The 221,221-nt window shown below is 37.6% G+C and overlaps 2 protein-coding genes and 1 non-coding gene across 4 annotated transcripts in view; 2 read left to right on the top strand and 1 right to left on the bottom strand.

Moving 5' to 3' along the window:
- Positions 1-1,866: 1,866 nt before the first annotated feature.
- Positions 1,867-130,135, bottom strand: ASXL3 (ASXL transcriptional regulator 3). 2 transcript variants are annotated; one of them, XM_065628279.1, is made up of 13 exons: positions 130,053-130,135; positions 105,780-105,862; positions 105,030-105,032; positions 73,993-74,101; positions 72,544-72,655; positions 63,111-63,232; positions 50,774-50,891; positions 49,730-49,849; positions 43,031-43,194; positions 16,250-16,346; positions 15,679-15,784; positions 8,701-10,654; positions 1,867-6,056 (listed from the first exon to the last, which is right to left on the bottom strand). In XM_065628279.1, the coding sequence occupies exons 1-13, from the start codon at positions 130,104-130,106 to the stop codon at positions 2,379-2,381; spliced, it is 6,720 nt and encodes a 2,239-aa protein (XP_065484351.1). In that variant the 5' UTR covers positions 130,107-130,135; the 3' UTR covers positions 1,867-2,378. The 2 variants fall into 2 exon arrangements, with proteins under 2 accessions (XP_065484351.1, XP_065484350.1); XM_065628278.1 differs by lacking the exons at positions 63,111-63,232; positions 72,544-72,655; positions 73,993-74,101; ... (1 more) ...; positions 105,780-105,862; positions 130,053-130,135 and adding an exon at positions 58,069-58,372.
- A 33,577-nt stretch (positions 130,136-163,712) lies between these two features.
- Positions 163,713-221,221, top strand: part of CCDC178 (coiled-coil domain containing 178) — a 167,218-nt gene continuing 109,709 nt past the window's right edge. The window contains exons 1-16 of the mRNA XM_065630102.1: positions 163,713-163,770; positions 165,661-165,788; positions 167,849-167,883; positions 170,376-170,470; positions 171,826-172,026; positions 174,570-174,790; positions 176,771-176,913; positions 184,316-184,469; positions 187,865-187,960; positions 188,087-188,223; positions 197,724-197,907; positions 202,615-202,677; positions 205,176-205,337; positions 208,178-208,291; positions 212,144-212,289; positions 215,803-215,962. Coding sequence (XP_065486174.1) covers positions 163,713-163,770; positions 165,661-165,788; positions 167,849-167,883; positions 170,376-170,470; positions 171,826-172,026; positions 174,570-174,790; positions 176,771-176,913; positions 184,316-184,469; positions 187,865-187,960; positions 188,087-188,223; positions 197,724-197,907; positions 202,615-202,677; positions 205,176-205,337; positions 208,178-208,291; positions 212,144-212,289; positions 215,803-215,962 — 2,097 coding nt within the window. The remainder of the gene's footprint in view (positions 163,771-165,660; positions 165,789-167,848; positions 167,884-170,375; positions 170,471-171,825; positions 172,027-174,569; positions 174,791-176,770; positions 176,914-184,315; positions 184,470-187,864; positions 187,961-188,086; positions 188,224-197,723; positions 197,908-202,614; positions 202,678-205,175; positions 205,338-208,177; positions 208,292-212,143; positions 212,290-215,802; positions 215,963-221,221) is intronic.
- On the top strand, positions 194,201-194,271 carry TRNAG-CCC (transfer RNA glycine (anticodon CCC)). Its single transcript has one exon. It is a non-coding gene; the product is annotated as a tRNA-Gly (tRNA).

The following is a 221,221-nucleotide window of genomic DNA, read 5'->3' as shown; positions in this document are numbered from 1 at the left end:
TTAGAAGTCCAAGACTGGTTGCTCTCCTTATTTTAAATAGAAGTATCCTACCTCTACCAAGTATAAATACAATGCAATACAATTCTAATACAAAGGCTCCTCAAATATGAATTTGATATGCATTAACTCACTGTACTCATGCTTACTCATGAGTATTTTCCAGTCACTGTTTTGCCAACAGTTGGCGTAGCACTGAATAATAATTCTCATGTGGTTACCTTGCTTGGTTTTTGCTTGGCTGTATTATTTTCCTACCAGAAGACCTGAAAGTGCTGAGAAGTGGTTTCTTCACTCACACATCATATTAAGGAGCACTTTTGTATAGAAAAAATATATTCTTATATCGGCAACAAGTTTGTTAGTGTAATTATAAATGGCCTTTGTACCACACAGTGTCAAAAATAATATTGATATGTTGCTAATTACAATAAAAGAGAACATCAAGGTGCACCATAGAGCTTCCTATGACAGGAATGTATGCTGTAGATATTCCAGCTCACTTTTAAGACAGTGAATGGCATTTACCACGTTTGTGAAAATGGTCCCACAAGAAAATAAATGTGGTTCCTCCATTCAGTAGAACCTCACTAATATGCACCCATGGCAGGGAGACCAGTTACAGCTTATGAATAAGTATGCACACAAAGATTGTATAAAAAAAGTATCGTGTAAAATGCAGTATACTTTTTATTTCCTAAATGTAGTTCTATCATTCACATTAATATTTCAGAATGCAACAGTAAATGCATCACGAAATCCAGGCAGCATTACATCTCACACATTTGCACTATGTTGCTCTCACAGAACTCTGGAAGGAAAATCAGTTCTCTTGAGCAGACTGCAAGGTCTTTGGATTAGTGAGGTTCTATTGTAACAGTAAAAATAACACTTCTCTCTGATGCTGACATTTGGGCAGACCCAACCACATACTGGCAGATGGATGACTTGCACTCCACATTTTATGTTCTTAAAGTGGGACTTAAAAAACCCAAGGTATTTTCATCTCCCCAGCAACTGCGTGTGCTTTATCCCTTTATAATATTTTCCTTTTAGGTGAATAGGGTCCCAAAATTATAGTTTGTTTGTTTGTTTGTTTTTCTCTGCTGTCATGGTGGCTAGCACATCTGGAATGCAGCTATAGTCCTAAATGTAAATACAGTACTGGATAAATACTCATGATTACTTTAAAGATGCAGTATCCCTTTTAAAAATGCCTTTTTGTTTCCAAATTTCTCAAAGGTAGAGTAATGGGTCTGAATTTCTTTGAGAAAAAAAAAAAAGTAAATGTTGTAAGTAATTCTAAGATTTACTTTAAATGGTAAAATTCTGAGATGTTATTTAGAGTAACTCACATAAGAGGAAAACAAACTGATAATTAATAACCAATATGCAATTAGAATCTTTCCTTATTCATCCATCATAGGAACGCATCATTTTTAGGCCACAGAACGACTAAAACATCCAGAACCTATTACGTAAGTCTGACCCTTTATATATATTTGGGACTGACAAACTGAGTGGACAGATTAGAGACACAAATACGAAATATTTGAGTGGGAAACAGGAAGAGAAAACAGGTTTCTAATCACCAGTAGAGAAGTTACTTTCTCCAGACTCTACCGAGGCCAATGTGATTCGAGTGTTGGTCCCACTAACCCATCGCATATACAAATCTTTCTCAAGGAATCAGCAAAAGGAGATGATGAATAAGATTTCAGTTCCATAGTCCCTGGCAGGCATGTAAGGAAACTCCTCTAACAATCTAAATTCTTCTTTTTTTTTTTTTTTTTTTTTCCTAGGTGAACTGACTATATTTTAGCCCTAGATAGTGGAAGTCAATTGAAGAAAACGATCCTGTCAGCAGACGGACTGCAAACTGACTTGGAAGCTACGATGGCTGATATCCCGCACTTGCCTCTACCCCGTTCAAAACAGTCGCTACTCAAGTGTGTTATTCATTCTGCATAGTTACTCCACTTCTTGCAGAGTTATTCTTCCACAGATCTTTAGCCTGCAGCTTGTGTCAGCTATCAAAAAATGGAGAAAAAATGTGCTGCACTTTGTGCAAATAAATAGAAGCTAGGAATGACATGCATTAATGCCTTTTTTTTTTTTCACACAGCAAGAGAGCTCATAGAAGCTCCAGTAACACGGCTATCTTTTTTTTAAAAAAACCTACTTCTACAGGTTTCCTCTTCTTCCCAGAAAATGGTGCTCAGGCAGGAATAACTAAATTATGAAAGCACCACATGGAAGAAAAAGAAAAAAAAAAAATCAACAAATTGCAAACCATTAGTGGCCTAAACTGTTCCAATTTCTCTGTTCGTTTGTCCTGCTCTCCCACGCTGCTAAGGGATACTGCATCTTTGATCCAGTTCCTACCGTACAACCAGACAAGCTACACACAGTTTGGAAGGCCCTATGCAGTCATCGTGACAGAAGGCTCCGCAGCCTTTACACACGATCATGGCTTTCAGCCGGCACGAGCACTTCAGTTCCAGTTCATCGGCGTTGCTGCTGTCAGCAAATTTCTGAACCGGGATCTGCGCGTTCTGGTTCGACAGGCCCGTGGCAGCGGTTGAGCCACTTCCCAACATCCCAATCGATTTCTCAATCGCAGATGCCGCCCTTTTGAAGCTTGTGCTACCGAAGTGTATTGTTGGATAATTGCCACAGAGCTGCTGCTGCTGCTGCTGCTGCTGTGGGTGCTGCGTCTGTATTTTCTGAGCAGCGAGTTGGGTAAAAGGCTTCTGTGGCTCAGAAAGTAAATAGGAAGAGAAATCTGCATTTTTCAATGCAAACGCTTTTAACTGTTCTTTCACTTCGTTCTGATCATAGGAAGCTTGTTTCATGCCCAGTTCGCAGCTGCTGCTTAAACCTTCCTCGAAAGAAACAGGTTCAGATTTTATATTGCTACAGATGCTTGCTGGCTGAGGCCAACTAAGTCTTTTAGTGGTTTCCATGGTAACTGTCAGTTGTTTTTGATCAGAGGGGACTTCGGCATTGGGGTGAGGAGGGGGAGGAGGTGGCAGGGGCAGAGGAGGGTGGGGGGGATGCACTAATGTTTTACTCTGCAGAGTTTGAGAGGCACTGGCAATGTCATCACCTTCCTTAATCTGAATATTAGGGGAAAACACACTTCCTAGCCTCAGCTGGTGAGCTGCTGTAGAAATATTCACATCTCCCAAGCCCTTCTGTTCCAGGTGTCTGCTAAAAGTGAATGCGTTGCAGCCAGGTGGGCCTTTTGAAGTAGTTTGCAACAAAGCTGCCGTAGGAATGGGGCCTCTTGCAGCCATGGACATTTGGTAAAAATGCTGTCTGTGTGAGGTACTAGCTTCTGCGTGAAAGCTGCCATTTTTATCAATGTGAAATAAGCTCTGCTGGAAGCTGCATGAAGGCAACGGCCTCTTCTGCTGCTTGATCTCTGGGCTGTGAGCGATTCGACTCTGAATGGCGTGTTTGTTCAGCCACTCCTGCTTAAATGGCTGACCATGCCCTAGCTGGTTCATGCTGGAACTAATTACACAAGGAGCCACTTTAACATCTGTGTCCATTGACACCTTCCCAGGCTCACATTTAATTTGAGCGTGTTCCCCTACAGTCCTGGCCATCCTCTTTTTCGGATGGTTTTCACGCTTTCTGATTTGTAGTGGGGCTATGCTGCCTGCCGTAAATCCTTTACCATCTGGATTAGGAGAATTGGAAGGATGTTCAACAAGATTTCTCTCCGATACCGCTGTTTTACATACTGAGGTAGTTTGCAAAGGCAAGGGAAGCCTGTTAATTTCTAGTTTGGCTCCTGATCTGGGCTGCGGCAGCACTTTCTCTAACGGCAGATTGCCTTGCAGTAACTGTGTCACGAGAGGATTGTTGGCCTCCACTGACGACAAGCGACAGCTAGAGCCCCCGGCGCTGCTAACTCGCTTCAGGGTTTCTGTTGTCAGGGACAGGGAGTCATCCATGGAGTCCGTGATGGATGTCTTGGAAGTCTGCGGCGGCTGCGTGCTCGTGGTTATTTCTGCAGTCTGAGCAGGCATTTCAGGTCCTGTAAAATCCTCGGTGTCCATCCTGAAGCACTTGTCAGACTCATTAGTTTCCGATTTAACAGGAACAGCAATGCTTGTCAAAAGACTCCTGGATTGCAGTTCTGACATTTGTGTGTAACTGGAAGGTTCGGTTTTGACATTTTTTAAGCAGTTTTGCTCTGCATATTCCTTATGCTTACCGGAGTTAAGATGGTTGACTGCTGGCTGGTCTGTGCTCATCGCCTCTTCATCATGCCAACAAATTCTATTGTTAGTGTTATACTGATTGGCACAGGCAGCATCTGCTTCATTTTTAAATGCTGAAGGACCTCTTATTTGCTCAGCAAAACCTTGGCTGGGAGTAACCACCTCAATTAATTTATCTGGAGGAGCAAGAGGCACTTCTCGAAGACTTGAACAACCTGCCTGCAAGTTCTTGCTGTCTTGCTTTGCCGTAATGGTGATAAAGCTGGAACTGTGCTCAAGGCTTTCATTAGAAACCACTTCAGGCCTGCTTATTACAGACACCTGAGGACAGGCTATACTTTGTAAGGCAGCTTCTGTCCTTGCAGGTCTGCTCGGCAGGTCAATGCTGTTCTCTGCATTTTCAACAGAAGAAGAAAGTGACAGACTGGAATTCAGATTTGTAGTGTGATCAACAATGACTTTGCAAGGTATAGACCTATTCATGGCAGTTTGTGTAAAGCTCACGGGCTGAGATTTACCAGAGAGATCCATTCGATTTCGTGCTCCAGAGCTCTTTTCTAAGAGATCGGCATTCAATTTAGTAGCGTTATCGTAAGAGTTTATTGTCACCATGTTACCAGTAAACATTGAGATGGGTGGCCTTGCAACAGAATCTGCTACTGCAAGGGCCTCACTGCAACTTAAAGCTGACCTAACGGTAGTGTGAATGGAGACAGTGCTTTGCTCGTTACACCCGGTTATGGCTATCTTATCAGAAGAAAATCTGTTGGTAGTCCCCACTGGGGGAATCAGTACAGAACTACCAGAGAGATGATTTGGCAAATTATTTGCAATAGATGAAGCTGGCACAGTGGCATAATGACTGGAGACTGCGTTATTCGCATTGCTACTTGGTGTCGGCAACCTTTTGTCATCGATGGCATTTGATAAGACCGTATTGTCTATGGAGACTGGTACATTACTGTTATCAATACATTTTGGTCCAATGGTTATGCATGGAGTATCAGCCCCTTGGATGGTTTTCAGCATATTTATATTACAAGCTGAAACTGCAGTGTTTGCACTGTCAACAGACATTAAAACAGAGGATTTATCAACAGAGCTTGCAAAAGAAAGTTCTTTAATTGCTCCAGACATAGCAGTGCTGCAAACAGACACAGAGACTGAACTTTTATTATAAAGCACTGGCACACTGTTACTTTCAGTAGAGGTAGATGAAATAATTTTCTCACACAATTGTGGCACAGGTATATTTTCATCAGAACTGTGCACAGACATCTCAGCAGCAGTTTCTGGTAATGTAGCTGTGTTAAGTGACTGCTGCAATAAAGTAGTAGTGTCACGGTGATGAGCAGACTTGTTGCTAGGGGACCTGCAGTTAGGATTAACTATGATGACACCAGTAGAACCTTCGATCTTTGTGTCAGTAGAAGCTGGTATCTCCAGAGATGAGGTACTTTCCTTTGAGCTGAACTGCGACTTCAGTTCTTTATTAGTCTGGAGTAAATGAGCTCTGGCTTGATGTTTTGCAAATAGCTTGGCCTTTGTTTGCTCCTTGATGTGTGCCAGTGTTCTTGTCTTCCCACCTTCGCATGAGGTCCCCATTGCTCCAGAGACGATGCTCGCAGCTGCTGCCACGGCTGCTGCAGCTGCAGCTTCTCTTTGGGCTCTTGCTTGCTGAGCTCTTGCTTTGATATCCGCAAGAGTTCTAGCCCCAGTGTTTCTCCCACTGCTGACTGATGTACTTGGGGAAACTCGAGGTTCTGGTTTAGAAACAGGTTGGCTCTTGATGATAAAAGGTGGTCCAATTTTTGAAAGCTGAATCTAAAGGAAGAAAAAAACCAATAACTTTAATGAGATCATCAACTCACTAAAATCATCATCTGTTTCTTAAAGGGTCAGAGAAAGGTAATGAATTACTGTTCAGTGCAGCTGGACAGAAAAATGCTAAAAATTAATTATGTTTACACTTCAGTATTTTATCATCCTCCAGCATGAATAACTGACACCTGTATTAGCCTACTCATGTTGATCCTTCTGACAGGAAGAAAGATTGAACTGGATGACAACATGATGCTTATCAGATACAATTTGTCACACCTGTTTTATCTGCAGTGTATGTAACTGAGATGATCAACAAGCCTAGTGCAATGATACTGGGAAAGAGCCTACGACTAAGCACTTGCTGCAAATGTTGTGTTTTCGCTCCTTGGTCTCCAATGACTAAGACATTAGGAACAGCCTGTCTTTCACTTATATACCAGACAACAGATCTTGCCTTTAGATTGGATGTAGCAGAACCTCCACTGAGCCTGTTTTTCTTGTTACACCATGTAGCACTTTAGAGTAGTGGTATAAAAATGGTGAATCACCAAAGGATATGCCTTTCCTTTCCTCACTCGCAATTTTAAGAGACTCGCTTTAGTATATCCCTGGGATACCTCCTACACTACTGCATTTCAAAAATGAAATCCTCAAACCTACAAATATTAAAAATGCAAACATTAAAGTTTTAAATACCTTTAAGCAAGATAGTAACCTGTAAAGTCACTGGGAGTATTAGTATGTTTCCAATTAGGCACATATGTTTTCGGGATTAGAGATTAAGAGTCCTGGGGCCACTTTATTACCCATATACTCTCTCAGAATACCCAAAGGTTTGCAAAAAATTGCATTTCAATTTCTTAAAAGTGACTATGTTTACCAGCTGTCCACAGTAATAGGACTTAATGATTAATGCTGTGACTTCTATATTTGTAGAATAAGTAGTCATAAGGTATGATGGGAAGTTAAGAGCCACATAGCAGAATGATTTAGGAGAACTGGGGTTCTCTTTCCTCTTTTAGTAACAAAGGATAGGATTTTGTTGGTGAGAAGACCCAAGAGCCAAATATTTGTCACACAAAAAACCAAACTAGAATTGATTGTTCAAAATTATTTTTGGAAATGCTTGAAAACTTTTCAGTATTCTCATTCACTTGGTGGAGGCTTCAGGGAGATTCAATTGATAAGACTGTGCAAGACTGAAAGCATCTGATTTTCCATAAGACGTCAGTGGAAATCAATAGGAAAATGTTATTGTAATATATAACCATTTACATAACCATACAACTCTGTGCTGGTCTGGAGGGCTGGAATACTTCACTTTTCCTAGCAGTTGAATTTTTGGCTTATAAATAAACACTCATGCCTAATATTGTGAGGCTTCAAAATTTACACGAATATATTAAAGAATATCACAAACTCACAATTCCTTCAGCACATTTTGATTTCTGTTTCAAGTGGCAACTTTTTCAGTTTCCACTTTGCATCACCAGAAATGCTGAAGCTCTAAGTGCTTGATTATTTTTATTATTATAGTCGTGACCTTTTTTTATTCCCTAGTGATCTATTTTCTTTGTGCTTAGAGTATGATTAGAATTTATTAGGCTAAATAGAAACTTTCTAAATATGAAAGAATATCACTAAATTCAGAATGGGCTAACTTCCAATTGCATCACTGCTCATAAAAATAAATTAACTGAAATACGCTGCTGCACTAGTGATTAAAACAGTTAGCCTATTTGCCCTCCTGGCCATATTAACAATGTTCAGTGATTGCAGCAGTTAAAAATAAATGCAGAAAAGGGCATTTCTGAATAATCAGAAACTAGTATTGCAAAGTCAATGGCTTAAGTTCAGCAAATTGGATCTAAAACTCAGCTGATGTCATCATGTACCAAATTGAAAGGGTCAAAACGCTGAGCCTATATATAACTAAATCTATAGATCCGTGTGTTAGAAAAAAAAAAAAGCAGCTTCCAACTGGAATTTACTTTCTTACATAGCAGAATGATACACATAAAAGTGTCTGCTTAGCTAGTGTATCTTTTCAGCTTTTGCTTTGCCATTTACGAAGATATCTATACATATATCAATTAGATGCTTTCCCCCATAGCCAGCTCTCTGTTTCCAATTAATTCTACAGGGAAATCTCCTACTTCAGTCTACCCCAAGCCCTGGGCTTGCAAAAGGATCTCCAACTATTATGACTCTAGGTTTTCTTGCTGGATTAAGGCACTGGTTGTTTTTTCTTAGTATTGGTTGTGGTAACATTTATTATTCATGCTTGCCAGAGAAGTCATCCACAGGACAACATGTGGATAATACAGTTGGGCAATTAGAAAAACAAGTAGCTCTGTGTAAATGATGGGGAAGCTCTTGGATTAGATTAAGCCATAGATCCTGGAAAACCTTCCCTCACACAGCAGCAGTTTTGTAGCAAAGGCCCTGACTGAACACCTATAGGTATATTTACATCAGAAGTAATTTGGCATGGTAGGAATGTAGTAGTGATGCAAAGTCATCAGTATCAACACCCCTCACACCTCCACAAAAAATACACTATGCACTGTGTCTGCATGCCGTCAGTAGGAGGCAGATAATAAGCCTTTAGTTTCCAAGTCAGCCTGTTTATTCATCACTTTACCTTAAGGGGTGGAACTCGAGGTTCTTCTCTGGGTGGCTGATCTTTTTCAGATGGACTTGTTGATGAAGCACTACGGTTAGACTGATCCTCATCTATTCTAGCTCTCTTCTCTTTGCAGATCCCAAAACTGTGCTGTTCTGCTGTTTTCCTCTTTGGGGTCTCTGGGTCTCTACTTTCATTCCTCACTTCAGGTGATTTTGTGAGTTCCAATGACTTGGAAGAATGTGAACTCTCTAGACGGCTTTGGGTGCTGCCCGTTAGCTTGTGAGATTTACTTCTGCACACTTCAGAGAACACAGCTTTCTCTAGAGATGAGGTATATAGTTTATCATGTGGCTTTGATGGAAGCAATTCGATATTTTTGCCAACTGACCCTTCTGATAAGACAGCTACCTCTGATGGCAAGACCGTGCCTTTCTTGTCACCTCTTTGCTGAACACTGTGATTTTTAATTTTGATCACCTCTGGAGGAGAGTGTTCTGGGATGGATGCAGTGTAGGATTTCTCATTTTCAGAATGTGACTTACATGGCTGATGAGTGAGATTTTTGCTTTGGGGCTCTTCCAACACTGAAGTATCAGGTATAATTGTTAGTGGAGCAACTTTCATATTTTCAGGGGCACTCTGAAGTTGCTTTGGCTGAACAACAAGATTCTCTTCTTGAACCACCTTAGGAATAGCAGAACTTTCTTCTTTCAAAGTGAGAAGAGAGTCTTCCAACAAACATGGTGATCTCCGTTGTTGCAAAATAAGTCTTTCATTGCTTGAGGAATTAGAAACTGGAGATGTCTCTGATGGAAGAGGCAAACTATTTGCCATGGATATTTCAGAAGTTAGAAGAACAGAAGATACTGAAGATGTTTCTGATGTTAAAGGCAAATCAGACATTGGAGATGTTTCTGATGTTAAGGGTAAATTAGAAGCTGGTGATGCCTCTGATGTTAAAGGTAAATTTGACATCAGAGATGCTTCTGAGGTTACAGGTGAGGTGGACACTGGAGAGATTTCCGACATTAAAGGTATGTGCAAGTTTTCATCACTGGCCTTTTGCTGAATATCACCTTCAATGTTTTCAGTACTGGACACTTCAGATGAGCAAGCTGTTTCAAGAGATGCTGGAGTACAGGGTTCTTCTGAAGTCGACTGAGTGTCTCCTCCAGGAGAGGCAATGCTAACACATGGTCCTTCTGGACTCACAGAGGAAAAGGAAGTTTCAGAAATACAAGCGTTCTCAGATAACTGTTCCTCAGGGTCACTTTGAAGCTCCATATCCACCGCAATGCCTCCACTAGTGAATAAGGAGCCTTCCAGAGCAGCATTTTGCATTTCTGGTGCAATTAGCTCTTTTGCAGACTCAGAATCCTTCTCTGCTGTATCACTGACAGAGTTTGTGGATGAAGCTGATCGTGCTGGTGATACGCAATCCTCCAGCTGATCTATCACAACTGACATCTCCTCCTGAGGGCATTCTGTCTTCAACTCCACTTTAATTTCAATAGGAGATACAGTATCAGTTACATCATTCATCACGACACAGGACTCAGTGCTGTCTGCAAGCTGCACTGCCTCTGTGTCTTCATTTGTGCCAGCTGGACTTACTGACTCCTCAGAAAACTCATGTTCTGTTTTATGGTTCTCCTCTTGGCATTCACAAATACTTGTCTCAACCTCTTCAGCAATCTCCTCCTGAATGATTGATTCTTCAGGTATCAGTATATCCTCTGAGTCTGTCATTACATCTTTGACAGGAACCTGTTCCATATTACAAAGAGGAGGACAACAATCTTTCTCTGGTGCAGGTGGAATTTTAGCACCTTTCTCTTCTTGGTCCTCAAAGGTTGCTTGCTTGGAAGGACCAGGAGTGCTGGAAGACCCACACAAAGAATTGCTTTCATCTTCATCATCGTTCTGCACTGCAGTGAGTTTCATTGATTCCCCTCTTGACATTCCCAATCTAAGTAAAAACACAGAAATTAAAAAGATCTTTTTATCACAGACACGATAAATGAATAGGACCATCTTCCTCGCCCACATCTTCTATTTACAAAAAGGACATATTTTCCAGTTTAAAATAGTGCTTTGGTTAAGTGGTGTCTGACTAATTTATATGATTGTATCTATAGTTTTATATATTTTGGTAAACTAACTACTCAGATTTTCCTACCGGGGTTAAGAAATATAAATATTTTAAAACCACGTAATCTATTATTCATTATTTAACTATTTGGCACTCCAACGAAACAAAAAAGTAAGCTAACGGATTCACCACTACTCATACTCTGTTTAAATTTCTGTGTTTTTTTTTAATACCAGCACGGCACTGCAGTACTAATGCAGCATGCATTACAGAGGAATAGCACAACTATATCTTCTTCCATCAGTAATGGTTCTAAAGGAAATCCCCTTTTTGCTCCTACACCTGCATTTAGCATCAACACAGCCAGCAACATGGCTTAAACGCTGCACTTTAAAGAAAAAGCTGCACCTAAAACTAATAAGGCAAGGCAGGCATTTCAGTTTTGTAATTTGACAGTCATTTCAAATTTATGATGAAAATCAAAGTAACTCCGGCCTCATTTTACAACTCAAGAGTCAATTATAAAGATCTCACTTGACAGCTGGTGTGTTTTTGCTCCATTCTTTCAGCAAACTAAATACTTCATTTCAGATAAAAACTATTCTAAATAAACAGATCTATGTATTTACTATTCACTTGATTTCACTATAATTAAAAAGAAGTTTAACAGTCTTAAGGAGCTAAAAAGACACATATTTATAATCTATGCATTCAATCTTAGGGCTGAAGTGCAAAGGAACCACTCCTATGTATACTTCTCTTCTGAAGATTTTCTTATCTTTGGTCTTGAAAATATTAGTTAAAAAAAACCCAAAAAAACAAAAAAGTGCCAAAGGCTGAAAAAAAGGGTCATTTTAAAAAAATGCCTGTGCTCTGACATCCTAATTTCTTTCTGAGGACAGTTGAGGTACAAGTGTTCAGCATCTTTAGTAAGGTTTTCCAAGCAGACTTTGTGCCTCAGCAATTCTGTAATAGTAGAAAATACACAAAAGCTTCATTGAATGCCTTAAAAGAAATTTCATGGTCTTAAGGATCTTCTAATCTAATTAATATAAGTTTGATCTCTGTTCTCATTTTAATCAGAAAACAGAGAATAATATGAAAATGAGCAAGCAAAAAAGATACTCAGAAATTATGGAAGCAAGACAACTTGTGAATGTGCAGGCAGAGATCACCAAGCTCCATGTATATGAAGTACAGCATAAACATGTAAAAACCAAAATCTGTGGTTGTGTTTTTTAAAAATACTGATCAGATGCATTACAGTGATAGCTGTAAACACTAAAAAAAATAAACCAGTCTGGAAATGGTCCTCAAAAAAGCGCTATCAGGGTAATTATGAATATTGACTACTACTAGTCAATTAATATGCACAAAGTCTCCCTATGCCATCAATACGCTGAGGAATGATCCTCTACAGAGCAATTCAGAACTACAAATTTACACCTCCCACACTGAATGCATTTCAGAAGGTGTGTCTTCTATATAGACTATAGGTTCCCTATATAGTCTAAGTTTAGGTTATACGTTTAGGTGAGTAAATTTACCTAGGTTTAGGTGAGTAACTTCCTTCCTCTAAAATTCCTTGTGTAAATAAGCAAAAGTTATCTCAGGAAAATGAGGAGGGGAAAGAAATCCACTGCATCACTGGAAACTAAATCAGAAGTCTATTTTCTCTAGCTGGCTCTCATGACAAAAAGATATTGCCTGATAGTTATCTTTATGGAATGAAAATCAGCAACGGAATGAAGGACAGGATAAAGGTGAATGCAACTGTCACATGGATACTACACAAATACACACAATTCTAGCAATGTATTGAAGAGGAAGAAGTGAAAGAAAAATAAGATAATGCAGGATTAAATCTTAATCATTTTTTGCAGTATTGGAAATACCACTATCTTGAATAAGATGCTGCAGTAAAGAAAAAGGCTTTCAGAAGAAGAAGGCTCAAGATCAGCATGTTTAAGGCAATCTCAGATTGCAAGATAAAGAGCTGATCTGTCTTCTTCCTTCGAGAAACAGACACCCAAAGTTTGCAAAACAGCACAAAAATATGAGAACAGCAGTAAACAGCCATCAGTGAAAGTGCTGATAAGGACAGGGTTCAACTGAAAAAGTAAGGGCAGTCAGTCATCAAATAAAAAAAAAACCCAAACAGCTATTCCAGGATATATGGATGCTGATATTCCAGTGTTGTGATAAGTAGTACTGGGGAAAAAATAATTTAAAAAAAATCAGCAATAACATTTAGAGGAGGTCTAACTCAAAATTAAAGCTTTGATTTAGTGAGCTGGCAGTACTATCCTGACACGTAACTCTCTCAAGTGTGGGAAAAGAAATAATACACTGAGGCAATAGGGTATAACCCTTGCAGTCCTGGGGCAACAAGCCAGAAGAATGTGAATTTCTGGCAATAGTCATCAGCTGGTCCTGGATAAACAACTGCAGAATGAAGTTTTTGGTTGTTTTTTTTTTTAAGAAAGTCAAAGAGAGGAAAAATGAACAACCACAAGGAAGTGGGAAAAGAACATAAATGGTTGGAAGTAAACTACAACTGACAGTCCCATGATAAACAGACTGGTTTACAGATAAAAGCAAACACAAGAAACATAATGGGTGAAGCAGACATGGAAGAAACACTCTAAAGTCTTTAAATACCGTGAACTGGGGAGTATATAAAAATCTTTACAAAGATTCTGCATCTATTAATATTCCTTCTCTAACTATAAGGTGAAATTTGAATTTACTTACGGAATAATAGAAGATCAAATTAGCTGAAGCTAGAGCGAAAATACTACATTGACTGTAAAGTGAGTAAAACTGCAAGAGAGATCCCTTTTGCAGACAGCACATGTGAGAAATAGCTCAGGAAGCTTTCAAAATCTGCTACTTCAGTTGAATCAGCACAGCTCAAAAATGACAAAGCCCAATAGCACTCAAAGCAAGTTTAAAAACCAAACTGAAAAAGGTGAGAGAACTTACACAAGGTGGAAACTATAGCAAAAGCTACCACTCAGTCAGTAAACAATGAACAAAAGTACTTCAATATGGCCAAGTAGCAAAGTAGTAGGATCTGCCTACATAACAGCCAGGGAGAAGAATAGAAGTGAAACAATTCAGGCTGGGGAAAGGGCAAGGGGGACCAGATTCAATACTGTAGTCAAAATGGAAATTATGTGCAATATGACATTTTGCATAACAATGATGATGTCAGGAACCCATCAACCCAAATGACACGTATCACTGCAGACTGAGTAATTATCTGCCAACCATTATAGTGTCCAGCATTCAGCTAGCACGGCAGGACTGCTGGCTCTGTAAAATTGTGAGTATCACTCTCGGTGCATGTGACAGTCATTTGTGACTGAGGAACAGGCTTCAGCTGGAGTGAGGTGCTCATGCTTTGCTGGTACTAAATTTCTACTTCTTGTGGAACACCCTGTGCTGATACCTTCCATAGCCCTCTCCTTCATGAAGAGCTGGTATCTGACTCTTCTCTTGATATGCATAATGAAAAGCCATTATGTTCCTTATCTAAAAACCTAATTAATGTTTTTCGATACAAAAGGGATCAACATCTGGACTACAATGAAGTCTCAAAGCTGTTAAGTAAGAAATTAAGCACTTGACAATAAGAAAGTCTGTTGTATTAAGACCCTAGAATTTCCATTATATGCAAAGACAAAGTGGTGCAGAAATAGTATTCCTACTGGGAGAGAGCACCTAGCAATGATGTGCAAAATAAAATGGATCTGTCCATTTCCTGACTTATTTTCACTACATTTCCCAGTGGTCCAAGGCAGTGGATTGTGAGAAGTAGCATTGTTACTGCAGAAACACTTTAGTTAATGCATTAATCTTTAATCACTCACATGAAGGGTTCCCTGTGCCCTGGATTTCCTAAGTAAAAACCATATAACAACAAAACTAAGACATCTCATGTGATGATGGTTCCCTGGGCACATTTTTCTCTGCTAAGTATTATGCATAAATTACATTAAAACATACTTAAAAATGAAAAAAAATCAGTAACTTTTAAATAATTATACTTTATAATAATTAACACTTTTAATACTTAACATTTTAAAAAAGAGATTTCATTCTAAGTATTGACTAATTAACATTTTAAAGCAATTTTTAAAAGAAAGATTATTGAATTTTTAAAAGATGCGAATATCCTTAAAATTTTTATTTTTTAAAAAACAGAACAACTTAATCTTCAGCTGTTGTAGAATGCCAACTCTGTATCATCATTAATGAAACTGTACTGACTCACCCCAGTTGTGTACCTGGAGTGATACTATCTAACTCATTTTAGTCAGTTAAGGGTATTTATTTATTCTTTGCATCTCACTTCTAAAATTAGACTAGTCATTGTTACTTTCATTTTTCTGTAGCCAATATTTCTATGTCATATATTCTACTCCAGCAAACGGCCATCTCAGTCAAACAACAAAAAACACTATTTGATTTTAGAAACTTTGCAACTAGTTTATAAAAAAAATAAAATCAATAAAAACGTACTACAGCAATATCTCTACTGGTCTCCTAGTCTGCAGAAGCTGTATTTGTATTTTGCAGGAGGGAAGAATTGTCCTAATGCTGTCTTTTAAAAGATAATTAGAAAATAGTCACATGCCTGGGCCTTGTGTCTTAAGCTTTCCTTGGAATGAATTTTTATGGATGAGTTATGAACCTTTAAAAATGCAATTGTAATGCAAGTGCAGACACAGCGCTATAACTCTACCCACAACTTCTTATACTGGGGAATGACTGCCTTTGATAACTGCTTTATTAAGTTTTACAGCATATGACTGTGCTATGTGAAGCAGAGAATTATATTTTCATTGCTTCCTAAAAGAAAATGAAAAAATGCTTTTATTTGTTTCAGTACTTACTTTTCACCATAAAACCTCTCAAAGAATTTTTCTTTCCAAGGTTCTGTTTTCTTTTCCTTTTCAATCTCTTGTCTGATGCGCAACTGCATTTCTGGTGTAAATTCTCCTAAAAAACAAATACTAACATATTGAATAAAAGTTGTCATGGATTAGCTTATTATGGGTAATTATAAATTACAGATACAAACACAACATGCAGTGATTTCTGTAAGAGTCATTCAGCAATTCCGAATGAAAATAATGAAAAACAAAAGTGTGACACAGAAAGATTTAATTTACCATATAGCATCAGTATTTCAAGAGTATATTGGTGGGATTTAGTTGCATTCATTTATGTTTCCCAGGCTGGCAGTGATGAAAATGCTTGGGTTTTTTATATACTGTCAAAATAAGCCACCACAGCAAGCTGTAAAATGAACACTAAATTCAAAATGGAATCAGCAATTTTTCTTTTGCCGAATTACTGGTGTATTACACTTTCTATTCTAAAAGTATTTTTCAAATGTTGAATCAGAGACATTCTTCATAAAAACAATTAACCTTTGGTAAATCCGAGACCAAGCAGAGTTACCTTCTGCCAATCGCTGTTTCCACCCTTGTGCTGCATATGCGAAGAATTCATTATTTAGAGCGGAACTACTGAGGCGCAAAACTCCATCACTTCCCATCTAGAAAATAAGCCAATGGGAGCAGAAGACAGTGTCAGAAATAGCGTCAGCTAAGATTACATAAAAACAGAGTTTCAATTAAGGGAAAAGGGGAGGGATAGGGAGTGGGAATAACAAAGAAAATTACCTACTACTACTAAAATGGCATTTTCATTATAGCTGTTACTGTAAATGCAAGTGGGCTAATCCAGCATCAGTGTGCTCTCTTCAGTACCAATCAGTCATCAGTACTACCGATAACTCAGTTTACAACTGATTTATGTGTTCTAATCACAGCCCTCTATCTTGGGCCTATGTCTAGAGCTATTGTACACAATTGAAAATCAAGATCATTATTGTACTTGTGCATCTGCCTGTAATAAGGTACAAAACAAATTAATTAAATGTAATGAAGACAGTAACTTTGCTATGTTTCTACATAAACCTAATATTCATGTCAGCTAATGTGATGTACTGACAGAAGAATGGATGGCAAATATCCTTAACAAAATAACTGATGTAAACTCAGCACTAAAACTAAAACCAGCTATACATGTAACTTTATAGGCATCAACAGCGAAGACTGTGGAAGAACATTATAAGTATTTTTACTTTATACATCTGTCAAACATTCAATGGTAAAACACCATTAAAAGTCTTAATCACAATATTTTCTACAATAACTTTTAAAGCAATCCATCTATGGAACTTTCTTTTATCATAAAACCTCATGCTTATTTTCGGGCTGTGAAGATCTGTCTGACTATTGAAGGAATTTTAATAACTGAAAAAAAGTAATTGTATAAAACAAATTAGCAGTGGGTATCACCTCTAGCATAATAAATAAAGAGACAGTAAAAACAAATGAGCAAATAAAGAGAGAATGAGAGGAAACAGCAGAAAAGGTAACGCTGCTAGAACACTCTCACTATAGTTCATTCTACATCCTTTAAGGCAACTAAGAGATAAATGTTTGACAATGCCATTTGTGATCTGGCAGTAAAAACCAACACGTTTTCCAGCCTATTAGCACGTTTTAGCTATGTAATACCCCCTAATTCTCACTGCTTATTTCAAACTGGAGCCACGAAGAAGCAGATGTGTCAGAAACATTAAATGATTTTTAGCTGTATCTCCCTCGCGGAGCCCCATATTTCACTGGTAATATTGGCCCTTCTTTCAGAACAGCCTTTGCTAATTTACTGATTGCCAAGCTGACATCCTGTCTCGCAATAATCTCATGGGAGTAAATCAGAAAGATGTGAAGTAGTAAAAAAAGAAATAGAGTGATAAGCACAGACTCTGAAAAGCGGGCAATGCTAAAGGCATTCGATCACAGCAAGGAAACAGTATGTGCGTGGTACTGGGGTCCCTCAGCAAATGAACCTATGGTACTGCTGCCTGTGATTTCCTGCTACATGGCATTGTTTGGCCAACAAATCATAGGATTTGCATTCAAGTAGAGTAGATATGTAATGCTTCTACACTTTTCGTGATGTGGGTTGTGGAACACATGCATATTAATTACAGGTAGGCTATGACTAATGGTGAAACCGGAGAAAAACTGGAAAGAAACAGTGATGTGCTGCAGAAGCAGCAAGAAAATAAAATCAGTGAGACAAGAGAAAGGCCATAAAGAGCATGTACTTATTGTATAAATCAAACCGGTATGACAAATTATCTTCTTTCTGCACAAATGAACTGTTCCAGAAATAAATTCCAGAATTAATGTATTAAAGTGAGATTTTTAGATACCAGTGCCTCTTGCACCTGAACAAACAAACCAGTATATGGTCTAAACCAGCACTTATTCAATTCCCTAAAAAGGTAAGATGAGAAGTTACAAAGAAAAGAATCACAGGTTACTAAATAAACAACTTTTTTTCCTCAAAGAAAGGTGCTGAAGCTACCTTCAGTTTCAACATAAAAGGAGATGAAATAATAACACCTACTTGTGTCAATGTAGGTGCTACTCCACACTTCAGTGAACTCAAGATTTTGTCCCTAAGCCTGACAGTGTTTTGCAGGAGAGAGTAATACAGACACGAAACTGTTACTATCATATTTAACCTCATTTAACTGCAGGCTGTCCCTGAAAGGCATGGTCCTCCTGAAGCTCCATTGCTCAGCTCATGGCAAACTGTGTAGCCATATCAGTAGCCAGATCAACAAATGTTACAGGGAAGCAATAATTAATGGACAACAATCCTCTGCTAAGTCATCAAGATGATCCAACTTATCCTAAGGTCATACGATTATTAGATCTCACGCGAAGCTGGAATGTACCACAAGAGGCAGAAAGAGAATGTCACTTTTCAGCAGCATTCCACTTTCAGATTGCATTAAACATAACATGAAACTGTAGCCAAGTGTGATTGAGCTATTTCACTAGGCTGCATAAATCAAGAGCATTATAAAGAGTGCCACGTTATATTACCACATGAATATAAGAAGAGCAGTATTAGCTTTGTTGTAACCCTGTTGTTGTAAGAACATGAGAAAAGCAAGCTTTGTAGGAAGAATTACTGCATCTTTTATTTTATTGGCTAATAATCTTGGGAAAAAAAAAGTGCCAAGTTTTTGGGTGCACAGTTCCTTATAAGGTGTAAAAAAGAAACTGCAAACCCCAAGCTAAATGCTAGAAAGAGGTTCCACCAAATTCAAATGTTAACTAGTCCACCTGAGAGAAAAATCACAGGCTGGAACTTCAGAAGAGAAAGCAAATGTAAGCAAAGTCACAGGTAAAGTTCATGAGTTCTTGTGGACCAGAAAATATGCCAAGTAGTAAGTACCTGTGGAAGAAAAATGAAGGGGAAAAAAACCCCAGAAGAACAGCAGAAAGGGAGAATGAGAAGATTGCAGTAGGTTACCTAAGAAGAAAAATTAGTATAGGTCAACTAGCAATGGAACAACAGATCATTTGCGGACTTCATTAGAAAACGGATGCATGCCGCACTGACCACTTTAGATATTAATTGTAAAAGCTTAAAAGTATTATGGACTTAGGTTCACAAGATCAAAACTATGATGTTAAAAATTCTTAGGTTAAGAAAAGTAAGAAGAACAAACTCAAGAAGTCACTGCTGACTTCATGATAGTCATTGCTTTTGATGAACTAGCAGAGGACCTTTCCTGAGATCTGTGTTCAGGGGACCACACAACTCAAAAGATTTAAGTAGTTGAAACAGCTGAAATCTAACCAGAAGAGCACATAATGATACAGAAGATGGAAACACACTAATGAATTAAAGGAGAAGCTGCCAGCGATCTATTTTAACATATGAAAGAATAATTTCAGGCTAAAACACTATGGAAGGATGCATAAATGTAGTCATCATTATCTAGACTTGGTACACATAATTTAGAGTAACAGATACCAATGGAAAAAATGCGGGAAGTAAAGAGTTGGCCAGCCCCAGTGACTTAGCCAAACTTGCTTAGAATTTTGAGATTAAATAAAACCTGTGCTGGGAAGGGAACAGGAAGAATTTATTCACTCAGTTAAAGCTCAAAGAGAAAAGGATGAGGACAAAAAAGCTAAAGGAACTCATAATGGCCAAAAAACTAAAGTGAACGAGACAGAAATTTTCAAAATGTTTTAAGAAGAAAAAAATACTAAGCAGAAAGCAGATCTACTTCCAAACGAGGAAAACAAACCAAACTAAACTAACAAGAAGGTCAATTGTTTAGCTATTGTTGATTCATTTAAAGATTTCTACAAAGGGAAAAATAGCTTGAACAAGTTAGAACTGACACAAAAGGTGCAATTTTACATCTAGATGTTTTGAAAGAGTCTATCAGAAACAACACCACTAACAAAGGTATTTTAGTCCTCTTCTCAATAGCCTAGTCATGTGAAATCAGGCCGACATTTTTTCTGCTCTGTTAAACTTGGAAGGACTAAGAGGTCTTCCTCCTACAATATGAGCTAGTAACCTCTCCTGAAATCTTCTTTTCCTACCTCACCCACAGAACGCAGTTTCACCCAAGTCAAAAAGTTCAAGCAGAAATTGAATATTCTGAAGCCGAAGAGTGTATTTACTTCTCCATGCTCTGATGACAGAGACAGCACAATTAACCACTAGGTCTAAATTAGAATTTGAAGAAACATGCCAATAAAGCAGTTCTTAAATACACTATTAATTTTTATGGTATTTTAAAAAAGCTGTCCACCAGACACAGTGTGTTAATGAGCTGGAACAACAAACATTTCTTGGAAAGTTTATGTTGTATTCTGTTGAGCTTTAAATTTCTGTTTTTCTGATTAAGCACAATGGTAGAATTATGTTTTCTAATTACTACTTCTGTGCAGAATTCACAACGGCTTTTAAAAGTTGTTCTTTTTATTGAAAGCAAACAAAACAACTGCCCATCCCCAAAACATATCTGCTAAAACCCAACATCTATTTGCATTACAAAGCAAATGTCAAACACTCTTATCAAAAGGAACTGAGTAATCATTCTATGAACAACTACTCCAATTATTTTCCTCCAAGTTCCACTGAAAATTCTCTTCTGACAATAAGGCAGGGATTATTTTTGTAGCTCAACCTGAAAAGGCACACTGGTGGTTTAGAAGGGATACAGTAAGTACTGCATAGGTGTGAACTGGTAGGTTATCTGATATTGACTACAATGTTCAAAGACAAGGAATAAGCGAATCTATTATTTCTATCTTTCTTTCAAATGACTCAAAATTCTCCTAATGTATTTAAACTACTAACGATCCACTATATATAATTCATTTGTAGTATTATGTATTTCTTACATGAAATTTATGTGTGAATATCACACCATTTGACCATTATACCTAACAATACAAAAACAAACAAAGAAACAAATCAGTGAGAGAAGTGAAGATGCATCCAAATAAAGTGTTCAGTACCACTTAAGTAATTATATACTTCCTACAAACTGCTACTAACCCTCTTTTGTGCTTTTATATTTTACCTTGGGGGAAAAACAGTCCTATAATTCACAGACTTTCCCAAATGCATGTAAAAGGAATTATGTGCAAAAGATGAGAAAATATTAAATACTTTTTGATGCTTTTGCATTAAAGTCTGCAAAATATTAAAAAATGAAAAATTTAGCAGCATTTATATCACACACAGGAAAAATTACATTTTATTTATGTATGTGGGGAGACATAACTGCCATTTTGTAACATGGAACGAATGTGATTCTCCAGTACTGGGCACCAGCATCAAACTGATCTGTGATGAATGTACATTGCAAATGTAGCATCTGGAGATGCAGCAACCTGAGCAGCTGACTTTCTGAAAGCAAACACTTTGGAGAGCTCGCTAGACAACACGATTGGCCTGGCTCGTTTTACTCTTGACAATCACAGAGCAAAAGTTCACATGTGACAGGGAAGACCAGTGTCTGTATTTTCCCCTCAAAATCTCAAATACTAAGGGGAATTCTCTCCAAGAAACAGAACTGTTTGTGTTCAAGTATACAGAAATAAACACTTAATTTAGGTGCTCTGCATCATCACTCTGGAAGAGCTCCTCTGTTTCCACGAACAGTAAAGGAAGCATAAAGATCAGACTCCTGAGCAGGGCCTCCACATTTGCTACCCAAGCCAGTCAGCATGAAACACGCCCTCGCAATCTAAATCCAAAGAGAACATCAACAGCTATGTTTGCAGCATACCAGATGCTCTCTTGCTCCACGAAATCCCCAAAGGATTAAAAACTGCTATCAAATCTACTAAAAAGTGATAGTAAGCTTTAGAAGACATTGCAACAACACAATGCATGTCTCATGTCTCAGCATCCACAAACTTCTACCAATTGAACAGTCTGAATACAGACTACTGTAAACCAGGTGACTACTTTGGAACACACACTTTGGTAACTAATTTTTGTGCTTTTCTCACACATCCATTACACCGGGTAGGCCAACCATGTCCAAATTCATGTTTGTTGATCCTGTAAACTTCCACCACTTCCTACTAGCTATTATGAAGTCTGAGGTATTAATTGCTCCTTCATGCCACACTGTTTTTGGCAGCAAAATACAGATTTAATGGTGCTTAACACCAAGCTTGGTGGTTCATGTTGTAACAGGAGTGAACTGCCTTCTTGTTTAAAGTCCTTACTTTTTTAAAATAGTCTGCCAACTCAGATTAATTTAGCCACCCCAACATAGATGTAAACAATAACTATTTATGACTACCAACTATCTTAATAGAAAACACTGACCTTAGCCCTGAGATTTTTTTCAAGGCTTGTGAAGCAGTAAGTGGAACGGAAGACAAAGTACAAAAATAGGTTTGGCCCATTGTGCTGGTTTTGGCTGGGACAGAGTTAATTTTAGCTAGCATGGGGCTATGTTTTCAATTTGTGCTGGAAACAGTGTTGATAACACAAGGATGTTTTTAATATTGCTGAGCAGTACTTACACTGCACCAAGGCCTTTTCTGGTCCTCACACCAGCCCGCCAGTGAGTAGGCTGGGGGTGCACAAGAATTTGGGAGACGATGCAGCTGGGACTGCTGACCCCAACTGACCAAAGGGATATATTGTACCTTATGATGTCATGCTCAGTATATAAAGCTGGGGGAGGAAGAAGAAAGGGGAGGATGTTGGGACTGATGGCATTCATCTTCCCAAGTAGCTGCTAGGCGTGATGGAGCCTGGCTTTCCTCGAGATGGCTGAACACCTTCCTGCTGATGGGAAGCGGTGAATGAATTCCTTGTTTTGCTTTGCTTGCCTGTGTGGCTTTTGCTTTACCTATTAAACTGTCTTTTATCTCAGCCCATGAGTTTTCTTACTTTTACCCTTCTGGTTCTCTCCTCCATCCTACCAGGGAGGAGTGAGTGACTGGCTGGGTGGTGCTCAGTTGCCAGGTACCATGACACCAATTCACAAGCAAATCCCCAGGTAACACTTCGTTAAATATCTGTATACACCACCAAAGCTGGATGCTTGCCACCTGGATCAGTGACTTTAGGCTACTACTTGCAGTGCTTTTGGGACTGTTTGAGGGGATGAGTAGAAGGCGTGACCACTAGCAATGATAATGAAAACAATATCCAAACTCATACTTCACAAACTACCATTTAATAACAAAGATGAATATTTGCTCTTAATGATTTCTACAGTATTAGTGCCAAAGGCAAACAAACCTAGACCCTTTGGCTCTATACAAATGTAACTTTAAAAGTAATGGAGGGTGGTGGCATTCCTGGCCAGAATTCAGCTAAAGATTAAAACAACTAATGTAGATATCTAGATGTGGCCTAAGTTTCCAATCTCCTATTACAGTCAATGGACGTCTGGCTGATGTAGTCAATAAAGCCTAGAGAACTATTCAGATGACCAGCAAGACAGCATCTACAGTGAGACATATAGCTCTCCAGGCTCTTTGTTCATGTATGGACTTGATCTGCATTATCTGTAATGGGGGTTTAGACACTTAGCACACTTGCAGATATGCAAATTTAGATGTCTTCATTTGGAAGTGAATCCTACCCTTCTCTGTGCTGAACAGCTCAGAAACTGGATATAGGAGAGCTATAGAGAGGGAACACACGGCAACAACAGAAAAGTGCAACAAGAAAAGCACCGACCAAGTTAATTCCTGTTAATGCCTAGAAAGCACAATGTAAAAGAGGAGGCAATGCATTTCTAAAGGCCATCTACTTTGTCATTAACTACTAAAAACTTAAAAAAGACACTCTTTGTCACACTGAGCAGAACTAGATACAAGCTCTGTGGATAGATTTAGACAAAATGTTCCAAGTATAAGCAGCTGCAAATACGCTCCTGAGCACTGACACAATGGACTATTGCTTCTGTCAAGCTCAAGATCAGAGCATCCCGACATGAAGGAAGTCAAGGAAGGGAACCAGGAGACCTGCTTGGTTAAACAGGGAACTGCTGGGCAAGCTCAAGTGGAAGAGGAGAGTTTACAGATCATGGAAGGTGGGGCTGGCCACTTGGGAAGAATATAAGGCTGTTATTAGAGGATGTAGGGAGGTAACTAGGAAAGCTAAGGCCTCCTTAGAATTAAACCTTGCGAGAAGGGTCAAGGACAACAGAAAGAGCTTCTTCAAATACATGGCAGATTAACACCAGAGGCAATGTAAGCCCACTGATGAATGGGGTGGGTGCCCTGGTGACAGAAGATACAGAGAAGGCAGAATTACTGAATGCCTTCTTTGTCTCTGTCTACTCTGCCTGAGGCTGTCCTGAGGAGCCCCGTACCCCTGAGGCCCCAGAGGAAGGCAGGACAATGGAGGAGTTTGCCTTAGTTGATGAGGACTGGGTTAGGGAGCAATTAAGCAATCTGGACATCCATAAATCCATGGGTCCAGATGGGATGCACCCACAGGTGCTGAGGGAGCTGGCTGAAGCCATTGCTAGGCCACTCTCCATCATCTTTGCTAAGTTGTGGGAAACGGGAGAGGTGCCTGAGGACTGGAGGAAAGCAAATGTCACTCCAGTCTTCAAAAAGGGCAAGAAGGAGGACCTGGGCAACTATAGACCGGTCAGCCTCACCTCCATCCCTGGAAAGGTGATGGAACAACTTATCCTTGGCACCATCTCAAGGCGTATCGAGGATAAGAAGGTCATCAGGGGCAGTCAACACGGCTTCACCAAGGGGAAGTCATGCTTGACCAACCTCATAGCCTTTTATGAGCACATAACCAGGTGGAGACATGATGGCAAAGCAGTGGATGTGGTCTACCTTGATTTCAGTAAAGCATTTGACACAGTCTCCCACAGCATCCTCGCTGCTAAATTGAGGAAGTATGGACTGGATGATTGGGTAGTGAGGCGGACTGTGAACTGGCTGAAAAAAAGAAGCCAGAGTGTCATGGTCAATGGGGCAGAGTCTAGTTGGAGGCCTGTATCTAGTGGAGCCCCTCAAGGGTCGGTACTGGGACCAGTACTATTCAGTATATTCCTCAGAGACTTGGATGAGGGAATAGAGTGCACTGTCAGCAAGTTTGCTGGTGACACCAAGCTGGGAGGAGTGGCTGACACGCCAGAAGGCTGTGCTGCCATCCAGCGAGACCTGGACAGGCTGGAGAGTTGGGTGGGGAAAAATTGAATGAAATATAACAAGGGCAAGTGTAGAGTCTTGCATCTGGATAGGAACAACCCCAGGTTCCAGTATAAGTTGGGGAACGACCTGGAGAGCGGTGCAGGGGAAAGGGACCTGGGGGTCCTGGTGGTCAGCAGGATGACCATGAGCCAGCACTGTGCCCTTGCGGCCAAGAAGGCAAGTGGCCTCCTGGGGTGTATTAGAAGGGGGGTGGTTAGCAGGTCGAGAGAGGTTCTCCTTCCCCTCTGCTCTGCCCTGTTGAGGCCACATCTGGAATATTGTGTCCAGTTCTGGGCCTCTCAGTTCAAGAAGGACAGGGAACTGCTGGAGAGAGTCCAGCGCAGAGCCGCGAAAATGATTAAGGGAGTGGAGTATCTCCCTTATGAGGAAAGGCTGAAGGAGTTGGGTCTGTTTAGGAGACTGAGGGGTGACCTCATTAATGTTTATAAATATGTAAAGGGTGAGTGTCACGAGGATGGAGCCAGGCTCTTCTCAATGACAACCAATGATAGGACAAGGGGCAATGGGTACAAACTGGAACACAGGAGGTTCCACTTAAATATGAGAAGAAACTTCTTCACAGTGAGGGTGATGGAACACTGGAACAGGCTGCCCAGGGAGGTTGTGGATTCTCCTTCTCTGGAGACATTCAAACCCCGCCTGGACGCCTTCCTGTGTAACCTCATCTAGGTTTTCTTGCTCTGGCGGGGGGATTGGACTAGATGATCTATCGAGGTCCCTTCCAATCCCTAACATTCTGTGATTCTGTGACTATAGACACACATCTGTTGCACTGAACACCAAAGACTACATTCCTGTTTCTCTTGAAACAGTATGTTTAAAATGGGTACATGTAAATTTTAAATAGGCGGTCTCAGGCACTCAGTAACTAGTAGTTTAAATGTGTGAATGTTTGGCAAGTTTGAAATTCATATACAAGAGCACAATGCACCCAAGCACACCATCAGAGAACAGAAAGATCTCTCCATGCTAAAGTCTCCAAACCTTCATATGATCTTTATATACAGAGAAAGGTAATCCCAAAATTAGAATCTGTTCTGGACAAAAAGAGGAACCAATCCCAAGAACAGATTAAGAAGAGCCAGTGTTCCCAGTGTGCGAGATATTCACGGCCTCCAAAGGGGACTCAAAGGGGTTAATGAAGGGGAATGAGGACAACAGAGATAATCCAATGAACCTCATAAGGGTCTTGGTAGGTATGATGTCTGTGAAATCTGCCCATTTCACTGGTTGTTAAACTTTGTTGTCTATCTACCTACGCTCTAAGAACACAGTTAGTAATGAGATTGAGTGGATCAGAAGTGACAAGGACACTGCAGGACTCATCATGGAACCCAGGGATCTGTTGATGTTTTTAGCAGCAGTGACAGACATAGACTAGTAATGAAGTCACGGTTTAACAGGTGCTATGGGCAGAACAGCTTTGGCATCTTCACCGATGGGGTGATGCCCCAGGAAGAGATATGGCAATAGGTAAGCAAAGATGGAAGGCAGCCCTCACAAAGGAAAGGAACATGCTGTACAGACAAACTTGCTGATTTCTCCAAAATTCTAATGCTGTCTTTATATTCGTGGCCCAAGACTATAGGCAAATAAAATAAAATACTGTTCTGCAGACCACTGCCAAAACAAGTTTATTTATAAATGGAGGGGTTAAAGAAGGGGCCAATATGATGACAGTGGTACATTTATTTCTGTCTTTGATGGCTGAACATTAATGCAAGAACTACTAATGGTATGTAGGAGGACTTGGAAGATTTAGTTGACAATCAACATTTTAACTTAATTGGCAAAATGGAGATCTGGTAAGTCATATGACTGATAGTAATATCAAAGACTAAAGCTTGTTTGGGAAAAAAAGAAAAAAGAAATGGCAACAGAATCTAAAAAAATGTGGTTCAAGTAGGCATACTTTCGTAAATGCAGAATTAGTAGGGACAATCCCCAAGAACACAATGCTAGTGAAAAAAAGGAGTTAAAGAAACCTCACAGTTCTTTAAAAAAACAATACCGACCACACGGAGTGCAAAGCATCCTGCAAAAGAATAATGGGGATTGTACAATGAGACCAGATTGTCTTAGTTAGGACCTCACTGTTGATCTCACAGCATGCAGGCAATGGAAATGAGGTCAACTCACTAAGCAAGAATACCACAGCAGAACATGGTATAATGGGCCAAAATTAGACACAGTTGGCAAGGGACACATCAAACTCTGGAAGAAGTAATTCTGTAAGTACATTAGGAGTAAGAAGATTATGAAAGAAAAGGTCTACTATGCAACACAGGGGAAAGACTAGAAGGATATGGCGACAAAGCTAATGTTTATACTGCCTTTTTTGCATCCATTTTCACCACAAATCTGCTGCATTAAGGTGCTTAATACAATTAATACCAGCAACAAAAGGCAAAAAGTTAAGATCTCACCCTCGAGCAAGCAAGGAGCTGAATAGACATCAATGCATTCAAATCATCTGGGCTTGATAGATTACTAGCCTGTTAAATGCCCAGTTACAAATATATTTCAGAACTGTTAAAAGATGAATTTCAGAGCAGTGAGAGGACAACTGCAAAATTACACATGCTAGCTATATCTATACAGTACATACATACGACCTCTGTCTAAAGAAGGGGATAAGAACAGCTAAAGACTTGCAGACTAATCTAGCTTCAGAAAATCTCTATGGCCTACACGAAGACAACCAATTCTTTTTTGAGATGCCACAGGGTGTCCCAAGACATTCATATGGGCAGATGGTGGGCAGGTACAACCCAGAACCTACAGGGGACCTTTAACCTTCTGAAGAAGAAGTTGGGTACTAAGCTGCATACCGCAGCGCATCTCAATTGACACAAGAATCCTATGTTTAAATATTTTGCTTCCTCCCTCTGCCTTCAAGCTCTGGAAAATATGTGCAATGGTTAAAGCACAAGATATCACACTATACACAACTGCCTGGAAGTTAACAAGGAGTTGAGCAACAGCCAACACAGATTTGTCCAGAATAGGTCATGTCAAGTCGGTCTACTTTCTTTCTGACAGCATAAAACACTTTGTGATAGAAGAGAAACAGCACGAATTTTATATCTTGATTTTAACAATGCTGTGTCACACGACATTTTATTAAGCAAAGCTAGGATATATAAAATGTAATTAGGTGGCTACAGAACTATGCAGAACTCTTTGCTTAGGTAACTACAGTTTACTTATTATCAACTAGAAGGCGGCATTTCAGAGGCATGATAAAAAAGATGGAAGGAATTCGTAAATAACATCACTCAGAGAGGGACTGAGTACACTGAAATCTACAACTGAAATTCAGAATTCTCTTGATGGATTTCAGAATTACTTTGGAAACAATAGGGATAAGTAGGGCATTGCAAGAGTGGCAAATGTGAAATTTCAGACTATTGTAGTAACACATAACTAGAGAAACACAAAATGAAGTAACTAAGTGGCTATGCAATGCTTCTGTAGAAAAGTATTTGTGGCTTATGAGCACATGGGCTGATCACAAACAGAATATAAGCCAACCTTGCTATAAAATTGCAAAGAAGGAGAGCAGAACACTGGAAGTGATAAATGGGAGTACTGTGTAAAACCACAGAAATCAGTTCTGTTTTCCTTGGTGTTACTTATCACTTGAGCTGGAGTAATACATTCAATTTTGATTGTTGCAACTCAGAACTGATACAAAGTCTGAAGAAAAGAAAATGAGGCTGAGCACATATTTGAAGTCATAGATCTACAAAGACTGCATTAATAAGGGCTGCTTCTCAAGCAAAAGAAACAGGGAGATGGGGAAAGGGCTACCGCCTTCATGTTTGAAGGCTATAGCAAAATGAACATCGTAATCTCTATGCTCTCCATGTAGATGCTGAACCGAATGAAGAAAAATAGAAATGCAGCAAGAGAGATTGAGATCAGACACTGAGGAGAAAATTTCTAACAGTGAAAACAATGAAGCACTGGACTCATTTGGAGAGGCTGTTAATTCTCCATCACTGAACAGTCAAAAAACCTTTTAGACAATATCTATCAAGTAAAAGAGACATTGTTGATCCTGGCCTTAGTGTAGAGAAGACTACATAAATTGTCCTTTCTTTGCATTTTTTCTATGTCAAGATATAAAAGATGCTAAAGAAGTTTAAAAATAAACTAGCAATGGAGTGTTTCACAGTTTACAAAGCGAAAGGATGGTATATCAATTTGCCATGTACTACACCATCATTAAAAAGAAAACTAAAAGTGTTCCTGCATGCATTTCTCTTCCAGCCAATTCCCAACCTCCTGTTTTTTAAAGGTGCTTAAGTCAGTCCTTTCACTCGTTTCTCAAGGCCGCTGGCCTCTTAATGCCCTTCCAATGGAGTCTCTCCATGCAATCTAGTTTAACTGACCAGAGCTCATGATTCATATCTGAAACATCCACTCATTTAAACAGAATGACTACGATTTCCCAAGATGATGGCTTAGCTTTGCCTGCATGCTATTTAAACCGTAGTTTGCAATTAGTTCCTAAATATCTTAAATGGATGTCACAGCATGGAGCACTGCACTGTCTTCTGGCTTTATGTGTATTGTGGACACATGCTCTCAGTTTCTGGAACCATCTTCCTCAAACACAAACCCATCATATCAGCCACCACAATTATGCTTCATGATGGGTGGAAAGAGCCTTACTCACTCATCACCAACTCCTTTGCTAGCAGTCGATAGCTTGAGGCATATTAAAAGCCACATTAGACACTTTCTGTTCTTGAGGCTGTGTGTGGCATCTCTGCAGAACAAACTTCTCATTAAGCCCAAGAGCCAGAAATTATCACTGGGAAATACAGAATGGCTGCAGAGAGTAGTATCGTAAGGCCATGTGCTTTGTCAATACCAATGCTTTCCAAAAAAATGTTACCCTTGCAAAATGGACAAAGCACTAAAAAGGGAACCAGAACTTATTACTATATGTGCTCTTGTCAGTTTCTGCACTGTTTAATTACTGACTGACACATTCTTCAGAAAATCTAAAAAGATCTGCTTGCATTTATATAAGCCTAAATTCTATATAATAATGCAAAACAATGATTCTCCTGTTCATTACTTTGGCTAATGATCTGGGAATCAATTATGTCAAGGAGTTCTCCACAGGTAGAGCTCTCCTTGTCAAGTAATAGTTGGCAATTATATAAAACTTAACTTTTATCCATCTGAAAAATACTTCTAAGTGAACTTGCATGTATTTCTAGTATGAAAATCATTGAGGAAGTTTCTCCATTTCCTTTAGAATACTGCTGACTGTTCCAGTATGCCATTGCCGATCTAAAAGTAATTTTTCCACTTATACAACTCCCATTCAAAGAGATTGTGATAAATGGGACCAAACTAAATGGATGCTCTAAGAGTTGGCAAGTCTATAATAGAGAATGAGTGTGAATACACTTGGATAAGAAAAGGAAAAGCAGATGTAGTTGTCACAAAAGATCTCTAAATTCTGTTAAACAACGGCTGCATTTCTGATTATAGTGTTTCTGCTACACAACACAATGTTAAGCAAAGATACTGTATTTTTCAGCAATCAATAATATGTGAGTGGTGCCATATGTTAACAATATCAGCTAAAATCAGAGGTTCAACTAACCCTTGATAATTGCAAGGAACAGATCATGTAGATAAAGTTTGTGAAAGATCACATAATAGGCAATTATTAAGAAAGGTGTCAAATAAAAGACTTCTATTTCTATTTAGCTTAGCTGGCATGAGACTGAAAAAGGGGACTTTTATTTCCCATAAATATTTCAGTCCATTTGATGTAACTGTGGCTACTACTCATATATATGCATTCACCGTCTTCTATTTATATCAGTTAAACTCTGCCAGCGATCAATGCTAACTTTTAGTATGCAAAAGACTTACATGGGTTAGTTGCCCTTTGTATGAAATACAGCATTTGATCGTTATTAAAGTTGCCGCTCTTCACATTTAATTTGGTTCTGGTAGATTAAAAAGGCCAAATTCGGTTACAAGGTATTTTTAAAGCTCATGTAAATTTTGGTGCTCTTCTCTGGATTCTTTCCACAGCTTCTGAAGTGAACTGACCATGCTTAATATTCAGGATGATTACTTAATACTATTTATTTAATGAAAAGGTATTTTCTTTAGTGCAGCCTCCCTGTTGTTGTCGCTAAAAGGTTGATTGAATGGATGTTTCTGCTGAGCTGCCCATAATCGTGAGCATATCTTCTTTCCAAATCTGATTTAGAAACTAGCAATGGAATAACCCATATCATTATTTCCAGTGCAAAACAGTGTATGTGTTCCTACACTAAAGCCCCACTGCCACCATTAAGCTTCAATATCTAGCTTAGACTGGCTTACTGTAGAACTCCTCGGTATTGGATTACCTCTGAATTTTTTGGGTAAACCTTAGATGGCAAGGGAAAAGGCCATAAAAAGACAGAGCTCAAGAGGCCACAGAAAGTACAACAAAAACCAAAACCATCTTGAATGCAAGCTGCCACGCAGTGAACAGCAAAATAAAAGCGCTGGACTTCAATACATTATTAGATAAGCAGCTGCAGAAGCTTGATTCAATAAATTAAGAATTGCGTAAATTATTTGCAGAAATGATGCTACGGCAAAGTACGTCCTTGCAAATTATGTCAGTGTAGAGGAAAAAAAAAAAGAGACAGGAACCTATCAGCTTAAAGCACAAGCTTCTCATTAAAGTCCAAGACCAGAAAGAAACATACTGAAAGTACTACTCTGGCTTTGCTATTAAGTACAGTAATATAATTCAGATGGGAATAAAAATCAGAGGCCAAGCACAAAATGAGATACACTAACAAAAGAAAACAAGAACACTAACAAATCATCCTAAATCACATTAAAGTGCTAGCTCATTACTGAACAGCTAACATGCTGTGTTTGTACTTCTCCAGGTTTTCACACATACAGAACTCAGATTTCAAATCCTGGAAAACAGAACCTGAAATAATGCAACAAGTAATCCAGAAGATTACAAAGAAATGAGCATCAACCAGGATGGATGTCTCATGAAGAAATCATGACATCAATCTAAACGCTTTCTCTGATAGGTCTGAGGAAAAAGCAGTAGATATCACCTATAGAATCATACATAGAATCATGTGGGTTGGGCATGACCTCCAGAGGTCTTGAAGTTTTCAAAGCCATTCCACTTAGAGCAGCTTGTTTAGGGCCTTGCCCACTTGACTTCAGAATATCTTTGAGAAGAGCTTCCACAGGTTTTCTGGACAACCTCTTCCAGCGCTTAACCGCTCTTGCTGTGAAAACACTTTTCCTGATAATCAAATCAGGATTTTCCATGTTTCATCATTTCCAAGGCCTCTAATGCTATTACCGTGTGCCTCCAGGAAGAGCTCTGTCTTTTCTACAACCTCTCATTTTCTACATAAAAAAGGAAAGAGAAACCTGCAGAGAAAGTACAGTACAATACTGGAGAGAAGCAAAAAAGGAAGGGGAAAGAGTAGTAAAGGAGTTGGTAATTACCCAGTTTAATACTAAATATTGATGATTTCAGGTCTTGAGGATGCAGATGGTAGGAACGTGGAAGAAGTATGCAGTTGGAAGCTACAGACCATTTAAAAAAAATACAAGGCTTGCCAAAATCACAGAGACAAAAGGACAGCAACTGTTTCTTTGCTTGAAGGAACACTTAGAGGCTCATCTCAAACACAAAAATACATGCACACATTTACAGACACTGCTATGACATTGATGAAAAATCTATCCTTTCTTGAAATGGTTTCCATGTATTTAAAGCCAACAGTGGAAAATGTTCTGAGTTAAAAGTAGTTAAACAGGAGTGTAAGAAAATTGCTGCTCATGATGAGATGCAACTATCAGGCCCTTTTTGCTGTCGTGACCACAAAACAGTTGTATTAAAGCTGAGAAGTACAAGAATGATAAGACAGACACAGCCAACGCAAAGGAATACAGTAGACAGCAATACACGGATCTGACTTAAAAGCTGCTCCCAGAGCAACAAATTCAGCCACCCCAAAATCAAGTTTTAGGTATGTGACATGGAAAGACATCAGCTTACACTATGTCTCTCACAGCAATTCTGACATAAGACAACTTGAGTGCTAATGTTCACTCTGTATAATCTCTCTTCCATGGGTCTCACCTTTTAGCAGCACAGTATATCTTGACCCAGAATATGGCTAAATTTTATTAATCCTGATTATGAAGTTATCAATCCTTATAAGAAAAACTCTTGTCACTGCCAACTTATTACAACATAACATAAAGTTTGTCCTCGAATGCAAAATGAAAAGACAGATTCTGAAGACAGATGGTGAAAGTAATTCTGAATATGACTTAAATCCTTTAAAAATAACCAGACTAAACTTAGAAGTAAAAAATCAAAGGATGAAAAAGAAAATATCTACTGCTATAGGAATAATTGCTTCAGACAAGAGGAGAAAAGGAAGAAGAGTCTTTAAAAGAAAGAAACAAAGACCTTTTCCATCTTCACTAAAGTGGGAAATATGCCGAGTAAGACTGAAGAATTGCAAACATATGTTTTCAAAATGAAATGTGACTTGTTAATTTAGAACTTGTCTAAATCAAGAAGACAAGTGGGATAGCTATATTCATTCCAATACACTGTAGTGTCAAAAAAGACAATGGAATCCAATCTGTTTGAGCTCAGATGCAAGAAACTAAATGAAGAATTTAAGGAGAATAATAAATCTGGCAAAATGGAAAGATAAAGCATTGTTTAAAATGAAGCAAAAAACAAGTAAAATATAAGGAAAACCAGAATATGCAGCAAACAGTACCTTCTAGCTGCATCCAAATTACAGAAATTACAAGTAGAATTTATTTTTCTATTACATCTATCATACAAGTACCATTCCCAAGCATGTCAGAACATGCAACAGACAGCAAGCATTTTTAAAGGTACTAGAAGAGGCACATAAGCCTTGAAGAAAGGGTAAAATAGAAAAACATTCATAGATCATAATCAAGACAAGCATGTATGAAACTCATTTAAAAAAAAAAAGATGCTTGGAGACTTTGAGAAAGCAAAATATTATTAAATTATCCATCAATGCAAGTATGCTGGGGAAGGTGCAGAGAAAGACATATCAACAAGTAGGGTCTTACTCATCTAGCTTTTGATACAAATAAAAGACATATGCCTTTGACCCTGAGAAGCAGAAGGTAAGGGGATATTACATGCAAACACCTAAAATCAGTCAGTCATTTTTGATGAGTGTCATGAACTAAAACCCTGCATCCGATCTCTTTTTCTCCAGGCATTTTAAAACACCGTCCTCCTATGCAAAAAAAAAAAAAAAAAAAAAGGCTGCATGTCCTTAACACAAGAGAGACAAGCTAAAGAAAATTTGAGTTCAAATAATTCAAAGAGAAAGTATAGCAATCTTCTGAAATAATTAGGAGAAAACCCCTCAACTTCGTTTTTTTTGTTTTTTGGGTTTTTTTTTAAGCTAAACAAATATACTGAATGAAGACAGTGAGAAAGAGTCAAAGAGGATCACTTCTGCTTGCTCTTCTTTTCACTACACCTGCATCCAACAACCTGTTTCAAGTCCTTGACTGTCTTCAGATTCGGAACTGTAAAGAATGTTCTGTTTTCCATCTAATTCTAGTGCAGCCCTACAGTGGCAACACTGGAGGCACTGCAGACCAACTCATCTCAATTATTCACACTTTGCAAGGAAGGAACAGTTGAAAAACTACACACTCCAGTAGCACAATACATCTTTAATAGCCACATAATTTGAAGCATGTCAGTCCCTTGTGTCTGTCTATGTTACCATTTATGTCCACATATTAGTTATATGCTCATAACACAGCTCCTAGCACAAAGTCTTTTAAAAAGGTGCTTGTGCTTTCCTACTGGAAGGGAAATGTTTTATCTATTATTTTCTCTTTTCAAAGTACTAATAATTCTGGAACTGGTATTGCACACAATGTTCTGTTATTTTTAAGCACTAAAAGCTGTGCACTGTACTCTATAAAATATGTTTGGAGGGAAGGACAGGAGAACATAAACTTTACTAGTTTGCATCAGGAGAACAAACATGAGCGCAGGGTCTCCCACACACCAGAAGGACTTATGGGAAGGGATGGTTTAAGCCCAGCTGGCAACTGAGCGGCACCCAGCTGCTCACTTGCTCATCCCCGGTGGGACGGGGGAGAGAATTGGAAGGGTAAAAGTAAGAAAACTCATGGGTTGAGATAAAAGACAGGTTAACAAGTAAAGCAAAAGCTCTGCACACAAGCAAAGCAAAACAAGGAATTCATTCACTACTTCCCGTGGGCAGGCAGCTTTTCAGCCATTTCCAGGAAAGCCGGGCTCCACCACGCGTAACTGTTACTTGGGAAAACGCCGTCACTCTGAAGGTTCCCCTTTCTTCTTCCCTCAGCTTTATATACTGAGCACGAGGTCATACAATACGATATATCCCTTTGGTCAGTTGGGTTCAGCTGTCCCACCTGTGTCCCCTTCCAGCTTCTTGTGCACACTCAGCCTACTCGCCCACGGGGCGGTGTAGGGAGCAGAAAAGGCCTAGACTCTGAGTAAGCCCTGCTCAGCAAGAGCTAAACCAACCCTATACTATTAACACTGTTTCCAGCACAAATCCAAAACATGACCCCATAGTAGCTACTGTGTACAATTAACTCTGTCCCAGCCAAAACCAGCACATTCTGAGACAGCTGCAGCTCTTGTATTTTTGCTTTCAGTGAGCACAGCACCATTGCTGTGTCCTATGAGATGTTCTGACTTGAGCCTTGCCACAGACAAAAGCAGTTACAATAGTTCTGCTAACACCTCTGCAAAACTTGTTCGTAAAGGTGAGACATGCTTTAAGTGTGACAAGAGCTTGTAGCTAGGGCTTTAAAAATGAAACAAGAACACGAACTTTAACAACATGGATCTGGCACAGTGGAAAACATCAATTCACACTTCTGAAATACAGTGACCAAGCCTGCAGAAATGCAAAAACATGACACTTAATCAAAAATGTAATGCTTCCTACTCATATATGTAGAAGTATTGATATTGAGGAGGACCTCTAAGGATTATTGCAAACAAGCAAACAAGAATTCCATTACTACATCAATCAGAGCAGCCGGATTGCAATGCAATTGCAGTGAGCATTACTGAATAGTGCTAGGGCAGCTAAAAGAATATTCCTGTACCTAAAGCTAACAGGGATTTTAAAACAAAATCCTTCAGCCTTCAACTCATGTAAAGTGAAACTGATGTTTGTTGTTAATACATGACTGTGAAATGTGCAGATACATCATCCATCCAGCTGCGTTTGGTAAAAAAGGCATTAACTTGCAGCACAAGGACAGGGGGGCCAGCTGGGGGTAGTAACGTCTCTGAACACCCCTGGCTGGCTGAGCTCAGGAATCAGAGCCCCAGAATCTTCACAAAACGGCAGCTTAAATGCTTTGGAAATTCTTCATCCATCTAGTCTATTAGATACCCATATTAAAACTACCCTATAAAGCTGTACAAATAAAACACATTACACCAATGCCACGCTATCCACATTAACCAATAAAACCAAATAAAAAAGGTGAGTTAAAGGTAGAAATGTGACATAAAATGACCTTCAATTACTAGACACACAGGGTTGCCAATTTAACAGCTTTTAAAATATGCTTAGGTAGAGAAAACATATTAAATTTAACCTTCTACTGCACATGTTCTCTGAACTAAGTGCTTTTGTCATAACCTTAAAACTATTTCAGTGTAAAACTCAAACATTTACAGGAACATAATAATAAATATTTGAAAGCTACTTATGATAGCAAATTGAGGACAGCTAAAATGTGCAGTATTAGCAGAAAAGGCAGCTAAGTAAGATAAGGTAACCATTTAGCTACTACCACACAACAGTTCCATGGAGAAAAACATGAAACAAACCTGGGAGCAAATAATACACACAGGACTAATTTCTGCAGTTTGACGTCTTATGAAGAAAATACTGGAAAAGTTCAATGGCAAATATAATCCTCAAGTACTGATCAAGTTAAGAAAGCAAATGGGAAGATGGTTACACTGTTGCAAGGAAGGAACTGTGAAAACAGAGCTTCACTTACGCTCTTTTAATATAAATGAATATACAGTAAAATATATTTTGATTACAAAGAATAAAATAAATACTAAGTGTCAGAATGGCAGATATCGGACCTCTCTCCTTGTCTTTTACAAGCATAAGAATTTTGTGTATTATTCATCACCCACTCTCCACTGCAGAACTCCAACTGATGTGCTTGGTAGTAGGAGTAATTTGTGCACACCAAAAACAATGGTTACCTTTTGTTATCATTGCCCAAATCGTAGGGACATATATTAAGCTGATTCATACTACGTGACAGCAAAGAGGTTTTAAAATGTAATTCTGCAGATAACCTCCCCAGAGCGATTTCTAACTACTTTAAACAGAACAGAGAAAATCATTAACTGACATCTAACTGTGCCTTTTTTCAATGCAAGGGGAGAGGGAATCTTTGCAAGTTGATAATGAACTTGGAAGTGCCAGCATCAACCTAAACTGAGTAGGCCAGGGGTGCAAAACTAATTTTCACTGGGAGCCGCATCAGCCTCGCGGTTGCCTTCAAAGGGCCGAATGTCATTTTAGGACTGTAGAAATGTAGGATGCAGTCCCAAAATGACATTCGGCCCTTTGAAGGCAACCGCGAGGCTGATGCAGCCCTGGTGAAAATGAGCTTGGGACCCCTGGAGCAGACCAAGACAGAAACACAGAACCTGCACTGACCTTAAAATGACAGGATGCCGTAAAGCTATTACATAACAACAATACTTGCACTGACCCTGGAGACAGTTATTATTTTGGGATTCACTGATTTAGAAATTTTTAAAAAAGAGATTAAGGTGGGATTTGACTCATTTTAGAATCTTTTGATTCTTAACTCATGTTTTTCTTTTTAGTAGATTGGCTTGCTATAAACCTAAAATATTGACAGGAACTTCTGCAATATTACATGGCTTACATTCCTTAAGAATATTTAAGTTTAGAATTTTACATTTAAGTAACTACCTCGACTATCTATAAACTGTAGATTGATTCAGAAAATAAAAAGATTGCTAAATTTCTTTCATAAAACAAGTAAAGCTAAAACAAGATGGAAATTTTACTAGGATATCCTCTACTGTTTTAAATGCTCTTTATGAGTAAGTTTGGCCAGATAAAATGGCACTGCAACGTAACACACAGGTCTGAGGAGGCTTTGAGATCCTTCATGGGTGTTTTTGCAGGAGGAAATTCCCATCATAAGTGAAAGGGCAGAGCAAGTGCAAACCACAAGAGTCTCAGAAGAATCCAATATTACCATAAGAGAAAATACAAGGAAGAGAATTAAATTCTCGAAGATCAGAAAGCTTTTAAGCATTCGTAGAGTCTGGAAACACACATTTTTTTCAGAACATTCAGGAAATAACATTTTGTTTAGCTCTCTAAGGATGAGTAAAATCACTTAAGCTTTCTGCTAGTGTTCAGACAAAGCAGCACTTCTGTTCTTGCAAGCTTACTACACAGGTGTATTTCCCTTCCTTTTGCCCATATCCCAGTGCTGATAGCAGGAATTTGATTCCCCAGTAGCAGCAACAAGGAAAGCTGGTGTAGACAAGATATGGCCAGCTGCAACTCCTTTTCAGCAACCTGTCATACAGACCTGTTACTCATCCTTGCACAACATAGGCTGTTCAATTAATATTTAAAGAGGCATTGATGCAGCATAGCAATCTAGATACAGAGAGAAACTTCCTGCTTTGAAGATTATAGCTGCTGAGAAGTGGTCAGGAAGGCTTCTGTTACATGTAATTATCGGCTTGATGTATTAATATTAGAAGCAGGTATTTCTTTGATGAAAATTCCATTGTTCTTCAGCTGTAGAATGTTTTAATTAGAGCTGAAAACAAAACTACTTTGCTGGGATTTGTGACAACTGAAATCTTTTGTTCAGAGACTTTGCTTTCCATATAGTTTCTACACCTACATGTTTTCTTCATTGCCAGCTCAGTAATCTAGGTCTCCCGGGGGACCACCCAACAGGCTTCTGTATCAGCTAACCTTTAAGGTTTTGAGCCTTTGAGTCCATGCAGCTTAAAAAAGAGCTCAAAATCGGGATGTTCAAATTTCAAACATGAGGTTCTAGCATCCAGCGATGCAACATTTGGAGCAGTCTGCTAAACAGACAAGTCTGGGTCACGGCTGCTCTTTGAACAATGTCCATGCACTATTCCACTCAGAACTCAAACAAAAGCAAATAAAGTTGTTGATAAAACATATCTGCCATAACTGCCAACTTGCTCCAATTTCTTTTATTATCATTTTGAATACAGAGAATTACACACAGCCCTCATTGCTACTGAAATAAAATTTAAACTAATTTACAAGCTGAAATCACTTTCAAGTGTGAATGATGATACAATTTATCTTTTCCTAAGGAAAAAAAAAAAGGCAATGATCCTACACTTCCACTTTGTCAAAAATCTAGCTGGAATAGGAAAAATGACAGCACCAACATTAGCAGAGTTGTTCTCAACTTCTTCAATTCTGGGCCATCTTTCCTAAGGCCATTTCTTCCATGGGCTCCCATGGCTCTTGTTCCAGAAGGGACTCCTGTGGCTCCCTCATAGCAACCACAAAACTTGAATACGAAAGAAAAATCAGAAAACACAACTCATTACGCCCTTGACTTGGGCCTGAACTTCTTTTGAACATATTAGACTAACCGGGGTTGAGAGAGAAGTAATTTATTTAGAATAAACACTTGGCATGCAAAAAAAAAACCCACCCAAAACCAACCAACCAAAAAAACCCACCAAAAAACCCCCAAAACAAACAAACAAAAAACCCCCTCAACTCCCTTAACTAATGGTTTCTAAAAATGCTTATTCAAACTGACACATGCCTGAGAAGTTTCAGCTCAGTATGATTTAAGGAGGAGGAGTTATACCACCCAGAAAAATGGTGTTTATGACAGAAATGACAAAGGATCATTCATCATAGGGTTTTCCTATGTGGAGCAGTAATAAAGTCCAAATGAGACTGCACTTCATTAGTAATTTATTTCACAGATCACTCTATATACACAAATAGCATAACTCTATTACAGTTTTATGGTGTCATTCATTACAGTACTTCACATACTATATCCACATGATGACACAGAAATGCAGCCTTCTCTGGGGAAGACAGCAGCAGCCAACTGTACAGCTGCGCACGGGGAAGAAACACTTCAGAGCCAGAAGAGCAGGAGCGGGAATTCTCAGGCCCAACAAGGACAATATAAAACAATGAAACCAAACTCTCAGAGATGGGCAGCTAAGTCAAAGAATAGTTTTATCCCATTTTTGCTTGCCTGATGCCCCACTTGATTCAGACAGTAGAAACAAAAGGAAGACTCAATACTCTTGCCTTGTCCAGTCAGACTGACGAACACTGGACTCCCACCAGAGCTCCCTGGCTAGAATTGTCTCTCCCCCTCACTTGATCCTTGAGCACTACACTGGCATTTTCCACTTGCCACAGGAAGGAAAAGAATATCAGTTCAGTTGTTTTCATCAGTCTGTATCTGGGGTGCTACTCTTTAGGCATAGCACAGGACATATTCTCAGATACCAAGATGCAATTCTTCCTCTACTAAGAACTCCAGAACGTGAAGATTTGGGGCAGACCACCGCTATTTCACTCCCCACCAGAAAACAACCCTCAAACTATCACACTTAGAGGCCAACCGTTTCCATTAATCTTCCAGAGATGAATGGAGACTCCTGCCTTCCAAACACACATTAAAACATGGTACACTACACAAACCCACAGAACGCTGTGAGAGACAACAGACAGAAGGACACCTGTAAATGTCTCATGACAACAGTTTTTTGTGACTAGTTCGCTTGTGAAGTAACAGTGTCCAATAATGTAGTGTCGGGCATTTCAAATAACACCTGCAATGTATGCGTTATGTGAACACTTTCTGAAATAAAAAAGAAATGCCTTGCTTTTGAGTAGTGAGGTATGATTAAATCCAACAAACATTCTCTCGACTTTCTTGCCAAAAATCTGCTGCAGGAACTCTGATAAGAAGGCAAACGGCTTGTCAGTTCTAGAGCCTACATTTTGAAAAACAAATTTTAAAGTAAGAAACTTCTAAATAAGGCCCCTGTACTTGAAATGTAATTCATGAACACTGGCATCTTTGATGGTTAGAGAGAAAACATCATTTTACATAGCAGATTTTTTAAAATCTCTTCTGATAAGTTAAATAGAAAGAGAAAAAATCAAAACTATCAGGAAAATATTTGCTGGGTACTAAGTTAAAATCTGGTTTGCAGCACGGAAAAAGGTTCTCTTAAAATTTGCCAATACTGATTTTGACTGCCTTGTGGGAGCTTCAAAATAAATACATTTACATTGTTTCTTCTATGGCTCTGTTTTCTAATGTTCTTTTTCAAATACTCCATTATCAAAGTGCATAGTTTTAGTCTACAACATACAGTATTTAATTTGATAAGAGGCTGAGTAACCGTACATCAATACAATTTTTCTTCCTCTTTTTGTCTCGCATTGCTTTCCCCTGTGCTAGTCTGGTACACACTAACTACTAACACTTTAAGAAATAAAACCATGGCATTTAAAATACTGATTTAAGATGAAGGTTTTAATCAGTCATTTAAGTGACCTGCATTGTCTAGTTATTACAGAAAGAGAGGGCTACTGACCATCTGCAAAAAATACAATGCCCTACTTGGGTAAGTAAATGTGTCTGAATTAAGTACATGATTACTCCCCATTGAAATTGGTAAGACTGTTTAAATTGGGAAGTGAGGCACGTGGGTAAATGAAATTGGTTTGGGCTCTCTTTGCTATTTTAACTGCTAGACATGCTGGGAAGATTTTTTTCTTGCTTTAATAAACCTGCAATCTGACCAACAAATGCAGGAAGGACCAAACATTGTAGGAAACAACATGAAATTGAACTTTCATTTCCACTCTGCTACTCCCCAAACCATTCTCCTCAACAGAACTGATTAACAACCCATATGAGCCTACAGCTGCGAGCTCTGAACAAGAAGTTCCTTACAAAAGGTGTGAACGAATCGATTCAGTGCACTGGAGCTGAGCAGATGCATAGGTAGGCATGCAGAAAAGGAAGGAGGAGAAGAAGCTCACAGAACTAATATTGACCTGGACATTGCTGGCAGGGTGCCCAGGAAGACCACAGATGAAAAGAGACTCAGCGTAAGTAAAGTCCTGAAGATGAGAAGTTTATCGTCAGCACCATAGGCAGGAAAGTTAATTAAGAGATTTGGCAAGTTCAGAAGATCTGCTGGCCAGTTTCCATTTAGACAAATCAGGGAACTGTACAGTTTTCAGAAGGGAAGGAAGCAGGAGCTGGTTGACACTTATATAAACTTCACAGTCATTCTACATCTAACAGTTTCACCTAAGAAAGCATGGAAGTTTTTTTCTTATTCTTTCCTGGAACAATTCCTAGCCAATAAAATCAGCCTATGCAAACACACTATAAAAAAGTCTCATTAAAGAAAGAAACATTGCATGATGCTACTTACCTGCCTGTCTACTTCTGGAAGCAAAAGCAGGAGGTATTGTTGAAAATGCTGAGGTAAAGAAGCAAAGGTGTGTTTATTTATTAAAGCCCTCAGGTTAGTGTTCACTAGAATAGATCCTGGTGTTTCTATGTCAATATCCTCAGCTTTGGTCCACTTCAAATGTCCTGGAGTAAATAAACAAGAAATAACTTTAAACATAAATAAAGAAGAGAGTAAGAACAAATCTTCTTTTTAAGCTTTTAGCTTTTATTTTATAATACAGTAAGTTCCAGAGAAACAGTACTTTGAGAAGGGTAACACAGCCTTTTCTATGCATCTTAACAACTTATTTTATATTCCCTGTATTTGTCTCCCGAGCTCTTATAGGATTCATGTTCCAGTCAGCATCACAGCTGACATTTGCTTATTTCCAGCTCAAGAGACCAACCCAGCTTAGAAGCAGCAGAAAATTTTCCTGTCATGTCATCAACATAAATATAAGCATCTATTTCCAAGGAAAAGGCTGCTTGACAAGGCTGATGTGAATCAATCATTATGGAGTGCTTCTTTCACCGTCCTCTGTGTCTGTAACTTGGCCCACAGTACCTGCTAAACACTGCCTGTGTGAATAGACAGTGATTATAGAGACGAGAATATTTAATGTGTTGTCTGAAAACATGCATTTTTTCAGAATTTTCATAAGAACTCATGATATAAAAACATCGACACACAGAAGGCAGAAGCAGGAATTACCTGTTTAAAAAACAGGGTGTGTGAGGAAAAATACAAGCCCCAGAATGAGTAAGATAAAGACTCAGCAGAGAGAAGGGGAAAGACATAAATGGCTGATGCACAGGGGTTCAGAACAATGTCTTTGTACTGTCCACAGTCAATAGCAAAGGTTACGAGCTTAAACTATTGCACAGTAAGAAATATTTCTGTTGAGATACTGATAAAAGAGAGCTTTCAACCACCAAGGACAAGGAGACATTGGATCAGATCCATAAGGAGGCATTACAGTGTTCATCATAGAAATACTGGAAATCTTTAAGAATATGATAGACAAATTCCAGTCAGGAATGACAGGTTTGTAACTGATTTTGGCTTATGGCTGATGGAGAAATTAGATGACTACTGGAGGTCCCATCTGGTCTCATCTTGTTATCATTTCTCAGATAACATTTAAAAGATACTTTTTAAACATCCTTAAAGAGCAATTAGTACTACCTGCTTCACGGTATATACATACTTCTACTGTCTTTTTTTTTCTCTTGGTCTTAACATATTATGATGCTCATAATAGAAATGGAAGAAGTGAGGAGTCCAAGTGTCTGGAAAACCTCAAAAGCTTCTAAAACCCTCCCAGGACACTCCTTCAGGTTTTGGTCTGTTGTACTTTCAAATATTTCAAAGATGCTATCAAAGGGGTCTTAACTTAATCATAAACAAACTCTTGCAATCTTTAAAAAAAGCAATTTAAAAGAATATTCCACTGCTATGAGCAATGGTGGCACTTGGCATTCACATAGGACCTCTCAGCAATTAGAGCTGACACGTTAAGAAGAATAAATATATTTTACAAATGGGGGAAATTCAGCATCCCGATTATTAGAAACTTCTCAAATGCTATAAACTACTTCACAGTAACACTCATAAAAATAATCACAGATTCACAGAATCACGGAATGTTAGGGATTGGAAAGGATCTCAACAGATCATCGAGACCAATCCCCCCGCCGGAGCAGGAACACCCAGATGAGGTTACACAGGAAGGCGTCCAGGCGGGGTTTGAATGTCTCCAGAGAAGGAGACTCCACAACCTCCCTGGGCAGCCTGTTCCAGTGTTCTGGCACCCTCAGTGAGAAGAAGTTTCTTCTCATATTTAAGTGGAACCTCCTGTGTTCTACTTTGTACCCATTGCCCCTTGACCTGTCATTGGTTGTCATTGAGAAAAGCCTGCCTCCATCCTCATGACACTCACCCTTTACATATTCATAAACATTAACGAGGTCGCCCCTCAGTCTCCTGTTCTCCAAGCTAAAGAGAACCAGCTCCCTCAGCCTTTCCTCATAAGGGAGATGCTCCACTCCCTTAATCATTTTCGCGGCTCTGCGCTGGACTCTCTCCAGCAGTTCCCTGTCCTTCTTGAACTGAGAGGCCCAGAACTGGACACAATATTCCAGATGTGGCCTCAACAGGGCAGAGCAGAGGGGAAGGAGAACCTCTCTCGACCTGCTAACCACCCCCCTTCTAATACACCCCAGGAGGCCATTGGCCTTCTTGGCCGCAAGGGCACAGTGCTGGCTCATGGTCATCCTGCTGACCACCAGGACCCCCAGGTCCCTTTCCCCTGCACCGCTCTCCAATAGGTCGTTCCCCAACTTATACTGGAACCTGGGGTTGTTCCTGCCCAGATGCAAGACTCTATGCTTGCCCTTGTTATATTTCATTCAATTTTTCCCTGCCCAACTCTCCAGCCTGTCCAGGTCTCGCTGGATGGCAGCACAGCCTTCTGGCGTGTCAGCCACTCCTCCCAGCTTGGTGTCACCAGCAAACTTGCTGACAGTGCACTCTATTCCCTCATCCAAGTCTCTGAGGAATATACTGAATAGTACTGGTCCCAGTACCGACCCTTGAGGGGCTCCACTAGATACAGGCCTCCAACTAGACTCTGCCCCATTGACCATGACACTCTGGCTTCTTTTTTTCAGCCAGTTCACAGTCCGCCTCACTACCCAATCATCCAGTCCACACTTAGCAATTTAGCAATTTAGCAGCGAGGATGCTGTGGGAGACTGTGTAAATGCTTTACTGAAATCAAGGTAGACCACATCCACTGCTTTGCCATCATGTCTCCACCTGGTTATGTGCTCATAAAAGGCTATGAGGTTGGTCAAGCATGACTTCCCCTTGGTGAAGCCATGTTGACTGCCCCTAATGACCTTCTTATCCTCGATACGCCTTGAGATGGTGCCAAGGATAAGTTGTTCCATCACCTTTCCAGGGATGGAGGTGAAGCTGACCGGTCTATAGTTCCCCGGTCCTCCTTCTTGCCCTTTTTGAAGACTGGAGTGACATTTGCTTTCCTCCAGTCCTCAGGCACCTCTCCCGTTTCCCACAACTTAGCAAAGATGATGGAGAGCGGTCCAGCAATGGCTTCAGCCAGCTCCCTCAGCACCCGCAGGTGCATCCCATCTGGACCCATGGATTTATGGATGTCCAGATTGCTTAATTGCTCCCTAACCCAGTCCTCATCAACTAAGGCAAACTCCTCCATTGTCCTGCCTTCCTCTGGGGCCTCAGGGGTACGGGGCTCCTCAGGACAGCCTCAGGCAGAGTAGACAGAGACAAAGAAGGCATTCAGTAACTCTGCCTTCTCTGTATCTTCTGTCACCAGGGCACCCACCCCATTCATCAGTGGGCCTACATTGCCTCTGGTGTTAATCTGCCATGTATTTGAAGAAGCTCTTTCTGTTTTCCTTGACCCTTCTCGCAAGGTTTAATTCTAAGGAGGCCTTAGCTTTCCTAGTTACCTCCCTACGTCCTTTAACAACAGCCTTATATTCTTCCCAAGTGGCCAGCCCCACCTTCCATGATCTGTAAACCCTCCTCTTCCACTTGAGCTTGCTCAGCAGTTCCCTGTTTAACCAAGCAGGTCTCCTGGCTTCCTTCCTTGACTTCCTACGTGCCATTATGCATTAGATTTCTTGGAAGGCCTATTGTGGTCTCCCCGGAAAGGTTATAACATCACCCACAAAATGTACAAATGAAAGAAAATACAGTAGATTTGTATATTCTAAAAGTTCCCCTTCAGCTACAGGCTCCCAAAAACATCCTTGCAATTTCCTTTTACTTTTCAGCAGACAATACTAACTGAATGAGAGAAGGATTACTTTGCACTCAGCACAACATAACCTTTTCCAACACACTGTATTTCAGTACAGCCAAGACTCCATTACAAACAAATGAATGCCCTGTTTTAAAGGACAATCATACAGAAGAAGTGCTCATTTTCATGAATGCATCACAATAAACTGTCCTCACCATCTGTTCCACCCACTAAATATAAATGCAAAAAAGAACACAGTCCCCAAGCGTAACACGAGTAGTATGATGTATCTGATTTTAATGCCAGTATGTATAATCCTTTCTTTAATCAATACAGAATACATATTCTCATCTTCTAAGTGACTCCAAATTGGAGTAACACTTTTCCCAGCTAATGCTTCATATCCTATGGGAAGACATCCACATAGAGATGATCCAAACTAAATCAAGTTATATGACTGCAAAGTCAGTAACATATTTCAGTGGCAGATGTTTAAATAGTGTGAAAAACCCAAGACAGTATCAGAAAGGCAAACTGCATTCTGTGTGCCTGAGTCACACATTTTCTGATTTATTTGACCTGCTACCACTTACAGGCTACTATGGAGGTTTTATCAACTTGTGGAAGAAATAAGCATATTATTCCTGACAGGCCAGTGGCTCACTGTGGATGCTCATTATAGCCATACTTAAGAAAAACAAAATCTGCTCAGAACAACAAATTCTCTCTCCTGCACCCTTCGTATGGCTAGTTTAGGACCTTCACTGCAGGTCTCAAGTTTGTAATCAGATTTAGCGAAGTATCTGCGAGTAGCATGGCAAGTAGTAATTCTGAGGAATACAACAAGGGTATGCCACTACTGCATAGCTAATCGCAACTCTGAGGGGATTTTATGACAAAGCATATGCCAATAATTTTATATTGTTTTCCACAGAGAAAGACATTTTGAATCCTTAGAGCTGCTACCAGAGTTTGGGGGGAATTGCTGCCCAGATCAGAAACAGAATCTGGAAGATGAGAGACAAACTCAAGTTTACACCCTTGGAAAACAACAGATTAGTCTCCAACATAGAGAACTAAATATTAAAAGGATGGGAGCACCATGGTTCTACATCAAAGTATAAAGATCAAAGTAGGGAAAGGACAGAAATCACATAGTTGACAGAATCAGCTAACTAAAAGGGGAAAAAGTAATAATATTTAATGGGAGCTCAGAAAGTCTACCAAACACAACATACAGTGAATGTTGGGCAGATCAGCAAAGTTTCAGAAAATCAAACAATTTCTAGAACTGGATCGTGCACTATATAGGACACTGGACCTATTCTCAAAGACACTCAACAACTGTTCCATTAGTATCCCAAGAAATATGTCATAGGAAAAATATTTTAGCAGGTACAAGAATAGAAACCCTTAAACCTTACACAAAGTTCTCTGCATTCCAAGTGTAGTGTCCCGAAAGGCCAGAGGATTTTTTCTGAAATTCACAAAAAATTCCAATGAATTCACTCTACATTTGGTATTGTTGGCCAACAGCTGATGAAATATCTGGCAATGGGGAGGAATGTATACACCAAACTATTTATCTCAGTCTTCAATGTAGAGAAAAGTTACAGGAAATCATTTAAAATTGAATGCATCTTTCCACAGCAAAAGCTGTAACACCGAAGGAGTATTTTTAGGTTTGAATAATACCATTTGATCAACATAGAGAACTAGCTGTTCATCTGAGACTGATGAATAATCTACAGAAAGATTATATATGAAAGCAAAGTACACTTCCATGAGAGGCTGTGATACAACAAGGTTGGCGGGAAACAGTTCACCAGGAACTGGCAATAGCATGTTTAACAATTAACCTGTGATATTTAGGAAGTAAAGTATCTTCAGGCTATTTTACAGAAACATTATATATTAAAATAGGACTAGGCTAGATCATTAATAAAGAAGAACAATCGTATCACCACAAAGACAGACATGAAATAATTTTCAGGATGATCTAGCCACCACAAAAAGCTTGTTTGCTGACTTTTCCAATATGGTCACATCGCAAAATACTTCTCTAAATGATTCAGCAGTCTGCTGAATGCATGAAGTCCTTTGTAAAGACAGAGAGACAGTTATGTAATTATTCTACTTTAGCCAAGACAAGAGTCTCAGTGAACACTACATTTTCTGTTCCTTAGGGAACATTTCCAATTATATTTCATGCAGAGCAGGAAAATCTGCCTATCACATTGAGCTACTGAAAATTTACTCAGCATCTCTTCAGAGAAAATTCTTCATTAATTACAGATCATCATCCATGAATCTTGCTAAAAAACACAGAAAATAAAACCAGAAACTGCATCTATCAACTCAAGAGATGTAGCTTCAAAATAATTAAGGCTCCAACTGAAGAAACAAATCAACCAAAGAAAGAGAATCAACCCAATATGATATGCCGAATCTCTGTATGACATGGAATAACTCAAATGAAGAACAGAGGGTTAACTTATAATAGAGTAGGTAAGTAAGCAAATATGCTGTTATCTTTGGGAATAAAGGTGTATCAGATTTCAAGCAAATTTACCAAGAGGAATCTTTGTTACGCCCTGCCCCCATAAATCATAAGGCAACCATCAGAAGCTAATTGCTAAATGACCTCTCTGCCTGCAGTTGCTTAGGTCTGACGAACTTCAAAAAGCAACTACAGAAGAGCATTCTGGGGAGAAAAAATTGTCCATGGATTTTCCAGGAAGCCAGAAAGAAAGACATCTTCTTGTGAAAGGGTCAGCCGCTGGCTTTGAAACAGAGACAGACAAACCAGAAAAATAAAACTCTTAAAGAGAACACAGACTTTGGAAAAATATCAGTATTACAATAACAGGTAAGATAGTTATTTTACTCACCTAAACCAGATTTTTTTAACCTCTTTAAGTGCTGACTTGTTTGTTTTCCAGTTGGAGACTTTTGCCCATGTTTCATCTCTTTATCAGAACCATCTGCTTCACCATTTTTAGATTCAGATCCTTAGGAAAAAATAAAAATCCCCAAACATGATACGGATGCATTTGTACCAACAATCCCCACAGCACCCCTTACACTGCAAACAAAACAAAAATAGAATTTAAAAAAACTTGGCAACTACTTGCTGAAAGGCAATACACCTTTCTGGTCACAATACGATTCCTCATCATCAGAGGAAATGGAAGTAAAAGCTCAATAAATCAATTAAGTGCTGAAAAGTAAAGTTTACTGAATGCCACAGTCAATAAAAATGGTCACTGATCTAATAAAAATAATGTTTTCCTATAATGCCCAAGAGACATCTTTAAAAATATTTTAACCTCAAGTTATGTGGCAGCAAAGCAATCTAAAGGAAAAGAAAGATCATTTCTTTGTGAAGAAACATTTATAGAAGAGACATGCCTGGAAATACAATTGTCAATTTGTGTTAAACACAGACATATAAATGTCTTAAAACGAAGCAATTTAACCACCAGAACTAAAGGTCAAGGTTATGCTGCAGTGATAAGCGTGCTACCAGAAGAAAAGCTAACAAAAGCATCTGAGTATTGCAACGCAGAACTGAGACACAAATTTACATTCACAGAGAAGCTTGCCTTTATTTCCTCCCCCTCCCCTTCTTATGGCATTGAATACCAGCATGTGGTCCTCCATTAGAGTTCCAGAGCCAAACAAAATGTTAATTTGCATTCCTTTAAAGCTGCTGCTATTACCAATTGTCATTTTACTGTGTCTTCAGTTCTTTATTAAAAAAAAAAAACAACATCCTCGAGACACCAGATTTGATAAGGAAATAAAAATGTTAAACAAAGCCACCAAGTGGAAATATTATTTCAGCAGTTCCAAATTCTGTATGCTACACAGCTGACTCAGAGGAAGGCTCCGTGACCAGAGCCGATCTTGCAAACGGTCCTTTAGCTATTTACCTGAAGGTGAATCCGACTGTTCATCAGACACCTTTAATGGTGTCAAAACAACACGAGGAACAGTCTTGTTTACCATCATTGAGACTCCATTTCTTCTTTTCTGCTGTTGTCTTAAAGCCTACAAAAATGATAACAAAACATAAAAATGTAACAAAAAATAATGCTTATAAGTGAATAACATGAGACATTTCTCTACCATTAAACTGAATCTCTTAAAATAAGCATCATTTACATAGCTACTGCCTTGCCAGACTTCACACTTGTCCCCTTTATGTCATTTTCCTTTAAAACATAAAATCAGGCTTTTGGTTAGAAAGAGAAAGATGCACCTCAGATCATTTTCCAATACAGTTTTGACAACAAAGAAGCACATAACTGTTTGCTCTACCTTAACAGCACAACATGATAACCCATGGAACGTGAAAGTAAGACTTCCAAGTGAAAAAAATGTAAAATAAATGTTTCAAAACCAGAATAAAAATATATATGTCTGCACATCTCTCGCAGGTGCATCCTCTCCAGTATACTGCTCAGTCAATCAAGTTAACACAGAGTGTCATCAGTATGTACAGCATGTAAGGACTACAGTATTGATGCACTCACTGAGCCGTGAGTAGTGCTGCACAAAATCACTGAACATGGCAGGAATCATTTATTTTTGTGAAGGGAATCAGTCCTAATCTTAGAAACCTTACAGCACTTGGCTTCTGTCTGCTTGACTTTGGGCATTAACCTTCAGAACACGAACACAATGGTGTTCTAGCAAATCTGGGGAAAAATGATACAAGAATAAATCTCTATAAATGAGAGTGCTTTGTGCTTCATAAATGGATCGAATACAGGGTTGATAATGTAATATGAAATATTTAAAGATTAGAAATAGCAAATACCTGCCAGACTATTTTATATGGAAAATGATATCTGATTCAAAAGATCTTACAACATACAAATATGAACACTTGCCAATTAATACATTTGCAAGCATTAAAATTCTGGAATTAATCAGATGGGCTGGGCTTAAGATTAGGACTCTCCTACCCTCCTGTCTATTTTTCTCCAATCTTACTGTGCACTCCCTTTTTATAACTGTGATTTGTGTTATGATCTTGGGGAGATTTATTAAAGAAATACTGTATCAACAAGGAACGTATTTGATATGAACTATCCCTGTAGGTTCACGAGCATGAACGACTGATGCCTTATAAGGTTTAAGTCTGTTACTTCAATTAGTCTGTAATATCTTTCCAAAATGTTCACATAGCTGAATAAAAAAAAAACATTCTGAAAAAAAAAAGAAATCGATTTCACTCTATTCCTCTAAATAACACACTACACAACATAAAATACACCAAGCCACACAAAAGCTATTTCATCGATTAACCCCTTTTATAGTACACTTCTTAAAAGACACAGAAGCACTGTGTAATAAAAAGCAAATAAGAACACTTGAAATCAAACAAGGAGAAGAAGCTGGTCAGATCTGCACCGAACCAAAGAAGCAAGCACAAAGCCATGAAGAACAGCCTATACTTCAGACATTTTTGAGACAGAAAATTCATACTCGTAATGAGCAAGCACAGCAAGACTTGTGGACAGAAAATTCCAAAATGTTAACATTTCTAAAAAAATTCCCAAAAATTCAAAAAAATTACCCTCAGTGCACAGTCCTGCCAAGCTAAGTGTCACATCGGGTGATCCTTATTTAATAGTAATACCACTGAGACAATAAGAAATAGTCCACTAAAAATTAATTGAAAAGACAGCCAACTTCTGTGCTAACAGCATACCAATATACCCACAACCCAAACTTGGTATGGTTGTGCCCCACAGCCTGATTCGCCTGATGAAGAGCAAACAGAAGAAACATGCACCCTCAGAGTCATCCTCCCTAGACAAATGAGTCAGAGCCCAAACTATGCCCCATGTTCTCCTCCAGCCTCCTCTTGACCTTTCAAGACAGTTTCCACCTCTACCAGAGACCACAGCCTTGTTGCTGGCATCCATAAGGACATACCATTTTAATGATTTATACAGCCACTGTGACAAAGGTAGATTCATTGTGAAGCCTCACAGTTGATTTTCAATGCTTTAGATTCAACTACCATGAATGAAAGTGACCAGCAGTGTATCCTCCATCAGTGACAGGCAGTAGCGTTGGTACACCTTAGGTGACACATGCGCTGCTGGAGAGAGGGCAGCGGTACCCAATTTTTGCCAGGCGCACCACTTACCTTCTTTGGTGTTACAGGAAGGCCACTTGTGGGTCTTAAGCACACATTTATGCAATTGATCTGGCACTTCTAAGCGATACAGACCACCCCATTCTCACAGAGCACTAACGCAAGACGGCACGGCTCACCCCAGCACCCCCTGGCCACGCAGAGCCACAGGAGCAAGGAACGCAGCTGGGAGCAGGCAAATGTCGCCACCACAGCTGCTTACTCTGCGGCGTAGCCCACTTCTGAGCTCCAGGTTAAGCACCTCGACGTGGGAGGATCAAGCACAAACCTTAAAGACACCATTTCCCTTTGACACTCATTTGGTTTTCAGGGTTTCTCTTTCACCCTAACATTCAGTGTTTCACTGCCAGTCCCTCCCGCATCTCCTCCAGTTTTACAACAACAAGGAACCGATCACCACACAGTCATCCTGTTTAGTGGGACATATTATTCATAACAATGAATCACAACAATTCTGTGTTAAATTCTCCTTTGAATTTAAAGCTGCAGGGTGTGAAATTTTGGGTAGCCAAGTCTTTGCAAGACAACACTAGGAGCAACCCAGCAAAGGGAGAAATTGCTGACTGACGCTTTGTTACCAGCAAAGCCAAACACCAGAAGGAGTTAAGTATAAACCAAGGACAGTCTGTGCGGTCTCTGCTGAGGACTAATACATAACTTTTCTACTCTTAACCTGAGGGATATTAATTTTAGGATACAAGACTACTGTAGGGTAAGACAAGAATCTTGTATCCCAAGATTAATTCCACTTAGCTGGGAAGTCAATGGGATTACTCAAAGTGAAACATGCACCAAATGCTTTCCTATATTGAGCTTTCAGTGCACGAAGCCAATTTAGTGCTTTCCTCGTCACCACAATCAAATAAATCTCTAGTTTTGGCTCTTCTGGTGAAGGGAAAAGACACAAAGTAGATGAGTCAAATTTGTAACTAGCACTGAAGAAAATGAGAATTTTTATAACTTATTCCAAAGAAAAATGGTTCCAGATCTCACTGTAGATACAGAAACAGTAACTAACACAAACTACATTGGCATCCTTTACTGACACAGCTTTTTGCATCTCATCCATAGTTAGAGATATACAGCCTAGCTGCGCTGCCTACAGATCTGCGAGAAAGAGCTGATGATTCTACCAAATGATAAGGAGTCATTTTTACTATGTGAAGTAAGAGAGAAACACATATAGAACATATGATAGCTTACATAAAGTATATTTTCCTTTAGCAAGACCCTATGTTTACATTTCAAACGTATTCAATCACTTTGTGCTAAATGCTTGGGTTGAAAAAGCTGCAAGTTGTATATTCCTAGAACTGATCACTGTTGAAGTACTCTGTAAAACATTACTACCATCCTATCTGTACAGCACATAAATAAAAAAGGAGAGAAAGAAAATGAAAGTTCATGTGGTATACAAATTAAACATTAAAAGCTCTCTTAAAATCATCACCAAAATATAGTACTTACATCCAGTCTTTCACAAATAGATTTGCAAAAGACATCTGTGAATCTCTTGCACATAATGTGGTATGGAGAATTCCCAATATTCCCATTCATAAAAATGAACCTGTGACCATCTGTTGAATAACACTGCCATGGTCATAATACAGGGCTTGGCATAATTAATTTGTTTAATGAAATTATTTTTATTGCCAAAATCTTTAAGTAACCTATCAATCCATTTTTATCCAAAGTACTAAAAATAATATAAAAAGATGAGTGCTAAGAAAATACAAACTCTGAAGATAGATGGCAAAAGAAAAACATCATGCAGTTAACAGTGATCTTCTAATTCCATGTAGATTTTTATAAAGAGGTGACAAGAGCAAGTCGCGAGTCTCCTTCTCTTTTTTGGGGAGTTTATGCCCCTGCTGTGTGCTGGAGGTTTCATGAATGCCATTACCTGTTCTTAAGAATAATAATTTCATATGTAAGTCAAACCTAACACACAAAAGACTTCTTCACCCATGTGACAAAAAGGTTGACTCTTCCAGTAAAAACTAATAAAGTCATCTTTGAAGTAGAAATGAAAGGCAATGATATAAATGAAACTGGAGAGAGGAGAAAAATACATCCCCAAAAGATCACCAGAAGCAAAATGTCAAGCTCTATGCTCCTATTTTACTCCTGTTTGAGATATTTATTATTTTTCTTTCCCACATCTTTTCAACTCAAAATGAAAAAATGCAGCATACAGATAATCCATTTATGCAGAAAACCACTTAAATGCATGGCATGCTGATAATGTTAAAAATTAAGTTATTAACAACAAAGGCACATAACACTTGGTTTCATTAAGCAATATTGTCCCAGATTTCTATTTGTTCCATAAATGTCAAGTCTACATTCTGAAACTCATATCATGAAACAACCTTTGAAATTTCACCCATTATGGATCAGAGATGTAAAGCTATGGAATTCTTCCATTCTGCCATGTGAAAAACACAAGCCATGATACACTGAGAAAAGTCTATTGCACAAAATAAATAACAACTCTACATCATGGTCCTGGATCCCAAGTCGGTAAAGATGAAACAGATTTATAGTTTATCACTGATTCACTTAACACCATCATAAAATTCAGTCTTTGTCCTCTCTTTTGCCCTCATTTTGTTAGTAACATTAAGACAGTATTTAATTCCCATGTCTCTATTAAATTAGAATTTCTCCGTGGCAACCTGTTTCATGGATACACAAAGCAGTTTAAATAAAACACTAGGCACTACAAATCATAAAGAAAACACACATTATTATTTTTAGGATGCCACTACTTATTATATCAAACATACATTAAAAGTACTCAGTTATAAGCATACAAATATACGATTAAAACAAAAATAAAAATGTCTTATGGAAACAGCTACAAAGTACAAAGTGCTATTTCCAAAACATAGACCAAATAAACGTACTTCCAGCCAGACTTGTACACCAAACATAATAGTATTGGTGCCAAGCATATGCAACCGATCATTTGGAGATGAAATGCAGTGGTAGAACACCAGGCTGGAAGACTGAAGACTTAGGAGTTTCTTTTCAAACTCTGCTAATATCTTCTGGAATAAGCACCTATTCATGTCCCATGTCATCCTCCTATCGTGTGACACTTATATCTGTATTTGGAACAAGAATAACTTCTTGCTGCATATTCATTCTTTAGGTCCCAGTAGTGGTCAGGGTCCTTCTGTAAAACTACAGTACATTAACAACTGAACATTTATCTCTATATTAACCAACACTGAACTAAAGTGTTCGGACGCTCATGGTACAGAGACAGAAGAGAATGTGTGTATTTATGTGCCTCTCTGTACACCTGCAAGCCAGCACTATCTTCTCTGGGATTACAATAACACATTCACAGCTCCAGTTCCTGCAGATCATGAGGAACTGCAAACTAAACATTTTTGTTGCTTTCACAACCACAGAATCAAAAGGACAAAAAAAGTGTGATGTGTTCAGTGTCTGTGCTTACTTGCACGTGAATGGGATGATGACAGCACATGCATTGAGTCAATGACACTTTTTCCAAAGTGACACTTTTTTCCAAAGACTGTTGGTTTTTTTGTTTTGTTTTGTTTTAAATTGTTTGTGTGTGTGGTATTAAACTAGTAATACCTATCAGCTGAAATGTGCTTTATGGGGAAATCTGTTTCTTGGCACAACAAAACAAATATAGGTAAGAAAAGAGTTTGTAGAAAGCAGTTTAAAAACAAACTGAAAGAAAGACAGCAACGTCAATACAAAATCTTAAACCAGTAATCAATGTTTTCCATTAGGTCAAAATTGCAAAGACACTCTGCAAAGGGTCCACAGCATACAGTGGGGGCTTCAGGACAAGACTACCACTCTCCAGATAAAAAATCTTGTCATATTACATCTCAGAGAAGCAGGTGCACCAATTTACATTGCACCGATGTAAGCAGTGACAGCGCAGAGCCTTTCTGCCAGACGTCCTGTTTCAGCCATTTCTGCCACATGCCCACACAAGCAGAGCACACAGCCTTCTGGGGACCTACCAGCTGGAGACCAAACAGCTCCTAGAACAATATTTTTGTAGATAACTGCTTGTCAGCATTTTGTAGGAGGCTTCCTAGAGCTCTGAACAGTTGTGAGCTGTTCCAAATCCTGTCTTTCCCTGGAAAGGCCAACCAATTCTATGATGCATTTCAAAATCAAGGCATGATGTATTCTCACCTGGGTATAATTTCATGTCATAAACTATTCAAATCAAAACCTGTTCTTTTCATACGGCCCAGAAGAAGATATTCACTTAGACACCCATTGTCACTATATGGAAAAATCACATAACATCATTGGAAAAGCCTGACTGCTTACGCATAGACCAAACAAAATGGGACTCTCATCTCCCGTGATGATATTTGTCATTAATGCAGTAGCAATGACCAACTCATCTTAAATAGTTTCCCAGGTTTCTTAAAGAAAAACATTGTCAGACAAGTGCAATGCTTAGAACTAGGCCACTATCATTGGCTTGATTGTCTGAGACTTGGGACAAGCAACTGCATCTACAGAACAGAACAAAGAGAGCACTTTCAATCTCTGTTTGGGAAGGAAATTTCACTACACAGCAGTGGTAGATATGATCCAAGGTACTGTTCATGCTAGGACATATTTTACGTGAGGGAACCTGTCCTACAGTGAGGTAGAGGGGCAATACACTTCAACACCGTACTGTTCTAAAGTTGCTTTAAAATTCTTCTTAGTTATTTCTCAGAGCAAGAAATTCTGGAAAACACATTTATTAAAACCAAAAACATGCAGGAGAAATGCAAAAAGCATGCTATGCAAACAACCCCAGATGAAAAACAAACAAGCAGAATGTTCCAGCAACTGGGAGCTAGTTATTAAAAAGCAGTACAAAAAGAATACAGGGATTGTGTGGATTCCTGTCCCTTTCTTTCCATTACAGGTAAGGGCTGAGGCCCATGGGGATGACCCAGAAGAAGTCTCACAAACATTGTCTTGTGTCTTACCCAAGCACTGTATTGAGCAGCTGGTACATGCTGCCCATGCATAGGGACCTTTAGAGGGACATACCGTGCAGCCTGCCTTCGGGCAATGCATGTACTCCCTGAAGAGCTCCTGCTGGAACTCTTGCTCTTCCAGCTTCTTTTCCCCATTATGCAGTCTCCCTGCCATAGTTTCTCTGTCCTCTTCCCTAGACTTGTCTTGGCAATCAGAAAATCAGTTTAGTTTATCATCTTCAAACTTCCATTTTCCTGAATGCATTTTGTAAATTCCATTGTCCCTTCCCATGTCTCTCTAGAAGTCAAAAAGCAACATGTTTTCCTTGTTTTCCATTTGTTGACAGGAAAATTTGTCAAGACTCATCACTTATGTTGCCAGACATCTGATCAAATGCTTCAGCTATGGAGCCAGAATTCTCCAACTGTGGCCTTGGTAAATCTGTAGCATCTGAAATGAAACATAGGAAAATGGTTAACAGACACACTGAGAAACTGCGGCAAACTCTCTATAGCGAGGAATTAATTACAAAAAATACCTCTCAGTTCACACTGGATTTTCAGAGCCTTTCAGGAAGACACCCTGTGCTCAATTTCTAAGTGCTAAGGACATAATCATAACGATCTTCTCCATCACGTTTGTTTATTTGGGGGCTAGGAAGGGAAAGGAGGGCAGGCAAATACATCAGGCTTTTATCAGAACGTGTGAGTGAGTAGATGCTCAAATGAGTCAAAGGATAAACACCACAGACAGACTCATAATGGAATACTTTCTACAGACAGCAAAATGCTTCAAGATAACCTGCATCTGGCTGTAGTCAATGAAAGAAGTCCTTACAGAAGGAGTGTGGAGGGAGCAGGACTGGTGAGTTTGCTCATGTTCTTCTCTCAAACAAGCTAAGCAGTGTGCCTGAGCTGAAGACAGGAAAGCAAATCCACACCAGCATCAAGGGAAATCAGGATTCAGACACTTGGACACCTGTGTCCTTAACAAACAAAGAAATCTTGATAAACTAATTGTGTGAATTTAGGTAAATAAGGGCTAAATTACTCTGTACACCATTCTGCTCTTAAATTTAGTCTCTTGTTGCTTCAGGTTATAGGTTGGTTTCTAATAATAATTACAATTGTGCTAGAAAAGTCAGCCTTAAATGTTATTTGGAGCTGTATAGGTCTAACATCCTGTAATTCAGAAGCAACACATGAGCCAAACTGTAACTTCCCCATAGCTCTTATTGCTTGGGGCCTAACAGCATCCACTGAAAAAAAAAGGGTGTGGAGTCGCCACTTCTACTATAAGAACAAGTCATATGGATGGGTGCCTTCCTTCTCCATAAAAAACTGCATCTACCCATTTTATGAATAAAATAGTGGCACATTTATGATCCCAGCCACCATGCATGCAGACAAAGCCCCAAGTTAAGAAAAACAAAACAAACCAGAGGCAGTAACATACCTTGTGTAGATTCCCTTATTTCCTGAGCTTCTCTCCTCCCAAACCCACTTGGCTGCTGTCTCTGGAGTTTCTGTCTCTACAAAGAGAACTGGATGCCCAGCACAGTCTCAGACATGTCCTGGTCTGTATTCAGATCCTGAGTCTGAATGGAGTATCCTTCTCTTCTCCCAACAGAAAATTTATGGGTACCCTTCTTGGTGCTGATTCCAAAGTGCCAAAAGTGAGGCAGGATTTTCTTCCATGTCTGGGAGGTCTACTATCATCCCAGACATCTTTATAGTGCATCTTCAAGTTCTTTATCCTCTCTTGGTACTGCCCCAGGAAATAACTGGTACACTGATGGACAAGGTGCTCTTATACTTGGCTATCAGAGTCCAACAGACACTAACACCACCTCAATGTCCTGGGCATTCCCACATGCTCAGTGTTACCTACATGAGGACAGTTTGCAGGTACGATCGTTTCTTCTGGAAATGTTCCAAGAACATCTTGTTAGATACGAACAAATGTGTACATAGCGAAGACTTCCAAAAAAAGTATCACCTCAAGTCAATGGAACAGAAACTGGACCACAGAGGAGCATGGTAGATACTATGCCATGACTTGATGTCCGTACTTGAGTTAGCCTTGTCCAGAGCACGAATAATTCACACAGTAGTGTGACCATGTACCACTGCTAGCAGATGCAGATGTAGTTCAGTACTTTCCTCGGAAGAGGTCCTTACATAGGTCTGCATGCCAAAACTCTCGAGTGCGAAAATGAGGTAAATCAGTATGGAACTGATCAGTACTGGTAGGAAACCAGCATGTGACAGCATGCCATAAACCTGCTTTTCAAAGGTACTGGATCAGCAACAGCTGGGCACACATACCCAAGCACTTCCAACAGCAAAACAGAAATCTGTAAAATCTGCCATCAGAAAGCCAAGTGTAAAAGGCAGCCCTACACCACAGACTCTTTTGTCTAAACCCTCATCAATGGGAACTCTTTTGTTACACTCAGATACGATATAAGAGCAAAACTGAAACTCTCTCAAAACCAAAAAAGCAGCATTGAAACACACCCAAATGTAAAACACTCAAAAACCTTTCTCCCAACAAGGACACTATGGAAGGTGGTGAAGCTGGAAGGTCTCCAGACCAAAATGGCAGCCCAGCCTTTGAAAGGTGAGTAGATAAGGTCTGAACTGTGACACAGACCTTGTGAGAGTCCATTGACAACTTCAGACTCCCCTAGCCCCTGTAAATACCCTAGACCTACTGCTGCCTGAGAGAAGTCAAGATCAAGAGCCAGGACTCAGAAAATGCCCTTTTCTCCAAGCTCCAAGCATGGCTCTAGAAATGCAGTGTTGTGACTAATTTGATTCCTGAGAACATCCTAAAATGCAGGCTGTTACAAGGAAATGTGAGATTGCTCTTCGCAGGAATAAACCTCTAGATTTCATTAAAAATAAAATAATATGTAAATTCACCATACAACACTTTAAAGATAATTACACATGACTGAGTAGTTAATAAGTAGATAAACAGTGGGGAAAATCTTCTCATTCTAGCTCCGATCATCAAGCAGTACTGCACGTGATCAACTTGCCTCTAATTTTAATGGATTACAAAACAAACACACACAAGATCAAGTTAACGTGAAGAGTCCACTATTTTAAAATAAACTGAGTAGAAAACTGTTTGAAAGACTATCTTGTGGATTCTCATTCTCTGAAGAATGTTTAGTAATAGAAAAAAAGCAGTAGCTAGGGAAGACCCCATTATGACACATATACAGTATATATATGTTTATACAGTATAAGCACTTGCTGAGAGCATGATGATGGCTCATCTTCTGTTACTTCATCGTGGAACTAGTAAGTTAGTATCAGCTGGAGGAGCATTGCATACAACTGTCTAAAGTTTCTTGTGTATTCAAAGGTACCACAGGTTCTTCTTTGTACAAATTTTAGGTATTATGTATCCATAAAAGCAATAGAAAGTTTGGAAAGTGAAAGAATAAATTTCCAACAGCAATTTTATAAATAAAATCACTGTTAAAGTTTATTCACCTCTGCTACAATATCAAATTAAATCACAACTGCAAAGTGCATACCACAGTAGCCAACACCTGAAACTTTAAAGAAAGCAAAAATCCTCTACTATTCCACAATAAAAATGTCCATTTCTCTCATACTGTACAGAGAAAACATTTTACTGATAGCTGTAATAATACTCTCATAGTCAGAAGTTCAGGATCTAATTACCATCAACTTAATTAAAACTGATTTCTTTTTATCGATTACTTAACTTTCTGATGTTGCTCTAACTCTATTGCCTTAGGGAATGTTTTCAAAGATTTCCATCAATGTTATGACTTTTTATATTAATTAAGCTATGCTGATCAGTTTGCCGTTTTAAAAATTACTCTCAATGCTATACATCTGCTAAGTGACAAATGGTAGAGTTTAAAATACTGTTCAAAATTGTTTATTGTTTCAAATACAAACGTTTATTGTTTAAAATACAAGTTCTAATATTTGTGGCTTTGCCCTTTTTTCCCATTCCTTTCCCTTTGCCCACTCTCTCCACCCCTAAGAAGGTTCACATATCGCAAAAGAAGAGTTTCCAAAAAGCGTGTCTTTTTCCCAACTATCCACACAGTTAGTGAGCTGCTTTGTGCCCACTGCCCAAGTTTCCTGACCAAATAGATATGAGACGCCAATCTAACAATCCTTTCCAGTCCTCAAAGCCTGTAAGTACAAGATACCCTTATGTGAATGATAAAGTCCTATTAATTTTAGTGGATTTAAACTCAAACTGCATTAAAAACTAAGCACAAATACTTAAGTGTTCGAGAAGGAGATGTGAACAGGCTTTGCTTAACTTAAGCCTAAATCAACAACGCTGCAATAAACTACTCCATGAAATACTAGACCTCTGTTAACTGTAACTAAGAGAGCAGTTACAATAAAAAAAACCAAAAACCAAAAACCAACAACATAATCTCATTATACTAACACTTTAAAAAAGTCGTATTTCATTTTTATAGTCTTCACAAGACTAAAACATTTCTTACATCCTCAAAACTGAGAGGAGATAGTAACAGGTTTTTTTGGAATTACAATTTTTTAGTTTTTCTTTTTCATCTGCCTGGCTGTAAACTGAACTAATCTGTCACTGTTGAAAAATAATTTTCATAATGTTATGCTTTCTGTTAATATCTGACTTTCCATACTTGGTTACTGTTGCTAAGCTTTAATACTGATCATGCAACATTAATCATCCAAAGTTATTAAAAAACCAAAAACTACTCCACTTTTATACACTGTGCTGTCAAATACAGTATAAAAGAAAATCACTTAACAGACTACAAATAAAATATGAAGAGCAAGTACACCCAGATTCTTACCTATCTGTAGAACTTCTTTCAAAACCTTTTTTAAATTTTAAGCCTCACAGAAAATTTCCAACATAAATGCTTGCACAGGAAAAGCAGGGATGTGATAATATAAACAATTCTGCTTACTTGAAAAGCACTTAAGAAACCATCAGACACTACTAAACGAAGCACTAAAAATCCTCTAGAAATGCCTTGAAATTCTGCTGAGATCTTATTTGTATAAGACAGACATGCTAAAGGGAAGCCAATTGATTATCAGTCAATATGACCTTACCTGCTTAAGTGCTTTCTTTGTGTGCTGCTGGAAGGAAGATACTAGCTTGCTTTGCACCGGTGCATTAGTAAGGCTTGAATCACGATTGGAAGACATTTCTTCAGATGTCTGTTTTGGGCAAACTTTGGAAAAAAGAAAAAAAAAAAAGATCAGAATACCATTATGGGGGTTATCTTCCCTGTACCTTGGAAATTCCTGAGGCTGGGGGGAAAAAAAAAAAAAAAGCAATCACCTGGAAAAAAAAAAAGTTCAGCTAATCTTGAGGTCCAGATGTCCTGAAAATCTGGCCGTATTCTAAATAAATGCATTGCTTCACAAATATTTGTACCTCATCATACCCTTTCTATGCAGTTCCGGAGGCCTCGTATATTTTGCCTTCCAGGTCCTGAAAGGTAACTGAAATAGTTTAACCATGGTTTTCACACAGAAGCTAGACAAAAATTATCTTCCTCACCAAGACATTTCTAATGGATTAATATGTGGCTAAACGTGTATTTATACAAAAGACACTGATGACCCTGTGTTCTAGAAATATTTATAAATGTGTAACTTCATGCCAGATTGTAAAGGCTTCTTAGGAGCCAGACTCATCCATTTTATAAGTACTTCTTGGTAAAGCAAAGAGCCCACTTTCCTGTTTAACGGGTAGACTGGAATATCCTGCAAAGAGGAGTTCTGTTCTCTCAGGTGCTATGCACTGTTGCTTGTCAGCATTCTAAGTAATACGTTTTAATGAACAAATACAACAGTACTTGCATTAAACAGCCTCTTGAATAGATGTTGTGTGAGACACAGAGAAAGTCTCCTGGTTAAAAATAAAAGGAAATGAGTGTCCTAAGACAGCCCAGCTAAAACAGCATTAGCATGGATCCAAAAATTAAGCAGCTTTTTTTCAATTCTCCTCTGCTGACTCAATTCAAGTCAGTTTGCGTGTTGCCACACCTTCTTTATAGTGTTCTGCAGCTGTATATGGTTTTCCACGGTTTGCCATACTTCCCATACCTACCAGAACAGTTTGAAGACAGTTAAAGCAGCTTCAGACACGTGCCAGAAATAATTTTAGACCAATGTTTCTGTTTGCCTATGGTTTTCTCCTCCCATCCTTCAGTGGGATGAGCAGACACCTGAAATAGCATTCTAACTCCCTTGCCTTTAGCAATGTTTCACAGAAGAAATATTGTAATTATTTTTTATTTGTGTTTGTAAGAAAAAAGATAGAGACAATTTAACTATCAAGAATTAATGGCCACCATAAGATGCACGTGACATTAAGCATTTGTTTTCACACTGAAAGAAAAAATAATTAATACCTCACAAACAAGATATTGCACTCTGTTTTATGGCATTGCCACTATGTCAGGATAATTTTCATATTAGATTAAAAATTTTCATTAGCAGATAAGACAAATCCTATTTTGTCACAAGATTTAGAACTGGTATTTGTCACATTTTTCCTTTATACTTGAAGGATTTGGCAAAATACACGAAGTTGCAACACAAAACAGGTTCTGACTTTAGACCACCTCCTGGCTTGGATCAATCTTTTCCACATGATGAGCAAAGCTTACTATCAAAAAAGACAAGTTAAAGAAGCAGCAAAGTGTCAGCAGAAAACCAACAATAGCTGGTTTATATAATCTAAATCACTGCAATAGCCAAGCTCCTGAGAGAAAGAATACGTACACCAAAATAAAAACCTGATATTTCGAATTACCCAGCTTTTGTCTTTTCTTTCAAATACAATTTTTTTACTGTTTTCTGGCAAAGTCTGAGAGTCAAAGAACTGAAGGAAAAAACCAGAAAAAGTGTGAGTGCACAAACCCCCAGAGCTAAAGGGAGAACAGAACAGATTTAGAAATGCCTAATGAATGGAAACTCTTATGTACTTAACTATGCCTCCTAAGAGAGGATACTACATGACCTGTCATGAAAAATCTATTCCTGTTCTCTGGAATGACTGCAACTCCTATCACCTTCTTGTTCAAATGGGAAATTCTGATTTTCATGACTCTGTTCTAGGAAATTATCCCAGAGTCTTCCCTATTTATTTTGGTGATAAAGTTCATCCTAGAGAGGTTTGGCAACACTAACTGCTGATGCCCAACAATACAACCGTTATTGTCAAAGTCATGATACAGCACAGGAATAAAAATAAATATAGCTCTATATTAATTTTGTGCTTCCATTGATTTTTCTTTTAACAATAAACCCTGAAATTGTGACAGGATCTGTTAGATGCCATTTTTCTTATTTCTATTATTACTTCAATTTTACATTAAAATATTCTCAATGTATTGGTTTCTTTTGCTTCTGATTCTTTAAGTTTTGATAACAAAGTTAGACCAAGGAACAGGGGTTGTTCTAATGGGTGAAAGGAGCTGAAACCCACTGAGACAATAAATAGCTTTCCATCGCTGTAATCTTTTCTGCAGACATAGAAGAAATACTTCACTCTAGGCTGATTCAATTTAGTGCAAGCCCAACCTAGTTCCTTCAGGGTTCTGAAAAACAAAACTTTTTCCTCTAGTATACAAGTAAAGAAATAGGTATGTGAGGCTGAAATCCACTGCTTAAAAGTTTAAAATAACATGGTGATCAGTGAAAGTCAACTTTGTCTATTAACAACCCATAATATGTCCTTTCTAAAACATTCTGTAATTAAAAATATTTTCCTTCATATATCTAGTAGCTTAAAATAGTAAGGAGCCATTTTAAATATTGTTTTCCATGTTTTAATTAAATTTCCGTTTCCATTTAAAACCATCTTGATACAAATCATGGTTATAAACCTAACCATCTAGTAAGTAAGAGATAGTATTGCCTATTTTCCAAAAGTAGAAGATAAAAATAAAAATCCAAATACATTACGTTAATTTATACAATTGCTTAATAACTTACACAGTCTATTCACTTTACTAGCACAAATAATTCTAAAATTTATATACAGGTTTTATTTAGAGGATAATCGAAATATTGTTTGCAAAACAACATTAATTGACTATTCTATTGGAAATATGAGACAATGAGTAAATTTATTCTTTAAAACCCATTCTGCTACTTAGTGATTTAAATCAATCTGTGCCAAAATCTCACTATACTACAATGGCTGTGACCACAGAAAATTGTGTTTATTTATTTGTTCATTTACATAGATAAAGTCTAACTGCTTTTCTCTGAATGAGCCAAGTAAAAAAAGGGAAAAATATGACAGAAAAATATGTACGTGTTTGAAGTGAACACTGACAATCCTCATGAACAAAACAATGCCGTAAGAACAGAGCAGGCAGTTATGCTACAGAAATCAAAGAACAGAGTAAAAGAAAAAAAAATTCAAGAAGAGCCAGTGGTCTTTGTACATATGTACGACTTTGGAAAGCTGCAACTACTCTGTTCATAAGCACTGAAGATGCATTAATATTATCGGAACCATATTTTCTTGAAAAGCTTTCCCAGAAAAGAATGCTAAAAATACACTGGATGCTAGGTAAAAAAAAATAAATAAAGAACCCTGAAAGAATGCAACAGATGAAGGAAAAATATTTGGGTAGCAAATAAAGAGGATTCACCATTACTGCTACAGTAGAAAAAGAGAACAAGAGCAGTTTTAAGCCTACAGGAGGCATTTCCATTTAGCGGAGAATAATTAGGCTCCATTCTTTAAATTGGCTTCTTCAAGGCCCAGGACTGAGTGAAGGAACAAAGCAAAAAGCAACTACTAAGCCATAAACTGTTAGGTTATGAGCTAGAAGAGCAGCTGGGTTTCTGAAGATAAGATTTCCTTAGTGAGTGCTCAGAGAGTGTTAATGTGAATGATAGAATTAGAATTACTTAGCAAAAAGAGCATGTTAAAAATGTTTTCGACAACCTCCATTTAAAATAACTTCCTCTCTTCCATTTTGTCAGGCTATCATTTATAAAAATCAGCAATGCTATCTTTACTTTCTAATTTTATAGGCTATATCTGTAATTTTTTATTAACTTTACCTTCCCTGACCAAGAAATATGATACCTTCTAATATGATATTAGAAGGCATGTTTCTTCAAAGAAAAAAAAAATGTAGAAATACAAATTAAAATTATTCTGTCTCACTGCCACTGAAAGTAATTGGGAATAATTATAAACAGACTTATGTAACTAGATGGACAGAAAAGTTCCTGGAGTGCTTTAAGGGGCTTATTTTCCCAAAATTAATAGCACAATTAATTCCAATTTCAGACAGACCATACTAATTTAAAATCAAACCAGAAAAATCAACAGCACTTTACTTCTTTCTCGGTTACGGAAACCACAGCAGATGAGAAAGATTGTTTACCAATGGCCACATGACAAAACACAAATTAATATTGCTACCATATGCTAAAGACTAGAGTCTACCTCAAGCATAAAAGGTATGCACACATTCTGGAGATATGAAACATCACGGAGAACTCCCTTAGGAAAACACACACAAAATCTCTCTCTAAAATATCCATAAAATTCAATATTTTCTTTGGGTGACATGGATCTATACTTATATTGACATAAATGCTCAGGCTTTGCTGACACGGATGTATCAAGTAATTCACCTCCATCACTCTTTGAACTCTAGAGCCCAGCTCACAAAATTTGAACAACTCAGAAGCTGATTGTTGCCATCAGCTCTTGAATACGAAAACCAGTTTGGGAGTTAGTTAATTGTACAAGTTTGCCAATGCAAGCAAAAACAGATGCATATATCAAGGACACTACTGTGACTGTAATAACCTTTTTGAAAAGCAGTAGTAGCACTGTGGAAGAATAAGTAATATTAAATAGTATTTTTTGGAAAAAGACATCAAATACCACATCAGCTTAGTAGCTTGCGCTGAATCACATTATATTCTCAGCAAGCTTTTGAGCCCAAACATTTCACAAAGTTTTGAAAACTGTTAATCCTTATTCCAAAGGAAGTCAACATTTTCCACTAAAAATATACAGCCTGTCATCACTAAGCCACTGATTTCTTAGGCCTCATTAACTCTATTGTACAGCAAAACAAGCAGATGAGAAAGATCTCTCCCTCAAGCTCCACAGTATCTTCTCTCATTCTTATGAGTCTGCTCCAGTGGCAATGAAACAAACAGAAGTTAAACTCAATCCTGGGTACAGTATGTTTATTTTATAGCTACTTGCAGTGAGATTAAAAAAAACCCAAAAGGTGAAACACTGTCTCCTGATGCATCATCCAAAACTCTGTATGTTCGAGCTGCTATTCTGCTACTGCCCTTCTGTGTTCAGAAAAGCCCACTCCACATCCAGATGTTGCCATGTGCAACGAACATATTCAGCAGAACCATCCGATATTATTCCCAAGAGCCGAGATGCTAAAGACAACAGGTTTCCCTGAACTGGAAGAAATTCCATGCCTGGAAAGGAACTGAACATCTGAATGTGGGCTCAGGTTTCAAACAATGATGAACGTTCATTCCTCACTACAGGAGTTATCCTAGTGGCTTCCTAGTCCCAAAAGTGCAAATGTTCAAGAGCAAAGTAGCTACAGAGACAAAATTTCAGGATTCAGCACGAATCTGATCCTCTATCATCCATCATTTTGTCTACTATCTCTAAGAAAACTGCTTAAGAAATTAATTCTGCCATTTCATGTTTGCAACTTAGTTTTAGGAAGCGCTGAAAACCAAAGTGTCTCAAGAGGAGATATATGTTGCTCATATTTGGGCAAACATCAGAACCTATGTTTGGGTTGGGATTGGGGAGGGAAGTCATGCTACTGTAGGAATTGCCACCTCCTCCACAGTTACATCATTGTACATTCCATTGGCTTGTGTGAAGACAATTTTTAATCAACTCTGCTCCGTGGCTGATGGATTAGCCCTGGCTTCAGAAACCCCAGGGACAAATGTTTTTTGAAAACAGAACAACCTATTGATGGGCAAAGGGATATTATAGTCATCATTTTCCCAGGCAACAGTAATTGAGATTTTAATTCTTTTACCGACTGCATCTTTACATGCTACCCTGTATTTGAGGGGAATGGAATTTATAAAAAATATATGAGGCTGCTCAAGACACTCTATATAAATCCCATTCCAAACAAAATCAACTGTAGCATGAAGAGTTTCTTTAACATATGCCTTTGGAGAAGGTGGGTAAAGAAATACAAACCCTGAGGTGTGGCCATTCCAGGTGTCAGTTTGGCAATACTGATGTGGAGTAACAGCTTTCACTAAGTCATGTGTTTATAACTGTGAGGAATGTTTATATTATTATGCTAATAAAACTGTTCAGTAGCCTGCATTTATACCGGGAAAAATGTGTCTGCTGGGGAATAATGTGTTTCTTCTCTGAGAGTCAGCTGGTACTTTTTAATCCAAAAGCTGGATACTATAATCTAAAAGCCCACAAACGGACTGAGGCTGCTGCTTAGGGTTTCACACACTGCTTCTACCTAACTTTAAAGCAGCACTTTTTAAACTCTTGCTAAACAGTTACTGATCACTCTGTCAGAACTGAGGCTTCTGGACTCTACCACATTTGAAACGAGCAAATAAAAATGCAATCGGTTAAGAATACAAAGTGCAAACTATGTCCATTCTTTTATATATAACACACATACTAAGGCTGAAAGGAGACATTATATTTATTGACCTTTTCTAAAAAACAGGTCGGACAATTTCATGAAGTGGTTTTTGTACTGAATTGAATGTTACGCCACAGAGTAGTTTCCCGGAAAGAAAAAAAATCCCAGCTTTAGTGTGAAAAGTTTAATTGAAAGACATCTTGTTAGGTTTGATCTGTTAGATGAATTATTTTCTATAGAAATACCTTTTCTTAAATATTTACAAATCAATCAAGTCACCACCTCATCTCTGATAAACTAACTTGACTGTCCCTGTTAAATTTCACAGAGCAAAGGAGGTATTTGTTCATTCAGGAGTTCTTAAATGTCTTTTCTAAATCTTCTCCTATTTTTCTTAATTCTTTCTTACAGCTATGACAAATGCACCATCCTAGTAATCATTTTGCTAGTGCTACACCCAAAGGAAACACTGTGCCTATATTCTTTAATCAGTACTACCAGAATTATAGTCCAAGAACTGCATTGAACTAATTAGCAAAAGCATCTCATTCATGTTCAATTCATTTTCTATTGTGATCTTAAAATGCTTTTCAGATTTACTGATTTATTGAATATATGTTTCCACTGCACAAATGTGACCTTCTTTTTTCACTTTAAAGTCTAAAAAAACTGCTGTTCAACTGTAATCATTTACAAGGCAATCAAGAGAGGTCTCAATATTATTATTTATTATCAATAAATTTAAGCAGGAAGGATTTTATACTTTTCAAAAAATATTGACAAAGATATTCAATGAAGAGTAGTCAAATCACGTCCTCAGGAAAACAGCAAAAATTCCTACTGTGGATCGTGATTCTCACACCTTTGCAGACCTAGTAATTTGTAATTTTCAGTCCATTTAAAACTGGCTGCATTTCTCAGGCAGAGTGCTGTTTTTAAGCCAAGCATTGTACACTGTGAATGAAATCACTTATAGAATTCTACAGATATATCAACAGATACCTTTAACAGCAAAAATTTCAATCTCAAGAAAAGCTATTATCAAATATGTTTGATAAAAGTATGTTTTATATCAGCTGACTGATATAAGATAGGCTGTCTCCAATTCATTATTGATCACATCCCTCATCGGCTTTTCTATATGTAATATAGAATTACTATTGCTGTCCCATTTACTCTTTTAAAATATATCCAGTGCATGACATAAAAAAAAATTAAAATATCTTGCTTTCAAAAAGTTAAATACAGTGCAGTTTTCCAAGATTTGTTAAAGATGAAATATGATGGAAAGTTCTTTGCGCTAAAAACAAGCTAGGTGTAATTTACTGCTCTACCTCGAATATCTAAAAATGTTTAATTGTAGTAGCTGCTCTTTTATGTCACTATAAATGCTAGAATTATTTTTATTACTGTAAACTGTGAAAATAGTATGCAGCCTCCTCCCAGTCAAAACCCAGCAATTTTCTACTTCTGGCATTTTGGTATCCTTATTTACATCCCACCACTCCTAAATAATCGCCAGGTTTTGCCACGATTTTTGTTTGTTTGTAACAAGTAACACCAACTTCTGCTTTCTGATCTGTATTTACACTGCTTTTCACTGCTGTATTCTTCCTCTGCTTACGAAAGTGTACTTCAGCTAACTGTCTCAGTATCAGACAGGAACTGTTGAAGAAGCACAAATATATATTAATATGTTCACTTATGCATGCAGTATGTACTATATAAGCATAAAACCACTGCACAAGCAGAGTCTGTTAACCTATAGACATAATATACCAAAGAAAACTAAGAAGCAGAACCATTTAATAATTCTTGACTTTTGTTTTTCCACTGAGTTTCAAAACATCACCACTAAATCCACAACAACCTGTCTTAGGTAGTTCTGTTACTCCTATCATCGAGCATGTTGTGATTTTTCAATTGAGCGATACTGAAATAGCAGTATCAGTCCTGTCCAGGCGCAGCATAGATGCTCAGTAAGTTGTTCGAGATCAAAAAGGAAGTCTGTGGCAGAACAGCAACATGAGTTGAGCCTTTTCATGTCCCAGTTGTAAACAGGACACCTTCTCACTGTATACAAAGTGAGCGAAACCAGTACGCTGCAGTCCAGCAGTGGGACATGTTGTGAGGGGGCAGTGGGTTTATCTCAGAGGTCCTGGGAAGCTTGATTTTTGTATAAAGCATTCACTTTATAAGCATTACGTGAGCATAGTTTTAATAAGAATAATATTCATTTCTATTACTTGCAATTAATTTTAGGTCACCAAAGAGCTATGTTTTCTTTATGAGCAATCATTGTATTTCAAGAAGAAAAAATATTTCTAAAGTTGACATTTTCAAGTTCTTGCAATGTTTCAGTTTGCCATTATCTCAGAGAAAAAAAAAATGCACAGGATTTGATACTTCAACATGTCTTTATGTCAACATGGCACTCAGGAGAATCTCTTCCTGAAACAAAAAAAATACAAACCTTTGTCCTGTGCTCAGAACTCTACTGAGGGACCAACCCCACATGCCCGCACTGAAATCAGTGAGATGTCTATCCGACAACTCCAAGTCTGAAGCCCGGTAAGGCAAATTACTCTTTAGCTGTGGGGCCTAGAACAAAAAAATTGTAAGCCAAAAAATTACCTCCTCAAAACAAACCCAACAGCACTACTCATTGTCTTTCACAAACGTAACTCAAATAAAAGAACTTGGCATTCTTGATTTCTATATAAGGCCAAAACAGAGAGGAAGTCACCCAAAAATAGTTCCACTTAGTACAAAACATTATTTACACCGTTAAGAAATCACACCATGTAAATCTTAAGTAAACAATACTTTTTCTTTTCCCAAAACATGCCCTCTAATATTGAAATTAAAACACCTACCACCATTTTCTTCTCCATTATTATTGTTTGTCTCAGCCATTTCAGTGCCATCTAACTCAGATTCACATCCTAAATCAAATGTTCCATCAGTAGGGCATGTTGACTCTTCTTTCTATAGTTAAAAAAGAAAAAAGAAAACTAAAATTAACAAGAAAGAATCAATCATGATTCTGCTGCATCTCCGAAAATAGATTACTGCCGTGTACTCTCACGCTTACATTTCAAAAACCAGAAAAAAATAAAAAAGCCTGTGAGTTACTTCAGAGAAAGACATAAAAACAGACCTTCATGAAACAACTTGCAAATCAAAACCAAAAAAGCTGTTCTGTCAAGTCATAATATACTCTTTTTTAAAAAAAGTCAAATAAAATATAAGATCTTCCACTTTTTTTTTTTTTTAACAGAAACAGACTTGTTTGGCTTTTAAAAATCCTAGTTTTACAGTTGAGTGTCCACAACACTGCAGCAAAACACAAATCCTTTAATGTTTCTTTTCTGCCTTTGCCTGTTTCCTGAATTCAAATAGCTGAAGCAACCTGGAGCTCACAAGCATGGGAGTGATTGTGAATACCTGGATTTATGCCAAGAATATCTCCCGATTTAAAGAAAAACAACAGCATTTGTTTTAGTAAATTAGGAAATGAAGCTTCTGGAAACTATTAATTCAATCTTGGATACAGAATATTTTGTTATCAGGAGCAGACAAATCTATATAGCTTTATATTTTTTAAACCCTTACGTCAAATAAATCTGTCATAAATTACAAAGATGCTTCCCCCAGCCCAAAATTTTAATTGACTACATTTAGACTGCCAAACATAAAATCTCAGTTTCTTGTTTCTCACTTCTGCCTCACATTCCTCCACCCCTATTGTGATGCCCCTTTAAGCCTGACCATGTACAACAAGAAAAAGATTTCCACCCACAGAAATCATTATATACATACCAAAAAAGAAAAACAAAGAGGAAAAGGAATAGAAATAGCATAAAGGTAAAATTCTAGCACTATAATTATATTCCTTCTCAAAAGCAATGTTGCAACCTACAAATTAAAAGCTGATTTATATTAGACTTGCAAATAATTTTTCACTATTAAAAAATCAAACATTAACACAATTACTTAATGAGAAAGTCAGTGATCCTCTTGATCTCACTGCTTATAAAAAAGGGCCTTTCTGTGAATAACTCTGAAAAAGCAGCATTTTAGCTAAGCTACATGTTTTTTATACTTTATGCCAAATTCAAGAACATGTATTGCTTTCTAGGATAAAACATTCAATGTTTACTTTCATTATAAATCTTTTTAAACGACATCTGAAAGCAGTTAGAAGGACTATCAGGCCATTTCCTCTCCAAAGAATCTAATCTGTTTACCTTTGTATCTACTGAGACATTCATAAAATGGATTAATAGCGCTACGTACTTTCCATATACAAAATTTAAACTTACTTTGAGAGCGTAGAGTCCTGACTTCCCAGGAATTTTGAAGAATGTTCCATCACCTACACGAGTGTTAGTATGAAGCATTGCATTCAGGCAAGCTAATGGAGAGGTTCCACTGAAAAATAAAATTGTGCAGTCCAAGATTGAGTGTCTCTTGTAAAACTATTCCCTCAGTCTTTTTTTTTAAAAAAAAAAATCATGCTTGCCTAGCCTTTTTTTGCCTTTTTTTTTTTTTAATTCTCTCAACCTTGAAAACATCTACATTACAATAACAGGCCAGTTTCAAACTTAATCATATGCATCTGTCCCCTAGGCTCGAGGCAAAAAGTCTGTGAATTATAATTATGCTTTTCTTCCTACAGCAACCAGCTCTACATTCTAAGAGAACCAAAGTCCAAATATTTATGTGAAATTACTCTGTAAATAACACCATGAAGCCACATTTTTAAAATGTTACAGACAATGTGGCTGCTGCGCATGAATGATCAAAACAGCACCAAGTTCAAGGGCAGCTGCATCCCATAGGATGAAAAGCAACAAAAGAATAGTAAAGAGCCCAGGAAGAACACATTTAAAATTAAAAGTGATATACAGTTAAGCCATCTTCTGGCTTAACACGGTCAGCACGAATTACTATACATAAATACGAGTATCTTTTCTAATTAGAGTTGTTTCAGAGATTACGAGACTGACCTACTCAAGGTAATAATTGTAATACCACTGTGGAATGCATGTTAAGAGACTATTTTAAAAGAAACACAATACATTAAGAAGAGTACATGTACAGCAATGTCTTTGTGTTTTATCCATGTTTGCATCAGGAAAAGAAAGCAAATGTTTCTACCCTAGCTACTCTTACATTATTCTGAAAAGTTGATCTAAGAAATGGTGGGGAAAAAGGTAGTCATACATGGTTTTATCTAATTTAAATTTTAAAATTAAAGTACAAGATTTATAGATGTACTATCACATCTTTGTCCTCATTTACTGACTAATGTACACGGTGTACTCAGGGACTGAATCGGAAACTGTGCTTCTTCCCTGGGGTCCCCAGCCTGCACGCACGCTTATCTTTAGCCACGTAAATATATTCCACTTGGTTAAGTGGAACAATGCCTGTGCATTAAATTAAGTGTGTTGCTAAGTATTTCAGGATTAATTATACACTCAACTATAAACCAGGAACAGGGCTTCAAAAGTCCACCAGAAACTACAATTCGTTACTATACAATATTGTAACATAACATCCAATATTTGTTGAAAATTGCATGACTGACATTTTTTTGTAAATAAAACTGGACCAAACTTGTCATCTTTCATACAATGATGCTTTCAGTTATTTCCATGGCTCTGTTTCAATAAAATTCATCCTTACTGTACACGTATTAATTTAATGGCAAGATGGTTAGTGTGATAATTGCTCTTCCGGTAAAAATTAAACTATAAAATGTCCTCAGGACAGGAAGTCCTGTCCAGTATCATTTATTTACTAATGGTCACCTAATGTGTCACATTGCTACCTCTAAAATCAAAAAGCACAGGTAAAAATGCTGCTTGTTAATACGCACATCAGATATTTAACATATATCTATTTTATGAGTATTCAAAATATACTCAAGCAATATGAAAATTCCGTGAAGTATTGATTTTTTTTTTTTTCCCCTGCAAATAAAACTAATTCCACATCTGGTTTTGATATGACACTATAACAGAATACAAAACTAAATTGGGTAGAACTATAACAATACTGCTAGCAGTAGTACAGAAAACATAAACTCATTTCATTTACTTTAGAGATTACTTAAAACAGTTTTGGAATAAGGACGATACTTCTCTTTACACATTTTCCTTATTCTATTAATGTTTGACAAGCAAAGACACAAAGCATTTAATAGAGGAGTTCTAGGTGCGTAATTTCTTCCATATGTTAACGTACATAACGTGAAGCAAGTTCAACTTTCAGTCTTGGATCTTTTTAGTGAAACATTATCACAGATAAAGACTTTCTCTGCAAGACAGAAAGAACTTGCTGACTCTGCAGTGGAAGACAAACTCAATACATCAACAAGAAACAAGACTGTGTGTGCATGTATGCATGATTTGTATTCTTCTCCTGTTCCGATGTAAATATTCTGGACTCCACACTTATTTTTAGATATCGTTAACGCATTAAAATGATACAAGATGAATGAACCCCAAATAGACGATTTGGCAATACCTCATGACCACTACTGTGCTCACAGCAGATATCTTAATCTTCAAAGTCTTGCCAACTGGCAAGTGGACAATAGAAACAACTCTCTGACTTACAAAGAAATCCATATCAGCTACTGAGCCAAGCAGTACTTTAACTACTGCCATGCTTGTTTTATACAGATATCTTCAATTCGTAAATAATTTGGCATGCAAACAAAGGGCCATACCCACCCTTGTTGAAAATTGGACTTGGGTATATCTATAATGAGCACAAAACAAACTGCACATAATAAAGTTACAAACAAAATCATAATCTGGACACGGCGGCGTGGAATTTATTTTGAGCTAGCAGCTCACACTGAAATTCCATGGTGTCCTTTATCATTGCTATTTTGACCCATGTTAACCAATGACTTGCCTGTTCTTCTGTCAGCAGCAGCATCCTTTAAAACACCATTATTAAAATTCCCAAACATTACCCACAAGGGATGCTGGAAACGCTTGCAGTACATGCTATCACAACACATGGGACCATGGTTAGAAGACCTAGCAATCAAAGATCCCATGATGCAGACTGATGTCTGAATCACAGAGTAGTTTCTGAGGGATCCAGACTACTTATCGCATGCTTTCTAAATTCTCCTACAGCCTGAGGACGTGTTCGTTCTGCTGAGAGCTGCTGGCATGTATTAATACAGCAGCCAAGGACTGCCAAATATGAGGCTGAGTATCTCTGAATGTCAAAAATCACACAGTTTGACCTAAGTTCTTGAAACACTCCAAATCAGTTCAACATTGATTCAGCTAAATCAATTGGATACAATAATATTTTACTTTGTAGCTTGATATCTGTGAATTTTTAGAGCCATAGCATATTTTATACCAATATGCTGTTGCCCTAGTCTACATGTGAGGAATAAGTTTACCATTTACAGCCTTCAGATGCAGAACTTTCATACAATTTATCATCTTTTGGGTGAGATTGCTTTAAACCATTGTGGTATTCTAAAAGTCATTCATACAGGGGAGTCGCCCTCTGTGGCAGTATGTCTTTAAGATTGATAGTATTCTGCTTCTATGTTTATTTTATATGCATATACATATACGCACACATACAAGCACACTTCCAAAAAGATTTAAAAAAAATGAAAAGTTACTTACTTTCTGTAAAGGTGATACGAAGTCACAATAACCGGCAACACAGGAAAGAGAAAGAATTACCGATTAGTCTTCCAATATAAAAGTTGTTCACGCAATTTGATAATTTAAAAGACGCCAAGTATTTCAACATTTCATAAATGCTCTTCCTCAGAATCACTATAGGTTGGTAACGATCAACACATCCTTCTAAATAGAATCACAAAATTCCTGTACATTATCTATCACGCTTATCATCCCAACTCCTCCAGTCAACAGTAGCTCCAATATTTTGTGATCCTGGGCTCCCTCTACTGGTCATGCAGCCCCTGTTACCTAAATCGACATGTCGGACTACACAGCATCTACACACAAAGCTCTGCAAAAACAGGTAGGGAAAGTACAGATTTCAGTCACCTTCTCCTCTGCCACCCTCCCCAAAACCTTACCAAAATCTATAAGGACACCAGTAAAACCACTATTTTTATATTTTAAACCTCTCAAACACACAGTTATGGCAGAAAAACCCTGAAAACTTCTATGGCTATACTTCTAATTCCATAATGGTCTTTGCTAGACTGCTTGCCAAGAGAAAGAAAAAGAATATGATCTTCGCAAAAAAAAAAAAAAAAAAGTTTTAAATATGGAAAATAAATTGACTAAAGCCAACCTATCCGGACAATACAGTGTGGCAGACAGTGAAAGTTTCCTGACACTGTGCAGATGAGGCACCTCGCTCCTGCCACCGGCAGCATTTCAGCCGCTCGGCTCCCCCCGCATGCAGCGCAACCCCCTCCAGAGCTCACAGGGGTTCCCAGCGTGTTCCTAAGTTGAACAACAACTGCTGTAAGAGGAGCACTGAGCTGTCGTAAACGTGATGGGTATTTATTTGTTTGAAATCATCTGCTCATTTTATACACATCCATAAATAGTCACGAGGGAGCAACAATTGTTACTCACTGCTGGAAACAAAACCAAAAGGCTTCGAAACTAATTTCTAGACCTGATATGAAGTCACACAGAGTAAAATATGCTTATAATGCATGTAAGTTACACCATTTTGGAGGGTTTGCAGGGCCTCTGGAAAAAAGGTTCTAAAGTCAGAAATACCATGATGAACAGAAGACAGCATTTAAAATACACATGAAATCCAATCGAAAGAAATGCGAAGTGCTATACAATGGAATGTGAAATCAAATCTAGAAAATGCATATTTTCACAGCAAGTCCAAGGGACTGACACCAGCATGGCGAAATGAATCAGAAAGGTAGTGGCACCAGCAGTTATATGTGTCAACCAGACTGCTGGCCGAGAGACACAAGGTGAATAGTCTTTTATCTCCAGTGCTAGTGGACACCTATCAAATTCTGGGCCCACTTGAAGAGAAATATAGAAAAAAAGAAAAAACAAAACTAAAGAAGAACAAGAGTGATAACAAGTAAAGAAAATACAACTTATGAGGGAAGGCTGTAGAAAACATATTTGTGTGGCCCAGAAAAAAGAAAAGTAAGAGAAGGCGTAACTGTAATTTTTCAGAAAAATGTAAAAGGCTGTTGGAAGTCAATGGAGACAAATCTTAGGATTCTTTATCTCTTTCATACATCAAATATTTTTTTTAAGCCTGAGGTTAACCATATACCCTAAGTACTCTCTTTCCAAAATATACAGCAGCTAGAAATGCTGGAGAATTGACTAGATGTCTCGATGGGTGCTGCTTGCTGAAGTGTTTCACAGAGCCAGGCGTGCAGTACTGGACGCCCAGTGTGATGAAGCCAGCAGCTTTCCCACAATCTCCAAGGAGCCGTGTGCCCGTGGTCCTGCTATCACGTGCCAGCAAAACGTCCAAACTTGCCTTACAAGACTGTAGCCGTGACCTAGCTTGGGAGTGACACAGGACCACCAGGAACCTAAGCAGCAATACCAAGACAAGAAGATTGCTGTCCTATAGACCAAGAAGACAGGCAAACTGCCACTGACAGCTCTGGGGTCGCTCTCCCTGCCCAGCCATGCCTGACAGAGCTGGCAGCGCTGCAGCAGGTGTTAGCACTGGGGCCCAGGCAAGTTCTTCCAGCCCAGACTCAGGAGGAAGTACCAGGAGAAGTCCAGTGAACAGAAGACTGAAAAAAAAAAACCCAGATATTTTACTGTATTGAAATGGTACAGGCATGGGATCCTTCCCTTGGCACAAAGGGAAGTAGAGAGCAGAGAGGAAATGGCTGAAAACAATGCTGAGGAGCGCAAGATTTCCTGCCAACCGCCTACAAACTTTTCAGCAATAAAAGCTTCACATTGGTCTAAACAAATCACATCACATGATGATGTCATCTCCGCTGTCTTCCCTGGTAATTTTGTAGGTCTTTATACAGGAAGATGTCAAGAAGTGTATTTGCTTTCTTATCCAACGTTAAATACAGACTACGCGTTACAGATAAAATTTCATTCAGAATCATCCTTCCTTCAACAGACAGCAAAATCATGGACTAAACATGCTAATCCAAACTGAACCAATTTACATTATCAAACAGAAAAATTGATTTCAACAATCAATTGAAATCTTGGTTTTTATATTTTTTCCATTTATTTTCCTATTGCAAGGTTAATTCATTCGTTGCTTGAAATGACTAGAATACCCCCATCGGCAAAAAAATAGAGCTTTAATATAATATTACTCTTTGCTAATAGGGACGCTATAAGTGCATTCAGCAGTTATCTAACTTAACTTACAAAAATTAATCTAAGTCATATTTTCTGATGTTAAAATAGCAATGACATCTTATTTACTAAATCATTACAAGTGTACCTATTTCTGTTAAGTCATTTCCGGAAAGAAACTGGAATTTTATTAAAAGATTGGCTTTTAAATGCTGAATGAAAATACACTAGATGTGTTGGACAGAAAAGGAAAAAAAGGAGACTTTTCAAAGTATTACATATCCAACATAATTTATTAAACAATAAAAACATCTTTTAGTATGTGGGTAGTAGGTAGCTAGGGAACCATCTACTGTTTTTACATAAAGATTAGTGAAACTGTAGAGCTCGTAGATCTCAGCCTCTCACATGAAGTTGTTATTCATAAATTGGAACAAGAAAAAAGCATTTTACTTCTTGAACTTCCAGTAAGCTTCTTAAAAGAGACTACTAATGAGAACAACAGAAAATACTCTTGACACCTACCATTGATGTGACTGTCAAAACTATTTATGTTCTGAAGTCTTAACCACTTAAATAATAAATAATGCTATATAAAGTCTTAAGCCTTAAACAGTTATTTGCTACCGTTTTATAGGAATTTAAGTGGGTATGGGTAGAATACTACTTACACGGTTTGAATAAACTATATGTAAGGTTTATTCTTAATACAAGTTTTCCCAATTGGATCTTTAAAAGTATTTTAAAGGATTAAAAGGAATTTCTTAAAAGAAATATCTATTTTTTTAAGTTTATTTTTAATCATTTTTATCCACATTAGCTAAAATTGTCAGTTTTGTTCCCATTTGGGTCACATCCTAAAGAAAATTTTGACATCTCTGGTCTTTCTTACGCTTCACACGTGGCACCTGACTTCCAGCCTTCGGGTACCACAAACACGGCTACTATTTTTGAGCATAGCAAGTCAGCCAGACAGCTCACAGCTATCAGGCAACAAGACAGACCAGTACAGCTGATTTGACTGTAGTCTCACAGACTGCAACCAAATTCCAGAAGATGATAGAGAAGAAGATCCATTATATATACTACTGAGATTGCTTCATACTCAAACCTCATAAAAATGTCTTGTTTTTCTAAACCAGATGATGGTAGAGGCAAGAATATTATTAGTATGATGGAGAAAACAAGGATAAGTACAGACATGCTAAAACACAACACATGTCACAGATACCTTGTGTCTGTCTCAGAAGCTAGCAGAACTTTCCTATCAGTTTTCACTGAAGTTAACCAAAGTAGTGAATCCCAGATATCCAAAGCAGAAGAAAGCAGCAGTGAACTTGAACACTGCCTTTTGTAGCTTGTGAGGTAGTTACAAGCAGCTGGAATCACAGTTGGCTAGAGTGTCTGATATTTTTCTAAGAAACTGAATCTTTTCATTATCCTTCAAATGTGAAATAATCTGCAGCAATACTGGAAAGAAATTCAACAGGGATAGTAAACTTAAGCCAAGTATTGTAAGAGGGCATTTTTTGCATTCCTTAGCAGTAAATCTCACCAAGTCTGGTTTCAGATTTTGAGTTCACCAAACCTGGAATCAGGGAAGGAGGTGGAAGTTGATCTGCTTTCACAGAACTAACAGGTGTCCTCTGTCTCTTATTAAATCACCTCTGCAGCATTAAATAACGCTGTGTCTCCATGGAGGAGTGGCAAACAGCCACCCAGAGAGATACACCGAGATTATTCAAGGCTTCCATGAAAGGATATATATAACAAACAAATATTGGAGATCGTGCCACTACCTTTAAGGCCTATTCCTACCACTTGTAGGATCCCCCTACATGAACCAACCTCCCTCTGGGCCTTTTGTTCATCTACATACAGCCATTATATGCAGTGATTACGTGACATTAGACCACACAATAATGCACAAACGTAATAAACCTCTAGCCATACATTCTCATGTAAAAAACAAGGTGGACAAGTGAATGAAACTGCTAGCTGAAGGCAAACATGACAAAAAGACAAGGGGTGCTGGTAAGAAAAGGTTGGTTTGTTCCTTCATTTAAGAGTTCGCCAGACTGGTTGCATTCACCCACGGCTGGTCACAAGTGACCGACTCATGCCACAGTCTAAGAGGATACTTTGGTTTCTTGGTAAAGCAAAGCTCTCCTGCATGACTAACCATTAATCTTCATTCTAATTCCCTCTCAGCAGCTAAGATTTTGACTCACTTTTGCAAATGATGGCATAGACTTAGGTTTTTTCACCTCTTAGCCATATTGCAGCACTATGGTATATATTTTTTTTCTTCAGCGGTAAAGACCACTGAAAACACATCAGATCTGCCATCTGCTCTGTACAATGGCCTTTGATAGACATTTCCATCAAGATCAGCATTTCCACCCTTACCTTTAGAACACTCTCTGGTCTGAAGCCAGGGTATATGAAGTTCTGGTATCTACAACACTGATAATGAATCTTTTTGATATCTAGAGCAAAGTGTATTGTATCTCCTGGTGCTGGCAGCCTGGGAAAACTTCTGATTGTGTGAAACCTGGTGACAATAACCACATCAACGTTCCAGAAAAAAAAAAAAAAAAAAGAGTCCACCTGTGGTGAAGCCAGAGCTTTATTACAACTCGCCTAAAACAATGAAATGAAAATCTCTGGAACAAAAGTTCATCACAAGTCTCAGTACTCCTTAAGCCAGTGAGGCTGCTATTTTTTTTTTTTATTTTATCTCACAAGAAAACCTTTACATTCAAAGGTTACAGAACCTATGTAAAATTTAAAAGTGTTCCTGAACGGAATTTAACAGAGTTATTGCCACAGATTTTACCCTGAAAATATTTTTTTTGTCAGAAAAATTTCCTATGGACATACAAATTTAATCTGGGTTTATAACATATTTGAAAAAAAGATGCTAGCAGTATAGCAGGTAAATTTGAGAAGAAAAAATAAAAAGCACACAAACATATGATACCAGTGCCACATTATACACTGCAGACAGAAAGACATGAACATGCTTTCCTGAAATTCCAACATCCCTACCCGTTGTTTTTGCTGATTATCCTTGCCCTTTGCCAGCCATGCCTCTGAGTAGGTCTTCCTGAATATCTTGAATGTTCTGAAAAGTATGCTTGAAACACCACAACACCTCTTTAAACGATATTCACATATGGCAACAAGCATTCCCTGACCAGAAAGGAAATGAGAATACAAGTGTTACACAGAATGTTTACACTCTTCTGTGCTCCCTAACACCTGCGAAAACCCCCTTCTTTGTGAAGAAAAATCTCAAAGAAAGGACCTGAAGTAAATGCACCTCTGTACTTTGAATCCTTTTGTTAGATGTAGTACAAATAACACAAGAAAAAAGGAATGCTAACCCCTCCCCACAAAAAAAAGGCATTTTGAATGTGTTTTTGAAAGACACAGGCAAAGATTAAAGAGTACCTTTTGAAATCATCATAAAAGAAAAATATTTCAGAAAGATTTCAGAAAGAAAATTATCCCAAAGAACAAGAAATCAGCCTGCGTCAGAGATGGTCATGACAGCAAAAGTGTCCTCTGGCTGAGAACACCCTCCTCATTCAACATCACTTGAAAGGAACTATTTGATTTCTTTGTGGAACAAATTCTTATACTGGTCAAATAATACAGTTCTCTCTGACAGCCACTTTCTATTCAAGAGTATACATTTTTTTCTCTTTTAATAAAATATTTCCTTTTAATAGTTTCAACTGATTTCATTAAAAAGCAGTAGTACGTTATTCATTTTTTATTCTAATTCCAATGATCACCATAAAGGACAAAATTATAAAGAAAGGGAAAAAAAAAGAATTCCTGCCACATGAAAGCAACTCGGGAGTGGAGGTTAAAAATGGCTTTCTTAAAGAAACCATGGTTTTGATATATATAATGTCTTATTTTAGTATCAGATTTCACAGGCCCTTGTGGGTTTTAAATACATATGTTTAGAAAAATGAAGTAATGACTGTGCTACAATCAAAAATGTACTAAACCCAAGAAAAACATTGCCGCAAAACGTGCAATGTATAAAATGAAAAAAAAAAAAAACACCCCACCCTTCCAAATATTCTTGGCTTCAAGTTGGGTGAAGCTTATTCCTAAAAAAAAAAAAAAAAGTAAGGTGGAAAGTAAAGTGACTATGCTGAACAAGACATAGCCAGTAATCACCAAATGCCTTTTGGCCCCTAAAATTTAATCATCCTACACAAGGGACCTCTATGAAGTTATCCCAAGTTCTCTTGTTTAGTTTGGCTTTTTAATTGGCTAGTCTCCACAACTTTCTCTATAGTGCTTTAGTAATATCTTGTGTGTTTTATTGAGATATAACTGGTTAGTCAAATGCAAAATAAAAAATACACTCCACCTCCCCACAAAAAAGTTACAGTATCTTTAAGAACATTCATCTCCATCAAGGTTCACACACGCATGTAATCATAGCCTAATTTACATTGGAAGGAACTTCCAAAAGTCCTCTAGTCCAGCCTTCTGCTCAAAGCAGGGCCACTTGGATCTGGGCCTTGTCCAGTCAAGTTTTGTGCAATCTCCAGGAATGGAAACTTCACGGCCTCTCTGGACAACCTCCTCCCATGCTTAACTGCTCTCACTGGGAAAATATTTTTCTTAGTATCAAATCAGTATGTACTATGTTCTTATTTGTGTCTGTTGCCTCTCATTCTTTGCTTCTCGTGCTGTCACTGTGCAACCTCCAAGAAAAGCCTGGCTGTTTTCTCTACACGCTCCCATTAGTGAGTTGTGGACTGCCTCGGGATCCCCCTGAGCCTTCTCTTTTCCTGTGTGAACAGGCCCAGCTCTCTCAGCCTTCTCTCATGCATCACATCCATCTCGGTGATCCTCCACTGGACTCACTCCGATATATTTATCTCTTTCCTGTACCAGTGGGCCTGAAACTGGACACAGTATTCCAGATGCAGTCTCACAAGTGCTGAACACAGGGGGAGGATTGGTTCACTTGACCTGCGGGCCACACTCCTGCTAACACAGCCCAGTGTGGGCTTGGCCTTCTTTGCTGGAAGGGCACCGCACTGGACTAACACCTGGCTTGTTGATCATCAGGACTCCCCAGTCATTTTCCACCAAGCTGATTTCTAGCCTGTTAGCCCCCAACCTGTACTGCTGCATTGGTCACTATGTCCCAGATGAAGGAGTTTGCTCTTGCCTTTGTCAAATGTCAAGAGGTTCCTGTTAGCACAAGCCTCTGCTGTCCTGATCCCTCTGAACAGCAGTCCACTCTTCCAGTGTACCAACCACTCCCCCCCAGTTCAGGACCACCTCCAAACTTGCTGAATGTGCACTCTGTTCCACAGTCCAGGTGTTTAATTCAACAATAACAGCCTCAGTGCCAATGCCTGAGCAACACCACTTAGTAACTGGTCACTGACTGGAGTTAACAGCTTTGATCAAAACACCTTGGGCCTTGCAGGCCAGGCAAATTGCCGTCCACCTTACTGTCCACCTATTGAGTTCCCATCTCACCAATTTGACCATAAAGATACTATGGGAAATTATTTCAAAGGTCTTGCTAAAGTCAACATAAACAATGCCCTCTCATGCACAGAACCAGACATCCAATCATAGAAGGTGAAGAGGCTGGTCAGGCATGATTTGCCCTTACTCATTCATATTGGCTTTCTGCCACACTTGTTTGACTTTCTGTGAAATGGAATGGGCCACTGTCATTCACCAAGGAAGATAAAACAACTTTCCACAGAATCACAGAATGTCAGGGATTGGAAGAGACCTTGAAAGATCATCTAGTCCAATCCCCGCGCCGAAGCAGGAACACCCAGATGAGGTTACACAGGAAGGCATCCAGGCAGGGTTTGAATGTCTCTAGAGAAGGAGACTCCACAACTTCCCTGGGCAGCCTGTTCCAGTGTTCCGTCACCCTCACTGTGAAGAAGTTTCTTCTCAAATTTAAATGGAACCTCCTGTGGTCCAGTTTATACCCATTGCCCCTTGTCCTATCATTGGTTGTCACCGAGAAGAGCCTGGCTCCATCCTCGTGACACTCACCCTTTATATATTTATAAACATTAATGAGGTCGCCCCTCAGTCTCCTCCAAGCTAAAGAACCCCAACTCCTTCAGCCTCTCCTCAGAGGGGAGATGCTCCACTCCCTTAATCATTTTTGTTGCCCTGCGCTGAACTCTCTCCAGCAGTTCCCTGTCCTTCTTGAACTGAGGGGCCCAGAACTGGACACAATATTCCAGATGCGGACACAATATCCCAGATTTTCTGGGCCCTTTTGTCCATAGTCTGATGATCAGCCATGGCTAAGGTGGTCATTAACCTTCATACCTTCAAGCAGTTCTTCCTTGTTCACGTGTAACAAGTCCAGGACAGCAGGTCCCCTAGTTCATTCATCAGTCACCTGGCTTGCTTGCGTCCCTTGCACTTGCAACTTGAAGAATTGCAACTTGCAATTCTTGCTGCTTGTTCCCCATGCTCTGCTCATTTGTATACAGACACTCAAAATGGACACCCCCGTCATATCGCCTGCATAAGGAAAGTGCAAGGTTTCTCCAGTCATGTTTTCCCCAGTACAGTTCATCAATGTTACTCATGCCTTTACTTCTCTACAAATTGCAGCAAACTGGGTAGCAAGTAGCTACTCCATAGCTTTCCAGACTGTAAGCAAAGATGCCCTTGCCACGCTCTATCTCATGTATCCTGTCCTGTTCAGCAGTCCTTATTCCACAAAGAGGGTACCACGGCTTTGCCTGCGAGATCAGCCATGCAGCTACACTTTGACTTCAGGAACATGCCCTCTGCCACCTGAGTCCTTCTACCTCACTGGCAGGAGTGAGGAAAACACCACCTGGGCATTTGTGCTCTTCACCCTTGCCCCCAGGGCTCTGCAGTCTTTTTTTAAATACTTGGGCTCACTCCAGCAGTATCATGATGGCCACACAGATGAACAGCAAGGGGTGAAGTCTGTAGGCTGGACAAGCCTCAGATATGTCCATCTGCAACACTTGTGATTCAAGTGCCCAACACGAAGTAAACCTCCAGCTATAGCAAGTACACCAGGTTGGCAGATGGGTACCACTGTCTCTGTCAGGATATGGTCTCAAATAATAACTGTCACCACCCTTTTCTTCTTCATGTACACATTTGGCTGAGCCTCAGATGGCTCTGATGTCTCCCCTGACATTCTTGTTCACCTCCTTCCAGGGCACTACACGTATCCTTCTCTGCAGGCAGAGAATCCTCCTTCCGTTGTCAGAAGCGATAAATTTCCAACTTCCTAATCTTAGGAGTCTCTGTCCACAGCTCATTTGAATCCAGCCTCTAGTTGCCTCTATTTCACATAGCAGAGCTGGGGTTCTTGGGTCCTGTTGATCTCCTGTTTTGTCCCCTCTCATGCTGCGGAGTCCACTGATCTCCTCCCAGAGCTCCTTCACCCAGCAACTCAGCACCTTGACCAGAGGGCACTTCCCATGGGTGAGGCCACAGCCCTCCCCAGTGTGAGTCCTAGACCTGGGAGTGCAGCCCAAGACTTGGAGTTCTCTCAGGGCCAAGGCCCCTGATGTGCCAGGAACAGTTGGTGACCATGCCCTACAGCACATCAGCGCCATCACTGCACAGTCCTAAGCAGTCCCACATTGTCCTGAGCTAATTTTCTGCACCCCATTGTGCCCCTCTTGTACTAACTGCTGTGATAACTGGTAGGTCTCTTAGCTCTCTCTTTTTCCCTAGCGCTGGGAGCTGCACTCTTGCCCACCAGTTATACAGCTCCTCCTTAAGCATTCATCAGAGGAGTGCTTGACACTACTGGATTCAACAGTCAGCTGAAGTCAAAGTACATAGATAGTCCACTACTGGCAAGCAGCCAACAAAAGCTGTCTGTAAGAACTGACAGAGGCAAATGCCTCCATAGGTTGGCCCTGACCTGCAGCAGCAAGCCACTGAAGTTCCCCGAATCAGGAGCTCCCAGAAGATTTTCCCTGAAGCTTCCTGAAGAAGCCTGGGAACCGCTGCAACTGCTACATCTCTGATTAGCTGCCTCTGCTGGAGATCGGCAGAAGAGTGACAAAATATACTGCAAAAGAACAACAGGGCTTCTGAGCTGTTGCACCACCCACAGAGGAAGCCCATACAGCATCTGACAGTGGTTTCATTAATTCTGTTTCACAGTGTAAAAGGGAAAAAAGGCAGAACAAAGTGTTGCCAGAAAACCACCGTGGGCCAGATCTAGTTCAGAGGCCAAGTAGGACTCCTACTTCATCATGCTATACCAGGAATGTAATCCTGATACAGTCACAGCTTCCAGCCACACTCCTCCTTGGCTTGATTAGAAGAATCTCCAGCCTTTCTTATCATCCACAGCAGGGGCTTTTGTTACCACAGTTGTGTCAGTGACAAGACACTATCCTGCAGTTATACCCACGATAGTGCATCTATGTACCTGCATGTAAGGCAATGGAGTAGTTTCTGCTTTCACCAACGGGGTTTGCATCAAGATTAACACTGGCCTCACGTCACTTTCTGCCAGTTCTGCCATTCAAAGCAGCAGCTTGAGTTGCTTCCTGACATGTTCTCCGCATGGCCCCCTCCCTCCCCCCCTTTTTTTTTTTGCTTTAAATCTTTATTATTTCCCCAAACAGCCATGTGAACGTTTGTGCCAGCACCCAGGGAGGTGGACACCACAGAACAGGAAAAGCAGCTTGGGATTATTCTTTCGGCTGCAATATTGGTTTACAAGTAACTGGAGAAGGATGGCCTCAGACTGACACAACTGGTTCCCATTTCAGACTCCTCAGAACAAGGCCTGTATTTCACCTTTTGTCAGTAATGCAACATGCTCCCTCCAGCCCCTCCCGAACCCACATGCCAGATGCAGCTGGCTGGCCTGAGCTGTAACCCCTTGGGTTGCTACATCTGGCATGAGAAGACGCAGAGTTGGGGAGAGGCAGAGGTACCACCCTGCTGAGGGAAAGCAGAACCACCAAGCCTGAAGGAGCCCCACATGTTCTCCTACTCCAGCCCAGTGTCATGTCTCTGCTCTCTCACGTGATTTCAATGCAGTTTTCCAGTTGTTACCATTAAAATCAATTGCAACTAAATCTATAAAATTAGAATAGGTGCTTACGTACAGGCAACTCCTTCAACCTTCCCCCAGTGCCAAAAACACAAGAGACAAAACACAATGTGCTGTTAAGACCTATTAGAATAAAATTTTGAAAGTTAAGCACATTTCAGAGAAAAGGCTTAAATTGTGGCAATATTTAAACATTTAAAGGAAAAAACAAGCATTGCTGAGCAAAGTTCATTAACTACTGTACAGTTTAAAACTATTGTTTATATTTTATTAGAATTATGGATTTTTTTTCACTTCAGAAATCTATAAATCTTGAATATGTTACTCAATGTTGACCTACCAGACTGTAACATGAGATTACTTTATTAAGTAATATTTCTCTTAGATAAAAAGGACAGCATGAAAGCAAGCTGCTATGCTGGATTTAGGAGTGATTTATTTTTCTTCCTCTACTCTGACTAGCAAAAATCTTATTGAGTTATCCTAAGTAAACCATCATATTAACTTTGCCCATTCTTAAAAACTGACACATGCTGACATGCTGGCCTGCTGGAGTTTGTTGTGTGGTGCCATTTCACCCATACCATCAATCTCCCTAAGTAATCCATTTTCCAAATTGGTAAGAAAGTTCATAATGCTTATTACAATTTCTATGGAAATTTTTACCTGGAAATAATGTATCTATTCTTTGAATGGCAACACTGAAACCACTGAAGCTGACTTATATTAATACAAGGATTTTACAGTTCTTACTTGATGGAAAGTACTTTCCAGGGTCTTGGTTACCACATACAAGCTCTTCCAGTCAGTTAAAAAGTTTTAACTTTGCTGCTAATGGCATTCAGTTGAAGATTCCCCAAGCACCATGGACTTGCTTGGACTTGTTTTCTTTTTATTCTTTCCTCATATTTTCCCTTGTCTCATTTTCTTCTGTTCTTTCTCTTTCTTTCCCTTTGCTCTCTTTTCCTCTTTTTCTCTCTTCTTCCTCTCCTTTGCTTTTCATCTCCTATTTTCTCTCCTGCCTTTCATTTCTCTTTTTCTTCCTCCTTTTTCTCTCTTCTGTCCCTCTGTTCTCCTTCTCCTCGCCCTTCTCCCATGTTCTCTGTGTTCTTTCCTTCTGCATTTTTCTTACTTTTCATTGTCTTCTCTCCTTGTAATTTTTCTGTCTTCTGCTTTCTTTCTTCCTTCCTCTCTTCTCTTTTCATTCTTTCCTCTTATCTTTCTTTTGTTTTCTATTTTCTCTCTTTTATTTTTTCTCTTTTCACTCCTCTTTTATTTTCCTTCTCCTTTCTTTCCTCTTTTTTTTCTTTTTTCCTTCTCTTTTCTGTTTTTTGCTGTTGTTTTGTTTTTTCTGTCTCTTACCTCTTTCCTTCCTCTCTCTCCCCTGCTTTCTCGTTCTTTCCTCTTGTGGTGGGTTAGCCTTGGCCAGCAGCCAAATGCCCACCCATCCACTCACTTCCCCTCCTCAACACAAAACAGGGAGAAAAGGGGATGAAAAAGTTCATGGGTTGCGATAAAGACAGGGAAATTGCTTACCAGTTACCATAAGAGGCAAAACAGACTCAACTTGAGGAAAACTGATTTATTGCAAATTAAAATAGATTTGAGTAGAGAGAAATAAAGATTTAAAAAAAATATTTAAACAGCAGCTCCACACTTCCAGGCTCAGCTTTCTTCCTTCACTCCCGGTTCCCCTACTTTCCCCTCATCGAGTGGGTACTGAGGGTTGGGGGGGTCACAGTCACCTCTTCTCTGCCGCTACTTCCTCCTCACATTTTTGTCTGGTCCAGCGTGGGCTCTCCATGGACAACAGCTCCTTCAGAAACAACCCAAATGTTCCAGCGTGGGGTCCTTCACAGGCTGCGGCATGGATATCTGCGCCGGCGTGGTCCTCCACAGGCTGCAGGGGTACCTCTGCTCTGGGGCATGGAGCACCTCCTCCCTTCCTTCTTCTCTGGCCTTGGTGTTCACACTACTGGTTCACGGCCTCTTCTTTACGCTCCTCTTCTGTCTGAGTGCTGGTATTGCCCTTTTTTAAATATGTTACAAGAAAGGTGCCATCTTGGCTGCTGGGCTCAGCAGCGCCCTGCCTGGAGCCAGCTGGAACCAGCTGTGTGCGGCCTCCCCTCACCGAGGCCACCCAGCACCAGCACTTTGTCATGTACACCTCTTCTTTTCTTTCCCTCTTTTCCTTTTCTTTCATTTCCCTTTCCTCTCTTTCTACTCTTCCATCTCCTATCTTCTCTCACTATCTCTTCTTCTCTCTTCCCCTTCTCCCTTTCTCATTCTTCTCTTTCTCACTCTCCTCATTCTTTCTTGCCCTCCCCTCTCCATCCTATAATATCCAACTCCAATAAAAGAATCATACTCCTTTTAAAGCAGAAGTATAAAACAATAATAAACATCTTTATGAAACAAGAACAACTGAAATCACTAAGTTTCATTCTATTTTTCTTCATTTCTATCCAAAACAAAGAAAGTGTATCATATTCATTCTTACAAAAAACCAGGGAAATCTCCACAGCTTTTTTGATTTGTTTCTTCTACCCAGTTTTCAATTAGGGGATGACTTCTAACTGAAGGAATTTAGAATTTTGAAACTGAATGTTGAATTCTGGGATAATTATGCAAAAGCGGCATGTTTATTTTTAGCATCCAAAACATTGTATCCAATGCAAAAAGAGCAAAAGGAAGCTAGAACATATGAGAAGGTTAATTGACCAAAAAAAAAAAAATCTATTGTATCGTGTGAAAGAATGAAGGAAAATAAACATTCCTTCCCATACAAAAGATTTTTCTCTGTATTCTTGTATTTGAAGGGTAATTCAGCATTTGAGAATGTTTTACCCAACAACCAATATAGGCAGAAAAATCAAACTGATGCAAAGAATAAGAAAGCTGAGAGTAATCACAAGTAAAGATTAGATCCAAAAGCAAGTTATTGTTTTCTAGTAATACTTATTCCTACAAAAATACTTCTGTAAGCAAGATGATATTTCACACTTGACATTAAAATAAATGTAACTACTACAGCTTTGCTGACTAATAAGTGTTTATTATGTGCTTAAAATATTTTTGTTAAGTGTTCTTACCTGTAAGGAAAGCCTGAAAATGAGTACAGAATGGGCATCCTGTACCTTTAAAAATATAGCAACATATGATTTATTGTATTGGTTCAAATTAAAATATTTGGGTGGATGTGAAATGTTTAAGTTATACTTCTTGTACATAAGCAAGTTTAACTTGGCAGAACAGCACAGCAAAAGGTTCTTTCCTTCCCTCAAAGGACCAAGTAGATACTTTTATTTTTGTGTTTTAACTTAATCCAGCTGTTGCAATTCATGCTATTAGTAGATCTCCTTATTCTTCTTCGACTTACAGCAGCTCAATAAGTCTAGAACTGAGACACTTAAGTTTCTATGTAACTTATAACTAAAAGTCAATCTGATTTCAAAATGTCACAATCATTTACAATTATAGCAATAGTAGCCATCAAATAATTTGTAAAAACAAAGCACTGCTAATGAAACCAAAAGTTTTAGACTAACCATTCTTGATAGGCACATCATTCCATCTGAAAGGAAGCTTGATTATGCTGAAGTCATTAATAAAGTCCCTTTGAATGTAGGCGCTGAAACACACATGCATGTGAAGAAAGAGCGAAAGAAACGTAACATAATGTGGCATCACAAATAAAATTCTGTCTTAACCAGAAATTGTTTTCTGTTAGTCATCCTCTTCACTGTGTCTAAATGTTTTTAATAAAGAATTACATGTTAAGTGTAATATTAAATCAATAGACAGTACAAATCTTGTCATGAATTCCTGGATTGTAAGCCTGGGTACAAAGAATCTTGTAGCACTACTACTTTAGTTTATACAGATCAGTACATTATCTGACTGAACGATATTTTGATGCAATTGTTTACATTAATATCCTGAAGCTATTACTACAAACAGAGAAAGGTTAACAGTTGGATTTGGTTTAGTGGCATTGGGTTTGGATGAAGGGGACAGATAGTTAAGAGTATACAAACAGTTTGAAACCGCCCGGTTTTCACTGGCAAGGAAAAGATTCCCTGACCGAAAGCAAGCAGCCCTCTTAACAACCAACCAACCAACAGCAAACAAACAAACAAACAAACAAAATTTCTCCTTGCTGTATATTCCTAAATATTTCTTCTCAAAACGTTCCTTGCTGTCCCTTATAGGTGATAGTTTTTCTCCTTTATTATGATTGTAGGGGGCACAGGTTATTAAAAAAAAAAACCTCCAGGTGTATTGGTAAGAAAGAAGAACGGAAGCAATAACAAGTACTGGGGGCCATTTGCAAGAGAAAATAATAATGGTCTAGATCCCACACTCGTTTTATTGTATTTTTAAGTGAAATATAAAAGCACACAAGTAAAGCTCTTTTAGGGAAAAAAAAGGTACAAAATGGTATATCTTGATAGATTCCTAGTAGCAGATAAACATATCTTAAGCAACTTTATTGAAACATATAAATGATGCAGCAGTAGCTATGGATGCTATAAGATGCTAAATAATGTGATTACAGATAGCTATTTTTGCTTATTTTCTTTAGTAAGTACTACCTTCCAGCGAAAGAGCTACTAGATCACATTTTCCTTTTCTCTTATTACAAATAAAATGAAACCCAAAAGAAGGGCGGGGGGGGGGGGGGTGGCGGGGAGGGGGAATTATCCTCTCTTTTAGCTATTGAGGGCAAACAGCAAAATAGTTCTTAGGAATCTTTTGAGCTCTTTCCTATAGTCTTTGTTATTGGAATAACCAAGCAATAGATGTATGTGAGTATAATTTTGTGATTTACAACCTTAAACACATATAAGTGCATGTGTACAAAGGTGAATTTGTGTCTGCAGGTGTATTTATGTGCTCAAGCACATAAACATAGTTTCATACATACAGTATCTAAGTTCTTTTATTTATACTTTAAATTGATACATGTGTTTTGCTTTTCAGTTCTCTGTTAATACTGTAAATATTTGCCAGCCACACAATTACTGGGTCTAGCATACAGCTATCATAAAACAGCCTCAGTGACAAATGCAAAGTATTGTGCCTTACAAACAGAAGACAGGAGCTTTCCATGCCACTGAGAGAAAATCAGATCTTGCATAAAGCATATCTTTCCTTCATATGATAATACGTTAGCAAGTAAAAGATGTTTAGGCACTTTTAAAATTCAGTTTTGAAATGAAGACCAGGCACGTAATTTAATTTCACAGTAATTAAGATGACTACCTATGAGACTCAAAAAAGAAAAATGGAATTGCTATCAGCTAGCTTAGATAGAAAAGAAATTCACGTATGTAACCAATTTTCTGAGCAGTTTTACCTGATCTTTTTCATTGTCCTTGGACAGTGAAATTCTGAGGCTTATTTTGGTCTTGATTCTATAAAAACATACTTTAAAATTTTAAATTATTAATAAATATTCCAGGGCGTGACTATAAGAGAAGTAGCAAATATTTCAGCTCATGTAATGTGATTAAAAAAAAAAAGAGAAAAGAATAGTTTCTGGGTTTGTTTCTCCTTCAGTTAAGAAATGGTTTCTTTAAATGTAGACTGAAACACATACCCATATCTTTATAGAAACATAAAGACATCCACAGCAAACTGTTCCAGAAAATGAATTATTACTAGAAAATGATGTTTTCCTAGAAAGCCTGACAACATTTTCTTCTTTCACATTCAAGTACAATATATTTAATTCAGTCTGCCAGAAATGGCTATGCTTCTGCTCTGTGAAAAATATGCTAATGATGAAAATAAGGACTTGACAATTTACTGAATACTAAGCGGAAAATCTGTAATGAATTGCCTGTGTTATAGCATTCAGTTTAGGTTCTTTTTCCGCAGTTGCTATGGAATAGTAGAAATAGCATAAAAAAAGATTACATGATTTTGTGGGATGTTGTGCACATCTCTCAAGACAGGGTGCTTAGAAATAAAGACAAAAGTCAGCTGTGAGATAAATGAAATTCAAAGCAGTAATAAATAATAGTTTTAAATACTATTCAATACAGAATAAAGAAATACAGAGAAAAAAAGCAAATGCCAAAAAAATCCCACTCTAACAAATAAATCTCAATTAGCAACTATCAAGTTGAAACCTAGAATAATTCATTTTACACCTACAAGAAAAAGCAGCTTCTTAGGTTACTCAGATTTTGCAACAAAGGCTCACAAATCCATTAAACCAGGCATGTCTTCAAGTTCCCAGCCAGACTTCAATTTTCACTGCAGGTTTTAAGTCTTCAACAGATTAAACTCTTTTCCTAGAAATATTTTACCAAAGTGTTCATTCAAAAGGTGACTCCTTCTAGCTGAAGTCTCCATTTTCTGTGTTTGAAAGCTTGATATATATGGTTGGTCCTGACAGGTTTATATGTTCAACCGCATTTGTCCACATACTTCCTAAAGCAAGAACAGTAGATTTTTCTTGCCTTTTTCTAAGCAGAAGAGAGCTGAACGAGGTTGCTGACTGCTCAGCAACAGTTCTTGCATTTTACCCCTAACCTACATACGCTGATATTAAGCTCTGTTGCAGGTCTTGTTTCTTACTTCTATTTTAAAATAACTAGTTTACTACCAATGTACGTTAATGTTAATATGTGACAGAACAATGATGGGAAGAGAATACATTCTGTCAAATCTGTTCCCCAAAGATATTTTTGAAAGTTTTGGCTCTGGACAACAATAGACAACTATTACTGGGAAGCTCTTCTATGTCCTAGTTCTTCAAAAAAGATGCTGTCAAATGAGGCTGATAAAGGTAGCAAAATCGAAGAACATATAAATCTACCTACCTTACACATAATCATGGTTCAGTTTATAGAACTGCGGGCAGATTTTGAATAAAAGAACAGGAAAACACTCTGTAGACTGTGGAAGGTCTCATCTCTTCAGTCATTAAAAAAAAAAAATAGGCTTAAAGTACTACACTATAGGAAACATACTACACACACGCACACGAAAAAAACCCAACCACCAAAACAAACAGAAACTCTCACTCCAAGCAAACACACCAAATACAGAAACATTAAAGAAAAAAATCTATAGCATACTTACTTAAATATTGCTAAATGAGAAGTTACACTTTTCTAGGAGAAATGTGGGAAGTCATAATACAATATACTTTACATTAGGATAATGCTATGCATATGGTAATATGAATTTATATTGCAGGAGGTTTCTCTTTTCATCAGCCTGAACTATAATACATTACTACTTTTCAGTCTCTTTCACCAGTAGTCTACATCAAGAAACACACCACAGGGAAAAGAAAATATAACTTAAATTCTTACACATTAAACATCAAAATATATTGATAAATGAACAGTTACACTAAGGGAAAAAAAAAAGCCAATGCTGAATTCGTTGACAACTTAAAACTGTCATAGCTGATATCCATTTCCTACTTCAAAAGAGTGTCCTTTAATAGGAAGTGTTGTCATTACTGTACATAATAACTAGTAAACCTTATAAGATCATGAGCATCTTCATTACTATCCATTCTTTGTTACATTTAAGTTGTTGGATTTTGTCTTGTATTAAAAAATGAATATTTTTAATATGGTGTTAACATTATGGGGCTCCTAATTTCAGCAAATTGGGCTGTGATAAAGAGGACTTGGGCATGCATTCAAAGACAAAACATTTTTGCAATACAGACCTTTGGAAGTTGAAACATGCTTATCACATCACAAAATTTAACAATCATAATTTTTCTTACTAAAGCTAAATAAATTAACTTTTAAAATTTTAACATTTCCAATGTATTATTATAACTCTAATATCTCACGATCATATGGGCCACTGCCCTTTACCAGTAAAACATCAAACGAATAAAAAAGAAAAGCTTTATACACTGCACTAGCATAATGTTCTTTGAGAAAATACAGGTTAGGCTTTGGTGGGAGGAGCAGACACCTAAGCAACTGCAGAAGTAAAATAAAAATATTTTAATAGTACCAAGGAAGTGTGTCACACAGACTAGATTACTGTTTTACCAATCTTAGCAGACATGTTTCGCAGAGCTGCTAAAAGACTTAAACAACTTTGTGGCAGAACTTAAAAAAAAAAAAAAAAAAAAACCACCATTATATTATATTTCCTATTACTTCCATGAAAGGTGGGAAGATGATTACAATATATGTTTTAGCACCTGGACACAAAGAATTCATGTACCAAATGGAAAACTGAAGTAATGAACACTATATGAGCAAAAATGTATATGGAAAAGTAACAGTAACATAATAATCTTTTTAAAAAGAGAACAGACTATTCTGAAATCTCAGTTCACCTAAACATATAGGAATAGTCTTCAACATGATGACAAATCAATGGCACAGTACAAAAGGGAAGCCATATGAACTTTTCTAAACTGTTATAAATAATCTCTTGAAGGTACCAGACATGATAAAATTATGGAACTGTGTTGGGTTCTTTTTTCCTTCATAATTGGTCCTGGCACCAAACTAAAGGAGAAAGCTTGGTTGGTCCTGAGCCAGAATGAGAAATAAATACTGAAATCTAGGATGTCCACATTGTATTACTTAAGAAAATTGCAGGCAAATAGAATGGTCAAATGAATGGAGTTTTAGTTCTTACACATGGGAAGGGAAAAAGGATTGACAGCAGATTGGGGTAGCTGGAGACCATGGGATTGGTGACCCAGTTTGAGAAAGAGAGAAGATTCACGTAGCAGAAACTCTTGGGACAAGGGATTGCATGTAGACAGGAACTAGTAGAGATCCCGCACCAGCAACACCAATTTAATGGACAGGATATAGGGAGCAGAGGACCAGGCCATATTCTTAGCTCTGCATTTAGCTTTAAAAATATTACTTTGCTTCTGTCTCCACTCTCCTTTTACATATGCCCAATTAATATTCTTCACAGTAAGAACAGTATCCTCCAAAGTATTGTGTCATACTCTAAAGATTCTTACTGTTTACATTGTGCCAAATATAATCAGAAATATTTTCAAAATTAAATACACACCTTAATAAAATTAACAAAGGAATTTGCACCTGTGATGCAAACATGATTTTTAGCCTCCCTGTAACAGCTGTGGCACTTGTTTCTATATGCGTTTAAAATAAATTTAAAAAAAAAAGTAGTTAAATATCTTATATTGAAATATATCTTTTATAGGTACGAACAATGGAAAAAGCACCATCGCTAATAAATAAAAACACTGTTGTCTTTGCAATTAGCTGAGGGAAAATATTTAAGGTTTTATTATTTTACATCTGTTTTGTCAGCACCCAAAACCAGTTTTCCAAATCAGTATAAAGATGGTATTACCATTGTACAGACATAAGCAAGCTAGCTTTAAACTAGCAGTAGGGTAATCACCATGCAGCAACATGGAATCACGAGTTAACAACTCTGCTTTTAGGCTGGAGTTAATAACATAGTTGTTTTAGGGCTACATCACTATCAAAAACTGAAATCATTGTCACAGAACTGACATGGGTGTGATTATGCAAGTTACAGTTCCAACACTGAAATGCAACAATGTAGGGAACCCAACAGTTTTTACCAGCTTAGACTGCACTGTGGTGTAAAAATGCCAGGAATGCCCAAGCAAGGAGGAGCAAGCCTGAGATTTTCAGCTAGTGAATTTGCCACTATCACAACTGCCTACGAAATTAGGTGGTTTGTTGTTACACTGGGAAGAACAGCATTTCAACGAGGGGTCTGAAGTGACTTTATGCAGAAAGACAGGTTGTACTGAAAGTTTGTTTCTTTCACTGCTCTACAGCCAAAAGCCACATCTGCAGAGGCATAAAAATCAACCTAATAATGCCAGGCAAAAGAATGCGAATAGCTTTCTCTCTCTTCCCATCAAGGCTTCCTCCCAGTCCGTTGCAGGGAATAACTACCTTCAAGACAAAATAATGCACTCCTTCAGCTGAAGAGACTCCCAAATAAATTCTATGAGACATATGCAACCACAGAAGGCTCTTAACTGTCTGTGCTCTTCTGTTAACAATCAGAGCCTTAAGACAAAATCTGTGGTTCTTTCAGTTAATTTTTTAATAGCTTTGGTTATTGAAGGACATTTGCCACTTTTTTTCTTTTTTTTTTTTTTTTTTAAGTGGAAGATAGAAACTGACTAGTTAATAATTATGAATCACAATGACATCTTGGAATTACTTTTCAGAGAAAGGAAGTAAAAATTTGTCTGCCTACATGCATACACAATAAAGCAAGGAACTTGAAAACGATAAGCAAAAGAAGACAGTTGCCAGCTCATTTAGCCTATTTACAGAAACAGCAGCATTCAGAACACGTATTTTTAAGTCAATAGCTATAAGGATGAAGTATGCAAAGGCTTAAAGAGACACTGTCAAAAAGATTAAAGGATTCAGAAATGACGGTAATATTTTCAGTAGTACCATCTCACTTCAGTGCTAAAGACAGACCCTGCACAGATCATGTGTTTTATTCCATTGATGACTCTGCTCAGCGGTTCAAAGTAGGTTTAATTCTGCAATAGCTAACCCACTAGTTTAATATTTCTGCACGGGAGTGTAAATCTAGTAGAAGTATCTTCAGATACTTTTCAGGTCATACTTTGCTGCTTTCCTAGGCCCAAAAGACTTAATGTATTATGATTTCATTAATGAGAGATATTATCAACACTGTGGAGTGCGGAACAGCACTATTGCCAGTGCCAGTGGCAAGCATCTCTTCTTAGTCTTCTGAAAGACTAGTGTCACAACAATAAATCAATAGACAGCTTAATCTTGCACAGCAAGAGACAAAATATGCAGAGCAAAAAAGGAGGAGGAGTTAGGACTGATGGTGTGATTCTCATAGTTTAAATGGAGATCAAGAAAGAAACATTAAGAGAAAGAAATCTAAGATTCCTACTGGAAATGAAAAACAGAATGAAATGAAGGGATTTTTTAAAAATCTCTTTTGTGAATTACCTGAACAGAATAATCAAAGTTACTTGACAATACAGAGGGGTCAATTACTCTAGCTGAACAGCAGAATACCATGAAATTACCCATTCCAGGGTTCACAGGCCTCAGCTTAATGGAAGAGGAAACTAAATAGCTAGCATAGATGTGGGCTAAAGTTGCACTCCAAACAATTAAACATTGCTTGCCCCATTTTGAAAGTTTATTGGCTTTTAACTGATACTAAGAATCTTTGGCTTTAATCTTATCCAGACAAGTCAATTTCCCAGCCTCACCAGGAAAAGGAGAAAGGGAACTACAGAAAGCCAAGACATAATGTAGGGTTATTAGCATAAAACATTTATCAGAATCTGGCTGGATCTTCTCCCCTAGGGCTCAAACAATATATATGTCCCAAGTACTGCAAACTGACCTAAAAAAAAATTCATAGAAAAATACAGATCAAGGGATATGCTAGTTCATTCCCCTAGTTCAAGGCAGGATCAACCCAATCTACATAATTCCTGACAGACACATATCTAAATTGTTTCTAGAGAGATCTAGAGATCTCTCACCTCTCTCCCACAGCTCATGGCAGAAATCAATTATATGTGTTAGGAAAAAAAAAATAATCTTTGTACTATCTAATCAGAATCTTTTTTTGCTACAACTTAAAAGCTTTATTTCTTGTCCTGTCCATATCGGACATACAGGGTAACTTATTCCCTTACATTTTTCCTATATTTTATGTATTGGAAGACGTACTATGTGTAAATTCAATCTTCTCTTCCTTAATCCAAATACCTAATTCATACCGACTTCTGTCTTATTTTTATCTCCCTAATAATTTTAAGCAGTCTTCAACAGGTTCTATCCTTCATGAAGGTGTAGTGCCTCAAACAAAAGGGAACAGATAAGGTTATTCCTGGTGGTCCTACAGATGATTCGCAGGTAATGACAGAAGAGGTCAAAAGCAATGATGGTACTAGGGACAGAGTTTAATATAGCAAGAAACCAGGAAAATTAGAGGAAGAAGTTTCTTTCTGTGAGAACAAGCAAAAATTTTTAAAACATGTGACCTATTTAAATATCCCCATTATGGCCATGCAGGCATCTCTTGGGAAAAGAAAGACACAGGGACAGAGAAGCATCTGGCAAGTTTCTAGGACTGTGCTAAGAACAAAAATCCTTGAACAGAAGATGTAAAAAGCCATTAGGAAGAAAGGCAGCACTAGGTTTCACTTGAACCAGTGGGGAAGAAGCAGCTGAAAACATTAAGCATTCCTGAAGGGATAATTCTTCTTTTTTAGGAAAATAAGGGAGAACACAAAAAGAAGAAAATGGGCTTCAGGAAATTAAACTTCAGCAAACTCACCCACCTGCCAAGTACAAAGACATTTCTGTTAGCACACCAAGAGATAGGAAACTGCCTTGCTCTTCCATGAAATCATAGAATCATAGAATGTCCTGAGTTGGAAGGGACTCACAAGGATCATTGAGTCCAAATCCTGTCCCTGCATATGACAACCCCACAGTTCACACCATGTGTCTGAGGGCCTTGTCCAGTCTCTTCTTGAACACTATCAGGAAATGAAAGGGTGGAACCGAGCACTTACACCAAAAGCATGGGAGCGCTAGTGCCTTTTCTTTGTTGACCTCTAATTAGAAAGGTGTCTATGATTACACATTTACTAAAACCAACACCAGCAACAAATATGGAAAAAAAGTATTAGATTATTATTAGGTAAAATGATGTTCTCAAAACAGTTAAATCTGTTGAAATTCACCATAAGGTATTCAGAGCCGACTGGACCAGCTTCAGAATTATCATAGTCATTTCTGAGAATTTGTAGAGGACAGCAGTGATTGCAAAAGACTGGAAAACATCAAGTGACTAGCTTTAAAAAAATGAAAAGGGCAGGGCCAAGGAGGTAAAGATGCAGCAACTGAATTTCTATTCTGGCAAAACAGGGAATAAAAATTATTTAGAAGTATTTAGCAGATAAGAAGTTGAGATGAGTAACACATAGGCCTGTCAAGAACAAGTTTCTTCAAATCTATCAAAATATTCTTTATCACATAGTGGCAGACCCCGTAGCCAGAGAAGCAGCAGTAAGTATCATATAGCCTGACTTAATGAGTCTTTGGACATTGTTTCTCATGGGACTTTCATAAGCAAAGAAGAGAAATATAATGCTGCAAAAGGAAACAAGTTCTAATGAGCAGATGACACTAAACTTGGAAGGGCCGCATGCACGTTGAAAGACAAAACTACACATTAAAGCAATCTTAATAAATTTGAGAAACAGCCTGCAGAAGACCTGAATGCAATTCACCAAGGGGAATTCTAGACCTTAACAGGAAAAAGTAACAGCACAAATACAAGGCTGAGAACAACTAGAGAGGCAGCAGCACAGTGGAAAAGCAGCACTGAGGCCAGAGTGGATCATACTCTGACTAGTCATCTGTGTCACACCAGCAAAATCAGCAAAATCTCATTCTGGGATGCATAACCAGCAGGTTGCAAATCTAGACATTTACAGTGGGACAGGGAATTCTTTTCAAAAGAACAGGACAGTGCTAGGAAGGACAATGCAGAGCACTGTGCACTGGAGTGAGCTGCTGTCTGTCTTCTTTGTAAAGAGATTTCAGCATCCAGGACTGTTGACCTGACACTGTTGACTACCAGCACAGGCATAAGTACTTTCCGTCCTTCCTCTCTGCCCCCTGGAAGAAAACCATATATTTTCTACACCCCAGAAAAGTTTGCCTTGAAAGTTTTTACTCCTTGTAGGTAGCAGAAGAACTCCCTGCCTGCTGACCATTTTACAACCATCATAACAGGAAAGATACTTGAAAAACAAAATTGAGCTGTACATCCCACCAAGATATAGGAAACCAGCTAGGTGTATAACCTCTCACAAAACATGTACGATTTTATTTTAATTTCTAACATATATCTGATTTGTAACTTTAGAATTTTCCTCCTATTGTACTTAATTATTTGAGTAATAAAAAAAAATACATGTGCATCTTGATGTCTTTATTGCAAACAAAGAAGAGGCTGAATAGTCTTACAGCGTCTTTTTAAAGATAACATATAATGACAAGGAGATTGCTGAAAATCATGTGTTATTCATTCAGATTTACTACCACAGCAAAAAGCTTTAGATTAATTAATGCTGCAATATATTTGAAAAATGACTAAGCCAATTAATCTCATTCATCCATAAATGGAATAGTAGAGAGGAGAATTTTTTAAGAATTTCATTTAGGATTGCCAAGGTTCTATCGACAATGTTAATCAGTATAAAGGGATAAGTATATTAAAGTAGTAACATATTGCTGGTACAAGTTCAGACTTGAATAATACACAAATCAGTACAGAATAAAATATGTTAGTGCCATTCTACTGCTTATGACCAGGTGACTGCACATCATAAATTTACAACCCTTGCTCAACCTAGTTGGCTGCAGCATAAAGACCAGGAAAGATCACATTTAGTACCATACCGGTCAAAGGTACCATACTGGCCGAAAGGTACTGAAAGAAATTGCAGAGCTGGATGAAGGAAATGGGAGACTTTAAATTCTAGGACTATGAAAACAAAACATTACTTACGCACTGAGGCCCAATCAACAAATAAGTATATGAGGTCAAATACTTCATCAGCTCCTATGAACAGTTAGGCACTCAGACAACTCTGCAGGTTTGTGCCTCATCAATACCAAAGTACAGCAGAAACACAACTTTTACATTAAATCTGAAGTTAAAGGAGAATCTAAATGCTTTAAAAATATCAATACAGAATCACCATTTTTTGTTTTTACAATTGCAGAATTTAGAATTTTTAGGCTAATCAGTTTAGGATGACCTAGCCTATAACATAGTACAACGTTTCAAGTAAGGAGTAAAAAACATTGAACTTTATCCTTCTCAGTTATCTAGATACTCATGACCCTATGTGGCATCCTGCAATCTACTACACATACTTACACATACCACGCCATGAATAAAAATCAGAATGAATCTGATTCTCCTTCCTATTTCTTCACAATTCTCAGTTTCTTAGTAAGAGAAGAAAGATCTAGCTTTGAACATCCTTAAAGGAATGTTTCTCTTACTATTCATTTTGCAGCAATTAAAAAAGTCTTCCACTTTTTCTATATTTAAATCATTAAAATGCTGCCTTCGCTCTCTCCCATATGTTTTCCACACAAAATTTGATTTATGCACTGTTCACGGAAACACGGATTTTTTAAAAATTACAAAGAAATGCTATTATCAGGCATGTGAGCCTCTCCCACGCAGTTGTCTCGTATCACGAGACATAAGAAGAAGAAAGCCATCTATTTACTGCTGTGAGAAACAGTATCTTAATAAAAACAGATTTTCAAAGTTGGGTTTTCTTGCTTTTTTGTCTTTTTTTTAATGCAAATCCTTGCTGCATACATGTTTGGACACTCATTTTCAAAAGTGTTCAAGTCCTTATTTCCTTGGCATCATTGCCAAATATACTTGAAACAATTTCTTGACAGGAACTAAATCATTTTATATTCATAAAAGGTAGCAAATTCAACTTCGTCTTGCATACCATCTCTTTTGCCATTTTACCAAAATACAGCTATTATAAGCATTTTATGAGGCTACCAACAAAGCAGTGCATGGTTAAGGAATGCAAACGATCACACAGAATGTTCTGTTTCTTAGGAACTACAGTGAATTCAGTAAAAATATGTCCTATAGTTATTTCTGGTTCACCAGAGTAAACTCCAAAGTAACAGATACAATGTGTTACTTGCCCACACAGGCTCTGAAGCTATCTTTTCCTAGATTTCGGGTTCCACACTAAAATAATATAATCAAAATATAAGTAGATGTCTCCCTTTGCTTTGAGACAGCAACAAGTATTAAAACAATTTATTAGAATAGAAAATTTTTACTGTAACATTTGGAGAAGAGGAAACTATCTTGTAGGAGATCCCCAGCAACCAACCAGTTTTTCCTTAACTTATTTTACTTCCTGCCCAAGTTTCCATCTGCAGATCACTAGAAGACCTATCAAATATTCAGTATTCACCTTTGAGAAACAAGAAGCTTCACACTCATCCGAACCAGGAGCCAACGGAAGACAGCTGTTGATTTCCATAGGCTCTGGATAACCCACCTGACCCCTAGCAGCTTAATGATTATAGTTGAAATCTGCATCCAAAACACACTGTTATTAAGTAACTCAGTATCCAGCCACTGTAGTCACACAGACTAGCTGCCAGTGTTCAAACACCCGTCTCCTTCCAGTCCCAATTCTTTATCAGCACAACCCATTACCACAGGCAACACCAATATGTCATAACAGTGATTTAAGTGTCAGACCACAAACCCAACTGAGAGAAGGAGTGTGTCTTACTCCACCTCACATCTGCTCTGGGCACACGGTGGCAGAAGCAACCCAGTTGTACAGATCCAAACTTTAAGCAAAAATGAGATGTAGCTCTCTGAGCAGATCACACTGTCTAGAATTCTAAAGGCAGGCCATTGGACTAGAGCTAGCCCACATACTCCTTTTGGAAGGTACAAAGTTAAGCCAGTCAATAACCATTTTAAAAGCCTTGAACTAACAAATGAACAAAACCCATCAGCTGTATTTCCCACTTTGGCACTGGATATCAATTCAGCTCTTATCCAGCACTTTATGTTTTGTAAAGATTATATACCATTCCTAGATCGTTTTCAAAGAGACAGCAAAAATACAGAACATATAAACACTGACCTTGTTTCTTTTAACCCTTCTTTCTGAATGACTTCCAGTATTTGTTTTGCAGTCATTGGTGAGTTGGGGTACTTTTCCAATGCCTGAAAAGAAATAATAAATGTGTAAGTGATAAGACACAGCTGTCCTGTGAATCTGAAAGGTTATGCAATCATGCAGTTTTTATCTAGTCATTTGTGAAGGGCAGGGAACAGTAGTGTTGCGACTGGACTCTGTCTGTTGGAAGGCTACGTACAATCCAGGAAAATGCAGCAAGAATAAGATTTACTTGCTGCTTTTGTGCATCATCTGCTACATCTGCCTGGGAAAAATTCTTACCAGGTTCCAAATAAAAGACTTGAAACAGGCACCTAATTTTATGACACAGGAATGGAGTTCCTTTCAGGCAGGAGGGAAGAAAAAAGGAAGGGAAAAAAAAAAAAAAGAGAAAGCTAGCCTTCTTTTTTGATTTTTGTTACTTTAGAACTATTTGAGGTCATTTGAATATTCTACACTTAGGTTTTGTCACGACCTCAGGAACAAAACTGGCTAAAACCTTCTGTTTGTAGAGCAGGAACTACTGTGAGAATTGACACAGATAGGTTTCAATTTTAAAATTCGATTTGTTTCTAAAAACAATGAAAAATGAAGTAGTCAGAACAGTCACAGCACACAAGATGCTACATGACAGGGTGCAGTACTTTTTTTTTTCCAGTTCAGCTCAGTTTTCCACTCCTTTGCCTTTTCCAATTTAGCCCAAAGTAAGCCACTCCTCTTTCCTCGTACAACCATCTTGTACAGATTTTTCTGGTTTTCCACTTCCTTTTTGTCCCCATCAGTTTTAAGCTGCTAAACAAACAGCCACTCTTTTGCTCATGTAAAGTGCCAGACTGACAAGCCTGGAAAATAAAACCTTTCAATCAGCAGTAAAAGGTGCATGACAGGCCACGGCAATCAAGCTTCCCAGCTCATCTTGCTAACGTATCTCAGCCAGAACTTACGTTTCTAAATAAGAAATCAGTTTGGTCTCCAAATTCATCCAGTCCTGAGCGTTTCTCTAGTAGTTACCAAATGATGGCAATTGTGAAAGTACCTACTACTGTTTGGATATCTGCCCACTAGGAACTAGAGACACCACCACGTCGTATCATGCAAGTCATCAAACTGTGAAGGGTGCTAGCCAGGGCTGTAATTCAAGCAGCTCACCTAAAGCCAAAGCCTCACTACAACTTGAACAGCTCAGCCGTCTCCTGCCACTTTACAGTTCTGATTTGCTGCCTGTTCTTCCCTTTCGCAGCCAAAACACAGTTTACCGAATCCTTTGGTTCGTTATTACAGGTGAGCTTTCTACCCTTTATCTTTCAGTTCCACACAGGAAAATGCAGAAGTGAAGGCTGCGCTAGAAAGGTCTGGGAGCTGAACTGAGCTTATCTCATGTACGTAAATAGGCGAGATTCAGAAGGGACTCATCAGGAAAGGAAAACCAAAATGTGATTTGAAAGGAGAAAGAAGAGTGAGTAGGAAAGAGTACAGCAATGAGTAAGGATGGAAGAAACTGCACGGGTCTGGGAAAAGGGCCATTGCACAGCAAGGGAAGAGAAATTAAATGATGTATTAGTGACAGAACCACAAAGACGCACTGGAAAAATGACAATGTGTATAGAGACTGAGACTAGTATGAGAAAAGATTAACGGTGTGAAGAGACAAAAATGGAAACTTTAACCTTCGGAAAGAAGACAAAGGTAAAATGAGAATACACCAAAATAAAGGAGAAAGAAAAAAAGAGAGAGATTGGAACTAGGAACATTCCAGAGGGCAAACTGGAAAGGACAGAAGAGGAAACTACACTGTACTGGACACGGCTATGAAGGAAACTGTGTGCACTTGAAAGTGGGGTTACTCACTGTGGAGGATTCCCTGTTTCTCTTCCTGAGTACAGGCCCCTCAGCACACCTGGGCAGCTCCTCCCTGCAATTGAGAAAATTTGGGTAGCCCTGTCCCCTTCTCTATGACATCACATCCTACTCTATAAAGTCAGTAAAAATGCCAAATATTACCACGTGAGTTTGACAATAATGGGAAGGAAACAATAAAGCTACGCAAACATCGGAAGTCACCCTGTTCTGGACAATGGGAGAAGGGAGAGCAGTTTGTGCTGAGGAAGCTGCACTGAACTGGTTGTGGAAACAATGGCCAGACATAAGGATACGGGAGATCATCTTCACCAAACAACAATGAAACCAACAAGCAGGATGCATAACTCCACTACAGAAAGTTTAATCAAACCCACAAGGCAGATTTCAAATACCACAGTATGAAGTGAACACATTCAGGGTATAATGACCATCTGAAATGCAGAGTATGTTAGACAGGCTGAAAGTGCTGGAGCAAACAATTGCCCATTGTGTGTACTCGTTTTACACTGGACATGCAGCGTGGGCTGCAGTTCATATACCCTATGAATTTAATTCTGTTCATCTAACCCTTTAAACCCTTTGAAGCCTGTGTTAAAGAACTGTTCATACCCTAACTGAAAAGCATTAATTCTCCAATTCAAATGCTGCTTAAGTTAAAAATCCTGTTATTGTGTACCTGATTAAGTTTTCTTTATCAGAACAAAGATTAATTTAGCAGAGAACCTCAATAAAGATGTTTATTTCTGCCCCTCCCAACACGCTGTTGTTCCTTGTGTCCCCCTTCCTCAGTTTTAACCTAACCACTTATCACAGTAAGAAAATAAAAAGAATTACTTGTAAAAACATTTTAATGATAGTCTCAATTTCTTCCCCGTTATGGAAAAGAGCATCAGAATATTATTTAAGAGTCTGTGAGATAATGAATATACTGAACTGATAATTGCACTAGTGTCTCTTGCCTCTGTATCTTGCCGTTAACACTGCTAAAAGCCCACAATCTTGTTTGCATTTCTAAGACTTAAAAAAATAATACTAGAAATTAAAACTAATTCCTAACTGTGCCTTAAGGCAAACTGGATACTAAAATGCAGTAGCACAGTTAAGTCATAAACTTCTTGGTCATAAAAAGTAACACACATCAGAGGAGGAAGCCTTTATCTGTTTAAAATATCTTTCTCCTTCCTCCCACTCCATCCACCAACACTTGTATCGTATGTGGCCAGTGATTAATAAGGCTGAAATTAAAACATGCCAAAGTACTGTCATGAAGAGTATGATTGTTTCGATGTATTTTGTTAAGAAGGACAAGGGCAGAAGAATGGTTTGCACTGACTGCAACCTCTATCACAGAGGATCAAATATGCTCTATTTATTCCTGCCATTCAACCACAGCCTTAAAAAGAGCCAGCCACTAAGTAACTGGGACAAATACCTTGATACCCATCAGGACAATCTGGAAGAGAACAGAAGTAGTCATTGCACCGAACACATTCTTGGTGTTCATTCAAATGCTGGTTAATGGCTCAAAGAGAAGACCAAGAGATCCTACCAAGCACAGTGGAAATCAAACCTCCCAGCAAATGGTAGCAGCCTGACAAATTGTTGTTTGTATCACCTGCATGTATCAACCCACAATTTCTGAGATATTAAATAATGACACAGATGCCACAAGCACATACACTCCCAGTTTCATTGGACAAGTCATGTCTGTTATATGGGGCAAGAAGAAATCCAAATTTCTTTTCTCACCATGGCATCTATCATCATCTGTGCATCAACAACTGCTCAAAAAAATCAGTTGCCACACTGGGGAAAAAACACTTTCCAGTGAACCGTTGACAAGAAAGCTCTGCAGAGTCAAGACTGTCAGCTTTGCATAAGAGAAATCCTGAATGCTCTGCTCACCTAGAAAATCAGAAGAGAACCTCTATATAATTGATGGAATGATTAGTTTAATCTACATACACAGCTGCTTGTGACTACCTGAATGAGACCTGCTCAATTGTTTGCATTTCAGCCACTAGAGGGAACACAAGCAGAGGGATAGCATGGAGAAAGGCAACCGAGCAAGTTGGCCTTCTTGCCACCCATCAACATTCCTGCAGAAAGTGGGAAGCTTTGCCAGAGAAGCAGCCACTACTCCTGCAGTTATTACGCTGACAGAAAATGATTCTTCTAAACAAGAACCAAGAGTGGTGTGATAATGTGCTGTGGTCCAAAAGCAGCAGGCAGATCAGGCTGGTGGGCTGACAGAGCACAGTTAGAGGGAACCAGCCAGAGCCTCTTGCGTTTCTGGAAGGTACCTGTGGGAATCGGAAGGTCAGGCAGCTGACAAAAATCAGGATTTTATAATGTCTGCTTGGTCAAACTACAGGCAGAGCCACTACTCACAAACTGAAGGAATTCTCTTTAGAACATTATTTAAATAATTCAGGAGGAGAAAGAGGAACAGCACAGTTATTGCCAGTGCTCCCACTCAACAGCTAAAATACAAGTCAGGCTGAACTGCACAATAGACAATCTTTACTGCCCAAAGACAGCAGGATGAATAAAAGAACAGAAAAATAACTTTCCTTCTCCTAAGCAGAAAATATATTATATTTTCTAGCTACCCATTACCAAATCAATGAATTGAAAGATGGAATCTCAAACAGGGTACAAGAACGGCGTGCTGGAAAAAATCCAGCATTGTCTTTTCCAGCTGCTTGTGTGAGGTTAACAGAAGGACTGACTTCTATTGTGGGAAATGCCCCACTCGAATCTTTTGTATTCATTTTTGATTAACGGCTGTGGTCATCGGGGAATTATCAGCAACCCAGTAAAAGTTCAAAGCCCTTTGTGTGAAGAAAGATGAGTAAATGGTTTGGAGAGGAGGGCAGGGTAGGGTAGAGAGTGGGGGAAGAAAGGAAGTTGTAGAGACGTATGAAGAGGAGGAAACAGCAAGATCGAGAGGAGGGAGGGTACGTGATATAGGAAAAAGAGGGATGAAAATAAGAAGGGAAGATGCCCTATAACCTATTTTAACAGAAGTTCTCAAATAGATATTCATTGAGCTCTTGCTGATGGTAATTAACAGAAAGGTAAAGAGTCATTTCCTAGTACTAAAATATTAAAAGGAGCTGAAATTGGAGTAATAATTCTCCTGGTAGGACTTCCTTATTGTAACTGCAACTGCTCAAAGACAGAAGTTTTAAAATCTGAGTAGAAGACGACGCATTTCATAAGACATGTCTTTCACAGTATGCTCCATATTAAGAATTTGTCTCTGTAATCCATGCATCACTGCACATAAGAAAGAAAAGTAAAATCAAGCAACAAAAGGAACAAAGACATAACAGGAACAAGAAAGCAACACATAAAAACACCTAAACCTGCTGAAATACATAAATACGAGTTTTAACATTAGTTAAGTGTGGACTAGCAAGCATGCAGCTTTTTTAGGTGCAGGTCTACTGACCTGTAGAGCTCAAATGGTTTAAAGTACACTCAAAAAACATTTTTTCCCCTGGCCTCTTCCAGTCAAAAGCACTTTACAGTTCCTTTAGCATGAACTACAGGGAACAACTGGGAGAATGTTTCCTGCAAGAGAATTTCTACTATAGAATTTGTTTGCAAGTCAGTCTGAAACCACCTAGCTTTGCTAACCTGCCAGACATGTAAGGTATTATCAGTTATCAAATATTGAATGAAATAAAACAGAAAGAAGGTGAATGGGGTTTTTTTTGTTCATTCCCTTAGTTTGACTGGCTGGTTTGAGGCTTGTTCTGAAATTTCTGGACCCTCCTATTGTTCTTTTTTAAATGTATTTATAATGTCATATTTTAAACTGATAGAAAGGCAGCAACAGTGCTTTGGAAATTCCAGATAAACTGTACACTTGACATTTTGAATTCAAAAGAAATTTGATTACAGTTCAGTTAAAATTAAATACACAATTGTGTTATTCTTTTAAAAGGCACAAGCTCTAGCAGCAACGACATCTTGCCATTGCTAGTGGCCTCATACATCACACCAGAAAACGTTAAGTTTTCAACCCTAAACAATTGACTTATAATAACTTATTGATCTGGTCTGACATACTGGAACAAAAGGAAAGGTTCGTATTTCTCTCCTTATTAATGCAATCAGCCTGTCGGAGCAACCAGGAACTTTCATTTATAGGCTCTGTCAGCAGAGATCCATAAACACCTTGGTGACGGTAACAGGATGAACCCGGTGAGCACACAGAATCCTATCAGATTTCTGTAAGATCAGGATCAAAGATACACACCCCAGTAAGCAGGATGTCAAACTTGCTACCCTGGTATGGGTTCCATTATTAGCAGCAGGAGTACTAGTGATTACTCCAGTTCAAGCAATGGAGTATCCAGATTCTCAGGATGACTCCTCAATTCTGACAGTGCAGTCCAGCCTTCAGACTTCTGGTTAGCCATGCAAGCCATACCTCTCTTGCTTTCTATCACAATACCCCATTGCCTCTCACTCTGCCCAGCCTTTCTCTACTCTCAAAGTGATACTCTTATCTTTTGAGGTATTGCAACACGTCTAACTTCCTTATCTCCCACCTTTCCCCATCCCTACTGAAATACATTTCTTCCCCTGTCCTTACTACAGTACACTCCTGCATCCTCTACCTCCTGAAATATCAGCACATCCATACAGATGCAGTTCATGGACATGGGTTCCCCCAAACCCATGCTCAGGTTCACAAGTGCTGCCTAGGTAGTCAATACTGAATAGGTAGCTAGCAGCACGCCATAGCTCTTAGGTGCTGACAGGACAAATTGTATTGTGAACCTCCTGTGGCTTATAGACCACATTCTCTGCTTATTTAGAGCAGAAGTTTCAATTTCTGTATTAGTGCAACTGGCTGAAAAACATGGGTCAAAGCTGTTTACAACTACGAATCATTATTCCAGAGAAGGAGCCAGGAGCAAAACACAGCTCTGCCACCCAAACACATTACTGAAATCCACAGTCATTCAGGGATCACACAGGCCATGATCCTGAAATGCCTTTAATTCCAGCAGGGATAAAAATTCCCCTTTGGCACCTACCCCCGTAGAAAACAAAGAGAGGCCATGCTTAGGCGACTAGAACTAATGGAGCAGAATGGATATGAGTGTTCTGTGAGCTGCCTTTGTATTACAGATAACAGAGGAAAGAACTACCACCAGTGTGAATACATATGTCACTGCTAAGGGAACAAGAAAAAAAAATACTAAGAAACACCAAACCCCAACCATATATGCTGTTTTCTCTATTGAAAGCTGATACAGATTTTTTTTTTCTAAGACACTGGAAGGTTTGCTGTATAATTTATGTTTCAGCATAACAAAAAAAAAAAAAAAAAAAAAAGAGTAAAACTTCTCAGAAAAAAATCAACAGAGAGAATGGGTATGTGTTTGTGTATGTGTTTGTGTTAAAAGCCTTCATCACTTAATTTCCTCAGGCAAATGTAATGTGTAAGGGTTACTTATAATGTGAGAAATAAAATTCCTACTGGCTACTCTCTAAATGTGCCAGATTTAACAGGAGGTGACAGTTATGCCAGTTTTCTTGCCATTGCTTTACTATCAGAGCTTATCTTGTTAGACAGTGTCCTATAGATATAAACCTAAGATTTCCAGAGGGCAAAAGAAAAAGGCAAAAACAAAACAAACAAACAAACAAAAGGTGTGTGTGGGGAAAGGATAGCAGAACACAAATAAAATATTTTAAACTATACATGCTACCTCAATATTGTTACATATTAGTTTTGGCCATTGTAAGTATTTCATCCATGTAAAAATCATCAACTAAAAGGATCAGATAAGTTTCATGCTGCAGCTGACATTGACTCCATTGATGTACCATGAACATATTTAACCAACCAAAAAGCACATCTATCTATGTTACTAAAATATGGTTAACGACAGCAAACATAAAAATAAAACTGTAAAAATTATACTTCCCATTTTAGTTCTCTCAGATGGATGGTAGGAAACTACCTCATGAAATTTACAGCACATTTTGATGGCTGGATGAAAAGCCAGTATAAGTTACATTGATCCTCCTAACCTCACAAGGGAAGTCCATAAACTTCACAACTCAGTTGTTTATTCCTCACTCAGAGGGTGATACACAGCATCAACTCCCTTCAAATTAATAAGAAAGCTGAGATGCAGAAAATGACAGAATATTTCTTAGTAATTTTATCCCAGAAAGACCAGAATGTGTCTAGTGGATGGAAAACCTGGAAAGAAGTTCCCGAGGGGTGTACAGTAAGTGATAAAGCTCGAAAAATTAAAAGTCCTGTGCAATCTTAGGCACAACAAAAAGCCACTTCCAGTTCCTAGAGCCCACCTGTTCAAGCACTGGAGGCAAAATGGAAAACAGAAATCTCCACAAAATTAAAAATGATGAAATCTTTGAGTTTGGGTTTGGTTTGGTGGTTGGTTTTAGTTTTGGCTTGGTTTTGTTTGGTTTTGAAGGTTTTTGTTTTGCGGGTTTTTGTTTTGCTTGTTTTTGTTTTTGACAGGGGGAGTAGTGTTGTTTGCTTGTTTGTTGTTTTAAGTAGGAGAGTTATTCTTTCTTGTCAGAACAGATAACACAAAAGAGTCTTAAGAGTCTTTGGGTGTTATGCAGTTTCTTCCTTCCAAACCTTGCACAATTATTTCACATCAGTTTTCATTAGTCTGAATCATGACATCATTGTGTACAGAAGAAAGTTCACTGGCACAATCCAGATCTACTGCTTAAATTGCTCTGAGAGCAGATATGATAAGTCATGGTTTTGAACTAAAGAAATACAGCCTTCTCATAGAATGTGCAAAGAGAGAATTCTTTTGTTAGCTGTCAGTGGGATTTTGCTATCTCTGTTAAATATATAATGGTTAGTGTCATAACAAAGATCAGCCATCGTGTTACAGCATTTATCTTCATGAGTGAAAAGAGGACGGGCTACTGTGATTTATTCCGTCTCTCCTCATGAGACGATTAATGTCATAAGAGATTAGTTTTCAGTACTGACTTGTACACAGAATAAAATCAGGGCTGGAGTGGGATGCTAGGCAGTTTTAATTGCCACAAGTTTGGAAGCCCACATTACTTACAGATGGCACAGTTGACAATTACTCATCTAAGATTTTCAAAAATAGTAGAAAGTTTTGCGGTTCACTAACTCATATCCATTTTGTGTCATTTATTAGTTCAGTCATTCTTATTAGTTTTTCCACACAGGCCTTTCCTGTATCTCATCACCTAAGTCCACCCACACTTGCCATGTTAAATATACCATTTATTACAGAACTGAAGTCCATACCGGTGGTTTATAGTGGTATTTGGTGGCATCTGTTGAAAGGTTTGAAAAATACACTATTTAATAACTATTACTAATAAATATTTGTCACAATACAGGCAGATTAGAAAGAACATATAATGGCTCTGTATCTGTGTTTGTATTCATACATGAATACATAAACAAAACTTGGGATAGAAGGAGCAGCTTTCCTCAAGTTTTGAGAAAAGCTACACACTCGCTTCTTCCCAGGGACCTTGTAAAATAATCTGACCATGCTAAATTTAAGTTAATAATCTTTCAAAATCCTATCACTTTGGAGAAATGCACAGAATATTTTGTTTACATGGTCCCCACTCCTCCTTATGAAAGAAAATACTTCAGATAATACTGTGGTGAAAAAAAACATGGCAAGCAAAGTTCTGTTAAAATTATTTTTCCCCAAAAATGGAGTATGAATTTTACTTTCTTAAATTCTCCTTTTCTGGACACTGCTAAATCATGTCAAGCTAGACAAACTTTAATCCTCAATATAAAAGTTTTTTTCTGTTAAAAACAGCAATTCTTTACCATCGGTTTACATCAAATAGAACACATTATTAAAAAACTCTCACCACAAAGCATTATCTTTATCTAGGCTTCTCAAGTATTGACTTAAACATTTTTATCAGGCTGTTAATCACATCCACATATAATGTGATCAGAAACTGAGACGAACCAGGTAACAGGGCAACAGTATGGCAGGGAAGAAGTATCATGAAAGCTAAGGACATTTCTTATTGATGGTAAGTGGATAGGAGAGAAAAATCAATGGGTCCTCATCAGTACAACTGTCTACCAACTGGATGGTGATTTTCCCTGGAGATTTAAACCAATAGGTGCAATCACTTGGCACAGGTAAACAAATTCAATAGGACCTCCAGCCTATAAAGAAGAAAGATGAACTGTGACTTCCAAACTGGGGATCGTAAGGACACAAAATGCTGAACGTTAAACTAACAGTTTGTAATCAGATCTCAAACCAAAATGCAGAACCTATTTTCTCCCTTGCAGGAAAAACCCCCAAATGTTCAGGATAATCTGCAATTGCTGTGGAGGCTCCAAACTCCTGACCATGCTTGAAGGCATTATTCCGAGGTACAAGACTGCTCCAAGTCAAGCTGAACAAGCACTGACCAGGTTACAGTGAGAAATGACCATCAGCCATGCACATCATGCAACTACCATCACAGAACTCCAGAATCGCAATGAAGTAATTGGGCAACAGAAAGGAATCACAGAGGAATTTATAAGAGCATATGAATACAGAGACTTCTCATAAAGCTAGGCTTCCTGTTTGAGACAATCTTCTATTTTGAAGGGTCTTTAATATCACAGCGTATTTCTTGTCCTAAGACCCCTCACTATACACTGAACAGATTTCATACACTGAACAGATTCAACGGTTACTCATCAGGACAGTAACTGTAACCCAAGAAAAGCAAACCAGGATAGAGCAAAACACGGCAGTCATGGTTTTTATTCTTTTTCTGTGAGTACCAACATAAATACACATGAGGATCAGAGTTTTCCCAAAGTCACGTCTTCTCAGCAAGTGTAGCAGCAAAAATTGTCAGCTCCTAGGAAATGCTACTGGCGAATAAATTCAATGTACATGGAGTTTAGAAACATCATTTTACATGTAATGTTTTAGGAGTTGATAGTAATACATGTTTTAGCTACATCTTCCATTTCCCTCCAAAAATAGCTAGTAATAAGTGAACACAAAAATGAAAACTGTTTTATGGAAAAATTATACTGCATCGACTTGGGCTTCCAATGTAACTACCGAACTCATACTGTACCTCTGAAACAAGGATAACTAGTAATGAAATTAGCCTTATAGTCTAAATCCAGAAATGCAATCTTCCTTTAACCATGCCAGACAATCTCATTCAAAGACATAAAATTATACTTAGGAAATTTACATGCTATATCCTCTGAGGTTAAAACAAAAATAAACCAAGGTGTCCAAAATCATAACCAGGAAACTACCATAGTCTTATATTCAATCATCACATCAGACAGACTTTTGGACATGGGAATGTTGGGAGATATATAGTTTTTGCTGCTCTAGAAATAACCTGGGCAAGATAATTTGAAACCAATTTTCAAAATTCCAATAGGAGATCTTACTACCAAATGGATGAGGGAATATTTCAGAAGACTCATTGGTCTTTTCGATTATTTCAAAGGGATTACTTATAATTTCAGCAATACTCCTTGGCTGAGATCTTGTTCTAAAAAGAAACAGAATGCAACATAATCAAAACATAGTATTTCATTTCCAAGACAAAAGCCCTGTCTTTTACAGAGCAGAGAAGACAGAATTTTTTTAATCTTGGTGTTTCATTGTGATCCTTATATACCAAAGTTGGAGAAGAATCCAAACTGTAAAGATGAAGATTTGGGGACTTCAGCTGGTTATGTAATTAAGTGAAGTGGTAGCTAAATAAATAAATAAACAAATTAAATGCAATTTTACCCTAGAATTCAGAAGGGGTTTTTTTTCCTCATTTCTTTCATTGTCAGTCAAAGATACTTTTTTTCTTCCCTTCAGTATATTTCTCATTGGTACAAAAGCATCTCCATCCTTTCTTCACTGCTTCCCAATGCAGGACTACCATTTTTCTCCCCAGGATTACATCAGTATCACCCAGGCACACACTCTTTCCACCACATGACATGCCAGCAGACATAAACCCAGTTTCATTCTCTTCTACTAATCCCAGAAAATGTATGCAAGTACTAAAAGTAATAAGCTTCATAACTATTATTATGTATGTATGTAGCACTTAAACCCTCATTTTTTTCAGAACATTAATCTTCAGAATGCTTTCCCCAGGTCCCTTCCCTCCTCCTTCACACCCACATTTTTCTATAAAATTAAGTCCAACATTTAACAACATTTTTACTAACATGTGAAGCTTCTTGCCTTTACAGCTCTAAGAATGCTGATAATGGCAAACAGGTGCAGTGATTTTTTTTTTTTAAACCTCTTATTCTCTTCGCAACTCTTTCAGAAGCATTTCCCAACCACCATGCATATATACCACCCTCAGTTATCTAGGCAGCCATTTTTGTAGATCTTGCTCACAATGAAGATAGGAACATTATTTTACTTTAACATTATTTTAAATAGCTTGAAACATTCTCCTACAGCTCAGACACTAATATAATGAGTTAGTGCATGAAAATTACAGTATGAAACTGAGTCTGTTCTCATTAAGGATAGTTAAAATTGACTACACAGAGATTTTATTTTTTATTGTTTTTTAATTTAACAAAAGTGTTAAAGATTTTGAGAATTATAGTAAGATTAAAATGTTTTGATTCTTTGTCAAACAATCTATCTACAAGCAAAGTAGGTAACCCTACAAATTAACGGAGACAAAAGTGTTCTCTTTTGCAATGTATCAATTATTTCATTAGACATTAATCTATAAAAAATTCTAACAGGTCTCTGAAAAATAAAATCCCATTTCGACCAAACTAATTTGAATTACTAAGATATCCTTGGGAGTTTTTTTTGGCTGGTTGGTTGTTCTTTCTAAACAGATTAAATGATTATAAGACAATGATCTAACTTCCAAAATCCATATAAAACATTCTTGATCAACTGCATTGACTCTATTAGTCCAAACTTTTTCTAGTTTCCCATCTTCTATTGAAGTTTTCAATCTGTAGTTCACGGACTAGTTGAAAGACTACCTTTTTGGAGTCCATGAAACACAATAGCTCAAATAATAGCTCGGACACAACTTTATCCTCAAGGCCTTTGACTCTGCCCACAGCTCTTATTGTTTATCTCTTGCCCTGTACCCTGCACCCTTCAGTCAATGAAGCATCTGTTTGTTCACTTCTCCCACATTTATGATCTCTTTCATTGGAAAACTCCCCAGACAGCCCTATGAGTTCTGCAGTCTCCTCCTCAAGTGCCACTGCTGCTGTGGGCCTGGAGGCTGAATTAACAGCCCATAATGGTTACAGTGAACATCAAACACTTACTGTGAAGGGCTGATCATAGCACACTTACCAAGAAGTTCCTGTGGAGGTACTTAGTAAATGTAACAATCATCAGCAATGCATGTGTACAGCATGCAGTAACTTGCATGGCCAGACTGATAAAAATCTCCAAATTTACCTTGTGAAGCCCCAGCCCCCTAGTTCTTAAGTGCTTCTACAACGCTAAAGAAGAGCATGTTTTAACATCACAAGCATTCAGTGGGGCTTACCATCATCGGAACACGGTGTCACAAAGAGCTGGAAAAGATCCTTCTTTATAAGATAACTGCAGTGTTCAAGCTAGCTTAGAGCGGTAACTCAATTTTCCTTCAGTGTCTGCTCTTTGGGAGCTGATCCCATGCTCTAGAAACCATAGTATTTACTACCAGACATTACTACCAGACATTTACTAAGGACAAGGAGCATGACTCCAAGACAAAGACATAGGATTGGTTATCATTGACAAGTTCCACTCAGATGGATAGCTCTCATTCCAAAAGCAATAGGGGAGACTGGCAGTGAGTCAGTTGATCCCTGAACACTGACTGGAGGAACAGCATTTTAGCATGAACAATCCATTTGCAAGATGAAACAACCACACAATTGGACAAACCCAAAAGCTGGGAGCAGTGTCCATTTCTTGCTATTACTGTCTACCCAAGGGATGCTGGTGCTCGTTCTGGGCAGACCAAATGTCCCAGGCATGTAGACTTATTTCTATGGTTCTCCCAGTCAGTCTCACAGGGTTGTAACCCAATATATCTCTCTCTAAGATTTGGGCTGCTAAGTCAGGAACTTGAGTGACACATCAAAACATGTGATCCTTATTCTGTCTTCCTATCAAATATTTCCTACTGGGATACCAAACAAAAAGCACTTCAGCTATTGCCGAGGAGGCCATTGTTGTAACTGTGATCTATATTCAAAGTGTCCAGCTGCAGAGATGTACTGGGCAGGGTGAAGTAAAGCATTACAAGAATCTCCACCATTATTTTAAAAGATTAGCAGCCTAATAAAAAGACAGTTCATGCTCTATACCACCACTTCCCTTACTTTTTTACAATCTGGCTTGACGGACCCAAGCACTTGCTGAATTGTCCAGCCGTTCTGCTGACACGTGCTTAACAGAGAGGAGATGTTTAATAATGCAACTTGACAGTACAGCATCCCGGGAACAGAGCAAAAGGAAGACAACAAACCTGTTAGAATACAAGTTAGTCAAGATTGTGTAATGTTTACAGAGAAGGATTCTCAGTGTAGCAAAATTGGCTACTTGGATTTTTTTCTTATTCTTGGCCAAAAAAAACCCAAACAAACCAACCTGTTTCAAACCAAGAGACCTCAGTACAAGAACAAACCAGGCAAATGCTTAGTAGTCTCTGATATCTTCAGGAAGGAACAAACTTGTGGTGCCATGGGTCTCCTTGAAACCAGTAACAAAAAGCTAATTAACATATCTTCAGTAGTAACTTATTTGAAAATGTCTTCAATAGTGATTTACTGAGCTTATTCCACAGCTAGACAGTGAACCCCACTATGTTATTCTATTCTTTTTTTTTTATTTTTAAAACAGATGAGTGCTTGCAAGATGTTTCAAAAGCCTGCATTATGAATGAAACAAACTCTGTAATAATAAGAATGCGTTAAGCACTGCTGTTCTAAGTACAAACCTGCTGCAGCATTGCTACATCAAACTAACAAAAAAATCGTCAAAAAAGCAGACAATGTGAATGAGAACCATTACATGGATATAGAATTCTCAATCTGTACAAGAAAACTAATGTTTTCTGTCTAGTCACTGTCAGAAAAAAAAAAAAAAAGAGATAACGATGCATTTGAATCTAAATCATGCCCATCAGACAACTTTTCATAACCATTTTATTCTACTAGTTCTCCCATTTTTTAAGCAGAGTGTGAAATTCCACAAGAAGACCAGATTCTGGCAAAGGACAGAGAAGTCTTCACTCCTATGGACAGTGAAAGTTACCAAGTGATTTTATTGATCTCACAAAACTAAAACTAATTTGGGGTTTGTGACTTAATTTCAAGTCTAAACAGACAAGTTGACCTTGAGGCCATTTCCAACTTCACCTTCTACGATTATCAGTTCTATGATTATCCAAGTAATGCTCTAACTAAGATGTTTTTCCAACTCTAACCACTGAATCCCGAAGAGGTTCTCATTGGTCTTACCTGTCTAGAATTTCTAAATGACAGAAACACCAAAGAAGGTGGTGTGATAAGAGAGTGTCATAATTTTGAGATAGCTGCCAGAAACTTGGTCCAGAGAATGACAGCAGGCTATGGTCAATAAGGGTCTATTTTCTCCCATTACCCTTGCAGACAGGCGCAGTGAAATGGGATGTCATATGCGTCTTTTAAATAGCAATGCCAATAGATATCCCAGCAGCTGGTGGATAACTTGGAATTTTGAGACCTAAAAAGAATCAACTTTTATCTAAAAATAGCCATCAGTAGATGTATTGAAACATCTGGATCTGGAATTTGTTCAGTTAAACTGATGGAACTGAAAGAAAGAGAATCAAAAAAGAAAGTTATCATTTCATGAAGGATGAAGTGAAGTACTTCGGCAATACAATGAGAGTGGTAGAGCCTCATCTTATATAAAGAAGTTTCAAGTTGTAAAGGCAAGAACAAATCATATGAGACATGAAGACTGACTGGGATTTACTACTCCATGGACATTTCACAAGGCACCTCACCAACTATAGCGAATCACTACACACAGTTAGGCAAGTTCTCCAGGCTGCTAAGAGTCAGCTGAAATGGAGTAAAACTTTGACCTTAAAATGGTTGATGAATACTTTCGTTAAGGCTCTTTTCCCTCTCTAGACATCAAGTTATACAAGCAGCTAATCAGGATAAAACAACAGAAACCCTGACTAGAATGACTGCTTCACTAAATCCCTGATGTTATCTATACTTAACGAAGATCACAACAAGAAAGAGAGAAAATAGTTTAGACATTAAGTTCTCCAAATCGTTTCATCTATTATACTAGTTCAAGATGGTTGTCTGTCAAAGAACACTTCTGAAGTTGTAGATGTTTAGAAAATGTTATCTGTAGGTTAGTTGCATCCTATAGAACATACTCTGTCTCCACAGGATAATGATCTCTAGAGTTGAGCTTCTACAAGCAGCAAGGAGATTCTCATCACCACAGGCTCGACTAGACCAATCTATGCATATAGGAGGACAAGTTGTAAAACAGAGTATGTAACGTGTGCCTTCTAGATAAATTACTTTCTGATGCTCCAAAATCATGAACAACAATCTAGGACATGACCTGCAAAGTCTTCTACAGAGAACTATAGCCGAATTCTTTTAATGAGTCTGTGAATGCCCCTGATGATTCCAGAGCACAGACTGAATTGTGGTTGCTGATCCTGGCAAAGGTTGTCAGACAGAAACCAAATTCAATACCACACTACAAAACAAGTCTCCTCAGACACCTGTGGTACAGGATGTCACTTCAGACTCAAAATCTGCAATGTAACAGCTGTATCCCATATGTTAAAAACCTCGTCTAAAAGGTTCTCTGATATTGATGAAAGCTACCATGCCAGGTTCCTCGCAGACTTTGTCCTGCTGAGCTCAAGTCATTAAAGAGAGCTGAAGTCTTAAGATTCAAACGATGAAAACGTTGGATCACCACCCCTCCCTCCCGGTTTTCTGTTCCAATGCCAGAAACGCCAGAGCTTGTTTAAACCAAAGTGAATGGTGCTGCTCTAGATCCCTCCAACACCAAGTGCAGTCCCCAACCAAAATCAGTGCACGAACAGCAAAGAGGCTCTAGGAAGAAGGCATACACTGCCAGATGGCTTATTAACTGTCTCCTGATACTCATGTCTGTGCTAAAGTACTACAGTCATAAGGGGATATATTCAGGTAGTGGTCTGCTTAACACATGATATTCAGAGAGACGTAGGTGATCCCTTCAAAACTAAGATTAGCTGCAGGTAAGAAGGCACCTCTCTAACCTTTTTACATTTCCAGCAGGTACATCTCCTCCCCAAAAAGTAACCCCAGTGACAGGGAACTATCTAGCAGGACTTCGCAAAGACAGAGCACTCTCAGAGTAGCAGTACATCAATAATCTGGGTTTCTTTGAGGAGGGTGACCGTCATTCAAAGCTGATAAAACGGGCCACTTATGGCCAATCTGTTGTCCTTGAGCAGCATGGGGATTTGCTACCTGAACTAACAGGATAGGCAAATGAGCTAAACCAGGATGTGTTGCTTAGAGCTGGCTCTGTTCCAAGTTGTGCTTCTGCCTTTGTACTGGAAGCTGACTGTTCCAGAGCAAAGGCTAAAATATTTGATTCCTTCAGTCTGTTAAGTTCATCAAAAGCAGGATTCGGTCAATTTCAAATGGAAGCCATGGAATCACAATGAAATAACTCTCACTAATCACATCTTCACAGGTCCCGATAGCAGAAAAGGAGGCCACTATTTAGTTATTGCTATTTACAGGGAATGCAAAATTATCATCTTGACACACAGGAAAAGGGAAAACATTTTGAAGCTTACAACATTTTAAAAAAACCCTATTGCTCCAAAGCCAAGAGGTCAAGTTTAGCAAATTACTCTCCAAGTGACTGTAGTCTGCTGGTCACGGTATAAAGAACAAAGAAAGGCTCCAGCAGGGAGTACAGCAAGTTTTTTTTTTTTTACCTTGAGGACAGCATGTTACCTGGTCCAGACTGGGATGCTGCAATGACATGGTTTGGTCCAGGGAACTGGTGAACTGGGCTACCAGATCCGGAACAGCCTAGCTGTGAAGGGTGGGTAGGGTCTTGGGTGTGGTTAGTGGAAAGTATTTTGCTGTGATTCCACCAGTTTCACATGCAATTGACCAAATCTTGTATGTGAGAAACTTGTCAACAGCTGGAAGAAGAAAAAACAGATCAGTTGTTTAAAGAGAAACATGTGCTGTGACACGAAAATATCGGTTCTTCTACAGGGAAAGGTAAACCAGGAGCCACTGGAAGCATTCACTGTAACAGTGAGCATTAAATCATACCTTAAGGCACTGAGAATGCTGTCACATTGTTGAGGGATGCTCATATTTAGGTTCCTGTAAGGGTTTTCTCCTACACTACCCTGCTGTGATAGAAGTAATCTGACATTACTGAAAACAGGTCCCATTCCTGGTTTGGGTTCCTGGCTTCCTAAAGGTCTGTGATACCAGGAGTTAAAGAGATGTCTCAAGATAAGAGTTTGAATCTCACTTCTCTCAATCTGACCTAGAAGAATGCAAAAGGTGAGCCGAAATAGATTACATTTATATTTTATTTGCAGATCATCTTTTAAAATTAAAAAAATAAACCACACTAATTTCTGTATTATTACATACTAACAAAATAAAATACTGACACGAAATGCACAACCACAGAAGGTGAAAAAAAAAAAAGGCAACTAAGTGCAGGTTCAACTTCACCTAACAAGTGCAAAAATTACTTTGAATAAAACAAGGTGGAGGAAACCCTAGAGCAAACCAAAATAAAATTTAGCTCTTCAAAGCAGCATTGATTGTGGATCAAAGGGAAAGGCCATCAAAACTTCCCAAGCCGCAATGTTTCTGCATGTCTGAAAAAGAATTAACTCAGAACAAAAATGGAAATAATAGTAGGTCTCTGTTAAGTCAACAACAAAGAAATCCTTAATACCATAAAACAAAGTTATGTCAAATCTCCCTTTTTTAAAGATACACAAAGCTCCTCCTTTCACACAATGCTTTAAAATGTTATTTATAGTAACAAAAGCAGGAACATAAGATAAAATTCAAAGGGATTATCATCAATGGTCTAGCTACACAGAAGTTACTCTTCTAATTTTTTTGTTTCATTTGTGGCCTTCAAATATGAATATATAATGCAAAAATACTTCCATACCGCTATATGATCAATTTCAACTACACTACCTCAGCAGACCAGACGAAGCAACAATCAGCTTTTGGACAGCAAGCCACATTAAACAGTAACATGCAAGCTAACAATTCCAACAGGCGTTTGTTGCTTTTCATGAGGTTTTTTCAGCATCAGTTTCCTTAATTAATTTGTATAATTTTCCTAAAGTTTATAGGAGCAAGAGAACAACTCTTATTTAAGAGCTGGATCCTGTCAGGAGAGTAGTGCAAAAAATAGCAGAACCAAGGTATGGATATTACTCACCCAGTATGCACACATCACCTGAACCATGAGGACTCTCCATAGCACTGTAAAATGCATGTTCTTCACTAACAAAAGAAAACCTTTCTTTCAGAATGAAATTTGGAGAAAAGCAAAAATACTGGAGAGGAGATCCAACACACGAATAACCCAACAAGCACTACTGTTCTCATTCTTAGAATTTTCTTCTGCTTTATTGTCAATTAGTGACAGACAACTGAACTGTGTTTCAAAACACAGGAAAAAGAAGAGGACAATAATAAGGGCAAGCTATACATAAAGAGTCCTTTTAAAATGTTACCATAAACTAGAACCCTTCATAGGCAGATGTTCTGTGCTTCACACATACACTGAGCTCTGCATTCCCAAAGCGAGCAGCCTCCACTCATTTTGTTCAGGCCCCTTTCACCTTTCTAAATCACAAATAACAAAGGATCATGCCTGGCAGTCAAATGATAAAAGTTGGATCACTGCTACCTACTTAAAACTTTTACCAGTCCTTGTGTGGCAGAGCATCCTCAGACACATTTTGTTCTCAGTATTTTTCATTTCAATAATTGTATGCCATATCTTATGGCATGAAATTATTAAGAGGCATCATTCAGTATTTCAGGACTTTCAGCAACTGCTTGAGAGTCCTTGTGAGTTTAAGAACAGCTGAAACCAGATACATTTTCTTCCGCTGTAAGGAATAATTACAAATTCCATAAACTACTCAAGTGTTTAAAACCTTTCTATTCAATTTTTATGAGTTCCACATATGACCAAAAAACAACAATATAGTTTCATCAGATGATGATCAACTGAAAGACAGAGGAAAGACAGGATGTTTCTCCTCCTTCCTTTAAAGATTTTGTTTTGTTCTTATTCTTTTAAGTGTTCTATCTTAGTTTATCAGACACAAAAAGCAGAATACTGGTAGGGAGATAATGCCCAGGTTGTACATAAGTATTGCTGTAGTCTGCTGCAAAGTACAAAGTGAGTTGACATATTGGGTATACATCAAAGATATGCTCTTTGGCAGGTTGTAAAGACAGGTTGCAATTTTGTCCATAAAAATGTGTGTCCTACAAAATGGGTTCTGTAACATGAACCTTTAGTGGTATGCCACCATTCCACTGATCCTGCACATGCGTTCATTTCTCAGGAATGCTTGTAAGCTAGGCTATGCCTTGCCCTAAGATAAGCAGACTTGCACGAAGAAAAAAAGCAGCGTGTCGCAGACAGAAAGATTCAACTCTCTGCAGGAGACTTCTTCCACAAAATGCAAGGTCCAATACGGGCAATGCCAGCAGCTCCTGTTTTACTCCCTGTATCACATATGCGGTATTTACAGCAAGAGCTGAATATAAAGGGACTCCTTTCCTGCTTATGTTTTTAAAATTAACAGAACAGCTTGAAAAGACACTGCATTGCAGGACCATAAGTTTTCAAAGACCTTTCAATCAAATACCAAAAAAAACAGTAAATGCAACACTGACTGTCAGTTCGAAGCCTCATCACTTAGACTTACACATTACAATGTATTTTAAGACTATCATGTAACGTATTTTTTTAAAGTACTTCTGCTTATTTCATTATGAATGTGGGAAATGGAGAGCTGTGTAATGATTTCAGGCTCAAGCCCAGTTTTTGTACTCCTTTTTATCCATAACTATTACATGGTGCATTACGAGTTTCAATATAGATTGAATATGGAGACATGACCATATTCATTTATCTCCTAATTACTGTGAGAGAAATAGTAATAGAGAGTGAATGAGGCAAAAGTGTAGCCACAAAAGGAAGATGATTTTATGACTATGAAACAGAACTACTACAGAGATGCTGTTAGTACCATAACTGCCTCTCCCACAGACTTCCTGCACAGCTTTGGGTGAGGTACTTCATCTCTGCATGGGTAAAGCAGAGATCAAAACACTTAACTTCACAGGCATGTTATAAGTATAGAAACATTTGCATTTGGGAAGTTACTGGATGTTGCTAAAAATATCTATGTATGTATGACTGAAATGTAAAAGAAAAATATATTTTAGCACTGAGTTTGAAAGATGCACAGAAAATTAACTATGGCACCTCACATTAAAGAAAATAAAATGAAAACTCAGAAGCTCTAATGAGTGAACTTGAAGCACTTGGGAAACTAGCATGTAAGTATGACATTTAAAGCCTAGATTGTACTATATGGACGTGCACAACAGAGTGAAAAAGCAATGCTGGCAATGTTACCTCTGTCATTTCACACTTTTCAGCACTTCACTTTGAAAGCCCAATATTGTTGTAATGTAAGCGCTTTTGTAGAAAATCTAACACGTAAATATCCATACCTTTTCTGTATGTATTAATTCAACCTCTAACTCCTAAACAAAATGCAGCAGCATGCAATTTTACAACATATTGATCTAGGTAACTCAAGAATCATTTTTTTCCGACTAGGTATCAATCACTTCATTGTTTACTTGTCGTTGGAAAGAAATTGATTTAATCAAACCTTGCAGTAATACATTATTGATGTATCCCAAGAAAACGAAGTCATAATGAACCATCGGGTTTCTAACATAAAAGACTGTAAGAAGTGGCAATTCTGGCTTCAGTCTTTCATTGTGATTTGCAAACATATGTCACTGAACAAATATTATAAAGCTTGGTGCAAGACCGTAGTTGCCCTGTGCAGCACTATGTATCATTCACATAACTGACTTGGGACAAGTTCTCCATAATTTGGTATTCTAGTTTCAGTGGACCTTGTGTATCTCCACCACTTATATACAGAAATATATCATTTTTACTTGACTGTAGTAAATCATGAGTTCTGGGGGGAGCGCGAGGTGATACGACATAATGAAATAAGATAAAGCCTTAGCCCATCTCCTCAGCACTGCCTCAGCCTTTGCTCTTCCAGAGGCTTTAAACTTTTCCATATATTGGACCACATGGGAATAGTAATTTTACTCGATATACAATAAACTCCTTTATGCGCATTTGACAAAATACAGCTTATAGTGGCAACTACAGCAGCAACTTGAAAGGGTAAAGTTAGAATAGCATCTGATATATTTTGTAGACTTTTGAATACATGTTGCCAGTTTAAACCACAGAGAAACAAGTACTGGAGCAACACCCACTACCAAATTATTTGGGCGAATGTGTATTACTGCAGTTAAACTTTTCCTACATTTATGAGAAACAAGAGACGACAGCAGCGACACTGTATCAGAACATCTTCACTAAAGCCGCATTATTACAAAATGCTGTAGGATGTACAATGAGCCATATCAGAATTTAGCACTGACCAAGCATATGAGAATACCTAGGTACAGCTTACAGAGACATCTATAGGTAGTGTCTAATACCTTATAATTATTTACACAGGAGAAGAAGACTGAACTTCCTCTGTAGGAATTCATACAACAAGGTGAAAACATTTTTACAAGATATGTGCTTCACAACTAAACAAATAATAGTAACAAGATATCAATACTCATTCCCAAAACCAGATGCATCATTAGCACAGCTATGTTACTTAAGCAATTAAATCTGTATCGGAGGAGGATAAAATACAAAGTTGGTATAGATACAAACAGCAATATAACCAGCAGCCTGTCTTTCTAGCTTTGTCATCTTTCTACGCACTCAACTGAAGCTGAACCAGACCCAACTTTGTGGAAGACACACATACAAGCGTGTACAACCATATGTGCTGTATTGTGCCTGTTTGTTGTAAAATTCCTAGAACGGAGAGACCCCGTACATACTCCAAAACTGAAAAAACAACACAAACAGTGTGCTGTATTACACTTAGCGAACAATAATACAGGATCATGAAAACAGATACAGTAGGGTAGGGGAGACAGTTTGTTAATGAAGTGGGGATGGACTAGGTCTCCAGAGGCACAGAGCCTTTCCAGAGGCGAGTCTGATTGCCCTGGATATTTCCCTGCCCAGTGGGGGAAGTAGAGGGCGAAAGGAAATCCCAGGACAGAGCTCTCCCTAACGTCCTCACCCCTCACCCCGTCCTCCTGTCCGCACGAAAGGGATGAAAAGGCAATTCCCGGATATTTCACTTTTCTCTAGAACTAAAAGAAGGGATATTGTTGGGATATCTGACGCATGAACTTGCAGAGACGGAAACAATCCCTGCGTATTTACACACACACACATGCAAAAGAAGAAAAGAATAGGCATTTCCTCTCACATACACCGAAGAAGGGACGTAGCTATTTCTCCTCGCCAGGCGGGGACGGGAGGAGAGCGGAGGGGCTGCCTGCACCGCCAGCTCGGGCTCAGCCGGGCTCGGAGCGGGCTGCCCCGGCACCCCCTCACCAACACCCCCCCCACACACACACCGGCACGCCCGAGCTCCCCTCACGCTGGGGCACCCCGGCCTCTGCCGTCACACACCAACTCGCACAGGCACAAGCTCCCCCGCACGCTCCCTCAGCCCCTCACACACACACACACACACACACACACACACACACTCCCGCACGGGCACTCCTCACACTCGCGGGCACTCCCTCGCACACGCGCTCCCTCACACGCACTCTCTCTCTCTCTCTCTCCCTCACTCTCCCCCTCACACCGTCTCTCGCACTCTCTCTCCCTTTCCCTCCCTCTCGCACACACTCTCCTTCACTCTCCCTCACACGCACGCTCCCCACAACGGCCCCAACCGCCGGCAACAAAGCGGCCGGCAACAAAGCGGCGGGCAGCGCGGCGGGCCGGCGGCGGCGGGACGCGCGCGGCGCGCGCACACACACACACTCACTCACTCACACATACTCACACTCACACACACAGTCACACTCACAGTCACACATACACACACTCGCGCGCACACACACAATGCTGCCGCGGCACCTACCAGGCGGGCAGCCTCGGCCCAGGTGCGGTCCTTCTTCTTCCTCTTGTCTTTCATGTTTGCATCTCATTGAGGTGGTTCTCGGGGGGGGCGGGGGGAGGGCGGGCCGGGGGGGCGGGGGGGGGTCCGGAGGGGTGCCGCACGGACAATGATACGGTGACACCGAGCTCTGGAGCCCCCGGGGCGGGAGGGGCGGGGGAGGAGCAGGAGGAGCAGGAGGAGGAGGAGGAGGAGGGGAGAGGGGGCCGGGCCGGCTCGGCTCCCCGCAGCGGCGGCGGCGGCACAGCTGACAGCTTGAGGGATGCTCCGCTACGCTCACAACAATGCACTATGACGTCACGCAGGGGAATGGCGCCCGCACCAAACATCCCCGCGGCGGCCGCCCTCGCGAGGAGGCCGCCCGAGAGCGCTCCCGCCGCCAAGCCTCGCGAGAGCGGCCGCGGCGCCGCTCTGCCCCCGGGCCGGGGGCGGCGGGGAGGGGGGATCGGGGGGTCGGGGGGAGGGAGGCCGGCGCGGCCGGACTACAGCTCCCGTGGTGCAGCGCGGCGGGCGGGGCGTCTCCCCGGGGACGCGGCGCTGAGGGCGCTGCGGGGGCCGCGGCTGGCGGCCGCGCGGGTCGGCGTCGTCAGGTTTTGCTGTCGGCGCCGCGGTTGCGGTTGACGGTCCCTTCCCGCTCGTCGCCCGCAGGCCGCGGTTCTCCCCGTTTCACGCCGAAAGCGCGTTCGGTAAACCCAGCCAAAAGTAGGGCCCGGCCCTCCCCCGGCGCGCGACCCCTCGGTGGCGGTTACTTACGGCTGGGGCAGCCCGGGGCCTCGGCCGGGCCGGGCCAGCGGCGGGCGCGGTGAGAGGAGCGCGCCGGGGCGGCTGGCGCGTCTGTCGCCGCGGCGGTTCCCGCCTGTGCCCTCCTCGCTTCGACCCGCCTGCCGAAACCCGGCAAACCAAACCCCGGCCAGATAGATGGGTGCCAGCTCGGAGGGATCCCGCCGTAGCGTTTTAACTCCTTTTCTTGTCGGAACAGGAAAAGATCATCTTTTTGTTCCAGTGTAAACAAAGGAATTGATGTGCTGCTCTCGTAAAACTGCTGAAGGATGTTTTCTTTTATTGGATGACCTAGGATTAAGATATTCACGAAATGGGAAGCAAAGGACTTAGCACACCTTCCTGAGTTAAAGGATACTGTGATGTGGGTTTTGTCCCTTGTTACCATCTCTTGCCCCAAATTATTTTTAGAATACTGTTGAAATATATTTGGCATTTGTTTTGTTCAGACCGAATGAGTTAGAAATTATTCAGGCTTTTGTGTATCCATCTGTTCAGTCCCTACTCCCTCCTTCGTCCCTTTCCTAGCAGCACCCCTGTTCTGCCTTGCTGTCTTGCCTTTGGTAACATTAAACCTTATTTTCCCACATATATACAGTTTATTGGGGAGGATCTGGGGAACGGTGGAATCACTCCCAGCTACCACAATGCTCGGGCTGTTTTATCTAGAAAAGGACCAGGGGCAGCCCTGGATGAAGCAAAAGTGGTGACCTGATTGCACTCTCAAAGAGCACTCAAATGGTGTACGGTATTCCAGCTGCAAACAAATCCCACTCTTCCTCCCCATCTTTAAGTTGTAATTGGAAACGATACATGGAAGATAGCTCTTCACCGTGACACTTTTCCAGATTTCGTAGTTCTCACTTAAATGAAAACAAAAACATTATTGAAACAAAATTATATTTAAACAGCTCTTCTAAATTTAGTTTTGATTCCAGACTGTATAGTATTGATCAGAGGATTTGAGTATGCCTCAGAAATGATCTTGAGAAAAATATTGTTGCAACTGGAATGTTTCAGGCTCGACAGAATTAGGTTGTGTAAAAGTGTTTACAATCATCCAGTTGTCGAAACAGCTACATATTCCTTTGTTATTTACTGAATACCTTCTTTGTTGCCTTAGTAACATTTAGAAAGGGAATACTTGCTATTAGGATCACTTCTTTGTCTATGTTTTGTTTCTTTGACTTTGTTTTTTTCCTTTTATGTCTCTGTCGTACTTCCTTTTTCTTTTGCATTTCCTCAGCTTTAGTAACTTTCTATTCCTACACCATTTAGACTTCATTCACTTATCATCCCCTATGCTAGAAGTCTCAATCTTTAAGTTCCTCATTAAAACTGCCTTCGAAATGCCCTCATTGTTTTCAGTGTTGAAGCTGTAACAAACCAAAAAAGCATAGGCAGGTTTACCAGTCACTCCCATCATAAGTGGCTCTTTTAAGACTGAAAGAAATGTTCTGCGTTAGTTCCCCATCTGTTCACAGGTAGCTGATGATCCAGTTGTTGATCCAGTTGTTTCACATACATAAGATGAACTGAATTTCCATTACTCAGGGGAGCTCTGGTGTTGCAGCATTGGTATTGGACAGAGGAGGACATTTGTCACGTAAAGAGAAATTTCTTGGCCTTCAAAAGCTAGTTTGCCTTTCTGGGGTTTTTTGATTGGTTTCTACTGTTGCCTGTTGCAGTCAGGATCAGACTTTCATCTGGTATTTCTGTGGATACAAAGAATAAACTTTTTAGTATGTTGTTACTTAGCCCAGCAGGCAGCTAAATGCCACACAGCTGTTTGCTCTCTTCCCCCACCACGGTGGGAGGGGGAAAGAATCAGGAAAAAAAGTATAACTCATGAGTTGAGATAAAGACCGTTTAATAGGAAAGAAAAGGAAGGCAAATTAATGATAAAAGAACATACAAAACAAGTGATGCACAATGCAATTGCTCTCCACCCACTGACCGATGCCCAGCCTGTCCCCGAGCAGTGCCTGCCCTGGCCAGCTTTCCCTCTACTTTATGTACTGACCATGATATCATATGGTATGGAATATCCCTTTGGTCAGTTAGGGTCTGCTGTCCCAGCTGTGTCCCCTCCCAAATTCTCATGCACATGCAGCCTTCTCACTGGCAGGGCAGTATAAGAAGCAGAAAAGATGTTGACTCTGTGTAAGCACTGAACGGCAGTAACTAAAACATCAGTGTGTTATCAGCATTATTCTCATCCTAAATCCAAAGCACAGCACTGTACCAGCTACTCAGAAGAAAATTAACTCTATCCCAGCTGAAACCAGGACAATATCCATCCCTTTTTTTATACTATGTTATGCCCTAGTCTCACACTTTCCAATACATCCCAAATAATCACCACCACCTTTCCTGTCTTTTGATATATATATATACAGATATTATCCCCTTAGTCTATGGGCCATCTCTCTGAAATGTCCATTGAGCTCATTTAGTCCATGACTTTGGGCTCCATCCATCATAACAGTCCTGAGCAAAGGAGATGGTGTGTGGTGTTGGACTGTTGCATGCTGAAGCCAGGTCTTGTTCCATCAAAATTCATTTTTACTTAATCTGGGTGATTCTTACTGTAATACCATTAATACAGCAAATAGCAACCATAGTAGTGATGACATACAGTATCATAGATCAATTAACATAATACAATTCAAATTATTGGCTATTCTCACCCAAAATCAAACCTCCTTGAGGTACACATCAGACTTCCCCATCCTTCCACATTACCGGCAAAGTGCACCCAGGTCCTTGAGCAAAAGCAATCCCACAGATGGGTTTGCCTTTGCCTGTCACTCCACAAAAACTGTTGGGTTCTGCCCCTTTTTAGCTTGATGGCATTAGGTTATGCTGTGTGCTGGTGTTCACTAGAAGCTTATTCATCCTTTCTATTCTGCTGGTGAATAAATTAGAGGACCTTCTGTGCTGCTGTTTAATCCATTTCCATCATTCTCTGGAGGTGTTTAAAAGATATATAGATGAGGTTCTTAGGGATGTGGTTTACCCCCAGAGTTAGGTTATGGCTGGACTCAATGATCTTAAGGGTCTCTTCCAACCAAAATGATTCTATGATTGCTACAAAGTCCAGGTGCCCCTACGTTCCTTCTGTTGTTCGCATGCAAATGGCTGGAAAACATATACTTAGAGTTAACAGCACTGACTTTGCTGGAGAAAGAAAATCACTTATGCTGTTTACTGCATCAGAGCAGAGAACTGGTGTGTACTCTCTAGGCTTTCATAATGGAAAAAGAAAAAAAAAAAGGTGAAATGAAAGTTGGTTCTTTTTTTTTCTGCAATAAATGTTGTAGCTGAATCTTATAAAGATTGCCAGCATACACAGAAACCAAGTGACTCAACTCAACGCTGCTTTAAGTGACTTAAAAATCCTGTCTAAGTCTAGAAGTGCAGCAGAAAAAGGCCAGGTTCAGCTTATGGAAGAAAGCATTTCCTATTGATTATAGATGGTATTTACTCATGAATTGGACCTGACATGACAAGAGATCATAACTGGTTCCTACTCTAACTGAATCGACTGTGGCAAAATTGAGAAAAGGTGAACTCCGTTCAAACTGCAGACTCTGGAACTACAACTAAAAGCTCAGCATATGTAACACACATATGTGTGTGTGAAAATATACTACTGCTGTCTCCACAGCACATTGTAAACTGGACTGGATAACCTGCAAATACTGCAGAAAGATGTTATTTTAAAATATATCATGAAATTCTACCTAAGCAATATTTATGTGACGTTACAATGCCAGATATTATTGTTTTGACCATGGATAGAAACGGTTATTTATTATGGACACATTTGTGTCCAGTTACTTTTTCTGGCATCGGAAGAATGGCCATATGTTACTAAAACAACATTGGACACGGGTTTCTGAGCTTCGGTACTCATTGAAGGCATTTATCTGCAATGCTATGGAAGTTTGACACTTGACATATCTAGTGAACTACTTGAAGAACATTGTTCTTGTTCTTTCCTGCATAGAAAAATTACTTTTGATACATGCTGCTGAATTCCTTCTTGTATACAGTAATATTCCTTTTTAAGCAGAAATCTGTGAACTGCACTACATATGCACATATGTATCTATTTATATATATGCACCGCTTCAATACAACGAAACACTGCTGCAATTCAAATTCTAGTTTCAGCTGTTACAAAAGAAATACTATCAACTATTACATGGAAATTCCATGAGTGCAGAAGGATTTATTCACAGCACGACAATTCAATCTAATGTGCCACTTTTATAATGGAAATTATATTCTCTACAATTTAATGAGAGATGCTGAGTCACAAGATAATTAAAAAAATAGCCAAGAATGATACTGCATTTTCTGAATTCGTTTCAGCACAGTGGTGACAAAAAGCAAAGCAGAATACTTGGTTTTGTGTGGACTTAGGGAAGCCAAACAACACCATTGTGAGTGACAGTTAACCATTTACAGATACTGATGTAGTTGCAGGGCATGTTTTCTATTTGTGATTTAAAGAATACATATTACCAAGTATTCAGACAGCATGAGTTTCACAGCATTTATTACACTTAGTAGACTTTTCTTTTTTAATCATATGCCATATGGACCTGAATCAACATCCAGAGCTTTTCAAATACGTTAATCGTTCTTAATAATAAGCCCAGAATTTAGTATTATCTGGATGATGTAACTGTATTTGGAAAGACTCCTGAAGCTCATGAAAAAACCCTACAGGCTGTACTGCAACATGTCAATACAGGAGGGCTGAAGCTGAATTTTGCCAGATACTAAATCAGATGCACAGGGCAGTCATGTCTTTAGCACATTATCTCATCACTGGGATTGGGAGAGGTCATGGAACATGTAGAAGAGCTCACCCTTCCCAGAAAAAAAAAAAAATTACAACCATATTTTCAGGTCTCAAATCAAGGTATACATTGTCTATTCCTAACTGTGCAATGCTTGCAGAACTATTAAGAACAGTACATTGTAAAATTGAAAATCTACCCAAGACATATCTCACAATAGCAAATTTTCAAACAATGAAATCTATGACTGTGAATAGCCAGTATTTATACTCTTGGCTTTGGTGTTCACCCCAATTTTGTCTCAGACCAGGAATGGCCAACTACTGTAGACGTAGGGCTATTTCCTTAACTCCCTCCTAGCCCTACCACAGCTAAACACTCAGGTCTTTTTTATGGCATCGCAGCTGATCTAACAAACCTGACTGCAGCTAACCTGAGGTCCGCTTTGCCCTCCCAACAGATGAGCAGTGGTACCGCCAGCATGGCCAGCCTACCAACAGTCATCTTCCAGTCAAACCAGTGCCTCCATGCAGCACTTCCCTCCACCATGCTGGCCATCACTTTTTAATACTATATATACGGAACCACTTTTCCCCAAATCCATGGGGACGATTTCTGTGAGAGGACCATCGTATTTGAACCAAGAACAGTTTACAAGGTACCATTAAAGTGTTGGAAAGATAAAATTTATTTGTGCATATACTGCAGCAGAGTAGGGAACCTTCCTCTGAGGCATCACACTCCGGCCTCTTGGCAGTTCTGTTAATGACAGAAAGATTCAGAGGAGCAGGAACTGTCTGCAGATGGCTAGCAAGATTACTTTCATTTTGAAACGACATGATTTAGTCAAAAACACAGCAGCTGATAGTTTATATCATCTGCTCTTTTTTAGGTGCTTATTTAGTTGATTATATGGAAGTTGTTGCATGGATTAGAAATGTTTGCTGCAATTACAGGAGAAAAATTTAAAGCTTAATCACATTGTAGTGTCTGATTTAACAGAAATTAGAAGGTCATTCAGGAATTCCAAATGCATGCATGGTATTCCAATACCATGTTTCAGCCTACAGAATGGATTTCACTCACAAGATAGATAAGTAGTGAAATGTCACCTCAAGTTATATGGCATTTTAAGGAATTGTGAAGATGTCCCACAGGAATTACAAGCAAAATTTATACAACATGCTTATGGTAAGTCTCAAGTTGTCAGAACAAACCAACAGTTACAGGACAAGTAGTGGTGTCCAGAACTTGATATGAAGGACTGAAGCTTCCCTAAAATCACTCACCAAAATTAAGACAAGTGACTCAAGCAGTACTATTACAGCCTATCTCTTGCCTTTTTTTCTGCGTGAATGACTGACATCACAGCCCTTTTAGGCAGTCACTCTAGCTATCTAGCTATCTTTCTGTGATGGACAACATCATAAAATGACCAAACAGAGCATTTAAATTGTGTGACATCTGCTGGAATAATCACTTTCTTGTCTGTTTTCAGCCAGGAATAGAAGTTGTAAGAATTAGTACCACTTAACTTCTTACAAGGTGCTATTTTTTCTGGAGATACTAAAGATCATCATCAAGTCACCTTGAAGCTGATGAAGAACTAGAATTTTAAGGAGCTAACCTGGCAAGAAAAGCTTGGAAGACCTTCTCAATGGACTAATTACAAATTTAAGGAGTAACATAGCATGTAATCACATAAATCAGTTCCTAAGCTAATGTCCAGAGAGTTACACACACAGAGTTAAATGTTGCTAGGTTGAGGATCTCTAAACCTGTCACAGTAGTACAATCAGATACAAAACACACAGTCCGACTCATGAAAAGTAATGAAAATTATTGTAGTACTTGGAATCTGCAATTCAAATTTGGCTATGTAAGTGCAAAACCCTGGAATCCTCTGAAATGGGGAGCCAGAATCTGTGTTGTCTCTCAAGATTGTTGGGAGAAAAGGACCGCAAATATATGAGCTATCTTTGGGATAAGTACACACCTGCTTGCATCTGCTTGCCAAGGGCGACTTAGAAATATTTTGAATTGTTTCTGCATAATAGATTACTTTCCTTTACTTTCTCTGCATTACAAGACAAATGACACTGAATAATCTGGCCAGCCTTGTGCTAACTGCAGATAACTATCTGCAGACATCAGAAACTTTTAGATAATAACAAAAAAAAATGGCACAGAGTTAAAATGTTAGTTTATTGGCACCACAGACTTCTGTGAGAAGGAGAATATGGTGGTGCAATATTGGTGATAAATGGCAGAGGGCATTTCTCAAATGTGGTGAGGTGAAAAAGTAGATTCAGTCTAGGGAATCTCTTTGTCTGGGCTCTTGCTGCAGACGTGGCGGTCATTTTTCTCCTTTGCTGCTTCTTTATGGCTATGGAAACAACTATCAGTTGTACCACACAGTATACGATACTAAAATTAATTTTAAATAACCACTTAAAGATTAATTAAACACACCTTTGGATGATTTTGTAGATCCTTCTAGACGAACGAGCACCTGTGCATGTTCACTGTCGGTACTGCAAGTTACCTACATAACTATACTGGGTTTTATATGGCCATTGTGAAGTTTATGGATTAGAAGCATTTTCATTGAAGTATGACAAGTTACTGGAAGGCTAATTTGGAAAATTTAAGGATTTGCATGGCAGATGAATCCTCGTTTTAGAACCTGAGGTTAGAGCAGGGACAAGGCAGATTATAAGTGTGCAATTCATAATAAAGGTTTGTGGACTATAAGCTTTTTAGATCAATCACTTGAAATATCTGGCTTTTAGGTTATACTCAATAATTATAAGGGGGGAAGCTTGTAAGGAAGTTATTTTGGGAAACAAAAGAATCCAACACAACTTATTAACAAGAGAATATAATTTCTGATCAACTGTTTTTATAGCTGACTAGGTTGGTCTACTCAATTTGCATTTAAGAGACAATTATAATAATCTTATAATTTTCTGCATTCATCCTGCTAGAATTTATGGAAAAGGAACAAAAAAAAAAGTATAATTACCAAAAATGGTTCTGAAAGAATAATATGCTGCATGCACAATATCTACCCTGCCTTTATCAAGGCCAGCATTTATGTACACATGGGAGAAGTAACTGAAAATAAAGACTTTTTATACAAAAAGGAGAAATTGCCTTTCTTAATTTGATTTAAAAGATCTAAATTGATTATTTATAAAAACCAAAATAACTGGTACAAGGAGTGCATTATAAGCAGTTCTTTAGAGCATACAATGATGTTCTATATTAAAAGCATTGTGGGAATGAAACATCACTTATACTAATCCAGATATAATGATATTTCAGGTAGATAAATTGGGGTGTTACAACTCAGCAGCAAAAGGCCTACTGCAAAACCTTCCCCAAACAAAATGCTAGATATGCTGGCTAAAATCTTAGAAGTAAATTTGCCATTCGGCGAGGGCCAGCTCACAACTTATACATCATTTACATGGCAGTATACTTTAGCTATTATGCTATAGAATACTATAGCAAAAATACAAATCTATGGTTTTAGTCTACCACCTGATAGAGATTACTGCTATTTTTCAGATGATTGGTACCCACTAAGCAGCCCACCCACACACAACTGCAGCTGCATACGGTCCCAGGCCCATTCAGCCTATAATTAAATGCATCCTTGCAATTTCAAAGAAAAATTGTTCATTTAAAGTTTTCCAAATCAGGAGTAGTCTAAGGTTACTAAGAAGTATACAATGCTGTTCGTCTAATTAACTCTCTTGAAGACTAGTTCTGTAAACATCTACATGGAGGATTCATTTTATGCATCCATGAGGTAATCGTAACAAATATTTCTCATGCTTACAGGCCAAAAAGAGGCTAAGATGCCTGAATTAAACTCAGGCAGAAAAGCTTTAAACCAAAGTCACAAACCCCAAAGATTTTCCCCAAGATTTTCCTTGCCTGGAAATGCTTGGAAAGTCCCATGGAGCCTGTTGTGCTGCCCATTCCATGCGTGCTTACTGCCACCCTGCTTCTGTGCCTGCCTTCTGTGAGCAGCCAGGCAAGGCACCAAAAACTCTACCTTGGAAATAATGAGCAGAGTATGATGGGACTTCTGGTTACATTTAGTGATGCACTGAAAGAAAACTGCCTACTTGTAATCGAAGAATTTAGCAAGGTGCCTAGTACTCCACCTCTGCTTCTGAAAAACAGAAAGGTATTGTCTTATTTACTTACTTTAAAAAGAGTGAATAAGCTAGCTAAAATATACAGATTTTCTTTGATAAGATCAAGTTTCACTTAAAATTACTGTAGCTTTACTCTTGCGGTTATCCATAAGTTATTAAAGCATTTTTTTTCTTTTGGCATTTCCTTTGTGGGGAAGAGATTGGAACAAGAGTATCAAGTTCCAAAATAAATGGAGGATGGTTATTCCGGTCTGAACAAGAAAAACTGCAGTTGCTGTAGTCAGGAATGCAAGTCAGATTTGGTTTTTAAAAAAATTCGTATGTGAAATCCCATAGGCATAGAAGAAGGATAATGTTCAAATTGAGATGCTGCACCCTCACAGAAATTTGACACTCAGATCCTGGCTCTGCTCCCTCTTTGAATCCCTGAAAGTCAGTTCCTTTTTCTCTAGCACAGTTCTCTGTCTCTAACTAGAGGTATTAATATTTCATTTCTTCCTCCATTTGTCTTCCTAGCTTATTCAAATTGAAAGCTTGTCAGAACAGGAACTGAAAATCTCTTGGTATGTATACATCATGAAATAAAGTGGAAACCTGATCTTGGTTTGGTCTCTCAGGCTACCGTATGAAAGAATTTATATATATATTTGTATATATATTAAGGTAAATGGCAGTTGTATGATATTAGAAAAATACAATTTTCCCAGTGCAAAATTATTACCTCACCTTTTTTCCATATAGACATCTAGGGAGAGGCGAATGTTGGAATGTGGCATGTGAACAGTCCACTCAGTCAGATTGAGTGGGAGAAAATTGTCAGCTGGCCAATGGCAGCAGCTTTTGCATAACTGGAACATCACAAAGGTATGAACCAACAACCAGCAATAATTTTATCAGACTGCAAAACTGAATTTGGCTATTCCGTACAATGGAGTTTTCAGCACAGATGCAAATGTAAGAATAAATTATTTGTATTAGTGGCTGTATATACTTTCCAATGAGAATTCTCTTCCTCTATTTTTAAATACAAAATATTAATTGTGTGGCTGGATTTTTTTCTTTTCTAATAGTTCCATTTTCTGAGGAGTTCAAGACTCTGAGAAGGGTGAAGTAAATTGTCATACCTCTGTCCAGTTTCCAAGGGCCCCTTCAACTCAGATCTTGCCAGCTGTTCACCATTTTGTGACTGAAAACCACAAACCCAAACATTATTAAACATAGTCAAAAGGTTTAAATTTGGGTGAAGCTGGTCAGGTTTAACTTGAAGAAAATTACTCTTCTAAAAGTTACTCTTGACTAGTTAAAATATGAGATACCGAAAAGAAATCCAGCCATAGATTTAGTCATACTTTCATTACCAGAAACTCTGGAACCAACATGGTTTGCCTTACTTTTATAAGTCCTGTACTTCTGTTTTCTAATATTAAGACCACACAAGCTGATTTCAAAGTCTAGAGGTAACGAATAGGTCTACATTATTTTTATGTGATGCCAGGGAGAGGTACACAACACTGTTCATGCTCTTCACTTTGTCCTCACATAAATACAGGCACTTTTCTGTGCAAAGAGGTGGAGTGTTTTCATCAGCAGTGAGAGGGGAAAAGGTAAGAGGACACTAGCCAGATCAAATAATTTTTTGTGATCAAAAAGGGAGGCATAAAAAAAATTACCTGTAAAATGTGATGTATCAACTCTTTTAGCTGCCATTGTTCCATTTTTTTTTTCCAGATTGTTATTCTTTTAAAATTAAAATTCTCAGTATTCTTTGAACACTGGCAGTAGTGTTCTATCTTCTCCATTTGGGGATTTCAGCTTTCAGAATATTATTCCATCTGGCACTTACAGGTTTTGACCTTTTTTTCCTAAAGGCCAGATTTCAATAGCTTTCCGGAGTTCAATAATCCACATGGTATATTTCTTCCACATTTTAACAGTCTCAATGTGTTCCATAATTGGTTGATTAAAAATGTAAAAAGGCTGAGATGCAGAACAGTTTGCATTTATGCACCTATGGTATTTATACTTCAAATATTTCCCTGACATTTTATTTGGAAAGTGATATGTTCTTCCAAATAAATAATTCAGATAATGTATTACATTTTTGTAACTCAGGAATGAAAGTCAATACTATTCATAGTGCTGTTGACATGCCTTCTAGTAATTTATGGAATAATTATGACCATATTTGAGATATGTCTATTCCCTATATTTCTGATTTGTCTTCCTCCAGTAGATCTTGACCATGCTGTTGTAATTCACATATATTGTACAGACTGAGTATATTTAAAGACAGACAATTCAATCCAGAGAAATACATTAAAAATATAACACAGCTATTTGGAGCTCACTTTCTACATGAGACCTTTACAGTAAACATTTGGTTAGTAATGAATGAATTCTGCAATTCTGCCCTTTATTCTTAGTCCATGAGGCCATTAATTATAATTTGTACTGAATTATTATCTAAATCTTTTTAAGCCTTTAAAGAATTCAGATGATCCATATATGAAGTGCTTTATTTCAGGGAGTAGCAGGCAGCATTGTATGTATATGGAAATAATTCTTCAATAGCTTAGCCAAACTTTATGCAAACATCTAGCCTTACTTACTATAATTTTCTCAGATTTTCATTTTCTCAGTTAAAAGAACTATACAAAGGTATAAACTTATATCCTCCTTAGTATTTTTAATAATTCTTCTTACAACTGTGTTTTACAAGAGTAGTACTCTACAAAAAAAAAAAAAAAGTGCCATTCATGTTGAAAGAGAGAAAATATTTCAAAGAACAACAGAAAACTTTCAACTGACATTAATTCAAATTAAAAAATGGAGGATTAGGCTCAAGGGAAGAAAATCACTGGGAATTTTGCCCATTGACTTCATAAGGTCAAGATTTTTTCCAGTCCCTGATATATAACCTGGGAATGTTGATTTTACACATGATGTTGAAATTCATGTTTCTGTAGTACATAGCTCATGGCTATCATTCCATGAGCCTTAGAATTTGCAATATTAACAAGTAAAAAGCACAATTAATGCTTGTCAACGCATGTAATGTTTTATAAATCTGTGTGCATGTTGTGGTTCATTATCATCTAAAAGCAGAGCTCCACCAGAAGTGACATGGCTATTCACTTTGTGAAAATAGCTAGTTTTAAAAATTTCATTAGAAAGTAACAGATTTGTCACGTTCTCTGAACTGAGTAACTGCAAATGTAATTAAAATATCACTATTTGGTTTATTGAGAGTAATAAACTTAATTAACAGATTCCCTTTTGTTTAAATTGACAATTTTCTTTAGGAGACAATTGACGATTTATTTAAACTAATTCTTCATGAAAATTAAGTATTAATTATGAAATTACTATTTAATAATGGTACCATAAAAAATGCAGATCAGGTGCAGATGAAGATTGGCATTTTTAATTGTTTTTGTGTGCTAATTTTAATCATAAAAGTACATGGGATTACTTTCAGTGATTAACAAGAATATTCCAATAATATTAGAGCATTTAAAAACCTTGACTGTTGCTAAAATGGATTTTGTTGCAGTTACCTGATTATTCACAGAATTAAGAGAATAATCAGTCTCTAAATGTTGATCAAAAATTCATCTCAGTGAAAACATACGTAAAAGAATCAGAGGAAGGCTACTGTTGTAATTACATACCATTTGGTAGGTAGAACTGCTATTAAATCCAGAGTGGCAGAATAAGGAATTTTTAGTAACTTTATTGTAATTATTTAAGATAATATTTATAGGGTAGCAATTGTTTCTATTTCTTTTTCTCTCTGGTCGTAACTTTTCCTTGCAGAAAACCATGGAAGAGACTCTCTGTTTTGGGGGCATGTTCACTATCTAAATGTAACAGAAATGTAGGCAGTACAGAAATATATCTGTGCACCAGATATATAAATACATAAACTTCCTGTACCAGTGAATGTTTTAGATTATTTCCATATATATAGCAGCTCTAAAAATTACCAGGGACAGCGTTATTATGGGAACACTAGTCTTCTTTAGAAACAAACTGCAGAACAAATGTTACTAATAAATTCTGAGACCTACAAATGAAGATGGGAGAGGTAATGTATTTCTTTCTGAATACTAACACAACCAACAGAACATTACTTTGTGTAGACTTTGTTTATGTAGACTGTGAAGTTATTACAGAAGAGCTACTCAGAGAAATGAAAACATATATTTGGAATGGAATATTTTTTGGTTTTGAAAATATCATTTTGGTGTTGAAGCAAAGGAGGTCTACATCATCAACAGGAAATAATTGACTTTATTAAAGGAAAAGGTTCCAATTTGATATCTACATATTTTTAAATACCATGTTGCTGGAAATATGAACACTGCATTTGTAGATTCTGATTTAGAATGACATTTTCTCCCCTCTAATTTACATTTTATTTGAAATAAGAATTTCAGATTCCAGGTCCATCTACTTTCGTATTTTATTTCAGATAACTCCTTCATCAGCCACTTCTTCCCAAGACTCTGCTGTGCTTCCTATAGACTGAATGTTTCAGATGCTTCTGGGTTATCATTTGTGCTCCAACAAATTTGGTAAAAAAAACAGCTGATAAAACATGAATCTCAAGGGAATTAAAATTCTAGCTAGACCACTACAGCGCTTCTGGAAAAATATTTCCACTGTCAAGTTCCAAGTAATGTTAACACTTTCCAAAAGCTCCTGGTAGTGTATCAGTTAGTCCTATGTTACTCAATCTATAACAGCTTTTATTTAATCTGTATCTGCTGTGGTGTTTCTTTAAATGAAAGGTCCTAACAGGATATTGCTATAGAACCTTTTTATCCAGAAAAGGATTCCTGTTTGAAATATAAGGATATTAAAAGATAAAGCAATAGCATATCCAAACTACCGAGTGCAATCTACTACGTGCATTTTTAATTACTGTAAAGAAATGAAGCATTTCTTTAAAATGTAATAAGCCCTTTCTTGACAAGTCCACATGGCTTCATTTTCACCTTTAAAATAAACATTTGTTCTTACTTCTGAAGGTATTTCTCAAGTTTAGCAAGTATTAGAAGTAAGATTGAAAGATAGTAGTTTACATGCTTGCATAGAACGATATGAATATGGAATCCATTTTTTCCTTTCTCCTTCGCTCTTGTATTACACATACTTCTAGGCAATTTAGATAGCGGGTAAAATCATTCACGAGCATAACAGTCAAAATAAATCAAAGAAAATTCTGCTGCTATTTTTCCATACTGTAATGAAAACCTTTAGAATGCTTTCTCAAAATCTGTTACATATATATTGTTTAGTCTTGTGCTCTCACCAGATACTGTACCATAGAAATATATTGCAAATAGAAAAACATCGTTTTGTTGTTCAGTAATATCCACGGCAATAATGACATGAAATAAGAATGCCACTATCTCCAACTAAAAACAAGCACTATCAAAGAGTATGCATTTTAGAGTTAAACGAAATGTTAACTAAATTAAAAAATCATTACATTCATTATAGAGATTTCTGAACTTCAGGAAAAAATATTATAATTGAATTTCTTCAAACCTTTCTTGTGAGGGCTATTTTAATAAGAGTTCAAACTATAAAGTCTAATTAAGGGCATAGGAGCATCACTGCTGTAAGTACCTGGGCCATTGTCACTACGCATGATTTAAGTCTTTGCATTACATAGGAATCAAGCTGATTGTTAGAAAACACAACTTTTTTCTCACAGATCACTAAAGTGTAAGAAGTTTAATCTGCTTTCTTCCTGAAAGTTGATCAAAACTATGCAAATTTAAGACCTTAGACCTTTGGTGGCAAGTTTTGAATGACAGTTCAAACAGGGGAGATGTGCATTTGAGTATATCAGCTGCAGTCTGAAAAAAATGAAGAATGTTATGAAAACAATTATTCTTTTTATCTGTCTTTAAGTATTTTCCTGAAGTTTCATTTAAGCTATATAATAAATAATTTAAAATATTATTGCTTGCCATATGTGAGAGATAAGATGAAATTATTGGCAAGACTTCAGCTTTTAGATAGCTTCCAAGTTATTAAACACTTTTTGTTGCCAGGAGTACACTTTGGAAGGTATTTATGTTGGCAGTTTTTCTCATTCTTAAGTTTATTGTAAATTCTATTTCTTTAAAAAATGAAAAACCATCTGAAGTTTACACCACTGCTTTCTGCTGCTGTTATTATCGTATTGTATATAAATATAGTGGTCATCTAAAATATATTCAGGAGCCTGTCCTGGTTCAGTACAATCTCATAGGAGTGTTTAGGTAAGGAAGGGATCTTAGAGAAAAAAAAAACCTGAAAAGAATACGTATGTTTTCCTGCATTAATTGTAATAAAGTCTTCTAGGTTAAAAATTTGTTTAAAGGATGTGTTCTTTTTATGTGTAGGGGTATGTATACATTAATCCACACATTAGTCTCAAATAAAGCCTATGGAAGGTTTGTCTTTGTCCTCAGTGGGCTTTGTATGCCTTTTTGGATAAAGATTCATGATACTGCATTGTTGCAAAGCAGGAATTTTAAAAAGGGAAGTAATCATACTGAATCAATGGAATAGCAACTGGTGGTGGTTTTGCTAATGGGTAATTTCTAGTTAGGCATGCTGACAATCATGAATTAATGTACATATTTCTGGATTATGTAGAAACACATCCAAATTTTAATATTTCTTATACACAGATGTATTTATTGGGAAGAAACAAAGATCCAAGTCCTCGGCTGGTTTAAATCAATGTTTGGGTTTTACTTATTTTCCTAAAATTGACTTTCATGTCATTTTTAAGTCTTAGGTTCAGAATTTTCCAATCCTTAACTAGCTTTAAATGAATATAAAGTCAGCCCTAGTTTTACAAACAGTATTATATCCTTCCACACAGTGATGCATTTCCATATTTATTATTAATGCCTTGGTTGCTACTGTCTGTGTTAAATTACTTTGTGTATATTATGCCTGTAGCATCTGTTTGTGTGCATTATCTTCACATGCCTCATCTTGTCTTCTTACTCTGATCTGAGTGGGGAACTTTTCTATTTAAATTCACAGCAGCGGGTTCTGAGTTATTAACAACTCTGAATTTGCATCTCTCACCTCATAATGGTAGGAAGACAATGTCTATCCCCCTGTAGTATGTATTTTGATGCCAAATATGATCTTTATCAGTTGTTCGATACAAACTAACTCGACTCAAGTGAGATACCATTCCTTTACTGGCCATTTATTTTAGTCTTCCAGGAATCAAAAAAAATTGGTTAGATAGAAGGAGGTATATGAGTATCATGCAGAATTCCTGGTATAGCTAGAGAATGCAACAGAGATGGCATTTATATACATGGACAAGCTAACCCTGTAAAAAAGTTTCTTTTGGTCACACAGAACCTGCATTTCAGCACATAAAATGTTACAGTTTTGTGAGAGGCCATGATGACTGCCACATGCAAGTGTATTAGTTTAGGCAGCCAAGACACCATTTCTAAGCATAATGTTTGGCTTTCCAGCATTGTCATAGTTGTAGTCTGTTCTAAAGAGAGTTGCTTGAATAATTGAATATTTGCCTTCTCAGACAAAATAAAAAATATGTGGGGTGGGAATGAGTCATAAAGAACCAACTTTGTGGCTTTTCACACTAGCGAAACAAAAAAAAGAAAAAAAAAGTTTTGTACTAAATTTAACATGCTGTTTGTTGTATAACAAAATTTTTATTTTCAAGCACTTGAAAGAAAAGCAAAGCATGTAGACATCCACATACACCAATCTGCTTCTGTTAAGTAACCCAGTAATAAAGTAGCCAGCCCAGATGCAAAAACCCCATATCTAGTGTGTCTTTCTATCCTGAGAAGCTCTAACTCACATTTTCAGTCCTATGAGGGATTAAAACTATGCCTCACCAAATCTGACTCAAATACCTTAGTATTTCTTATGGAATCACAGAATTATTGTGTTTGGAAGGGACCTCTGGATGTCATCTCGTCCACCCCCCTGCTTAAGCAGGGCTCCATAGAGCATTTTTGAGATCATAATAAAAAATCTGAGATTTATAGCTGGAAAATCCTCTCCCTCCAGTTTTCATATGAAGCCTTTCTCCATTGCTAGAGTAATGATCTGAAGTGGCTGTTTTGATTGCATCTGACTAGTCTTTTTCAGTTATTTATGTAATTTGAATAATTACAGCACATTGTTATAAATTTGACAAATACATTTCATAGAATAGGCTATAAGATCCAATTAAAAATCCTTCAAAAAAATCTCTCATTTCTATCCTTGCTTTTGAGTGTGCCGAGCACCGGCTCTCATGTAAACAAGATGTATCCAATGATACAGCTGCTTTGGGTTGTTACTCATACATTACCCTGAAATGTAATTGCAATAACTGAGGCTGGGGCAGGAATAGTATATCCTGCAGTACACTTCATTTTCTCCACCCTACATAGTACACTGTGAGTTATTATATGTGATATAGAAAGAAAAACTTTCTTTCATCACACTCAGAGTTCCTCAAAGTTGTGGAACAGATGACTTATTATGCTAAATATGATTAATTTTGCACTGCTGGATTTGTAGAAAGCAGTGATTATGAAGTGAATCTGGGACACAGATTCTATTTTCCCACATAAGACAATACTGTATTACTAAAATTTTACATAAAGGCTGAAAATAGAAAATGTCTATAAAAGGCAACCTCAGGATCTGGTTTTATTCTGAAAATGTACTTAATGAAAATGGCACACTGCTAAACAACTGAATTTTCACCTTGAATCTGCTGAACATTTGTAATGCACATAACAAGCACTTGGGAGAGGGGGTCAACTTTATATATTTCTATTAGCATTGCAGAGTAAGTTGGACTATCTTGCTGCTTACACGTTGCCAAAATTTGTGCTAAGCTGTAGTCAGTTAACACTTTGCCCATATGTAATTAAAGACACAACTTGGACAACAAGCCATTTAGTAGTGAAGAAGTATGAACAAGTAGGAAAAAAGAAGGGAATAAAAGCTGGTTTATGTTGCCAATATTTTGGTTCAAGGCAGTTTCAGCCACTTACACAAATCAGACCGGGCAACTGCATTCCATTTCTTGACATGCCGTGCATGGGTGACAGGAGGTTGTTCAGTGTAAACGCAGGTGTTGAGGTCTTGAGTTGTGGATGATTTTAGGCACCTCATTCTAAACTAAAACATTGGATTAAGTTCCTAGTTGCCAGTTTAGATGTAGAAACACTGTTCTGGATGCTGGCCTGGTGCCTTTTCAGATGTGGCTTAACACCTCTCCAATATTTGTTCTTTCATCTTCTCCACTAGTGGAGAAGATACATAATGCTGTGTTTGCTTTGTAATTTTTTTGTTGTTCATGTACAAATTTCTCACTTACATTGCAGAAGGGTAGATTAGAGAAGTGGACCCTGAATTTGAGTATCACAATTCAGCATTCACTGCTAAGAGTTTGGCTTCTTACAGCTTCTGTATACTCTGGTGCAGTGTATATAAGCTGGAAGAGATGGCACAATTGGTCCCACATCTTCAAATTTTTCTATTCTGCAACACACACCATTGCAGACCATCTGCCCTTCCTTTATGCATTGATCTAGTATATGTTTTACTGCCAATAACAAACGAACAAACAAACAAAATTGCACTTTTGGGCAGTGGAAGAAGCCTACAGAAGAGTAAACTATTAGATATTTTAGAGTATGGTGACTTTTTGCAGTATTCGCTATTGTATCATTTTACGTTCTCAGGATTCTAAGATAAATATGTGAAAAATTCACAACACAGGGGCATATAGTACATCTTCAGGATTTTTCTAGTTCTGTTAGCGTCATAACTAGCCTTAAATGAGGGTGAAAGGTTATAAAGGGGTGTAAAGAGATGTTCAATGGAAATGCTTAGTTGGTGTCGCACTAACTAGCAGTTGGTGATCTCCATGGGTTTTTTCCCATTTTTTATATGCCTATAATTCCATAATTGTAAAACTTTAAAATGTTTCTTAATATAGCTATACATGAGTAAAACATTATGTACTTAGTCCTGCTTCTTTTCAGCAGCTCTTAAATCCTAACTTTTAAAGTGTCTAACTGTAAGAATAATCTTCATGATGTTCCAAGAAAAAAAAGGCACAGGCAATGCTTTCTATGAGATTAATGAATATATTAATACACTCTTGAAGCTTTATTCCCATTTATGAATAAATTATGGAGCTAACTACAAAGACACTCAACTTTGGGGTAAATCTAGTTTTTGCTAAGTTGGTTTGGTTTTTTTTCAGATGTATGATAACTGGCAGCTATATAAATGATTTTTTCTTAATTTGTTTAAGAAATCTACAACTAAGGATGACCACAGTACTCTTATGATAGCAATCAAAAGATTAGACAACATGTTCTTTGTCTCACAATAGTTGCCAAGATCAATAACTACTCCACAAGATCAAACACAGTAACAGTGAAACATCATACATTTGTGACTCAAAAGAGCTCCTTTTATTGCATCAAGGGTGGTTTCCTTTTTCCTTGGAAAAGCCTAGAATAAGGCAGAAACTGTGTATTGCTAAATAAGTAGTGATAGATCGAAATAGGAGAAATATGTGAAACAGCTTGGGAGTCTGAAGCCCTGGATTTAGCCTGGAAAGTGGCAGCGTCTGTCACCTTTACCAATCTCCATTCTTCAGACTTGGTAAAGATAATTATTTCAATTGTGACTTCAAAGCCTATAAAATATCTAGGAACGTGGTATTTCTTCTCCTAATAACTGCTGCCCCACAGTTTTCTTGAGTACTGAAGGGTATTTTTCATTCTCTGTAAAAGTGTATTTATTTTGACATATCTATCTGAATGCAACATCATTAAAGAGATAAAGGTAGTTTTGAATTCCACAGGATGACAATGCCATTAATTCCCCTCATTGTATGAATCACAGATTCACAGAATGGTTGAGGTTGGAAGGGATATTTGGAGATCATCTGCTCCAACCTCCTCCTCAATCTAGAGCCCATTACTCAGGATCGTTTCCAAATGGCTTTTGAATATCCCCAAGGATGGAGAATCCACAGCCTCCCTGGGCAATCTTCATGGTAAAGTGTTTCCTAGTGTTCAGAAGGAACCTCCTGTGTTTCGGTTTGTGCCCATTGCCTCTGGTCCTGTCACTTGGCACCACTGACAAGAACCTGGCTCCATCCTCACTGCACAGTCCCTTCAGGTTGATGAGATTTCCCCTGAGCCTTCTCTTCTCCAGGCTGAATGGTCCCAGCTCTCTCAGCCTTTCTTCCTGGGACAGATGTCCCTTCATCATATTTGTTGCCCTTTGTTGGACCCTCTTCAGGATGTTCATGCCTCTCTTCTACTGGGGAGCCCAGAAGTGGACCCAGTGCTCCAGGTATCGCCTCACCAGTGCTGAGTAGAGGCAAAGAATCACCTTGTGCTGCTGGCAACACTCTTCCTAATGCAGCCCAGGATGCCATGAGCTTCCTTTGCAGCAAAGGGACGTTGGTCTTACCTGGCCCAGTTTTATTAAAATAAGAACTACATCTTGTCTCCATTAAGATTATATTGATGAAGAAGCTGATGTAAGGCAAACACTTTACCACTCCTCTTTTATTTTTTTCCTCACTAAAAACATATAGGCTGAACTTGAACATACTAGAATCACACAAAGACAAGACATAGAAGTGATGAGGACACAGAACAAAGGGGAAAGTGATTTTTTGATTGTCTCCTAAATGTCTCAGATTTTTTTTTTCTGACATGGTACAAGGTTTTGAAAGAGAAAACAAAGGATAATCTGGAAGAAAATATAAGCCTATATCAGGTCTGAGACACCCGTTGTCTGTTTCCCTAGCTTAGTTTAAATCTCCTACCTTTAAAATAAGGAAAAAGTATAAAAGGCTGGTTATATACTTCTCATGAGGGAAACCTAGATTTAATTAAGTCCCGTTTGAGTCCTATATGAGTCCTAGTTTTTACTTGAATTTGAGTGAAATGAATTTTCACATCATTATACCCTTGTGAAAGAACTTCCAGGAGTGGATTTGAATATTCAGGACTGGCAGCAACCATGGGGACTTGTCTGCACCAGGCTGGTTAGTAGATACTAATTTATACAGGGAAGAATTAAACAGCCAAGGATCGGCTTTATTCAAAATAGTAGTTCGCAAATTTTGGACCGTGGGGCACTGTCAACCGTTATAATTTTTCATCGCACAATCAACCTCAGCAGCAAAGTTTTAGCTGGAAACATGTAAACCCGAGATGATTTCCCAGTGTGGGCCATGCAACTACCGCAAGTTGGAGAACACCGATCTGGCAGCTATCGGGCACGGAGCGGGTCCCGAGTTCTCCCAGGGGACAGAAGGCGATCTTTAGATCTTGAATTCCCTGCACGGATGGAAAAAGAATGTGCGGGCAGCCCTGCGCCCCCGCGGCTTATTTAGCTCCCTCAGGACACAAGAGAGTGCGAGGCTGGGGTGAGCGACACCCCGCAACCCACCCCCGCTGCCCTCCGGCCGCAGCTCCCGGCCGCGCCTCTCACAGCCCGCCGCGCACCGCGGGCAGCCGGCGGACGGGCTTTCCGTCCCCCTGCCCGCACCGGGGAGGACCGGGAACGGCCGCGGCCCGTCCCGCCGAGCGAGCGGCGCCCGTGGGGGCAGCGCCGCTGGGTCGCCCGCCGCCGCCTCCCCTGCTTGGGTTCCCCATCATAAGCAGGACATTGAAGTAATAGAGAGAGTGCAGAGAAGGGCAACGAAGCTGGTGAGGGGCCTGGAGCACAAGTGTGATGAGGAGCGGCTGAGGGAACTGGGACTGTTCAGCCTGGAGAAAAGGAGGCTGAGGGGAGACCTGATCGCTGTCTGCAACTACCTGAAAGGAGGTTGTAGCGTGGAGGGGGTTGGTCTCTTCTCCCAAGTAGCAAGTGATAGGACAAGAGGAAATGGCCTCAAGTTGCACCGGGGGAGGTTTAGGCTGGAGATTAGGAAAAAATTCTTCCTGGAAAGGGTCGTCAGGCATTGGAACAGGCTGCCCAGGGAAGTGGTGGAGTCACCATCCCTGGAGGGGTTTAAAAGGTGTTTAGACGAGGTCCTTAGGGGCATGGTTTAGTGCCAGAGTTAGGTTAGGGTTGGACTCGGTGATCCTGAGGGTCTCTTCCCACTGAAATCTCTGTGTTTCTGTGCTGCCGCCGCCCGTTCGCCCCGCGCGCTGGGCCCTGGCCGCGCGCTGCCGCCGTTGCCAGGGAAACGGGCCCCGGGACGCCAGGCAGGAGCCGGCGGCGGCGGCTGGCAGCCGGCCCCGCTCCTCCCGCCCGGCGGCGGCGGGCGCCCAGCCGGAGCCGTGAGTACCGGGAGGCGGGGCCGGGGCCGCCAGCCAGCTGTGTTGCCGGCGGCGGTGGGCGGGAGCACATCCTCGGCCGGCCCGGCTCGGTGCCGCCGGGCCTCCGCACGCAGGGGAGGCGGCCGGAGGGAGTCGGGTCATTGCTGCCTCCCACTCGGGGCGGCCCCGGGAGGCCGGCGCAAGGCTCGGTGCCCCGCGTTCCTGGTGCGGGACAAGTTCCCGAGGCTGTATTTTGTCGTCCTCCGACCCAAGGGTTCGGCGGGTGCTGCTGGGCCCCGGGCGGGCGTGGCAGCGACCGACCTCGTTACTGTTTATAAATATATAAAGGGTGGGTGTCACGAGGATGGAGCCAGGCTCTTCTCGGTGACAACCGATGACAGGACAAGGGGCAATGGGTATAAACTGGAACACGGGAGGTTCCGCTTAAATATGAGAAGAAACTTCTCCTCAGTGAGGGTGACGGAACACTGGAACAGGCTGCCCAGGGAAGTTGTGGAGTCTCCTTCTCTGGGGACATTCAAATCCCGCCTGGACACCTTCCTGTGTAACCTCATCTGGGTGTTCCTGCTCCGGCGGGGGGATTGGACTAGATGATCTTCCGAGGTCCCTTCCAATCCCTGACATTCTGACATTCTGTGATTCTGGGGAGCCGCGGTTGTGCTGCCCGTGCCCGCGGGCGCCGCCGCCGCGCAGGGTGTGCTTGCCCTCGGCCGCGCAGCGACGGCCGCCGCGACCTCAGCGCTCCTTGGCAGTTTGGCTTGGGGCGGCGTTACCTTACACAGGGCGGCTCATTCACTACGGAGCCGTTGCAAAATAAGGCAAGGTAGCGGTCTTTGTCTTCAGGAGGTTACGCCTTTGGAGGTGTCTGACTGAAGCCTGGGAAAGTACTTAAGTGGGTGCTACATCCCCTGTTGCAGAAGCATTCGGGCATCTCTGCTCTGCGAAGAGGTGCAGTTAGAACGGCCATTTGGGGCTTCCAGAATGAATCTCCTTTTTTCTTCTTGCAATGCTTGATGCAGCTCCTAAAGCATCTTTGGGAGATACGATTTTTCAGCTTATATGCCTAAATAGGCTCTGCCCTCTTCTTGCTGAGTTCTTAACTGATTCAAATAATACAATAAGCTTTCTGATGTGTAACTTAAAGGAGTTTTAACCCTTCCTTTTCCAAGTTTCGAATACATAACAAACATTCTGCATAGGCTCAAGAATGTGATGATTTACTACTGGAGACCGATTAAAAGTTAGATTTTTCCCACCTGCGGAAGGTATAGTAATTATGCTGCCTCTTTTCACTTTCTAGAAAGCAAAATGCATACGGCTCGAAACCACGGAAGGACTTGTTATGGGAGTTATTCCAGAATTTTATTACCTTCCAAAAGCTCTTGATTTGTTTTTTAAAGAGTAGCTCATAGGGTTGTAAAATTTTGGTCACACTCTGGTCATGGGAGCCTAGGTTAATCTATTGAAGAAATATGTAAAAATAAAATTATAAAGCACTGTAGGCTTGACTGTTGCACTTCAGCAGAATATACCCCAAGAAGCAGTCCCTTCTTGTTTTTCTGTATTGCTCATATTGAGATGTATATTGGAAGCTGAGGGATTGGTCATGATCCCAAATGAAAATCCAGTGTGTGATCATTTAAGGACTGATCATGTTCTTTCAAATTTCCCCGACTGGAAAATCGTATATGTTTGCTAACACAATGAGATTCTCTTTGAATATGTTTTCAGGAATTCAGAGATTTACTAAGGTTTTGGAGGTGTTTGATTTGCAGTGCTTTAGGATTATTCCTTGTGGAGTTGCAGAGTGGCTATCTCTAGTGAGAGAGTGCCACTATTAAATAACGAAATCTAAAAAATTGATGCATGTGTCTCTTACGCCTTCTTTTGTAAATGCTCTCATGTTTTCAGAGCATGGAGCCTATGCGAGATTAGAGTTTTATACTGGTAAAAAATCTGACTTCAGGATCTGGTATTATGATATAGATATATTCTGCATTTTAGGTAGCCTTTTGTAAGCCTTTTTGTAAAAAGCTTTCAGATGGAGATAAATAAAAAGACATGGCAGTAGTAACTGCACTCTAGATGATTGTTTCAGGTTTGATACCTTGCATAATAAGACAGGTAGGTCTGAAACTGCCAACATGAAGACAGAATGAGGAAAAGTGTCCCTTTTTGAAGGATGATGTTAGAACTTTTATTTCAATTTGAACACGAGATAGAGAAATTTCCTATTCCTCTTTCAGTACTAGATGCAGCTTTGGATGAAACTATCATTTGGAAGATTGTTATCCACACTAACATCAAAAGTTAATACTGCAATAGCAGCCCCAAATATTTGTTATCATATTTTAAGATCCCATAGAAGTTCTAGTGAAATCAACCTAAATGTCAGTAAAATTATTTTCTGTGATATTTACAAGATGCCTACTGAAGCATTACACTTGGTGTTAAAACAGAATTTGGAGCAGGAATAGAAATCAAATGGTTAAAAATGTTCTTTATTTGTAAAGTGATAAAATCTTCTAATATAGAGTAGTCTACTTATCTATTCCAGCCTTCTGTGAGGTTCTTGATTTTGTATACTGTTATGATCTTTGTAATAATTGCAGCATGAAACCATTGAGTTCAGCTAGTATGTAGACAAAATGATTTTAACTGATTTTGAATTCTGTACCTCAAAGCTCGACATTAGATAATTTACAGAACTTTTCTGGTTTTCTGAATCAGTTGCCTTCGCAGTGTAAAGGAGAAACAGTTTAACAGCGAATACTGAGAAAATCTGGATCACTTAGGCTCTTCCTATTTAACTTCAAAGGACTTGTCTAATCACAAAACTTGTGCCATGAACTGTGTTGAGGTGGATAATGCATTACAATAATCCTCCTAATATCAGGCTGACTACATGCATCTAAAAGGGCTTTGTACTAACATAGTTGATCACTGCCATCAAGGAGAGTAAAGACACTAAGGATTATGCCAGTCTGTGCCTATAGATAAGAGATTAAACTCTCTACGGAAAGATGGGTGTTTATGTGACCTTTGAACTGTGTACGTGGTGTGAACTATTACGTATTTGAGAACAATTCTGTGGTGAAGAAGACATTTAGAGACCGATTAAGTCTAGGAAAAAACCCCTGACATTTCCTGCATTATTTTGCTCAAATATGGGATAAAATCTCACATAATTAAAAAAAAAATTATTCAATTTACTGAGTGTTTTTAGCTTTGTTTGAAAATTTAAGTTGAATTACTAAATCATGGAGCACAAACACTGAGTAAAGGTAATGGTCACATTTCTGAGTTTTATGGTCTAGGGTTTCTCACTTTAGAAGGTAGATGGTGAGAAAGAATTAGCTTGAGTGAGCAGCAGCTCCTGTCACCTTGGGGATGTTGTTGTTGATTTTGTCATTATCATCACCTTTTTCCTTTTTTTTTTTTTTTTTTTTATAATTTTCCTGTCATGCAGAGCTTTGTCTCAGAGCTGTCATCTTCTAAGATTATATTGCAGGACAGGTGCAAGAATGTACTCTTAATGTAGCTATACTGAATTGTATAAATTAGTCTTTTAATGTTGAATCCTTATATAAAAGCAGTCTGAAACTGTATAATTTAAAATACTTTTCTATTGATTTTCTTTTTAAATGATACTTCTGCATAGCATCAAGAATTAATTAGCTGCTAAGACCTGAGCAGTGCAACAAAATCCGTCTTAGTCCAGCTGAACAAGAATGCGTTTGTAGTTACTCAGCACTCGATTTGGAAATTGCCAAGATCTTTTCTTTAAACTAGAAAACACACAGATGCATTTTCATATTATTTAGTAGTGTGTTGTGTTCCTTTTTTATTTTAAATAGATAGTATGATCTTGCCAAATTTCCAACTCATTTTGTTTCTCTAATCTTTGCAATGGAACTATTGATATAATAGATATAATGGCTAAAATTACTATTTAATTTCAAGTCCCTCTGAAACATAAAGTAATAAAATACATACAGTTTAAAATGGGAAATCAAACGGAGGTGGATCAGCATTTTAAAGTTCTTATTTCTCAATTTTTTCTCTTTGAAACAGCATAGTATTGTCATGTTAGGCACAAACCATGTCTGTAGAACAACGTATGATAGAACAATGGAAGTACTCTGAATAATACTGACAGCAAGGGCTTACTACATGATTCGTTCTCCATTTGGATACAATGTCTTGCTGGGACTTGCTGCAAGCACTCTGCAGAACAGGATCATTTGGAATTCGAAATGGTCTTGATAAGTCAGAGAATAGGACGTAAACTAGTAAGAACAAGTACAAAGTAAAATGTAATACTATCCATAAGCAGAAATAATGTGCACAGAGGAGAAGAAAACGGTACGTAAGGTAGCAAAAGACCTGTAGGTTGAAGTACTAAGCATGAAAACCAGTATCACGCTGCTGTGATAGAAGCAGGGGTTGTATCAGGATATGAAACCAGAAACATTCCATATTTCCGTTCTTCTGAGTACTGGTGAGGCATCAGGTGGAAGGCTGTGGCCTTGTTAGGATTTGTGCCTAGAAAGACCTCGACCAACTGGAGAGAATTTGGAGGAGGAGAGTGGAAAAACAGCGGTAGAGTACAATCTCTGGTCAGGTGTACATGTAAAAAATTAGAAAAATTTGGTGTGTTAAACATGGAGAAGGAAAGAGATAGCAGTTTTCTGTGTCCATACAGATACAACAAGATTATATTATACATTTGGATGACCAATGAATGGCAAGGATGGTTAAGTTTGGTTTAAGTTTGCTTAGACATCTGGTAGGAACTGTCACTAAAAGATTTTAAAACAGATTTGACAAGCATCTGTCAGAAATTATTTAGATTTAGTTGAAACTGCCTTGGATCTTTCAATCAATGGAGGCACTATTTTGCAAATAGAATCTGTTTTCACATACTGGTAGACTTCTGTCATTACTAAAGAGAAAATAAAGTTTTTACGTGGTTGAACCTCTTCTGTTCTATCGTGGAACTTTCTAAGTGATTAATTAAATAATCTATTTTCTTTTTTTACAGATCCTCTCTCATTTTTACTTACATTGTCTCATTCCAGTTTTGGCAGCCAGGCTTTGTCAGTCTTTTAATTTATTTATTTAACTTCCCTTTTAGTTCTCATTTACTTTGTCATCTTTGTATCTTTTTATTAACTCCCTTTCCCTACTGTGTAATATATGTTACCCAGCTTTCCCTTGCAAGCACCTTTCACTCCTTGAATGCCACACCCCACCTGCTTTCCTTTACCATTGCCAGCACTCTCACACTTTGTTCTTTCACTTGTTTTTGTCTTTTTTTCTGCATTGTTCTTTGGTTTTTAGCATATAAAAGATGTCATCTTTTTCTCTTTCTCCTTTATCTGCATTACTTCTAAAATAGTGAAGTTTAGAATCCCTACAAAATATAGTTTGATGGAAAGATTATGAAACAAATAAAGGCAGTCACTTGAGGCAGCCTCCAATTAAAGAGGGTTTTTTTGGTATATCTAAGAAAACAAAGCATACACTGTTGGCCGCATATGGTCTGCCAGTGCCTGTCCTCCAGTAGCTTTTCTCTATTCCAACCAGATTTGACAGATGGGCAGGAGTCTCAAAGATGTTAACTTCTTCCAAGTTTCATGAAAATTGGCAGCTAAGTATTGGGAAGAAAGACCCAAATTATATCCTTATCAGAAAGAGAGGAGTTATAAATTAGCCCTCTACATATCCTGTAGGGTAGCAGTCAGCCAGCTGATTGACTTGCATCTTGGTTAGCCAGCCAAGCCTCAAACCAGTCCTGCACACCTGCCCAGAAAGGAAAGTCAAAGGAAGCTGTATTGGTCAGGCTCAGTGACACTGGGAGGAGCTGGGCTTCTGTGAGGGGATGTTGTACAGAAATCCATGGAAAGCCAGACTTCACTGGTTCTAATGGTCATGGGAATGTCGGGGTCGGTTTTTTGGCTGTAAAATGTTTTTAGCATTTTTTTTTCCTTTGTTCTTTGCAACATCAGTGAGACCATCACTTAATAAATAGAGATTATTTCAAATAATATGACCTTTCATTCATCCATTATTCCTGTTTTATCTTCGTTTTTTTTTTAAAGAACCTGTTATATCCTTCAAAATTTGGACGGATCGGTTCCACAAATTCATTAAGACCTTGACCCATTCATGCCAAGAAGGTCTGAAGAGATAAGGTAAATTGAAAGTGATATGGTTGGTACTTCAAGCTAGAAGCATGATATTGAGTATTAAATAAATTATTGAATTTTTACTTTGCATTTCCTTGTTGCAATGTATTGGCCAATTACAGATTTTTGTGTAGTGTATGTGTCAGCTTAAGAGAAAACTTTCACATTTCCAAGACTTAAAGCTTTCAAGTAGAGGTGATTTCTCTCTGTTATTTTTAACTATGATTTGTCTGTTTATCTGTTCTGTATTACTGACCTCTTTCTGAAATTCTATTTCTTTGCATTTCTGAATATTAAAATGAAAGGTACTAATGGTAATGAACCTGATAAGTGTACAGTAGCTCTGAAACAACCAAATCAGAACTAAATTTTTGAGCAAATAAAGCTAGAGAAGAAAAAGGATGAAAAAAGCGCTATTGTTGAAGTAAGAACATAGAAATCCAACTGTTCTACTGTTCATCTGACCTGTGGGGTTTCAGGATTGGGGTTTTTTTGAGATGTTTAAGATTCATTTTGGGAGCTGATAAAGAAGTGGAGTTCAAAGCTAATTCACAGGCTGGTTGGATTGAGTTAATTTATTCCTGCTGAATGCATGTTTAATGCTGCTGAGAAAATTATGCTGTTGCAAGACTTGAGTGTCAGCATGCCTAGAGCACTTTTTGCTTTTCTACTATTTGTTGTTTCTAAAGAAACAAATAAGTTTATCCTTTTTCAATGTGAACCTCATTGCAAGTGAAAAAATAAAATAAGTTTGTCAGAGGCTGTTGGGGATGTTTATTTTTGCTGAAGTTTCTTTAGCCTTTTCTGGATGTTTGACTAATAATAATTATTATACTAAAATAGTATTTTGAATTTAATGACAACAGAACTGAGGTAATTATCAATAAGCAAAAAGATAACTTAAACAGTAGTTAACAAAATGGCTTAATAGGATGCAAGAAAATATACTCTAATTATAAAAGTGAATGAGTGAGTTAAACAAGAATATGTTGTGTTATGTCTGTAAATACTTGATCTAATTTTTTGTCTCTTCATTACTCTATTTTTAAAAAACAGAGTTCAAAAGTGTCTTCATTTCTAATGCTCAGAATGAGAGATGTGATTTATATGAACATATGCAGCAATTATGCCAAAACTAAATTTCTTCAGTTCTGTGGTTACTATGGTAACCAATATTCACTGTATTTCATTTAGACATATAAAACAGAATGGAAGATGGTAGGTTTAAGGTTTAATATTCTTTGCAAAAATATTGTGCTATAGCACATGATATTTTAATTATGTGTAAGAGGACAGATCAAATAACTAACATGCTTAGTAGCATGAACATTGGTAGTAATCATCTTTAAAACATATTTGGATGATTTTTGTGGTAATAGAATTTCGGATGCTCATTTCTAACAGCTGAATTGAATTAGTTTTTTGCTTGAGCAGGGAGATCGTTCCTGCTACTGTCAGATCTCTTTGATCTCTCAGGAATAAGGAAGAGAATAATAATTCTCCTATTGTTTTGTTTCTGGCCTTGGAATGCATGAGGAGGGACACTGAAACAGCAGATTAGGTAGCACCTTTAGTCAGAGGTAGCTATGGAACCCATGTCCCAGAATGTGAGCAGCTCTTAAGGTATTTATTTACTCAATACTACTTGGTAGAAGTGTAATTCCTCTTTTCTGGTTCATTTCAGAAAGGTGGAACTTAAAAATATATATAGAAAAACAAAGTGTATCATTCATGACTATGGCACAGAAAAATTGGATTTAATTCCCTTACTTATTGCAGATTTCCAGTGTCCTTGTTCTTCATCCTGTTTAACAGCCTGTGGGGTTTTTTTTTTTGCTTGCTTAGAGCTCACATATTAAACAAAATTGTTCTGTGATTTGGCCATATCTATTCTGCTTATGAGGTAGATAATCTCAATTTACACTTTGTTTACTAAATGATGAATTAGAGTTTTGGTGAAGAGGTACGTATGGGAGTTGATGAGGAAAAGGTTCTTGTAGAATCAGCTTTTTAGGCAGTGTATTCATGACTATTCCAAGAATCTGCCTGGGAAGTGGTATTTATTATGAGAAATAGTAGTAGTAGCTTATGTTACATGGATAGAAGTTCTAACATCTGGATTCTGATCTCTTTCATTGAAAACGTTTTGTTGAAGATTTTGCTTTTAACAAAAATTTTGTTAGTTCCTCACTGTTCTATTTGAGATGTTGGTACTAGAAATCTGTTTTTAGCAGCTGACAAAATATTTCTGTTACAGTAAAATACCAAGAAAGTGATTAAAATGTTGTGTGCTTACTTTAGATATACTTGTATTTGATAATATATACAATGAACATATATATTTTTAAATATATATATACATACCTGATGAAACATTGTGTATTTGTCCAATATATTTTTTTCGGTGTGTTGTCATGTACAGTGGAATGCATCCTTGTCTTGTGCATATGATTCCTTATTAAGCAAGTGGTGTTCACACCTTTTTCTTAACACATGCTCACGAATCCCATAATAGTCTGTTTGCATCTTAGTGTGGATATATTACTGGCTATATAAGCAACAACAAATTGTTTCTTAAGCTTTTTTTCTGGATTTCATCCTTTTGTATGTAGTATTTTTCTTGTCTTTCCTCCTTTCTCTAGAGCTATTCTGTCTGTCAATGCTTATTTTCTTCAACTTACTAAGAGTTTCAGATTCTTTTGTACTCCTTGTTGGAGCTAATATGGTCCATCTGGTCTGACTGTTAGGATGAGCCTGTAAGAGAGTAGAATATGGCTTTGCAGAGTCCAAGAAGCTGACATCCTGTCATAGATACAGTTAAATTTTCCTGCTTGCCAAATCAGCATATTTCTTTGAACACCATTGTGTCCTGCCATTGGAAATAATTGATTCATGAAACTGAAAAAGCCACCAAACTTGAAAAAAAAAAGATATTAGTATGCAAATGGCATGCAAGAATGGCTCACATAGTATGTTTTCTATATATTTCCTAAGGACAGTTACATAGCTGAAAATGTGGTGACTTGAAAATTTGTTACATGTATTATGAACTTTATTTAATTAAAAAAACCTTTTCCATAGCTTTAGTATGAAAAGTTTTCTTAGTATTGTTCAGAGTTTCCAAGTCAATTAGTTTGTTACGGTAACAGAGCTATGATGCTGTCCACATTGCAGTGCGTGAAGTTCATGTAGAAGATCAGCCGTGGATTCAGCATTTCTTCTGGTAAGCTTGGTACACTTACATTCTTCTAACACCTATTTGGAATAGACTTGAGTTTGAGTTTGTTGGATCAATAATCTGTGGTGTGGAGAGTGCGAAGAGCATATTTTGTCTTGCTTTTTGTTTTCTCTGTCTGTCCATCCAGTTGGACTCTTAGGCAACTATTTTCCATGTCAGAGAATTTGCCATAAATGTTATCTCTATTTTTTAATAGTTCTATCTATGATCTATGCAATATTTGCTTCCACTATTTTATATTGTTGAAGACTGTAATATAGATGTTGGGCATCTTTTGCTTTTCTACTAGTCCGTTTTTGTAGGTTGATAGTATTTGGAAATCACAATTTACTGTGGACTTCTAATATAGCAATGGCACAAGTTGCAAGGGTGGGGAGGGGGAAGGTGTCCACCTGGATCTCTCTATGGCAATACAATTACTTCTTAAATGTATGGATTTTAAGTGTGATAAAATATTTTGGTGACTTACCTCAACTTGATGGCCTAAGGCTTAACTACCAAAGTTTTCAGACAGTCTTAATTTTCTGAATTATGTAAATTATAAGTAAATAATGTTTGTTTTGTTTATTGTAGTAAATCTGAGTTATGAGTTTATATGCATATAAGTAGATTATTTGCCTCTCTTACATGTCTTCCATCAATTGAGACAGCAGTGTTTCAGACTACAGGTTTATGAACTTCCCTTCCATTGACAGTTTCTTAACTAAAATTCATCTCAGAGGTTATCCATTTTGTTTTTCACTTTTTTCCAGTTAGTGTTGGTTACCACTGTCACAACAGGATCCAAAATAACCTGTATAATTTCAAAAGCCAGGCTACATAGGTTGAAATTTGGCTGTCTTGGTTTTTCTTCGCTTTGTAGTTGTGATTTCATTACTTAAATAGGATCCATTGTGTGATCTGCCATCAACTGCTTAATTACTGCTTTTCCCTTAGTAGAAAAAGTGAAAATGGATTTGCAAACCTTTAAAAATACTGTAAATAAAGCACTGATGAAATACATTTGTTTGCTGATGAAAATAAGACATTTTAAAATGTATATATGTGTATGTATATGTATTATTATTTTTCTAATCATTAGGCTGAAAAGTACTACTAGCAATAATGTTTGAAACACAGTCATTTCCCTGCTCTTCTAAGGACAGTAATGAGCCATCCCAAGGTATGACCGATATGTCTTCTATTATGGGGTTTTCAAATAGTTTTGTGAAGGGCTTAAATTTAAGACGTAATAAATTATTTTATTTTCTTTTTGTAATATTATATAACACTAGTCCTCTGCTTTGGTTCTTATCTGTCATGCTGCTTGAAAAGCCTTCATACAAATTATGTATATGTAGACTTTGACTGTCAGTCATTGACTTACTAGTTGCATTCCATCCTCTAATGATAGTTCACTTTTCTGTCTGAAAACAAATCTGGCTGTATTTCACTTGTCATTTAAATTTTATTTTTGGATTTTAAGAAAATGGTAAATAATTCCACTTTCCCACTGAGTTATATTTCTAGCTTGCTTTTGCAAAATGATTAGAAGACTTGCATGTAAAAATGTCGGCATTTACCAAGGAATACCAATGCAGTAAGAGAGTAATTTTTTTTTTAAAGCCATTCAAAAAATTCTGACTTTTTAAAATGGCGGTGTTGTTAGTTGCATTAGTGATGTAAAGAAAGGAAACATAATTTTTACATTAATGTTAATTTAGTAAAATGTAAGAATAATAACAGTAGAAGTGACTAAGTGAAATTAAAGTAAATCTCAAAATCTGAACTTGTGTGTTGTGCATCAAAGTATTAATATAAGATACAAAGTCTGTATATGCTTTGTTAGGATTGTGCCATGTAGGCATCCTGTGAAGGTTTCTGGCTCAAGAAACAGGCAGAGAAAAATTCTATGAAATAGATTTTGATATCAATTTTAGTGGACTGTGTTTTCAAACAAAATCTTGCAAACCATCTTTTCCATTCCAGTAAGGCAGCTTACGATAAACTAAAGTTAAAAGAGCCTTATATAACCTACAGACTTTGAATGTTTTAGCATGACACTTTAATTAAGACACCAAGAGATTATTCTTTAAAAAAAACCAAACTGAAGTCCACAGACCGTATATGACAGTTGTCTGGTTGTATTTTACGCTTTAATCCCTATTACTGTTATTGTTATTTTTGGTTCATCCCCAAGGCACATTGTATCCCCCTGAACATAATTAGGTTAATGTTTCATGTTTTTAGGACATCTTCTTAGACTTTATAATAGCTCTGCTTCTAGGTTTCAGTGTCCTGTTCTGGTTTCTGACACCTTTCATTAGAGATCTCTGCAGCCAGAATCCAATTCTGTGTATTAATTAAATAGTGAACGTTCAATAGTGTGCCACAGTATAATTTATTCACACAGTTATAAGGCTGACAGAGTTTAAAGAAAACATAGTTGTGAGATCTGCATATTCTCATAAAACAATCCATTACTGTCATGTAGCTTTAAATTCCCAGTATGGGAACTAATGTTCTGGAACTTCAACCCTCCATAAGGTTGAAGCAAACATTTGCTGGAACTAAGTATTGTATATATAAGAGTAGTCTGAGCTTGCCTGTAAGACTCTGTGACCTTTCCTGTGTTGCTCTGGGCATTTCTATAGTATCTGCCACCTTTGCCTTTTCAGGATCTAATTTTTTTTCCTTTTTTTGACAAAAACCCTGCTGAGGACTAGTGTAGAATCATAAAATTCAATTCATTTGAGATTCATTATGTAAAATTAATTATAGCAAATTTTATTTTGACCCTAGCTCCCTTTATCTTATTTATTCTCTTTGAAATTATTAATTCATATTCTTCAAGCATTTAAAATCTCTGTATTTGAGATTGTATTAAAAAAGGAATAATATTTTGTGCAAAAGTGTGCATAGTAATAGGTGTAGTTGTTACATTCTCTTAGGCAATTTTAGGACCAAAGCTTAGCAAGTTCCAAATTCAAGGAAGAAAATCAGGTATGAGAAAATCTGGTATCAGCCTGCACATGAAGTTTAGCAACCTTCTGTGTTCTCTTTCTTTCTCCAGAGAAGAACGAGAGGATCATCCCAAGGCACCGTAGCTGTGCTTTTGTAAATACTCCATTACCATGCGTTAACAAAGTTATTCATCACATTCAAGAGTTAGAATTAAAAATGGAGAAGTTCTTTCAACAGGTACATTTATGGGTGAAGATGACCAAGTGCTTTTTATATTTATAGGAACAAGTGCATTTTAAAATAAGCTTACTATGTTGATTTTCATAAAAATTTAACTTCCTGTTGGGTGTACTCTCCAAAATAGTGTCCAGGAGGTTCGCTTACTAATCAGGATCTGTTTTTCATCTACTTAACAGTTTTTGCAAATCAAAATATCTTATTAAAATCAATGTACCACAATATCATAACGTAATATCAAATATATAATAAAGGTTAGTATATTCACATATGATTCAGGTATACACAGAGTCAAGTTGATTCAATGATATCAATTGTCTGCAAAATAGTTTTTGATATTAATCTTGAGCAGGTAGTCAAATAGAGCTGTGTGCCATTTTCTGTCATTTATATTTTTTCCTGAACAATATTTAACAATTCCTTGATTCAAAAGTTTCTTTAATCTTATATTGAGAGACATGAATTTGAAAATGTTATGGTTCTTTCTCTAGGAGTACATGATGTCTTCCTAGCCTATACGCATTTTGTGTGAATAGAAATAAGAATAAGGGGAAGCTAAAAAAATGAGTAGGTAGATGAGGAAAGAATGCAATATACACTATTTTAAAGGGTAGTAAAATCTTCCCATTAACTTCTTTGAGAACATGATTAGTATAATTTAAATAATTCACTTTTACTGGAGGAGTGTTTTCCAAATGTTAATAAATTTTGCATAAGTCTACACTGCAGTAAAAAGATCTGATTGCTGCTTTTACAGACAAGTTATATTTAAATAATTTATCTCCAATACTGACAATAAGGTCGTCATAGCAGCACATCAGGAAGACTATCTTAGATTAGTATTCCACAAACACTGTTAAATGCTCTGCAGGGAGATTTCTCTAACTGCATGCAGTATAGATACTAAAAGAATCCAAGGTGCATGAAGTACAGTCATATCTTGATTTACAGTATAGACATTAATTTGATAGGAAAATTTATATTGCCTCATTTACCTTTATTTAAAATAATGTGAGAACAGTGAAATTATTTTAATGTCATAATTTTGTCATCAATATACATGAATTAGATAGATAAGCATTCAAAAGTTCAGATGCTTAATCATTTTAATATTAGATTAAGTTGTATGTGTAAGACTTGTGCATACTATCCACATATCCTCTGAGTTCTTGTTACTTAATATACAAAGGTTCAAAATGGTCTGAGGCCTCTGGATGGTGACATCATTATAACTATGAGTTAAGAGAAGAAAAGGTGGGGTTGCTATAATAATGCTCTTAAAAAACAAAATTAGACATGTATACTGAAATGACTACACTACAAATAAAGGGAGTTTGGATTTTACTTGTCTATATATGAATATATTTACACCTCCACTAGTCATTTAAGTATTACCAGCAATGTGTCCAGGTGACATGGAAAAGCTCATATCCACACTATTAAATTCTTACCCTCCAAAACAGGATAGACGTTACGTGTGCTGCTTTTGAGGAAAGGTCCCTGATGCTTTCCAGTTCCTGAACTGTGCTTTGAAATGGTTTGGGAGTGATTTCTGAATGTGGTAATATGTCTTACTGCAGGTTATACCAGTGAGACTTAGTAACAATTTAATGTTGTAGGAGATCAAGTTACTGGGCCCAGAAAATTCTGGTCATGTTTAATTTACTGTTGCAGATATAGCCCTAGTGAAGAAAAAGTATGTGAAGTTCAGACAGAATCTCTGCTGTAGTTTTGAGATTAAAACCAAAAAGTACAGAGGCTGAGAGTTAAAATAGAACTAAAAGTATTAAGGGATTCTTAAAAAAGCATTCTATAAAATTGAGTAATAACATAGATGTTCAAAAACTGATTTTTATCACTGACCATTTGAAGATGCACAGTTGTTAAGAATTCAAAAACTGTGTAGTTATTTTAAAATTTTAAAAAGCATTCCGCTATATGTCCACTAATTAGATCCTCTGTGATACAGAATTCAGTGGCCTATTATGCTTTTTGTTAGAAAACAGAAAAAGTATTTAACATCTGAGATGTATAATGGAGTTTATGTTTTGCTTTCGCAGTATGCTTATGTGTTTAAGGAGGAGAAAACACCATGGTAAGAATCATACATAATAATGCATTTGTTTTAATATCCAGTAATTATTTGATGAGATATTAGTCTAGCTATAAAGTCTGTTCTGTGAACCGTAGAGTACCAAGTTCTTCTGTAATGTGGAATGCATCTAAAATAAGGGTTCTCAGTGTCTGCAGGATGTAGTTTCTTCAGAAGACCAAAAGTCTTTATGGAGAATTTCTCATATCTTTCTACTTAAGGTTTAATTTTCAAAGATTCAAGATGATTACAAGTCTCAGGACCCACCTAAGTGATGAATTTCTGTTCATAACAGTTATTGCTACTTCTGAAATTGTGCTAATTGTTGCAATTATCTCAGGTACCTAAATATGAGTAAGGGTCCTTATTTTAAGCTCTCTTTGCTTTAAGTTTTAGGTTGGAACATGGTGTATAAGTATTCTGAATGTTTTGGTATGCTTATTCTGATCTTTGTGAAGTCCTCTAAATACTGTGTAAATTTTCTGAATTTGCATACAGAGTCAAATTTACTCTCATTTCAGCTTGGCTAGACACAGGGATAGGACAAGTAATTAAAAAAAGGAGCAGGAAAAAGTTTGAAGGAAACAGCCATTTCTTCAACATATGCTGTAATAAGATGGGGAAAAAACTAAGACTTTTTTTCATTTCTTTCTTTCCCAGTTTTCATATACTGCTTACTGTTAAGATTCTTATTCAATGCATGATTTTTCTGTTATGTTTATTTCAAAAATCTCTTGTGTGTTCGAATTACAGAATTGCCCTGAATTACACTATGGTGTTTGTGATTATGTTTCTTTAAATTTAGAGAGCGAGAGATGTGCTTGTTAAAATCAAAACAGAACATAATGGAGATTTTTTTTTTCCAGGTACAGTTGCACTGGTGATACCTAGAATATATACAGAGTTGTTAAGGCTTATAAATTTAAAATGTAATTTTAAAATGTAAATTCAAAATGTGATTTTTAAACATAAAACTCAAGCAGGTTTTTTTGAAATTTTACATATTGGCTGCATGTATTTTGAAGTACACTAGAGAACTCAGACTTTTTCTAAGTCTAGGATACCATATGATGCAAGTACATTTCAAAGCCAAGTACTTCAGAAGTACACAAAATAAGTCAGAAAGTGTAACTTTAAATTGTATTATCCATGGTGTAGGCTACTTTACGATTTAGTTCTAGTTACAAAGATTAAAAGAGGAGTTTGAAGAAGAGAATATATCTCATACACTGAGCTTGTTGTCCCAGATGTTTTGCTCAACAAACCCTGCATTTCCCTGTATATTTTCACTTCTTGTCAGATACATCTGTTGAGTTATTTTGTGTTTGCCTACTTATCGAACTCCTGTTTATCAAACTCCTGCTTCTATATCTAATTTGATATCTCTTCTATCACCAGGTCCCAGTTTTCCTGTCCAATGCCTTACTGTTTTCCATTACTACACAGAATTATTTTTTTCTATTCCCTGTACTTTAGATGTATATTCTGTTGATCTAGGAAGCCTTCAATAGGATTTCTTTTGGTCTGTTTATGGCACAGGCTTTTTGTCTGTTATTTCTTCATGGAAAAGGAACTTTTTATGGAGTTCTTTCAAATATATATGTTCACATTATGCATATATGTCCAATGTAATGTTGTGACTGTGGATTCTGTTTCATCTTAGCTGCATATGAAGGGCCTGTATGTGCTCTTTAAGCTGCATATGTGGCCATAAGCAGGTGGTGGTTATTCTTCATTCCCTTGTTCTCAACTCCAGTTGGCTAGTGAGCCTCTTAAGTTCATATGAGGGCTATGATTTGCTTGTGTTCTTCTTTGACTGCTGGTGTTACTTCTTTCACTCTCTCACTTCCAGGTTAAATTTGTCATGATCTCATTTAAATGAAGCTCACCTCATCTCTGCTTTTGAGTTTCCCAGGTTTCAAAAGCTTGTCTGTTGGAAACTCATTAAGCCTTATGCCTTTATCGTTTTTCCTTTGTATCTCTAAAAAATCTTTTTTCTTCATTGTTGACCCTCAAGTGATGATTTCCCTTAAGCTGATCAAGCTGAAACTACATCTGACATGCAATGGCAACATATCCGTGTCTGCACAGATACAGCAATAAATGCTTCTGCCACTTAAAAGACTCTGTAAAGTAAAGCATATATTGCATGTTCATGTATGTTCAGAAGTGGAAAGAGGAACAGCTTCCCTACAACAGTTTCTCTTTGGCATATCCTTGGGTATGAGGACAAAAATTGAAGTTCTCTGTAAGCACAAGATGTGAAGAAATCTATTTCTTCTATTTATGTAAAGAAATATGAGAAAAGCATTTTTATGGGAATTGTACAATCAAGAATTCTTCTGTATGACTTGCAGTGTTTTTAAAAAAATATTCCATTTAACTAGCCAGCATTTAGATGTGTAAGATTCAAGAAAGGAAATTTTGACTTAGTGAAACTACAATGCTAATTTAAATGCAGTCTAGAATTTTTACTGACTGGCTTTTATCTACAGGATAACAAAACAGGTCAGTGTTGAATCTGTTGACGATGTCTGGTTATCATTGTCCACTAAGCTGGATTTTAAAGAAGCTGACGTATCTTGTGAAGGTAAAAATATTTCATAATACTCAGTCTGAGTGGCAAAATTTACTTAGCCTTATTTAATATATGCTTTATCTTTGTCACAATAGTTGCTTGTTGCCTGTTCTGTCTTATGTGAATTATGTGAGTATCCTTTGAAATCTGTGTGCATCATCTGTTGAGCTGAAAGACATACATTTTAAATGTCATATTAAGTACTATTAAATCACCCTGTTTACAAGAAGATAGCTTACATTTCTCTATTTAGATTCATATTGTATTTTAACCTACCTAGTGTTTGAACCAGCTAAACTGGTTAGGTTGGTTGTTGGAAATTTGGGGTTTTTTTTCATTTAGTTTCTATAGAACAAATAGGTGCGTTGCTGTTACAGGGTATTGACAATGTACTCCCAAAGTAGAGTTATTTTTTTTTACAGTTTGCATATTTACTCAGATTATACTTTTTTGAATTAACTTTTAAATATGAAAGAGATTGTGTGCATTGGTTTTAAGCCAATGTACAATCTTTGAAGTACTACTAGCCTGAGGCGATCCTATCTGCAGTAAATTGTGTGATAAAATTTCTGTTGATGGCAGTGAAGCCAAAGTTTAACCCCAGATTTTAAGTAGTTGTCTTTCTTTTCAATGTTTGCAGTTTTTCATCAAAATAATTTAGAGAATTATTGACTGTGGAATCAAAATGGAGATTTCTTCGACTCTATAGCTTATATAATTCCCATTTTTTATCGATCAGGACAACGGACGATGACCTCAAAGAATCTTTTGTCAAAACAAATAACTGAGACATTTTTGATAGCCAAATTTCACAGAATGAAATGTTGATTATTTGTGTGTATCACGAGTAAAACTGTTGCTGTTGAGATATTATACTGAATATTCTTAGAACTCCAAAGACTTTAGTGAAGTCATTGATACTTAGGAAAATAAAATGAAATAAGCATTCTTTAAAAAATTGAGATAATTAGGAACTTGTACTGTTGTTTGGATGATTATTTACCTAAGTAACAAGGCAAAGATGAAAATTTTGTACCATCTATATTAATACATTTTTATTGCATTCTGCATTGGAAATAGGCTGGAGGAAAATACTACTGAGTGTGAAAGTTTTGTCTGTAACCAGTTGTGATTGCCTTGAGGGATGCGAAGAGGCTACCTTCATATTGAGAAAGAAGTTGGAATAAATTGTGTATGTTTAAGCCTTCATAAGAAATCGTTATAATGTATTTTTAAAGATGGCAATGTAATCAATTGTGCTTACTGTGATACATGTGAACAGGCCAACTTTGTGTTGAGAATGAAGCTCAAATAAAGAGCATATGATTAAGCTTTCATAAAGAAGTATTTTTAATGCATTTTTAAAGATGGCGAGACATTAACCTTGAAGCAGGAAACAGAAGCTTTGCTATTGGAAGTTACTGAGCTAATTAAGCGGCTGGAGGCTGATCGTGAGGAGGCAGAAAAAGCTTTGGAGTTGGAGAAAAAGCGAGGGAAAAAGCTTGCCATGAAAATTGATTCGATGTCACTTTGGAGGCTTCAGCAGCTCCCCGCAGCCGTGCAAAAAGGTATTGATATTGAAACTAAGCGTATTTGTTATTTTCTAGTTAGTTCATTGCTAAGCATAAGAGTTACAATATGACAACAGTTGTGTTTATTGTGATAGGAATACAAGATTTACTCTTCTGAATTTGATACACTTGAATATATAAGCAGAAAAAAACATATGGAAAGTACTATAGAATGTTCAGCATTGTTTGAGAAATTGCATGAGAGTAGACAAGACACTCGTAAGATATTAATAAATACTCAGTTTGGGGCAAGGAATGAGAAGCTGAAAGAGAATTATAAAATAATGCATTTGAGTTAAACCATAGATTAAACCATGAATTAAAAAAATATTTTTGAGAAAAATTAAAATGTGATAAACTAGAATAAGGCGCTTACATATTTAGTAGGAATTGTTTGATATAACCATTGATAGGTCTTCTTGAAATCCCAGATTCAAAGGACCTTTACTTTTACCTTTTGTGATGAACTGGCGTCTACACAATAGAATTAATGAAAAAAGAAAGGAAAAAAAAAAAGGCAGCTACTTAGCAGCAGTTTGCTCTTTGTCTTCTGACTTATGGTCAGAAGCAGATACCATCTGAACCTTGACTTATAGAAATGTTGCATAATTTGTAACAGTAGTTTCTTGGATGTGAAAACACAGTTGGTACTCTAGTGCATATTCTGGAGCACATCATCCTGAGATCTTCAAAAAATACTTCACGATCCAGAGTGTGGTGACAGTGCAAGAGTCTTCCATAGCTGTGTTTACTGAAAGGTAAACATGGAGTGAAAATCAGTGTATAATGGAGGCAAGCCAGGAGTCATTTAGTTCCAGATGCTTTCTCTCTCTCTTTTTTTTTTTTTCCCCCCTAGGAAAACAAAATGTCAAATAGTGCATATCCCTAACAATATGTGAAAATAATGTATGTTTGTTTGTTTGTTTATTTCAGCCAATGGTTAGCTCTTGATTTGGAAACTAGAAACCTGTGTTGCGTTACCAGATTGCAGAGATTACTTTCTTTAAAAACAAATGCTTCTGAAGGACAGTTTATGATGCCCTGAAAACACAGGAGGAGATGGGATAAATAATCAGAATTAAAATTCATTGATAAATTCAAAACTACTTTCTGGAGAAAGTTCTCTGACAATTGAAAGGTCAATTTTACAGAAGCAAAGAACTGCATGAAGAGAAGGTTAATAATATAATCTTCATTCTTCAGCACAGTAATTCAGAATTTGAGCTTTTTGATGTAGTTACAGTTGTGCAGCTGTAAATAATTTTTGCATGTTGCTATACATTCGTGTTGCTTTTACTTTACTGTCTAACATTGTCTACAAATATCAAAAGTTTGGCTGTGAAAATTAACCAATTCTTCTCCCTTGATTTTTCAGTGGGTTATGTCAGTATGACGTTGTGTCCTTGGAGTAAATTTGTAATTTTCAGGATTATAACTTTTCATAGTATTATCTATAAGACAAAAATTATGCTAAAATGGAATTGAGGATGAAGTGAAAAGACCCTCAGAGATGTTATAATGATCCCTAATCTAAGTATCACAAACCCAGGAGATTCTTAATTAAGAGTTTTTGTGACCCATTCAGAACGTACTTTGATTCCTGTTATTTTGTTGGACTTCCCTTGATTTCCATTATTGCTAGCTCCTGCTGCATCTATGTCCTGTAGAACACTCAAGTAAATGCAGTGACATAATCTATCTTCAGAAATTACCTTCTGTGAAATGTAACAAAAATCCAACATAAAACACATTTTATTCATCTTAATGTTAGGTGTCACCTTGTAGGATGTAGAAAAGCCACTTATTCATATAATATCTCTTAAACTTTTAGTAGCAATGAAATAATAATTTTGTAAATTTGTGATTTATGTCTTGTTAGCACAGCAAAATTTATTGACTCTTAAGGGATTGCATTGAATATTCCACAGCTACTTCCCAGAGCTAGAGCGCCTTTTTTTTTCCTCAGAAAAATGTGCCTCTCTCAAATTTATGGCAACGTTTACTGGTCTTAAGCGATTTTCTGTTTTTTTTTCCCTGGTGTCATATCAATAATTTTTTCCATATAGAAACATCAGCTGCTGCAGGACACTCTCTCTAATAACCTTTTTTTTTTTTTTTTTTCCTGAGCAAAATGGATGTGGGATTTATACTTGCCTTGCTCTTCTTCTGCATCCACGTGTCTATTGCTGGAGACTGGGAAGCTCAATAGAGCTGTTTTTCTATTATAATAGCCTCCTCTAGAAATGCCTTAAAGCTAGATGTTTTAATTTCCTTCATAAAAACAAAACCACCCCTCACTTTGAAGATTTGCTTGAATGACTTCTTAGGAATAGTAAATACGAGTTTAAAAACAGTTCCACTGCTAATGTAATATTTGGTGGTCTTTTGTAACCAATGTCCTCTTTTCATCTTCAAAGTAGTTTACAGCAAAATTTTGCAAGTCTTATACTTAGCAGTATGACAACATATTTCCTAATCTCACTAGGTATTCATGGTGTCACTCAGATACCTCCTTTTTATGCTAATTATCTTTTTAACAGAATATGAAATGTGTGTTCAAGATATCTTGGAGCTACAATGGCATCTTGATTGTAAAAGCTGTCAGCTGCGACAGGTACAAAACCAAATACTTAACACAGAAAGAGTCAATAGAAGGATTCAGGACAATATAGACTTCATGAAGAAATACAGCCCTCTGCTGGAAAAAAAGCTAAATCTGGAAGAAGAATCTGTGAAGGATGTGTTACTGACTTATGAAAAGGTAAATGCAAACAAACAAAGATTCTTTGAGAAACTTTTCACTACATAGGTACATACCTTTCTGCAGAACAGCAGTCTTTTGGAAGAACCAAAGTCCTTTTTAAATGTTGTATGCGAAGACTGTGAATTGTGTCCCCACACTGCTACATACGGGCACCCAGTGCAGACAGAATCCAGGGAGGATAATGCTGTTGGCCTTCAATAAAAGTCTCTTAAGCATATGTGGAATGTAATTCTAACTTTGTAAGTTGATTTCATGTGGGATTTTTCACTGGAAAGGTAAACAGCACATACCTGATATTTGCATAGATTCTTCTCAGACTTCTCACAGATATCAGCATTTGTTCCAGAATATAGAGATGTCAGAAGCTCTCAAAAAATGTTTCTAAGATTTAATTATTTTTAAGTGCTGATGTACATTTTTCCTAATTTATTTAGTAATAGTCTTTATTGATAATTTATAACTTATTGATAATAAATGCCTAATGTGGATGATGTCAGGCTGAATAATCAAAGTATAGCAAAGCTGTACATAGCTTAAAATTGATGTCTGAAAAGAGAGGGTTACCATGGGTACTTCAAGTACAGATTTTAGTACTGATTATTATGTTTTCTATATATATTCTATAGCAACTTTTAAATACAAATCCAGAAGTTGATCCCTTTTTCAAGGTACTTGCAGTCTAAAAATGGTCTTTTGTTTGCAGGTGATTCTTAATAAATAGTGTTTCTTTTAATTTGTTTTCTTTTTAACTACTCATATTTAGAAGACTCAACAACCATGTGACTATACTTATAAAATTAAAAAGAGTTAATTGCCTATTACACAAATAATATGAGAATTACCATGAATTAGTTCTGACCTGTGAAATAGCTCATAGTTCTATCAGTGGTATGAGATATGTTCAAAATACTGGCTAATTAAAATCAAGTCAGTTATTTTGGTTTTTATTTTGTATCCTTTTTTCTTGTTAACATCTTAGAATATATTGTATGTGGTTAAAATATTGAGGTGTGCTAAAATACAACTCGGGAAGTAGACTTAAAATATTTTTTTCCTAAAGACTATCTTAAATAAATACTTCCTTTTTAGGTTTATTTTTTCCTCACTTTCCAAAAAGTGATACTGCATATCGCAAGAAGATAGATTTGCTGTTACTGTAACTTAGTTGTATATTTCATTTCAACAAAATTTCTAATTGTCAAATAAAATATTTATGACTTCCATTGTGCTCTAATTTATAGGCTGTTTGTTACTCAGGTTTGTTTTTTCCTCCCATGGCCTTAAAAAGCAGCTTATACTTAATTTTCTTTGCAATTCAAGCAATTATTTTATTTTGAATCTCAAGCTTTTAATATCCAGAGAATGTCTGAGCAGTGAAGTACTATAATATAATAAAGATAACTAATATTTTATATCATGTTATCTGTTTATATTTGTAATATTTTAAAAAGCAGAGAGAGTAGATGTTCATATCTCTATTTGAGAGTTGTTAGGAACTGAGTGTCCAAATACCTTTGAAAATTGTGTTCATTTTCTGCATTGTCTCAGGCTCCTCTCTTACATAGCTGACTGTGGGTCTTGCACATCCTGTAGGACATGTTTAAGTAATGATTCTGTCAGACTACTGAGTGAAACCTGAGTGGCTTCTCTTAACATTATTTCTTTCTTTCTGCTCCAGAGGTCACTGTCTTCCCATGGAAGTAGCCACCTTTCCACAATAACTTCAAAGTTTTGTAACAGAATGAAAACCCTCTTGCAAACTTTTCTTTGTTGCGCAATTTTGCAAGACACATTATGCTATCTTTCAGACCATGTAGATTTTGTTGTTAAGTTGAATGACATCACAACGTACTACTTTAAACTTCAATTTTTAAACTGCAAAGAATCTGACAAATCTTGAAAATATTTTTTAAAATTTTAAATGTTATGTATGATTTTTGCATAACGTCTTTCAGAAAACTTATTTTATTTTCTTAGACATCAAAAATATATAGTGATCTTTGTTGTGAACTCATGGATATCCAAAAGATAATTAAAAGAACTGAGGAAGAATCTGAAGAGAAGATAAAATCTATGTATGAAAAAATTGAAAATGATGAGATGCTATTCAGTCAATACAAGTAAGAGCTATTCAGTGTGGTATTACAATGTCCTGTTAGTTTTAATAATGATGATCAAACTGTAGAAAATTTGTGTTTAGAAATAATTTTGCATTTTTACATTTGTAAAATTAATAGAATTAAACATAAAAGAAGTGTTTGTCTTGTTTGTCTTAGCTTGCATTAGCAGAATAAGGAAAAGCTGATGTCCAGAAATCTACCCAAATTGTGAGTTCCATGAATCAACTCCTAAAACATGCCATTTTTACCTTATTTTACTTATGAATTTTTAATCCCTTTGAAAGAAATTTTTGCTATAATTTTTATAGACAGCAAAAATTACTTGCATTGAACATCAACACTTACCAGGGTACCATAGTTATGTTATAATTATAACTTAATTTTGAACTTGCATATTAACCAGAACAATTTCAGCCAACAACACATACTTTTGAAGTTACCAAAATACCTTGTCTTTCTTTTTTTAAGCAAATAGTTACCTTGCTGTAACCTCTTCTCCGGCTATTAAGCCCTGAACTATCAAGTAGAGCTATAGTAACTAGTGGCCAGTGAATGGCAAGTAATCTCTCCTTTTTGTCACTGAACATACAGAGTCAGCACCAGCAATAACTATGCCAAAGAACAAGAATACCAAGTACTTTCATCTTTGGTAGGAGGTTGCACTTGACTTTGCTGCATATGCTTCTGGCTAGTTGCCAGGTTTTATTTGGCAAAGTAGCAAGTGACACAGTGGCTGATTTTCACTTGAGATGAGGAAAGTTTACAGGCATAATTGAAAGACATCGGTAAATTTTCAAGATAACCTTAATGGCAGTAACAGATATTTCCATACTGCAGCCATGTGACAGCAACTGTTCTTCAAGTGTCAGGTATTTCAAACACTATGTATGGCAATTTTGGAGTATATACATTTTGTAATAAGTCATGAAACTTGGTCCATCGTATTCATTCAGAACTACCTAGATACACTAAGAATTTTATGCCAGTTACAAAGTTCAAGTTGTGTTATGTGCTACCTGAGCTGGGACAGCATGCACTTTTGTTATTCCAGAGACTTGGCATTAGGAAGTGCCTGATGTACAGCAGTGGCTTTAAAACTGTCTTGCTCATTGATCCTTCATTCAAGGCAGCAAGTTTTGGTTGGGATGCACGTGCAAACTCATGTCCTTGGTTACTTCATTTCAGTAGGTGTTAATTTCCCATCCAGCAAAACCATTTCCAGGGATTGTCCAATCTAGCTCCCATTCCCTGATTCTTTTCAAGGATCATTCTCATGAGAATTCTTGATAGAGTTGGCCTCATTAGTTTACCTAAGAATAGCAAAGGAATGACCACAGAGCTGAAGTTTCTAGTTATGATTTCTTAATTTTTAAAGAGCTGAGGGCTTTAGAAGGGTGTCTGTTGTCTAAAGATACATGTACCTTCTCAAGTTAGTGCCCTATCTCTTCTGCAATCATTCTGTCTCTTCAGAATTAAGACACTGCGGTTCTCTTACTGCAAGATGTCTGTTTGCATACTGATCTATTCAGCTTGCAGGAAGTACCGTGAACACAAAATACTCTGATCATTTTTAGGATTATATTTATTGGTCTAACAGTGGAATGTAGACTTCACAAAGTTCCTTGCAGTAGCGTTAGGTCCCTGAAAAAGATGGACCATCTGTGTCTGCGAGATAACTGGGTGATTTTAGAATGCTGTGACAGTCTTCCCCTATGCTTTCAAATATGAATGTGAACTACAAGAGCTACTCTTCACACCAGAACAGATGCAGTATTTGTAAGAGCTGTTATTCAGTTCTGCTCAGTGAAAGCCTATTTGCCAAATATGGTGCTCATCTTATGCCACATGTCAACCCATCTTTGTCAAGAAAACATCAAACTTTAGAAATTGTTACTAGCAGAAATAAACTTTATTGATTTTGCATGTTTGCAGGCCAGGAGCACACTGCCAGACTTTCTAAAAAGACAGAATGTAAGCAGTTCTGAATAGCTTATTGTTGTGGTTTAACCCCTGGAGAGAGCTGAGCCCCACACAGCTGTTCTCTCAGTCCCCCTGAGCAGGTTGAGGTGGAGAATCAGAAGGATAAAAGTGTGAAAAATTGTGGGTTGAGATGAGGACAGTTTAATAGATAACACAAAGGTTGCGCACACCAGCAGAACAAAACAAGGAATTCATTCACTCCTTCCCATGGGCAGGCAGGTGTTCAGCCATCTCCAGGAAAGCCAGGCTCCATCATGTGAAATGGTTATTGGGCAAGACAAATGCCGTAACTCTGAACAAATGACTCCCTTCCTCCTTCATCCCTGCAGCTCTGCTGAGCAGATGTCATATGGTGTGGAATATCCCTTTGATCAGGTGGGGTCAGCTGTCCCAGCTGTGTCGCCTTCCAGCCTCTTCTGCACCTCCAGCCTGCTCTTTCTTGGGGCAGTCTGAGCAGAAAAGGCCTTGATGCTGTGTAAGCTCTGCTCTGCGACAGCTGAAACACCCTGTGTTATCAACACTGCTTCCAGCACATATCCAAACATAGCTCCATACAAGCTAATATGAAGAACATTAACTCTGTCCCAGCCAAAACCAGTATACTTATACACATTATTACTTAATACTGCATTCTGTCAGTGAAATATTTTTCGTAGGGTTGTCTACCATGGAGGCCAACAACAAATCCTCAAATTACTGAGTAGTTGTGAGAGCTGCAGGTGACCTTTTAATTTGATGTACCAAATAGGAAGAATTGTTACAGTTTTTAACCCATATGTAAACTGTTTTAGTAATATATGATAGATTAAAGCAAGGCACAGTAGAATTTGGGAGAAAGGTGTTTTGGTCCCCTCTGTGAGGGGACCCACTCTCAAAGGGACATAAAGAAGAGGTCAGAGTTGCTGTAGCTGTGTGCTGTTGGGTTTAGTTTTTTCATTTCTTTGTTAAGGAAATAATTGGAAATGATAAGTGTGATTGTTTTGCGTACTGTTTATGGTGCTCAGTAGGCCATGGTAAAGAGCTGCATCTGATAAAATAGTGGGGGTTATAGTGGGGGTTGGTTGGAGCATTTCCAGTTTCTTTAGATTATAACATCTTGGCAACTTCCTTTCAAAAACTGATCAGTTCTCAGGAAGTTGAAACATATTTTCAGTCCCACAGAAAGAGTACTTACTGTCTACCTCAGAATCTTCTAAGTTGTTACACAGTTGTAACACTGACTTTTGCAAAGTAGAGCACTCTTACATTGTATTTTCGCGTAGATGTTCACCTCAGGAAATCATTACTTTGGCTAATATTACTGGCGCTTTTGATGTCTGCTATCCAAGGAGATCTGTGTTTGCCAGTCAGCGAGGGCAGAAACCTTACCAACACATTCTTGAAGAAAGGAAGGTTATTTAGATGCAATAATCCTGTTTCTTTAAGATACCATATCACTGTGGATCTCTTCGCCATTGGCACTAAAATGTGGAATAGAAGGATCATAGCCCTTCCTGTAATATGCTTATACTTTAATATAGGAGCAGGAGGCATCCTGGGTAACATGAATTTACTCAATGTTACTGCTCGAGAAGTTCCAGCCTTGCCCTCATAAAGTGTCTGTGCACTTGCAGTAAGATGCAGACTGTCCATGTCTCAGTAAGGATGAGTCAGTTTAAGATAGAAAAACATATGTTTCTGTAAGATGGATATCTTAGCAATACTAGAGAAATAAGTCTCTCTGTCTGAACTGCTGCTTTTGTCAGTATGTCTGACTTTTTCCTTTTTTTGATTCTAACCTTTACAGTGAATTTCTTGGTCTTGTTTTTCTTGAGTTCAGGATAATTTTGACACTATATTAGAGGTGTTTATGCTAATTAGATTTTTTATCTCTAAGATTAAAAAGATTCACAGTCAACATGTTTATGTTCAGTTAACTAAAACTTAACTTTTTTCATTTCAGAGCCTAAAATCATAAAAAAAAATCATAGTTAAAAATTGTATGAGAAAAATCATAGTTAGAAATATAGCTAAACCCTGTTTATTTTATTATACAAAACCTGAGACCAGAATTCTCTGATATCAACACTTGTCAAAGCTGCAGTGACTTCTGGAAATTACCATGTGATTCTCCAATTAAAGTCACTACATGTGTCTAAACAAAGGAAGAAGTGTGTGAGAAGTAGGAGATAATACTTACTCTTGATGGATATGAGCCTGCGAATGCAAGCTTCACTATGTCTTCACAATGTTCAGAATTTTAATTATAGCTTAAATATGTATATAGAGATGTTCTGATCAAATGCTCCATTTCTCCTCTGTGGGTTTGTTGCAAACATCATGTTGATTTTAATTATGGGAAAGACCAGGTCTTTAGTAAGTTTTTTTACTATTCCAGCATATATTTACTATTAAACTTTATTCCTTATCAATTCATATTTACAAAGTGTGGTCACCAGCAGTTCGTTATTCTCCTCTTGTAAGCAAATTGCTGTAATTTGGGAGTCTAAGACTTAAGATGTATGTGATGATAAATATTGCTGTGTATTGTGATTCTTCTTCACTAGCCTATATCCTCTGTGACTTTGGATTTTCACTTTGTTCCTTCTTCCTATCTGTTTTCTAAAGCAACTTGCGTTATTTTCTATGTGGTTTCAAAAGTCTTCTGTATTTTATGACTTTTCCAGGATGTCCTCTGACTCCACTTCTTTGACATACTTTTCTGAAATGGGTTGAAAGGTAATGCAAACAGCATTCCAAATTCAGCCGTGCCAATTACTTTAACAGGGACATCTTGCTCTCATTTTTTATTCTAATGTTTTTCTTCCTATTTCTAACTTAATCTAACACCTTCTTAGCTTTTTTCACTGTGCTAAATGCTGAGTAGATTTTCCAAGTGTTTATGGAAATACATACATGTCTTTCTCAATTTCATACAGTTAGTTTAGAATGTTGAGGTCTACTGATTGCTGAATCTCTCTGATCTTATACCCCTTTTGAGTTTGGACACTGAATGGTGTGTGTTATTGTGTTCTCCAGCTCCTTATTTGTCTTTAAATTTTTCTTAGTTTCTTAGTTTTTTTGGCCTTGCCTGTTGTAATCACATTATGTGCAGACTTTTAATTTCACTCCTTGCCCTTTCAGATCATTTGTAAATATATCAAAGCAACAGATACAAGATTTTGAAATACCATGCTGTTGACCTATTCTTTCAATGAAAATTGATCGTTTAATCTTACTTCTGCATTTTTCCATTAATATTAGAATTTGTCATCTCACCTTCCAGCTACTTCACTTTTCAATAGTCCTCTATGCAGGATTTTGTTCAGTTCCCTTTAGGATTCTGTCACTGTGTCTCAGCAGTTGGCTTGTTTAGCAGTTGTAGGGCAGTGTGGGCAGTTTTCCTGTTTGTTTTTGTAATCTTGTTGGAAATCAAGGCTCTTGAGTTTGTTCCATATTTCAAGAAAGAAAGTGTGTTTTCCTGTAACACGCATTCATCCTGAGGTGCATTAAAATTTCTTTACAGGAACTCTTTGTTCTTTTGAAACAAGCCATGATGTAAGTAAAATTGCTGTGATAAAAATATGTATGTTATCTGTTTCACCTAGTTAAGTGATTTCCTATTCATACTACATTACAGTGATGTACGCTGTTATGCACCTTGCAACCTGTTTTGTTTGTGAGAGTAAATTGAAGTAAAAATGCTAATGATGCAAGTATTTTTAGGAATATCAGCATTTACGTGAAAAAGTTGAGTAGAAGACTTTTTTCTACTGCTCAGTGAAGAAATTTTTTTTCCTACTGTATGTTTTTTTTTTTTTCTTCCCCCTCACCCCCAATTGCTAGACTGGTAATTAAAGGAATCCTTAAATTGCAGAGGAAGTTGATGTTTCACCTGCCATCTGAGAAGGACTAGAATAACATGTGGTATTGATAGATGTGAGAAAGACAGATTTGTGATGGCACAGACTTGAAAGACAGTTCTTCAGTTGATACTTTTTTCTTTATGTTCAGTGCCATCAGTGAAAAAATCGTGAAGATTGCATGAAACTCACAATATCGAGGCTGGGGTACATCACACAGCAGAGTCTGTTATTTTTACACATATTTGCTGTGGTTGGTAGTACTGTATTTTTCCATGAGATTGTTGTAGCTGATCTGTAACATGGGAAGAAAATTACAGTCCATGCCTGTTACGTGTCTGTCATTAGAATAATTCCAAGTATCATTTATGTGTTTCTTTCATGGGTGGTGGGACCTAAGAGAGTAGAGGTGTTAAAAGTGTTAGGTTTCACACTCTTGTTATATATATTCTGTGACATTAGGAATGTGACTTTGCAAATAAGTCTTTTCTCCATCACTAGATGGAGATCTTGGAAGCAAATAAAGGAAGAGTGTCTATCAAATACTCTTGTAGGAATGGCTCTCAAATTAGTGACAACGTTGCTTCATTATTGTTTTCGCTCATTTTATTGTGTTTAAGTATGCAAAACTTGCCTAGGTTTTATTTGGGTTGTAATGCAGATGTCTCTGAAATTCAGCTACTGTTAGCTTAGTTCTACTGTGGTGGATTTATTTTGTCATTTAAGGCATTCTTTGGAATATGTTATTGACCAAGATTGTTCTCTGGGGAGCATGGGGGAAACTCCTCTTTTCTGCCTGCTGAAACACTAGTGAAAATAAGGGACAAGAACTACCAATCATTGTAAAATTTTATCCTGTTGTCCCTCTATTTCTTCTGCCTTTCACCAAATCCATGTTCATACACAGCTGTAACAAAAGACCTGTTCTTGGTTTATAATGATGCCTAACAGTGTTTTATGGAAGTGTTTTGCTGATGATTGTTGTAGTTATTTTTATCTCTTTCTGTAATTATGGCCAGTTTTCCTTCTCATAATGCTGATAAATCTGCTATTCACAGTCAAAGTGAAGTCCTTATCCACTCCTATGACCTTGCTTACTGTCTGCAAGTTCCTTTTTACATGAGGAATTGGTGTCAGTAAAAAAATTTCTTCACAAATGACATTTGTCCACAAGATGACAGTGCAGTGGAGTAAGTGAAGATGGCTCTGAACTAGATTCAGCCACTAGCAGAGAAAGAGGTTGACTCCTATTTTGTTTAATTTATGTGTGAGGTATGAAACAAAGTCTTGTCCTTAACTACTCCAATACCTGTTTAGAGGTCCAATTAGAAATTGTAATGTTGGCAGGCTATTTAAGCGCAAGTGAACTAGTAGCATGAGTAGTTTTGTTATCTGGCTGAAATTGCATGAGCCTGCCAGATGTTTTGACATTCTCTCGTGCATACCTGTTCAAGAAATGTAGTAGAGAATCAAAATAAACCTTTACTAATTCAGATCTGGTTTACATTTTCCTTTATGGAGAGGGACTACCTTGGAATATTTCCAAATAGATGGATTCACTTTGTGTGTATTTCTATTAGGAAGGAGTTAAAGCATTCTGAATTTACTTGGACCGAATACTGTATGAAGTTAAAAGAAACAGAGGAGAAGATTATAAAGGATGAAAAACACCTTGAGGAGTTAGTGAAGCAAAAAGCAGAAATCCAGGAAGATGCAAAAAGTTGGAACGGCAAAGTGAGTCTTGAATATTTATAAACAAGCAAGTAAATGAGTATTTTTTATTGAAAAGTATATGAATGCCTGAATATTTTGTATGTTTAAGAGTGAAGGTCCTCTGTAAAAGTAAAAATACAAATACTGCTTCAATGGTAGATTCTAGAGCACACTTTCATTCATTCTCATGTTGTAGTATCATTTTTCAGCTTTATTTATTAAAAATATCATAATCAACTTACATTTGTCTGAGTGACCTGGATATTTCTAGATGTTAGATGCATATCTGCTAAATATTTCTGATCTTCTTAAATCATCTGGAAGAAAGTGTGCATTTGTTGGGACAGCATGTGTCCTGAATTAGTACAATTTTGACCTCAGCATGTGATGCACTCTTGCAGCATGCAGAGTGATACCCTATTTTAATTAAAATTCCCCTGTTTTCTGCTATATTCGTCTAGCATTCACTTTGAAATCTTTACTTGGCAGTTTAAAATCTGAACTCGAGTTCCTCACACTGCCTGACTAGGAATTTTCAATTAATTGACAGTTCCGTGTGTGAAAACTGTAGAAAATGCCTCAAACTGGATTTAGATGCCCACAACAGCTCTTGTGATTTTTTTTTTTAAGTGTGCATATATATGTATAAATAAAGTTTGAAATTCATTCTTTTGTACGTGCCCAGTACTGTTGTGGTTTGTGCATCTAGATACCTGGGTCCTGGAACCCAGAATCTAGGTGGAGTATTTCTGAGAAGCTGAATCTACCAAGCACGCCCAAAACTTAACAAAAAACCCCAAAGTCCATCCCCTGCAAAAGTAAGGATATAGTCATATTCGACAGCAACCAATGGGCATGTTCTTGCCATTTGTTTCCAGTGGTGTATTACGATTCTATTCCTGTTATCGGCACCAGCAATTGCTACCAGCTGATAACTAGAACACCACTATTTTCAACTAGAAAATAGGGCCAATATTATTAGTGGGTTTTTTTTGTTTGTTGGTTTGGTTTTTTTCTGGAATTGTTTCTAACTGGGTTTGCCTGATCTGATATACTTCAGTATGTACTACTGGGGTATTTAGACAAACAATGGAAAGAGACAAATGTGCAACAGGCATGAGGTGAAGCATGGAACTGCTCTGTTTTGTGACCGCCTTTGGTTTGATTAGTTTATGCTATAGTTGAGCCAGAGCAGGGTTAGTATAAACCTGTTCTGTTATTGTCAATCTTGTTTTAAAACATAACTAAACCAACTGACTGAATAAAGCAATCTGGATATTCAGAAAGCTCAAAGTGGTTGTTCTGATCATCACAGAAATCTTACTGGGACAATTGAGTTATTTTGGGAATCAGGAAAATATTGGAATTATTTTCAGCTACTTCGGTGAGGTTTGAATTGGATCCAAATTGTAACATGACAATTGTCATGTACATCAACAAGTTTGAAGACAGAATTAGTGATGTAAACAAATAGTTTTTGCATTTTTTTTTCCTGGCTTTTTTCTTTGTTTAATTCATGCTGGTTTTTTAAATTTTATGTATGACCTATTGGGTGCTACAGCTTTTGACACTGTAAGAACAACCCCGTTTTCTTTTTTCCATGTTACCCAGATTTGCATTACAAAAGGTATCAGTATGCATAAAATCCATTTTCTGTATATACATGATCTGTCTTTGCTCTTCAAAGATTAGAAGAAACCCTTCTTATATAATTAATGTCATAATGAGCTATTCCTCCTTTATTCTTTTATCTTCATTAATTACCTGCACAGTGTGACAGTATTTCAGGTCATTCCTGTCAAAACAGTTGCTCTAAAGACATTGAAAGAAGGAAAAAAAATTCTGAATTGTGTTTTTCCCATGTACTAACAATTTAAAAACTGGGATGTTTTGCTCATATTTAACCTGTTGGGGATTTTTTCCCTGTGGATGTAACCAATTTCTTTGTCTTTCTCACACTTCCCCCGAACCATATTTCATAGAATATTTTACAGAGTGAAAGACTTAGCAATTTGCTTTTTAAACTCATTTTTCTAGATTATTAAAGGTGCTTCTTTGCAGTTCTTCTTCACAGAACATATTCTATAATCCCAAACCTTTCAGGTTAGGACCTTCAGTCCCCAACTAGTTTGGAAGGTACAGCCATACAAGGACAACCGGCAGAATCCTAGCGAAATACAACACAGCTATGACATTCTGGACAAGATAACAAAACAAAGCCTGGATTGTTTCCCTCCTTAGCTGCTGGGACACAGTCACAAAGCATCTTTTGTAAATCTGCTCTTCATCAAGTTCTTGAAATAGCAGTAAGAAGTTGCATGCCATTTAGAGTCCCTGTATCCTAATTCTGTCCTGATCTTCCCACATGTATTTTCTGTCCGTATGCTAACATGTTTATCAATCCCGATCCTGCCTGGGCACATTGTCCAGTCATATTGTCCATCTCCCTTATGAGGAGAGGCTGAGGGAGCTGGGTCTCTTTAGTTTGGAGAAGAGAAGACTGAGGAGAGACCTCATTAATGTTTATAAATATATAAAGGGTGAGTGTCACGAGGATGGAGCCAGGCTCTTCTCGGTGACAACCAATGAAAGGACAAGGGGTAATGGATTCAAACTGGAACACAAGAGGTTCCACTTAAATTTGAGAAGAAACTTCTTCTCAGTGAGGGTGACAGAACCCTGGAACAGGCTGCCCAGGGGGGTTGTGGATTCTCCTTCTCTGCAGACATTCAAACCCTGCCTGGACACCTTCCTGTGCAGCCTCATCTGGGTGCTCCTGCTCCGGGAGGGGGATTGGACTACATGATCTTTTGAGGTCCTTTCCAGTCCCTAACATTCTGTGATTCTATGATTCTGTGATTCTGTGATATTCTGGATAGACCCACATCTCCATGGGGATTGTATAGGTGAGTTCTGCCAGGGTAGCTATGGTGTTTCAACCTTTGCAAAGGAAAGAGAAGTGAGGGCAATGAAGTTCATTAGGGTCGATGTGGGCAGGCATACCTTTATCTATCTAAAGCCACTTTAGATGTTTTCCTTATCCTGTAGATGCTTACTTCCCTAACATCCTCATTTTTCCTTAAGCTCCAGTGATTGATCCATCACTGAGTCTCTGTATTAAGTCAATAGGTATATTGAGATATTAAGGAAAATCTTGAGGCTGGGAGGAACTTAAGGTATTCTGCTTAATTATACCATATATGTCACATACGAATTAGCAGGCTGTGAGTGTGTAGTCTAAAGATTCTTCAAGGATACATCGCAAGGGCAACGTGCACATGAATACTGTAGCATGAAATATCTCTAGTTACTGTTTAACAGCCTTCCTTTTAAATTTATTTTTTAAATATATTGTTGAATTATTACAAAGAAATATAGGACGTATTTGTATTACTAACTTTACACATATTTTCTAGGTAAACAATTTGAATAATAAACTAGCTGCCCAAGGACATGAGAGCAGAAAAATATCAGATGCTTATTCTGAAGTGGTTAAAGCTGTGGAAGAATTAGTAAGTTTTAATTGTTTTTATAGAAATAAAGTAAAAAAAATGCTTGCATACTTGCATTTTCTATGTTGGCCTCAAATAATTTCAACTAGTACTAAAGGTGTCTCTTGATATTTTACTGTTCATTAGAAATCCACCAGGGAAAGAGATCTACAGAGTATAAAGCGAAAACTTCTCAATATTAGTGAACCATTGAACATCTTGAAACATGGAAATGAAGAACTTGAAAGAGAAAATGAAGAGTTTTTGAACAATTTCAGACATAGGTAATGCCTGCAATATAAATATAGGAAGCAAGCATTTTTTTTTTCACTGAAATCATGCCTATAAAAGTGAATCTTGCTTTTAAGTCTGTCTGTAATATAACATTTCAATAATTAAAAATAATTTCAGGCTGAAATCGATCATCTAATTTTTTTTGCCCTTCACTTGTTAAAATTCTGCAAAACACAAGATACCTACTTAGACAACAAAATGAGGAAGATTCTGAAATTCTCTGTATGTTAACAGAGACCTCAGCCCCCAAAACATTTTGCTAAAAACTTTCATGAATTGTATTTGTATTTTTTTTCGTATATGATTGTTATAAACATAGAATCTGAAATACAGTTTTTCTCTATCTTCTTTGTATTCTTGTAAGACGTTCTGCACACATCTTTTGTAGCTTCTTCTTTTATTGATTCCAAATAGCTAACTGTACATAATATTTTAAGTGCATTTGTAATGTAACAGCAAATAAAATAAATTATTTGTTCCTTCTTCCTTTGGACACTAGGTTTATGCTGGTTTTCTGTATCTGACAGGTTATCTTCTTTATGTCCCCAGTAACTTTGGATTTTATTGTCTGGTTTCAGCAAAGTCAACTGAAATGTTGCTGAAAGTAGTTAGTTTCTTATAAGTTTTGTAGAAATTGATGACTGAGTTGAATACAGACATCCTGTCAGCATGAAAACATTCTTTACTAGACCCAAAAAAATCCATACCAGCGATGTAGGAAAAAGGGAGGAGATAAAAAGATGAAAGAGAGGAGGAAGGATGTGCATACTCCTTAATAATGCCCTAAGTTGGAGCTCATACCTTACATACCAAAGTACATCAACGATGGGACACAAATGGGTGAGAAATCAGACTTCATTAGCTCTGATGTAGACTGAACTATTTATTTGGATTATTAGAACATTTTAGAATTACTGCTGTAGCTTTACAGATTTATTATTTTCAATTTCCTTGACTTTTTTTTTGATGGATTAGAACTTTTATTTCATCATACATGTAAGACAATAGAGAGAGAGCTTGCCCATGGTGGAAGTATTAACTGATAGGCTGAAGGAAGAAACTCAGATTTGTAGGAACATGTTCAGGCAAATGCAGAATATAAGGAGAGAGAGAGGGGAGTTCTCAGAAAATAGGTTTGGGAAGCGTTATTACTTGAGACCATCTTGTACACTAAAACTTTACAGGCATCTTAGAAAGACTGGACAAGTTCACAAGAAAAATCCTTTGAGCATTCTCTATTTCATATATAATTTGTATTGTTGTAAGTGTGTCCTGATTATTGTCCTTCCACCTGTTCAGGAGTTCAAGAAATGCATACGAAAGTTCAGATTCAAGGCCCAGAGAATGGTTATGACAAGTTCAGAGTAATGAAGGATTCTAGAAGCTCAGTTATTTATGTCTTCAAAGGATGATCTGTAAACATCCTTTGAAGGGGAAATATCTTTTTAAACTGCTATTTAATCTAGTCCCAGGAAACAATGAGTAGAACCTGAATATAGAAGTTCACTTTAAGTATTTTTAAAGAAAAACATTAATTCAGAAGAATTACCTTTTAAATCTTGCTTCACTGGAAAAACAAGATCCTTAGTCAGCCTGATATAATCCCAGATTTCTGTACATTGCTTTATTATAATTTAAGTTAACTCTTAGAAGGCTTTTCTGGAATGCTATTTCATAGATCCGCAACACCCTCTCAATTCTAATTTCAAAACCACTGTCCTAGCATGAAAGATGTTAGTTCTTAAGGGAGAAAGGAATTGCTAATCCCTCCTAAAAATGAGAAGTTGCATGCATTCCTCTTATGTGTTACTGAGTGGAAGCACAAGGGAAGAACTCTGTTAACAGGACTTTTTATTTGAAAATTCCCTCTTATCTTTTTGGACTTCTTGACTGAGTAAGGAGTGTTTTACACAAAGGCTATAACTAACTATAGTTCTCTTGGGCAGCCTACTATTAAGTGCTATGAAAGAGGCAGGATGTTTTCTTCTGCTCAGAAACCTTTTCCTTTGATCTGCCACTAATGTCTTGCTTTATATTGGAAATATTTTGCATATCAGATCATTAGTCTGATACTTCGAGCCTTTTGTAGCCTCTCACAAACTGTCTCAATATAATTATGTTTTATTTTTTGTTTTCCTTCCTGAGTACCTTGTGATCTCTTTATGGTCTTTTGTATTAGGGAAGAATTGCTGTATTGTATTTAATTGCTATATTCCATCTGAATGTGATTCTTAAAATCAACACATTGTCTCAGTCTAAGATTTGCAGTGCTTGTTTCATTCAGTTGTATGCTAACAGAGTCTTGACATGTTACTTCAACAGGACTGAAAAGTGAGTGACTGCCCAACTCCTACTGGTCTGCAAGAAGATAGAGAATTGTCTTCTAACACTCTTCCTAGAAAGCTTAGTTGTGTATCTTTCCTATTTAAAACATGTGGTACATGCAAGAAGTGCATCTCATGATCACCTGAGATTTTAGGGGCACATGCAGTCTAAATAGTCCTGTACAAGCTGGATAAAAACCACTATGAAGTGCCAATTTCATTAAGCTTCCCCAAACCTGTCTTCTGTGGTGACTGTCAGATAAGAAGGGAAAGTGTTCTTGCAGTAGTAACTTAGAGGAAGGTCTCAAATGTCTTAAAAAAGAGAAAGTGCAAACACTGTTCAGTAATAGCCAAAATACTAGTGTGGTACCAATGCTGTTTTAGCCACTAATCCAAAACACAGCACCATGCAGGCTGCTATAAAGAAAGTTAACTCCATCTGAGCCAGACCCAGTAAACCTGTCCAAGGGATTCCATACCTATTCTGAGCTTCACTGCTGCTCAGAATTATCCTCAAAGTAAGATTGGACTTGTCACTAACATGTCATTATCCCCACCTGTCCAAACAGTTTTGTTACCAATATCTTGCCATTGTCAAGACTGTAGACATCTTTTTACACTTGCATTGAACCTGAGGATCATCTGTTGGCTGTTTTTTCTTACCCTCTTGTTTCTCATTAATTCTCACTGGTTTGATCTTACTATTTTCTAGTAATTGATTTATTTGTTAATATGTATTTAGCAACATAGATTACATGGTCAGAAAGGTCATAGAGTTTTATGTTGTTATAATAATGATTTTCTTACTAGATCTGAAGGAGTTTTAGTTGCTAGTCAGCTCCTTTGTTTTCACTATGTGGTAGTCTCTTCCCACCTCCAGCCCAGTGAAATCTCTTTTCTGCTTTACCAACACACAGATCTGAAGAAATTGGGGAAGATGTTTTCTGTTACTAAAGATCTGATTTCATAGAGAGACTTAAACTTATTGCTCATGACCATGATGGGAACACTGTTCAATCCATTTCTGACTTGTTCACCACTGAATCTTCTTGAGTACTGTTTGCATTAATGAAAAAAACAAAAACAAAAACAAAACCCAAAAACAACAAAAAAGCAACCAACCAACCAAAAAACCCACAGAGACATCCATACTGTGTTAGCTGATACCCTCTATACTGTGTATGGCTTTTTTTTCGAATTTTTTTTTCTCAAGTTGCCTTATTACATGAACCGGTCAGTTGGCTTACAAGTTTTCTTGATCCAGTGTATAAACATCTTCCTATCAATAAATGTAAAATCCTTATCTCTTCTTACAAGGAATTAGTCATTTAAAAAAATTCCTGTGCTCTTTCTTGGTAAGATATCCGTTTTCTAAAATGGATGTCATATTGTCCCAATGTCTTCTATGAGACCATTGAAACAAGCCTGCTTTTATAATCATAAGTGTACTTCAAATTATATTATGGCATTTGTGAGGACATCTTCACACACACTGATACTGAGTGCTGTGCAGAAGCATCCAGAAATAATGTTGCTTTTGGCAAAAAAAAAATCCTGAAGTATTCCAAGACCTATCTTCAGGTGACTTGTGATTGAGCTTAGAAGGATCTAAAATATAAAGTTTATGCAAACAAGTATTTAGCTGGGGAAAAAAGTTCCAATTACTGAAATACTTTGGGATTTGTTGCCCATATCAAGATTCACCTCCCATCTGTGTTGTTAAGCATCTTGGATGAAAGAAGCTGAGGAAAACAAACGCATTTGACCTGACATGTAATGGCTGAATACATACATCTTACAGACACTCTTAGATCAAAAAATCTCAGGTCCACATGCCATGCTCACTTACAAAATGTATGAAGGCTTAGGAAAAGAAAAATGAAAAACTTGTATGGTTCTCAAATGGGGAGTTCCTGAGTAAGCTGCAGAAGCTGTGATAAAATTTTCAACATGAGTATGTAGAGTGGAGTGTGGAACACATGCACTGAAGAACCATAGTTCTTTCAGCTATAGTCCACTTGCTTTTCTGCTTGGAATATTATGTTCCTCTTGCATCCATGCTTGGAGTGTTTTTACCTCCAGATTTGTGGGTAGCCTTGTATGCATCAAAACAATTTTGCTCCACATGAAAGGTATAGGAAATCAGAGTGGAACAGTCATTGTTTGGTTCCTTTCATTTCTTTCCAGCTTCAGCGCAGATTTACTTGCTTTGCACTATTCAGATGAATTGCTCTTTTGGCCTTGGCATTTTGATATTTAAGTCTTTTTACAATCATAGATATTTTGGAAGGAATTTGTGAAGCCATTTAGTCACTGTCTTCCCCAAAACATTAGTTATACCCATTTTAAGGAACAATCAGAAGAATATATTTTTAGGGTTTCCAATCTTGCCTGTTTCAAAACTTCCCCAGGGAAAGTGAGTAGTTAGTTGCCCAGTGACCTTTTGTCAGTATTTTAGAATATGTGTTATTTTCTTCAGGTAATTTGTTTCTGGTAGGTAATTATTTTTCCTACAGAGTCTACTCTAAGTACTGTTCATACGAAGATGTTATGGGGCATAAGGAAATATTAAAATTGCTTAATTAGGAGAACTGTATGTGTTGAAGCAAGTGATTTGTATTTGTATTTGCATGCGGAATTTGCTAAATCAAGTCATCTATCTCTGATGAAATAATTAATGAGACCTGTTTCAAAATCAGGTCACAAGACCATTTGTAGAAAAACTTTCTCTTTTGAAAGTGATGTAGCTGTGGTCTGAATAGTTTAAATCAGTGTTATCTGAGACTATAGGATTCAGAAGCTCTGTCATAACTAACCAGAAACCATTACCAAAGGTGTATGGAAATTTTTTGTTCAGGGACAGATTTACAGTGGAACTCTCACCTGGTAGTCAGAATATCCTTGAACCCCTCTTTGCTGGGTAGAGCATTGTAATTACTTCTGATCCCACCTAAGTATTTGGTGTTTGGTCTCAAGGCATCACATAGTGTACCTTCACAAATTCCTCATTTGCCGCCAATTCTTCATAGCATTGTTTTCTTGACCTCCTTCATCAGTCTGTCTGTAACTGGTAATCCACTTACAGATATAACTCACATACGTCATGGTTATGTCACAACCCTGGTTACTACTCACGTTGTTATTGTTGGTTTCTATTTATCCCATTGTCAACCTCACTGTTGTGCAGGAAAGTGTAACCAGTGTGTGACAGAGCAGACTTGTGGAAATCTAAAGTGTAGAACTATTATTAGTTAATGAGATGGCTCCTGACTAAATAGTCTTAGACTTGGAAGTACTAGAGCACATTGGCTTTCATATTGCCTCCCTTCAGCCAAAAAATCTCTGTTGCTCTTTATTATCATCTTTGATCACTATCATCCAGGGGAGATCTGAGCTGTTCACATGTGTACTCTTGGCTATATTTTTCCTAACATGATCGTAGTAGATCTTGATCGTCACAAGTGTTTTAATTCACAGGGAATAAGATCTTTTAGATCTATGCAAGATCATTTTGTCTCAGCAGCTGAACAAAAGGGCTGGAAATCCTATGTATTTAAAGATTGTTTAAATTGATAAGTGACTATGCAACACCTTGGATCCTGGGGAAGCCCAGGGTGATTTGATTAATTAGATGTTGCAGGAAGCACCAGTGGTGTAGTGGTATCATGCAAGATTCCCATTCTTGTGACCCGGGTTCGATTCCCGGCTGGTGCACAGAAAGTTTGCCATCTCCTGTCTTGCACAGTCACTGTAGCCCTACAACTCCTGAATAATCAAGCCTCCTTGAGCTACCACAGTAAATCTGTACTTACAACAGTGACAGGTGGTAAAAGTAGTCCCTCCTGCTTCACCTAGATCTCAGGTTTTTGGTAGGGCTATTACACCTTCTGCGATATCTTTGAAAAATGCTTGTATATGCATTTATGTAAATCAGTCAGTCATGAGGTGTGTGACATTTCTGAAGCCTCTGGGTCATGTTTTGCATTTTGGAAATATCATATTGCAGTTTCAGTTCTATTGGGACTGAGCTCTTAATCAGATTGGTCAAGTGCTTGGGAATCACAGTTAGTTGAGTTTAGTTATGGGCAATCTGTTAATAAGGAAAGGGCAATTGTAACACATAATGCATACATGGTATATGTTAGGTATAGTTCATCAAGATATATGCAGATATAGTTTTCTGTTCTGTTGCTTTGAACTTCTGTATTACTTGAATTTTGGGAAGGGAAATTAAGATGCTATAGGCATGTGTAGAGTTGTGTGTGTGTGTATGTGTATGTGTGTGTGTATGAAGTAATCCATGAAGTTTAGTCCCTGTCTGGTTAGAAATCTTTGGGTTTTGTAAGATGAAATATGTTTCCTTCTTTGAACTAAGCAAATGACACCTTGTATTAATGGAGCTGATCTTTGTGAGAGATATTCTGGCCACTAATTCAGCTAAGGAAATGTGTGATCGGTGCCAACCTGTTGTGGGTTTGCAGATTAAGTATCAGAAACAGAAAATCTTTACAATATCATTTAGGTTTGTAATTCTAATTAGGCAAATACTCAGTGGTAGTTAAAAGTTTATGTTTCAGTGATCCCATTCTTCTACAAAGAAACATTCCATTGCAGAACATTAAGTTCTGATGATACAGAGGTTGTATATTGTCAGTCAAAGTAATACCAATGTTTACCTGTAGATTTTTTGTACTTGATTCAGTTTGGGTTTTGCTATGTAATCTGATAGTCTAAACAAATGGTATTTTAACTTCACCTCTGTTAAACAGTTCACTTCTACTGAAAGTTTGTTTGAATGCAAATAAATTAAAATTATTTTATGTGACCTAAAAGTTCTGCAAGTAGCAACATACTCAGGAATTTGAATTCACCAGCTGTATGACTCACCTGTACCAGTGCACTGGTATGAAGTACTTTGGACATAGTCATTTATTATAAGACAGATGAACTGAGACTGTGTGACCAATTTCAGCTCTTTCAGATAAAGGGGCTGTTTTTGCCACTTTCTTCTCATCTAAAATTGACAGTTTTATATTATATTTGGGAAGAGTGGACCAAAAAACTGGTTAATATTCAAGGATCACCTCCTTCAAGCTCAAGAACAGTCCATTCCAATGAGTAGGAAGTCAGGCAAAAATGCCAGAAGGCCTGCATGGATGAACATGGAGATCCCAGCAAAACTCAGACAAAAAAAGGAGGCATACAGAAGGTGGAAGCAGGGACAGTAACCTAGGAGGAAGAGGGGAACCTGATGACACAGAACATGGAAAAGGGTGAAGTACTGAATGCCTTCTCTCCCTCGGTCTTTATTAGCAAGACCCACCCTTGAGGACTCCCAGGTCCCAGACACCTGGGGGAAAGGCTGAAGCAAGAAAGACCTTGGTGGAAGAGGATTAGGTCAGGGACTATTTAAGCGAACTGGACATGGGTCCCAATGGGATGCACCCACAAGTGCTGAGGGAGCTTGCTGATGTCATTGTGAGGCCACTCTCAATAATCTTTGAGTGACAGGAAGAAGTGCTTCAGGACTGGAGGAACACAAATGTCACTCGTTTGTTCAAGAAAGGCAAGAAGACAAACCCAGGGAACTACAGGCTGGTCAGCCTCACCTCAGTCCCTGGGAAAGTGATGGATCGGCTAATCTTGGAAACCATTTTCCAGGCACATTTCACAAGGACAAGAGGGTCATTGGGAATAGTCAGCATGGATTCAGCAAAGGGACATCATGCTTGACGAGGCTGATAATTTTCCATGGTGAAACGACTGGCCTGGTAGATGAGGGGAGAGCAGTGGATATTGCCTACCTGGACTTCAGTAAGGCTTTTGACGCTGTCTCCTAATCAGATACTCATAGAGAAGCTGCTGATGTACAGGCTAGATGGACAAAGACTGAGGTGGATTAAAAACTGACTGAATGGCCAAGCCCAGAAGGTCACGCTCAGTGGCACAAAGACAAGTTGGAGTCCAGTAACTAGCAATGTACCCCAGGGGTCAATATTGGGTCCAGTCCTGTTTAACATCTTCATTAATGATCTGGATGACGAGGCAGAGGGTACCCTCAGAAAGTTTTCTGATGACACCAAACTAGAAGTGACTGATACACTGGAGGGCTGTGCTGCCCATACAGAGGGACCTTGACAGGTTGGAGAAACGGGCCCAAAGGAACCTATGAAGTTTAAAAAGGAGGAGTGCAAAGTCCTAGGGAAGAACAACACCAGGCACCAATATATGCTGGGGGCTACTCTGTTGGAAAACAGCTTGGCAGAATAGGCCCTGGGGGGTCCTGGTGGACACCAAATTGAACATGAGCCAGCAAAGTGCACTTGCTGCAAAGAAGGCTAATGGCATCCTGGGCTGCATTGGGAGGAATATTACCAGTATATTGAAGCAAGTGATCCTTTCCCTCTACTCAGAACTGATGAGACCGCACCTGCAGCACTGTGTCCAGTTCTGGGCTCCCCAGCACAAGAGAGACATGGACATCCTAGAGAGAGTCCAACCAAGAACCATGAAGATGATGAAGGGACTGGAGCATCTCTCCTATGAGGAAAGACTGAGAGAACTGGGACTGTTCAGCCTGGAGAAGAGAAGGCTCAAGGGTGATCTTAAGAATGTATATAAATACCTGAAGGGAATATATGGAGAGAATGGAGCCAGACTCTTGTCAGTAGTGCCCAGTGACAAGACGAGAGGCAATAGGTACAAACCAAAATACAGGAGGCTTGTATGAACATCAAGAAACACTTTTTCACTGTGAGGGTGGCCAAACACTGGCACTGGTTGCCGATGCAGGTTGTGGATTCTCCATCCCTGGAGATACTCAAAAGGCATCTGGACATGGTCCTTGGCAACTGTGTCTAGGTGGCCTTGCTTGAGCAAGTTAGTTGGACCAGATGAACTCCAGAAGTCCCTTCCAACCTCAGAAAAGGATACATGTAATTGTTTGATATCAATGAACTATCAGGGCTTATACTCATGAATAAAGAGACTTTAAAATCTTTAAAAAGTATGAGCCTGGCGTTTTCAGCATCAAATACCAGGATGATAAAATACTGCTTTTGATTTTAAATGTTTCAGCTTTACTTACTAAATAATGGGTTTTACTTTCATTTTTTTAAATATACTTTATAAAAAGAACTGTAAAATTTTCTGGTTTGTTTCAACAGCTCAAGAAAACAGGAGGTGTATCAGTCAGAAATCAAAACTGCCTGCAAAAGCATGTGTGAGATTGAAGAGCGAATAGAAAGACTAAATGAAGATCTCTATAATGCAGCATTGTCCTACAGTGAAAAAAGCACAAAGTATTTGGACTTAAAAAAAAACAAAACTGAGGAAGAAGTCTCTTTCAAGGTATATTTTTTAATTTAAGTTCATTTTTTAGAGTGTAAGAATGGAAAATAATTATATTTGTATCAGAGAATTATTGGGCAATCAACCTAATATTAAAAAAATAATAATTTAAATCTTATGATTGTAGCTGTGTATTTTAAAACACTTGAAAAATGGCAAATAACAGTAGACTCTGAAAGAGAAAATAAACTTGTTGCTAGATGGTCACAGGTAATGGCAGACTAAAAAGTAAAGTTAACACATTAAATATTCGCAACCATACAAGGATTTTTTTATCCCTTAGTGATTTAAAATGAATACTAACAAATAACAATCCGTTTCTTTATGTAACCAAATTATTAGAAGAATTCATAAATCAATGTAGTTTTATTTGATGCTAAATGTAACCATTATGAATTAAATACTACATTAGAATAATTATTTAATGATCTTTTAGATGTCATTAGTTATCTAGAATTTAAATTTTTGTTCATCTTTATGTAGAAGCCTTGCTGTGATTATGAAGGCTTACAAGACTTAGAATATTTCTGTTTTTTCATTTTACATAATTCTTAATAATATTGTACATAGGCATACAGCGTTTAGGATCAGTTTTATTGCAGGGTGTAAGATTAATCATTCAGAAATACGGAAAGAAAATAGTATGGGGACTTTTCAAGAGTCTTTTTATACCAGGGAGCTAATCAATGGTATTTTGCATATTCTTCACTAGCGATCTTCTGCTTTATGTAAAGTACAGACTGCCTGGAAGGAAAGACTTTCATTGTTTTATTTCCAGTAATAATTTTAGGATTTCCTAACTTCTAATCAGTAAAATTAAGAACATTAATGGTACTTCCCTGGTTATAGTGGGCATTGGTATATTACGCACTCCACATGCTTCCTGCCTTCCTTTTCACCTACCTGCTTGCCAAAGGTATGTCCAAGTAGCAGACTCTGCTTCTAAAAAGAAAGGAGGAATTGTCGGATGTGATTTAAGACAGAGTCAGTTATAAAGCTTATAGAGCCAAGATAAAAAAATAGTAAAACCTGAGCCAGAGAAACCTCAGAGGTGTTTTCAGAATAATAGGAGTGAGTCAGTTTTGCATTTGTTAAGGCCTTTCATAGCGTCAGGTTGTCTTCTCTTGGATCAAATTTATATTCCTGTCAATATCTGAATTTGCGCCATGTAGTTTTGTCCTACAAATTGTCTTTTTGGTATGTTATGCTGGTTTATAGCCATATGTTTTAATATTAAATGTGTGTGACTTTTCTGTCTTGTTCGTGTATAAATTTGCCAAGCAACATTTTTTTTCCCACATTCTCAGTCTTGTGTGCTGAAATATTTACACAAATGCTTGTTCAACTATAAAATCAGTGGAAGTGACTATGTTTCTTCTTATGGTTTAAATATTTAAGGGGCGTTAAACATTAGTCTAAGAAATTAGTATTTTGGAAGTGATTCAGGCAAAACCCAGCTTATTTGCTGTCTTACATCCCATTTTTTGTGTCTTAATTTATATTTTCCCTCTATTAAAAATTAATTTAGAATTTATGAATTTTTCTTCCATTAATTTTACAATCACATTTTGGATTTTTGATATCCACAACATTCTGTGATAAGGACTTCAACAGTTTTTTCATGTGTTATGTGAAAAATTACTTTGTTTCTTTGTTTTCTGCCTAGCAGGTACTATCTTCATATAGTGCCCTGGTTCTTACTTTCAAGGACGTATTGGTCAGTCATTCCATATTCACTTCCTAGATGTCACACATGACTTTGTAGGCTTTTATCATATTCTTCCTCTTTTTCAAGCGAAAGATCCATTAACTTATGTAATGAATGGAAACTGTCCCATGTCTGTCATCCAGTTCTGTCTTCCAGTTCTGTTATTATTGGGACAGAGCACAGAGCATTCAATATGCAGACACCTCTTGGGCGTATATAGTGGTATAACAATGACTTTTGGTTCGTTCTCTATTCCTTTCATAATAGTTCCTAACAGTAGATTTATTCTTTTAAATGCAGTGGAGCATTATATTGTCCATGATCTGGTTCCTTTTAGGTTACTAGACAGCTCAGAGTCTAGCATTTTATGAAGTGAGGGCTTTGTCCTAATGTACAAACATGCATGAACCTTCATTGAATTTTGTCCTCAGTAAATTAAAAATCCAGCTGGTTTTACTATTTCATTCCTAAAAATGTCCCATTTTCCATAGTGTTGCTGACTATCACCCAGATATCTCTTCTCAACATACTTCTTAAATCCTTCAGAAAACTGACGAATTTTGAGGCACAGCTTCTCAGTCATGCTGAGTCCTCTCCTATGCATCAGATTTTCAGTGTGTCACCTAACTATTTTTTCCATAATAATTCATATTATGAATTTGCTTCTCAGGGCTTTGAAGGTTTTTTTGGTGTGCTTTGGAATTTGAGCTTTTTTTTCCTCTATCATATACTGTTTTCTGAGTGCTTCAGGGTAAGTCTGTAAGTGCTTCTGATCATCTGTTCGCCTTACATTGCATCTAGCAGGCTTCCTATCAGATGTGTTTGGAAAAGGACCTGTTTTATGTTCCTTGCAGATTTTTCCAAAAACTCTCATTTAGCTTGCCTGATGGCATTTTTAGATTTAAATAGGGAAAGGTCAGGATGTTTTCTGTTTTCATTTTTTTAGACATAATTTCAACTTTTTTGTCTTGCTTCTGATAGCTTCTCTTCTGTTTAGTGGCATGGATTTTGTTTTTGATATTTCCAAAGTGTCTGTCAAAACTTGACTTGCATGTGTTTTGAGCTTCCAATATGATATCTGTAAGAAATCGCCATTTGACTTGCAAGTATGCTACTCTTTCAGCTGTTCCTCATGAAGCTTTTAATAAACTTCTCTAATTTTTATTTTTAAAAAAATTTAAAATTTGACTACAGTGTTACTTTTTGGATTTTGTTGTCCCTTAAGCTTTCTTCACAAGTCATACTGTTAACATCCCAGGCATGTAGTCAGACAGAAATGTGTCTCAAAGCTATACATTTATGGTTAGAGAGGGAATTGCATTCTGTAGATATTCTGGTTTACTTGTTGGCGCAATTTCTACATGAAGCCAGTACTAGTGGTCCCGCCATTTGAGTTGCTTCAGTGACCTTATTAATGAATATCTCCATTCCTACCACTTGCAGAATGACCATTCTGTCAACAGCTTTAAGATAACATTTCTATATTTAGTCATAGTTGCCATAAATTAGTAAAAATGTTGTATTCGTAATAATTTAAAGCATACATATATACATGAAGAAATACACAAGGAAGGAGACCAGTTGCAAGAGCTATTTCCAAGGTAAAAGTTAGTGCACAGAAGCCAGGATACCTCTCTAACTTAGGCAACAGTGAACAGTGGTGAATTTTTTATATGATCATATAAATGAAGGTGCAATTTATAGTTGACTGCCTGGTATCTGCTGATACTCTGTGAGAGCAATTACCCCCTGGTGTGTCTGAAAAAAATGTCTGTCTGTAACCACCAGTTAAAATGTATCCTTGGGCTACTGAATAGAGTGAAAAATATATTCAAGCAATCACCAAGTGTTATCATTACTCATTCAAAATGTTGCTGCATTTTGGAGAGTAGTCCAGATGCCACAGTTTGTCTAATAGACTCAGAGATTTCGGCTCAAATAGACTATATGTACGTGTGGGCAAAGAGGTGTGAGGGGGAGCGAAGGGCTATGGGCACGAGTTGTTGCTTGGAGTTATCGTTGGAGCAAATATATAAACTTTCATCTGGAAAAAAAGGCTTTTACTCATTGATTACAAGACGTGTTTTCCACATGAACAGTGATCTCTGTCTGTTCTATTTCCTTGAAGTTCCTAAAAATATTTGGGATTTGGGGTTTGAGAATATATGCGGAAATTTAGCACCTGGTTTTGTATTTTCTAATGTATGTGGTATCTGGGAGAAGTTTATGACCTCCTTATGCAGGAACTTCAGTCTCCAAGTGCTGATGGTACATGCACTCACAAAGTGCAGATATGTGTGTGAATAAAACATCCTGAATAAACACATTTCAGTAACAGAATTGATTGAGTGGGTTTCTTACTTTACCATTGGCTATGATGTACTTAGTTTTGCTTAAATGATCAGTTTTCCCTAATTCACTTAGAAAAGAAAATAGAAGGCCCTAATTAGTGTTTGGCTTAAATTGTAATCACATATAGTTATGATGCTAATCTGATGTACATTAAATTAGAGGGTTTCAAGGTGCAAACTATAAAAATGTGCTACATAGCTGTTATCCTAGAAGTGATATGAGTAGGATAGTCGTATAAGAAATGGCTAAAATATGTTCAGATTTTTACTAGAAATTACAAAAAAAAGTCTCATCATATAAAATATAGAAGGCACTGAAATTTTTAAATTTTGAACATTTGATGTTCAAGGTCAATCTAGGTAAGCCAGCTCAGCTCTTTCATGTATTTAATTATTTTAAGCTACTAAAATTAAATTACATTAAATCTAGAAGATATGGTTGATTTTCTTATAGTATGGTCTGTATTTATTTACCTCTTGTGCCTGAGACTCTTTTGTAATTTTCTTTTTAAATATAGTTTTATGATACATGAAAAAAAATTAAAAGTGATCCTCATCCTTACTGTGATGTTAGTGTTAAATCTTCATTGGTGTCGTCTAATAAATTGCTTTCTTATGCATTGTATATGTTTTACTTTTTTCCCCAAGAATTCAGAGCAGAATCTTAAAAAAGAGATTGAAGATCAAAAAGAATTATGTGAAGTGGCTCAGGTAAACATGAATTTACTTCAAATCTAAAATCTTCTTCTACCTTCTTTTTACCTCCTACCATGAATTAACTTTGAGTACCTTGTGACCAACTCACATAGAAGGCTAATGGTTTTTGTGAAGTAGTGATGCCTTTTGTGTAACAACTAGGAAAATTTAAATGCTCCTGAAAACATGAAACACTTTAGTTGTATCCCAGTTATTCACAATAATTTCCAGTTTGCTTTAAAAGATAAAAACCCTTTAGTAATAATCCATATATGCAGCAACATTGTCATTTGAATTTGTATATGTTTCTTACTTCGGTTTCTGTAGAAAGTGCAATCAGACCCTCACCATACCTTATATTCACACATGCATATGTAAAATAGGGTGGCCATAATGCCATTTATTTTCTCCTGGTATGAACCACTAAATTCACACAACACACTTTGGTTCCCTTTTTCTATTGTCAAATTTAGCTCTTCTTGACCCCAGTGATACTTTTCTAGCATCCTCAGGCAAGTGCTGATATTTCATCAGCTTCTCTGACTGAAATCCCAAGTTTGGCATCACCAAAAGGGGTATTCTGTTTACATCCATCGTTTTGCAGATGGATTCCATCAGCTGTCTACTGCAAGAGCATGGATAATGGTCATATTCAAACTGTTGTAATAACTACCAGGTCTTAAAGCCTCAAGCAAGACACTGAGTAGAAGCTCCAGGGCTATTTTCTGAAGAAGTCCTTAATCTCTGCATTCAGTGTCACCAGCAAGAGACAGGAGGCCTTATAGCTGTGTTGTCACACCAAGCTTTGGCTTCTGTCTGAGCAGCAAATTTTCAGAGATCACTCCTTCATTCCTCATCATGCCAGAAAATCAAAGTCAATGTTTCCTTCAAAGTTTCAGTCCAGTTCCACAGAAACCTTTGTGATACAGAAGACCTGGTCAAATCAGCAACTGCTGAACTGGTTGTTGGTACTAACCTTGCTGTTAGTGGTGCCTGCCTGCAAGATACAGACAAATAAAAGTCTTCCAGTTGCTGTTGTTTGGCATATCCTGTGAGGAGATGGGATACAGTGATAATGGCTGTGCTGACCTTGAGCCACTACTGGCTGAACCAGGTCCCTTGCAAGAAGTAAAAGTGTTGCCTTTTTATTAGATAAAACTTGATACCAGATAAACAGCACAATTAATGACTTTCTTCTCATCCAAGACCCCTCTAATAATTGGAAAAGATCTCCTGTGATGCATCATTAGCACAGCAGTGTTAGAACCCATCCTGAGAGCCCTTTCATAGCTGGTGAGCACCATTAAGATTCATCTCTTCTTCCCTCTGGGTACACGTAACACCTCTGGGAAAATATTTCTATTTTTAATGCTCCCACTCTCACCATTATTAGGTACAGGATTGTTTGGCCCTGTTGCTGCTTCTGTGCTGTGGGTGTTCTGATAGTGGGTTCTGATCCAACATCATGTAGGATTGAAACAACATGGAACTGGAGGGAGGCATTGCAGCCTTTTACTGTAAGTCCTTGAGTCAGAAACCTCCTTTGACTCCTTTTGCAATGGTCTCAGATAGGAGAGATTTACTGAGAAGTATCAAAGACTATTTTTTTTTAGAACTGAATATTGGATTTACTGTGACGACCAAAAGTTCTGAGATTTTTTTTTTTTTTGAGGGAGGAGTCTGAACCTTTTCAGGTTAGAGAGGTTCTTGAGATGCATCTTGTACTTCTTTTAAAAGTTCTGTTTCAACTGAACCTATTTTCTCTATTTTTCTTCCAAAGCCTCATTTGTCTGGGTTAGTCAACCTTCATATCCTTGCTGTCAAGAGGGTTTTTTTACTAATAGGACAAAACTTAAAGATGATGCCAAAGGATGTTCAAAGTTCAAAAGCTGTCATTAACTGGTGACTGTAAAAGGACAGCAGTTTAGGTGTCTGTTCCGAGATAGCCATGGGCAATCTTCTAATGCCATTGAATATAAAGCAACAGCGATCCAAAAATGTCAGTGGTTTTCTGGGAAGCTTGTCGATTCCACCTACCAACCATGTTGTCAACTGGAACATTATCCATAACTTCATAACTAACATGCCTATGCTGATTATATTTCCCATCAGAAAATATTTTCACTCTTGGCATTAATATTTAGAATTTTAATTCCTCTTTTCTACTATTTGCTTAAATAGTTCTGTAAATTCATTGTCTGCTTCAATGTCACTTTTGCATTTCCTAACATATCTTGCTGATTCCCCCACTCTATTTGTGTTTGCCAGTTCTGCTGACTGTTCAGCTTTTTCTATTCAAAAGCTTCTGGCATACGTCAACTTAATGGCCAACTTTTCCTTCCCTTTGAAGAAATTTTTAATCACCTCATGATGTATTTGTTAACTTTTACTTTTTGTTAACTTTTAAACTTTTGTTTACTTAGGAGTATAAATGTTATTTCAGATTTGGATTTTTCATGCTCTACTGCTTTTGAAATACTGGAAGTTAATTCTATATATATTTTAATAAACAGTACAGGATTCAAGCAATATATGATGATCTAGAGGAAAAGCAAAAAGAGAACCTCAAGAAAAGAGAGGAAGATATGAAGAGGATAGAACAGATTGAGAGACAAGTGGCTGATCTAGAAACAAAACTTAAAAGAAATAAAGATATACTTAAAGAGAAGAGTGAGGTAAAAGTACTAGATTCTAGACCATTCACTAGCATATATTTGATCACTATTAAAAAAAACCCCAAACATACAGAAGTCCATAGCTCAGAAGAGTTGGGTTATTAAGCTGTGCAGTTGTGCAATGTACCAAAACATACAACATAATTCCAGCCTTGTTTTTCACCTTTCTTCTTTTTTATATAAGAAAAAAACCTTCCTGTCTCTTTTAACTTCTATGGTTTGTTTTCTTACAAAAGGGAAGTCTGTACTTGCTTGTTTCCTTTGTACTTGCTTTCTTACTTATAAGCTGAAGAGAACAACTAGTATATGAGCCATGGCACGCTGGGGACCTTCTTCACTTCCCTGCAGTATGGATGATACAGATAAAAATATTTTTCCTTCCTCTCATTAAAGCTCTTTTTTGTATAGTAAAAAAAAAGAGAAACAGAAGATTTTTGTGTTAAGAACAGGTCCCCAACCTACTTGAATTGACTTAATTAATTACACTCTTACCTTCCAAACATTTCTTCTACTTCTGGTAGAGCAGTCCTACTTCTATAGTATGACATTTTCATTGGCACCTCTATCATCTTGAAAGTACAGCCAAAGAAGTGTTTTCCTCCAGTTGTCCAGTGATGGCCTAGTAGCCTATTCCCCATATTTGCAGGGTATACTAGTGGTGTTAACCTTTCCTAAGGTTAAAACCTTGGGAAAATTTTCAGGGAAATAACCTTTCGTCTAGACCTACTCAAATGAATAACAGGAATACTAACTAAAGTTCTGTGACTGAGAAGTTTTTCTTTCAATTTTAGACTTTTCTAGATCTGGTTACCTTTTAGATCTTTGAAAACTTTGCTTATATGGTGTGCTACAACAGTGGTAATAGAGACCAGATTGCAAAGTGGACAATGTTACCTAACTAAATTACTGTTTGAAAACAAGGTATGACAATGGTGGATGCTTTTGAAAAATACCTGATAGTATGTGGATCAGTTGACTAGTAGTCCTACAGACATGAGACCTTAGCTAGGTAGATAATAATTTCCTTAAGCGATACTGATAGCTGTATGTCCCCCTGCCACCTCAACAAAGGTCTGCAGAAACAGACCTTGTTGTTCTAAAATGATGTGGAACTATTCAAAATCTGAACTGTAGTTCAGTACAAGATGTAATGTCTGTACATTATATTGAAGCAAAATCCTCAAATAAAACCATTCAGTCTTTTTTTTGCAGAACTGTTTGCAATGTAATTTATTTACAGATTATTTTTTTCTAATTAAGAGCATTTCCATACCTTTGCTTTATTCTTTTTGTATGTCTTTTTCTTGAATAGGTGCTTATTCCTTTTCTTCTGTTTATGCTTTCTTCTTCATTGGCTCTGACGATGACTGGAAACATGGGAAAAATGTCAATCATTTTTAGTCTTCTATCATGAGTTCTCACAATCAAGTACAGTCAACGTCTTTTGAGCTTATTCAGTTTAAATACAGGATTTGTTATTGTTCAGAGCTCTGACAGAAGAATTTCTGCTGCCTTAGTGAGAAGTTTTTTGTTGCAGATTCAGTCTGTAGGTTCATAGTTCTGTTATCCAACTACTAGTAAATAGCTTGTCATAGGAGATTGTCTTCTCCCTTTTTTTAATGTTATTCTATTTGAAGTGTTCTTGACATTGTCTACATATAGCAATATTTCATCATTTTTGGAAGGGAGATGGAGGATGTTGAATAGTTTGAATTCAGATGGTGGGTTATGTGATAGTTTATTTTTGATGCAAGCTTAATAAGTCAAATTGAAAAATTAAAAGGAAAAAAAAGATTCCTCTAATAGCTAATAGTATTTTCAAAACAATGCATTAATGTCAGTGACTAATGTTGTTAGCCCTTCCCCAACTAAAACTCAGTAGACACAGTGTGACAAAGATCACATCATTAGTTTCCTGGAAACCTAGAGAGGTGTGGTCTAAGTTATACATCATAGTCTGCGGCTGTGTCTTTGCTTCTGTTTCAAAAGTGTGGAAACAGTTTGCACAAGCAGATTTGTATGTAAAAGATGTGAAAAAGGTAACTTCAAAGAATAACTTTTTCATTGGTTAGAGGTATAAATTATTGTTTCAGAGTGGAAATATTAATACCTATTTTAATATTCTTTGTTATATAGTCTAAAGCTAATTTAAAACTTTGAATAATATAACTATTATGCTGTATACATAAGCATACTTAGTAATGTAAAGTTTTCCTTATTACATGTATTAATAATAATTTCTGACATTTAATATTTGGTACTCACACTAATGATGCAAATGAAATTAATACAATAGACAAGGAATCTTGTTTTTCTTGAGGTGCTAATTAATAATCAAGTGGATTAATGAAAAATATAAAAATGAGACATCCCAATACTCTATTTTATTTATTCTTCCTCCTCTTGTCAGCTGTCCTTAGCTGTATTTTTCATGAGTTAGTGATAATAAGCAATAAATATTTATTTTGCCTTTATGCAAATTCCATGGAAGCTATTCGAAATACATATTTTGATTTAAGAACTTTATTTTTAACTTTCTTGGCAGAAGGAAAGGGAAGAAGCATGGGGAGCAGAGTAAACAGTGACATTTAGCTGTAAGATGAAAAAGACTATATGAAGTGACAGAGATATTTTCTATTTTAAATGTGGGCTTTTTCATTCAAAACACAGAGTATATAAACCTACATAACAGGAAAATGGGTATGGAAGGGAAAACAAAAATAAGCTTAAGAACAGTAATTGTTCGAGTATTTAATGACTAATGTATTTTCTGATTTCTATAGAATGTAGGAATATAACTTCTGAATACTAACACTTCTGTTTATGCATACACAATCCAGAAGTTCTCCTGTTTGGATCAGAGAGTACAAGAGCTAGATAAACAGCAGAAGCAAACAGAACAACAACTGGAACAAAAAAGAAGTACTATGCAGCAACAATTAAATTACATACAGGTGAATAATTTAACGCTTGTATGGCTTTTTTGAAGTGTGTTTAATCTCAAAGGTTAGGCTGTCATTTCTACACAGTTGCCTTGGAACTATATACATATATACAGCATATGTACTATTTTCTGCCTCTTGCTTGAACTAACCTGTGAGGTCCATAGCCTTGAGACAGCATAAAATACAAAGCAGAATTGATATTGGGGTCACTGGGAAGTCCTTTGCTTTCTTCATTTGCTACGCTGGCTCAGATTGCTCGAGGGGCTTTAGAAATGCAATGGAGAAAATCAATAAAGGACAAAAAAGATTCTAGTATAATAGGAAGTGCCTGCTGATTGCATGTTTGCTCAGCAGATGGCATCTTTTTGTAAATGATGGGTTGTATCTGCTGTATCAGTTACTAAACTGTATAATCCACCAAAGGGAATTATTGAATTTCATTACTGAACAGTATACTTTATATAAACATGGTTATAAGCATTAGAAGAAACAAGCATCTTTTTTCTAGATGTTGTTCATTTTTATTATTCTTTCATTTACATATTGTATAAACTTAAGTTAGATATTGCAGCATCAAAGATGAGCAATATAGATTAAAAAAAAAAAGCTTTCATGTTGTTCAGAGCAGCTTTCATGAATCAGGTAATTTCTATTGAAAAAGTGAGACTTCCTATATAGGACAGAACTTTAAATTATGCTTTGGGAAAATAATTGGTTCACACAGGCTTCTACATTTTTTTGTTGAAGACTATGTTCTACCGAGCTGCAGGTTTACTGATAGATCTAGAGCGCGTGGAAATGACTGATGAGTCAGCATACAGATAATCAGTATGATGTTTTTCAGTGCAGTTATTTCCTGTACTTTTAATTACTATTTTTAATGCTACCTTTCATAGTAACTGTAAATAGCAGTATCTATTAATTACTTGAGCAATATTTGAGTTGGTGTTCTGGAGGAGTATTAGATAAACGTTCTGGGTAAGTGGAATAAAACAATGTACAAAGCCTATTTTATGAGAACTGTAGAGCTCTGAACTGGTAACAATACTTGGATACCTTAAATATTGCATTCTTAGAGCCTGATACAGTTCCCTGATTGTAGCAATTGAAGTTTTGTAAAAGGGGGGCTTTATAAAGGGTCTGTCTTGTTTTTAACAATAACTCATATTTCTAGCTGTGCAGAGTCACACTATCTGATTCTGTTAATCATGTTATATTGTTTTTATGGAAAAGTTATTCAAAGTTATATTCAGAGATTTTAGTGCTCTCTCATGATTAAGACATTGGCTTATTTAAAGCTCGTCCAGTGTGTAGCTTAAATGATGTTATGGAAGAAATGGCTATGATTCTACAGTATTCTTAGTACAGGAGTAATATAGAGTCTCCAGCTTCCAACTGATCAAGCAATTCACCCAGTCCTTCATAGTTTACCTGTTTTAGGACAAGAATAATCACACCCTGGAGGCTGCTGCATTTCACCATTGAATGTAAAGTGACTTAGTTTGGTCTGCTGGCATTTAAATGTCTAAAAGCTAGATACCTAGATAAAAGCATCTGAATTCTATTCCATAATACACCAGTGGTCCTGTTCAGCAACTAGGAAGAATGAAGAATACTGTTCCTGTATTGAACAGCTGAATGACCAAGTGCCAAGGGACTCATTCAGCTTAGGCAGGATACTGGACTGTTACCCACCACAGCAAGCCGTAAGGAGTGGATATTCAGTCTATCAATGTTTGGATCACAGATTGTAGAGCATCTCACCATTTTTGTGTGTTTGTTCTAAAACTTGATTGCAAATTCTTGTCCTCTATAATAGGTATCAGATTGCAATGACTCAGTGGCTAGTATACCATATGCGTGAAAGCCAACATTTTCAGGTTTCATCTGCCTTGGTTAAAAAGTCTTGAAAAAAGTGCAGGAAGTCAAAGAGCCAAAATTCTTCACTGGCAGTTTTGTTCTAATACAGCTCATATGTGAACCTGACTCTTTGGCAAAAAAACCCATGTCATGGTTTCTTTGTGTACAAATTTATATCTGGCCCTGACATCTTAATAATCTTAAATTTCATTATTTGTAAAGTTTAAGTCCAGTACAGACCATACAGACATCCTGTATATCCCAGGCTATCACATTTCTTCAGGTTCTCCTGGTTCTGAGCCTAAAACTAATATGATTTTTCCTCAGAGATTTGAGACTCTCTATGGGCGGTTCGGTTGCATAGGGATTTGCATTAATTACCATATCTTCATTTTCTTTCTAATGATTTCATGTTCCTGCAAGAAACCTGAAATTTCCATCTAATCCTAAAAAGATACTTATTACAATTTTACAAAGTTCAGAGGCCTTTAAAATGTCATGTTCTTGTGGTACCTTGTATGCCTTCATATCTGTGCTAACATCTGTTACAAAATCTTTGATTCCTTGTTTTACTACTACCTTTTAGATACACCTCTAAAGAAGCACTTCTTTCATAAAGAAAAAGATCATTAGACTGTGCATCAGGCTACTGCTTCAGAAAAATGGCATAGTATCTAAAGAAGAAATTTTAAAAATACTGATCTTTATTTAAATACTGTGGTGCATTCTTTGCCTACTGAATTGTGAGGTCTTGGAATTTGGGGTTTGTACATGTGTGCACTTAAATTATACGTGTGTATGTAAGGATAATCAAAAGATATTTTCCTCCCTCTTAATTTAACCCATTTAGTTAGCTGCTTACAGCATATTGGCAGGAGTTACAAAATCTAATGCAGCAAGACCACTGTAGACCAAATTGAAGATTCCCACCTCCTTATTCCTACTGAACTGCTGCGATGCTTTGGGTTTACTTTATTCATTGTGGGGGAAGCTGCAGCTTAGTTTACCAGATACTGTCACTTTTGAAAGTAGAGTTTGCTTGAAGCATGTATCTTCATGTTTTTTGGGTCCTGTGACTGTCAGTGACTTTTGGTATTAAAATGACACTGCACTTTAATCTCTCTTCTGTAGAACAGGAAGTTTAGTGGAAACGCTTTTTAATTTAAAGGTTCTTAGCAGCTTAATGTCAGCATCTCTTTGAGTTGTGTGCTTTTAGCTGAGGAAAGTGGGCAGGAGTTTGAGTCATTCCCGGTGCTTTAATCCTCCACTGTCTGGAGTACAGGACTACTATGTCATGAAAAAAACTTGACATCTAAAAGAAGACAACTCTGTATTTAGACAACTAAATGAAAAATGCTGTTCTTCAGAGATAATGAATAAGCCATACTCTCCCTGGAGAACGGCAACTAAAAATACTGTTTTTTCCTGAAAGTCAAGTTTTTAAGGAATCTACCTGAAACACTATTACATTTTGTAAGTACTTTGATGGCCTAGCAGTAAAAGCTGCCAGTTAAGATGCTGACTCTGCATACACTGAAATAAATAGGCTTAAACTTAGATAATATGCAAAATTGTTACATTTCACTATCATTAATAAAGTTTTTGCTGTGCAAGCCGGTGCTTATTTGCAAAAGTTCTATGTATGAGAGCAAAAATAAAAGAAGATATGTATTTTATGAAGATAGTGCCCTACAAACATGCATCCATCTATATACAACGTAGGCAACTGCAAAAATACAAACGCCGTAATAAAATCTGTGGATCAATAGTAGAAGAATAGTGCAACAAATTGACCTATAACTGGATGTGCAAAGCCATGCTTCTACAGAAATACAGTTCTTCCAGTTGCAGTAAGTGATTCAACTTCTCACTCTGAAAGAAGTTCTCTTTGGTTGGGTATACTATTTCAGGAATTGTTGCACATACTCATGTGCTTAAAATATAGTATTCGGAAATCTAGCCCTGCCTGATTTACATGCTATGCATTTTTTTAATTCCCAGGAAAAATATTCAATTGCTTCCAGTCAAATTGCTGAGAACTTTCGAATCGCAGAAAATTTTAAAAATGAACTTAAAGAATTAAATGAATTATGGAACATGAAGCAAATACAGATGGAAAATACAGAAAAATGTTTACCTGATTTGCGGTAAGACCTGCCTGTTATACAAATTTTAGAAAATAGTTTATTACTTTTATTAAGGTAATTTAGTAATTCTACTTTATTACTATTATTAAACATCGTTTTACTATTTTAAAATATTATTTCTAGGAAATACAATGTGCTTTTTTTCAATAATTGGAGAGTATTTTTGTCTGCTCACTGCTTGTAATTATAACACATCTGTAGAAGCTATTCATGAAAAATTGCCAACCAAATTGAATTTCAGGCATCAGAATTACTTTCAGAAATCTGATAGTATTCATGATCAGTTGCATCCTTAATTAATGGAGGATCCCACACACTCTCTCTTTTCTCTGGTTTAAGAAGTGTGGACCTACATTTACAATGTCTGTTGAGTCCTGAAAATAGTCTCAGAGGACTCTACCCAACTGAGAATGCAGGCTGTCTTCTAGGCCACACAAGCCTTAGAGGGCCATATAGGCTGATCCCACAGCAGGTTTACGCTTCAAGGATGAAGGTGAACCTCCTGTGCAATGTCAAAGAGAAAGCAGCTTGGTTTGTTGAATTGTACAGGATGACTGAATAGTGAAAAACTGATCCTTGCATCATTATACTACAGCTCCCTTTCTGTGATCTCATTCACTTTCATACTGTCAGTGTTGAAAGATCTTTGAGAGATTATTTCACAAAATCCTTGACCAGGGGAAAAAAAAAGTATTTTTACATGTAAATTTTTCAGCTGAATATGTAGGACTGGATATTTTTTTTTTACAACAGAATGATTCAGAGGGACCCAATGTGCAGTGGAACTTACTGAACTTCAAGAAAGGAAGGCATCTTTCTGTGACTGAAAATCTCTTCTTGTTTTTCAAAGCTCCTTAGAGAGTAGTCAGTAGTTTCAGAGCAGTGGCATGCTATATTCAGACTCAGAGAAGAAAGGGATAATACCAACACAAAGTGATACTGAAAGTTCATTCCAGCAATTCGTTGTTTCTATATCATTAAGAAGTCCATCTCTCTTTCAAAGAGAAATTTTATTGCAAATTCTTCAACTTCTAGACCTAAAATAGACAGTAATGAAAACTCTGCATTTTTTTGAGAACCTGCTTTTGGAGATCCCATCTAACAGAAAGATCAGCAAAGTTGAAAACAAAAAGTCCAAAACCCCCTCTCTGACTTCCAAATTATGCATCCAAATGCCTAGTATTCCTTTTTGTCATTCTCTGAACACAGAAGGAACAGGACATGGGAATTTCTCCATCATGTGACTTGCTGAAAACTGACTGCATGCTTATGCCTTCTAACTGTCAGAGTATTCAGCTACTTTGTGCTTGAGAGGCAAAGGAGAAGAAGTGTGTGGAATTGTTGGTGTATTTTCAATACATTCTGCCCCTCGTTAGTAAAGATTAATGGTGACAATATTCAGAAAAAAAATTCTTTCAGGCTAATCTACCTTCTATTAGTGTTTCCAATAATCTGACATATCACATAACGTTTCATCAATCTGTCTTAAGAAAGTCTGCCCTAGCCATTTCCTGTTATATTTTGTGTTATGCATGTAGTTCAATATTGAATTATCCATTTGAACTGATCTTTCTTCTTTTCATAAGAGTGCTGATACCTGTCTGACCTGGTAGAAAAACTAGGAATAAAAGATTAACAAAACAGTTATGCTTTTATTCTTGGCTGTTATTTCCATTTTTGGGGGGCATGTCATCAGGCTAATTCTAGCCTGAGCAGGTGAAGAAACTCGAGGTAAAGGAGTCTCTACTTCTGCTTTCAGTCTTCACTGTTGTCCTTTTACAAGTACTTCCTAGCATCTTTCTCTGACTCCTTGACTTATTATTGCTTACTATTAATGTGATTAAAAGAATAGATAGTAGCTACTAGGGTGAAATAGAAACATTGACATAATGTTGTCAAAACAGCAGTAATTTGAAATAATTACTTTTTCCACAATAAAATTGACTACAAAACTGAAGTCCACTACAAAACTTAGCCTAACCTGCCAGACAAGGGAAAATTATATGCCACAGGTATCTCACCTAGAAACCATCTTATATCAATGACTTTTGGAAAATTGTTTTTGCCCTCTTGGAACTCATCAAGACATGTCTTCATATCTGAATTTAAGAATGAACATGAAATATATTCATTCAAATTTTTTTTAATCTCCGTAGAGTTCAGTCCTAGTGAAATTAGAAAGATGATGAGCAAATCCTGTGAATTTACGGTCTGTGTGAGGAGCATTTCTGTTTGTGTCAGAGTCCCTATCATTTATATGCATCAGTTCCCATGTGGTGTCCTACCTTGAGTGAGAAGGAAATAAGGGCAGAAAGCAAGTTAAGGGGATGTACTCGAGATTAGGAAGGCTGGAAGGGTGTTTCAGTGCAAAGGAACTCTAGGTAATTTCTGATGGATCCCTTAGCCCCTTTTTAGAGAGATTTTTCTAGACAGTGATTCAGAGGAGGCCTTTGACACTTTAATTTTCTGCAAAGGGTATTGTTCTGCAGAGAGTCACAGAAGAGACTGTGGGGAGGGTCTTGTGACCTCCAGAATTTACATCTAAATTCCGAAACTCCTAAATACATCTGTGCTGTCAAGTATCAGCTAATCAATAAGAAGGATAACAGGTTGTTATTGGTTCCACCTGTTCATAGCTTGACAGCGTAAATGGCTCCTGAGCGGTCAGTATAATCTTTACATGACAGATTTTTCCCTTTCTCAGACTGTTTAATTTGTTTTAAAATTAAAATAAATTTTATTTTAGTGTTAAAATAACATTTAGTTTATACAACAAAGCCTTAAAAGTAGGAAAAAGTAGGCTTATATTGTTTCTTGAATTTCTGTTTTTGTGTGCACATTGTGATACAGTCATTATTATGCAGCCAACCGTTACATTACCTACAAGACTCTCGCTTAGACTATCTTGCAGAAAATCTGTTAGAACTTTTTTTAATATGCTTCTGTCTAAAAGCAACGGAAATACAGACCCTGAGAGAACAGACTGTTAGTACAAAGTGAAAACCTCTGAAAATTCCTTGACTTCACATATGTACAGGTTAAAGAAACTATACTAGGTATGGACAGAGACAGAAGCGAAATATTACACAACTGGTGTGAAGCTGCCATTTGCAGTCCCAATAAATATTAAGACAGTGGTTACCCGATATGGCATGGGCTTATTCTGTGTCTCAGAATAGCATTATCTGAGCAGATACTTTACATGTGGGACTGAACCAGTCAATTCTCTACAAAGTTGTTTTAAAAATGCAAGCTGTTTTTTAAAATTATGAGAGTTATGTGTCTTGATAGACTCATTGGATATGGACTGATAGCCAGAGTGTCTTTAAGTGGTCTAAACAGTCACAATAAGCCCCATCATAGAGCTCTTTCTTTTTTTTTTAAGGGTATCATTATTTGCAAGAAGACCCTATTTTATCTATTATAGAATTAAACATTAAACCTCTAAGTAAAGACTAAAAAACAGTATGGCAGAATATGTTGATTACTTAATTGAATATTTTTTCTTCAAAGGAAAAATTTAAGTGATGTAATGTTTAAGCAGCAAACTGTTCAGATGGTATTTAATCATCTCCAAGATGAGCTAGCAGAATATGAGAAAAGGTTAAAGCAGGAAGAAGAAACATATGGAGAATTACTACAGATTAGAAAGAAAGACCTGAAAGATTCAGAAGTGAGTATCATCAGAGCCGGGTTTCTTCATATGAGAAGTGAAATTATTATTTGCTTAGTTCTGTCTCATTTTAGGTCTAGAAAGGATAGTTTTATCAGAAGTTGGAAATAAGTAGTATCTTCTTGTCCATATGCAAGTTTTTCTAATTAATAAATTGCTATTTTTCTGTAGTAGACTTCTTTATTTCTATGAATGAAGAAGTAATTCTGGGAAAATTATAAAATTGTTCATTTACATCGACACTTGTAATTTTTCATTCATGCTTAGGCCTTTTTTCTCCTTTCACCAAGTACTCAGTAAAAAATAAATCTCAGATAATTTTGACTAAGACTAGCATCGATATGTTTCGATTCTTTTTTAGTCACCTAAGTATAAGAATAATGTTCAGTGCACAAAACATTCTTGGCAGTGGAGCAGTCAAACTTTGGCTTTTTTGGATAAAACTGCTTCTGAACAGTCAGGAGCTACTCCTTAACCAGATGCTCATCTGGATCTTAGGTGTTGTGGTTGATATGACGCAGATGGGAGGCAGAGTCTCCGTAGATGTAACTGAGAAGTCAGAGGTGTCAGAAATGGAAGTATAAAACATACAGTTGTAACAACCACAAAATCTTCAGATAAATCAGATGCATGTACAATTCTCTAAGTTCTTTTTTGTATTATTTTAATAATTAAACTTTTTTTCTCTATGAAAATGCATGATTTTCTAATTCTTCATGTATAATTTTCTTTGTTTTTACATGAAAATAAGGTTGAAATATTTCTAAATTGGGGAGACATTCCTAAATCAAGAATTTTGCAATTGTAGCTGTGTTAAAAATAATCAAAAAATATTCACTTTTGATCTCGTGTTCTTTACTTTTATGACCATCATATACTTTGCTCAGCTTAGCATAGTTTTGATAAAGTAAGCTACTCAATTACATGCTCTTTAGTAGTCACTTTTACTTCCTATTTCTAATGTATTAATTAATGGTTCTGTTTGTTTTCACAAAATCTGTACTGATCAAGATATGAAAGGGAACATGTTTATAAAAAAACAGAGATTGCCACTTTCTTACCTTTTACAAGTCATTTCAAAATACTGTATTTGGCTCTTGTGTTAATTCTGAGGTCAAAAATACTGGCCAGTATGTTGACTTGCCCATCATCACCTTAGCTTTAAAAATTGCTATAAGGTTAATTTGGTGAAATACCCTTCTTATCTGCTTCTCTAGGACATCAAGATTTGATTTTCTTAATATGTCCTGTTTCATCCTGTCTCGTTTCTTCTCTCATCTCCTTTACGCACTGAGTTATGGGTATTGCATGAAGTACGGATCTCTTAACAGTATTTTGTTATTAAATTAATGTTGGGGTAATGAGATTATGCTGAGCTTTTGTTGTTGGTTAAATGTAATTAGAAATATTATGCTGTGTGCTTGAGAGCCTGCTTTAGTTTTTACTGGAACACATTGCTAGTCTCCATGATGACATCTCTCCACCTAGGCCTACAGCTGGAATGGAGGCACACACTGTCATCCTAGAATACTTACCTTATACATCTATAAAATCCCAAACCCCACTGATCCATTTAAAAATATTTTTAAAAAATAAGAAACAAAAGATAGAAAATGTCATAAGTGTTTATACTACATCAGAAAGATCTCTCTCTGCCTTCTCACATGGAGTTTATTTACTCTCTTTTTCTGAGGAGGACTGAACTGGTGGTTATAACACCAGCGAAGCCAAATATTCCTTCAGTACCTTATGGACAATCAAAAAATTTCAGCAGGGTCTTCAGTTCACTACCCAACAGAAATGAGCAGAAGGCCTAGCTCCAGGGGGTGGGGGATGTTTTTGAGGGCATTGGAACTAGGATTTACAGGCAGGCTCTTCAAGAAGGCTGGCTATGATTTGTGGAAGTTGGGCTATGGCTTTTAGAATGATGACCAGTGTGGCTCTCTGGAAAAGGTCACTTGGACATCTCTCAGCAGCTTTTTCCTGACAGTAAAAGTCAAATCATCTACCTTGCTTCAGTATTGAATGATAGAGATAAGTTTTCTTCTTTCATCGGGATGGAATGAAAAAGCATTTACATTCTGATTTTTGTATGGAGCGATTTCTGTAGAAGTCCTGACTTTAGGTAATGTGGTACAATGCTTATGAGGCTTTGTCATCCAGTGTCTGCAGATGAAAGCTGGTTTACTGAAGCAGTAATGGCATATATCTGTTAGGCTAGTTTTCACAGTCTCTGCTTCTCTGAGTCTGAAGCTGGGTGAGACCATTCAATCCCCCACTGACAGGCAGTGCAATAGGAATAGACTAAGCATATGTTTAAGGTGAGAGATGAGTGGCTGAAAAAGTAGTCCTCACAGGATTAACCCCCATGTGGAGGAAACGATAAAAAAGGGATGCCCTAACTTCTGGGGTACAGGGTACAGGTGGTGGTTCAAGAAGTTCTGATCTGCAGTTTCTAGAAATTCTAGTGAGACATTGTACTGAATGAGGACTTCCTGTCTTGACAGTGGAAAACATTAGAATGCTTTTTTCTAAGTGTCGTGAAATACAAAAACTGAAAAGAGATGTTTGCTATATAGGCTGTGAATATATCATGTATTGTAACATCACACGTGTTCATAGCTAAGGCGAAAACAAAACCTCAAGCAACTCAGCATAAGTTGTATCTTTATCTTGGGAGAAGTGCTGTTGGTTGCTTTTGTTGACTGATGCAGAGCCAGATTTAAGCAGGAAAACAAACTGTTGACTCTGAAAATTGGAAGTTAATAGTTCCTTCTACTGAAGGAGAAATGCAGATGTACATGTCAATACAAAAAGTTAGAGGTGCACAGCTAACAGTATAGTTTGGAGGTTATAATTAAAAATTATCCTCATTATCTCATTTTTAAGATGTATATGTATGAGCCATTACACCTTATTCAGAAAAGAATGATTCAGCAATAAATGGAAAGACCAGTGAGACTGAAAAACCTAACTTGAGATGTATAGAAAGGTCCAATAAAATGATCTTTTAGTAGTGACTTCTGGGTTTTGTGAGGGTGAGTAAAAACCAGTAAGCAAGAACAAGTGGAAGGAAAGACTTTTTGCCAGGAAAAAAGGATTGAATAGCTGGACAGGAAGGGGATAGACAGCAACGCCTTTATTTGAGCAAGAGGTCCCTCTCTGCTGGAGGATAGATGGAACTGTTAAATCCACAAAGGAGATTAAACCATCTTTTTTCAAGAGATAAACTGCCTAGAAACTAGATGAGAGATTCAGTGAGAAAACTAGGGACCCTTGTTGTCAGCATCATGAAGGGAAATGGTGTTGAAAAATAGTCCTGATTATGGGAGAATCTGCATGAGAAACTAGTGGCCCCAGCACAGATCCAGGCAGAAAAAGAAATTTTGTGGGAAGACTCTTGCGGTATATTTGTATCAGGACTGAACAGGATGAGAAGCTGAAGAATCTACTTGCCTGGTTCTTGCAGGAATACACATCGTATGATTTGGCTAGAGAGCAGAGTCACAGTTTTTGCAGACCTCCTAGATTCTGTCTTCTCACAGGAGAAAGGACTGACAAGTGTTAGGACTATGGCACATGAGTGTAACAAATGTCGCAGCTAAATAGAAGGTGTGACTTTAGTTTCACTGACATTCATGCTAGTAAATGTGGCAAAATTTACACGTATGATAGGCATATTTTATCACTGCATTATTTGTAGCTACTCTCATAGTATCTCATTACTTTATGTTCTACAGGGACAGTACAGTCCCCAAACTATCATATTGCGATTTGGTTCAGTGTATCTGCTGTATTAAACACACAGATAAGAATTTTTTGACATAACAATTCATAATGATTGTTGGATCATGTTCAGAATGATTATGTTGTGCCTTGTTTTCTTAACCTCAAAACAAGCCTGCTTGCTCTTATTTTCTGCTGCTAATGTGATTATTTTACTTTCAATTAAAGTAACTGTAAAAATAGTTACTGTGGTATTTGAACATTGAATAAGATTATCTGAGTGACCAGAACTCTTGAAATATGAAAATTTGTCCTCATTAGTGTCCGCTATTGGACACATGATCATATATTTCTGAAGTCCAGGTCTATAAAGCTTTAAATTCAGACATATATATATATAGACTTGTGCTTTTGATAAACACATTAAATGCTATTACCCAAAGCATTGAGAGATACGTTGATACTTTGACTTTCTTTTTGTTTTGAAAGAGTAGCAATATCATAACTTCCTAATTCTATGAATTAGCATTAGTCTTCTGCTAAAAACTCCTTATGGTCCCATAATGTTTCTAGATTTTCTATGGATTTATTTGGCTGTTGCATGATACTGGGAAAGAAAATGGTAAGAAATTGATATTTCTTTAGCATTGTACCTTAAAATTGCACAAAGTTCAGCAAAGTTTCATCTAAAACTGAATGAGAATTTCTCAGGTATAGAAAAGTGCATTTGGAAATTCCTTTAAAGGAATGACAATAGTGCCTCCTTATTACAATACAGAAAGTTTAAATGAGGGGAAATATACTTTAAAAATATTTGAAATTTTATAGATATTAAAATAAGTTTTTAATCAGTTATTAATATTATAAAGATGTTTAGTCTGCAAATATCTGATCAGAATGTTTTTACCTTAATGTTTTGCATTTTGAAACAAATCAGGATGTTCCTACGAGCACTTTTTTCTTTTATAGAAAAGCATTTTCCGTCTGGGGAATGATATATCAGAAAATCCGTGACTGGTTCTAACAGCTAGTCATGATATGTTTTTTCATCAGATATTGAGAGTATGACTAATGAAATAATCTACAAAACGGCGTATTTCAGAAGGGTTTGTTACAGAAATATGACAATATATTGCTGAAAGCTGAATTAAGAAATAGGGAAAAACATAGTTAGATCAGGGGAGGTGTTTATCATCATGGTATTAGGTAAAATCTACTGGGTATCTTTTATCATTTAACATTCATCTATTTAGGTTATCTTTTCTCCTAGTCATTCTTTTCAGTCTTGCTGCACTAACACCTCCAGAGCAGTTTCCATCTCTTAATTTCAAAAAATACTGTTAATCGATATTAATGTTACAGAAGAGCTTTGTTACAGCATATCCATATAAACACAAGAGTTACATTTGAAGACATATGAGAAAAGAGGATTTTTTTTAAAAGCTAGAGAGCCGTTGCTCCCTTTAGGCTATTTCGTGTGTGTGCAGGGTAAGGATAACAAATAGTCTGGCTATAAAATTGTCTTTAATTAGT

The sequence above is a fragment of the Caloenas nicobarica genome, chromosome 2 (assembly GCF_036013445.1).
Source record: "Caloenas nicobarica isolate bCalNic1 chromosome 2, bCalNic1.hap1, whole genome shotgun sequence".
Classification (NCBI taxonomy): domain Eukaryota; kingdom Metazoa; phylum Chordata; class Aves; order Columbiformes; family Columbidae; genus Caloenas; species Caloenas nicobarica.
Note: the sequence above shows the minus strand (reverse complement) of the source record. Positions and strands in the feature narration are given on the sequence as shown.

Coding starts and splice junctions, on each gene's coding strand:
- ASXL3 (XM_065628279.1), bottom strand. CDS start 130,106: ATGAAAGACAAGAGGAAGAAGAAGGACCGCACCTGGGCCGAGGCTGCC. Junction 50,892..63,110: donor CAAAGAAAGCACTTAAGCAG/GTAAGGTCATAT, acceptor TCATTTTTGTAG/GCTTTAAGACAACAGCAGAA. Junction 6,057..8,700: donor CTCGAGTTCCACCCCTTAAG/GTAAAGTGATGA, acceptor TTCTTCCTTTAG/ATTCAGCTTTCAAAAATTGG.